Source organism: Lagenorhynchus albirostris, chromosome 1 (genome assembly GCF_949774975.1).
Source record: "Lagenorhynchus albirostris chromosome 1, mLagAlb1.1, whole genome shotgun sequence".
NCBI lineage: Eukaryota > Metazoa > Chordata > Mammalia > Artiodactyla > Delphinidae > Lagenorhynchus > Lagenorhynchus albirostris.
The window spans coordinates 85,858,470-86,146,827 of record NC_083095.1 but is presented as its reverse complement, the minus strand read 5'-3'; the positions used below and the strand labels follow the sequence as shown (position 1 = coordinate 86,146,827).

At 41.4% G+C, this 288,358-nt stretch overlaps 6 protein-coding genes, 1 non-coding gene and 2 pseudogenes across 27 annotated transcripts in view; 4 read left to right on the top strand and 5 right to left on the bottom strand.

The window, feature by feature from the left end:
- The window catches only part of STARD9 (StAR related lipid transfer domain containing 9), a 130,092-nt gene extending 27,633 nt beyond the window's left edge, over positions 1-102,459 (bottom strand). Inside the window, exons 1-24 of the mRNA XM_060148443.1 lie at positions 102,337-102,459; positions 97,892-97,961; positions 95,986-96,102; positions 41,442-41,558; positions 39,913-39,945; positions 39,762-39,823; positions 37,549-37,661; positions 26,406-26,475; positions 24,909-24,981; positions 22,151-22,218; positions 20,986-21,083; positions 20,362-20,571; positions 20,099-20,196; positions 18,888-18,965; positions 18,392-18,463; positions 14,797-14,976; positions 11,252-11,303; positions 10,781-10,918; positions 9,996-10,078; positions 9,773-9,876; positions 4,387-4,580; positions 3,480-3,951; positions 1,492-1,766; positions 1-991 (exon numbers count right to left, since the gene is read on the bottom strand). The exon at positions 1-991 is cut by the window's left edge and continues 8,298 nt beyond it. Coding sequence (XP_060004426.1) covers positions 1-991; positions 1,492-1,766; positions 3,480-3,951; positions 4,387-4,580; positions 9,773-9,876; positions 9,996-10,078; positions 10,781-10,918; positions 11,252-11,303; positions 14,797-14,976; positions 18,392-18,463; positions 18,888-18,965; positions 20,099-20,196; positions 20,362-20,571; positions 20,986-21,083; positions 22,151-22,218; positions 24,909-24,981; positions 26,406-26,475; positions 37,549-37,661; positions 39,762-39,823; positions 39,913-39,945; positions 41,442-41,558; positions 95,986-96,102; positions 97,892-97,961; positions 102,337-102,383 — 3,815 coding nt within the window. The 5' untranslated portion in view covers positions 102,384-102,459. The remainder of the gene's footprint in view (positions 992-1,491; positions 1,767-3,479; positions 3,952-4,386; positions 4,581-9,772; positions 9,877-9,995; positions 10,079-10,780; positions 10,919-11,251; positions 11,304-14,796; positions 14,977-18,391; positions 18,464-18,887; positions 18,966-20,098; positions 20,197-20,361; positions 20,572-20,985; positions 21,084-22,150; positions 22,219-24,908; positions 24,982-26,405; positions 26,476-37,548; positions 37,662-39,761; positions 39,824-39,912; positions 39,946-41,441; positions 41,559-95,985; positions 96,103-97,891; positions 97,962-102,336) is intronic.
- Positions 41,728-43,408, top strand: LOC132531218 (voltage-dependent anion-selective channel protein 1-like; annotated as a pseudogene).
- LOC132505051 (importin subunit alpha-1-like) lies at positions 65,213-67,281 on the bottom strand (annotated as a pseudogene).
- Positions 102,460-103,135: 676 nt separating the features above from the next.
- Positions 103,136-103,265, top strand: LOC132506347 (small nucleolar RNA SNORA11). The gene has a single exon (XR_009535794.1). It is a non-coding gene; the product is annotated as a small nucleolar RNA SNORA11 (small nucleolar RNA).
- Positions 103,266-118,219: 14,954 nt separating this feature from the next.
- On the bottom strand, positions 118,220-127,868 carry HAUS2 (HAUS augmin like complex subunit 2). 6 transcript variants are annotated; one of them, XR_009540368.1, is made up of 7 exons: positions 127,732-127,868; positions 124,251-124,343; positions 123,825-123,894; positions 122,716-122,848; positions 120,522-120,630; positions 119,554-119,753; positions 118,757-118,895 (listed from the first exon to the last, which is right to left on the bottom strand). XR_009540368.1 is itself a non-coding variant. In XM_060148351.1 (6 exons), exons 1-6 carry the CDS (start codon positions 127,822-127,824, stop codon positions 118,731-118,733), a joined length of 663 nt encoding a protein of 220 aa, XP_060004334.1. In that variant the 5' UTR covers positions 127,825-127,867; the 3' UTR covers positions 118,220-118,730. The 6 variants fall into 6 exon arrangements, 5 of the variants coding, with proteins under 5 accessions (XP_060004334.1, XP_060004364.1, XP_060004351.1 ...); XM_060148351.1 differs by lacking the exon at positions 119,554-119,753 and having other exon boundaries at positions 118,220-118,895; positions 127,732-127,867; XM_060148381.1 differs by lacking the exon at positions 119,554-119,753 and having other exon boundaries at positions 118,220-118,895; positions 122,716-122,843; positions 124,251-124,453; positions 127,732-127,866.
- Positions 127,869-127,906: 38 nt separating this feature from the next.
- Positions 127,907-155,447, top strand: LRRC57 (leucine rich repeat containing 57). 6 transcript variants are annotated; one of them, XR_009540361.1, is made up of 8 exons: positions 127,907-127,987; positions 128,229-128,334; positions 128,440-128,578; positions 129,247-129,515; positions 131,824-132,009; positions 132,661-132,823; positions 138,284-138,415; positions 147,533-148,478. XR_009540361.1 is itself a non-coding variant. In XM_060148316.1 (5 exons), the coding sequence occupies exons 1-5, from the start codon at positions 128,251-128,253 to the stop codon at positions 132,700-132,702; spliced, it is 720 nt and encodes a 239-aa protein (XP_060004299.1). In that variant the 5' UTR covers positions 128,229-128,250; the 3' UTR covers positions 132,703-133,700. The 6 variants fall into 6 exon arrangements, 1 of the variants encoding a protein (XP_060004299.1); XR_009540358.1 differs by having other exon boundaries at positions 127,909-128,138; XR_009540350.1 differs by lacking the exon at positions 127,907-127,987 and adding an exon at positions 155,150-155,447 and having other exon boundaries at positions 147,533-148,358.
- Positions 136,599-171,962, bottom strand: SNAP23 (synaptosome associated protein 23). 4 transcript variants are annotated; one of them, XM_060148406.1, is made up of 8 exons: positions 171,853-171,962; positions 151,455-151,556; positions 150,838-150,879; positions 150,374-150,422; positions 149,507-149,624; positions 140,374-140,532; positions 139,150-139,294; positions 136,599-137,943 (listed from the first exon to the last, which is right to left on the bottom strand). In XM_060148406.1, the coding sequence occupies exons 2-8, from the start codon at positions 151,509-151,511 to the stop codon at positions 137,878-137,880; spliced, it is 636 nt and encodes a 211-aa protein (XP_060004389.1). In that variant the 5' UTR covers positions 151,512-151,556; positions 171,853-171,962; the 3' UTR covers positions 136,599-137,877. The 4 variants fall into 4 exon arrangements, with proteins under 4 accessions (XP_060004389.1, XP_060004415.1, XP_060004403.1 ...); XM_060148432.1 differs by lacking the exon at positions 171,853-171,962 and adding an exon at positions 171,680-171,794; XM_060148420.1 differs by lacking the exon at positions 171,853-171,962 and adding an exon at positions 171,601-171,618.
- Positions 171,963-174,827: 2,865 nt separating this feature from the next.
- ZNF106 (zinc finger protein 106) lies at positions 174,828-237,439 on the top strand. Of its 3 annotated transcripts, XM_060148231.1 has the most exons (23): positions 174,867-174,951; positions 181,647-181,750; positions 190,188-190,273; positions 194,097-194,158; positions 202,371-202,568; positions 205,831-208,002; positions 209,058-209,691; positions 211,164-211,233; positions 212,570-212,724; positions 212,808-212,868; positions 213,350-213,688; positions 215,669-216,449; positions 216,812-216,867; positions 217,953-218,098; positions 219,566-219,700; positions 224,467-224,583; positions 226,889-227,080; positions 227,886-227,948; positions 228,988-229,107; positions 229,982-230,053; positions 230,875-230,946; positions 232,553-232,699; positions 233,140-237,439. In XM_060148231.1, exons 2-23 carry the CDS (start codon positions 181,732-181,734, stop codon positions 233,194-233,196), a joined length of 5,754 nt encoding a protein of 1,917 aa, XP_060004214.1. In that variant the 5' UTR covers positions 174,867-174,951; positions 181,647-181,731; the 3' UTR covers positions 233,197-237,439. The 3 variants fall into 3 exon arrangements, with proteins under 3 accessions (XP_060004222.1, XP_060004214.1, XP_060004233.1); XM_060148239.1 differs by lacking the exon at positions 181,647-181,750 and having other exon boundaries at positions 174,828-174,951; XM_060148250.1 differs by lacking the exons at positions 224,467-224,583; positions 226,889-227,080; positions 227,886-227,948; ... (3 more) ...; positions 232,553-232,699; positions 233,140-237,439 and adding an exon at positions 220,126-220,477.
- Positions 237,440-237,569: 130 nt separating this feature from the next.
- Positions 237,570-286,203, bottom strand: CAPN3 (calpain 3). Of its 6 annotated transcripts, XM_060148281.1 has the most exons (24): positions 285,589-286,200; positions 261,809-261,878; positions 260,191-260,309; positions 258,562-258,695; positions 257,631-257,799; positions 256,650-256,796; positions 254,504-254,587; positions 253,520-253,605; positions 251,287-251,364; positions 250,341-250,501; positions 248,962-249,131; positions 248,618-248,629; positions 247,751-247,959; positions 246,974-247,010; positions 245,192-245,209; positions 241,704-241,817; positions 240,650-240,727; positions 240,215-240,272; positions 240,054-240,118; positions 239,503-239,571; positions 239,335-239,413; positions 238,999-239,115; positions 238,619-238,677; positions 237,570-238,208 (listed from the first exon to the last, which is right to left on the bottom strand). In XM_060148281.1, exons 1-24 carry the CDS (start codon positions 285,895-285,897, stop codon positions 238,182-238,184), a joined length of 2,469 nt encoding a protein of 822 aa, XP_060004264.1. In that variant the 5' UTR covers positions 285,898-286,200; the 3' UTR covers positions 237,570-238,181. The 6 variants fall into 6 exon arrangements, 5 of the variants coding, with proteins under 5 accessions (XP_060004264.1, XP_060004248.1, XP_060004272.1 ...); XM_060148265.1 differs by having other exon boundaries at positions 240,054-240,272; positions 285,589-286,201; XM_060148289.1 differs by having other exon boundaries at positions 240,054-240,272; positions 285,950-286,201.
- Between the last annotated feature and the right edge of the window lie 2,155 nt (positions 286,204-288,358).

Sequence of the window (288,358 nt, the reverse complement as noted above, 5' to 3'; positions counted from 1 at the left end):
GCAGAGGCAGCCAACAAGCTTGACACACTAGAGTCAGATGCTTCAGAGACGCCCTTCTGGGCCATGTCAGGGACCCCTCTGGCCTGAAAGGTGCCATCGGCTCCTGGCTGAAGAAGCCTATAAGAGCCCCAGAGGGACACCCTGGTCGTATCAGAAACAGGGACTGTGTATACACTTCTGACACTGCAGGGCAGCTCAGCACCGCCCAGGGGCCGTTTGGAGCTGCAGGACAGGACTGTTTCTGTATCTGATGACTTTAGTTCTTCCATATTGGGCCAGTATCCAGGCCTCTCCCAACCGCAGGGCTGAACATCCTGGACGTCAGGACTTGGACATAAAGAACCTGGGGGGCTACTGGGACTGTTCTTGGAGTCACAGGAGAACCAGGAATCCATGGACGCCAGAGGGCTCCCTCTGGAAAGCTGCACGTCTTGGAGAGTGTTGGTTTGTTCTGTGGGGCTTGCCTCCACCGCCAACTCGGGCTGCTCACAGCGGGGCTGGAGCTCCAGGTAAAACGAACTGCTCACTGGCAGGGCGGCATCCAGCCTGGCTCCTGTTCTGTGGCTGATGGGGCCAGGCCTGCACACTGCCTCCTCGTCCCCTGCGGGCAGACTGGAGCTCTGCAGGCGCCAGAAAGTCTCCGTGGGCATCTCGTCAGCTGAACGGAAGAAAGGCTCTCCTTGCCGATCGTCCCCCAGTTCTTCCTCAGCGTCAACCAGGCTGTCGAGGGAAAAGCTCCTGTGCGTCTGGGTGAACAGTCGCCTGTCTGAGGATGTGGTGAAGCCCCTCACAGAGGCTTGAGCTCTGGCCCTAGAGTGGCCATGGCCACGGGTGAGAAAACTGAGCGCTGGGCTGTCCTGTGGGCTTTGGTACCCCTTCTCGGCCAGCGAGTCCTCAGATACTTGGCTGTCTTCGCTGTCGGAGTCATCTGGCCCTGGGAGATCCCGCTGCTTCCCCTGGGGCTCCTCCAGCTTCCGTGGCTCCAGTGGGGCTTTGGCACAGACATAGGACAGAGAATCGACTGAGTAACTGCTATCTGCATCAGATAAATCACCACCTCTTCCTCCCGCAAGATCCTCTACAGGGCTGGAACCTGTGAGTGAGGCCGTGGCGTCTGGGTCCCCCGCACTGTGTTGCCTCTTCAAAGGGCTGCTGTGAGGCAGGCGAGAGGACTCTTCAACCCTAGCTGCCAGGACCCTCTGCTGCCTCTTTGATGCCCCGCTTGGAGAAGGGGGGGTGGATTCTGCCCAGAAAGTCTTGGCTGTCTTTCCACGCCCAGTGGCTTGCTTGGATCCATGGGGATGTGAGGAACCACAACTGGCTCCCTCAGCAGCCTCATGGGGCCCAAGGCTCCCTTCTTTTCCCCACCCTGCAGGTGAGTGGCCTTAGCCCTCCTGGTCTGGGTGGAAGGGGTGAGGACCTCCGGCTTATCCCATGGCTTTAGCTTCTTAGCTGCGAAACTCTGGGCCACCATCTGACGGGGCTGCTTACCCACTCTCTCCATTTCCTGGACACTGGCAGACTCGCAGCTCTCAGTGAGGCAGGTGCCAGAGGGTGAGGCTCCCTTCCTGGCCAGGGCCTTCCTGGCTGTGCAGAGCTGCCCCTCGCCTGAAGAACGGAGGGCATGCTTGATGAAATGCCCTTTCCTTGGGGGGTAATAAGCAGCCTGGGGCAAGTACTCTTCTGATGGGGTTTTCTCTGATAATTGCTCAGAAGGGTCAGGCACGGGAGGTGACGTGGTGGAGGGATCCCAATTCAGGAAAACACTGTGGAGACAAGGAAAGCCATCTCAGAAAAGTAAGAGGTCCCTACTTCCTGCTGAGAGAAGGAATATAAAGTCCCACTTAGTTTGCTCTGAAAGGGGTTTAAAACTAGGCCAGGGCTTCCCTGGTGGCGCGGTGGTTGGGAGTCCGCCTGCCGGTGCAGGGGATGTGGCTTCGTGCCCCGGTCCGGGGGGGTCCCACATGCCGCGGAGCGGCTGGGCCCGTGAGCCACGGCCGCTGGGCCTGCGCATCCGGAGCCTGTGCTCCACAATGGGAGAGGCCGCCGGCAGTGAGAGGCCCGCGTACCGCCAAAAAAAAAAAAAAAACTAGGCCAATGTCACTGTCCCCTATAGCCTTCAGGGTCAGCTCTTTAGGTACACAAGGAAACTACAGACTATAGTCTTGGCTCTCAAAGAAGCCCCAGGTACACTCTGTTCCTCATTTTCTTTATCTTACAAAAAGGCTGAACTGCATCTGGATCTAACCACGCCTTTAGGGAAAACTTCCAACATGAGGAACTGAATAATAACTTAAATGCACTACAAGGAATCAAACAGACAAATCTATAAAGGGGCACATTTTACAGAATTGACCCACTTTCTTTAACAAATCGACGATATGAAGAAATTTTTAAAAAGCATGATTAAAAGAAACTTAAAAGACATAACAACCACATGCAGTGTGTAAACTCTACTGGATCTTAATTTCAATTAACTATAAATATATATTTTGAGGCAATTAGAGAAATCTGAATATGGCCTAGGTTTTTGATTATACTGAATAATTAATCTTAATTTTGTTGGGTGTGATGACAATGTGGTTATAAGAAAACCCATTTTTCAGAAGTGTATACTTGATGTAGGATTGAAATGACATCACGTCTAAAAGTTGCTTTAAAATGCTTCATCAGAAAAAGGAAGGAGGGGAGACAAAGCAAGCATGGTAAATCTTGACATTTGCTGAACATGGGTGACAGGCACACAACTCTCTCAACTTTGTGTATGTTGGAAATTTTGCATAAAACTTAAAAAAAAAAAAAGCCTACCTAGTACTCTAAAGACCAGATTGGTAAGCAAACATAACAGTAATAGACATTAATTGGGCACCTAATATGGGCAAGGCCCTGCGCTAGGCCTGGAGGATATAAAGAGGCAGACATAGTCCTCTGCTCCAAGCAGTCTGGAAGATAACATAGCCTCACCTTGACTGAATGTGAGAAGTGAAGGAGAAAAGAAACAAGGAGGATCCCAAAATGAACCCAGGAGTCAGAAAGAGAGTGTTTCACTTGCTCAGCATGGTAGGTGGGCTGGGAAACTGACTGGAGCCAGCAGGTCGGGTGGGAGGGGAGGGGAGGGAGGAAGAGTGCAGTCTGAGGCAATATGAGACAGAGTGGCGGCAGGACACACACAAGGAGACGTATGTGGTAGTCAGGGTCTAGAGCACCCGGAAAATGAGGCTGAGATTCTCCCTCAGCAGATATGATCAGAGCAGCAAGAGCTGACCCTCAGAGTGGGGGCAGGGAAAATCTTAGAAGACATCAACTACAGAGAAAGAAGAGAGTGATCAGGAGAAAAAGCGATGAGGAAAAGAAGAGTAGACACATTTTTCCATTTCACAAATGGAGGAAACCGAGGCCCCAGGAAGTAAAGATCGCTGCCCGGGCGGCAAGGCTGTAAACCTCGGCCAGTGCCCCACGGCGGCCTCCGACGGCTGTACCTGCGCAGTTGGGCTGAGTGCCGGCTGCAGGGCCTTCGGAGGCTCAAGGAACTGCACCTTGTCAATCTGCTTCTGCGTTGAGGCCCTAGGACCAGGGCACCAGGGCAGGGGGCCGGGAAGGGGGGCCTCCGGGGACAGTCATCCTGGAGCCAGCACAGCAACCTGAGCTGCTCCGGTCTCCTGTGGGTCCCCAGCAGCCTCGGCTTCTCGATGGTCCTCTTCAGCTGGAACGAGACCCTTCTCTGCCGGCCGTTCCGCTCCGCCACCCGAAGCGCGAGTCTCCGCAGGAGCTGCGGGTGCACCACCCTCTTCTGGCTTTGGACCAGGGGAGATGGCTGAGTCTCAGGGTCTGTCTGGCACCATGAATCAGATGGAACAGCGGCTGCAAGTTCTTTCTCTTCTACACGGTCTTGCTGCAGCTGCTGCTGCAAGCCGGCCGGCCAGGTCCCTTCTCTGAGTAGCCACTGCTGGTCTGCGAACCAAAAACACCCTGAGAGAAGGTCAGCCCGTCCTCCCTCCCTGGACTCAGGCACCTCTGGCCACGGCTGCACCTGCACAGAGTGAAGAGCTGGCCAGGGTGACGTGGTGGGATGAGGGCCACGTGGCCCTCTGGGGCAGGAGTGCCGGGCCCCCTGACCACAGGGCAAGTGGACGAAGCCCCGGCCTCAGCAGGGCAGCGGGCACATGCTAGGGCCAGCAGCAGAACCTGGAAAAGCACGCATGAGGGCAGTGAGGAAGGTCGCTTCCTTATTCTTGCTTCCAGCCCCCGTGTAAGAGCCTCTGGTCTCTAAAAGAGGGGAGAGAACCCCTAACACCAAAGATTCCATCATATCACAAAGAAAACAAAGGAGAGAATACAGAGGGCCAGGGCAGTGTGGAGAGATGGGAAGGGGAAGCAGGCTCCTACCGTCTTTAACCTGTTGGCTGGCACACGTCCCGTCCAGTTCCCGTTCCTGTTTGGTTCTAATCTGTCCCGCTAGGATTCGCTGCCTCAAATCCCCCACGAAGCACAGCCGCTGCTGCTGAATCTGGGCCCCACAGGGTGTCTCTCCAGCCCTTGGTGGCCTGTGGTCCTTGTCACTCTGCTCTCCCAGCGCTTTCCTGTCACAGGGGCCGGGGTTACCCGGGGGGAAATGTAAACCCAGCTCAGCAAACACCTCCACGGCCTTAGCCCCTCCCATGGAGTTCTGCATTCAATAAGGCAGAGAGGGCTTTGGACTTCTGGCAACTTGGGACACACAGGCACGGTGTCACAGGCAGCTCATGATGTCACAGTGCGGGAGGGGAGAACAGTCCTGAGACTAGCATAATCTTAGACTGTGGGTTTAGCAGAAACACAAGTTCATTTTGGTTAAGGAAAATAACCAGGAAAGTAAAGCGGCTGTTTTTAGAAAACACAACATTTTAGCTAAATCAAGAAACTTTGTCCTTTAAAAAAGAATAAAAAGGTATCTGCTAAAAATCTGTTGTAACTAGATGAGAGCAGAAGCTCCAGAAACACTGTGGGAATGGAAACCCTCTCCTCCTTGTTCAGCGATCACGACCGCACCTCCACTCCTAAAGCAGAAACCCTCTTGATGTGGTGGTAGGAGGAGAGGGAACCCAGATGCACGCCAAGCTGTGTATGCAGCAGGAGTCCCAGGGGAGAGCTGGTCTCCACTCAAGGGCTGTTCTCGGTGAATGAGCCCTGGACGAGGGTTCAAGAGCTTTAGACTCGACCACACCTTTCAGAGATACATGCTGACACGTTTACTGGTGAAACTGTCCAAGATTTGTTTAGATCCAGTGGGGAGGAGTTGGGGATATAAACGAAACAAGATTAGCCATGAGTTGATCATTTGTAGTGTATTTAAAATTTTCCAATAATACAAAATTTAAAAAGGTTTTCTTGGGACTTCCCTGGTGGCACAGTGGTTAAGAATCCACCGGCCAATGCAGGGGACATGGGTTCGAGCCCTGGCCCGGGAAGATCCCACATGCCGGGGAGCAACTAAGCCCGTGAGCCACAACTTATGGAGCCTGCACTCTAGAGCCCGGGAGCCACAACTACTGAAGCCAGCACGCCTAGAGCCCGTGCTCCACAACAAGAGAAGCCACCGCAGTGAGAAGCCCACACACCGCAACAAAGAGTAGCCCCCGCTCGCCGCAACTAGAGAAAGCCCGTGCGCAGCAACGAAGACCCAATGCAGCCAAAAATAAATAAATAAATTTATTTTAAAAAAGGTTCTCTTGGCTTTCATGAGGACCCAGGCTCAATCCCTGGCACCTCCACCTAAAAAAAAAAAAAAAAAAAATTCTAGACTACAGTCATGCTTTTACTCTGCCACCAGGTTCTTGTGTGACCATGGATAAGTAAGAGCCTTCCTCTGAAGACTGACAGCTTCTCCCCTCATGCTAACCTCTCCCTAGGTCACACGTGACTTCTATGCAAGGGCCTCCCATGCTGTTTCCGCAGGGCCTCTCCGTCCCTGTCACTCAGGTTTCAAAAAGAGCCAAATGCACGGGGCTCCGCTCCGGGCTGGGAGGGGGAGCCTCTGGGAAGGGTCAGGGTCTGCTGGAGACCGACACAAAAGCCCCAGCCAGCCTCGCTTATCCTGCCCTCGGCCCTCATTCCAGCCCCAGGAGGCCACGGCTCTCAGGCTTGGAGATTCTCTAAGTGACTTAACACTAGAAGCAGATGGCAAACCATCTGAGCAGTGTGCTCTGAGGGGTCCATTCCACTTAGGAGGTTTATCACTTTGTAGAGCAGAATGAAAGCAGAGGTCCCCAAACTACAGCCTTCGGGCTAAATGATGCGCTGCCTGCTTTGTGAATCAAGTTATTGGAACACAGCCACATGTGTGGTTTATGTATCGTCTCGAGGGCTTCCGTGCCTCACCGGCACAGCAGAATAGCTGCGGCGAAGGCTACAGCACAACCTGGCCCTTCACAGAAAGTCTGCTGCCTCTGTCTTAGAAGAAATTAAGATTTCTTAATGTAGCCCTAGGAGGACAGCAAAGGAGGGACGGGTGGGAGAGTGAATAGATGGATGGGGGCGTGGGTGGGAGCTGACACAACAGCAGGCTCCTCTCTGGAAAGGAGGCTGGGAGGTGACTCAATCTACAGTGAGTCCAGGAATCAGGAGGGGCCCAGGTACCTGTGCAAGTGTGCTCTGGGGAAGACGGCTGCTGGCTGCTGTGGGCAAAAGGGCAACACACAAGAGTGGAAGGTACAGAAAACAGGAAAGGCGCCGTTCGTCACACATAAGGAAAAGGCCAGGGATAGCAACTGGAATAAGAAGCCAGTTAGTGCCACACAAACAGAAAAAGCAGTTAATGGAAAACATTTTACACATATATTTATATGTATCACGCCTGTGTCACAGCTCCAAATTGTGTCTGACCACAGACACGGCTGAATTACAAACCCGAGCCCATCAGAGGGTCTTAGACACACCCAGCTAAGATCTACAACATCAGATACAAGGGGTAGGAAGGAGATCTTTATTCTGAATTCCCTGAGAGTGTTCAGCTTCCTTCTCTGACTGTCCCCGGACCCTCAGACTTACAATCTGCTTCTCCCTAGAAGAGAGCTCCTCCACGCTTCCCCGGGGAAAGCTGTAGCCAGCCTGTCAGCTTCTACAGACCCAATACAGCTTCCTCCATAGCAGCTGCAAGCCCACAAGGAGAGGCTGTCTGGGAGGAGCCCCACAGACATGCACGCTTGTCCGAGGAGCCATACACCATCAGACTGAAAATGTCTCCTGTGCTGAGTACATCGGCCAAGTTCCCCGAAAGCATGTGAAAAAGAACAAGCCGACCTAATGCTATATGTTGGGTAGATCACCAAGGGCCAGTCTTCAGTAACCTGCGGCCAAGGACCTCTGTCCCTCTCAGACGGTGCCCTTCTCCCTGGGGGACTCCAGCAGCCCCAGCTGCTGCCGGGGCTCCATCGCGCCCTCCGGCTGCTCGGCGCCGGCAGCTTCCACAGCAGAAATGCAATGGCACCTACCCGCTGAGGTGGCAGAGGTTGTGGCAGCAGCAACAGGGTCCCCCGGGCTCTAGGCACTTAAGGTTAAGCTCCCAGAATTCCCAGGGGGAAAATGCCAAGAACACGGACAACAGACAGTTTTCAAGGACAAACTCTTCTCAGGTCCAGATCACTCACTGCTGCAGGGAGAAAAGGAGGCCAACAGGCCAACTTCCCCTGCTCTAGAGTCAGTTCTGGCTTCACAGGCTCCCCACCAGAGAAGCATCCCTCCAGAGAGAAAGAGGGCGGAAAGGAAACCTGGGACACGGGGAGGCTTTGGAGCCGACCCCACCCAAGAGCATATGAGAGACCCTCGTGGAGACACAAGCCCAGACGGGGAGCCCTACTGACGACATGCTGGGCTCCGCACACTCACTTTCTCTCCCGGCCCCTCTGCCCGCTCAGAGCCTTGAGCCCACACCACCCGCTGCTGCCAGGGGCTGGCGCACGCGTGCTGGCAATGGTAGCTGGGCAGGACCGGCCTGGCCCACAGGCTCCCAGAGCTGGAGCTTAAGAGCGAGGGCAGTGAGGGGGAGAGGCCTGATTCTCCAGTCCCCCTCTGTCCTCTGCATGAAAGGGTGCATTCTTGGTGCGACTGAAAGGTCACGTCCATGCCCATGGGGCTAGAGAGCCTGAGAAGACCTTAAAAAGGCAGAAGCCCAGTGTTCTCTGGGGTGGATGGGTCCACTGGGGCAAGGTGGGAGGACAGGAAAGCAAAAGGGAGGCCACCTTCCCGGGCAGCCCCTGCCGTGAGGGGCTCCCGGCAGCGGGGCTGTGGGGTGTCGGGCACTGGACAAAGTATTCCATGTGCACTCGCTCTTTCAACCCGTGTCACGAGGACCCCTGGGAGGGAGACGGTAGCATCCTTACTTAGAGGTGAGCCAATAGGCTCAGAGACTCAGTAGCTTGCCTAAGGTCACACAGCTTTTCTGTCGTACAGCCAGGAGGTAAGGCCGCTTTACTCAACTCCAACGTATCTCTTCAGCATCCAAGGCTCTTTAAGTTGCAGAACCGTTCCCTGTAGACCTCTGGACTTTGGGAAAAACACATCCTCAGTGCGACTTCCCAAAGGAACTGACCTAAGACAAGGCCTCCTTTCATGACTTCACTACAAAAAGGGAGGCCACTCTGACAAACAAGAGCCCCGGCCTCAGTCCTGAGTCTACCTTGATCTTGATATGCTCCACCCTATGTCACCCCTCAGGGCCCACAGTCACCCAACACTGACCATCCTCCCTTAAGCCCTGAAGCATCGTCCTCTGGTCGTCAGCAGCCCTCCTGTGAGCACCTGCCTGCTGCTCGTACTACCTGCCTCAGAGCACTCCTGTCCTCATCCAACATCTCACCACCGAGGTCTGCCCCAAGGCTATCCTCAGCTGCCATCAAGGCTCCTGGCCTGAGCAAAGAGCAGCAGGGGACCAAGGGCCATCAGAACCCTCCCAGGCACCCTGTGCTCATGGTGCTGAACAGCCCCCCACACCAGGGGTCGCACAGGTACCGGGTCCCCTGCTGACATCTTCTACAGGAAGTCTCCAAGTTACAAGGCACTGTGGCTTTCAGAACAGGACACCATTATTCCCAGGATCCAACCCACAAGGCATCTCGATCTGGGAGGGGGCTTCTATGCAGAAATGGATAAAGAACGACTATGAAGAAGAAAAGCAGTTCCCATGAGTCATGTAGAAAACTCGGACCCACACTCCACAGTCTCAAGGCAGGTGAAGCGAGTAGCACAGGGCAGAGCCCCAAGATAGTTTCATGTTGGTCCTGGAGTTCCTGCCCCTCATGCATAGTACTGGACCCATGGTTATGAGGAAAAGAGGCTTCTCCATCTCACAGTCACTTTAAAAACTCAGAGGAAGCCACAGTCCTGGAGCTAACTGACACACACGTGAGCTCGCACACAGGCAGGCCAGAATTTAAAGGGGTTAATAGAACTTAAAGAGGTAGGTCCAAAAGCAGCAAAGCTACCCACAAATACATCAGGTGTAAATCTTGCTGACAGAGGAAGGTGGCCACAGGAAACATCATATGATATATACCTCTTTCAGTGATGAAGAAAGTTGCAATACCCAAGGGGCAATGAATGAAGGCCACAACCACCACCCTGACAACCACCAGCTGAGCGGCTAGCTCAGCGTCCTCAGAACACTCGCCCACGTTGGTTCAGACCAGGCCTCATTCCGAGCTTGGCTGCTACACTCATCTCCTCCCTGCTCCATGTTGTAATGAATTAAAAAGCAAAACCAAAACGTCCCACAGCAGAACGAGCAGCTGTCTCTCACCTTTCCTTCCCAAGCAAAGGGCAAAGACCCAACCGGGAGGCAGTGACATCTCCGTCCAAATCCAGCCACTCCAGAGAGCCACTGCTACCAACAGTCTCTCCAACCTGCAGACAAGGAAGGAAGCATCATCACCCCCATCCCAACAGACCCGGACAAAGCCCGACCCCCTCCAGAAAGGAGAAGCGGGGAGGTCAGGAGCCACGTGGAAACACCATGTGCTCACCTGCCTCCTCTGCCGAAGGACGGCGGCCTCTGCGGGGTGATTGAATCGGAACTTCTGTGCTTTCCCCAGGGTTATGACTGCTCCTGTGGCACAGAGACCGATGCGAATTCAATGCACAGCTCGTGTTCTGAGCACATGTAACGTGCAGGCCACTGTTCTGGGGCACAAAGTCCTGCCCCCACAAGTTGATAATTTAGCTGAGTCAGTAAGATATGTATTCATTGGATACCGTACAACGTATGTATTGAATTAATGAGATGAACAGGAGGAGCTCTGCTATTCCCAAGGAAAGCAAGATGAGCTCCAGGTGGAGTAGTCAGGGAATGCTTTGTTGAAGAGGGGTATCCAAGCTCAGCCTCAAAGGACAGAGAGAATCTGAATAGATTCATAGTAGTAGTAATAGTGACAGTAATCATGATAAGGGATGTTTTCTAAGTGCCAAGAACACTGCTAAGAACATTACACAGATGAGCTCATTCAATCCTCACAACGATTTTATTATTATTCCTATTTTATAGGAAATTGAGGCTCAGAGACTTTCCCAAGGACACAGAGCTAACAAACACAGGTACTAATTTCAGAGAGTCACTCTCTACTCTGGAGCCCTGGAATTGGGGCTTGTTTACGGGAAGAGGACTGTATTAGGGAATCTTCAGATCTCTGGGGGCAGAGGCTGGGTGTTCCATCATTAAAGCCTGCCTCACTGAGTTCTCTGGGTCTGGCCCATGAGAATGGAGCTCGCCGATCACTCATCCTGGCATAAACCGGGCTGTAGGGGGCCCTACCTTGGGTCAGACGGCAGGAGGCGGTGACCTCCCGGCCATTGACCGTGCAGCGGGCCCCGCGGGCAGGCCGCAGAATGACGACCCCACAGGCGCTGGTGATAGTGCAGTGGTCTCTCTCGATCCACTGACCCTGCAGGACTACAGAAGGGGGCGGGGGTCACTTGGGTGGAGGCACAGCCCAGAGAAACACCTCCTCCAGTCTTCTGATGAGATCAGAATCCAAATCTGGAAGATCTCACATCATGACAGGAGAGGAAGAGCCACCACCTGAAACCACCCAGACCTGGATCATCCCACCGTGTGGGTCTCCTCCTATCATGTCCCAGACCCACAACCTGTCAGGGAAAGAGGAGCGGCGCCTCAGACCTCAAAGATTCCTTCCTCTCAGAGCACCATCACGTTCCTCTGAAGAAACCCGTCCAGCATGAATACCTGCCACAGAGCATCGGACCCATATGCTCTGTCACTCACCAATGTCCTGTTCCTGGTCTGAGTCAATCCTTCCTATTTTTGTTGTCCCCTCCTAAAGGGAAAAACAAAGCCATTTTAGAGAATAAAAAGGGATGCAGCCCTGCCCCCAAAGGAGAGCCCACCTGTTTGAGCGTCATCACCATCCTCCCATGCCCACCCCAGCCTTTTCCACACCACTTCTCAGCTTTGCTCCAGGATGTTCTGACTGCTCTGCCCACTCACGCTGCAGCCCAGGAAGCCCCTGAGACGGTGGGGTCAGAAAAATGCATGACTAAGCAGCACCAGCTTTTTGCAAAGTCCAACTAGGGCTGGCCGGCTCTTTTCTGTCCCATAGCCTGGAGTTAGGCCGTCAGAGCTTCTCTAGTCTGAGGAAGTGGGCACATGGGTATAGCTTTCTCCCGGGGCTTAAGGTTAATGTGGTCCAAGTTTGGTCCAGTCAGTCTCAAAGAGACATGCCTTCTAGGATGATGTATGGAAGCACAGGATTTTTACCTTCTTGGTCCGCAGATGAAGTTTAACAGACACCAGATTCTAAGAAGAGTAAAGCACAAAAAAGCAGCACAAAAAGGAGAAAAGCACATCTAGAATCAAAAAAGACTGGAAGAGAGTACAAGAGAGGAGGGGGAAACTGGAGTTACTATCAATGAATCACTGGGTTAGTAGAAGACAAGGCCTTTGGCCCTTGGACTATAACAATGCAGTTTAAGACCACATAGCTCTATTTGAGGAAGGCAGCAACACGGCAACAGAGATGCGAGTTTAGATATGTATTTATCTTTTCTTTTTTTTAATTAATTTATTTATTTTTGGCTGCATTGGGTCTTCGTTGCTGTGCACGGGCTTTGTCTAACTGTGGAGAGCAAGGGGCTACTGTCTGTTGCGGTGCGCGGGCTTCTCATTGCGGTGGCTTTTCTTGTTGTGGAGCATGGGCTCTAGGCGCACGGGCTCAGTGGTTGTGGCTGGAGGGCTCTAGAGCGCAGGTTCAGTAGTTGTGGCGCACGGGCTTAGTTGCTCCAGGGCATGTGGGATCTTCCTGGACCAGGGATTGAACCTGTGTTCCCTGTATTGGCAGGCGGATTCTTAACCACTGCGCCACCAGGGAAGCCCAAGATATGTATTTATAATTTACCGACTAACTTTTCCCTGTGTCCTGGGCACTGCGCCAAGTGCTTTACAGATAGCTCTCATTTAATCCTCTAACAACCCAGAATGTAGGTATTACGATCAGGAATCTGAAGCTGACAGGGGATAAGCTGCCCAGGGAGCCCACCCACTAAATAAGACAACCCCGGCTAGCATTCAGGTCTCTCCAGGTCCTGTGCCCACGTGTTTCCAACCTCGCCAAACCACCTGCCCAGTGACTGATGTTTTTGAAGTGACTGGAAAGTTCTGCACTAGGCTTCACTATCAGCAGCCAGAAAGGAGGGCCCTGTAGCTCTCCCAAAATCGCCTGAGGAGAAAGACCCCTGGAAGGAATGAACAAGGCTCTGGCTCCCCCCGCACACCCACAACCAGCCAGAGCCCAGGCTTTTCCTCTCAGCCACTGAGGATCACACGATCCAACGGATGCCGGTCTCCAGACGCCGCCATCCAGAATCGAGGGAGGGGGGTCAAGACCACTCTCAGGGGTTCAAGGTCAGCCCTTGAATGAGGCACATTCCTCCCAAAGGAATAAAGGCCACAGCACATCCCAACTTCTAGATCTGCAGAGCAGAAACTACCCCAAAATGTGCTGGCATCTCATTTAACACGGGCTGAGCTGGCGCCTGTGCCTGCTGCCCCTCTGCCTCTTTATGCCTGTTTATTGGGAGGGGCAGCAGCACAAAGGCAGTTATGAGATGAAGTCCAGGATATCAGTCACCTGCTCCACCCTCCCTTCCTGCTGCCCACTCCCCACCTAAGGTACTTCCCAAGGTGACTCAGGCAAACAGTTCCCAGGCCACTGCGAGGGACTAGTTCTGGGTCTGGAACCAAGTTAGCAAATAAAAACAGAGAATCTTGAGTGACTACTGTTATACTACTACCCACACCAGGATCTAAACAAACAAAAAGGGGGGAAATGGGTACAAAACCTGCAGAAATGCCATGATTAGAAGTAGACTGAAATCCTGTTTCCCCAGGTTCACGTCCAGAACATGAGGGAGGGAGTGACCCCCAGTGCAGACTTGGCAAGGACACCAGCACTCCAGCATCGTCCATCTCCGGCCTCCAACTCAACCTCCCCATCATCCTTCAGCCCTCTGCTGCTACCCTAAGCTCTGCCACTTGACGTCTAACTTCATCCACTCACTCCACCTCCGATCAATATATCAGATCAGTTCTACTCAAATACTGAGCATTTTAATCCATCTGGTCTCTCCTTGACCTCCAACCTCTCCCCATGGTCTGACAAATGGAACGATTGATAGCCTTTGGTGTTCAGATTTGTTATTAAGGTAACAGCCACTTCTGCCTGAGGCATTTTCACTGAGATGATTTATACTGTGTCAAAAAAAGAAGCTACTTTAACCTTCTGTCTGGGAGGCTCAGTCTCTGACAACTTCCCCGAGGGCTTATCCTCAGAACACAGACTTCCTAAATGTGTGAGCCGTGCCGACATCTCCCCACCACATGTACTTCAGCAATAGCAATCTGATTTCTCCAGGGATGACAGCAGCGTCACACATCCCCATAGACTCTGTTCCTTTTAAATGTCAGTTTAACGTGCTGGGGACAATTATCAAAATGAAGACTGGATTTTCAATGAGCACAGGGATTTGGGCCACGTAAAGTATGTTCAGCCATCCGTGGGGACTGTCCTTCTATAGTGGGACACTTTTGATGAGGACAGGATATGGGATTACATGGGTCACTAACCCTCAAAACACTTCATTCAGAAGTGAGGCCCTGGCCTCCAGGTGACAAAGAACCAGGGCAGGGAGGTCTTTGTGGAAGGCCTTCACAACACTCTATTTTCTGTGGGTGGCTGCATGTCACGCCCTGGTCACCCCTCACCCCCCAGCTCTCTGGACTCCTGCACACTTTCTTGAAGCTTCCTAAATCTACTCCCTCTTTTCTCTCTTCTTTCCCAGGCAAACCTAGTAATGGAGAAGGGGGGTTGAATGAAGTGGGAAAGTACGGGAAGGCAACTGTTTCAGATCTTTTGATCCCTTTAGCCTCTGAAAGCCGTCTGTGAGCAGCCTGTATTTGCGGGGAGCGCTCAGGAGTGCTGCCGGAATTTCGAGATTAGGATTTCACCTCCATGACTGCACTCCTGTGCTTCAGGAAGCCGGATAAGGAATACAAGCAGCATTATTCTTACTTTAAAACAAGGAAATTTAGGCATAGAGAACAAAAGTAAGAGAGACAGTAGCAGCAGCTGAAAACCAAATGATTGTTCTCATTACTAGTCTTCTTCTGTATTCATACAAAAACAAAACAGATCGCAGTTGGTTGGCAGGCCCAGTTTCCTGAGGGCACACCTGAGGGCAGCTCTGCGGCTTTTCCCTCCCTGACCTCTGGGGCCAACGGCTTAAGGAGAAGGGGGCGTGCGCCCGCCCGCTCACCTTGAGGTGATAGAGCACGACACCTGTGCTGAGCACATCGTCCTCCAAGGCCATCAGGTGTGGCAGGCTGGAGTCGATGACCAGCCCAGCCCTCCTCCTGTTGATGTCCACTCTGTAATGTTCCACGAGGGCCTTCCACTCGTTCCACTTACGGGCCCAGTCTTTAGTCAGCTGGTCAATCTGAGGAGACAGAGGAGGTGGTCCTGGACACTCAGTACAGGGAGCAGATGAACGGTTCAGCGCCATCTGGCCCGATTCCTCACGGCATCACTTCCTCACTTTCCTCCCCGTGACTATTCAAGTCCGCACATGGGCCCTTGCACCTCTATGAGCTCTCTCTGTTTTCTAAGTTTTCCTCAAAAAGCAACTGTTACTTTTATAAATAGAAACTCAATAAATGTTATTTTTAAATTTTTCTGCAATGAGCATGTATTGTTTTTATTTAAAAAAAAAAGTACCATAAATGTTATTTTTAAAAATTATTTGGGGACTTCCCTGGTGGCACAGTGGTTAAGAATCCGCCTGCTGGGCTTCCCTGGTGGCGCAGTGGTTGAGAGTCCGCCTGCCGATGCAGGGGACACGGGTTCGTGCCCCGGTCCGGGAGGATCCCACGTGCCGCGGAGCAGCTGGGCCCGTGAGCCATGGCCGCTGAGCCTGCGCGTCCGGAGCCTGTGCTCCGCAACAGGAGAGGCCACAACAGTGAGAGGCTCGCGTACCACACACACAAAAAAGAATCCGCCTGCCAATACAGGGAACACAGGTTCAATCCCTGGTCTGGGAAGATTCCACATGCCACGGAGCAACTAAGCCTGTGCACCACCAACTACTGAGCCTGCGCTCTAGAGCCCGCGAGCCACAACTACTGAGCCCACATGCCACAACTGCTGAAGCCCGTGTGCCTAGAGTCTGTGCTCCACAACGAGAAGCCACCACAATGAGAAGCCTGTGCACCACAACAAAGAGTAGCCCCTGCTCGCCATGACTAGAGAAAAGCCCACACACAGCAACGAAGACCCAATGCAGCCAAAAATAAATAAATTAATTTAAAAAAATTAGTTGGGATTTGAGTCACATATCTATTGATATGTTTAAATTCCCCTCTTTCCACCCCCCCTCCTATGTGATCCATACTGGGAGTCCTCTTGTGAACTTCTTTCCCAAGGTGCAGCACCTTGAATTCTAATATAAGCTTGTATGCACCTCAAAAACCAACAGAGCACCAAGACGGGTCTCCCCAGGGAGAATGAAGACTATGAAACTGGTCTGAACTACCACACAATAAAAAAATAACAACAGTAATAACTAATGTTATTAAACACTGAGGGCGGGGGGTGGTGTAAATTGGGAGATTGGGATTGACATATATAATACACACTACTATATATAAAATAGATAACTAATAAGGACCTACTGTACAGCACAGGGAACTCTATTCAATACTCTGTAATGGCCTATATGGGAAAAGAATCTAAAAAAGAGTGGATATATGTATATGTATAACTAACTTTGCTGTACGGCAGAAACTAACACAACATTGTAAATCAACTATACTCCAATAAAAAATTAATTTAAAAAAACACTGAGGGCTTACTATGGATCAGGAACAGAGTTTTAAAAATAAACACACCAAGGCTTAGAGGCCTTAAGCTAAGCCCACTTGGGAAACATGAAGGAACAATGTTGAATATAGGGTCCTTTTTATTTCTTACGGTGGAAATTGTTATCAAGGCAGGAAGCTTCTTTTGGGAGTGGAAGAACTGAGGAAGACCAGGAAAAGGAACTGGATTCATCTAAGTCCTTCTCTCATAAAGAGAAAACTTAAAAAAAAAAATCATGCCAAGTTTAGGTACAAGTATTTTATGACTCTAGAAACATTCTTTTTTTGGGCTGCCCTACGCAGCTTGTTGGATCCTTAGTTCCCCGACTAGGGATCGAACCTGCGCCCCCAGCAATGGAAGCACAGAGTTCTAACCACTGGACCGCCAGGGAATTCCTGAAACATTCTTTTTAATGTTATAATCATTGAGTTGAAGTTTGAAAACTACAGGGTACCCGTGAAGGGCTGGGTTGGATTGGGCCCTGGCAGAGGTAGGTGGCAGGGCACATCCCCCTGGAGGTGCTGCAGAGGACACCTCCCCTCTGGCCAGCCTTCATCACCCACTCCTACCTGCCTAAGGTTGTAAGATTAGCAAGCGGCAGGTTCAAGTCCAGGTCTGCCGGCCTGTATAAAGTAAAAAGGCTAATGTGCCTGGAATGAACCAAAAGTCAGACCATATAGCTAAATACAGAATTTTTGAGAAACTTCTGGATATGTGAAGTAGTCCTAAAGTTTAGTTTGGGTAACAAAATATTGACATAGCCAGGATACTTTAATAACATATAAGGATGATGCAGTAGAGTACTGGAAATGGGGACATTTGTTTGCAAGACCTAAATCTAACCTGTCACCAAATAATGCCTGCTACTTCTTCCTTTTAAATGTCACTGGGGGACTTCCCTGGTGGTCCAGTGGTTAAGACTCTGTGCTCCCAATGCAGGGAGCACGGATTCGATCCCTGATCAGGGAACTAAGATCCTGCGTGCCGTGTGGCACGGCCAAAAAAAACAAAGTAAAAAAAAACTTAACACAAGTGATTAAAAAAAAAAAAAGTCTCTGGGAATCACCATTTGATTCAATCTCCCAAAATGTCCTCACCCTCATGGGGTCACAACAACAGTCTCTTTCCTTGTTGATCTCTCTGCTTCCCCCCCAATCCATTCTACATGCAACTGTCATATTAATTTACCCAATATACTCCTTTATCATGTCACTAACTGGGTTCAAGAAGCTGTGAGTAACCCTGTTCATGTCAAGTTCAAACCTCCTGAACTGGACCTCTCCTCCCCTCCCCTCCGCTCCTCTCTACCAGGAACACATATCCTAGCCAGCTTCGCTGCCCTCACACCCCGTGTGTCCACATGTCTCACACCAGCCCTTCTCTCACTTCCATGGCTTTGCTTCTGTTATCCCTCCCTCACCCCAATACCTCTGCCCATCTCCCTATCTAACAGACCCTATCCATCCTCCAAGGTCTAGTTCAAGTTCTCTGCCTTCCAACTGCAGCACTGAGGCTGGCCCTGAAAATTCCAAGCCACATTTGATTTCTTCCTTCCTAAGCTCTTTACGTCTAACTCACGTAAGTTATTTCATTTAATCCTTCTCTAAATGTGCTTCCAACTAGACTGCAAGCCATCTGAGGGCAGGGACTTCTTTGTATCTCCTGCAGCATTGTGCTGAGCACCTAGTTGATGTTCAATGAATACATGTCATTGATTTACTTATTTACTAGAAAATAATTTTTTTCCTAGGCTACTGTCACTATCTGAAGGGAGTTATCATGATCCCCTGGGAAAACAAAGCGGAGTCAGAAAGCCAGTCACCAGCCCTATGACAAACACATCCCCCAACTCAAGGCTCAATGGAGACAAAGGTTGTCTCTATACAGAACCTCTCTGTCCTGGTGCGGGAGCAGTTCTGGCCCAGAAATGATGGAGGGAGGTCAGATCTGTTTCCAAGGTGATGTGAAGCACAACTGAGTCTCCCCAACAGACCCACCTTCAATTCATTTTGGAGAGCCAGCTCCTTCAGATTTTCATCCTTTCCCTCATTCAATGAATGGAAGTTTCTCTGCACAAAGAGAGAGATGTGCTTCATGGGTCCCACCCTCACTCTTGTGAAGGAAAAGATGCAGATAAAGGAAAGACTTTATCGTTAAAATCAGAAACAAATCAGAAGCCTAAGTATTTGGGCTCAGATTGCTACAAAGAAGGAGAATTCAAGGAAATTTTTTCTGGAGGGCCCCATTCCCCGTATCTGCCCACATACAGAACAAGGGCCATTCAGGAAAATGCCCTTTGGACAGCAGAGAGGACACAGTGAGAGGGTGCCCACCCCATCTGAAACTACACAGGTAATCAGAGTAATCACCATCCTATCTCTGGCCTCTGCTCTACAAGCGTCACCTGACTGAGAACACAATGCAGCAGGGCTCAGATACCCTGCAGAAGAGAAGGGGCTCTGGAGGACAGAAAAGTCCTGACTGCCCACATACCAGCTCAAAGCTCAGCAGCATGGCTTTCAGTCTTCCAATCTCTTCCCTGAGTTCTCTGATCAACTTCACGTTTGCATCCTGAAACACAGAGAACTCGGTCACCACTGACTGATATCAGGCCCCGAATGGCTGTGAGATGCTACTCGCAATTAGCCTGGAAGAAGCGGATTACTCCTTGGGAGTAACTTCTAGGGCAGTCTTTTCAAAGTGCGGTCCCAGGATCAGCAGCAACTTCACCTAAGAACTTGTGAGAAATGCAAATTCTGTGGACCACCCCCACTCCCGCAATGCCCCAACACCTATTAATCAGAAACTCTTGAGGGCTGGGCCCACCTGTGATTTAACAAACCCTCCAGGTGATTCTGATACACACTAAAGTCTGAAAATCACTGCCTAGAGCAGGAGGTCAGGTAGGTAATATAATACAAATGCCAGAGCATGTAAGGTGCTAATCTTCCTGTATTGAGTGTGACTAAACTTACCTGACCAATTACATTGCCCTTTATTTTTTTTAAGTCTTTATTGAATTTGTTACAGTATTGCTTCTGTTTTATGGTTTGGTTTTTTGGCAGCAAGGCATGTGGGATCTTAGCTCCCCGACCAGGGATCGAACCCACACCGGTGCATTGGAAGGCGAAGTCTTAAGCACTGGACCGCAGGGAAGTCCCTACACTGCCCTTTAAAACAGTCCATAAATGGGCTGTATGTGGGCCACCCATTTGTGATCCCTGCCCTGGAACTTTTCACCGAAACTGCAAAGTAGATGAGGAACTTTTGGAATATTCTCATTATTAATTCAGCTTTCAAGACTAAAGGATTCCTCATATGCAACTTTTACCCAAAACAGAGACGGCACTGCAATCTGCATATGAAAAAAGGCACAGAGCAACATAAACTTGGAATAAAGGCAGTAAACACAGACACTTTTAAATGATCTTTCCTCGAGTGGCAACAGTGTACAAGGGCTCTTAAGACCAATGGCCTTAGATAAACATCTAAAATAAATTATTCAAAAAAGGCAACTGAATGAAGCCAGTTGAGATATGAGAGAACGGTATGACACTGAAAGAAAGAATTTCACTCCCTCGGCATTTGGAGAACAAGTCTGGCAGCTGGGCTGAGTACAAAGAGAAGGAAATCAAATGAGAGGAAAAAAGGAGAACTTGGAGTAAACTGCTGTACCAGACCAGGACTTCAAATGAAGGTCTCACCTCATTTACCCGTGGCTTGTTGATGATGTTTTTGGCGTTGGATGCATATCTCAACGTGCTCATGGTCTCACTGTAGCTAGTGTGTGCAGGAGACACGGCTGGGGTAGAAGGAGAAGGTTAAAACACACGCCAAGCCTTTCCAACCCAGCCCGTGACCACTGGCCTTGCTGCCGTCGCCCAGGCTGTCTGAGACCCTTGATGAAATGGGCAGCAGTGGCAGAGCACCAGTCTCAACACAGAACCAGCTCCGGCAGCCTACTCACTGGCAACCATGATGGTTCTGGAGTTGCCTCCGAGGCTGTCCTTCAGCAGCCAGGTCAACACAGAGTCCCGGTAGGGGATGTAAGACTGCCTCTGGGAAGGTCCTGCTCCACTGCTGGTCCTGGAAGGAGAGCTAGGGATCCCACTGTCACTACCATCGCTCACTGTGCTGCCGAAGCTCTGGCAGCTGTTGAATACCTGAGAGTTCTGGGCTTAAAAGACAAAAAATAATAAAAGTGGAAGAAAAAAAGAATTACGGAACAAATGCATTAAAACAAAGCAATGGTTGGAGAAGGCAGACTTAGCATCACACTTCCTAATCCCTTTCTGCCTATGACTGGATGCTTTAAGTATGGTCCCTGAATTAGACTCTGGACTCAAGAGATGGAATATTTAAGCCAAACAATTTTGTAGTCTCCCTTCTTTGTGGAATGAGAGTGGTAGGATGATGGTCACATTGTGTTCAAAAACTACAAATACCAATTTTTCATGCCCAAAGCCAGAAGGTAAACTTTATCAGAAAGAACCTTTTAAGTATCTACTCCATTTTGACAAAATGAAAACATATGAGTTATTTTTCAAAGTCTCCCCTCCCACTCTGATAATCCAGGCTACCGTCAAAATACCTAAGGTGGAGATGACGATCCCCAGAGTCACAAGAGACTTGTTGATATTGGCTCCTTCAGTAATCCGGTCCTTACAGTAACTGGGATCTGCTCTTTCACTAAAACACAGTGGATGAAAAGAGAAACAAAAGTGAACAAGAAGACACTATCCTTATAATGCTGTTGAAAAACACTATCCATTATGTTGCACTTTGTGTAAAAGATCCACATAATAAACCCCTTAGAATTCAGTTCCAGAAAAAATGTTACCATCATGTAACAAACTGGCATCCTTCTGCTTCTCAGGCAATAAAAAGCAAACAATTCATTACATTTGGCTGCCAGAGCATTTTGAGTTAATACTTATTCACAGTAATGATACCAACATAGTTTTTTGGTATATACAATTCCCCTTCTGTTTTAATTTCACATATTAATGGCTTTTTGCTGTGTCATTAATGGTTTCAAATTCCTTATTTAAGTAAATGTGAAATATTAGAAATTCACACTTCCAGTTGGCTGATACAATTTCTTCCAGAAAGCACTTAAGCTTTTAAGGGAGTGGTGTACCATATTAATCATTTAGCAGTTTTAAAATAAGAAAATATGCCTTATTTCATGTTACACTTTTTTCTGACCACATTATTCCTGAGAGTTTCTTCTTTCTGGATATGTAAATGAGTACAATTCATGTTTCCTTCTAATACTTAAAAGGCAGTATCTTCTCCCCAATGCCACAGTATTTTTTAAACCTTTTTTTTTTTTTTGAGAGATGTGTAGAGCAGCATAAAATCAATATTAGGTCGAAGGAAAAAAGCACGCTAACTCAGTCCCCTCTACTTAGAGCACTGGTTTTCAATCTTGGCTATACACTGCTGGCACTCCCTCTGACTCCACTAATAATCTGATTTATTTGATCTGAGGTGCAACCTAGGCATTGGGAGCTCTAAAAGGTCCAGGTGATTTTAATGGGCAGCTAAGATTGAGAACCCCTAACATAAAATTTTTTAGCCCTCGGAAAACTACAGTTTCTTAACCTAGCATTCAAACAATTTGTTTCTTTTGTAGTTTTCTCAGGATGACTGAAATGTGTAAAAGGTGGGGAAAAGTTTATTCCCCGTAAAATGAGCAAGAACAAGGTCATTGTCAAGGGAGTAATTCCACTTGGCTTTGAGATCCTAATTACCTGCCTGCTAGGTCCACAAGGTTGATCTTGCTAGAGATTTCAGAGGGGAGGTGGTTCTCCAGGATTGCCTAAAGGGAGAAAAGATATTTAAAGCTTGTCACTTGGAACAATATGTTGTTTTTTTCCCATGACACCCTCCTAACCAAGGTGATATTCGGATTTTTAGCCAACTCACTCAAGAAATCTGTATTCTAATGTGTTCTGAACCAGATGCTCTCAATATCTGACAATCAGTAAGCCCTGAGTCCTGCCATCATTAAAAATGTGAGCAAAACTTCCATAGGGTAGGTGGGCAACCCCCCACAAAGTCTCCCTAGCACGGTTTACCGGGTAAATGCTCAACTCTTCTCTAGGAGGCTCTGGCCCATCAGTAGAGATCCATAGTAGGTTTGGAGGAGCGGATGATGGGGCTTTGTCTCTTGTTAACCAGAGTCACAGCCTGTTAACTTGCTGGGCAGGACTCTGCCTCTCTCTGTTCTATCCAGGGGCAGCCAGCCCTCAAGAGCAAAACAACCTTTCCTTTTTTTAAAAAAATTCAATATGGGGTTTTTGTTGTTGTTGCTTAATTTTAATGTTGTGCATCCATCACTTAAATCCAGTTTTAAAATATTTCCAATAACTCCCCAAATTCCGAGTCTGTTTGCAATCAATCGCCATTGCCATCTCCAGCCCTAGGTCACCACTCAATTTTCAATCTCTATAAATTTGTCTTCTCAGGATGACACAGATGAGTCATACAATGTCTGGCTTCTTTCACTGTGCATAATTATTTTGAGATTCATCCAGGTTGAGGCATGTGTCAAAAGTTCAATTTTATTGCTGAGTAGTATTCCAGTGTATGAATGTACCATGGTTTATCTATTCACCTCTTGATGGACATTTGGGTTGTTTCCAGCTTTGAGCAATTACAAATAAAGCTGCTATGAATATTTGTGTACAAGTCTTTGTGTGGACATACGATTTCTTTTCTCTTGGGAAAATACCTAGCACAATGGCTGAATCATATGGTAGGTATATGTTTAATTTTTAAAGAAACTATTAAATTCTTTTTCAAAGTTGTTGTACCAGTAGTATAGTGTATGAGAACTCCAGCTCCTACAATCTTGCCAATATTTAGTATAATAATTCTTTTTAATTTTAGCTATTTTAAAAGGTGAGTAGTGATAGTTCATTTAGTGTTAACTTGCATTCCTCTAATAATTAATGATGTTTGCATCTTTTCAAGTGCTTAATTGCCATCTGTATATTTTCTCTAGTTAAGTATCAGTTCAAAATTTCTAACCACTTTTTTTGAGTTGTTTTATTATTGAGTTTAGAGAGTTCTGTATATATTCTGGATACAAGTCTTTTATCTGACATATGTTTTACAAATAAATTCTCCCTGTGGCTTTTCTTTTTATTCTCTTAATAGTGTCTTTTGAAGAGCAGAAGTTTTAAATTTTGACCAATTCCAAATTTCAATTTGTTCTTTTGTTCAATTTGTGTTTTTACTGCCATATCTAAAAAAACTTTGCCTAATCCAAGGTCACAAATGTTCTCCCATGTTATTTTCTATGAGTTTAATTGTTTTAGGTTTCACATTAGTGCCTACGATCCAGTATGAGTTAATTTTTGAATAAAGTGTACACTAAAGACTTTCAACAAATTTGGCAATTGTTTTTGGCCATTATTTTTCAATTTTTTCTTATGCCTATTTTCTCTTCTTTCTTTCTGGGATTCCCATTACACTTATGTTGACACACCTGATGTCCCACAGGTCTGTGCAGCTCTGTTCATTTTCCTTCAGTTACTCTTCTTCAAATTGGATGATTTCTATTTGTCTATCTTCAACTTCACTAATTCTTCTGCCATCTCAAATCAGCACTTGAGTCCCATTAGTGATTTTTTCATTTCTGTTATTGTACATTTCCAGAATTCCCCCTTTTAAAATAATTTCTATCATTTTATTGAAATTCCCTAGAGTCATTATCATCATGTTTTCCTTTAATTCTTTAAAACATGGTTTCCTTCAGCTCTTGGAACGTATTTATATTAGTTGCTTGGAAGTCTTTGTATGCTGAATCCAACATGTGGAGCCCTTACAGTCAGTTTTTTTTTTTTTAATTAATTAATTTATTTTTGGCTGCTTTGGGTCTTTGCTGCTGCACGTGGGCTTTCTCTAGTTGTAGTGAGCAGGGACTACTCCTCATTGTGGTGCGCAGGCTTCTCATTGCAGTGGCTTCTCTTGTTGCGGAGCACGGGCGCTAGGCAGGCGGGCTTCAGTAGTTGTGGCACACAGGCTCAGTAGTTGTGGCTCACAGACTCTAGAGTGCAGGCTCAGTAGTTGTGGCACATGGGCTTAGTTGTTCCGTGGCATGTAGGATCTTCCCAGACCAGGGCTCGAACCCATGTCCCCTGCATTAGCAGGCGGCTTCTTAACCACTGAGCCACACCAGGGAAGTCCCTACTTTTTAATTTTAATGTTTATTTTCATTTTAAATGCCCAGACTGATCATATAGATATTAAAGTACTTTGAAATGTTAAAAGTAAAATGTAGGTCAAAGATATTTTGATTAGTCTTTATGAAATGCCTCTACGCTTTCTGAGTGTGTAGCTTAGTAGACTGTGTGTAGGTCCTACTTATAATGTTAGGTCATATCAGAGGACCTATAAAGGGAAAGGTAGGAAGAAAGAAAAAGAAATAGGAAGGAAGACAGGAAATCAGTCAAAAGGGACAATGAAAGGAAGAAATCTAAGCAAATATAAGTGGTAACCAACCTGCGTATAGTAGATAGTGAAGATGGCATGGGATCTGCTGCTGGCCTCATGAACATGCGTTGCTGCTGTGATTCTGTGTATATAAGGGAAGAAAATTAGGACAAGGATTGTTTATGCATGTTGATCTTTAAGGATCCAAGGGGAACACAAGAGATGTTAGTGCTGAGGTTCACAAGTGAGGATCATGAAACACACGTTATTTAGTCTGTTATTGTTAGGAGAGTGGCCCCAAGAGGGCAGGAGCAGTGCTCTAGGTCCTGATATCTGAGAATAAAAGCGAGTGTAGCTTCATATTAAACCACAATTAGAACTTTTTTTAAGCAACAGAAGTTAAAACTCAGAGTTGAAAGCGTGATACTAAAGAGTCATCAACCTGTAAGAATATCCCTAAAACAGACCCATTTAAATAAGACAAATGGACGTAGAGAGCTTGCTGGAGAAGAAGGCTCAAAGACAGAGAAAGTAAGTCATGATTAAACACAGAATATTAACCTTATAGTGCCAGAAAGGGCTAAAATGAGATCTTGAATTACATGAACATCATGCTTAAGCCAGGTAGAATTCATAGGCTCCCTGAAAGATTCATTCCAATCTTGACCCTTAAAGTCAAGAGTCTTCTCTTCATCTAAATCTAAGTCAATCTTGCCTCAGTTTAAGACCAACTCATTGACTTCTGTTCTCAGAGGAGTTACAGAATTGAAGAGTCAAAACCTAGAGGCTGATTTATTCAAGGATAAGAAGGACAAGGTAAGAAGGCCTGACACTTAAAGATCAAGGAGCTCAGGGTACCCTGAAGACATGAAGCAAGTGCCTCCAGAACAGTTCCACGAAAGCCAAGGAACAGAATGTTAAATTTAAATTTCTTCCTTTATGTTCAGTGAGCTCAGACGTGTTATTAATAGGGTACGCAGAAGACTCTAAATCCCAATTTTTTTTTTCAGGTAAAAAAGGCTATTTTGGGGGTGTAAAATAACATTCTGGGTATTTCATAGTAACTAAAAATAGAGTATTATCACAATTTACAATAGGTTTCAGGAGAGTCAATAGTATTTCATAGCAGATTCAAAACAGTCTTTTTTTGAGTAACCTTTACAGTATGCAAAACTAGAAGAAAAATGGTTTTCTGAAACATTTTAAACTATATATAAACTATATTAAAGTATATCACCTCTATCAAGGAGAGGACAGTGCAGGCAAGAATCTGTTCTTTGATGAAAAAGAGCAGAAGTCGTGTATTATAAGACAAAGCATAGAGTAATACTCTGGGCTTACTGCCTAATATTATTATACCCAAAACAAACTCCAGCTTCACCACTAGTGAGAAGAGCACTAGATCTCAGCCACTGCCCCCTGCACTGGGTACACTTCTGTTCTGAGAAAGGCCTGCTGATTGTGGATGTGGGGAGCTGCAGAGAGAGTACACACTGTGAAGGGGGATGAGAACACAGGAAATAAGAATGAGACTGAAAGAATGACAAGGACAAACAAACCTGTTACCTGTTTGCTATTCCCTCCTCCAAGAGCTGAATTACTTGCTTATAGCTGGTAACTACGTGTTGAGATAAACCTATCCAATTTGCAAGGAGGAAAAAAGAAATTAAAAATTTTTGGCAAAGTTTAACCTTTTCCTGTAGGTAATTAAATTTATCATCCTATTTCATATCAGTTGACAGACAAGAATGAGGGAACAACTTAATTCAGATCATAAATTAAGTCAACAAATATTTATTGGAAGCCTACTGTCAGGCACTGTGACAGTCTCTCTGGGAACATAGGTCTCTGCCCATACAGACATTATAGTCTAGAATTCATGTAGCGGTTATGCTAACAACAATGAAAAGAATAGCAATAACAATTCCTTACAATTTTGCTATATAGGTTATAAGAAAAGTTCTCATAAATTACCTCCTTTGGCCCTCACAAAATTCCTGAGGCAGACAAGGGCTACGTGCCCCACAAAATGGCGGACTCGGTTTGACATACAAACCATACAGTACACATGTCCTTATCCTCCCACAGTTTACAATCATGAGAAGTTTTATGATACAAAATAACATGGCCAAGTGCCACAGGACTAGAAAGATAATAAATGCTGAGGAGATCAGAGGAGTGGTCAGGGAAAGCTCCATGAGGGAAGTGAGACTTGAATTTAGCCACTGTAGAATGGGCAGGCTTTAGATAGGTAAAGAGAGCTTAAGGGCATGAAAGTAAATCTTTATGGCTGGTTACCCACCAAGTCAAAAAAGGCCTTCACAACTGTGCTAGAGAATCTCTGTATTAGAGATTCAGGAACCAAAGTAAATTTATGGGCTGATGAGCTGAATACACTTACACTAAAAATTAGCAAAGTAACTTGAACACTGACTGGATTTTTTTTTTTTTTTTTTTGCGGTACGCGGGCCTCTAACTGTTGTGGCCTCTCCTGTTGTGGAGCACAGGCTCCGGACGCGCAGGCTCAGCAGCCATGGCTCACGGGCCCAGCCGCTCCGTGTCATGTGGGATCTTCCCAGACTGGGGCACAAACCCACGTCCCCTGCATCGGCAGGCGGACTCTTAACCACTGCACCACCAGGGAAGCCCTGGATTTTTTATATTAAGGAATTATTACTATTATTTAGATGTGATAATAGTTTTGGGTGTGAGTTTTTAAAAAGACATACCTTACCTTTTAGGGCTACATACTAAAATATTTAGATGAATTGATGTGACATCTGGAATTTGCCTCAGAATAATATAGAATGTGGACAGGAATGTGGACAGGGCAGAATTTGCAAAGGGTTATTGGGTTATGGGTTACTGTGAAATGGGGGTACATTATACTAGTCTATTTTTGTTCAAAATGTTCAAAATTCTCTATAATAAAAAGAATTTTAAAAATTTAACCAAGGATAGGGACTTTCCTGGTGGTTCAGTGGGTAAGACTCTGTGCGGGTTTGATCCTTGGTCAGGGAACTAGATCCCACATGCGTGCCGCAACCAAGAGTTCGTATGCCACAACTAAGAAGTCTGCATGTCACAACTAAGAAGTCCACATGCTGCAACTAAAAGACCCTGCATGCCTCAACAAAGATCCTGTGTGCTGCAACTAAGACCCGGAGCAGCCAAAAAAATAAAAATAAAAAAATAACCAAGGATAGAGACCTTCTGCTTTCTGTAATGGCAAATTACATAATATAAACCAACCCTTCTGCTAAAGACTATTAGAGACAGCTGGACAAAATATAAAAGATATCAGTGTGAAGGCACAGAGGGATGATGAGACAGTGAAAAATTTCCAGGCTATATACTGGGGGAGGATGGAAGTCCACAGAGATAAGGCCAGCATTTGGGGACGCTTCTCCTCTGAGAGCATTTGCCAAACCTTGAGGAGAAGTGGGTGACAGCAGTTCTCTTGACAAACTCACAGGTCCAGGGAGACACAGACTGCAGTCCACAGCCCACCTGGAGTGGGCCCTATGGCACACCACATCTTTGGGTTGGAAGCCCAAAGGGTTAAAACACAGGAATAAGGTTGAATTAGAAGTAAATAGCCTCTGAAGGGATTACAGCTCAGCTTTGAACATTCTCAGTCCTTAAATTGGACTGATGTGATTCTGAATCACTAATGTGTGCAGGAACCTGGCACAAATAAATAAAAGTCTTCTGTACTGGCAGGTATCACTGTTCTAGACCTACAAATGACTTCTATAAGCAATTTAGCAAATACTGTCTGGCACAAAATTATAACAAACCAGACACATAAGTAGACCTGACAACATAAATGAAAACCAGCAAAAATAATAGGGAATAGAAAGAGACCTAAGAAAGATCCAGATATTGGAGTTACAGTAACTTTAAAGTAACTGTGCTTACTATTTTCAAGGGGCTAAAGACAAGATTATAAAATCTCAGAGAAAATTGGAAACTATAATAAAAAGATCAAATGTAGATTTGGGAAGTAAGAACTACTGTAAGTGAAAAAAACAACTCATCTAAGTTTCTCATCTAAGTATCTAAGTTTAACAGCAGGTTAGACATAGCTTAAAAAACAATTAGTGAGGGCTTCCCTGGTGGTGAAGTGGTTAAGAACCTGCCTGCCAACGCAGGGGACACAGGTTCGAGCCCTGGTCCGGGAAGATCCCACATGCCGTGGAGCAACTAAGCCCATGTGCCACAACTACTGAGCCTGCGCTCTAGAGCCCGCGAGCCAGAACTACTGAGCCCACGTGCCACAACTACTGAAGCCCTCACACTTAGAGCCCGTGCTCCACAACAAGAGAAGCCACTGCAACAAGAAGCCCGCAGACTGCAACCAAGAGTAGCACCCGCTCGCTGCAACTAGAGAAAGCCCATGCGCAGCAACGAAGACCCAATGCAGCCAAAACTAAATAAATAAAATAAATAAATTTATAAAAAAGTAAAAAAAAACAATTAGTGAACAGGAACATATGTCAGAAACATACAACCAAAATAAAGCACAGAGAGCCAAAAGATACAAAGCATTATATAAGAGAGGGTAAGAATCATAAAGTATATATAACACACCTGTAATTGGAGCTCCAAAAGGAGAGAGTGGGGTAAAAGCAATGTTAGAAGTAATGGCTTAGAAATGTCTGCAAAAAAAGATATAAAACCACAGATTCAGGAAGCCTGACACAATAAAAAAAAAAAAAAATCTATCCCTCGGCACTTCATGCTAAACCTTTAAAAGCCAAAGACAAAGAGAAAAACCTTAAAAGAATTACTAAGATAACATCTCAACAGAAACAATGGAAGGCAGAAGTCAGTGGAATAATTTTTAATTGCTGAAAGAAAATAACCACCAACTTAAAATTCTATACTTAGTGAACTTCTCCTTTAAGAATAAAGAAGAAATAAAGTTATTTTCAATCAACTGAAAACCAAGAGAATTTGTAAACAGCAGACCCACACTAGAGGAAATACTAAAGATTATTTTTTAGCTGAAGGAAAATACCAGACAGAAGGTAGGAGATTTAAAAAAAAGTTTAGACCACAATATTAGACTTTGATAAGTCAATGACCCATGCTGTAATCTCTACAATGACTACTAAAATAATAATAAGACAATGTGTAAACAGTAAGCTAAAAGAGGAGAAATATGGGATAATTTTAAAAATTAACCAACTCAAAAATCATGAAAGTAGAGAAAAAGGAACATAAAACAATGTAAAGAGAAAACACAATGTAACAGAATTAAACCCAAATAAAATTAGTAATTATATTAAAAATAAACAGACCAAAATATGCTTGAAGTATGCTCAAATTACAAGACCAAAATTGTGATGCTAGATAAAACAAAGCAAAAGCCAAATATTTTATTTAAAAAAAAAAACACATCTAAAACATATGGATATAGAAAGGGAGAAAGTATAAAAAAGATTAAAATGCCAACACTAACCAAAAGAAAGCTACAGTAGTTATAGTAATTCCTGACAAAGTAGAGTAGACTTCACGGCAAAGCATTATTAGAGATAAAGAGGGATCCTTCAAAACGACAGAAGCATTCATCAAGAGGATTTAATAATTCTAATTTTGTATGCACATAATAATAGTCTCAAAATATATAAAACAAAAATTGCTGGGATTAAAAGGAGAAAAAGACATTCATAGTCATAACAGGAAATTTTAACTAGCCTTTCTTATTATCTCATAAAACAAGCAAAAAAAAATCAATAGGGTTATAGAAGGTTTAAGCAATGCAAATAACAAACTTGACAAATAGTATTATATAAATGCTATACCCAGTTACTGCATAATTACTTTTAAGAACACATGGAAAATTTACAAAACTTAGCCATATGCTAGGCCACAAACCAAATTGTTATACATATATATTTTTTTAATGAAATCATATAGAGTGTTCATTGAATGCCGTTCTATTAAAGTAGATACCTATAATAAAATAGAACTATAAAATCTCCAAATATTTGAAAATTAAGAAATGCAATTCTAAATAACCCATGGGTCAAAAAAGAAATCATTATGAAAATTACATACAATTTTAAACTAAATAATGATAAAAATACTACACATTAAAATGTGTGCAGTGCAGCTAAAGTTATATTTACAGAAAAATTCATAGCTGTAAATAAATATATTAGGAAAGAAAAAAGGATGAAAATCGACAAGCTAAGCATCTACTTACAAAGGTTAAAAAATCAGCAAATTAGACTCAAGGAAAGGATGAATAAAATAACAAAAATATGAACAGAAATTAATAAATACAAAATAAACTTACAGTGGAGGGAAGCCACAAAACCAAAAGTTGATTTTTTGAAAAGACAAATAAAATTAATAAGTCCTTAAATTGAACAAGAAAAAAGAGACAAGGGATAGATAACCAGTTAGGAATGAAAAAAGAGATCCTACATTTAAAGAGTCATCTTACACATAAAGCGTAAGAGGATATTACTCTTCATGCAGATACATGTCTTACATTTAGAGGAAGTGGATTTTTTAGAAAAATACAATTTACCAAAAATTGGTGCAATAAAAAATAGAATATTTGAAAGAAATCAAATCTATAATCTTAAACCTTCTCATCAAAAAATCCTCCAGACTCAGAAGGCTTTGCCAGCAAATTCCACCAAATATTTAAGGAGGAATAACCCCAATCTTACAAGAAGTCTTTCAGAAAATAAAAGAGGCAGCATCTCTCAACTCATTTTAGGAAACAAACATAACCTTTATACTTAACCCTGATGAAGGAAAATGGAGAATCAGAGAAGGATAAAGAAGAGAAGAGGAGGAGGAAGAAAAACAGGACAAGGAAGATGATGATTAGAGGAGAATTTCACTCTTGAACATATATGCAACAACTCCCAACAAAACACTGGAAATACAAATTCCGCAGTATATACAAAGGAAAATATATCACAGGTAACTTGGGTCTATGCTAGGAATGCAAGACTGCTATAGCATTCAAAAATCAGTGTAATTCACCTTATTAACAGGACAAAGGACACAAATCATACAATATAGACAAGCATATATAAAGCAAATATTAAAAAAAAATTCAAGGACTACCCTGGTGGTCCAGTGGTTAAGAATCCGCCTTCCAATGCAGGGGATGGGGGTTCAATCCCTGGTCAGGGAACTAAGATCCCACATGCCACGGGGCAACTAAGTCTGCGTGCTGCAACTACTGAGCCCACGTGCCACAGCTAGAGAGCCTGCATGCTGCAACGACAGAGCCCACATGCCACAGCTACAGAGCCCACGTGCTCTGGAGCTCACGCGCTGCAACTACTGAGCCCGCGGACGCTCTGGAGCCCACGTGCCACAACTAGAGAGAAGCCCATGCACCACAACAAAGAGCCCGGCTGCTGCAACGGAAGATCCTGCATGCCACAACTAAGACCTGACGCAGCCTAAATAAATAAATAAATATTTTTTAAAAATTCAATGGCTGTTTATGTTTTTAAAAAAATTCCTAGAACCCCTTCCATTTCCCTTTCGTGAACAATTTAGTCCTAAACTCCTTACGTGGAGCAGAGCAAGGCAGGCAACCACGTCAGGGTGAAGAGCCTGAGAAGAATAAGGAGGGCGTCCCCACAGAGGGAAGGCCTGGCGTGAGAGTGGGGTGAGGAGGGGAGGACACGGGTGGCAGCCCAGCACAGAAAGTCAGAGCCTGATGGGCTGAGCAGAGCGTCCCCACAGAGGCAGCCCAGTGCAGGGCATGGGAGCCCGGGGAAGGTGAGCAGGCTACCCATGTGTGGGGGCAGCCTGCCGTGAGAAGTCAGAGACCCAACAAGGAGAGAAAGGTATCCCCACAGAGGGACTGGCAGCGGAACAAGATGTCTAAGTTGGCGTGAGGAGGTGGCCCAGCAAAAGAATACCAAGACCAAGAGGGGTATGGAAGGTACCTGCACAGTGAGGGGTGGGGACAGGCAGCCCTGCACGGAGTGCTGGAATGCAGGCACGGTGAGCATGGCTTCCTGTGGTGAGAGGCACAGCCAGGTGAGGCGGGCATCCACATAAGAGAGAGGACAGCAATGACGAGACTAATTACACATGGGGGTGGAGGGACCGATCAAAGAAGCATTTCCACCTTTGGATAAAGGAATTACAAATCTGGAAAGGGAGAAATCCAGAATGAACCCTGCTGTGTTGGACTGCAGTTGGAAGTACTGGTGTGAACATATATTAGCTCCGTCCACTCAGAAGGACTAGGAGTTGCAGCATCTCAAAAGCAATGAGCATACCTAGAACTTAGATCTTGGCTTCCAAAAACTTTTCTCCAATAAAAAGGACCAGATTACATATAGAATAGATAAACAACAAGGTCCTACTGTCTAGCACAGGGAACTATATTCAATATCCTGAGACAAACCAAAATGGAAAAGAATATTAAAAAAAGAATGTATATATATGTATAGCTGAAGCACTTTGCTGTACAGCAGAAATTAACACAACATTGTAAATCAACTATACTACAAATAAAAAAAAAAAAAAAGAAGAACCAGGGCTCCTGGGAGAAATGGCTGATTCAAAGACTGAGGCAGGGAAAGCAGATGAACCTCAAACATCTCCTGTCAGAAAGCAAGGAAGTGCTCAAAGAATGATGGTGATATGCCAAAATGTCACAGGAACACACCTGAAGTGGATTCCATTGGCTAAATCTGGAATAATTGGAGCATCAAAATAAAAAATAGTAGTAACAGAAGGCGACTCATTCAATAAAATAAGAAACCATGAGTCTATGCCAACATAAATAAATTAATAAATAAACTGAATGTCAGATGAGGATAGGACACACACATGGTTTCACAGGACCGCACCCACAAAAAACACTTGTTGATTACAAAAGGGAAACAGCAATTTCAGAGTGAAGAAGCCTGGCAGATATGACCTTAAGTGAGGAAATTAAAAATCATGAGTAATGGGACATATCAAAATTGTGCACCACTTAATGGTATCAAGTTCATGACAGTCAAGGGAGACCAAGAAGCCTTCCAGACTGGAGAACACTAGAGAGACACTCTAACCAAAGGCAACCCTTAACTCTCAAATGGACAACTACTGGGACAATTAGTGAAACTTAAAAGGGTTCTAAGGATCAGATGGTAGCAATGCATCAAAGTTTGGATTTGGATGATTTGGATGGCTGTGTTGTAACTATACAGGAGAACATTCTTGTTTGAAAGAAAAACACCCTAAAATAATCGGGGGTAAGGGTCATTAGGTTGGCAGTTTACTCTCAAATGGTTCAAGTAAAAAAGTTCTTTAGGGACTTCCCTGGTGGCGCAGTGGTTAAGAATCCACCTGCCAATGCAGGGAACATGGGTTCGAACCCAGGTCAGGGAAGATCCCGCATGCCGCGGAGCAACTAAGCCCATGCGCCACAACTGCTGAGCCCGCGCTCGAGAGTCTGCGAGCCACAACTACTGAACCCTCGTGCCACAACTACTGAAGTGCGTACGCCTAGAGCCCATGCTCCGCAACAAAAGAAGCCACCGCAGTGAGAAGCCCGTGCACCGCGACAAAGAGTAGCCCCCGCTCGCCGCAACGAGAGAAAGCCCGCGTACAGCAACGAAGACCCAATGCAGCCAAAAATTTAAAAAATGTAAAAATAAAAAAAGTTCTTTATACTATATTTGCAACTTTTTCGAAAGTTTGTTTCAAAATAAAAACTCTTGGGCTTCTCTGGTGGCGCAGTGGTTGAGAGTCCGCCTGCCGATGCAGGGGACACGGGTTCGTGCCCCGGTCCGGGAAGATCCCACATGCCGCGGAGCGGCTGGGCCCGTGAGCCATGGCTGCTGAGCCTGCACGTCCGGAGCCTGTGCTCCGCAATGGGAGAGGCCACAACAGTGAGAGGCCTGCGTACCGAAAAAATAAAATAAAATAAAAATAAAAACTCTTAGAAAACTAAGATAAAAAAGAGAATTCCCTTAACCTGCTAAGGCAGTGCTTCTCAAAGCTGCTGCACAGACTGGAGCCAGTTCTCAAACAGTTACTGATGTGCGATGAGACAGGTACAGAAACCTTTACAACAATATTACAAATTTTATATCTTTTGAATCTAATAAAGAAGAATTTGGGCTTATAACTAAGATGTCTTTTTCTTTTTTTTCTAGTAATTCATCTTTATTTTATCAAAGTATTTGTTTGCCATGGATTGGAAATTTTTTTAAAAACCGGTCCTTCCTCACAGATAGTTTGAGAAGTGTGTGATAAAGAGTATCTATTAACAACAAATGCTACTGCAAACACCATAGTAAAATGCTGAAGCTTTCCCCTGGGAACAAAACTAAATACTGTTACCACTCTTATTTCATATGGTACTAGAGGTCCTAGTCAGTGTAGAAAGGCAAGGAAAAAAAGGTGTAAGAATTAAAAAAACAAACACACAAAAATACTCCTGTTATGTGCAGAATGAGTATAAAGAAAATACAAAATAATTTTTTTCAGGGTCCCAACTACCCTCTTCCAACAACCTCCTGCTTTGTACCCATCCCTGTATATTAAGATAAAGACCAAAGCAAAAATATGATAGTGCCTTTGTCTCACTTAAATATCACTTTAGACCCTGTAACCATTGGACTTTTACGTGTGCTTTGGGCAGGGCCCTGTACATTTCAGATTTCAACTTAATCTGTCATCTAATTCATAAACTTTAATGAAAAGTAAGAGGCTACCCCTTTTCTTTTCTTGGATTTAGGCAGCTATCAAGTTCAGGCTTATAGTTCTAAACTGGAACTACAAGTTCTTTAAAGGCCTTGTATCTTTCATATTTCCCCATGGCAACCTGAATAGTATAGGCATCCAGCAAGTACTCAATAAATTCCTGTAGAATTGGTTTCAAAGCAGAAACCACTTTCTGCTTTGGAATCGTATTCACAGAATATATGAGCCGAAGATAGAGAAAGATAGACAGACAGACTGGCAGGTAATACAAATACTAAATGAATAAAGAAAGCAAACATTTTTAAAAATAAAAAGTTTGCTGTAATGCCATCAGAGGGTAGTAATGGGAATAAGTTCAGAGTGACTATTTAGGGTCTCGGCTTCCAAGGCTGGCTCTATACTATGTGAGCTCATGGCTCCTTTACTAGGAAATAAGAGAAATGTCCACCTGTATTTGTAATGATTTGAGAAAGTCCAGACCAACTTTAAGAAACATGTAACCCAAAGGACCTAAGAGAATTTTTGCTGGTTTAGAATTATTTCTTACCAAGCATCCTTCCTCTCCACAAGGGTTCACTCATGAAGGTATCCAAAAGAGCCCTGAGATTTAAGTCTGATCCTGTCGCTGGGTATATGACCCAAGCTGTACCACCCTGTGTGAATTCTCAGGGTTTCAGGTACTATGCCAATCAAAGAACCTATGATCAGAGGTCTCCTCCATGTACAGGATTCTGTCCCATTCTTCTCTTCCAGTCCTAGAAAAGGTTCCCAGTTCCAACCCTGCCCCAACCGGCTGTGCAACTTTGGGAACATCCCTTAACTTCTTCCAGACTTCATTTCATCTTCTGTGCAACGAAGACATCGGGACTACATCTGAGGTCTCCTCTAGTTACTCCCCCTACCCGCCCCCCACACCCAAAAAGCACATTAAGATAAAAATAAATTAAAATATGAGAAACTGTGGCACTACTGCATCCACTCATGGTCTGCCTTCAAATTACTGTTTTACACAGAAATATATATCCACAGAGTTTTACAGAGGAATCTCCAACTGGCTCCTAGCAAAGTAAATGGTATTTTCATCATTGCTTCCAGGCTGCCAATTACGATGGAACATTTGGGAAAAGACTCAGCAGAATCAGTGACTGGCACACCTACTGAGTCATCCATTAGCCATGCCCTGATCAGAGAAGAGACCAGCTCTTGATCTTTCATGTCCCTCTCCTTGTCAAGATTTAAATAAGCTTCCCCCACAAAAGAACCCAACAGTTTCTACTTAATAGCAAGATTCAGCCTAATGGAATAAGACAGATGGAACCAAACACCAAGTATCAGTGCTTGATGAGGAAACAGCAAGTAGACCCTGCTCCATGTCTGACATCTCCCCTTGTCCCTGACTATCACCACCACTGGAACAGAAAGTGCCCCGAAAAGGAGACTGGATGACCTGGGAATCAGTCCCAGCCCTGCTGGACCTGGCACCACAGACCCAGCCCTATTCCATGTCACTTTCCCCCTCACTCCCCATGCTTTAGACACACTGGCCCCCTTGACACCACCAAGCCCTTCACTCAGGGCTCTAGCCCATGCCGCTCCCTCAACCCGAAACACTCTTCCTCTTGCTACGCCATTCTTCACACAACTGGCTCCTGTATCCACTCCAGGTTCAGCTTAAAATGTTACCTCCTCAGGGAAGCTTTCCTGACCACACCATGCAGATGGGTTGCCTACACCACCCAGTGTTCTTTGCCATCACTGTATCTATTTATCTTTTTATTAGCCCTTATTACAACTGTAAGTAGTGCTTGTTTTCTGACTCACCCCCACAAGAGTATAACTTTGCCTGGGAGGGCAAGACTGCCTTTTCTACTTATTGGTACCTATTTGGCATCTAATACCAGTAGCTGGCACATAGTAAGTATTCATTATACGTTTGTTGAATGAATCAGCAACCATCAGGAGAGCTTCCTAGGCTTCAGTTTAGTCTCAGACCTCCAGGACCACAGTAGCTCACCTTGTACATAGGGCCCCATCTCTGGGTGCTCCCTGACCCGCAGATTATAGGTCTTTTTTTGATCAGACTGTTTCAGCAGATCCCGCACTCGTTCATTATAGATTTCCAGGAAGCTAGAGACATGTAGAAAAAGGCATATAATTAGATCTTGAAAAAATGTGGGAAAAACACTAAGCCAAGAATCAGAAGGTCCTAGTTCTAGTTCTAGCTCTGACAGTCTAAGACCTTGGTCACGCCAGGTTTCCCCCTTGAGTCTCGTTCTGCATGTGTACAATAGGGTTTTGAGCATTGGCTGTCATTACTCCACAGTTTCAGGTTTACAGTGTCAGTGCTGATTCAAGTTTAGCCTTCAAGAGGCTATTTCAGCCATGGGTTTAGGCTGCCACCAGCCTGTGCCTCGATCAGGCCCCCATAGCATAGAGTCTACAAGCATGTTTCTTGAAGTGGTTTTCAAATGTGATCTTTGAGCTCTATTATTCACTGAAGGCATCTCAAGGGCCATGCTGAGCAACACAGGAAGCTAAGTGAGAAGGGTCTGCTCCCCACTCCTAATTTAAGTAGCAGAATTCTCATTTTACCTGTCTTATACACTGGGATTCTGTTTAAGATATGCTGTCTCATTGGTATCTACTGGCATTTTATGCCTTTTTAAAATAATAACACAGCTACAATTCTTAATTAAAATCAGTAAATATTTTGTTAAATAAGAAAGCAGACTTCTCACAGAAAGGTCTTCCTCACTGGAACACAGATGCTTGCCTGTGGAGCCAGCAGTCAGAAAAAAAGGCTCCAGTTCAAAGCTGCTCTCTGCACACTCTTCTTATTAAATTTTTCTCCTTAATCTTCTCATATTTGGACACAGGAACTCCAGATATCTCTTAGAATAGTGGTTCCCAGATTTCATGGACAACAGAACACCTAACATACATGTATATGTTTATACACATAGAGGTTTGCAAATTTTTACTTTATAAACTTAAAAAATGTAAAAATAGTGTTCACAATCATTTAATTTTAAAAACATATAGTTGGGCTTCCCTGGTGGCACAGCGGTTAAGAATCCGCCTGCCAATACAGGGGACACGGGTTCAAGCCCTGGTCCGGGAAGATCCCACATGCCGCAGAGCAACTACTGAGCCTGTGCTCTAGAGCCCGCAAGCCACAACTACTGAAGCCTGCGCACCTAGAGCCCGTGCTCCGCAACGAGAAGCCACAGCAATGAGAAGCTCGTGCACTGCAATGAACAGTAGCCCCTGCTCGCTGCAACTAGAGAAAGACCGCACACAGCAACAAAGACCCAACGCAGCCAAAAATAAATAAATAAATAAATAAATTTATAAAAAACAAAACAGAAAAACCCCAGACAGACAGTTATTCTTTTTAGGGTAATGAAAATGTTATGTAATTAGATAGTGATGATGGTTGAACAACTTGTAAATATCAAAAAAAAATCATTGAAATATATTCTTTAAAAGTGTGAATTTTATGGTATGTGAATTATGTCTCATGTTTTTTTTTTTTTTTTTTTTTTGCGGTACGCGGGCCTCTGACTGCTGTGGCCTCTCCCGTTGTGGAGCACAGGCTCCGGACGCGCAGGCCCAGCGGCCATGGCCCACGGGCCCAGCCGCTCTGCGGCACGCGGGATCCTCCTGGACCGGGGCACGAATCCGCGTGCCCCGTATCGGCAGGCGGACTCTCAACCACTGCGCCACCAGGGAAGCCCTGTCTCATGTTTTTAAACAAGGACATTGAACACCAAAAACAAAAGCAAAAAAGAATACAGAGAATTAAGGGCAATTGGTAACCTTCCGCCAACATTTACAGTTCAGACTGGTTAAAACGTCACGTTGGGGTGACGTTCTATTCCTAGCACTAGTCTAGGAACTACAGTTTGGGAACTACTGACCTGGAGAACAACCCAGGAGGGGCTGGAACAGAAATCCCAAAAGCTAGTATGAAACTGTACAGAAAATAAAGGAAAGGAAACCAGCTAGCCAGGGGAAGCTGGTCCACAGGAGACGCCAGCTTGTCAAGCCTGAGGATAGGAACTAAGTTTCCTACAACCTAAAACCTAAGTAAGTTTTTCATCTTGTACTGCAAGATATTTCTGCTGTGGCTTTTCTCCATTCCTCTGGGCGACTATGGAAGTGGAGAGGACAGCTCTGGAGTAGAAACAGAAACACTTCAGGCCACAGAGACAGACAGGTTCTTACCTTACTTTTATTCTGCAGGAGGAAGGCAGTGGGGCACAGTTTTCCTCCCTGACAAAGAGACCCTGCACAAACCAGAGGATTGGAGTTTCACTGAAGGGAGTGTACAAAGAAGACCTACTTTGAGGGAATCCAATCAAAAGAGAGTCTATACCTCACATATCCGTGGTGTCAGCCCAACAGAGGCCTGGAGAACAGAAGAGAAGAAAGCATTACTGTTCACTCACGGTGATGCTCTCCCCCCAACACCCAGGGCCCACCCTCAGCAGGGGTGGGCTCCTTGTGCTAGCCTCTTCACTTCAGGCAGTTTCCCCGGCGGTATGTGGAACACTCTATTTGCCAGTACTCTCAGGAGACTCTCATGGGAGGAATGTACCAGATGAGAGGCAGATCACCGCCGTAAGAAGGAAGAGAGAAGAAGCTAGCAAACCCAGGTACATACTTTCATGCAGAGAAGGTTACATCCTTCTTGGATGAATTCACTTTACCATGGTGGTCCCTCCCAGAACCCTATCTCCTAACCCTGCACACACAGGAGGACTAGAGTACATGGGTGTTCAAAACACACATTTAGAGAGAAGCGGCTTCTTTTTTCATCTTGGATCCAGTGCTAACTTATACTCAGGTTAAGGGCTTTACACCCCTGGGTTATTGGGAATTTTCTTCTTTTAATTTAAAATCTATAAAATCAGGCTAAACATGGACGTAGTAAGCAATGATCTGGGCCCATGGCAGCAGAGATAATCTTTCAGGAGGAACAACGTCCTAGAGAATGTCCCTGTGTGGTGTTATTTGTCACCTGCCCTACCAGTTCATCTCACCAGGGTACTTCTAAGCCTAAAACAAAGAGGTATTCTTAAGGAACTCTACCCTCCCAATTTTCCATGATAAAGGAAGGCTCTCATAAGTCCTACACACTTTTGAAAGCTCCCATCCCAGTAGCTGGTTCTCCTGCTTCTTTCTGAACACTCAGATCGAACACACACATAGCCCCATATCCACATGGCCTTAGCCAGCACTTAACACTCAGTCTGGGACTTGTCTACACCAAAGGTGTTAAAAAGCTACAGGTGATGAACTTGGAAATGATATGAGAAATTCAGAAGAACTGACAAGGTCTGTGTCATCAAAGGGAATTGTAAAATTCTAAGATTCTTCAGGGTGTAATAAAGAGGGGCTAAATTATTCAAAGTTTACCTTTCAATTAAAGTGCTGAGAAACATCCTTTTTTTTAACTTTTTATTTTATAAAAAGTTATATAGCTGATTAACAATATTGTGTGAGTTCCAGGTGTACAGCAGAGTGATTCAGTTACAGATATACATGTATCTATTCTTTTTCAAATTCTTTTCCCATTTAGGTTGTTACATAATACTGAGCAGAGTTCCCTGTGCTATACAGTAGGTCCTTGTTGGTTATCCATTTTAAATATAGCACTGTGTACATGTCAATCCCAAACTCCCTAACTATCCCTCGCCCCACCCTTGCCCCTGGTAACCATAAATTTGTTCTCTAAGTCTGTGAGCCTGAAGAAACGCATTCTTAATACAGAATAGGACCCATTAAATCTTACTGAAGTTGACTGACTATGAAACTCACATCCTCTCTCAGTGGCAAGGACAATGCAAGATTCAGGCTTCCTGTGGCTTTAGGAAGATACTGCATTCCAATCCCAATACTCACTGGGGTGCCCAGCATGGTGTATGTCTTCCCAGAGCCTGTCTGCCCATAGGCAAAAAGGCATATGTTGTAGCCTTTGGCAGCTCCAGACAGTACTTCAGTCCCCAAATCCTGGAACACCTATAACAATAAAAATAGAGAGCATGTCACTCTGGTCCTTCTTCCCACAGCAGCTTGTAAATTATTTTTTAACCTAAAATAATATAAAATGTTTCAAACATCCATGACTATAAATTCCCCACTGTTTTATGAGAATCAATTCAGTTTCACAAAAAGATTGCTGACTGCCACCACTTCTGAGCAGAAGATGGCTGTGCCTCCCACATATGCTGATCTTGGCAAATCTGCCAGGGATGTCTTCACCAAGGGCTATGGATTTGGCTTAATAAAACTTGATTTGAAAACAAAATCTGAGAATGGACTGGAACTTACAGGTTCAGCCAACACTGAGACCACCAAAGTGACGGGCAGTCTGGAAAGCAAGTACAGATGGACCAAATATGGTCTAACGTTTACGCAGAAATGGAACACTGACAACACACTACGCACGGAGATTACCGTGGAAGATTAGCTTGCACGTGGCCTGAAGCTGACCTTCGATTCATCCTTCTCACCAAACACTGGGGAAAAAAATGCTAAAATCAAGACAGGGTACAAGTGGGAACATATCAACCTGGGTTGTGATGTCGATTTCAACATTGCTGGGCCTTCCATCCGGGGTGCTCTGGTGCTGCGTTATGAGGGCGGGCTGGCTGGCTGGCTACCAGGTGAATTTTGAGACCGCAAAGTCTTGAGTGACCCAGAGCAACTTTGTGGTTGGCTACAAGACGGATGAGTTCCAGCTTCACACTAATGTAAATGATGGGACAGGGTCTGGCGGCTCCATTTTTCAGAAGTGAACAAGTTGGAGACTGCTGTTAATCTGGCCTGGACAGCAGGAAACAGTAACACTCACTTCGGAATAACAGCAAAGTACCAGATCGACCCTGATGCCTGCTTCTTGGCTAAAGTGAATAGCTCCAGCCTGACAGGGTTAGGATATACTCAGACCCTAAAGCCAGGTATCAAACTGACACTGTCAGTTCTGCTGGATGGCAAGAATGTCAACGCTGGTGGCCACAAGCTTGGTCTAGGACTGGAGTTTCAAGCATAAATGAATACTGTACAATCATTTAATTTTAAACTATTTTGCAGCATAGCTACCTTCAGAATTTAGCGTACCTTTTAATGTTGTATGTCTGGGATGAAAGTATCGCTAAATATCATGTTAGACTTCCAGGTTAAAGATGATTCAGCTTTAGGGTGTTACCCTTGCAGAGGTACAGAAGAAACCCAATTTCAAAAAAGGTCCTTTCAGCTGCAGACTTGAGGGGGAGCTTGCTGGCCCCTCTAGAGATGTCAGGTTTCTTTTTTACCTAGAAATGGCTGCAAGTGGAAGTTGATAATTTGCAGGCACTTTGTAATTTGTAAATTCGTATTGAGTAAATGAATGAAATTGTGACTTCCTGAGAATTGAACCTTGGTTTCCTACCCTGATTGAGGAGAGACTCTTTGATGGTGTATACAAACTCATCTGAAAGGGACTTTTTTAGGCAGGGACTTTTTCCACCGCAATCCATCACCTCTTTTACACCAAAAAGTAGTCTGCGGGGCGTGGTTGCTGTTTCTTTTGTGCCATTTTGGGGTGGAGAAGGCGGATGTGATGAAGCCAATAATTCAGGACTTAATTGTGTTTTTTCTCATGTTGTGTTTTTTCGCCCTTGCACCAGAGTATGAAATAGCTTCTAAAGAGCTCCAGCTGCAAGCTGGGAAGAGTCTCTGTAACTGTAATCACATGGGGACAACACTCAGAATCTAAAATGAACTTCTGTTGTATTCTCGCCACTCAGTTTATTTTTTAGCAGTTTAACGGGTACGTTTTAGAGTCTTCCATTTTGTATGGAATTAGTTCCTCCCCTTCAAATGCTATAATTAACATCACTTAAAAATAAAACTTGAATAAAATACTGAAACCTTAAAAAAAAAAGAAGATTGCTAAGGAAAATTCATTCATTCAGTTAGTCAGTCAAATATTTTTCAAAGTGCTTACTATATGCCGGGCCCAAGGCTAGACATTAAAGACACAAAATTGATATATATGGTCCCTAACCTTAAGGCAAAAAGAGTCTGGGGGAAAGGCAAAGACACGCAAGCAAATTAGTAAAGAAAAACCATGTACATTAATTCTTTTTCCTTCCCATTACCAAAAAAAAAAAAAAAATTTAATATGGTTAATCAGGTAAAGCTACAATGAAATACTGCGCAGTAACAATTCACACAAATTCAGGGTCTCAAGACACCACACTGAGAATCAGTTAAGCCCAGAAGTTAAGGAGGTGTTTTCCCTATGGGGCCCTTTTCTACATGCTGCCTCTTCAGACTGATCCTAACAGCTGACTGCTTCCACTGTCACTCATCTCTGTAGTGGTCAGCTTTAATGAATCAGAAACAGCCAGAGGTCCTCCTATGAAAACCCCTATACTTTGTGTAGTGTCTGAAAGTCCTGTTGGACTCTGTCAGGCAGACCCCAGGCTCAGGACAAAACAGCCTGGCTTATGGGGAAGGCATAGCTTCCAGCTGAACCAGTCCTCAGCAGAATGCCACAGAGACATCTACATACACAGCTGGTATGGTGGGCATTTACCCTCTGTATTGCTGCTACTCAGCATCCAAATACTCTTCCTACCTGCGGGGGGAACCTGATTGTGTCAGTCTTGGTTGGAAGCAGGGCCCAACCCTCCCCGACGGAAGCCAAATAGTCCAGGAAACCGTCTCCACCTCCTGGTGGCTAGAACACGAACATGTGAAATGAGGCCCGCCAACTAGGTGCTTGCACTTGAATTTTCACAGAATGACACAAAAACAAAGGAATAAATTCTCCTTGTTGGCATCGAGAGTCCATCAGTACTACATCCTGAACACACAAGTGCCAAGTGTGGTGCTCAAATCAGACTATTCTGTGATACGGCTTTGCCTGGCTTCCCTGCTACCTAGGGCCCCATGGTTTCCTGCTCATTTTTCTACTTTCCCTTAAATTCTGTGAATCTCCTGATACGGTTCCAAATTGGTTCCAAATTGGAATACTGTTCTTATGGTTCATAGCTGTGGAACCATACAATTGTATGGTCCCACAAAATTTTACTTAAAATTTGTAAGCCTCCGTTTCTTTCCCAGTAAAGTGGATATTTTGTAACTATATCACAGGTTTGTTGTGAAGATTAAGTGAGATAACACACGTAACTAGGGACCACGGGAACGAAGATAGCAGTTGCTGACCTAAGACTATACTACCCTATTGTGTTTTAGCAGCTATAGTTATGCTTCTTGACCAATGAACTATTTTTGTTTTGTTTGTTTTTTAGTGCTTCTAATATTAGGCATAGGGCCAAAATAACCCAGGGAGTGGTAAAAGATTTGGACCTTGGCCATTCCCACCCCCTTCCCCAATCTCCCTCCCAGCTCTGTACTCGCCATTCATTCACCTCTATATTAGCAAAACTGAAAATTGGGCAGAGTTCTCTTTGCCTCCTGACATCTGTCTTGGTAAAATTCCCAGGGACTGAAGGAAGGAGAGGTTATTTCTCTTCACCAGACCACTTGAGTTGGCTGCTACCCATTTACTAGTTGGAAATGTTCCCCAAAACTCAACCTTTCTTTCTAGTGCTCCAGAAGAAAGTGGAAACAGAGGTGCAGACAGAGCAAGGCCACATCTAGTGAAAGTGTTATTTCTTCCCACCACTCGCACAGCAGAGCAGAATGAGCTCAGTGGATTGTAAAGGAAGACAGCAGACTGTTACTCCGCCCATGTCTTTATCCAAATTCAAATAATCACCTGGAGGTTTTATGAAAAACATCTTTGAAGATACCATTTTCACTCAACAGTAAAAGATGTGAACAAGAAAAACTAGTAGGCTCCAAACGTGGAACTGGTAGAAAGTTCAGATTCCATTCTTCAAGAACTGTGAGGCTTAGCTCATCATAAATGCTAGGAAAAACCACAGCCCTAAATAGAGCACGACAGAGCCAGATGACACCGTGGTTCACTCTGACTGTGGTATTATAATGAAGCAGATGGAAACAGCTCAATATGAATACCAAGAACAGTTTGAAGGCTAAAATAAATCACCAAAAGGCAATCTAAAGCTAGAGGGTCCAGTTCAGGAGGAGAGATGAGCAGTGTAACTTTATTTTTTCTGGAATATAAACAGAAGAAAGCATTCAACAGACAGGTTAATTTTATGTGACACAGCACTTCCAGTCTTTTTAAGGATGTGCTAAATAGGGGATAGTCCACTGGATGCTTCTGTACTGGGACTCACAACACCTGAAGCCCAAACCAAAATCCCTAGCAATACTCATTTCCTAAGGGCAACTGAAACTACGAACCAGAATTTTTGATGTTCAACATCATATGTCATTAGGGTTGCAAATTAAAACAAGGAGATACCAGACACACCTGTTACAATGGCCAAAATCCAACACACTGACAACACCAAATGCTGACAAGGATATGGAGCAATAGGAAATCTCATTCATTGTCGATGGGAATGCAGAATGGTACAGACACTTTGGAAGACATTTTGCCAGTTTTTTGTGTTTTTATTTATAAAATAAAAATATTATTCTTTTTTCTTTTAACATCTTAATTGGAGTAAAATTGCTTTACAATGGTGTGTTAGTTTCTGCTTTATAACAAAGTGAATCATTTATACATATACATATGTTCCCATAACTCCTCCCTCTTGCGTCTCCCTCCCACCCTCCCTTTCCCACCCCTCTAAGTGGTCACAAAGCACCGAGCTGATCTCCCTGTGCTATGCGGCTGCTTCCCACTAGCTATCTATTTTACATTTGGTAGTGTAATAATGTCCATGCCACTCTCTCACTTCATCTCAGCTTACCCTTCCCCCTCCTCCCCATGTCCTCAAGGCCATTCTCTACATCTGCGTCTTTATTCCTGTCCTGCGCCTAGGTTCTTCAGAACCATTTTTTTTTTTTTTAGATTCCATATATATGTGTTAGCATACAGCATTTGTTTTTCTCTTTCTGTCTTACTTCACTCTGTATGACAGACTCTAGGTCCATCCACCTCACTACAAATAACTCAATTTCACTACAAATAACTCTTTTTATGGCTGAGTAATATTCCATTTAAACATATCATTCTTAACATACAATGTGGCAAGCATGCTCCTTGGTATTTACCCAAAGGGGCTGAAAACATATCCACACAAAAAGCTGCACACAGATGTTTACAGAAGCTTTATTCATAATTGCCAAACCTTGGAAGCAACCAAGGTGTTCTTCAATAGGTGAATGTGTAAACTGTGGTACATCCAGATGACAGGATATTACTCAGTGCTAAAAAGAAATGAGCTATCATGCCATGAAAAAACATGGAGGAAACTTAAATGCACATTGCTAAGTGAAAGAAGCCAATCTGAAAAGGCTACTTACTGTATGATTCCAACTATATGAATTTCTGGAAAACGTAAAACTATGGAGACAGTAAAAACATCAGTGATTGGGTGGAGTTGGGGGAGGGACAGATGACAGGTGGAGTGCACACGATTTTTAGGGCACTGAAACTACTCTCTATGATACTATAATGGTGTACACATGTCATTATACATTTGTCAAACCCAAGAATGAACAAAACCAAAAATGAACCCTAATATAAACTATGGACATTAGGTGATATATCAGTCAAGGTAGGTTCACCACCTGCAACGAATGTACCACAATAGTGTGCAATGTTGATAGTTTGGGGGCAGGAGGTATACGGGATCTCTCTGCACTTTGTGCTCAATTCCTCTGTAAACCTAAAACTACTCTAACAAATAAAGTCTATTTTTTAAAAAGAACATCGACAAGATAAATCTCAAGGAATGGACTTCCCTGATATCAGCGACATTTAGCAGACAAACCCTTCTCAAAAGCAGTTAGAATCAACTATGTCTCTGGAGATTTCATGATGACTGTTTAAGGTCCAAGAATAATGATTGCGCTGTATTTTCCTATAGGAACTTTTCACTGATAGATTTTTTGTTTGTTTGTTTGCTTGTTTTTGGTAGCTCTGTAGTTCTTTCTATTATATACTATGTTCTCTGAGCCCCAAGTAGACTCATAACAACAACAACAAAAACTGTGATTTCCATTTAGGATGAAAAAGGGTTCAAAATGATGAAATAAGTATTGATTTCAAATACAGGTATCAGAAATTGTTGGAACTTCCCTGGTGGTCCAGTGGGTAAGACTCCATGCTCCTAATGCAGGGGCCTCAAGTTCGATCCCTGGTCAGGGAACTAGATCCCACAAGCATGCCGCGTGCCACAACTAAAAAAGATCCCACATACTGCAATGAAGATCCCGTGTACTGCAACTAAGACCTGAAGCAGCCTAAATAAATAACTACTAAAAAAAATTATTGATAAGTGAGAAGTAAAAGGGACATTTCAAGGAGGGAAAAATGTTAGTTAAAAATAAATCTATAAAAGTATGAGATTAGATCACTCCCTAACACTATACACAAAAATAAGCTCAAAATGGATTTAAGACCTAAATGTAAGGCCAGAAACTATCAAACTCTTAGAGGAAAACATAGGCAGAACACTCTATGACATAAATCACAGCAAGATCCTTTCTGACCCAACTCCTGGAGAAATGGAAATAAAAACAAAAATAAACAAATGGGACCTAATGAAACTTAAAAGCTTTTGCATAGCAAAGGAAACCATAAACAAGACCAAAAGACAACCCTCAGAATGGGAGAAAATATTTGCAAATGAAGCAACTGACAAAGGATTAATCTCCAAAATTTATAAGCAGCTCATGAAGCTCAATAACAAAAAAACAAACAACCCAATCCAAAAATGGGCAGAAGACCTAAATAGACATTTCTCCAAAGAAGATATACAGACTGCCAACAAACACATGAAAGAATGCTCAACACCATTAATCATTAGAGAAATGCAAATCAAAACTACAATGAGATATCATCTCACACCGGACAGAACGGCCATCATCAAAAAATCTAGAAACAATAAATGCTGGAGAGGGTGTGGAGAAAAGGGAACACTCTTGCACTGCTGGTGGGAATGTACATTGATACAGCCACTGTGGAGAACAGTATGGAGGTTCCTTAAAGAACTACAAATAGAACTACCATATGACCCAGCAATCTCACTACTGGGCATATACCCTGTGAAAACCGTAATTCAAAAAGAGTCATGAACCAAAATGTTCATTGCAGCTCTATTTACAATAGCCCGGAGATGGAACCAACCTAAGTGTCCATCATCGGATGAATGGATAAAGAAGATGTGGCACATATATACAATGGAATATTACTCAGCCATAAAAAGAAATGAAATTGAGCTATTTGTAATGAGGTGGATGGACCTAGATCTGTCATACAGAGTGAAGTAAGTCGGAAAGAGAAAGACAAATGCCGTATACTAACACATATATATGGAATTTAAGAAAAAAAATGTCATGAAGAACCTAGGGGTAAGACAGGAATAAAGACACAGAACTACTAGAGAATGGACTTGAGGATATGGGGAGGGGGAAGGGTAAGCTGTGACAAAGCGCGAGAGAGGCATGGACATACATACACTACCAAACGTAAGGTAGCTAGTGGGAAGCAGCTGCATAGCACAGGGAGATCAGCTGGGTGCTTTGTGACCACCTGGAGGGGTGGGATAGGGAGGGTGGGAGGGAGGGAGACGCAAGAGGGAAGAGATATGGGTACATATGTATATGTATAACTGATTCACTTTGTTATAAAGCAGAAACTAACACACCATTGTAAAGCAATTATACTCCAATAAAGATGTAAAAAAAATAATAAATCTAAAAACCGTGTGTTAGTAGGCATCTTTAAACTGGAAAATAATTCTAGACAACTCTGGAAACTATTCAAACATATGTTTTCACTAGCGCTGTTAGCTGCTAGGAAAACCTCAAGTAGCCCAGAGTTGTACTTACTTTTACTTCTCATCACACAGAGACCGTGAGGTACAGCTGGTACTATTTGTGGATCTACTGACCCATCCTATCTCCAAACTTGTGGCAGCAGTACAGAAAACTAGGGTTCAGGGCCTATTATTTGAAGAGAGTATTCATGTACAAAATATAACAATGCGGCCTGGAGTTGGGGAAAGGGCTTAGAATAATTTGCCTTCCTCTAAATAGCTACAGTTATAGTTTAATGGTTAAGAACACAGGCTTCGCAACTTAACGGATTTGAAATCTGGTTCCTGGGGCAAGTAACCTTCCCTCAGTTTCCTCACCTCTGAAATGGAGATTAAAGAGCACCTAAAACGCACAGGGTTTTTGAGAGGATTAACTGTGTAAATACATGTAAAACTTTAAGAACAATGGCACAAAGTAAACTTTACTGTGCTAGTTTTTGTTGTTATTGTTACTACATATTATTTTTTTCCATTTTTTGGTATAAGGAGTACTCAAAAGAGTTAACATTCTCGCTGGTACTCCCATGTACTTTAAAAGAACCATGGACTTTTGGAAAACAGATATTCCAATACAGACACCATAGTTAATATGCCCCAACTTCACATAGATACCTTTAAAAAAACTTCTACCTTCCATCTTATTAAATATTCATTTCTAAAAAATCTTCAGAAACCATTAATGTAAAAAAAATTGTAAACTCTTTCTTCATGTCTTATCGGTTTTGCTAGGGCCTAAGGATCATTCTTTCCCTTCTATAAGTATGAAAATCATGTAACTGAAAGAGAGGTTACCTAGCCAATAAAATACATGAAGTTCTTAACCCTTAATACTTTCCCACAGAAAGGCTTCATACATTTCTCTTTTTTCCCAGGCTTTTTAAAAAATTGAGGTATTATTGACATATTAGTTTCAGGTATATAACATAATGATTCAACATTTCTATATACCACAAAATGATCACCACAGAGCTTACGTCGTGGCGCAGTGGTTAAGAATCCGCCTGCCAATGCAGGGGACACAGGTTCGAGTCCTGGTCCAGGAAGATCCCACATGCCACGGAGCAACTAAGCCCATGCGCCACAACTACTGAGTCTGCGCTCTGGAGCCCGCGAGCCACAACTACGGAGCCCACGTGCCTAGAGCCCGTGCTCCACAACAAGAGAAGCCACAGCAATGAGAAGCCCGCACACCTCAACGAAAAGTAGCCACCACTCGCTGCAACTAGAGAAAGCCCGCGCACAGCAACAAAGACCCAACTCAGCCAAAAATAAATAAATAAATTTATTTTTAAGAAAAATGATCACCACAATAAACCGAGTTAACATCCATCACCATACAGTTACAAATTTTTTTCTCCTCCTGTGATCTTTCACAATCCACCCACCTAGCTACTTTCAAATATGCAATACAGTATTATTAACTATAGTCACCACACTGTACATCATATCCCCATGACTTATTCATTTTATAGCTGTAAATTTGTACCTTTTGACCCATACATTTCTATTATAAAATGAAATTGCTATTATCAACTATGATTTTCACACAGAAAAGAAATTCTTCACCAGTTTTTGTTAATTTACCTAAGAAATATTTATGAGAAAACAGCTTTAAATTCTATGATGTATTCCATCTAAATGGATTTTAAACATCACGTATCTCTTGGTCTATAACTCCACTGTTAAAAGGACTGTACTAGAAGACTTTTTTTTCCCTTTTAGTAACACTGCTACTTAATGCAGTAATAGATGTCATCTTTATTGACAAGGATCAGTATTTGAGTATTCACCATGAGAAGTATTCTTATAATGTTTTATTACATAAATAAATATATTTAAAATAGAAAAAAACCCAGAAAATGCTGATAAAAATACTCCCACCATTTAGACATAACCATTGTTAACATTTTGGTGTACAGCTTACTCTTTCAGACTTTTGTTCTATTCCTAGATAATATCTAATGTCCCTTTCAGGTCTTAAATTCTGATGTAAATATAGTAATTAGGAATACTTGAATACAATGAGGATACTAACTAAACCCAATTGTTTTTATTTTACTATAGTTATTTATGATACTCGTAAGTACAGTTTTCCCTATATTTATAATTAGACGACGTAATATTTTAATTTAAAATTCTATTTAATTTCTCAGTAGGAAAGCATGCTATAGCCCCACCCATCAGGTATCCAAGTCTATCTAAGGCACAGCCCAGGCCCCACTGTCCACCTGGCTATAGCTTACCCAAAGAGCAAACAAGGTATCTAGGAAGGGAAAGAAAGTCTCAACTGTGCCAGCTGTGCCAAAATAACCCCACAAAGTATCAGGAAATGCTGTCCACTCTTTATAAATGTCAGGCCACTCCCTCAACACCACTGCAGGTCACTGATCTTTGGGTCTCTGCCCAGTATAAATGTTCACATTTGCTTCCCACTGTAAGCCCAGCTAGGGGTTAATCAACATCATTTGGATCCTGCCCCTGGTTTTTTGTAGCAGATCTTTCCAGAGAAAATAGGCAACGGCCTGTATTTGACTTTGACAGATGAAACTAGATTTCCTATTTGGTTCCTCCACTTTACACTATGAACTACAGAGAGGTTTATTTCCCATATTTATTCATATCATATATGTATATCCATGCAATGTATACCATGGAAATTTCTGTTTAAACAGTTTCCAATGAACAGGAGGAGAAAGAAACTATAAGAGAAATTTTGAAATGCAGGTAAAGATAAACAAGGCCAACTGGAACGTATGCCATACCCAATGAGGAGAAGAATCATTATTCTGAAAGAAACAAGTCCTTCTTTTTCTTATTTTTAATTAATTTTTTAATTTTTTTAACACCTTTATTGGAGTATAATTGCTTTACAATGGTGTGTTAGTTTCTGCTTTATAACAAAGTGAATCAGTTATACATATACATATGTTCCCATATCTCTTCCCTCTTGCGTCTCCCTCCCACCCTTCTAGGTGGTCACAAAGCACCGAGCTGATCTCCCTGTGCTATGTGGCTGCTTCCCACTAGCTATCTATTTTACGTTTGGTAGTGTATATATGTCCACGCCACTCTCTCACTTTGTCCCAGCTTACCATTCCCCCTCTCCATATCCTCAACTCCATTCTCTAGTAGATCTGTGTCTTTGTTCCCATCTTACCCCTAGGTTCTTCATGACCTTTTTCTTTTTTTTTCTTAGATTTCATATATATGTGCTAGCACACGGTATTTGGTTTTCTCTTTCTGACTTACTTCACTCTGTATGACAGACTCTAGGTCCATCCACCTCACTACAAATAGCTCAATTTCGTTTCTTTTTATGGCAGAGTAATACTCCATTGTATATATGTGCCACATCTTCTTTATCCATTCATCTGTTGATGGACACTTAGGTTGCTTCCATGTCCTGGCTATTGTAAACAGAGCTGCAATGAACATATTGGTACATGCCTTTTTTTTTTTTACATCTTTATTGGAGTATAATTGCTTTACAATGGTGTGTTAGTTTCTGCTTTATAACAAAGTGAATCAGTTATACATATACATATGTACCCATCTCTCTTCCCTCTTGCGTCTCCCTCCCTCCCACCCTCCCTATCCCACCCCTCCAGGCGGTCACAAAGCACCCAGCTGATCTCCGTGCTATGCAGCTGCTTCCCACTAGCTATCTACCTTACGTTTGTTAGTGTATATATGTCCATGCCTCTCTCGCGCTTTGTCACAGATTACCCTTCCCCCTCCCCATACCCTCAAGTCCATTCTCTAGTAGTTCTGTGTCTTTATTCCTGTCTTACCCCTAGGTTCTTCATGACATTTTTTTTTCTTAAATTCCATATATATGTGTTAGTATACGGCATTTGTCTTTCTCTTTCCGACTTATTTCACTCTGTATGACAGACTCTAGGTCTATCCACCTCATTACAAATAGCTCAATTTCGTTTCTTTTTATGGCTGAGTAATATTCCATTGTATATATGTGCCACATCTTCTTTATCCATTCATCCGATGATGGACACTTAGGTTGGTTCCATCTCCGGGCTACTGTAAATAGAGCTGCAATGAACATTTTGGTTCATGACTCTTTTTGAATTATAGTTTTCTCAGGATATATGCCCAGTAATGGGATTGCTGGGTTGTATGGTAGCTCTATTTGTAGTTCTTTAAGGAACCTCCATACTGTTCTCCACAGTGGCTATATCAATTTACATTCCCACCAACAGTGCAAGAGTGTTCCCTTTTCTCCACACCCTCTCCAGCATTTATTGTTTCTAGATTTTTTGATGATGGCCATTCTGTCCGGTGTGAGATGATATCTCATTGTAGTTTTGATTTGCATTTCTCTAATGATTAATGATGTTGAGCATTCTTTCATGCGTTTGTTGGCAGTCTGTACATCTTCATTGAAGAAATGTCTATTTAGGTCTTCTGCCCATTTTTGGATTGGGTTGTTTGTTTTTTTGTTATTGAGCTTCATGAGCTGCTTGTAAATTTTGGAGATTAATCCTTTGTCAGTTGCTTCATTTGCAAATATTTTCTCCCATTCTGAGGGTTGTCTTTTGGTCTTGTTTATGGTTTCCTTTGCTATGCAAAAGCTTTTAAGCTTCATTAGGTCCCATTTGTTTATTTTTGTTTTTCTTTCCATTTCTCTAGGAGGTGGGTCAAAAAGGATCTTGCTGTGATTTATGTCATAGAGTGTTCTGCCTATGTTTTCCTCTAAGAGTTTGATAGTTTCTGGCCTTACATTTAGGTCCTTAATCCATTTTGAGCTTATTTTTGCGTATGGTGTTAGGGAGTGTTCTAATCTCACACTTTTACATGTACCTGTCCAGTTTTCCCAGCACCACTTATTGAAGAGGCTGTCTTTTCTCCATTGTATATTTATACAATTTTTTTTTTTTGTGTGTGTGTGTGGTACACGGGCCTCTCACTGTTGTGGCCTCTCCCATTGCGGAGCACAGGCTCTGGACACGCAGGCTCAGTGGCCATGGATCACTGGCCCAGCCACTCCGTGGCATGTGGGATCCTCCCGGACCGGGGCACGAACCCGTGTCCCCTGCATCGGCAGGCGGACTCCCAACCACCGCGCCACCAGGGAAGCCCATCTCCACTGTATATTTATACAATTTTTAAAGGTTACATTCCATTTACAGTTATTACAAAATATTGGCTATATTTCCCATGTTGTACAATACATCCTTGTAGCTTATCTTACACCCAATAGTTTGTACCTCCCATCCCTCTACTCCTATATGCCCCCTGCAACCCCCATAACCACTAATTTGTTCTCTATATCTGTGAGTCTGCTTCTTGTTTTATTATATTGAAAGAAACCAGTTTTGAGACTGGCAGGTCCCAGAACTGGATTTCTCTTCATCTCAGCAGCAAGTATTTATTAAATTCCTAACAGGGCCCTAGCACTGCATGGTCTCTGTGGGAGATTTGAAAGACATTTGAAATACTGTCTCGATCTACAATGATCACAGAGTTAGTAAAAAGTTCAATACTTTTACATAGTAGAAAAAGAATGAAGGGTAGACATAATATTATATTTCGAGAAGGAAAAAAGACTGTGGGCTGGGGTAGAAAAATCTTCATAGCATAGGCGGCACTAAACCTGTGTCTTAACCTTGCTTTCAGATAAGTCCCTTCTTTGAATAATGTCCCCCGGATAAAGGCCTTCTCTCTTAAGTGAGGGTGACCTCAGGACTGCAGTACCACAAAATCTAAAATGTATCCTTGTCATTTCAATCCTTCAAGAAGTCAGAATTCTGAGTGAAACAACAGAACAACTAGGTCACTTTACTCTCCCTGAAAAACCTTCAGACCTCCACTTGCCATCTCTTAATACCTGGCTGTCAACTGTGGAAAGTTCATCCCAAGGACTAAAGATCTCCCACCTTAGGAATAACAAACATCCAGGCAAGTAACCCCAGAAACAGCCAAACAAATCTCTCTGCCTCATCGCTTCACTGAAGTTATTTTATTACTCTTATTTGAACAAGGAAGTATGGGTACAAAAAGGACAGACAGCAGCAGCTGTTCTTAGCCTCAATGAGAGAGGCCCAACTATAGTGGCAGTGGTCCATTCCCACGATGCAACCCTTTAGTGGTATGAGAATATCACTCCCTAAAATGAAAATTACTCTGTGGCTGGATATCACAGGGTCTTTCTAGGATCTTCTGCTTGGGATTGATAGACTAGCCCTCTTCTCACAACCCCCCAAAAGCTAAAGGATCCATGAGCTCCCACCTACAGAGGGAAGAGGAGGAGACAGAAGGGCTGCAATTTTCTTAACCATGACATAGGCCTGAAGAATCTCCTGAAGTGTCCCCACTTAAAGTTTCTCTGACCCTACAGCTACTGCCATGACCATAGAACCAGGAGGCACTTGGAAAAGACCAAAGCACTCATTCTTTATCCAAGTGCATTCACTATATTGCATTAGTTAGCAGAAAGAAGGAAAATAAAGACTGAAATGTAAAATACTTCCATCTCATTTTCTTCTATCTTCTCCAAATGGCATTTATTATCTACAATGTGGATTTACCACAACTTAATATTGCAATATAATGAGCAGTTCCAAATCAGTAAGAAAATAATCAACATCCCAAGAGTAAAAAAAAATTAAATAACTGACCAAATGCCATTGCTAAGCACAATAAATTTTTACTGTACTTTTCCATCTTTCTACAAATATATAAATTTTATATTGTTATTCATAGTATATAACCTGTTGTGTATTGCTTGTCATTCCTATATTCCTCAAACACTTAAGCATTTTAAACATTTCTGTGATTCATTTTCACAATTCTGAGTTTAGAGGTTCATAACTGACACAACTAACTTAATGAGTTCTTAACAATTGACAGTTTTCTTATTCTCATACCAACATGAGATGAATGAAATCCAAAATTCCCATTAGAAAATATCAGTAGCAACTAGTATTTATAATTGCAGCTCAAGGTCAATATTTCCTAGTGGTATGGAACACAAAGCAAAAAAGCAGAAGAGTTACCTTCACTATTTGTAAGCCCTCAATTTCCAAAATTCTACAAACACAACTCTCCTTAGACAAGCACTCCCTGTCCTGAAACAAATTTGCTAAGTTGGTTGGGTTATTTTTCATTTACTTCCATCTAGCACTCAAGTTCTCTCTTCATACTTCCTTCTTTCAACTGTAGAGTATTTGATCAGAATCAGTGAGAACTCATGAGTTTCAATATAAGTAAACAGATATAATGGAACTGTATGCATGTGTGTGTGTATATACATCTGTATATGCAAATATATATTCCCTAGCTTTGTCTAACTCTACTGAGGAGACCAAGGAACAGTGATATCTCAATAGCAATGATCACACCTAGCACCCAGATCTTGGCTAAATGCCATTTCCCATTAATGGGAACAATCTGAGCATCATAACAAACAATAATACTAACAGACTGTCATCCACTGAATAAAATGGGAAACATGAGTCAGTACAAATATAAACAAGTAAATAATTTGAAAGTTTGATGAGGAATGGGATATTTATATAGTGTTTCAAAGTACCTTTCGACAAAATATTTATTACAAAGAAGGGAAAAGAGTAACTTTACGGTTACTAGCAAGACGCCACCTTAATCAAGAAATCAAAGTGAACTCTGTGATATTCCTACCAAAGATACATGAGGAGACATTGAACAACCAACTTAAGAAACATTCTAAAAAATAATTCACCTGTAATCTTCCAAAGTGTCAAGATTATGAATACAAAGAAAAACTGAGGAACTATTCCAGGATGAATTAGACTAGACATAAGACAGCTAAATGCAACAAGTGATTCTGAACCAGATCCTTTTTCTATAAAGGACATCACTGGGACAATCAGCAAAACTCAAATGGGATCTAATGATTAGATGTAGTAATATAACAATTTAAATTCCCAGTTTTGAAGGTTGTATTGTGGTTATGTTAAAGAATGTCCTTTAGTATAAGGAACTGCACACTCAAGTATCTGGGATAACTGGGTAACAGGTTGGCAACTTTTAAATGGTTCAGGAAAAATTTTTTTGAATGTACTTACATCTTCTCTGTAAATCTGTGATCATTTCAAAATTTTTTTTTAAGTTTAATAAAAAGAGGTAAGGAAAAATACAACAACAGAAAGCACCCTGGATTCTGAGTCAGGCCTGGGTTCCTACAAATACCAGCACTGCCACTTACTAGCTGTGTGACCTGGTATGAGTAACGTGCTTTGTTTCCTTTTTCCTCATCAGTAAAATAGGGATGACGTTTATTGTAAACAGTTTATTGTAAAAATCAAATGAAGTAAATTATGAGAAAACGCTTAATACATGAAAATGCTAATGAAGCATAAGATATTTATTTTGCAGTCCTGTTGAATCAAATTAAAAAATAACCATAAAGATAAAATGAAATGTACTACAGGTACAAGAAACACATTGTGGCACTATATCAATCAGGGTCTAAACAGAAACAGATGGTATATTCAAATTAGAATCATTCAGGTTTAATTAAGTAAAAAGACTATTCACAAAGGTGTGGGTGTGAAGTAGGAAAACCACAAGGGACAGTGGAGTAACCTGGAACCAGTACCTGGAAATTCACCACCTCAGAGCCAAAATGGACGATGGGGGAAAAACGTTCACCAAAACCTGGAAGAAGAGAACCATGCGGAGAGCACCACATTGAGAGGAGCTGTGACTTAAGTTAACAGGTGAGGCCAGACCAAGCCAATCCCTCAGGAGGAAACCTCTCCTCTCATCTGTTAGAGCTCTCCACCGTTCAACCCCAACTCAAGCCAGAGGGCAAGGAAGCCCAATGCTTAGTCCAACAGGTCAGCCTTTGGGGCATAGAAAAAGGTAGAAAACGATGAAGAGTTGACCTGGAAGAGCAAAAGGAAGACATTCAACAGAACTGAATTCAACTGAAGAAGCAGGGAAGACTTCATGAAACAGGGAACATCTGAAGTGGGCCTCAAGCCATGAGTAGGATTTTAATTATTAGGTTGATTATCTAGGCAGTATGAATAACACACATAAAGCTGCGAGTAGTGAAAATGCATGGCTGTCCAGGTGAAATTTAGAAAGTCAGATATGTTGTAAGATAAGACTAAATATTGGGGTGATGCAAAGGATGAGGTTTTCTTTTCTTTCATTTTTAAAAAATTGAGGTATATGGGACTTCCCTGGTGGTCCAGTGTTTACAACTCTGTGCTTCCACTGCAAAGGGTGCGGGTTCAATCCCTGGTCGGGGTACTAAGATCCCACATATCACATGGCTTAGCCAAAAAAAATTGAGGTATAGATGATTTACAATATCATATTAGTTTCAGGTGTACAACAAAGTGATTAAAAATTTTTACAGATTATACTTCATTTAAGGTTATTATAAAATATTGGCTATCTTCCCTGTGCTGTACAATATATCCTTGTAGCTTTTTTATTTTATACATAGTAGTTTGTACCTCTTAATCCCCTACTCCTATCTTGCCCCTCACCTCTCCCCACTGGTAACCACTAGTTTGTTCTCTATATGTGCCAGTTTGTTTCTGTTTTGTTATATTCATTTGTTTGTTTTATTTTTTATGTTCCACATATAAGTGATATGTACAGTATTTGTCTTTATCTTATTCATTTCACTAAGCATAATATCCTCCAGGTCCATCCATGTTGTTTCAAATGGCAAGATTTCATTCTTTTTTATGACTGAGTAGTATTCCATGACATATATATATATACACACACACACACATATATTTTATATATATATATATATATCTCACATCTTCTTTATCCATTCATCTGTTGATGGACACTCAGGTTGCTTCCATATCTTGGCTATTATAAATAACGCTGCTTATGAACACTGAAGTGCATGCATCTTTTCAAATTAGTGTTTTCATTTTCTTTGGATATATACCCAGGAGTGGAATACTGAATCATATGATAATTCTATTTTTAGTTTTTTGAGGAACCTCCATACTGTTTTCCACAGTGGCTGCACCAATTTACATTCCCACCAACAGTGTACAAGGGTTTCCTTTTCTCCACATCTTTACCAACATTTGTTATATGTGGTCATTGATGATAGTCACTCTGACAGGTGTGAGATGATATCTCATTGTGGTTTTGAGTTTCATTTCTCTGATGATCAGTGATGTTAAGCATATTTTCATGTGCCTGTTGGCCATCTGTATGTCTTCTTTGGAAAAATGTCTATTCAGGTCTTTTGCTCATTTTTTAATCAGGTTGGTTTTTTGTTTGTTTTATACTGAGTTGTATGAGCTATTTATATATTTTGGGTATTAACCCCTTAACGGTCATATCATTTGTAAATATTTTATCCCACTCAGTAGGTTGTCTTTTCATCTTGTCAATGGTTTCCTTTGCTGTGCAAAAGCTTTTAAATTTAATTAGTTCCCATTTATTTTTTCTTTAGTTTCCACTGCTTTAGAATATGGATCAAAAAATACTGCTATGATTTATGTCAAAGAGTGTTTTGCCTATGTTTTCGTCTAGGATTTTTATGGTTTCTGATCTTAAATTTAGGTCTTTAATCCATTTTTAGTTTATTTTTGTACATGATGTGGGAAAATGTTCTAATTTCATTCTTTTACGTGTAGCTGTCCAGTTCTCCCATCACCACTTACTGAAGAGACTGTCTCTTCCACATTGTATATTATTGCCTCCTTTGTCATAGATTAATCAATCATAAGTACATGGGTTTATTTCTGGGCTCTCTATTCTATTCCACTGAGCTATGTGTCTGTTTTTGTACCAGTACCACACTCTTTTCATTACTGTAGCTTTGTAGTATAGTCAGTAGTCAGGGAGCATGACACCTCTAGCTGTTCTTCTTTCTCAAAATTGCTTTGGCTATTTGGGGTCTTTTGTGTTTCCATACAAATTTTATAATGATTTATTATAGTACTATGAAAGACACCATTGGTATTTTGATAGGGATTGTGTTGACTCTATAGACTGCCTTGGGTAGTAGGGTCATTTTAACAATATTAATTCTTCCAAACCATGAACATGATATATCTTTCCACCTGTTTGTGTCATCTTCAATTTCTTTCAGCAGTGTCTTATAGCTTTCCAAGTACAGGTCTTTCATTGGGTTGGCCACAAGGTTCATTTGTTTTTTTCCATAAGGTAGCTCTAGTAGGGCTTCCCTGGTGGCACAGTGGTTGGGAGTCCGCCTGCCGATGCAGGGGACGTGGGTTCATGCCCCGGTCCGGGAGGATCCCACATGCCATGGAGTGGCTCGGCCCGTAAGCCATGGCCGCTGAGCCTGCACGTCTGGAGCCTGGGCTCCGCAACAGGAGAGGCCACAGCAGTGAGGGGCCCACATACCGCAAAAAAAAAAAAAAGAAAGAAAAAAAAAGATAGCTCTAGTAGCACTTGGTTGTATTTAACTTCATTTGAAACAATCTTGTTAGATTGTATGTGACAGCTGTCATATCAGTGCATTTGAAAAAGACTTATCAAAATTGGTGAATTTTTGTGTAGCCATTTTAATACTGAAGATGGAAGAAAAAAGCAACATTTTTGGCGTGCTATGCTTTATTATTTCCAGCAAGGTAAAAGTGCAACCGATTTTTGTGCAGTGTATGGAGAAAGTGCTATGACCAGGTTTTCTCCTAGTTATTTCATTCTCTTTGAAGTGATGGTAAATGGGATTTTTTTCTTAATTTCTCTTTCTGATAGCTTGTTGTTAGTGTATAGAAATGCAACAGATTTCTGTATTTTAATTTTGTGTCCTGCAACTTTACCAAATTCATTGATGAGCTCTAGTAGTTTTCTGGCGGCATCTTTAGGATTTTCTATGTACAGTACCATGTCATCTGCAACCAGTGACGGTTTTACTTCTTCCTTTCCAATTTAGATTCCTTTCATTTCTTTTTCTTGTCTGATTGCTGTGGCTAGTACTTCCAATACTGTGTTGAATAAAAGTGGCAAGAGTGGGCATCCTTGTCTTGTTGCTGATCTCAAAGGAAATGCTTCAGGTTTTCACCACTGAGTATCAGGTTAGCTGTGAGCTTGTCATACATAGCCTTTATTATGTAGAGGTATGTTCCCTCTATAACCACTTTGTGGAGAGTTTTTATCGTAAATGGATGTTGAATTTTGTTAAAAGCTTTTTCTGCGTGTATTGAAGTGATCATATGGTTTTTATTCATGTATCGTTTTAATGACTTTCTCCATATCTTCCTTTAGTTCTTTGAGCATTTTTAGGACAGTTAAAAGTCTCTGTCTAGTATATCTGCCTTTAGGTCCTTCTCAGGGGTGGTTTCTATTGATTAATTTTTTCCTTTACATGGGCTACACTTTCATGTTTCTTTGTATTGTGACTTTTTTGTTGAAAACTGGACATTTGAACCTAATAATGTAGTAACTCTGGAAATCAGATTCTTTCCTTTCTCCAGCATATGCTGTCTCTTGTTATTCTTTTCATTTATTGTTTTTGTGTTTTTGATTGTTGTAGGCTGTCTCTGTGCTGAGGATCAGACAGAGGTGTAAAGCTAAAGTATTCTCAGGTCTTTTCTGAGCCTTTCCCTGGGCATGTCTAGTCACTTTTTAATTTTCCCTGTGTGTTTTGTTGTTTTTGAATGCCCTGGTCATAAATATCTGGCTCCCAAAAAGAGAAAAAGAGAAAAATGAAGTGGGGTGGGGGTGGGGAGAAGGGTGCTGGCCCTTTAAATCCCCTGGAAGTCACTTCAGCAGGATGGGGAGGGACTTGGAGAAAGGTGCAACAACAATGGCTGCCTACCTCTTTGCCTGCACCTCTGTGATCAGAAGCAGCAATTAGCAATCAGAGTAGATTCCTGATATTTGGAAAACAGGGTCCTTTTTGCCCACCCTGACTTCTGCAAGCTACGTGCAAGATGCTCCAGGACCAGTGCATAGCTGCCTGCCATGGGAATTCCCTTGGCTGGGAATAGGGAATGGGTGGCTGCTACTATGTTAAGAGCTGAAATTAACTTCAATTTGTCCTCCAAGTCTTCCTCTGGAAGTGGCAAGTCTTCAGTAGACTCCAGAGTTCCAAAACAGTTACTTAAGATGGATTCTGCCAGTGCAATTGTCATCTAGGTGGGAAGACAGAGTCCTGCTTTCTTCCCAGAATCCTCTCCTTCATAATAATTTTCTAAAATACAAATTAGTACCCTCATATTTCCCTACTGAAAGCTGTCTATATTTAAGTACATAGGAATCTCTTTTATTCTTGAATCCATTAACTAAGATGCACCTAAATTATCACCCTGTATATGTACTTTTCCTTTTAAATTTTTGAAAAATATAAATATGTGAAACGATATTAATCTAAACAGAGACTCTAACAAAGCCATATGAAATTATTTACTCAACCAATATTTGTAAAGTGCCTATCAAAGCAAAACACTGTGCTTTGCACTACTCCTACTGTTTAAGGATGATTGTTAGGATTACTTTGCACAATGAATACTTCAACAGAAGTGCTTTATTCAACAAACAGTTCATACAACTCAACAACAAAAAAACAAACAACCCAATCCAAAAGTGGGCAGAAAACTTAAAGAGACATTTCTCCAAAGAAGAAATACAGATGGCCAATAGGCACATGAAAAGATGCTAAACATCACTAATTATTAGAGAAATGCAAATCAAAACTACAACGAAGTACCACCTCTCACCGGTCAGAATGGCCATCATTAAAAAGTCTACAATTTTTTTAAAAGCGCTTTTTCAAAAACCAGAGTTTTAGATTCATATAGCTAGTAACATTTACTGAGCAATTATTTTGTGTTAGGCTCTCAGCACCTTAAATGTTATTAATCCATTTAATACTCACAATACATCTATGAGGGTAGTTAATATTATCTAAGTTCTCTAATGTTCACACGAGAAAATTGACGTCCCATGGGTAGTAAGTACCTCTAAACAAAGCTCTTGCTTTTAACCACTGTGATATTCTGCCACTAGCAAAATAACTGTTCACCAGAGTTATCAGGAAAGGCAAATCTTATCTGTTGAACACTAAGCTATTACCCTACAATTTAAAATTGTTCTTCAAGGTTTCCTTACTTCCTGTTGTTTTGCTTCACGCTGGGAGAAACTTTACCAAGTCTCCTTTGAGTATTTCTAAATAGCAGTCTCAGTAAAATTTTGTTAAAGCCTTTGGTCAAAAACAATAAAATCTGATCCTTCTGCCAGTTGTTAATCACTTTTGGAGTCTTTTTGCTCCATTAACCTTTTCGTTTGCACATGAAGAGAATTATAATCTCACCCCCAAATTTCACCGACATTGCTATCATTACATGACCAGAATTTGAAGCCTTATTAGAGACAGACAAGATTACATTTTTTTCTTTCTTTGCTGTTTTTCAAACTACAAAGAACACCCACTTCTTGTACCAAGTGAAAAAATAAAACGCATGAAGAAAAAACTAACCTTCCTTCCCTACCTCAACCCCTAATCCTACTCATTTAAGTATCCAACAAGTCCCCTTCAGGTACTGACGGAAAGGATATAACGAACAGGTATGTCCCTCCATACCTTTCTCCATGTATATAAGGATATACAGTTCTTCGTTTTTCTTTATTTTCATTGAAAGAGACACATATAATGCACGTCAACCTGCAACTTGCTTTTTATCACATAACATAGCATTAACATACAGGTTATTTCCCATAGATACAACTCTTCCTTTTTTCATGCATGCACAAATCCACAGTTACACAAACACAATTTAAAATAATTGGGGGACTTCCTTGGCAGTCCAGTGGTTAAGAATCCGCCTTCCAACGCAGGGGAGGTGGGTTCGATCCCTGGTTGGGGAGCTGAGATCCCACATGCCACAGGGCAACTAAGCCCACGCGCCGCCAACTACTGAGCCTGCGCTCTCTGGAGCCCACGCACCACAACTAGAGAGAAGCCTGCGCACCGCAACGAGAGATGCTGCGTGCTGCAACTAAGACCCGATGCAGTCAAATAAATAAATAATTAAAATAACTGGGCTATCATGCATGCTGCGGGGGCAATGCTTCGTTTTATTTCCTTTTTATTTGCCACCCCTCTTTTCCCTTCCTCTTTTCCTCCCTCATACATTAACCCCCCACCTGTGGGTAAGACATCAACAACTGGCATCATTTCTTGTTCTTCCCACAGTCATAACCATAAATGCACACACGCTCACTCACATATTTATGGGTTTTGAATTCTTCTAAGACATCTGCAATATATTTCACGGTGTATATGTACCAAAATTGAGTCAATCGTTCCCCTACAAATGGGCAATCACTTGTTTCTACTATTTTATCCCTACTCAAAATGGTTCAATAAATATCCTTGACCATATATCCTTATTACTGGTGTTTTTATTTTTATAGAATATGACCCTTACCTCTAGACACTCCAAAGTATAAAGTCTAAATTCCTCTATCAGAACTGCAACAAAACCTGAGGCCTCCCCTGAACCCTCTAGGCCCTGACTGCCTGCTGACCCACAGCTGCTGCTGCTGTTTGTTTTTTTTTTTTTTTTGAAGCAAAGGGTGAAATAATCTTTTTATAGGACACTGCAAGATATGAAATTCCACACTGAAATTAAGAAACCCTTTGAGAGGAGAAGCTTCATACAATCTGCACAGTTTGGAACTGTTCAAGTATAGTTTCCTTGTAAAAAGTAGTTTTACCATAGCAAACCACATTTAAAGAGCTCTTAGAGAAACAGTAAGACAAACTTATACCAAACATAGTACACATCTGGTATAATAAACTTATGCTTTAGTTGTACAATCTAAAAGTGGTCCCAGAATGCCATCCGGAACTTGGGACGTACAGCCTTCAGAGGCAGTTTCTGGCACAACATTTTGATACTCTTCTTCCTCCATAGGGAAGCATTTCTCAATCAAACTTAATGAAACTTTGTACACAGACTCATTTTCATGGTTTTATAGAGCTTCAGTTTTGTCCAGACCTCTACATTCTTCAATTATACTAAGTTTCTCAGTTTCACCTAGTTTCTCGGCAGCCTGGAAGATACCTGAAATGGCATTCAGAATAACCATGGTAATTTTGGTATCCTTCACGGTTCAGAGGTTCATCAACAATTCTACTATGCCCCAATGAACAATCTGTTACACAATCTATTCAACTGTTCCACAACTTTTCTAGCTGGTCACAGCCCATAAAGCTTCCTTTTGCGTCTTAAAGTCTGCCTTAGAACACCAATGAGGAATGGGACTAATCCATGATTCACAACTCACTGTATCTGGTGATGGTGGCCAGCTATGATCTTTGATATTGTCCATATATCTGCTAATACTTCTGGACATCATGATACAGGAGACGAACTAAAGTAGGAAGAATTTGCTCAACAGCATCTAACAGGGATGCAGAATTCTTGTTGCAACAAAGGTTTGAAAGTGTCCAGGTAAGGTGCTACAAGTAACCACATGCTAAAGATGACACATTAGGAACTGCAAGAAAAAGCCAACAGTGGATCAACTGCACTACACTTGATAGCCTAGTCAAAAAAAACTGAACCATCACCTGCAATGTTTCCGAGAGCCCATACACCTTGTTCACTGATGTAAGCATGGGGAGATGCCAGCAGAGAAATGAATGCTGGGACAGCATAGCTCCAGTCTGTTTTTCTTTTTTCTGTTTTTTTAACATCTTTATTGGAGTATAATTGCTTTACAATGTTGTATTAGTTTCTACTGTATAACAAAGTGAGTCAGCTATACGTATACATATATCCCCATATCTCCTCCCCCTTGCGTCTCCCTCCCACCCTCCCTATCCCACCCCTCTAGATGGTCACAAAGCACCGAGCTGATCTCCCTGTGCTATGTAGCTCCTTCCCACTAGCTATCTATTTTACATTTGGTAGTGTATATATGTCAATGTCACTCTCTCACTTAGTCCCAGCTTACCCTTCCCCCTCCCTGTGTACTCAAGTCCATTCCCTACGTCTGCATCTTTATTCCTGTCCTGCCCCTAGGTTCTTCAGTACCATTTTTTTTTTTAGATTCTATATATATGTGTTAGCATACGGTATTTGCTTTTCCTCTTTCTGACTTACTTCACTCTGTATGACAGACTCTAGGTCCATCCACCTCACTACAAATAACTCAATTTCATTTCTTTTTATGGCTAATATTCCATTGTATATATGTGCCACATCTTCTATATCCCAGTCTGTTCTGATTGATTGATTTATGCATGCATGCTGCGCCGGATCTTAGATGTGGCATGCGGGATCTTTAGTTGCGACATGCATGCAGGATCTAGTTCCCCAACCAGGGATTGAACCTGGGCCCCCTGCATTGGGAGTGTGGAGTCTTATCCACTGGACCACCAGGGAAGTCCCAGCCCCAGTCTGTTCTGACGTCCTAGAGGCCATGTTAATGAGCACCCAAGCAGATTCAAACTGAATGGGACTAAAGTCAGTTCTGCCCAAGAAGGACACAAATTCTGGAATCAAACCAGCCCAGATTATCTTGTCTACGGGGGGCTGTTTTTCCTAGAAGGCAGTTTCCCAGCAGCTCGAGTCACTTGGAGCTGGCTTTCCAAACTGCTGCTGTTGATGCCTTTGACAGTATCATCAACAGACCAATTTACAGTGCCCTGGTTGTTTTGGTTTTCTTGCAGTGGAGAAGCAGCAGCCTCAGGAAGCAACCTTACATTTCTCCTTTTCAGCACCTGGTCATCCTTCTTAGCTTATTAGCTTTCCTCAGCTCCACATGAACCAGTATTCAGTGCAGCCTCTTTTCTGTACTATCATGCCCTTGAATCTGTTAAGGCAGGCAGCTGGTGAGTTAGCATTCCTGTTGCTGGACATGGTTATGAGACACAGGAAGAAAGCTACAGAGCCAGCTCAGGTTTCCACAGGAGGCTGTGCAGACCCTATAGCTTCTTGACTTAAGAAAACTTGGGGCTAGAAATGGAAGGAAGCTGAGACATATTCAAGTCTCTTCTTTCTAGATATTCTCTAAGCATGTGATTTCCCCTGATTCTTCAACCTCTTGCCACGATGTGCCCCCAAATGATTTTCCCCACCACCCTGTAGAATACTAGAAATTCTCTCCATTAGAGTAATTCATCTGAGTTTGCTGTAACTTCACAGTGCCCCTATTAAAATGCACATGCTACCAGGAAGGACAGAAGGATACTTTGTTGTGAACAGAAAAGGGATTGGAGAAATTATTGTGTGCTGGATAAGATGGTGATCAGGTATCAGAGAAGATAATAATAATAATAACACTTATGTAGCATTTATTATCTGCGAAGCACTGTTCTAAGTGTTTTATATTTACTTACTCATTTAGTCCTCACAACAACTCTGAGGTAGGTATCATTATCGCTGTTTTACAGATGAGATAAGTGAAGCACAGAGAGATAAAGGGACTAGTCCAGGATCACAGCCAGTAATCTGTGAATCTGGAAAATAAAACTTTTCCCGCCGCGGAGCACGGGATCCTCCCGGACCGGGGCACAAACCCGTATCCCCTGCATCGGCAGGCGGACTCTCAACCACTGTGCCACCAGGGAAGCCCATAAACCATATTTTTAATCACTATACTTCACCACCTTTCATCTAGGAAGGAGATGGGGTGTCAAAGAGGAAAGTCTAGGGTCCCTCTGGTGTCAGACCCTAAAATATGCCCTACTGAATGCAACTCTTATCACCTTTATCAAAAGATAAAAATAGAAATCCCTGTCTATTTGTCTAGGGCTTCTTTTTCTGAAAAGAAAAAAAGTAAAGAAAAAGAGGGACTTCCCTGGTGGTGCAGTGGTTAAGAATCTGCCTGCCAATGCAGGGGACATGGGTTCAACCTCTGGTCTGGGAAGATCCCACATGCCACGCAGCAACTAAGCCCGTGTGCCACAACTACTGAGCCTGCGCTCTAGAGCCCATGAGCTACAGCTACTGTAAGCCCACGTGCCTAGAGCCCATGCTCTGCAACAAGAGAAGCCATCACAATGAGAAGCCCGCGCACCGCAATGAAGAGTGGTACCCGCTCACAGCAACTAGAGAAAGCCCGTACACAGCAACAAAGACCCAACGCAGCCAAAAATAAATTAATTTTAAAAAAATAAACCTCAAAAAAAAAAGAAAATTGCACATAGCAGCAAATACTCATACAGAGGTAATAGATACACATACCACACAGAGAAACATAAATTCATATACTTAGTTTAAGCCTCTGATTACTGAATGAATCAGAAAAACTGAGCTTTGAGATCACCAAAACACGTATCTTTGTTTATACAAGATTTTGCTATTTCTAACAATGCTTTTTTGCTAAGGAATGTTCCCATGAACAACTGTCCAAGTGGCATGTGCCATCTGGTAGGTCCCATATGCGGCTTTCATACTCTCTGGACATAAGCAAGGAATTCCCAGGACAGATAGATGGGTTTCTGGCTCTAATGCTTCCCTCCTCCTTGCAAAAAGACAGATTCCTTATACAGGATCCTATGAGAAAAGATGAAAGACGGATTTATTGGAATAGAATCTAAAGACTTGCCATTCCCACAGCCACGTCTAAGAAGACAACCACAAGTGATTCCTTGATCATAATCTGCCACGTTTTATGTCATTTAACCCTGTTTTCTAGGCCCCATCTGACTGGGCCCCAAGCAAAGCAAGTATGGGCAAAAGAGAGACTGTCAACCACTAGATGACCCCAAGTAAGAATGCTAATAAAGGTATGCCAAATTGGATAAAGATTAACGGACACGATCAACTCTTGGGGAGCTCTGAATGCGAGACAGAGAGCTGCTGTTGGCCTCCTACAGTTACTGCTGAATTCTGAGCAGTAATGAATAACGTTCCACTGTCATGTAGCCTGGCTGTGTGACTGTGGACAGTTTCCTTATTTCCTCACGTAGCCTCACATTCATGACCCATCGTGTGAGACAACCTGATCACCTCTCTCCCATGTGGCCTGAAAAAGCCCTATCAAAACGGCAGGTTCCACTGTCAACAGCAACAAGCACAAAGCCGAATCACTGAGCAGCATCGCATGACAAGTGGACTTGTTAGCAGTTTGCCCAGCAGCTGGTCTGGACAAAGACAACGAGGGTGGCAATATGGAAAAATGGTTTGATTATCAGGCGTGAGGGAGTCTTTGCTTATTCACAGGCAGAATCCAAGAGGGATAAGCTGTTTCACTGCTTTCAGGGTAGTATATAAAATAAAGGGACATCGCAGATCCAGGAGAAGGCCTTCACTCCATCAGATAGAACTTCCAAGAGCTAGGATATCTGCAGCAATTCAGGCAAATCATCCGGGAATCTTTCCATTCCTAATTAATTAAGGATCTGTGAGACAGAGTTAGCAAGTTTTTTTCTATTATGAGCCATACAGCAAATATATTAGGCTTTACGGGCCACAGAGTCTCTGTCACAACTACTCAACTCTGCCTTTTTGTACAAAAGCACCCATAAACACTACATAAACAAATGGGCATAGCTATATTCCAATAAAACTTCACTAAGTCAGGTGGTGGACAGATATGGCCCACAGTTGTAAGGCAGAAGTCCTTTTTAGAGCCAACTTCTTAAAAAATATAAGTGGGTTTGAAGGTTCCAAGTGGAATAAGAAACAAAGCAAAACTAAAGAGCGTCCTACATACATGAAAGGCCTTCTAATCCTTTGAAATACATTAAAATCATTTATCATTGAAAATAAAGTGAAAGTATATGGACAGATCACCTAGACCCATTTTCTTATTTATTTATTTATTGTCTGCGTTGGTTATTTGTTGCTGCGTGCAGGCTTTCTCTAGCTGTGGCGAGCGGGGGCTACTCTTTGTTGTGGTGTCGTTATGGTTCACGGGCTTCTCATTGCAGTGGCTTCTCTCATTGCAGAGCACAGGCTCTAGGCACGCAGGCTTCAATAGTTGCACCAGGCAAGCTCAGTAGTTGTGGCTCGCGGGCTCTAGAGTGCAGGCTCAGTAGTTGTGGCACACCGGCTTAGTTGCTCCGTGGCATGTGGGATCTTCCCGGACCAGGAATCGAACCCGTGTCCCCTGCACTGGCAGGCAGATTCTTAACCACTGTGCCACCAGGAAGTCCCGACCCATTTTCTTACAATAACTGATACTGTACCAAAGTTAAAGTCACTCAATAAGATCAACACTGAAGAGTCATCAGTCAGGACAAGCTTAGGTTAGCTTAGGCTATTGTAGCAAACCTCTAAAGCATAGTAGCTTAAAACAATAAAAGTTTATTTCTGGCTCATGCTACCTGTGGGTCAGTAGGGAGTCTTGATGGTTGTATCTTCTCTGACAGAACTACCTATCTCCGACATTATTGATCTTGGTGCCAGAAGGAAAGAGGGCTTTGGAAGGTCGTACTCCAGCAACTGAAGGCTCAGACATCGTTTCTCCTTAAAATATACTGGACAGAGCTCATAATATGGCCCCCCTCCCCTCACACAATGGGACCAGGAAGTGAAATTCTATCATGCAACAGAAGATGAAAAGCCAGGAATACTGAGTGAGCAGCATGAGTGACTATCACATAGCAATGGTTAACTCACTTTTACCTAGATGATCACAAAATGAGATTTTCTTATTAAAAACACATTTCTGATATATTGGATAGCCAGAAACCACTGTCACCTTCATTTACATTAGAATTTCAAAGTGCTCGGTATACTCTTCCTTAGTGTCTAAGGATTTGGCAATGGCAGGACTTGAGGTCAGCATTATGAGTATCAATCCTTTGTTTATTTATTTACTTACTTATTCATTTATTCATTTATGGCTGTGTTGGCTCTTTGTCTCTGTGCGAGGGCTTTCTCTAGTTGCGGCAAGTGGGGGCCACTCTTCATTGCGGTGCGCGGGCCTCTCACTATCGCGGCCTCTCTCATTGTGGAGCACGGGCCTCTCACTATCGCGGCCTCTCTCATTGTGGAGCACAGGCTCCAGACGCGCAGGCTCAGTAATTGTGGCTCACGGGGCAAGTTGCTCCGCGGCATGTGGGATCTTCCCAGACCAGGGCACGAACCCGTGTCCCCTGCATTGGCAGGCAGATTCTCAACCACTGTGCCACCAGGCAAGCCCATGAGTATCAATTCTTAATGCCCATACTGGTAGATGCAGAGAATACAGTAGACTGTTTACTGACCACAGGACATAACCAGAAGCTGTGCTGGGGGCAGGGCTCTCCCAGGAAGTTTTGAGGACAGGATACACAGAGTGGTTTTTCCACAGCCCTCTCCAAGACCAGCATGTATTTCAGAATTCCTTAGCTCCCTACTTCAGTCTTCTGGACCAGCTTTGATGGTATAGCAGGTGCTGTTAATGTTCTACACCTATATACACTTGGATTCCTTTACTATTTTCATGTGAACCAGCCAGTGGGTGTGCTTTAATTTCCAAAAGTCAGTATCTGTGTCTCTTTATCTGTTTTTCTTGGACGACTGCCCTCAGGTTACTGAAACACCTTTTAAGAGCCAGATGTTCTTGCTTTCTTTATTTTTAACATCTTTATTGGAGTATAATTGCTTTACAATGGTGTGTTAGTTTCTGTTTTATAATAAAGTGAATCAGCTATACATATACATATATCCCCATATCTCCTCCGTCTTGCGTCTCTCCCTCCCACCCTCTCTATCCCACCCCTCTAGGTGGTCACAAAGCACCAAGCTGATCTCCCTGTGCTATGCGGCTGCTTCCCACTAGCTATCTATTTTACATTTGGTAGTGTATATATGTCCATACCACTCTCTCACTTAGTCCCAGCTTACCCTTCCCACTCCCCGTGTCCTCAAGCGGTGCTGGGAAAACTGGACAGCTACATGTAAAAGAATGAAATTAGAACACTCCCTAACACCATACACAAAAATAAACTCAAAATGGATTAAAGACCTAAATGTAAGGCCAGACACTATAAAACTCTTAGAGGAAAACATAGGCAGAACACTCTATGACATAAATCACAGCAAGATCCTTTTTGACCCAACTCCTAGAGAAATGGAAAGAAAAACAAAAATAAACAAATGGGACCTAATGAAACTTAAAGCTTTTGCACAGCAAAGGAAACCATAAACAAGACCAAAAGACAACCCTCAGAATGGGAGAAAATATTTGCAAATGAAGCAACTGACAAAGGATTAATCTCCAAAAATTTACAAGCAGCTCATGCAGCTCAAGATCAAAAAACCAAACCACCCAATCCAAAAATGGGCAGAAGACCTAAACAGACATTTCTCCAAAGAAGATATACAGATTGCCAACAAACGCATGAAAGAATGCTCAACATCACTAATCATTAGAAAAATGCAAATCAAAACTACCATGAGGTATCACCTCACAACTGTCAGAATGACCATGATCAAAAAATCTACAAACAATAAATGCTGGGGAGGGTGTGGAGAAAAGGGAACCCTCTTGCACTGTTGGTGGGAACATAAATTGATACAGCCACTATGGATATGGAGGTTCCTTAAAAAACTAAAAATAGAACTACCATACCACCCAGCAATCCCACTACTGGACATATACCCAGAGAAAACCATAATTCAAAAAGAGTCATGTGGGCTTCCCTGGTGGCACAGTGGTTGAGAGTCCGCCTGCCCATGCAGGGGACACGGGTTCATGCCCCGGTCCGGGAAGATCCCACATGCTGCGAAGCGGCTGCGCCCATGAGCCATGGCCACTGGGCCTGCGCGCCATGGCCACTGGGCCTGCGCGTCCGGAGCCTGTGCTCTGCAACGGGAGAGGCCACAATGGTGAGAGGCCTGCGTATCGCAAAAAAAGAAAAAATAAGAGTCATGTACCACAATGTTCACTGCAGCTCTATTTACAATAGCCAGGACGTGGAAGCAACCTAAGTGTCCATCGACAGATGAATGGATAAAGAAGATGTGGCACATATATACAATGGAATATTACTCAGCCATAAAAAGAAATGAAACTGAGTTATTTGTACTGAGGAGGATGGACCTAGAGTCTGTCATACAGAGTGAAGTCAGAAAGACGAAAACAAATACCATATGATAACACATATATATGGAATCTTAAAAAAAAAACTGATAGGAAGAACCTAGGGGCAGGACAGGAATAACAGCCAACTGTTCTTTAGAAGGCAGTTTTTACCAATGACTGATGGGTACAGGGAAACTCGGGACATTCTTGATTCGGAAAACTCTATACTCTGTCTTCAGAGCGCCTCTGTGGAGTTGCTTGGCCTCCTCCTTCCCTTGCTAGTCTCAGTTCCCCACCCTACCTACCACTTCTTTTCCAGCGATACGTCCTAATAAATGACTTTCACATAACTCCTTATCTCAGGGTCTGTTACTGAGGAAGCCAGACTGAAAACAGCCCACTCACAGCTTGAGGACATAAAGGCTATACAGTGCTACAGAACGAGACCAGGATTTGGACTCAGGAGACTCCAAATGACAAAGTTCCCACCCTACAACTCATTAGGTAACAGCAGTCTTTATCAACCCTTCTAAAATGTAGAAATAATGGTACCTAACACAACAATTTTGTGACAAATACATGGGCCGATGACAATACATGTGAAAGCACTTTGTAAACTAGAGAATATTACACTAGGAAGAAGTTAGCTCATTTAAGATAGGTGTTTCCCAACTTCTAATCCTTCCCCCAACCTGTAATTATGACTATGCTCCCCACGGTCTACAAATAGAAGAAAATTTGTACAGTGGTAGTGTCTGAAGTACGGCCCAATAATTTGCATTTCTAACAAGTTCCCAGGTAATATCAATGCTGCTAATCTGGAGACCTCACTTTGAGAAGGAAAACTTCAGCCACCTCTGCAGAATGAAACTTACAGTGGTCCTACCTTACCATGGAGAGAATTTATAGGAAACAAAGACTAAGCTTTAAAAAAACTTATTGTGAGATTTTCTTTCCCATGCTGTGGATATATGTCCTATGTTATGAAATAAACGTGCAAAGTTGGCTGTGAAGAAAATTTCTGTAGAAGAAAATTTCTATATTCCATCTCAATTCTATACTGACTTGCATTTAATTTAAAAAAAAAAGAGGTTCAGATAGCTGTTACTTTAACATCTGTCATGACACTAGATTGACAAGAACAACAATTTATTCACTATTGAAATGTACCAGGTAATATTCAAAGCACTTTACCTGCATTAATAATTTATTCCTCACAACAACCCATGAAGTAGATATTATCATCTTCATTTTACAAGTGAGGCAACCAAATCAGAGAGAGGTCCAGAAAGCTGCCCAGAGTCATACAGCTGGCAAATGTCAGAGGTGGGGTTCAAACCCAAGCAGTGTGATACTACAGTCCACGGTCTAAACCAAGAACAACATTGCATAATGGATGATTTTTTAAAACTCTGACCAGTTTACAAAATTCTAACTCTATGATCTTTCTTCTTATTGGCTCCCCTTTATGTATATACCTTCCATTACTATGTGGGCCACATGATCAAGCATGGAGCTACCCCAAGCACAGGCATGGCTCCCAGGAAGCTTGCCAGTTGCTTTGCCTACATGTGGATAATAACTCATAATGCTGGGCTGTAATACAATCCCACCTACAAATATTAAATATGGCATATACTCAACCTGAAGAGTACCGAAACTGAGAAGGGATGATAAACAGCACACCTACTAAAACCTCACTAATCTACTCTATTTTGAAGATGCTCCCCATGACATCATTTTTTTGCTAAAGAAATGCACTGAACAAACTAAAATGGGGACTCCCCTGGCGGTCCAGTGGTTAAGACCTTGCACTTTCAATGCAGGGGGCACGGGTTTGATCCCCGGTCAGGGAACTAGGATCCTGGATGCCACGCAGCACAGCCAGAAAAAAAAAAAAAAGAACAAACCAAAATGCATCTCTATAACTAGAAACCAGCCCCAGGCTGAATGCACGAGGAGGTTAATTGGATCCTGACAGCTGCAAGTCAGAAAAAGAAGGGAAGGCTGAGGAGAAAAGCTGGCAGGGCTGTGTTTGGCCCGCCTGCCCTCTCTTAAATTCAGTGATTAGCTAGGCAGGGACATTACTTTGCCTCTCAGAGCATTCACTGGAAAAAAGCCCCAGGAAAGAGCTTTACAGTGTATTTTAACAGAGCACAAGTGGGACTTCTGAGGTGCTGGTAATGTGCTATTTCTCCATCTGGATGCTGGTTATGTGGGTATGCTCAGCTTGTAAAAGTTCAAGTGGGTAGAAAATTTGAGCTGTTCACTTATAATGTGTGAACATATAATTTTTCTGTGTGTATATTTCAATTTAAAAGTTTTAAAAAGAGTAGTTCTGTCTCCTTACCAGCCAAAAATAATGACACACATCTGCTAAGGAATCTTTTCACCACACAGGCTGTTCTGCTGCAGAAGCTTGTTCATGACACATCGACTGAGCCAGAGGAGGGGGTTGTGAACAAAGGGTGGGGTGACAGCGAGGGCTTGGCTCATGTTCGCTGAGGGCTTCAGAAGCCTTCCTCAACGCTGGACTGTTTAGGCAGAGTGCCATCACAGCGGGGGAGGAAGAAAAGAAGAGCATTTCCTCTCTAGCTGTTAGCTTCCTCTTTGTCCTTACTCCCTTCTTCCAAAATGTCCCCTGTCCACCCCCACCAACCTCAGCAGCAAATTATGCAAAAAAGCAGCAGTCCCAGGAGTTGAACCCCCAGATTCAGGGATGCCCTGAGCTGACCGTCACGAGCAAACCCGAGCAGGCCCCTGCAGTACTGAAGGGGACACACACATCATACACCTAAGGGCCCCACACACGATGCACATAGTACACGCTCAGTTAACACTGACTTTATAAATGAATATATAACCCGTGGACCCAATCCAGAATACACACCATAAATGTGTGCTGAATAAAATTAACGACAGCTGTTCTCCAGGTCTCCCCTAAGCACTGCCTGCATTAATTCCACACACGTCTTCAGCCAAGATATACATCACCAGGTCAGCATCCTCCACATAGCACTGTTTCCATATTTTTGAATGTGTTCAAGAGGGCTCTTTACCATCTTTTGTAATGGATGCCCTCAGGCAGCACTCTGAAGGGAAGTCAAGTAGGGCAAAGCTGCTTCAAGTTGTTGGAGTTGCTAATACTACTTCTATATAAGAAGAAAACAGGCCCCGAGGATGGAGTTCCTGTTTTTAACTCTCATTCCTGCCTAAGTGGAAAAAGTTTTCCGCAACCATGCTGCTAGGAGCAAATTTCCTGTTTTTAATATTGTTTAGTCTGAATGGGTCTCTAGAGACCAAACTTAATGCTGGAGAAGCAAACAAGCTGAGCCCCCAAGACAGTTCTAATTTCATAGTCCAGCTCAGTCAGCCCAGCTTAAGCCTATACCATTCTCAGCAATCCAAGGTCTAGTTAAAGAAATTAGTTTTGCGTTGATCTGAATTGCATCTGCCTCATGCATCCCACTGGCAGGGGCCTTCCTCCCTCGAGCCACAGTTCCCTCCTCCAGTCTTCCCTGAAGACTTGGTAGTTTGCAGAAGACAGAGCTGCCTGTTAGAACCACAAGACCTCTAACCGCACCCATCTTGTGGTGCTTCTTGTGCCTCAGCCCCTCATCTCAAGTCACCTCAACCAAATAAACAAAGCAGCCTTAGCCAACAGCCCCGGAACAAAGGTGCTTCTTGGAGCTGTCACAGCCACTTACTAAAGTGCATGCAAAAGACAAAAAAATTAGATGATCCAAGAGAGACCCGACAGTGGTGAGCACTCAGCTCAAAAATTACTTGCTGGTGACAACCAAGAGATGCACTGACACAAACCTGGACAGTTAGGAACCTGGGACTGATTTTCAATGAAGCGTAGTTAATAAGCCTCCAAAAACCCTAACAGAGCTGATGAATGCCTAAGAGATTCATTCTCTCTGGTGCATAAATGCTTCTATGTGGAAGACACTGAGCAGATAAGGTTCATCTCTGCAGAAAAATATTTGGAAATTAAAGCTGGTGGAATTTAGGAAAAAACTAGAAAACAATGTAGGATTTCATCTCATTCAAAAACATATATTAAGATTCTTCTGGATTCAAACTAGAGGCCCTGCATTCACTCTTTCCCTCCCCAATATGAAACTGGTCACCCCAGGGTACTTCACAGATGAGAAAGGACTTACTCAGAAAAAGAGGCACCAGCAATACTGAGTTGTGCCGGGAAGGAAAGCAGCACACTGACTGGCAGGGTTAGTGCACAGACCCCAGGCTCCTTCATGGGCACTTCTGGGTACATTTCACCACTTTCACTGTTATTTTTTTGGCCGCACCGCACGGAATGTGGGATCTTAGTTCCCCAAACAGGGATCAAACCTGCGACCCCTACAGTGGAAGCGTGGATTGTTAACCACTGAACCAGGGTGGTTAACACCAGGGAAGTCCCCAATTCGCCACTTTTGAAGTCCACTTCAAAACCTGGCCCCTGGGTCAGAACAGGTGAAATGAAGCATCCATTTGCTGTAACGTGGGAGCTATTTCTTGTATCTCAGAAAGTGACTGGGTCAATTAGAGCTATTCGGGGGATTCAGAAGAACACATGCTGACTGCACCTGTAGACAAGCACTTCGGATACAAAATTTAAAATAGGTGGTGTCCTCCGTATCTCAGAGGAAGGCATCAACAGGGAGGCTTGAAAACACACGATCCTCATCATGGCTCCTGGGTCCTTTCCTATGGTAAATGCACAGTTTATCAGCTGAAATTTTTCTAATTGTCAGCTAATCCATGTCATACTTCAAATATCAGAGGCACGCGCACAGTCAGGAGTAGTTAGTGCACACAGCAGGCAGCAGGTGCAGTGGAAAGGGCAAGGGCTTTGGAAGCAGCAGATCTGGGTTTCAATCTGGGCTCCATCTCTTAGTAGTGTGGTCCTGGGAAAGTTACCTAACCTCTTTGAGCCTTGGTTTCCACATCTGTACCATAGAGGTGATAATAACCCACTTTGGGGGCTGCTGTTAAAGAGTGAATCAGATGAGTCAGGTACTCAGTTCAGTACCTGGAACAGAGCAGGTTCTCAAAAGGTGGTATTTTCTTCTCTCACATCCCCCTTAAGCGAGTTGTTCATGAGAATATTGTCCGAAATTAAGCACAACTTTTCCAAACCCTGAAATCAAATCTCTAAACTCGGGCTTCCCTAGTGGCGTAGTGGTTGAGAGTCCGCCTGCCGATGCAGGGGACACGGGTTCGTGCCCTGGTTCGGGAAGATCCCACGTGCCGTGATGCGGCTGGGCCCGTGAGCCATGGCCGCTGGGCCTGCGCGTCCGGAGCCTGTGCTCCGCAACGGGAGAGGCCCCAACAGTGAGAGGCCCGCATACTGAAAAAAAAAAAAAAAAAAAAAAAAACTCTAAACTCCAAGGAAATGTTGCCAGATGCTTACTGAAGGGGGAAGTTGCTTCTACTTTCTCAAAATCTCTAATGTGGGAGAGAAGGAAAAGCAATACCAGCCAGAAACCACTACATGTTTGTGCTTTAAACCATAACACCACCACAAACAAGATGGGGTTAGTTTACTAGGGGAGCAAAAGCAAAGAAAAAAAGTAATTAAGGGTTTCCATTCCTGTCAGATCTCTTCTCATCTGAGCAGAGCCACTGTCTCCACCAACTACATGGAAGCTGCATTAGCTTTTCCTCCTACATCAATTCAGCACATAACCCCAGAAAGCATCTGTACTTTGTCTAACTGCCTAACTACAGAGATAAGAATTGAGCGATGAAATGACTAACAAAGGAACAATCCCCCACTTCAAGGAAGAGAAGCAAAAATGAGTGCGCACACGCTTCTGTTTACCTCCTCCGCTCCTGGGGACCAGATGCAAGGGACTGTTTGTATACAGATGATAATCTTATGAGTGAGTCCAACCGTTTCTGCCCTAAGACCAACGTCCTAGAGGCTCTGCCTTTTCCAACTTCTAAGTACAAACTGGGGATGCCTGGGCACATCTGGTCACCATTTGATTTCAGGCTCCTATTGTGTTCAGTCTGTGGGGGGAAGTGAGTCTATAAATAGCTCACACTCGAAAAAATGAGAAACCATCTACTCTGCCTTTCCTGCAGAGAAGAGAGGTTTTCACCAAACCCAGCTCCCTCATCATGATCATAAACCAAGTTAATATGCTAAGTAGCCAGACTCAATCAAATGATTCATACACTTATTTTATAAGACTAAACAGTATCTAGAATGAAACCAGGAAGGAGCTTCAAGTTAGGATTAGTGAATGATTCATGGGATGCTTTGAGAAGTCTTTTTGGAAACACACCAAGCTGTGTAGTTAAATCCATGTATGTGAAGCACCCCTTTCAAGTCTTAAGAAGAATGCCCTTCCCACCTTTGGAAGAGAACTACAGGTTTAAATCCTATTCAATCCTGAAAAGAGCAATCACGCTGTGGACTAGACTTTTTTTTTTTTTTTTTTTTTTTTTTTTTTGGCGGTATGCGGGCCTCTCACTGTTGTGGTCTCTCCCGTTGTGGAGCACAGGCTCCGGACCCGCCGGCTCAGCGGCCATGGCTCACGGGCCCAGCCGCTCCGCGGCATGTGGGATCTTCCCGGACCAGGGCACGAACCCGTGTCCCCTGCATCGGCAGGCGGACTCTCAACCACTGCGCCACCAGGGAAGCCCGGACTAGACTTTTTTACAACCTCCCCTCCCTACCCCCGACAAAAAAGGCCTACCTCCCTCTTCAAGTATTTTCAAATGCTTAATTAAAATATTTATCAGTACTGTAGTATTTACCACACTGTGAAGTAATTAACTCTGTGTATCTGCCTCCCTCAAGAACTAAGAGTTTTTCATGGGTAACTACAATGTCCAATTCTTATTGGTTATTTCCAGTGCTTAGCACAATTCTTGGCATATTTTTCAGTAGAAGTATGTTGAATGGATAAGGTAAAATAATCACATATTACATGACCTTAGTGAGCTTTTCACAAATAAAAGATACATCAAATTTAATGTTGATTTAAGGGAGAGGTGAGAGAAAAGGGGGCCAAGCAGGTAAAAGTAAACAAAACAGCGATATAAACAGATTGTTTCCCTTCATCTCCACACCTGCTCAGGATTCCATAAAGGCTGTTTTTGCTGGAAGCTGAGATTATGTAAATGTATGTAAACCACAGACTAGTAAGAGCCAGTATACAGTAACAACCACCCCTAACTTCAGATTCTGGAAAAAATAATTTGAAGCCAAACTCCTGTTCCCAAAACATGCAGTTCAGAAAGAACAGCAAGCAGTAACAAAGATATTGGACAGCTAAGACCTACAACTTGAAATGCTCCAAAATGTTTCATAGTAAATTATCAATTTCTGATTTTGTCTTTAGAATATAAGGAAAAGTCTCCCGTACATGTTCTAGAAGCCACAGCATATTATCACTGTGCCTGTCAAAGGATCTGTCTTTGGTTTAGAAGACAAATGCTAAATTAAAATCTGCTCTACTGAGTCCATAGAGCAAGTCACAAACCAATGTGGATCCATCTGCTGACACCAGAATTAATGCTATACGGTTTGTCAGATATAACTCAAACACGGTCTTCATCTTTTCAGTGTCCAAAATATGATAGCTGAAATGAAGTTAAAGAATATACTAATAGAAGGAAAATGATACCAGATGGAAAAAAGAAACGAAGAGCGCTAGAACCGTTAACTACATGGGCAAGTATATGATTTTTTTTCTTACTATTTAAATTCTTTAAAAAATAATTTACCATTTAAATGAAATTATTGACAATGCATTATGGAGTTCATAACATATGTAGATATAAAATGTATGACTTGATAGTATAAAGACTGAGAGAGAAGAAACAGAAGTATTTTAGTGACCTTATTTTGTGTGGGAAGTAGTATATTATCACTTAAATATAGACTGTGATAAGTTAAAAATGTATACTATAAACCCTAAAGCAACCACTAACAAAACAAAGACTTTAATTAATAAACCAACAAAAACAAAATGGAAACACAAAAATACTCAATCCAAAAAAGGCAGAAAAATACAAAAAAGGGAATAAGAGATAGGTCAAATAGAAAAAAAAGAAAAAAGAAAAATGATTGTCATAATTATATTAGTAATTACACAATGTAAATGTTCTAAATAGCCCCAATTAAAGGCAGAGATGGTCTGATTAGGAAAACAAAGCAAGACTCAATCACATATATGCTGCCTACAAGAAATTCACTGTAAATATAAAGACATAAATAGTTTAAAAGTTCACAGTAGCAAATAAATTATGGTACACTCACATAAAATGTTACTATGTGGCCATCAAAAATGTGAGGTAATCATACATACAGATATGAAAATGTCTCCAAGATGCATTAACTGAACAAAGCAAGATGCAGAATAATATGTGTCTGCTACCATTTTTTAAAAAAAGAATAAATATACAACTACATGCTTAGATGTACACAAAATATATAGGAATATACACAAGAAATCAATGACAATGGTTGCCTCAGCATAGGGGAAAGAGGTACCAGGAGATAGAAAAGAGATTTAATTTTCACTGTACATCCTTTTGTACTGTTTTATCTGCCATGTGCATATATTACCTATTTTTTAATTAACTGTAGTATTTTTAGAAAAAAATTTTATCATTAAAGAATTAAGAACAAAAGATACTTTCACTGGCAGTATACACAACTCTGTAAAGAGACTTCTTTCTTGGTATAGAAACACCAGAGAATATAATGTAGTAATAATATCAACTGATATTTATTTAATCTTTCTGATTTTTTTCAAAGTCCTCTCAAGCCTAATACTTCATTTTAGTCTAACAGTATTCCTGTGTGTTGGTAGGTGGGGATCATCACTCCCTCTTGAAAGATAAGAAAACTGAGGCTATTTAAATCACATAATATAAAGTTGTTCCACTAAACCAAAAGCCATCAAGGTTTGCCTGAGATGGCACTTGTGTGAGTGGATATGTCAGTGTCTAACATGTCTTCCTTCTTACGTCAGCCAGACAGACAAGTAAGAGAAATGTCAACCAGGGAATAATCCACATTTTACAGCCAAAGCAAAAGCACAGTTATCTGGACCTTGGGAAGAGCAGTCATCTATTCAAAATTGTATAATTTAAGGTACAATATATCATGAACTCCAGAATCTTGTTACTAAAAGTGTAGTCCTCAGTCCAGCAGTATCTTAAGCTCCAACCCAGAACTCTTTGATCTGAATCTGCGTCTCTAACTTTAATTACTTTCACATGCATACATATCACCTGGTGATCTCTTTAAAATGCAGCTTTTGATTCAATGCATTTGGCTTAGGGTCTGAAAGTACACATTTCTAACAAGCTCTAGGCAATACCAAGGTCCACACTTTGAGGAGCAAGGCTCTCTACATCTGTGTTCCCAAAGAATAGGAAGCATGTCCTCTTCCTTTCATTGTATGGAAGCATCTGGACATGCACAGTTCTTAGTAAAGCTCAACAGGCACATCCAGAAGGAAGAACCAGTAATGTGTTCCTGGGAGGCATTTTTCTACAATAAATCAGAACACTTCTACCATTCTGGAACAAAACAGATCTGCAAGATGTCCCAGGGGCAGACTCTTGAGAGAGCAGCAACAATGGAGATACCATGGCCCCAAACCAAGGTTCTGGAAACAAAGAAAGGCAGTGGTGTCCAAGCAACAATGGGGATGGACAAAAGGATGGAATGGGCACTACAGCCTATTAGAACCTCTAGAAAAAAAATCTTGAATGAGACATAGATTTGCTCAAAATCTGATCAGCATAAAACGCGATATATCAAGTGAGGTAAAGCAACTAAGCAAAACTCTGTCTCTGTCACTCACACACACACACACACACACACACACACACACACACACACACACACACACTCACAGTTTGTTTACCCAGCACCTAGCATATACCGACATACAACAGACAACGGTGAGTGAATGCTGTTTCTGTAACCCAGGATACGCCGCCTCCTGCCCTCAGGTTAAATATCTTCATGGCCTGTATCTGCGGATTCAGCTAAGCATCCAGGATGCTCCCGAGGCCACTTTGCCGCTGTCCCAAAGAACCTGGGATTAGCCTCCATATCCCCTAGGAGTCTGGAGCAGCGCAGAGATGGAATGTGGGAGTCTGGCCTCCTGGGACACTTGGAGAGACGGACACTATGACTACATCCTCTTAGCTTCACCCTGGACTGGCAGCACTTGATCCACTCAAGCACATCTTGTACATTCTGGCCCTACAATCTTTGCTTATTATGCCTTTCCTTCTGACTGCAGTGACCTCCCTTGAACTCATTCAAAGGAATCTATGGGTAGTGTGTTACTCCTCTGGATTCCTGAAATACTTAATCTAAGTACCACTCATTTAACACTTGAATGCTTGGTATTGTTGATTATTTTTATTATTTTAAGGATTATTTATAAATATAAAATTATACATTTATAATAATATAAGTATACTGTTATTATATTTATTATCATTCCCAATAAGACTAAGCTTTCTGAGGGCAGGAATCACATCTTATATCACCCCATATTCCTCACAGCACTCAACCCCACTGTGTTGCAGATGGTAGTTGCTTCTCAAGTGCGTACTGACTGAATGAGAGAAATGTCACTACGCTAGGAAATGTAGGGTATTCAAAGATGGATGAGGCCTAGTCTGCCTTCAAGGATCACTCAGTCTAATAAAATAGGTAAGTCATGTACCCAAAGAGCGTTAATTTAAATTAATACGCAGAGTGTCACAAGAGAGTAACAAGATATTATGAGAATCTAAGGGATGGTGACAACTTCAAGGAGGAAGTACCATTTTAACTGGGTCTTAAAGAACAAGCAGCATTTTGAATGGTAGGAACTGGGGAGGTGAGATATTTGAACATATTTTGGAAAGAGAAGTCAGCATGAGCAAAAGCAGGGAAGTACATGGCATTTGGGGAAGAGCAAACACCAAAATAATCAGGATAGCCTGAAAAAGAAATGAGAAAGGACCAGCCCTGTCCAACACTAAAAAGTAGTAAAACAGTATGGTATATGCTTTTATGAATATTTGAAAACTTGTGAAACAGTATAGTTCTGGCACAAAAGTACGAATCAATCTATGAAACAAAACAGTTTTAAAAGAGACCCCAGGTGGGACTTCCCTGGTGGTCCAGTGGTTAAGACTCTGTGCTTCCAATGCAGGGGGCGTGGGTTCGATCCCTGGTCGGGGAACTAAGATCCCACGTGCTGCACAGAGTGGCCAAAAAAATTTTTTTTAATTTTTTAATTAAAAAAAATAATAAAAGAGACCCCAGTATATACAGGAATTAAGCAAATGATAAAAATGGCTTTTACATATCAGTGGAGAAAGGATGGGTGTTCAGTAAATGGCAATGAGGCAATTAGCTAGCTATCTGGGAAAAAAAGTAAAGATGAAGCCCCACTGCATTTCCTACAACAAAAATATTCAAATGGATCAAATATTTAACTATTAATACGATAAATCCATTAGTACACCAGAAAAAAAATGGCAAATACTTTTATGATCTCAGAATGACAAGCCTTTCTAAGCTTAGCATACTAGGAAGCCACAGAGAAAGGTCAGTAATTTGACTACATTTAAATGCACACACACGGGTACACGGGAAAAAATTACACAGTCAAAACAAAAGTAAACAGGGGAAACATGCAACATCTATGACATGGATCAATTTCCTTAATATTCTAACTGCTCTTAAAAATAAGCAAGAGGGCTTCCCTGGTGGCGCAGTGGTTGGGAGTCCGCCTGCCAATGCAGGGGACGCGGGTTCGTGCCCCGGTCCAGGAGGATCCCACGTGCCGCGGAGCGGCTGGGCCCATGAGCCACGGTCGCTGAGCCTGTGCATCCGGAGCCTGTGCTCCGCAACGGGGGAGGCCACAGCGGTGAGAGGCCCGCGTACTGCAAAAAAAATAAGTAAGAAAAAGGGACTTCCCTGGTAGTCCAGTGGTAAAGAATCCGCCTTCCAATGCAGGGGATGTGGGTTCGATCCCTTGTCAGGGAACAAGGTCCCACATGCCGCAGGGCAACTAAGCCCACGCGCCATAACTGCTGAGTTCGCGCACCTCAGCTAGACTCCACAAACTACAGAGCCCACGCGCTCTGGAACCCGCACACCACAACTACAGAGCCCACGCGCCCTGGAGTCTGCGCACCACAACTAGAGAGAGAAAACCCGCACGCCACAACTAGAGAGAAGCCCACGCACCGCAAGGAAAGATCCCGCATGCCTCAACGAAGATCCTGCATGCCGCAACTAACCTGAAGCATCCAAAAATAAATAAATAAATAAATCTTTAAAAAAAAAAGAAAAAGATGAACAATACAGTAGAAAAATGGGGAAAAAATATATGAACACACAATTCACAGGGAACAAAATATACAAATGGCCCAGAAACATACAAAGATGCTCAATCCCAATTATAATAAAAAGAAAAGTCAAAGATAAGATACCATTTCTACCTACAAGCTAGACAACGATTAAAGAGTTTGATAACACCTAGTATTGACAAGGAATGTGATAAAGTATTCTGATACACTATTGTTAAGCATGTAAATTGGTACAATCTTTTTGGAAGACAATTAGACAAAAATCTATTGAAATTTAAAATATACATACTCTCTGAACATGCAACTGCACTTCTAGAAATTTACCTTACGGTTACACTTGCAAAAATGCAAAGATGATCACTCTAGTATTATAGTGAATAGTAGAAACATAATATAATATATATTATATAATAGCAGAATTACAAAATTTTGGAATTATAATTATATAATATGTAATAATATATTGTATTATATAGTTAGCTGGAAATATTCTAACTATCCATCATTAGAAAACTAGTTAAACTACAATACCTTTATAGGATGGAATTCCATGTAGCATTAAAACAATGAGGTAGAACTATAGGTACTACAAATAAATTAGGGCCAAGATAAGTTGCATAGAATAAAGCAAGTTGAAAAAAAGTACAGAGTGTAAGCCCCTTAGTATTTTTTTTTAAAAGAGACATACTATAGATGCTTACTTATGATTAGAGAATGTCTGAAAGGATAGCAAAGAACTGCCGACAGTGGTTACCTCTGGAGAATGAGACCAGTGGGGAGGCATGGAAGGGGAAGCGATTTTCACCTTCTACATTACACCCTTCTAGACTGTTTGAACGTTTTCCAGTTAGCTTGTATTGCTTTCATAGCAAAATATTTTAATAAACTAATTAATCTACTGACACATTTTATGCAGTTGTCTGCTTTCTGCTGAGCATAGAACTAGAGAGAGACCAGTCCTGCTCCTTTCCCCATACTTTCTGAACCCTTTTCAGAACACTGCACTTAGAAGGGGCCTTTTGTTGGTCAGCTGGACTGGCTCCCACAAACAGAGGACCATTGAAAGGTGCTGAGAGGGGACTTGGACACAGGCTTACTGTGCAAGTATGTGGGAGAGAATTTAGCACCTGGTGATGCAGACCAGGTGGCTTCCTCTGGAGAAGGCTACTGTTACCAGTCTGCCTGTGCACACCTCTGCTGTGGTGGACACACAGACCTTTTGTTCAAAGGGCTGCGCTTCATCTTATATCCTCTTGTTCACATGATTTTGCAAATCAGTTTTTCCAAAGACCCTCAAAGTGATCACCTCCATCATCATTTCTTCAAGCAATTAATTGACAATCCTTATAAACCCAGGACAAATTCAAGTGTAAAGGGAGCGGAGAATAGGGCAACTTCTCAGCACTGCAGATGCAAGCAAGAGAACTTCTGGGGAACATGAAGGACACCTAGCTCAGGACCTCTATCTGTATTTATGCTTAGGCTGCACCAGGTTTCCAGTTGACTGTCAAAATGTGGGCATGCCACCCCTACAGATAACTTCTCTCCCAAGCCTAAATCTCAAGGACTCCAGATACAACCAGAAATTCCTGTTACCCTTGACTCACAGAGGAGAAAAAAGAATCCAAACAAGCTGTTGCATTTTAAAAGATTTCTCTAGTTTCTGCTGTTCATTTTTGTAAAGGCATCCAGCACCAACAGCAAGCAGTAAGTGTCAAGGGTCTCTGTTCTTCAGATTTTTCTGAGTCTAAAAGCTACCCTTTAAAAATTCCTAATCAAGTTTCCAGAGAGGGGGAAAAAATGAGTTAGAAGAAGCCAAAAGAATGACCTTATTCCTTTAAAATCCAGCCCATGGACATGCTTATGGAGCTGAGCAGCTGTGCTATTGGCAGAGGGAACTTACTGAAATGAAGCACTCATGGTAATCTCCCTTCCCCCACTCATGCCAGAAGAGCCCCATCCAATTATTGAACAAAAAGGCTTTTTCTTATAAACTTCTCTCCCTTCAACTTCTGTCTCCATCTTGGTTGGGAAGAAATAGCACTAGCGCTGGAATGTACACAGCTCTGCAAATATTCATGAGAAAATCCTTTGACGCCCACACGCTCCCCAGCTGCCCTAGCACATACATGCATTAGGGAAAGGGATGCACAGAGAAATTCATAGATGTCTATGGTTCTCCAACTTAGGCAAACTGCAAGGCCTCCTCAAAATGGGCAGCAAGATTCAAGAAGGCAGAGTGCTAACTTATCACTTATCCACTGCACCATAAATTGAATTATCAACCCAATAACCACTAACTGATCATTTAAGATGTGCAACACTGGAAATACAGAAATAAATAGAGCTGTGTGTGGTGCAGCATTTGAAAGCTTGGACTTTGGAATCACACAGTCAAAGGTTTGAATGCTGGTTCTATCACTTGGCTGGTGACCTTCAAGCAAGCTACTCAACCTATCTGAGCCTGCTCCTGTACCTAAATTGGAGATAATAATATTTATTGTAAAAAGTGATATACCCCTAACCCCTCTGTGAACTCTCAAATTCCTTCTCACCTTAGTTTCTTCTTCATGTTTGCCCCTCCTCTTGCTCCTCCAAGGTCCCTCTTCAGTTTCCGTAGCTCTTCCACCTTCTTTCCTCTTTCCCCAAAGCCTTCATTCATACTCCAAGTTCAGGAGATACAAAAGAAGTGACAGCCATACCCCTCTCCACCTCACCCTACTTACTTTCCGAAGCAGGAGATCATAGATCACTTGTCTTCATCTTATAATGGGTTGCAGTCCCCAGACAGAAATGCTGCTTCTGTGGCAGCAGTTAACTAGCCCCAGCCTGGTCATGTTACAGAACCCATGATAACAGTCACTCAATGCCTTCCCACCCCCATGCTACTAAATGGCAATAGTGTAATTGCCTCATCTTGACGAGTACAGAGCCAGGGATAGGCCCAGTCTCAAGAACAAGATCTTTCCTTGGGATTCTGCTAAGCAGCACACTTCCTGCCCTGCAGAAAACTGTGTGTTGCAGTTCATGATCCTGTCACTAGAATAAGCAACAGGCATTTCCCTGCAACACCAAGCACAACTCTGGACCGGCCAAAAAGAAAAAAAAAATCCTATTAACTACTATTTTTGTCTCTCTAGGCCTTCATCTTTAAAGTACGTGCCATGATGGTCTCTAGCATTTCTTCTAACACCAACATTCTGGAATTCTAAAGTCAAACTATTTAGGTGCCACATATCCAGATTCAAAAACTCTGCACAAGTTACTCTTTGTGTCTTTATAAACAATCCTCTGCAATTTAATCTGAAATCCTCTATTTTCTCCAAATGGCAATGAAGACCAGCTGGTTCTGATGCTCATAAACTATTAAAATCATCATGTTCTGTACCTGTAGAGCATTATTATTACCTGTCTTCCCGTCTCCAGAGCAACATTCCTTCATTAAATAATCACATGCAGAATGCACATGAGGTGCACTACACTGACAGTGGCTTTCCTCTTGGTTCCTGCAGCCAGCCCTTTAATCATTTTGGGGTGTGTGGGGTTTTCCTCTGAAGCCTCTCCTAGTTCCTAACATCCTCAAGCTGAAGTCCAGAACTGGAGAAAATACTCACCAAAGAACCTGTAACACAAACGCACATGCACGAGCGCACGCGCACACACACACACACACACACACTCCTCCCCACCTTGCCCCTTGGCAGGGCTCTTTGGGGGTAAGCAATGGATGTTCTGTGTGTTGTTTGGTGTTCAGTGTATTATGGAGATGAAACAGTGTTAAAACAACAACAAGCATAATCACATTGCTGCTATAATTTCAGTTTTGAATGTGGTGGCTGTGGGGAGGAAATCTCTGCTCACTCACACGATATTTCATCTGGAAAAGCTACAGGTTTTTTAACTAGTGTGTTTTAGCCAAATAACAGAGCATTTTAAAATAAAGATTCCCAGGAGAATAGAAGCAATTACGTCCCACAAGGGCTGGGTAGCTTTTTGTTCCTGACGCACTTTCTGTTGACTCAGTCTACACTTGTTTTGACAGCCACTCACAGTCCTTGGTGGGTAAAGCTGAGCTAATGCTCCTCATGGAAAGTTTTACAAACATACAATCGCCCAAACACAAAATGCTTGTGCAGAGGACTCCCGCTCCAACAGATGTTCCTGACCAGGAGGAAGGGAGGGAAGTTAATTTTCCAAGTGGAGCATGCTGATCCCAGAAGGGATCACAACCAGATTCAAAGAAGGTTTTCAAATCTAGTTCAGCTCTTAGAAAGAAACATGGGCCTCACTTCTCTTGTACTGTGATAGTGGTAATCACAACAGGGACCCAAGCCACAGCACTCATGACCTCACATTCCACTTTTAGCTATCAAGCCCTGAGCTGAACACTTCACATCATTATTTGTTTCCTCTTCACAGTAACTCAAGTTGAAAAGACTAGGACTCAGAGAGGTTAAGTAACTTGTCCCAAAGTAAGCCAGCTGGTAAGTGGCCGTGCCTGAATTCAAATCCAGGTCTAACTTCAAGAGAAGAAGCCGATTAATATAGATTCAAGGCAGATAAAATGCAGGTCAATTTTTAAGAAAAGCCTTGGCTGCAAGTCCAAATGTTAATAAAGACTGAAAACACAATTAGGTCAGTAATGACCTCCCTTAAGAATGGGACGCTGGGGACTTCCCTGGTGGTGCAGTGGTTAAGAATCCGCCTGCCGGGCTTCCCTGGTGACGCAGTGGTTGGGAGTCCGCCTGCCGGTGCGGGGGACATGGGTTCATGCCCTGGTCCGGGGGGATCCCGCGTGCGGCGGGGTGGCTGGGCCCATGGGCCGTGGCCGCTAGGCCTGCACGTCCGGGGCCTGTGCTCCGCGGCGGGAGAGGCCATGGTAGTGAGAGGCCCGCGTACCGCAAAAAAAAAAAAAAAAAAAAAGAATCCGCCTGCCAATGCAGGGAACACGGGTTCGAGTCCTGCTCCGGGAAGATCCCACATGCCGCGGAGCAACTAAGCCTGTGCACCAAAACTACTGAGCCTGCGCTCTAGAGCCCACGAGCCACAACTACTGAGCCTGTGTGTCACAACTACTGAAGCCTGCGCGCCTAGAGTCCACGCTCCACAACAAGAGAAGCTACCACAATGAGAAGCCCGCGCACCACGACAAAGAGTAGCCCCTGCTCATAGCAACCAGAGAAAGCCCGTGCACAGCAACGAAGACCCGAAACACAGCCAAAATAAATAAATTTTTTAAAAGAAGAATAGGATGCTGATGACATCAGGGTCATGGGGTAATGGACAAGTCAGGTAGTATAATCCCCTGCTAGTCCCCATTCACTATAACCTTTTCTCTCTATCTTTCCCTTCACCCTCTCTCCTCAACTTTCCATCTCTTCCTTTTCCTATATCCGTCTTTTTATCTTTTTACACTGTAGTTTAGTAAAGAATATGAACTTTGCATTCAGATGATCCTGTTTTCAAATCTAAGACTCATTTTCTTATTGTGTGACTTTGGGCCGATCATATCGCTCTTATCCTAAATTTCCTCAACTATAGAAGAAGAATAAAATCTTCTACCTTTCAGGCTGTTGAAGGGATTAAATTAGATAATATGCATAAAGAGAGGACCAGGTCACTAGAAGACCGAATGAGATTTGTTTAATTTTGAGAGTCAGTGAGGCTTGGTGGACACGACATAGAATTTAGAGCCGGACAGTCTTGGCTTTGAATCCCTGCTCTACCACTTACTGGTTAAGTGACTCAGGCAAGTCTTGTAGCCGTTCTGTGGCTCGGTTTCCTTATCTATAAAATGGAGTAAATAATATAGGGTTAATAGATTTTGGAAGAAAGTCAAATGAAATGATAAACACTTAGAGTCTATAGATATTTAACAAGGAAGCTGCCTCTCAGCAGAACTTGCAGTAGCCGATTTGCTCTCTAGAGGCTCATATTTGTTGACACCTGATCTGTGTGTTCAAGTGTGTCACCACTAAGGACTGGGAAGTGCTAAAGCACAAAGGAATTTTAATCTTGAACCTATCTTTTGAGGCTGTAACATAAACATAAAGAGAGGGAGGTAGAGTGGCACAATGCAATGCAAAGGCCACCACAGCAGGCAAAGGTCCAGTCCCACTTTGGCATTAACTGCCTGTATAAGACCATGTAAGTTACACGCTGTATCTGGAACAGGAGAGGGTGGCCTAGATGAGTGGGCCTTGCCTGGAAACATTTTTCATTGTCACGATTGGGACCGCTACCGGCACCTAATGGGTAGAGGCCAGGGATGCTGCTAAAGATCCTACAATGCCCAGGACAGACTCCCTACAACCAAGAATTAACCAGCCAAAATATCAACAGTGCTAAGGTTGGGGAAGCCTGGCCTAGATGACTGCTAAGTGCCCTTCAAGTTCTAACGCTCTAAGAGACTACGAGGAGAAAGCAACACCAACACTGAACATGTGACTTCTTGTCAACATCCATCAAGCAATGCCTTATGATGTTGCTCAAAATCCCCCTCAGGCCCGTGGGGAAAATTTCCCCTCAGATATCTGGATATTCTGAAATCAGTGCTGTTCTTCTGAGGGTGATGACAGTCTTTCCTTCACAAAAGGAGGCACAGTCCTCCAGGGACTTGGTCTCTTACTCTGTGCAATTAGAGTTGGTGTTTCCAAAGCCATGAGGTTTCTTTAGGGCAAGAAGATGACGTAAATGAGTCTGAATAGATCAGAATGATACGTGGTACACACAACAGCAGAGGTGAATATCGTGCATTGATACATCATGCTAAGTAAGCCAGACTCAAAAGGCTACATACTATTTTATTACATTTATACAACATTATGGAACAGACAAAACTGTAGGGAAGAAAACAGATCAGCAGTTGCCAGGGGCTGGGTGGGTAAGAACAGTCTGACTACGAAGGGACATGAAGGAATTTGGGGGATGATGCACTGTTTTATATACTTATTGTAGTGTAAGTTATACAACTGTATGTGTTTGTCCAAACTCACAGAACTGTACACTGTACACTAAATGGTGAATTTTACTGTACCAAAATTATACTTCAATAAGACTGGCCCCTTTCCCCCCACCCGCCAAAATACAATCACAAAGACAGTAGAGAGGACTGCTGTACTTTGGGAGAAGATGAAACAGATGACATCTAAATGCTTTCTTATGCCAAGTCCTATGATTTTATGATAATCTGCCTTTCCTATCCCTGGTGACTTCAGAGCCGTAATGATTAGGGTTAAGACTGGGCTCCAATTTCTGGGTCAAAGCGATGAGTCCCTCTAACCAAATGATGTGGATGTTAGTCTTGCCACCATTCTGGGACCTCTGGCCCTTCTCCAGCCTGTGACAGAGATTCCTTTCCTTCCCTCTCGTAACCAATGAGTGCCTTAGACAATTAGTAAACAAGCCAGAATAAACCTTAGGAGACACTGGTTTTATCTCTCTGCACAGGCTTCCTGTCCAAATGCCATTTGATCTTTCCATTGAACTTCAAATCAGGCAACAGAAAAGGAATCATATTTATGAATTCCCCTCCTCTATGGGCTTCTGGGTTTCCACTAGGCTATTTTATACACTTAAGCTACATAAATATAAAAAGTGAGCCTCATACCAAAATTATACCTGGGCTTGCTGATATATAGATATAGATATGTAGTTTTGTTTAGTTTACACATACTTCCCAGATTATCTATCAAATGTTACACAGGGCTTCCCTGGTGGCGCAGTGGTTGAGAGTCCGCCTGCTGATGCAGGGGACACGGGTTCGTGCCCCGGTCCGTGAAGATCCCACATGCCGCGGAGCGGCTGGGCCCGTGAGCCATGGCCGCTGAGCCTGCGCGTCCGGAGCCCGTGCTCCGCAGGGGAGAGGCCACAACAGTGAGAGGCCCGCATATCGCAAAAAAAAAAAAAAACCCAAAATATGTTACACAAAATAGATAATGTTTCTTATGTACAGAACAGTCCTAAGTATGCTATGATCAAGAAGGATGGAAAGAGCCATCAGAATGCTCACACTTTCTGCTAATAGAAAGACCACTGTCTTCGATACCACAAATACTGTCACAACAGTGAACTGCTTTAGGAGTCCCATGCTTTTATTTGAGAGTCACTTCCTTTCCTGGCTCTTCTTGGAGGATCTCAGTGGAACAATACAAACACCAGTAACCAGATACCTCATACCTGCTTGAGTGCTGGGATAAAAGTCAAGGGCCACAAGATAAGCCTGGACCTGCCAGTGCCCTCATCCTCCAAAGGATGGAGAAGACTTGGTAGGGGCCAGGTAATACCCACACTGCCCCTTTCTGCTGAGCATTTACAGCAAACACACTGTGACTACAAAAGTGGGGTGCTCGGGCTTCCCTGGTGGCGCAGTGGTTGAGAGTCCGCCTGCCGATGCAGGGGACACGGGTTCGTGCCCTGGTCCAGGAAGATCCCACACGCCGCGGAGCAGCTGGGCCCGTGAGCCATGGCCGCTGAGCCTGCGCATCCGGAGCCTGTGCTCCACAACGGGAGAGGCCACAACAGTGAGAGGCCCGCGTACCGAAAAAAAAAAAAAAAAAGTGGGGTGCTCATATTATAATAGAAGGGACCCACTGAAACAACAAATCTCACAGTGGTCTAGGGTCTTGTTTACACATGTTCCCCTCAAAAGGGATGGATGGGGAATTATACTTCCATGGTTTAGAATTATCCAATCATCTTCAGAAGTTCAATCATCTTCAGAAGTCTGTATCAGCAGAAAATCAGTACAGGCAGACCTCGGAGATGTTACAGGTCCGCTTCCAGACCAACACAATAAAGCAAATAATTGCAACAAAGCCAGTCACATGCATTTTTTGGTTTCCAAGTGCAGACAAAAGTCATGTTTACACTATACTGCAGTCTACTAAGTGTGTAATAGCATTATGTCTAAAAAGCACTGAACATACCTTAATTTGAAAATTCTTTATGACTAAAAAATGCTAACCATCATCTGAGCCATCAGTGAGTCATAGTGGTGACGTCAAAGATCACTGACCGGGGATCATCATAAAAAATGTAATAATAATGAAAAAGTTATAAATATTACGAGAATTACCAAAATATGACACAGAGACACGAAGTGAATAAATGTTATGAAAAATGGCACGGATAGACTTGCTTGATGCAGGGTTGCCACAAACCTTCAATTTGTAAAAAATGCAGTATCCATTAAGGCAATAAAGCAAAGTGCAATAAAACGAGGTATGCCTATGCTGTCCTCCAAGTCACTCAGGCTTGATAACATTGTTTCTTTGGCATAATTAGGAAAAGTTTCACAAAAGACTAACATACTTAGCAGAAGACACACTTTGGCTTTTTATTCAAAGATGTATGCACTGATAGGCAATGGTTGTCTAGGGTTCTCCCCCAAATTTTTCCATTTTCAATGTTTTTTCCTAAAGACATATTCCTCTAGTATTCTCTTTCACATGTAAGAAAGAACATCTGAAAGGCCAAATAAATGATTTTTCTAATTTTAGAAAGGACCCTGGCAGCTACTAGGGTGAGGACTATTGTCTGTGGTCACAGACTTGAATCAGGCAAGGCTTGCTGGACATCATGGGGACTAAATGCATGACCTTTGACAGTGCTCCAACCAGGACAAGGCTGCTGCTTCACAGAAACAGAGAGAAGTCCTGTAGACCCACCTGGCCAGACCTGCTGCCTCAGAAACTTATGGGAGAGCTAATCAGCAGGAAGGGTGACCTACAGCACCAGCCAGTACAGGCTTGGCTCATCCTCTCAATCCTCAGCAGATGAACGGAATTCGCCTCTTACATACATTCCAGGCTGGCAGACTAACTGTCCAGCCCTTTACACTCAGCCTAGGAGCACAAGCCTAAGAATCAAAGAAGATACCAGTCTCTACGACTCATGGGCCCTTCTGCTGCATACAACACAAGGTCAAGTTTGAGGTGAGCCCATTCACCTACCACAGGAGCAGAACACTGCCTGAACTACCTCGTACCCATCTGAATCAGACGGAGGTCCAAGCCTAAATGGACACTAGTCAATTTCCGTGCCCTCAACAAGCAGTCTTTTCTTATCTCCTTTGCTCTTTCTGCAACTGATGCCTCTCACTACCACTTCCCAGATCAAAACATCATTAGTTTCTGACCAAACTACCATAAGTAAGAAATAGCCAGGGCCCAGATTCCATGTTAATTTCCCAATAACTATCCAATTATAAAGAGCTGGGGAGAGTGAAGGAAAAATGACATTACCACATCCTGAGATGCATGCTGGGGGTCCTCTGGGTTGACTGACCAGTAGCAGTAATCAAAGCCAAATGCCACAACCTTCTCCCGGGAGTCGCCAAAGCCACTGGGTCGACCGTCCACCTAAAATCAAACATAGGATCCAGTGTCTTCTCTACTATAATATCAGAATCTGGCCAGTAGCACTTGATTCCTCTCTGCTGTAGCTAGAGATACCTGGACTGATCATGAGAATCTTTATCATATCTACCTGAAAAAGAAAAAGTAACCTTTGTTTTCATCTTGTTAGGTACAATGAAGCCCCAGAGAATTAAATGCCTGTCTATCATACTATCACATATCAACCCACATACGAACCAGCCCTATGAGGCATAAGACAGCTTGGGAGAATAAGCCTTTCCTTCTCTGGGCCTCTTCTTCTTACTATCATTTCTTCTCTAAGTATTTCTGTAGAAGATACTGGTAGTACATGAGTAATTCAGTCCCTGGGCCTGACAGGCTCTATCAACCTAGGGCAAACACAGAGGTCTTTGGGGTATCCACCCCCAGTGAATGAGAAAGCATGTTGGACAGAAGAGTTAGGACCACTCCAACTGCCCAAGGTAGATGAGGGCAGAGCCAGAGCTTAGAACTGTACTGACCTCCAGGTACTGGGGAGAATGGCATTATTCATAGGAATGCCTATCTTACTATTTAAAATTTAGACTCTGGACAGGGAGAAACAATCCTTTGAACTAGGTACCATAAGCCACAATAGAATGAGGCTGCCAGAATGACTAAGAGATTCTTAGTGGATAACTGGCCTCAGTGAAGTAAGCAGTCAGCGAGGTGTGCAGGGGGCAGATTAGAGTTTGATCTTGGCCAGAATTTATTCTTAAGAACCAAAAATATGGGCTCTCAGAACAAAGCAGCTGAAGTGATTAGGCAACAGAGACATAAATAAGAGACAGCAGAGAATGAAAGGTCTTTTGTCCCCGGGGAGCTCCTGTTCAAAGTTTGGCAGGCTTCTCTTTCAGCAGAGAGCTACTGACAAAAGGAAACAGATCACATCAGAGGAGTAACACAAGAGTGGGCATGGCTGGGGGCCCTGGGATCCAGATAACCCTCGTCCTGCAAGTCAGCTTCCTCAGCTCTCAGGAATGCTCAGTACCACCTGCAAGCTGACCACAGCAATAGTCACATGGCCGGCTGCCCCGTCCCTCTCCACTGCTCAAGGGTCATTTGTTCTTTCGAAAGAATCCCTTCCACTTCCACTGGCCTGGGAAATGGAGGAATGGGATGGAGGAAATTAGCCCTAGGAAGGGGTGAAGGGGAGGGGAGGAAGTTGCCAGTATTTGTCCGATCGTGACTCAAAGATCAGTCAGATGTGTAAAAGAGAATTTGTAGCAAAACTCGGGCTAGTGACTGACTCTCTTCTGAGATCTAAAGTCTCTTACTTAGCCTTCACTACGGCCAAAAGAAGAGTCCTGCATTAGCAGATGGATACTAAAAGCCTGGTAATGCTTCTAGATGAAGTGATATCCAATAAGAGACTTGAGCCGAAGTCTAACTGGTGGTCGAGTGAGTTAAATATATGCATGGATTGTCCCCAGCATGATTCCAGTTGGCCACAGCCCCCATAACACTCTTAGTGTTTACTTTCAGAACAACTACTGACCAGTTTCCAAAACAGCTGTACCCCACTTGATAGAACTTGGGCTGCGGCAGCCACATCCCTGGAACTTCTTTCCTGCTGTATTTTTATATTTGCTTTGTGGTTGCTCAAAGCTCTTCCCACAATTCCCCATACATGCCCTTCCCTCTCCCAATCCCCCTCTCTAAACACATTCACATACCCACCTTCACCCACAGAAGCCCTGTAATAATACTAGCTCCTCAGTGGAAAGAAAAAGGAAAACAATTTCACGCTTACCTTTAAATTCCTGATTTTTGCCACTTTGCCATCAACTTCCACAATAATTCTTCCCCCTTCTTTGGTCTCCCTAGAAACAAAACATAACCCATATGAGAAGAAATATTGCTTAAGTTAATCAAGAAAAGAGGCACTTCCTTGGTGGCACAGTGGTTAAGAATCCACCTGCCAATGCAGGGGACACGGGTTTGAGCCCTGGTCTGGGAAGATCCCCCATGCCGCAGAGCAACTAAGCCCATGGGCCACAACTACTGAGCCCGTGGGCCACAACTACTGAAGCCCGTGCGCCTAGGGCCTGTGCTCCACAACGAGAGAAGCCACTGCAATGAGAAGCCTGTGCACCACGACGAAGAGTAGCCCCCGCTCGCCGCAACTAGAGAAAGCCCACACACAGCAACGAAGACCCAATGCAGCCATAAATAAATAAATAAATTTATTTATTTTTTAAAAAAAAGAAAGAAAAGAGCAGCTGAGAACAGCGCTATTGGGACAAAGTGTTTCCCTACTGCTGTCGCCATAACTGGGGTGTCCATCTCCATTAATGGCTACCAGCATCATATCAAGCAGTCCCCTAGTTGGCACACTTCCCTGGATTATTAGAATTTGGCTTGGGAACAGTGAAGAGTCACCGTTGTTGGGCACCCTCTATGTGCCAGGCACTGTATTAAGTAGAGTATGTACTATACTTCATCTTATGCAATCCTCTTAACACACCCTCCTGACATAGCTTCCTAACATATCTTCATTTTTTCAGAATGAAGACCAAGGCTGTGAGAAATTATGTAACTTGTCCAAGGTCACACAGCTAGCAGTGGAAGAGCTGAAATTTCAACCCAGATCTGTCTAACCACAAAGCCATATGACTTAGAAATCGGGCTTGGAAACCGTGGAGAATATCCTCTGCTCAGCACACAGCATGGCATCACTTCTCATTTTCTCTGATATTCTGAGCACAGAAAATAACAAAAAAGGTTTTGGAGTCCTCTCTGTTGAGACCTGAGAACATGCTTCCCAAATCCTTTCCTTATGTCTTCCTAAATCAGAATGAGAGCCAAGATCCTTAAGAATCTTCCTAAACTTGCAGTTCTGTAGTAACACTGCTAACAACTATCCAACCCCTAAATTCACTTTAAGGGGCTTAATCCATATGATCCATATACCTTAAGGCCAAAATGAATGGAATACACTCCATTCTAGATATGAAATCCTTTTTCACAACATAAAGAACTTTAGCTAAAGTGCTTAAGGTCAGAATGTTAATAGATGAGAGTTAACTCATGGGCACTTTTTCTGCTACAAAGAAAGTTATCAATTAAATTACTCCTGGCCTGAGACCTGAAAGTTGAGCAAATATATTCAGTCTCATTTTTATCTTTCCTCAGGGTTTCCAGGATGTGACCTTGAGGATTTGGGGGCTGGGGGTTGGCAAGGGCTGCACAGTGAGACAGGGGTCTTTACATTTAAGATTATTTTTTTAAACCTATCAGTGTGTTTGGGATAAAGCCCTGGATAAAAAATTTCCCTCTCCCAGGTGATGACATTTCTGTTACTTAAATTTCCTCAAGGCCCTGATGCTCTTTCTTTCACATTTCATACAAGACAGTACTTAAGGCAGCAGGGATAATCTTTGTCCCCCAGGATCATAAAATTACACCTCCTGCCCCCAGCCCTCAGCTCTCCTAAAGAAAATCTTTCATCTTTGGTGTTAAGATAATTTTTTTCCTCTCTGCATTTAAAAGTAGGTTTTATTCTCCCTCCACCCACTATAAAATACACAGGATATAGTAAATTTGCACAATAAAGAAAATAAGGGGGAAAATATGCAATAACATTTGCAAATCTATTTAATTTTTTAAAGTAAGCCCTTTTTTGAGGATTTATCTAGGACTTTTTAGCATAAAGCAGCCAAAAGAAAAAAGGGTCTTGAACTTGACCTCCTGACAGAAAGATATGGCACTAAAGGTGGGTGAGATGCTGCCCTTCCCCTGCCTGGACCACTGCCATTGGTAATCTAGTGGTTCCAAAATATTCTAAAACAAAATGAGGACAAATTAAAGTTGAGCAGAAGGGAAAGAAAGGGCACCAACCTCAACTGGGCAGCGGACTGCACAGAGCTCATAGGAAGTCTACTGATGTCTCTGGGTCCTGAATTCTACCAACAGGCATTCATTCGTTAGCGTTAAAGATTTTGCACAGGAATAAATCCTCAGTTACACGGTTACTCCTAGGACAGTGTTTCTCAAAGTGTGGTCCACAGGTTACCTTCATCAGAATTATGGGAGAAGGTGAGGCTAGTTAATTGGAACTCCTGTTAACAACTTGCATTATAACAAGCTTCCCAGGTGGACTGTATGTCTCCTATAATTTGAGAATCACTGCCCTAGAGGAGAAAATAACCAAGCCATTTCCACTGATCTATTCATTTGTAAAACTTAAAAAAAAAAAAAAGACAGCTAAGAAGAGGGAGGAATAAAAGCAGCTGTTAAAAATTATATAGCTAGCACTTTACTGGACACTTAAAATGAGCCAGGCTCTGTTCTAAGTATTTTTAATATACCCTTTCATTTGATCTTCACAAAAAAACCCATTAAAGTAGTTACACTATTTCACAGATTTAAAAAGAAGAGCACAGAAAGGGAATATAGTGCATGAAAAGTAACTTTTGCCAGAGCAGTGGCTAGTGTTCCAGAGCCTACAGTATTGGCAGAAGAAAACATGTTTTCTCAATGATGGGTGATTTGGGACAAACAAGGGGCAGCATCTTATAATGAGACATGGATTTTCTGATTATGGGAAACAACTGTGAGGTAGAAGGGAGGGCACCAAAGCCATTTCCCATATTATCATTTTACTGATGGTCTATTCTAGTCCTACTGAGCAAACAGGCATCTGAGAAAGAAGTCCAACTTTTCTGTTATCTCAGGAAGGAGCGGCTTGGTCTGGTGAAAGGAATCTCGGCTCTTACCTACTTTTAGATCTTAAACAAGACCATTTTCTCATCTGGAAAAATTAAGAATGGAAGCTTGACCTCTAAGATATCTTTCCAAGTACCACATAAGATCCAATGACTTTGTTAACTGAGTCTGTGCCTCCCAAATAGTTCCAATATGTGCCTTCAGGTCCCAAACCACATTCTGCCAGCTTTATCTCCTACTACTCATCTCCCTCCACACACCCTCTCCTCAAACAACTGAAACTTTTATGTTTCCTAACAGCCTAAGTCCTTCGCTCTCAAGTGTTCTCACGGAGTGCTCTTTACACCTTCTCCACCTGTCAGCAGACTCTAGCAGCTCTTTTAAAAGCGTTTGGGTTCAAGCACCAACCCTTCTGTGAAGCCTTCCCTGACTTTCCAAACCTATGAGTGGAAAATCAGTAAGAAGGGAAAGAAATTACACGGCCGGACCCTGGATGCCTCAACAGCTGAGAAGTGCAGGATCAGATTCACGCATGAGGAAATGGGCACTGACTACGTTGCGGGAAGGGGTTAAAACAACTTCCCCTTCTTGCCAGTTCTGCTGTCGAGCACCGAATGAAAGCACCATCTCTCTGAGCCTCCGTTTCCCTCTCATATCTTACAATCTGCTTTCCTCCACATCTTCACAGAGAAACCCATGTGCACACAGGCACGCACACAATTCTGCCCCATTCCTCACAGGTACTCCAGAGCCACCAAGGAGAGACAGGAGACCGCCCGATCCCTCTCCCCCTTTCCCAGCCCTTCTCGGTGTACCCAGGGAGAAAGGCCCACACCATGCATCAAGAAAGAGAAAAACAAGTACCGTATGCTAACACATATATATAGGGGAAAAAAAAAAGGTTCTGAAGAACCTAGGGGCAGGACAGGAATAAAGACAGACGTCGAGAATGGACTTGAGGACACGGGAAGGGGGAAGGGTAAGCTGGGATGAAGTGAGAGAGTGGCATGGACATATATACACGACCAAATGTAAAATAGATAGCTAGTGGGAAGCAGCCGCATAGCACAGGGAGATCAGCTCGGTGCTTTGTGACCACCTAGAGGGGTGGGATAGGGAGGTGCAAGAGGGAGGGGATATGGGGATATATGTATACATATAGCTGATTCACTTTGTTATAAAGCAGAAACTGACACACCATTGTAAAGCAATTATACTCCAAAAAGGATGTTAAAAAAAAAAAAAAGACTGGAGCCGCGGCCCCTCAAAACTCCTGCTGGCAGGACTCCAGGGACACAGGGTAGGCCACCCTGAGGCTATCCACTAACCGCTCCCCGCCAGGGCACTAATTGAAAACCCAACCCGAGCGAGGCTTTGTCCCGCCAGGCTTTTACAGTTTCCGGACGCTGGACCCTTGGGCCACTTTGTGTCTGATTTCTCCGCGCCAGAATCACTGGAGGGAGAGGCGAGGACCTCGCCCTCCTCTCAGCTCATTTGACGCCTCAGGCGCCCCCTCCCTCCCAAACTCACCTCTTGCTGAGGGGCCGGACTCTCACGGCCACCCGCACGTTGGCCATCCCTTGGGCCAAGGCTCAAGTCCCGCAGGTCGGCCCAGCTGCAGCATCCCCAACGCCAGCCCCAAGCCGAGCCCCGGCCCAGCCCAGCCCCGCCTGCCCCACGCGCCTCACGGGACAACCCCGCCCATATGCGGGCGGATGCCCGGCCGCGGCTGTGCCTGCCGAACCTCAGCCAATCCTGAGCTCGGTGGACTGGAAGACGCCCGGGCCGCCCCGCCTCGCTCCTCCCACGCGCCTCACGGGACGGCCCCGCCCACGAGGGCGCAGGCTGCCCGACCAGGGCGGTGCCTGCGGAACCTGGACCAATCCTGTCGGGGGCGGGAGGGCGCAGATCCTGGCTGGTTGGGGCCGGCTCCCGCCTACTGGGAACTAGCTTTCGTTCTCCCACCGTGTGACGGTGGTATAAAGTGGAGTAAATCCGTTAAATTTAAGTTAGTTTACAGACTACAAAGACAGTTTACAAAGTAATTTGCTAAATACTTTTATTCGCTGCGTTCGCCTGAGCTGCTAATTCAGTGGTTAAATTTTAGGAGCAGAAATGAAACGGGGAACACCGATGTTTTTGCAGTTCCCTGCAAAGGGCATCGCCTTTCTTTGAAGAGGCACGGGAGATGAAGGAGTTTAGAGTGCTCGCAGGCGAGCTTCTCTTGATCGTGCTGGAAGCTCATAGCCACCCTGACAGAGTTCGTGATTGTGGCGGGAAGACTATCGGACCGAACTGGTTCATTAATTAATCCAAGAAATAGCTACTTGGGGTGTGCTCAGAGCAGGGGGCCTGAAGAAATGGCTCGTGTGTTTACAACACACCCGACAGGAATCTGGGTTCATTGTGAGAAGGGGCACAAAGCTTGTAGCCTTCCTATGAGCAAATACCCAACACGTGTTCCCCTGCACCTCCACGTGGCTGCTGGGCAGGACCAGTGCGACAGGGCTCAGTATTGGAAGGAAAGCTACGGTATTTAGTGGGGGAGTTTGCCACCTAGAGCCTGTCAGGTCCACGCGTGGGTGGGCCATGAATAGTCTTACAGACATAAAGGCTTTGAACCTCTCTTTTAAAGGAAAAAAAAAAAATAGATTCCAACTATGTGCCATTCTGGAAAAGGCAAAACTATGGGTACAATAAAAAGATCAATGGTTGCCAGGATTTGGGGGGAGAGGAGAGATGAATACATAGAGTACAGAAGTTTTTATAAGCAGTGAAAATACTTTGTATGACATTATAATGATTTTATGTCACCATACTTTTGTCCAAACCTGTAGAACGTGCAACACTATTCATTTCATTAAAGTGAACCCTAAGATGAACTGGGCACTTTGGTGATTATGATGTGTCAGTGAAATTCATCCTTGGTTTAAAAAAAAAAAGAACACTCAGGGTAGACGTTTTTGGCAAAACTTTTGTTTCACTTTTATATATGTATACATATTATATATGTGTGTGTTTGTTGGATCGTGATGTAAAATGTACCTTTTAGATCAAAAAAGTTTGCAGGCCACTGTAGTTAATACTGGCAAATAAAAGCACAAATTAATCTAAAAAAAAAAAATAGCTACTCAGTACCTACCAAGAGTCAAGGGCTGTTCTAAGGCCCTGAGGATACAGTCCCAGCCTTCATGGGAATTAGAATCCACAGGGAAGGGAAGAGAGAATAAATACATGAATATATAATATGTCGAAATGTGCTAAATGCAATTTTTTGGAAAAAGAACGGTGAGGAGATTCAGTAATGATCTCTGTGTGTATGTAGGGGGAAAGGTGCTACTTTGTATAGGATCTTCAGGAAAGGCATCATTGATAAGGTGACATGACTAGGTTTGAATGAACTGTGGGGCGGGGAGTGACTTGCAGGTATTCATTTATGTATTTAACAAATATTTCCTAAGTAATCACCTATTATGACCAGGGACATAGTAGTGAAGAAAACAGGCAAACCTCTGACCTCATGCAGCTTGGTGAGAGAAACTTATAATAAGTAAGACAAATTAAGTAAACTGTATATCAGATTGGCTAAGGAGTGAAAAATAAAGCAGGAAAGGGGATGGGAAGTGAGTAAAGGGGAGTGTTGAAACTGTAGATAATATGCCCAGGGAAGACCTCCTTGAGAATGTGACACTTGAGAAAAATCTGAAGGTTGTAAAAGAGTCATGCTGTTATGTAAAAGGGCAATTTCAGACACAGGGAACAGGCCAATGTAAAGGCCCTGAACTTGGAGAAAGCCTGGAATGTTAGAGGAACAACAGGAAAGCCAGTGGAGGTAGCATGGAATGACAGGGGGGAAGAGTCATAGAGGTAGCATGGGACCGTGGTAAAGCCTTTGGATTTTATTCTAGGTGAGCTGGAAAGCCATTGGAAAGTGTTAAGGAGAAAAGTAAAATCATATGATGTGCATATTTTAAATGATTACTCTGGCCACTGTTTTGAGATTATTCTGAGGAGTGGGGAAGGATGGAAGCCCAAGAGGGATCAGTCAGGAGGCTATTTTAGTATCCCAGGGGCAGTAATAGAGTTACGGTGAGCCTTTGATTTGTATGTCAGGCATGTTCCAATAGTAGTTTACCTATCCAGTCTCCTCTCTCATCTATTTGAAAGGACCCACCCCTAGAGTATTGGGACAGCTGGTTTACATTTCAAATTTGCCTGGAACCCTAGGCTTCTGAATGGCTTCTCTACTCACTGTGCTTTGCAGTGGAAAAAATGGCTGTATTAGGGAAAACAGTATGAAATTTCCTCAAAAAATTAAAAATAGAGCTACCTATGATCTAGCAATCTCACTTCTGGGTATATATTCAAAGGAAATTAAATCACTATCCCAAAAATATATCTGCATCCCCATGTTCACTGCAGCATTATTTACGATTAGCCAAGATGTGGAACAAACAACCTAAGTGTCCATCAAAGGATGAATGGGAAATTTGATATATATATATATATACATCTCAAATTGTATGTGTATATATTTATGTGTATATATATATATATATATATATATATATACACATACAGTGGAATATTACTCATCCTTTAAAAAAAGAAGGAAGTCCTGCTGTCTATGATAACATAGATGGGCATTATGCTAAGTTGAATAATTCAGACAGAAATATCCTGTATGATCTCACTTGTATAAGTATCTAAAAAAGACAAACTCATAGAAACAGAGAGTAGATTGGTGGTTGCCAGGGCTGGGGTTGGGGAAAATGAGATGTTGGTCAAAGGGTACAAACTTCCAGATGTAAGATAAATAAGTTCTGGGGATCTAAAGTGCAGCAGGGTGACAATAGTTAACAATGCTGTATTGTACATTCGAAAATTGCCAAGAGAATAAATCTTAAATGTTCTCACCACCACTACCATCACCAAAAAAATGGTAATTATGTGAGGTGAAGGATATAGTAACCAATATTAATGTTTCACAGTATATACATGTATGAAATAATCATGTATAATTTAAACTTCCACAGTGTTATATGTTAATTATATCTCAATAAAGCCGGGGGGTGGATGGAAAGTATTGCTGCATTAATATATTTCTATCTTGGGAATTCCCTGGCAGTCCAGTGATTAGGACTCCGTGCTTTCACCCTGGTCAGGGAACTAAGATCCTGCGAGCCACACGATGCAGCCAAATATATATATATATTTCTATATTCAGGTTGGAGAAGTCAGCATAACAATATTCTGTATTTTTGGTTATATCACTCATAAGTATTTCAATATGTGTCTTTGAAAGATGAGGACTACCTTTTTAACATAACCATAATACCATTATCACAACCAAAGACATTAGTTTCTTAACACCATCAAATACTCAGCATTCAAATTTCCCTGATTTTCTCATAAGTTTTTTTAACAGTCTCTTTGTTTGAATGAGGATCCAAATACAGTGTGATTGATATGTCTTTTAATCTTTTATTCAGTAGCTTCCTCGTCCCTCTCCTTTTTCCCCCCTGGCATTTATTTGTTTAAGAAACCAGGCAGTTTTCCGGTAAATTTCCCACAGACTAGTTCTGCAAGTTAATCCCTATGGTGATATTTAAATGTTTTTCTGTCCTCTGCATTTTCTGTAACTTGGTAGTTCAATCTAGAGGCTTGATCAAATCAGTTGGCACCTATCTTTCTTTTTGTGTTATTTGCAGTCACTAATGAGCAGCCTCTGAGTTAATTAGATCATCACTTCATTAGGAGCTTAAAGGTTCTGGACCCAATTTCCAACGTGGGGCTGGGGGGCGGTCCCCACAACACCAGGCAATTCTCTAACACCAGCTGGGTGTCCTACAATTCAATTCTGACACTATCTACTTAGAGATAGCATCAGATTCCACAGGTTGAGTTCAGTCTCACAAGATTGCTCTCCACTTCTGACCTCAATCGTAAGCTCATGGTTGTTACCTCTTCTTCTGACCCACCGGCTATAGATTAGAGATTCTGACTGTCTCTTCCCTGGGCACAATTAATTTGCTAGAGCAGACTTCAGATCCCAGTCGAAAATCCAGGTTGTTACTTTTATTGATACTTCTGACCTTACTGGCTATAGAATCAGAGGTTCCCACAACCCCCTTCTTGGGTTTGACTTATTTGCTAGAGCAGCTCACAGAACTCAGGAAACCCATTTACTCACGAGATTACCAGCTTGCTACAGAGGGTATTAAAGGATATAAATCCACAGCTAGTTCAAGAGATACATAAGGCAAGCTCCTGAACAAAAGAGCTTCTGTCCTTGTGGAGTTTGGGGCCCTGCACATGATACATAGAAGTGTTCTGGTCCCCCAACCTGGAAGCTCTCTGAACATCATCCTTTGGGGGTTTTATGAAGGCTTCATTACATAGGCATGGATGATTAAATCATAGGCCATTGCTGATTGTTTAAACCTCCAGCCCCAGGAGGATTGTTTAAACCTCCAGGATTGGAACTAAAAGTTCCAATCCTCTAATTATATGGTAGCTTCTCCTGGCAACCAGGCCCCATCCCTCAGTGGGGTCAAAGGGTCACCTCATTAACATAACAAGAGACACCTTTACCAGACTCAGCGTTTAGGAAATCCCAAGGGTTTTAGGAGCTCTGTGCCAAAAGTGAGACAAAGACCAAATATATATTTCTTACTATAAATCACAATATCACAAGGTTGCAAAGTGATAAACTCCAATTTTTTCATTTATGTGTTGACATACTTATAAAGAGCAACTTTTCTTCATCAACTGAGGGACAGGTAGCATAGTAAAGGCAGGACAAATGCTTGTTTCAATTACTAGTTTTCAAAATAAGTTGGTTCCCTAACACTTTCCAAAGGTGGATAATGAGCTGTTGTTTTTTTTAACATTATTATAAACTCATGAATTTAAGCATATTTTGTTTGCTTCAGCCTACTGCAGTTACTATTCTTTTTTTTTTTTTTTTTTTAATTTGGCTGTGCCGGGTCTTAGTTGCGGCATGCAGGATCTAGTTCCCTAACCAGGGATTGAACCTGGACCCCCTGCATGGGAGCGTGGAGTCTTAACCACTGGACCACCAGGGAAGTCCCTGCAGTTACTATTCTTTTTTTTTTTTTTGCGGTACACGGGCCTCTCACCGTTGCGGCCTCTCCCGTTGCAGAGCACAGGCTCCGGACGCGCAGGCCCAGCGGCCATGGATCACGGGCCCAGCCGCTCCGCAGCATGTGAGATCCTCCCAGACCAGGGCACGAACCCGTGTCCCCTGCATCGGCAGGTGGACTCTCAACCACTGCGCCACCAGGGAAGCCCAGTTACTATTCTTGATAGCCAAAATCATCCCAACTTTGGCCAGTGGGAGCCTCACTGACTTTTGACTCAGCTTCAGTAATCTTTGCTAGCTTCCTTTATTCCTGACGTGATAAGAAGTTCCAGGTGCCTCTTGAACATGTTCCAAGTGTGCTATCAGCCTTTTCTTCAAGGATTTCTGGTTCCTTTTAGGTCTCTATTTTATTTTTTTTAATTAAAAATATTTAAATTGAGGTATAATTGACATATAACATTATATTTGTTTGTGTTAGGCCACAAAATAAGTCTTAATAAATTTAAGAGGATTGAAATCATATCAAGCATCTTTTCTGACCATAATGGTATGAAACTAGAAACCAATTACGAGAAGAAAACTGGAAAATTCACAAATATGTGGTGATTAAACAACATGCTACTGAATAACCAATGGGTCAAAGAAGAAATCAAAGGAAAAATTTTAAAATATGTGAGACAAACAAACATAATAAACACAACAAAATTTATGAGATGCAGCAAAAACAGTTGTAAGAGGGAAGTTCATAAATGCCTACCTTAAGAAACAAGAAATATCTCAAATAAATGTCCTACATTTACACCTGAAGGACTAGAAAAAAATTTCCAAAATTAGTAGAAGGAAGGAAATAACAAATATCAGAGCAGAAATAAGTAAAATGGAAACTAAAAAGACAACAGAAAAAAAATCAGTGAAACTAAGAGCTGGTTCTTTATCAAGATTTTTTGAGTTGATAAACTATTAGCTAGACTTACCAAGAAAACAAGAGAGAGGACTCAAATAAATAAAATCAGAAATGAAAGAGGAGACATTAAAACTGATACTACAGAAATACAAAGGATCATAAGAGATTGCTATGAACAATTATATGCCAACAAATTTGAAAACCTAGAAGAAATGGATAAATTTCTAGAAACACACAACCTATCAAAACTGAATTATGAAGAAATAGAAAATCTGAACAGACTGATTACCAGTAAGGAGACTAAATCAATAATCAAAAACCTCCCAACAAACAAAAGTCCAGGACCAGACAGCTTCCCTGGTGAATTCTATCAAACATTCAAAAAGGAGTTAATACCAATCCTTCTCAAATTCTTCCCAAAAATAAGAGAGAACACTCCCAAACTCATTTTACAAGGTCAGCATTACCCTGAGGACACCACTAGAAAAGAATATTACAGATCAAATTCCTGATTAACATAGATGCAAAAATTTTCAACAAAATAGTAGCAAGCCTATTTCCACAATACATTAAGAGGATCATACACCATGATCACATGAGATTTATTCCAGTAATGCAAAGATGGTTCAACATCTTCAAATCAATCAATGTGACACACCACATTAACAAAAGGAAGGATAAAAATCATACAATTATCTCAATAGATGCAGGAAATCATGCGACAAAATTCAACATCCTTTCATGATGAAAACTCTCAACAAATTAGGTATAGAATGAATGTGCCTCAACATAATAAAGGCCATTTATGACAAGCCCACAGCTAACATCATAATCATACTCAAAGGTGAAAAGCTGAAAGCTTTTCCTCTAAGATCAGGAACAAGACAAGGATGCCCACTCTCACTACTTTTATTCAACATAGTATTGGAAGTCCTAGCCAGAACAATTAGGCAAGAAAAAGAAATAAAAGGCATCCAAATTGGAAAGGAAGAAGTAAAACTGTCACTAATTGCAGATGACATGATATTATATATAGAAAACCCTAAAGACTCCACCAAAAAAAACTCTTAGAACTCATAAAAGAATTCACTAAAGTTGCAGGATACAAAATCTTGCATTTCTATACACAAATAACAAACTATTAGAAAGACAAAAATGTTTTTAAATTCCATTTACATTGCATCAAAAAGAATAAAATACCTAGGAATAAATTTAACCAAGGATGTGAAAGACCTATACACTGAATACTACATTAATAAAATAAATTGAAGAAGACAAATAAATGGAAAAAGTTTCCATACTCATGGATTGGAAGACTTAATGTTGTTAAGATAACCATACTACCCAAAGCAATCCACAGATTCAATGCATTCCCTATCAAAATTCCAAAGGCATTTTCACAAAAATAGAAAAAAAATTTCTAAAATTTGTAATGGAATCACAAAAGACCCTGAATAGTCAAAGAAATCTTGAGAACAACAAAGTTGGCAGCCTCATACTCCCTGATTTCAAGCTATATTACAAGGCTATAGTAATCAAAACAGTATGGTATTGGCATAAAAACAGACACATAGATCAACAGAACAGAATAGAGAATATATGAAAACAAAGCAAAGAATATACAATGGTAAAAAGACAGTCTCTTCAATAAATGGTGTTGGAAAAACTGGGTGGCCACTTGCAAAAGAAAGAAACTGGACCATTATCTTATACTATACACAAGAGTTAACTCAAAAAGACCTGAACATAAGAACTGAAATCATAAAATCCCTAATAACATAGGCGTTAAGCTCCTTGACCTGAGTCTTTTTTTTTAAATAAATTTATTTATTTTTTATTTATTTACTTTTGGCCTTGTTGGGTCTTCGTTGCTGCATGCAGTCTTTCTCTAGTTGCAGCGAGAGGAGGCTACTCTTCATTGCTGTGTGCAGGCTTCTCATTGAGGTGGCTTCTCTTGTTGCAGAGCACAGGATCTAGGTGCACAGGTTTACGTAGTTGTGGCATGCGAGCTCAGTAGCTGTGGCTCGCAGGCTCTAGAGTGCAGGCTCCTTAGTTGTGGCACATGGGTTTTGTTGCTCCGCATGTGGGATCTTCCCAGACCAGGACTTGAACCCTTGTACCCTGCCTTGGCAGGCAGATTCTTAACCACTGCGCCACCAGGGAAGTCCTTGACCTAAGTCTTGGTGATGATTTTTAAAATCTGACGCTGAAATCAAAAACAACAAAAGCAAAAATAAACAAGTGGGACTACATCAAACTAAAAAAGCTTTTGCACAGCTAAGGAAACCATCTAAGAAGTGAAAAAGCAAACTACAGAATGGGAGAAAATATTTGCAAATCATGTATCTGATAAGGGGTTAATATCCAAAATATATTAAAAACTCATACAACTCAATAGACCAAAAAAAAAAAAAAAACAAACCAAAAAGCAAATTCAATTAAAAAGTGGAGTTTTTAAATTAAAAATGAATAGACATTTTCCTTAAGAAGACATACAAGTGGCTGACAGGTATGTGACAGATGGGCAACAGGTACATGAGAAGATGCTCAACATCACCATCATCAGGGAAATACAAATCAAAGCCATAATGAGATCATCAGCTCACACCTGTTAGAATAGCTATTATAAAAAAAAAGCAAGCTACAACAAGTGTTTGCAAGGATGTGAAGAAAAGGGAACCTTTGTGCACTGTTGGTAGCATTGTAAATTGGTGCAACCACTATAGAAAACAGTATGGAGGTTCCTCAAAAATTAAAAATAGAACTACCATAGGATCCAGCAATTCCACTTCTGGGTATTTATCCAAAGAAAACAAAACCACTAACTCGAAAAGGTATATGCAACCCCATGTTCATTGCAGCGTTATTTACAATAGCCAAGATATGGAAACAACCTAAGTGTCCATTGATGGATGAATGGATAAACAAGATATGTTACACACACACACACACACACACACACACACACACACACACACAGTGGAATATTACTCAGTAGTATAAAAAAGAATGAAATCTTGCCATTTGCAACAACATGGATGGACCTCAAGGGCATTACGCTAAGTGAAATAAAACAGAGAAAGACAAATACTCTATGATCTCACTTGTGTGTGAAATCTAAAACAAAACAAACAAAAAAATCAAGCTCAAAATTAAGAAAATAAATAAATAAAAATTTAAACTTAAAAAAAAGAAAAAAAAATCAAGCCCATAGATACAGAGAACAGATTGGTGGTTGCCAGAGGTGAGGGGTCGGGGGTGGGAGAAATGGGTGAAGGTGGTCAAAAGGTGCAAACTTCCAGTTATAAAATAATCAAGTTGGGACTGCCCTGGTGGTCCAGTGGTAAAGAATCTGCCTTACAATGCAGAGGACGCAGGTTCAATACCTGGTCAGGGAAATAAGATCCCACATGCTGCAGAGCAACTAAGCCCACACGCCACAAGTACTGAGCTCGTGCACCTCAACTAGAGAGACCGTGTGCCACAAACTACAGAGCCCACGTGCTCTGGAGCCTGCGTGCCACAACTAGAGAAGAGAAACCCACACGCCACAACTAGAGAGAAGCCCGCGCACCGCAATGAAAGATCCCGCACACCTCGACAAAGATCCCGCGTGCCTCAACTAAGACCCAACGCAGCCAAAAATAAATAAAATAATATAAATAAATAAATAAATATTTTTAAAAAATAAATAAAATAAACAAATCATGGGGATGTACTGTACAGCATAATGTGGTTCCTTTTAGTATGAATTGCTTTTCAGAGACTATAATCTTGGTGCTTGTTGCTATTGTGTTTGTCATTGATTTAAGGCCTTTTTTCCATTTGCATAGTTTTAAAATTTTATTTATTTATTTCTATTTTTTAAAATTGAAGTATAGTTGCTGTATACATACTTTTAATTCAAATTCAGGACCACAGAGTTTTTAGTCTCATTGAAATCTTACATCTATAAATACTGTTTCCCAATAGAGAACAGACTTGTGGTTGCCAAGGGGGAGGAGGGGAGGGAGAGGGATGGACTGGGAGTTTGGGGTTAGTAGATGCAAACTATTACATATAGAATGGACAAACAACAAGGTCCTACTCTATAGCACAGGAAACTATATCCAATCTCCTGGGATAAACCATAATAGAAAAGAATATAAAATATTGTTTTCCATTATGTATACATAAAATATATATGTGTATACCTGAGTCATTTTGCTGTACAGCAGAAATTAGTACAAAACTGTAAATCAACTATACTTCAATAAAATCAAAAAGTTTCCAAAAAAGAGTATAAATACTGTCTTCCATAACATATACTGCTATCCTAACTATATCAACATAATTAGTCATTTGCTTTATCTCATGGTATACTCACAGTCTCTGAGTAATAATGATAATAATAATAATAATAATAATACCATCAATAAGAAGAGTACTGAAAACAGTTTATTTTTTTGGAGTTTTTTTGTTCATAGGGAATAGCTCACTAGGAATATTCAGTCAAATTTACTGAATTTTAAAGTCATTTGAAATAATTACTCTCAGTTTGATTAGGCCACCATCTTGATATATAGTCAAATGTTTCATTTTTCTATCAATGTTAGGAATCCTTTAATTTTGTTTTATAATTATATATTTACCTGGTTCCAAAGTCAAATTTACAAAACGAGATCTATTCAGAAGTTTAGCTTCTTACCCTGTTGCCTCTACCCTCTTGCCTCTCTCCCCCATAGGTAACCATGCTTTTTAGTTTTGTATATATATATATATATATATATATATTTTTATCTCCCCCCTTTCTTACATAAGCAGTAACATATCATACATACAATTCTGACTTTGTTTTTTTTTGTTTGTGTTTTTGGTTGCACTGTGCAGCTTGCGGAATCTTAATTCCCTGACCAGGGATTGAGCCCTGGCCACAGCAGTGAAAGTGCCGAGTCCTAACCACTGACAGCCAGGGAATTCCTGATTCTGACTTTGTTTTATACTTTACAGTGGATCCTGTACACCACTCCTTGTCAGTAAATATAGATATACTTCATTCCCTTTTACAACCGCATAGTGCTCTACAGTGTGGATGTCCATGGTTTATATTATCACTCCCTGATTAACTGCAAATTTGGTTGTTTCCAGTCTTTTGCTATCAGAAATATTCCTGGTATGAATAGCCATGTACATACATATTTTCTTATTTTTGCCAGTATATCTTTGCAATAGTTCCTATAAATAGAATTGCTGAGTCCAAAAGGAAATGCTTATGTAATTAAGCTAAATATTCCCCAATTCTCCTCTGTAGGGGCCATATGACTGATCTTTGCATTCCCATCAGCAATGCTAAGCATGCCTGTATTTCCACAGCCTCATCAACAGAGTATCTCGACAAACTTTTGAATTTATGCCCATCAGATAGGTGAGAAATGATAACTCAGAAGTTTTCATCTGAATTTCCTCTGTTGTAAGTGAAGTTACACTGTTCTGTGATTTAACCAAGCTAGCTCTCTCCCTCTTGACTCCTTAGAGTGACCTCACCATGATTTACATGGTAAAATTTCAGGGAACCCAGAAAGGTCTCTTTAACTAAGTTCCACCATATCTAACTCATATTTTTGGAACTTATTGCCTGAAGGAATAAAAGGAATAGCTTAGAAAGGGAATTACCAAAGCCATCTTTGTTTTGGTTATAACTAATAACAGCAATGACTTTCAATTATTGTGTACTAGGAACTGATTGTTTTTTATGCATTATCTCACTTAATTTTCCCAAGAATTCATGAAGTAGGTACTGTTATCATCTCATTTAGAGATGAGGAAAGTGAGACTGATATTAAATAAGTTAGGAAGAACATAGGGCTAGTAAATGGTGGAACTTGGATTCAAAACCAGGTATAATTCTAAAGCTTTTGCTATTACTCTCCATATTGTAGTAGCTAAAGACAAGCCCTGTCTCTAAATCTCCTGAATTTGGGGGTGGAGATGAAGAGAGGAATATAAGATTCAGATGAGCTTGGGGAGATAAGGCAGTTCAGATTACTGATATCCTATTCCATGATTCCCACCTACCGTCAGGTATTCTACGGAAAGACTTCCATCCAGCAGTTTTTCAAGTAAATCTTCATTGACCAAGGTAAATTTTTATGTCCCACAAAAGCTAAGACTCAGAAAAGAAAATGTTAAGTTACAGAAAATTTTATTAGCATCTACTGATCAAAAATAAGTATATGGGACTTCCCTGGTGGTTCAGTGGTAAAGAATCCGCCTTCCAAGGCAGGGGACACGGGTTCGATCCCTGGTCGGGGAACTAAGATCTCACATGCCGCAGGGCAACTGAGTCTGCGTGCCACAACTACTGAGCCTGCACGCCTCAAATAGAGAGCCCGTGTGCCGCAAACTACAGAGCCCAAGCGCCACAACTAGCGAACAGAAAAAACCCCGCATCCCACAACTAGAAAGAGGCCTGCGCCCTGCAACGAAAGATCCTGTATGCCTCAGCAAAGATCCCACGTGCCACAACTAAGACCTGAGACAGCTCCAAAAAAAAAAATAGTGTATGTTGCCCTCTAGAGGTAAATTGATTTTTGATAAGGAAGCATATTCAGAGTTTGTGTAGGGTCTCCTTGAAAATGTCATCTCACCACAACCTTCAAGAAATGAATGACTTTTACTAGCCTTCCACATTAAGAAAATAAAGTGATTCAAAGTCTCAAGTAAGATATTTGACTCCTATTTTTTTACCCTAAATTCTGGTTGAGCAACATCAGAGGTCTATAGTCTCCCAGGAAAAGTTCATAAACTGCTAATGGGACTCCTGCTCCTACCACATCCTAATGTAAATTTTTCCTACAAACATTTATGAGGTATTTCCAAAAGGAGAAGAGAAAATATAACTTGGAAATGGTGAAAAAGGAAAAAGAAAAGGCAAAATTAAAAGAACTCTAGAACGTGATCTGCTTATCTTGAACTAATTTAAAGTAAACTCAATTACATGAGTAGATTCCCCAAATTGTAGAATAAATCTCTTACATAAATTCATTTTACATCTCAGGAAATTCCACAATACATTGATTAGTTTTATTAATATCTAAACTCTATATTTTGCATGTCAAGAAACCCTTTGGGTTTTCCTATTCCTCAGACTATTTTCCTAACTTTATGGAGGTTTGAGAGGATAACAGGGGTCAGGCTGGCAGAGTCACAGATCAGAGCAAGGAGTAAAGTAAGAAAAATGCTGGAAAAACCAGGTAGCATCTCAATTCCTTCAGAATAGTCTTCATAAAGTGGCATCATTATTATGTTGGAAGTGAATTCACAAATCTCACACAACTTCTGGTGTTAAATAGAAAGACATTCAGAGTTATTTTTGTTTGTTATTATCCACATATCTAGAAGCGGAGGGAAAAAAAACTGATGCACACTTATTGACTCTAGCACAGGCTAAATTAGCTTTTCTCTTTGTAGTAGACCTGTCTCAACTTACCTCAAGCTTTTGTGAATCAGATAACCTGTATGCTTACACTTTAACTGTGCATATTAAATAAAGAATCTGTCCTTTTAATCATATAGGATTCAGACAAGAGCCACAAAATTTTAGTTAAAAATCACAGGTTTATTTTTTTATTTTGAAAAAGACATAAAAGTCAAAAAAGCAAAAATAGGGCTTCCCTGGTGGCGCAGTGGTTGAGAGTCCGCCTGCCGATGCAGGGGACACGGGTTCGTGCTGTGGTCCGGGAAGATCCCACATGCCGCGGAGCGGCCGGAGCCTGTGCTCCACAACGGGAGAGGCCACAACAGTGAGAGGCCCGCGTACCGCAAAAAAAAAAAAAAAAAAAGCAAAAATAAAACCCAAAACAACCAGGTGTATCAATAATTGTGACATATGTGATGTAAAAAAATATATATATATACACATATATATGTGTATATATATATACATATATATATATATACACACATATACTCATATATATATATGTTTGACAATACATTATGAAGCTTAGTAAGATGTTTGAAACCAAGGCTGGGCTTGAACAGATTTCTAATGAAATACAACTAAAAGTTTTGCTTAAAGAGTCTAGGCAATGTTCAAGAAATTATGACCACTCTTCTATAACCCATTTGCAAAGGTCAGCAAAATAGGCTTCAAGACATGTTTTTTTAGCAGGGTAGTTCTGGGTAATGATCCTGTTTCCTTATGAACAACTACTTAACTCATCCACTATGTTAAGGTCTTCTTGCCTTTAAGAGTGTGATGAATACAAGGATGAGTGAACTCCAGTGATACAGAGAATAGGACAGTATAAAAATATTGAAGCATCCATTTAAAGCAGAAGAGGGGACTTCCCTGGTGGTCCAGTGGTAAAGAATCCACCTTCCAGTGCAGGGGACGCAGGTTTGATCCCTGGTTGGGGAACTAGGATCCCACCTGGTGCAGGGCAACTGAGCCTGCACGCCACAACTACTGAGCCCTCGTGCCTCAACTAGAGAGCCCGTGTGCTGCAAACTCAAGAGCCCATGTGCTCTGGAGCCCACACGCTACAACTAGAGAGAGAAAATCCGCACACCACAACTAGAGAGAAGCCCACGGGCTGCAACAAAGAGCCTGGGCGCCACAACAAAGATCCCGCATGCCACAACTAAAACCTGACGCAGCCAAAAATAAAATAAATAAAATAAAATTTAAAAAATTTAAAAAAAAAAGCAAAAGAGAACCCCAAGTCTGAAAATAAGCCAAGGGTAGTTCTACTACTGATATAAATGAAAGCATCCTGAGACTAAGTATACCACTCCCTTTTATATGCATAATAATCTCAGGTAAAATATCTGAGCAATTTGTAAGGTAAAACCTCTATAAGTTTTACAATAATGTGCCTTTTTCTTTGCTTTGCTCTACTTTTCTTCTTTGCCTATTTCTAAGGCTGCCAGTGAACACCCTCTGCAATTGCTTAGTGTGTCAAGTCCCCAAGAGCCCCCTCCCCACCTCCTGGGTTTGATGATATGCTTGGAGGAGTCATAGGACTCAGCATATGACTGTACTCATGGCTATGATTTACTACAGCAAAAGCATACAAAGCAAAACAGCAAAAGAAAAGGTGTATGGGGCAAAGTCTGGGGGAAACCAGGCACAATCTTCCAGAGTCCCTGCCAGTGGAGTACCACAGGAGGTGCTTAATTCCCCTAGCAACTGAGTTGTGACATGTGTGAAACGCTGTCTACCACAAAAGCTCATTAAAGATGCAGTGCCAGGGTTATTATTGCCGGATAGTCACATAGGTACCTTCTGCCTAGCATATACCAAAATTCTAGACTCCTGGGAAGAAAGCTGGTGTTCAGCACAAACCACACTGTACAAACGCCTTAGTCACAGCAAGCAACTCTTATCAGTGAGAGTGGAGGGAACCCTAGAAATCAGAGTGGAGGGAACCCTAGAAATCTAAGTTCCCAGATGCCAGCCAAGGACCAACCTTTACAAGCAGGCCTTTCAAAGCATAGTGGTCAGGTCTGCTATTTTGCTGTTTTTTGCATACTTAGTGACAATCTCACAGGAATAAGCAACATACTTTCAGATTCAAGACTCTTCTAACCCAGAAACAAGCATTTTTTAAAAAAACAACATAGTAAAGTCTGCGGCCTAAGATATGGTTAATGCACTCACGTTAATTATAGTTGTATTTGAGTTTTATTGAAAAGTGGAATGAAAATACATGAAAAACAAAGGAAAATTCAGTTTTGTCTTAATGAACTTGGAATCTCGGTATTTCAATATAAAGAGGGCTCTTTCAGTATTGCTAGTGGCAAAGTCTATAAATACCCATGTTATAATTGACTAGAAATGGATTTCACATGACTACATATAATTAAACAAAAATAAAAAGTTGATAATTACTTTTCATTAATAGTTTGAACATTAATTTTAGAAATAAAAGGTTAAGGAGGCACTGTAACATCATATTTATGAAGAAAATTTTCTTCAGCTAATATTCTGGGGATACAAGAGGAAATTTCCTTCTGTTGTTCTCGCCACTTGAGTATATTCTCTGCCAGTTCTGCTGTCTCAGCCACCAAAATATCCATCTCTGCTAAGGCTGTGCTCTATAACATTTGAAAGAAGGGGAAAACAGGAGAGAAATCATGTGTCATTAATACATTACTATATCATAAATAATTATGACACCAAAAGTTGACAACTCATCTTTTCCAGCCCCTTAATACAAAGGCTCCTTAAAATTGTGCTGTCCTACATGTTCTTTTTCTTTGTGAGTTCATCTCTCCTTTGTCTTCAATAATCACCTCAGTGCAGATGACCCTCAATCTATTATTGTCAAACCTAATCTTCTTCCTAAAATTTAGTCCTACATTTCAGTTTGCTGGAAATCTCCATCTAGACGCATATTCAATATCTCAAACTTGATTTAACCACAGTTCAACAAACCATGACTGAACATTTACTGTCTCTGCAAGACATATCAAAAAACAAACTCATTGGCTTCTTTAATCTCTTGATCCTACTTATCCTCAAGTCCCCAAGGCTAGAAACTTCATTCTTTGGATGTGTCCCTTGTCCAAAAGTAGCCACGTGCTAGAAATTTGACCTCCAAAAATCTAAAAATCTACACAATCCTTTGTATTCCTATGCTTTAAATCTTTTATCTGAATGACTGTATTTATTCTCCAAGTTCCTCTGCCTTTTGTTCCTCTGCCTAGTCCTCTAACCCACAGTTCGTCAAACTTTAATGTGCATAGGAATCACCTGAGGAACTTGTTAAAATGTAGATTCAGATTCTGAAGGTCTAAAGTGAATGAAGTCTGCAATTCTGCATTTCTAGCAAGCTTCCAGGTGATGTTGATGCTCTGCCCATACTTTGAGTGACAAGCCTCAGTCTACTTTATCCAATATTTTCTCCATGATTAAGGTACAGTCCTGCTCAAGTCAACCCTCTGTGCCCTTCTCTAAAAAACAAAAGAAAAAAACATCCAGTGATTCCCCAGTACTCAGACAAAGTCTAAACTTCTTAGTCTGGTTTTCAAAATATTCCATAAACTAACCCCGAGTCAATCTCCCTCTCAATACCTTGAAGCATCAGCCAAAGTAGAGTACCACTCTTCCCTCAAACTACCTGTACTCTCTAATTTTCATGGCTTTCCTCACATTGCTGCTTTCGGCTGAACTACTCTTTCTGATACACATCCAGTTTTCACTGATTCTTCAAGATGGAGCTTGCTATTAACTCCTATTTAAAACTTTATTCAAGTATTCCTACTTCCTATCCTATTCCTAATCTCCCTAAAGTGAAAGTAATCACCCCCTTCCCTGTGTTAAAAGACAGCATCTTCTTTATAATTCTCTGCTGCACTCACTGTGCAAATACAATACTATAAAGTAGAGAGTATCTTATACTTTCTCTCACCAAACCTTGAGAATTTGAGGAGAGGGATTGGTCATATCTGTTTATCTCTCATGATACTTATAGCACAGTCCCTTGCACAATGAAGATAACACATATTTAATAAATACTGGAATAAAACAATGTAAAATGACCTCTAAATAAAGAAAAGGCATCTTGATTTAAAAAAAGTAATTTGCTCATAATATTAGCCAACAAAGAAGTTAGACAAGGAGATCACACATTTGAGATTCTAGTATAAAAGAACTAAAGATAGCTAAAAGCAATGTGAAAGGAGTTGATGAGGTACTTAAATGCTATTGGTAATACTCACCATTTTCTTTAGATTTTCATCTAAATGAGGGATATTTCTAATTATTTCAAGATGATCTTCTAATCTCTCAATGAAAGTTACTGCCAACTCCAGCAAATGCACCATGTACCTGAAGGAGGGAGAAAAAAAGTCAACTCTTTTTTTTTTTAGTTCAGGTATTTTGTGTTCTCTTTTTTCCCTTTAATTAGGACTTTTAATATGAAATTAAGAGAATTACAATCCACCCAATGAGCCATTAATAACCTTTCTGCATTCATGGAAATATCAGTGATAAAAAAGGTTCTTCTTCTGGGCTTCCCTGGTGGCACACTGGTTGGGAGTCCGCCTGCCGATGAGGGGGACGTGGGTTTGCGCCCCGCTCCGGGAGGATCCAGCATGCCGCGGAGAGGCTGGGCCCGTGAGCCATGGCCGCTGAGCCTGCGCGTCTGGAGCCTGTGCTCTACAACAGGAGAGGCCACAGCAGTGAGAGGCCCGCATACCGCAAAAAAAAAAAAAAAAAAGGTTCTTCTCTTTCAATTTAAACAGGAATTAACTTTTCATCCAAACACAAAAACAGAAAGAGACAACACTAATCATATCTGTAGCCCATCTAATGTTAGACAAACATCAATGTTAATAATTTTCTCATATAAGTAAAAAATTGGGACGTCGGCGCAGTGGTTAAGAATCCGCCTGGGGCTTCCCTGGTGGCGCAGTGGTTGAGAGTCCACCTGCCGATGCAGGGGACACAGGTTCGTGCCCCGGTCCGGGAAGATCCCACATGCCGCTGAGCGGCTGGGCCTGTGGGCCATGGCCGCTGGGCCTGCGTGTCTGGAGCCTGTGCTCTGCAACAGGAGAGGCCACAACAATGAGAGGCCCATGTACCGCCAAAAAAAAAAAAAAAGAATCCGCCTGCCAGTGCAGGGGACACGGGTTCAATCCCTGGTCTGGGAAGATCCCACATGCCACAGAGCAACTAAGTCCATGGGCCACAAACTACTGAGCCTGCGTGCCACAACTACTGAAGCCTGCGCACCTAGAGCCCGTGCTCTGCAATAAGAGAAGCCACCGCAATGAGAAGCCCGTGCACCACAACGAAGAGTAGCTCCTGCTCGCTGCAACTTGAGAAAGCCCGTGTGCAGCAATGAAGACCCAAGGCAGACAAAAATAAAATTTTAAGAAACTTTAAAAAATAAATAAATTTTTAAAAAAGAGTGAAGAACTTAAAAAAAAATTTCTCTAGGTAAAACCTCATTCCATTTCAATCTACACATTCTTGGTGAAGGGTGAAGACAATAAGGATAAATGTACTTCATTGAAATAGCCTACACATGAAACTACTTTGAATCTTTGTATTTGCAAAATGCCTTAAAACTATTACTCAGTTCTTCTGATATATATAATGTATAATATACACATTAATGATATTTAACTACACTGAATAGATACTGAATATATCCACAAGAATGGGATTTGTATATTTATTATTTTACTGCAAGATAAAAGATCTGACACTTAGAGGAAATATTGATTTGCTCAGGGTCAGTTAGTGAGGCACTGGTGGAGAAAGTTAGCAATCAGATCCCCAGATGACTGCTTTTTAATTTTATTGTTATTTATTATTAATAATTACCTACACCTTCAATTTGATACGTTCCATACTCCTATGAGAAAGAGAGCAATATAAAGCATCCCCATTCTATGGACTGGGAAACTAAGGCAAAAACTTAAATCATTTGCCCAAGGCTTTGAGGCATATAAACAGCAGAGGTGAGATCAGAACTGTTATTTTTCTCCTTTCAGTTGACATTGTTTTCATCTGTCCCTGCTTAAACTCCCCCAACAGAATTTTTATATAGAGGTAACATTAATGCAACAATAAATTTACATCACAGAAAGCTGTCTATACATAATAAAAATGATTTTTATCCACCTTACTATATGTTATGGATCTAATTTCTTTCATTAAAGTCATTATTTATAATTCCTAAGACACAATGGGCAAAAGGAATGTCTTTCTCTTAACCATTGCTACAATTCTTTAAAAGTAAAGGATATTCTTTCTGGTTTAATGTATCAGCATTAATAACAATATTAATAGATACGATCACTCATATACTGTTTAATGAATTATGCTATGAAATAACTATTAGTCTAAACAAAAACTACCCTCAGGGAACATGTGTGACTGTTAACGTCTACTTTTTAGTCCAACCTGTGATAAACAGCTTCAATAGGCAAGTTTTCTTGGCACATGGGTTTCAACAGTCTTTGCCTGAGGGACCGCTTTTCTTTTAGCACCGCTTCCAAATGATTATTCATGCTTTGCAGAGTATGACACTTCTGTGCTACACAAACCATAAACAGTAATTATAATTAGCAACAGGACAAGTTTTGAAGTCACTAATACTATCAATGGTCAAAAATTAATCCCACCATTTCTCTCCTAAATATCTCCCCTTTGCTGTCTTTAATACCAATACCAGTTTCATTTTCAACTATTTTCTCTTACTTTTCCTACTGACAACCCAATCTAGTGCTAAATTCTTTGTTTCCCAATTCTACTCCTAGTTCAGTGTTTATAGCCAGAGCCATATTCTTCACATAAAGTGTCTGTCTCTAATATTCTATATTAGAGCATTAAAAAACAAACATTTGTCTTATAAGTTACTTTTATTTCAATATTTTCCCCAGAATTGTTAATGGTTGTCAGTTGTCTCTTCTTTTAAATTTTTATTTAGAAAAAATTTGAAACTTAAAAGTTTCAAGAATAGCTCATTGATTGAACTGTCATATACATTTCACCTAGACTCACCAACTAACATTTGGATACGTTTTCTTTTTTTCCCCTTCTTCTCTACACGCCCATACATATATTTTTGCTAACCAATTTGAGAGTAAGTTGCAGATGTCAGGACCTTTTACTCCTAAAACTTCAGCATGTTTCCCAAAATAGGAACATTCTCTTATATAACTATACTACAAGTATCAAATTCAGGTAATTTAACATTAGTACAATACTACCAATATTTAATACAGCCTATATTTAAACATCACCAAATATCCCAATAATGTCATTTATAGTAAAAAAAAAATTTTCTAATCAAATATTCAATCCATGACTACTCTGTGCTTTAGCTGTCATGTCTCTTTAGGATCCTTTCATCTGGAAAGTTCCTCAGCCTTTGTCTTTTAAGCTCTACTGACTTTGTTAGCTTTGGGGCAATACCTGGAAAAATTATCATAATTTTATAGCCTAGTGCTTAAAGTAATCCAAGAAAAAGTTGAAATTTCAATGATTACTCATTTAACTAAACCACTTACCCAAAAAGGAAGGATGGACAACATCTGCTGCATCTTTTTCTAGTCTTAGGAGTTCAATTTCCAGGTTTTTCTACATTAGAAACAAAAAAACACTTAGCTCATGCAGAAAGTAGCCTGAAGTAAAGGCTTTGATAAAAATGGACAGTCTTTAACTCAGGAATATTTAAGGGGACCAGGAGGATGATTTGTTATGAGAGCCCAGGGATTTACTGAATCTTTTCATTTTGGTGTTCAAGCCCTGTTGCTGCTACTGCTACTACTCCTAACTACTACTATGACCATTACTACTATTATTAACTACTGCAAAGAAAAGCCTATACGACTATGTGCTAGACACTGTTCTGCGTGCAAGAGGATTACTGTTGGAGCCAGTTAAGATTTTTTTCCATACTAGAGGTAGAAAGTAAAAACTCCAACATAATTTACCTGGTAGATTTCAGCTTGAATATCTGTGATCTGCTGTAGTCTGGAGAAGTTCACAAAGCAAGAAGTTGATTTCTTAGATATATTTAACATCTCCTATTGGTAAGTGAACAGAGAAAGCAGCAATATGTCAGAGTTTATGTGTGTGTTGGAATAGCATGGCCACGTGTCTAAAATATGAGGATATATTATGTCCAACGCTGCCCCTGAAAAATGAAATACAGAGTAGGACAGTGCAATGTATATTTCCTGTTTTTTAAAACCTGCACCATCACAAATCTTTTGCCCAAATATTAATATTTTAAAAATAAGAAAAACAAAGAAGAAAATCACTTTGTACTATTTCTTAAGGCATCATGCACAATAGACTGGCATTGCTGATAGCTTACCAAAAAATTCTAAAGTTGAAATTGTTGGAGAATCACTTCTACACAAATGACCTAGTCTCTCAGACCTTCCTGGGGCTAAAATTAAACACTTCCTGGGCTATGGAATCATTCACCTGATTCATTAAATGACCTCTATTGGTTACAAGTCATTCATACTGTCTCTTTCCGCATTCTCCCTCTCTTAGATAAAGGAATGTTTTGTCCAGGCATAATTATTCCTTGAAAAAGCCTACTCCCCACCTCCTTTTTATCCTTTCATTCTATATTATACTGCTTTCTTAAATTGCAGGTTATCTCAGAATAAGAATATTATCTTGTTCATCCCTTGGCTTCATCTATAATTTTTTCTATCCTCTTTTTCTTCTCTAGAATGTTAGCACAGGAAAGAACTTCAGATATCATATAGGCCAGGGATTGGGAAGCTACAGCCTATGAACTAAATGCACCCATTGCCTGTTTTTGTATAGCTTAAGGGCTAAGAATGGTTTTTATATTTCTTAATTGTTGGAGAAAAAAATCAAAAGAAAAACATTGTGACACATGAAAATTATATGAAATTCAAATTTCAGGGTCCAGAAATAAAGTTTTATTGAAATTCAACTTCACTCATTCATTTACTTATTATCTCATGTTGTTTTCATACTACAACAGCCTAGTTGCGACCCTATGGACCTAAAAGCCTCAAATACTTATGCTCTGGCCCTTCATAGCAAATGTTTGCTGACTCATGATAATCAATTTTATAACATTTATTGAGTTAGGCAATAGAAGATTCAAGGATGAATGAAACAAGCTCTCTGCCCTTAACAAGCTCATGATGGATGGGAAGGAAAAGGTATTCCAGACAGAAAGAACTAAACATTATAAATGCTCAGTAACTGGGACTTCCCTGGTGGTCCAGTGGGTAAGACTTCGTGCTCCCAATGCAGGGGGCCTGGGTTTGATCCCTGGTCAGGGAACTAGATCCCGCATGCATGCCACAACTAAGAGTTTGCATGCCTCAACTAAAGATCCCGTGTGCTGCAACCAAGACCCAAGGGAGCCTAAATAAATAAATACTTAAAAAAAAGAACAAAGCTGAAACAAACAACATTTTCTATAAGAGTTGTATCATATCACATCACAATTTTAAGCATCACTCAATGTTTAATTCACATGGGAGGATGTGCACTTAAGGGATGGACTGCTTAAAGGGATCATATAATACATCATTCTGAAAGAATCAATGATAAATCCTTGTAATAAAAATAGGTTTTTTATATGTAAAGTTTGCTTAAAGTAAAATCATGCTACAAATCTTCAAAGTTTCCTCACTGGGCCTAGCTGTGCAGTAAGATTATAAGAAGTTCTTTTTAAAAAACATTTATTTACTTATTTATTTGTTTATGGCTGCATTGGGTCTTTGTTGCTGTGCACGAGCTTTCTCTAGTTGCGGCGAGCGGGGTCTACTCTTCGATGGGGTGTGCGGGCTTCTCATTGCTCTGGCTTCTCTTGTTGCGGAGCATGGGCTCTAGGTTGCACGGGCTTCAGTAGTTGTGGCACCTGGGCTCAGTAGTTGTGGCTCACGGGCTTAGTTGCTCCATGGCATGTGGGATCTTCCCAGACCAGGGGTCGAACCCGTGTCCCCTGCATTGGCAGGCGGATTCTTAACCACTGCACCACCAAGGAAGTCCCTATAACAAGGTCTTATGGAGCTATGGATTGGCAAAACAGGTATCTGTCTAATTAGTGTTACTTGAAGGACACTACGAAGATCGTCCCAAAGACAACCCGCAGCCCAATTCTCAGTCCCAAATGTCTTATAGTATGAATTTACCAAATTACTTTGTTACAGAACTGGACAATACAGGTGAGAGCACTAGGTAATCTGGTAGCAAGAAAACACAGGAGAGAAGTGAGGAAGGTGAGAACTGGGGAGTGCTGTGGTTATGTTTTGCCTATTTTCCAACGCATTCATTCCTACCCCTTGTTTCCCCCCAAATCCATAAGGTCTGGCTACTAGGTCTTCAAGTAATCTAGAAAAGTCCTTCAACAGACGTTTAAACTCTTTCAAGATAGTGTTACAGTATCTATCATCTATTACAGTTCATTTTAGAGATGATATGTGTCAGAAAAGGGAGAGCTCTGGGATCTAACTCTACTTCACTAGTTGAGTGGCCCTGGACACGTTTCTTGGTCTCCTCAGGTCTTAGTTTCTGCATCTTAAAATTACTGTAAGTAGATAGTAGAATTCTCTAATGACTCTTCTAGGTATAAAAAGTTGTCTATTTTTCATAAATCTTTCATCATGTGCATAGTGCTAATCTCTGTAGATGGTTTTACCTTTTCTATTTTTCTCAGTTGCCTTTTTAGTGAAATTCCTCAACTTCCTCATTGTCTCAAATTTTCTTTCCCTTCTCTCAACCTTCTCCCATTCCCTTGTCACATCTGCCATTTCTATTCCATTATTCCCTCACATCTTCAATTTCTCCCTCTGTTGGCTTGTTCCCTTTGGCCTATGAACATGCTCTTCCCGCCGAACCTAAAACTACCACCCCTTGGCTAATCTCCCTCTTCTCTCCTTCTCAAAATTAATTCCTTCCTCCAATCATGTTCCAAGGTCTCTCGGGTCTTTTTCACCAATGTTTTTTTGTTCCCCCCCGGCCTTTAAAGATGCGTGCTTCCCTTGGCGCTCTCCTGTACCCGGCGCCTCCCGTAATGCTTCAATATTTCACACAAACGAGCGTTCTTTGGGAACGTATGTTTTAACCACCTACCCGTTATTTCCCAACCCCGCCACCGATTACAATCTAGAGGCGGTATCACTGGATGAAAAAAGGCGGGTAACACTAGTCTTTATTACCGCCCAAGAACTGACCTGGGATAACTCGCCTGCCAGACACTTGAAACACCATCTCCTTAGAGCCCCGCTTTTGCAGAACCCACCGCGGACCAGTCACTTCTGCTGCCTACAAGGAGCTCCATCGGCCCCGACTCTAGAACAGCCCCCAGCCAGCACCCTCCCACCCACTCCCGCAGCCAGCACCACCACCTCACAGCTATCTTCTGTCGCCACCGTGGGCACCCCCTTAATGACGGCATCGCCCACCACGCACCTGAGTAACCAACCCCGAAGCTACGAAATGTCCCAGCAGTAGCCCCGCAGCGTTTGGCTCGGACGCCGGGTCCCAAGGTTTCGCCTCAGCCATGGCTGGCAGCCGCCTTTCCGGGTGGCGCGGAGAGTGAGCGGAACGCACCGCGCGGCTCGATGACGTCACAGGGCGTTTCCGACCCGGCGGAAGCCTAGGGAGCGCATCCCAGGCGAGCGCGGGTCCCGGTTCCTCCCCTGCGGAGCCGGCTGTGAGCGGAGGGGTAGGAGGCGAGTTCGGGGATCCCTGATCCTCTGTAGGCTCCTAGCGGCGTCTAGCCTTGGAACAGCTGCAAAAGCGGCGGGGCCTGGTGTTCTTCCCTTTCTTCCTTGCCACTCTTGAGCTGGCCCCCAAGATCCAGGGATCGGCAGGAGGTGACAGCTGGAGCTTGAGACCTAGCCGGGAGGCCGACGGGGTGGCTGGGTGCAGGGCTGAGTGGTGACAGCTGCTCTTCCTTCCCGCAGAGACCCGAGCTTTGGCGCTAGGATGGGAAACAGTGCCCTCCGCGCTCATGTGGAAACCGCGCAGAAAACTGGTGTCTTTCAGCTTAAGGACCGTGGGCTGACCGAGGTGAGACTGGGAGGGATCCGACCAAGGGAATTTAAAGGGAGAGGGACGGCGGGCGGTGAAGTTAATAGGTAAGGGATTCTCCGCGCTGAGAGCCCCTTTCTTCAGTTCCCCTCAGAGTTGCAGAAGCTGACAAGCAATCTCAGGACCATCGACTTGTCCAACAACAAGATCGAGAGTCTACCGCCTATGATTATAGGGAAGTTCACTCTGCTGAAGAGCCTGTCCTTGAACAACAACAAACTGAGTATGGCTTTTGCGCCTGGGAATTTTGCTAGTTATCAGCTGTTAAGAAGGGTGGTTTTTCTCTTGGAATAGAGTGTGGAGTACGATTATAATGTTATTAAACTGGTTTTCAAATAAATGTATCAGAATCTTAAAAAAGAAAAAGAAAGGTGTTTTTTTTTCTTACAAGCTGATTTTTGTTGTTATGAAACTGTTCAGGAGCTCAAGATGCAGAAGAATGTCAGAGTCCTTGAAGCTTTCTATCTCTTGTAATTACATATATAAGCCTCCTCTCCTGGTGTAATGATTGGTAGGAGGTTAATTTGGACTTGAAAGGGACCATCTTTGGGGTGTAATGTAAGCAGAGCTAACTTTGCTGCTAATTTGGAAGGGCGGATGGGATGGGACGGAGAGGGCCTTCCAAATCCCACAAAATTGCTGTGGGATTGTGCAGTGGCCCCTTCACAAAAGGAGCCTATTATACACATAATGCTTTCCTGAATTTTGATGGCACCCTCACCTTCTGAAGACGATGTTGGTAAAAATGCTATACTTAAAAATGGCACAACATGTGAAATGCCTATGTATATTAACAAGAGGCATAACAGACTGCCATATAGTTTTTATAAACTTCATCAAAGGTGTTTTTCAGCTGTATTGGATTCAGGTTTTTAAATTTTTCTTTGCCAGCTGTCCTTCCTGATGAGTTATGCAATCTGAAAAAACTAGAGACACTAAGCCTAAACAACAATCACTTGAGAGAGCTGCCATCTACTTTTGGGCAACTATCTGCCCTTAAGACCCTGAGCCTCTCTGGGAACCAGCTGAGAGCACTACCATCCCAACTTTGTAACCTACGGCACCTGGATGTAGTGGATCTCTCCAAGAACCAAATTCGGAGCATACCTGACACAGTGCAGGAGCTGCAGGTCATCGAACTCAACCTCAACCAGAACCAGGTCTAGAGCTTAAGGGTTTTTTTCTACAGCATGTATGTGGGTTTACGGTCTCCTGAATAAACAATTGTTCTCTAAACTGTAATCATGGAGAGGGGTATCAGAGGCTAGAAGAGAGGTATATTCTATGGGCTGGACTAATTTCAAAGCCCAAAGTGCCGTGAAGTTAGTTGAGACACTGGGTGTGTTTGTTGTGTAGGTGTTTTTTGGAGGGTAGGATGGGTAACATGGTGAGGCAATTTCAAAAGTTAAACCTCTGTTTCACAAACCTTGAGTTCTTCAGATCATCCTCAAATATACCTCTAATCATCTAGCAAGGAGCTATGTCAGGAAGATAGAGTGGAAAAGAGGCTTAAACTCATATGTTCTCAGAGTTGGACATCAGAGTTCATTCAGTTGTCCTTTTGCTGACATCTTTGTCAAGTGTGTGTCCTGCTTTTGCAGAAAAACCATCAGTGGTAGGATTTTTGGAGATTGTTGGACAGCTTTAATTGCAGTATTTGAAATTTATTTCCGTAACTTCAGAAACTCTTTGGTTAACACATATCTGACTGGAGAAACAATCTTTGGTCTAGACATAAGGCACAAATAATGAAACACTGATCATAGGGAGACTGGGTAGTCTTTAGTTTTTCTAGTGTCTACGCTTCTAGATCTGCAGAGTCCATTACAGTAGCCACTAGCCACATGGCCATTAAAATTCATTTAAATTAGACTTAAAAATTCAGTTCCTCGGTTGCACTAGCCATATTTCAAGTATGGCTCAATACAGCCATATGTGGCTAGTGGCTACCATATTGGACAGCACAGATATAGAACATTCCACTAGTTGCAATAAGTTTTATTGGACAAAACTGTTCTAGAATGTCCTGACCTTACGTTATGATGAAATTCAGTCAGCCTTGGATGAAATTGGCTTTATCTTTTCCTTAAAGTGGATATTCTTGTATGTTCTTGAGCTTTTTGGAAAAAAATTCTGAATATTTGGGGAAAAATATTGGAAAAAACTTGTTAAGCAAATTGAGCACTTGCTCCACATTCACCTATGCTGCCTTAAATCAATGGTTCTCAGGTCTTAGTGTGCATCAGAATAACCCGGAGAGCTGGTTAAGAGATCACTGGGCTCCACACTCATTGTTTCTGATTTTGTAGGTCTGGGGTAGGGTCTGAGAATTTGCAGTTTTAACAAGGTCCCAGGTGATGGTCTGAGATGATACCAGGCATAGTAAATATAACTAGGTGGCTTGGAGCATTTAAAGGGCAGAAGAGCTGAATGAATCAAAGATAACTGCTTGGTATTGAGCTCAAGAGCCTAAAAGAAGAGTGGTGCTATTGGGAATGGGCATGCTGAGTGGGTTATGATGGTGAAACATCCAATGTGTTTTACTAAAAATCAGAGACATAGGAGTGGAATAGAGGTGGGCAGAAATGAATGTAGATAGATAGCTTAAAAGAAGTGATAACTTTAAGAATGAATGAGGGCTTCCCTGGTGGTGCAGTGGTTGAGAGTCCGCCTGCCGATGCAGGGGACACAGGTTCGTGCCCCGGTCCGGGAAGATCCCACATGCCGTGGAGCGGCTGGGCCCGTGAGCCATGGCCGCTGAGCCTGCGCGTCCGGAGCCTGTGCTCCGCAACGGGAGAGGCCACAACAGTGAGAGGCCTGCGTACCGCAAAAAAGAAAAAAAAAAAGAATGAATGAGCTTTCTAGGAGAAAGTTTAGAAAGATTGAATATTAAGTATTAGGGACTGCTGCTTGAAAAATGTCCATACAAACAAGAAGGGAAGCCCAAAATCAGGAATAATTCAAAAGATAGGAAGAAAAACACAGCACTTAGGTACAAGAAGTGGGAGTTTCAAGAAAGGGATAGCACAGTCAAATGCAACAGGGAATGAGGGTAACGAATCCTTGACTTTGGCAGTAAAGTGGTTGGCATCTATGTACACGTAAAAGATTGGCAGTAATTGTACCAAAATGTTTACAGTGATGGATTACAGGTAACTTTTTTCTCTAACCTCGTATGATTCTCAAATTTTCTATAATGAACAGTGCTTTTATTATCAGAAAAATGTGTTTCCAAAAAGCCACTGGTGACCTTCAAAAAAGATTTGTTTTTTTCCCCAAAAAAGTGTAGTAGTAACAGAAGCTGGATAACACAAGAGGCTTCTGGAGTGAGTGGGTAGTGAGAAAATGGAGGTGGTAGAAGAAAGAACTAGGACAAATAGTCAAGTAAAGATTTTTTAATTTAGTAAAAAATAATCATTACAGTGCTTATACTTTTTCCTATTATCCCTTTTATAAATTGTTCAATAGATAGCTCAGATCTCAGTGAAGATATCTTGCTGTCCTCGCCTTAAAGTTCTTCGTTTGGAGGAGAATTGTCTTGAGCTCAGTATGCTTCCACAGAGCATCCTCAGTGATTCCCAGATCTGTCTGCTTGCTGTAGAAGGCAACCTTTTTGAAATAAAGAAACTTCGAGAACTGGAAGGCTATGATAAGGTATGTATTAGTGTACTTCTGAATTTCTAGTCACTGCTCCAGAGAAGAGAAAGGTGAAGTAACTCACACGAGTGTTTCTAGGTACGGGACGTATGTATAATCCGTTTGTCAATAAGGATTTGTTCTCCATTTTGGAGGTGGGTTCTGAGAATCAGCCAAATGGTATTGTGCCAAGATGATATTTTTCTCTAGACAGCTTATCGTAAAGCATCTTTTTCTTTTGATAGGTGTCCTATTAAGATATAAAGGAAAGAAAAAAAACACCCCACAAAACCATGTGCTTTAAATTTGCATCTAGAATAGGCAGATTTTGTAGGAAATGAAGGACCATAAAAACCTAAAGGATGGGCTTCCCTGGTGGCGCAGTGGTTGAGAGTCCACCTGCCGATGCAGGGGACACGGGTTTGTGCCCCGGGCCAGGAAGATCCCACATGCCGCGGAGCGGCTGGGCCCGTGAGCCATGGCCGCTGAGCCTGCGCGTCCAGAGCCTGTGCTCCGCAACGGGAGAGGCCACAACAGTGAGAGGCCCGCATACCGAAAAAAACAAAAACAAAAAAACTAAAGGAAAAAAAATCATAAAATCCCAAATAACCAATAAGTTAGTTATTTGCTCAGGGAAAAATAACACATGTATTCTTTCATGATTTTCAGTACATGGAGAGGTTCACAGCCACCAAGAAGAAGTTTGCATGATGTTCTCCAGGAGCATGTGAACCATACAGGACACTGACTTGGAAACTGTTGCAATCTGGCTGAATGAAAGGCTCCTGTTGTTGTCAAGGATATCTGCAGTGAGGAGATGATATTCCAGGAGGTTATATTTCACTCAATGATCTTTTTCCTTTCCAGGGCTCATCTCAAATAAGCTAAAGGGAATCAAACACAGGAAGACTCTTCCATTTTGAGTCATGGATAGGGCAAAGGACAATGTTGATCTTTGAAACCATCATTTGTTTGGCTTTGAGAAACCCAGTAGCTAGTTGCTATGTATACAGTGAGGGGATGCTGCCTGGTACCAGAATAGCTCCACACAACAGCTTGAAATTTCATGTGTCTCAATGTGCGAGCTTTCAGAAAATCATTTGCCATTCCACCCTGTGTTGACACTTCACATTTTTATGAAATTCAAATAATTCATGAGAGGCTGCTATGGTTAATCTAAGGATTTATGATTTTACTCCAGTCTATTAGTTCAATTGCAATGTTTATACTTGGAATTTAGGATGTACATAAAGGTATGACTCTTGATTAAAAGTGTACTTTGTCAGAGAAGCAACAACACAACACTAAGAGGTGTTCCCAAGGCTGCAGTAGCAATTTTTTTTTTTTTTACTATTGCAGGTGCCTTATTGATAGAGGGCTCTGAAGAGCTAAAACTGTATGCAAAACTTGTAAGATACAAGGGTTTTAATAATCAAGATTTTCCTGAAGCTTTGTTAGAAACAGTCTCTTATTTCTGGTCATCTTTTTGTATTTAGAACTCTAATAATCAAATTACCTATCAAAAAGCTACTGTTACAGTATTTTACAACAACTTATGTTTATCAAATTTATTCTCTGAATGAGAGAATATACTAAAGATTTTTTAATAACTCTGGCTGGAAGAAAGGTTAATCTTTTAAAGTAAGACGACAGGGAAACTTTAACCTGTAAATGGCCCTTTGTTTGAAAGTGAACTGATAAGAAATGTTTTATGTTCTTGTTCGGGTTGCAAGAGTACTGAAATGCCTTCATGTGACTTATAAACATTTTGTGGTACTGGAAACCATGCTTATTAAGAGAAACTGAAGCTATAAAAGTAGATTTTTTCAGACTGTTACTGGCATGAACGTTTAGAAGGCTACAACTCTGCTGTTTTCTGATGTTTTGTCTTAGCCAAGGGGCTGTCATTTACCATGTACTGTTAGTTCTCATTTTACAAACCTAGTTTAACCATTACGTCAAGAGATCACAAGAGCCTAGTGTTTATATGAGGAAAGTCTCTCTGACCTTAAGTCTGGTCTAGGGGTTCTCTTTTTCCCATGTTATTCTCTGTTTCTCAACTGGGGAGGGATGGGGGTGCCAGTTTACATTACCAATTGAGTTTTGTTTTTTATAAACTTTGTTTAATGCTTAATCTTATTGATCTACTGAACATTTCTCTATTTTATCAATACTTATCTAATAAAGCAGAACTTATAAATTAAATAACTTAAATGTCCCAAGACATTTATTAATGGGAGTTTTAAAAATCCCTACCCTTAAGAGAATCCCGTTTTGATGGCTAACTTTCACAACTTGGACCCAGCCTTGTTTCCAGATACCCTCTCTTCACTCTCATTCACTTGCCCAGTCTTACCAGGTTATTCTGCTCCTTAAACCCACAGTGCAACGTCTGTCTCCTTTAACTGTCTTTACATTGTTTGCTCAGTCAGAATGCCCTCTCTTACTAACACGCTCCTTTTCTGTCTAAGCCCCTTCCTGAGAAGTCTAAGCCGAATTAACTGCTCCATCTGTTAGGGCAGCATTTCTCACATTCTGTATTCATCCGCCTCTTGCTAGACTGAGCTACTTGAGGGCAGGGATTAAGTAAAGTAATATGCCCAAAGATATAGACTTAAATATGAGCTAATAAAGTGGGTTGACTTGAGGTCTGGAGACTGAGATTCTAAATCACCTACCTTCTTTTAGAGCTTGGTTAGAAGTCAGTGTAGTATACTGAGTAAGAACATGGGCCTTGGAGTCAGAAAGATCCTGATTTGAATCCAAACTCTATCATTTACTAGCTTTATGAATTTGAGCAACTTACTCTCATCCATAATATGGGGAAACACCTCCTACCTCTCATGTATGTTATGAGGATTTGGTGAAAATATACATAAAAGCATTTAGAATAGTGCCTATGACAGAGTAAGTGCTCAATAAATGGTGCTATTTATTTTACCTGTAAAACATTAAAATAGAATTTAGCAAGTTGTACAGAAATGGAAGGCTTGGAGCAAACACTACATTAGGATGAAAAACAAATGAGTAGAGAATAAGGAACCTGAATATCAACCTGAGAACTATAAGTATGCTTAGGAATGTAACTGGGATAACTTAGGATTTTAGTAAGGGAGTAACCTAAAAAATAGCGTTTAAAGAAACTAATTCTAAAAGCAATTTAGTATAGGATGTCTGGGAAGTAGAAATTTAAGTTAAGGGGAGATTCCTAATCCATACATGACATGAAAAGATCTAGAGTTGAAATGTGGTAAACAAATGATGAATTAAAACTGTGAAAAAAGAAAAAAACAGGCACAACTATAGGGGATAAAGATCACTGTCATAAGACCAGAAACCTGAAGAGGGAGCTTATTGTTAAAAAAAAAATTAAGTTCAGTGGAGAATAATGTTTAACTCCTTAATTATAGGTCAGTTTTATGCTCAAGGTCACAAAACTAGTAAATGATTGAACCAAAACTTGAACACAGTTGGTCAGACTCCAGAGCTTGTGCTAACCACCTCAGTCACTACCTTTCAAAAGTAATAGAAACAAGTTTCCAGACAGTGTCACAGGAGAAGACTTTTAAGTCAACAGCTTCTATTTCTAGTGTATTATGAGCCTAAGTTCTAGGTCCTCATTCCTCTTTTCTAGGTAGCAGAAGCTTTGAAAAAATATGTAACCTGGGATCCATGGATGGGCTTTCAAGACCCATTTATGCATGATTCACGTGTGTGTTTGTGTGTCTGTTTCTCTGGAGAGATAGGCTGTGTTGTCTTTCATCAAATTCACGAAGAGATCCTTGACCCAAAAAGAGCTCCACTCTAGCGAGAATAGCAGCTATCATTTAATAAGCTCTTACGTTTGCTGGGCACTGCTCTAAGTGCTTTACATGCATTACCACATTAAGTCTTCGCAGCAACTCTATGAGGTAGGAATCATTAATCCCACTTTACGCACAAGGAAACTGAGGCACAGAAATGGTTTTATAGTCACTCAGCCAGCAAGTGGCAGAGCTAGAGTGTAAATCCAGACAATATGGTGCCTTAGCTCACACTTCTAACCAATTATACTGTTGGAACAGCATACTGGTATCTTTAGAACTATTTCCTTCAGCCATAATAGTGTTAAAAATTTTTTTTAACGCTTTTAGGAAGGATATTTAAGTATAGAACAGCCCCCAGTGTTTTATACCTTCTTATTATACACACACATTTACTACCACCTGCCAAACTACTCCTTTTTGGCATGTGGCATTTCTATTACTGAGGGCCTAATTAAATCTCACTATAAATATTTTCCTTTTCAGCCTTTGAAAGTTCCCATGTTAACTCTATCTCCTCCAGTAAGTGCGTTGCAGTTTTCACTCATAAACACTTTCAGTCGCTAGTCTATTATAAGCTCAAATGAATAAAACAACTAGTAATGATTAAAATGAACCTCATGACAAATCATAGCAATGAAAAGTCCTATATTTCCAATGAAAATGGGAAAGGTGCTAATAAAGTCAGGTGTTTGTTGGAGTGCCTTTTGATTTACGGATCTTTGCTCTATTCAGTTTGTCAAATAAGAGCTGACAAAATTATTGCTTTCCACCCCCCAAAAAGTACTCACAGAAGCACATCACTTATTTGAAAAAACAGTTCCATTAGTTAGTTACAAAATTTAATTGTAAGGATCAAACAGTGGTTATTGGTCAAACCAATCGACATTAATAGCTTTGAAGTGTGCAGAAGCTAGTTTTTAAATAAAGGTGACAAATACCAATCAGATTCTTATAACACTGTTCAGGATCTAAGCAAATGTGATTCTGGAAGTTGAATCCAAAAAGCTAAGAGAATCATAGTGCAATCATCAATAAGTAAACCAAAGACATAATTTTCTAAATCATTTTTAAACAGAATAAATTCTAGTTTTAAAAAAAGTTTAAAGCTACATAAAACTCAAAGTAATCTAACTATTTTCTACCTGAGATCAAAACAAGTTTCTTTTTTCCTGTCTAAACAATTCTTGGCATTGAGGTAAATCTGAATTCACGTGATATACTTTGTCAAACTTTTCCAAAAAATTTTAAGCCCTGCTGTAGAGAGAAATTCTCATAATATATATACATATTTACATATTTCTTCTTCAAAGACTAATGACAAATTTATGAGGTTAATAGGCCTGTAATGGGACCATGATACTATTAATAATATGAAAATAAAAAGCCATTCATTTATACCATGTGTTCCTATATGGTGCAATATGAAATGGGATCATAGAATCTATATACATAGATGAACCACCAAGAGTTCAGAAATTAAGCTCACTTTAAGAAAACTCATTCTGTTATTTGAAGCAGAGGTTGCAAAGTTGTGATGTATAACAAAAATATTGTGTATACAGGCTCCAAAACCAAGCATTGGCCTAAACTGGCAAAAACTGCAACTTAAACAGAAATTAAACCCAACTAGATCTTCACTGTGGTTATGCAACTTTTGGCTTTAGGGTCTGCAGGTTTTACTGAGGTAACAACCTCTTATCTCTTGCCTCTCCTCCTTGTGCCTGCCCCTACTGCCCCCAGCCTTTGACATGGCTGTCTTTGGCAATGCTTCCAAAGTTTCAAAGCAGAAGAACTTGCTAAGTAAATGGAGAGAATGAAAAATAACATTATATATGATGTATGAAAACCAACCTAAGAGTATGGACTGAGAAAGAAAGTACTAGAAGGAAAACTAAGCCACAGTCTACCCTCAAGGGAAAAAGAGAAAATAAAAGAATAGGGGGGCTGTTACTCCTAGATCTTCTTCCACATCATCTCCCGATTAGAAGAGTGTGGAACCAAAATTTCAAACTCTGGAAAGGTAATGACTGAAGGAGGAGCTAGGGAAGTGAATAAATGATAAAGAAGTACAGCAGTAGCTTTAGCTGTCAATGAGTTTCTTTGCTCTGGCATTGGCACTGTCAATACGATCTTTGTTGGTGTCAGCCTGGAAAAAAGAAAAATATACCAGCATTACTTCACAAGATAAGCTGCTCTAATAAACATTAAATTTCATGTACTTAGAGTAACTGACACATTGAGAAAATTCAGGAAATAGTCCAAGCCACATTACAAAACTCATTTTGGGCAAGAAGTGACAGAATATCAAATTCATTTGGAAAAACCTGGGTGTATAAACATGACAAAGATATAACAGAAGAAGTTGCCAGTATTTCATGAGTTCTATAACATTTTTTTTCATAGTTTAACATGTCTGAAACTAGGATGCATCTTATAATCAATGGCATGTAGATGCAGTGAAAATATAATGCTCTTCTCTGCTATAGATCTGGACCTTGCGGGAGTCCCCTGAACTGAATCATAGAATCTCATCTGGAGCTAGCCTAGATCTCACCCAGAGACTGAAATAACCTACCCCAAGATCTGTGGAACAGATGTATCACCATCCATATCAATATGTAAGTTAAAATGATGGGTAATATGTAGCCTAAACCCACATAACAGCATTGAAAACATCTTATGAACCATTATTTGCCTCAATGAAATCCATCATAAGTGATTCAACAGAAAGCCAAGCTGAAAAACTTACCCCAACCTTTAAAGTATACTGAGATTTTAATGAAGTAACAATAAATAAGAACAGCTTTTAGATGTGACACAACCAAACGCAGAACACAATTTCAGTATATTTTATATCATATGAAGTAAAAAATAGCAACCACACTTTTTTGTTACTCTTGTTTTTGTGTGTCCACCCCATGAGAACCATTCTGCAGAACTCATTTTTACCTACTGACTCATGAGATGAAGATTCAGGAACTTACTAATTTGTTATTAGTTAACAAAATAAAATTCCAAAAGCTAACTCGCTCTTTCAGGGGAAAAACAAAAAAACAAAAAAAAAAACCCCCGACAGCTCACAGAAAGGTTAGAGGAGATTGTGAGCTTCATGTGTGAAATTTTAAATAAAACCACTTCGTCCCAACGTCTTGGTTTCAAAATGAACCAGTTGAGTAAGAGACAGGAGGACTCAACTATTGTTTTTCAATGTGTTAGAACTCATCAAAACTGCAAGGCCTGTGAGGACAGGATCTTATCCCTATTGCTCTCCCCCAGAGCATCTAGCACAGATGTCTATTACTAAACACTATACCGGATGTCTCATTTTCCCGTGGCACTAAAAAGCTCTTACCTTTTCTGTGATCCGTTCTATTTGTCGATTTTGAGCATCAATCTCATTGCCTATATCCAGGGCCATGTTTTTTAGATTTCCTAGGATACTGCCCACTTGAGTCAGGTTCTCTTCCATTTCATCTTCCCTGGCATCATTTGTTATACTATCACAAAAAGATAGTTAATTCAGTACTTTGGGGTGAATTAGAAATGGAGTGAGTCTGGATTTAGTTTTTATAAAAATAAGTAACCAAAATGACCTCAGCAAGTGTTGGACCCAACAGATGCAGGTTACCATTCTTGGGAAACATTCCATAGTAAAAATGGAAAGACTAATCCAAGAGAGCACAACATCTTAAAGCCATTTAAGATTAAGAAATAACTTTAGGATAGTGGTTTTTCAAAGTGTAATTCCCAGCATAACCTGGGAACTTGTTAGACATGAAAATATGCTAATTCTCACACTCCACTCCAGATCTCCTCAATCAGAGACTGGAAGGGACCCCAGCGATCTGTGTTTTAATAAACCTCCCAGGTGATTCTGATGCATGCTTAGGTCTAAAGAACTACTGCTCTAAAATAAGGGTTGCAAAATCCTGGCCCAAAGCCAAATCTGGCCTGCCTTCTGAATTTATAAATAAGGTTTTATTTGAACACAGCCATGCTCATTTGTTTATATATTGTTTATGGCTGCTTTTACCCTACAACAGAGTTGAGCAGTTGAGTAGTTATGACTGAGACTCTATGGCCTGTAAAGTCTGAAATATTTACTATCTGACCTTTTACAGATATCCTTATAGGGATTTGGTCAACTCCTACTCTAGATGATACATTTTAAAACACATCTTCTTATTTACAGAAGTAAAACATGATTACTTGAATAATTTGGAAAGTACTTTACAAAGAAAAGTTAATCCATCCTTGAATGTCAACAATCCCAGTCACCATTTTGTCAGAAGGCAAATATTAAAATGGAATAAGGGACTTCGCTGGTGGTCCAGTGGTTAAGCCTCCCCGCTTCCACTGCAGGAGGCACGGGTTCGATCCCTGGTCGGGGAACTAAGATCCCACACACCCCCACATGCTGTGCGGCCAAAAAAAAATTAAAAAAACATCCAAAAAAAAAAAGGAATAAATGCTATTTCTAATTAATAAGTTGGGGTTCATGCATAATTACACCCAGTCTCCAGAGAAAGCCATTCATTTAGGAAAAGAATAAAAATATCGGGAAGAGCTGGCATACCGTTTAATGTATCCGCTGCTGGCTGCTCCTGTGGTTGCTTGCTGAGGCTGACCATTTGTCACTCGGCCTGGCTGCTTAGATACTACATTGCTAGGAGAGTTGTCTCCACCATCTCTCCATGTTGCCTTATAGACTTTACTAGACTCAAAGTTCTTTGTCCTATATAAGAGTCAGGAGTGTAGAGAGATACCAAAAAGCAGGAGAGGGAGAAATGACATTATTAGTGCTTGTTACCTTAGGGATGCCCTAGCACCCTTAGAATAAAAGCTACATGCAGCTAGATCTAGATTATCTACACTATGCTCCATCACAATCTGGCATTGAAAAAGATGAACTGTGTAAGCCCACTGACATTAAAAACATTTTTTTAAAGGTTAAACTACTTCCACCAAATCTTCACTGAGCAGTTAGCAAGTACCAAAATGTAATTATTTGATTTTTCAGGTTCTCCTAGCCTCTGACACTCTCCAGAAAAGAGGTTAATGGACACTAGGAAAAAAATTCCTTAGGAAAGGTGCTCTGGGATGCCTTAATGTTTCCTTGGAAGCATCTCAGATGTTGATGAGGGATGGAAGAGAAAGAAGGCTGAGTGGGCAGTACTTAGACCTCAGTTGCTCACTTACTTAAACTGTAGTAGTTTCAGCTGATCTGTTTTTTAAAGTTAGAATTGTGCATTAAATTTTTTTAAAAAGGTTTCTTTGGGTGGGGATGGTGATGTGATGAATTGGGAGATTGGGATTGACATATATACTCTAATATGTATAAAATGGATAACTAATAAGAACTTGCTGTATAAAAAAATAAAATTTTAAAAAAGTTATTATAAAAAAAATTTTTTTAAGAAAGGTTTCTTAAGAAACAAACATTATGAAGGAAAGGCAATGAATGAGTTCTTTGGCTACAATGGTACCAGTTACAAATCCTTTGGTTTAGGACTTTTTCATTTAAGAGTTTACTGTTCCACCTTAAAAAAAAAAAAATGATCCTAAATCCAAGCCTCTTAAAAATAGAAGCATATGTTTAGATTAACTGACATAGCTAAAAATCAGCCAAAGCCAGAATTTTACCGTGGGATTTACTATTTGAACTGGTATAAATGGCAAGAAAAAGAACCTAGTAAAATGACTTTTAAGTGGCTATTACAAAAAACACAAATAAAACTTTTTCTTACTGATTATTTGGCTAGGTAAAGTTTCCACTCACACAATTTTAGTTTTTGCTTTTCTATAAACAAAAACAAAGTAGTATATGGCTATAACATTGGTTTCTGATTTATTCCACATGATACATTAATGGGGAAGTTTTGAAATCGCAAAAGCAAAGGAGAGATTTTAGGAAAGCAGTGGCTCCTTTCTTAATAGGATCCTGTGAGGATTCATGTTTGGCAAACCTAGAATTGGATCTTAGACCTTAATCATCAATGCCACAGAAAGGGTACTATATGTTTAATAAATCAATCTATTTAGTTATTAATAAGCCATGTTAAATCCTTCCTGGAACAAGGTGGGATACACATTATTTAGTACTACTTTTTTTTTTTTGGTTGCATCGGGTCTTAGTTGCGACACACAGGGTCTTCGTTGAGGCATGCGGGAGCTTTCCTTGCAATGCGCGGGCTTCTCTCTAGTTGTGGCGTGCAGGTTTTCTCTTCTCTAGTTGTGGAGCGCAGGCTCCAGGGCACGTGGGCTCTGTAGTTGTGGCGCTCAGGTTCCAGAGTGTGTGGGCTCTGTAGTTTGTAGCACGCGGGTTCTCTAGTTGAGGCACACGAGCTCAGTAGTTGTGATGTGCACTTAATTGCCCCGTGGCATGTGGGATCTTAGTTCCCTGACCAGGGATCGAACCTGCATCCCCTGCATTGGAAGGCAGATTCTTTACCACTGGACCACCAGGGAAGTCCCTGATATACACATTATTTAAATGAATATTTATAAATAATTTCTGTTTAGTAAAAAACCCATTTACGTGTATTCTTTGTTAATAAGATGGGTCTCAGGCAAAATTCTGAAGCCGAGTAATAGCAACCAAGCAAAATAAACAACATATAAGTTTATCAGAAAGTTAACCAGAAATATTAATAGAAGTAATATAAGTGAGGCTTTTATCAGGATGTTAGACTGTAAAACAGGTCAAAGATTGAAGGCTGGAATTCTAATGTCACTAAATAATAAGACACTGTGCTTCTGAGAGTCTTAGCACAGAAGCACTGGGTTGGGACAGACTTGTGGGCTCTTGGTCTAGTAAGGGATATACACATGCTCCAACCTCCTCAACCTTAAGAAATAATATTTGAAATTCCTTCAACTTCTGAGAATTCTTCCTTCAATTAGATATAAGGGGCATAAGATGCAAACGAATTGTTTTAACATGATATTGTGAATGAGGTTCAATTAAAGCATAGTTTATAAATAAAGAATCAGACTGGTTATCAAACCCTTCTCCCTTTAAGAGGACTGGATCTTTGATGTTCTTCCAATATCAAGGGGAAAAGGTACAAAAAGCTGACTTGAATTGTCACATTTATTTTCAAATGGATTGGGGAAAAAATCTCTGCACTACTTTTTCATGCAGTTTTGACATGCTCTGCATGTTTATAAAGCAGTGATTTTTATATGCTGTTGATTTCATATCTTCATCCTTGTGATAGTTCCATGTCTCTTTCAGCACCTCTACTCCAGGTAATAATGCCTTCTGCTTGCTCAAGGTCCTGCCACATGCTGTTACCCTGGAGCTTCTCCCACTGAGTTGTAAAACCCTTAAAGACACCTGTTTTTAAGGGCATTGTCAGACAGCTGAGTATCTAATAAAAACAACAATGGTTTTAATCTAATTTGTCTTCCTTCAAAGGGTCTTAAGTACTTTAAAAGGTAGTATTTCCTAAACTTGACTGAGCACCAAAGTGACCTGGATGATTCTGAATACACAGATGTGTATTTCAGGCTACATTCTGAAAATTCTACTTCAATTTTTGTCTGATGGAGCCTGGGAATCTTCTGTTGTAACTATGATTTTATTTAAATTCAATAGATCATGTAGCTGCCCAACCAGGAAGAGAAACACTGTTCTAAGAGACTTCCAATCTGTTGTAGAAGGAATATTTTAGATTACTATGGTAGTACACCTTAGTATTACTATATATTGGGACACTGAGGAATTAATCTGGAGGAAGTGAACGTATACACAAGGTTTTTTTTTTAAGCCACAAGATTTAGAGTAAATTGACTTGAATCCCAATCCTAGACCTGTCATTCAGTAGCTACAGAACCTTATGCAAACTTCCATCTCTGAGCATCTTTTCCTTATATGTAAAACTAAGATGATAACAGTACTTAATAAGTCACAGGGCTGTTGATAATAGATGTAAAATTGTTCTGCAAAGCATTAGACAATTTTTTTTTTTTCAGTATGCGGGCCTCTCACTGCTGTGGCCTCTCCCGTTGCGGAGCACAGGCTCCGGACGCGCAGGCTCAGCGGCCATGGCTCACGGGCCCAGCCGCTCCATGGCATGTGGGATCTTCCTGGACTGGGGCACGAACCCGTGTCCCCTGCATCGGCAGGCGGACTCTCAACCACTGCGCCACCAGGGAAGCCCAGACAAATATTTTTGTTCTTTGGTTTCAACTCAACCTGATCCTTAGTTAAAAGTTCATGTCTTTAATTGCACAGATTACCAATTGGCATGTTTATTCTTATAGCCCATTAACATTCCCTAGCTTTGAGATCTACAAGCAGCCGAATATAGTTGGAATATAGCTATATAAAAAGACATCTAGGCCAGGGTTGTTTCTGGTCTACAGTAAGAAAGAAATGGTTCTGATTTGCAACAGAACTCTTCTGCATAACAAAATTAACAGCCCCTCTGGGAAGAAATTAGATTTCATAATAAAATGCTTAAGCAAATTTGTGGTAGATTTTAATGCAATTAAGAACTCCATCTAGAAAGTTAGATTTACCCCTGACTGTCAGTTTTGAAGAGTTTAATAATCTTTAACTACTACATTTTTTCAGATAAATATCACATTCAAAAATGGCATGTTTGAAATAAGAATTTGAAATATCCCTTAAGAAGCTGCTATAAATATAGAAAACAAGTATCAGGATATGAACACAGTAACTTTAACAATTTCTTTTTTGAGTTTTGGTTGTCAACATTAGTACTAACTGAATAAAACAGCAAAAAGAAAGCCCAAGCTGGGGGGCGGAGGGCGGGGAGAGAGGTGATCAGGTTATAGGAAAGAAGAAAAAGAAGGGCAAGAAACAAAGGGTAGAAATCAAACAATTTTCTAACATTTAACCATGGTATTCATAGTCCCCATAAAGATCCAAAATTTAGGAGTCAAACATTATAATAAACAGTAGGCTGACGAAAGGGTTAACTTCCATAAAAAAATTAAGATTAGTCAGCTCTGCATTAGTTCAGTACGAAACCACAGCAAGCTAACACGTGACATAATAGGTATTATGGAACAGATGATAATATATACAAAGAGGGTAAACCCTTATTTAAAAAAAGGAGATAACTAGATATGGCAACATTTTAAATTTATATCCCACCTTGTTCCAAATGGCATTTAAGATGACTTACATTGGCAGTTAATTCCTCAATTTGGTAGTGGCCTAAATCATGGGGAATCCAAAATCATTAGAAGCAATACTTCAAGAGAAGAAATATTGATTCTGGAACCAGAAAGGAGTAGGAAAACTTAACAGAAGAAAGGAAGCTGAAATCAAAGCCTATGTATTTAGCCTGAATTCCCTTGCCTTTGATCAGAACTAGAATGCAGCAATTCTCTACAAAGATCAACCTATTTAAAACTTCTTAGGAAACTTTAGGGGTGTTTTTACTTTTATAATCTTAAGTGTTTTTTAGCAAAAACTTAGTATCAGAGCCATTAGTCAAAGGGTGGTATTATAAATTAAGATCCTTTCGTCAATCCATCTTCTGGCAGACAGCACTCATCAAGAACAAATTCACTTTACATTACACACCACAGCACAGCTTTTAAGAGTCTCTACCATTCACAAAATCCATGCACATGCACAGAAAAGCCATTTGAAGCATCACCTTTAGATAGCAGGTTAACAGCCCAAATTGCGCCACAAGACTGCATCTTAAAGTTCCCTTTGATCAGTTACTGAGCTCAGCTTCTGATGTTAAATCTTCATTTTTAGTAAGCATATTAGAAAGGAAGAGATTAGGTGAGAGAATGAAATGCAGAAAACAGTGAATGCCAATCAAACAGAACAGAAACAGGTTTAGTTTTCAAAGCATAATGCATTTAAATTCCTGCCAGGTTTCATAGAAACAACCAACATCTGAGAATCTAGATAAAAAGAAAAACATGAAAACTATTTAAACCAGAGCATACTTCGTTTTTCCTAAGAATGTCTGAATGATGATATTCTGTCCTAAAATTATGAAAATTAACATGAAGAGAAGGCAAATACTTTGTATCTCCAGTGAGTAGGATGGAGGAAGAACTCAAATGTTGACTAAAATACAGTAATTCAATATTTATTTTAACTAATCAGAGTTGAATATTTACATTTTAATATGACATAAGATTCAATAGTATAAAACCTGTAGTACCAATTTTCAACTTCTCTAGTAAGTGGTCCAGAAATACCAACCTATCTTCAAACTATGTGCCAATATGTTTGACATTTTAAGCACAGAATGAAGAGAGGCAGGTTAAGACAGAGAAATACTTTGTCTGACAATGGTTAAAGTGGGACATCAGGCAGTTTACTGTTCTGAGACTTCCCATTTTAAACCTGCCTCTTTTTAAACTTGTTAATTAGAATTACAACTTATCAAAGTTACTGACAAAGGGACTTCCCTTGAGGTCCAGTGGTTAGGATTTGGGTGCTTTCACTGCCAGGGGCCTGGGTTCGATCTCTGGTAGGGAACTAAGATCCCGCAAGCAGTGTGACGCGGCCAAAACAACAAAACAAAACAAAACAAAAAAACCCCAAACTTACTGACAAAGATATAGGATTTTTAATAAGGATCTGTTCTATTTTGCTTTTAGGATTCAAATAGTAGCAAGCTAAAAGAATGACATTTATTCACAATTTTAAAGTTTAATCCTGGTAGTCTGTTTTCAAATTCTAGTAGTCCTTTAAAAAGAATTAGCTAAAATTAAAATTCACTTCTAATATAGGGTTCTGTTAAGTGAAGCTATTTCCATGTCTTATTAGAAAAAGATCTGCTGATATGGCTTTAATGAATACTACTAAAAAAAGAAATCTCAAAGAACAAATCTACTCAAGACATTTTCTATATAGTAATACATCTAACAAAAGCAACAACAAAAAGGTTCATTCTCTTCTTGCCAGTCAAGCAATGTAGCATACAGTTAAAAACTAGGGCTCTGCCTGGTTTTGAATCTCAGCTCTTCCACTTGTTGGTGTAGCCTCCTTATGCCTCTGTTTCCCCATATGTAAAATGGTGATAATAAGAGGAACTATCTCATATTAAGGGTATTGTAAGGATTAAATTTAAAGTGCTCAGGATAGTAAGAGCCTAAATTAATATACAGGCTCACAACTCTCATGCAAACCTTTGGATGTGAGACATTTTGAGCAGTACCACACAATCACATACATCAATATTTCTGCAGTGAAACAGATGAACATTTATGCTAAGTGCAATAAAGACTATTAAATAGCTTCAGTTCAGGTTACATCTCATAGCCTAATTAATAAGTTGTGGCACTACATTCCGAAAAAAACAAACCTTTGGCTCTCAGAGTTTTTTAGATTTCTAAATGGCAGATAGGAGACTGTAGACCTGAGTTGTTATTACTAGTACCAGAATTAGTACTAGCTTTATACAGAAGACTAAGATACCGTCTCTGCCTTTGAGAAGCTCATGTTATGGCTATTTATATGATAAGCCTAACTGAAACACAGATTAGCAGATTAAGCTTAGAAAGATCACGCCCCTGGCAGGAGTAAACATAGATAAAGCTGAGGACAAGAGATACCATAGAGGGCAAGGACTCAATGGTGTAAAGGAGAGATGGATGGAAGGGAGGCAATTAAAATCGGAATATTTAAAGTGAAACACTACTCTCTCCTCTTCAGAGAATAAGTGTTCTGTTATAGGAGCCCCTTGATTCCAACTGTTAAGAAGTGCTTTCTTCTCTTGACCCACTAGGAAAGGGCTCTGCTGAGGTTAGAGGCTGACGACGGACTGCTTCAGGACCATCTCTACCTTCTCTCTCAGACTGTCCAAGAAAATCCTGCCTATGCTTGTCTGGGTACACAAAGAAAAATAAAATTAATACTTATGTAGCTCCATTTCCCACTTTTTATGATATCAGACCACCTTATTCCCTGCTCTTCCTACTCATCAGAGATAATTTGCTCTAGGTTCTAGGGAGGACTTCCTCTTCCTTGCTCTTCTCTTAATATGTATCTCAATGAAGTTCATTTACTTTTTCCCCTGAACTCTTCCAAGAGGGTACATAGAACATAGGAGAAAAGTAAGTTTACAAAACATAGTTAAAAAAAGAGTTTAGATTAAAAAAAATCTGTGCATTTCTAACTTGTTTGCTGAAAGTAATCTGCTAAACCCTGATTCGCAGGTCATAGTTATTAAAATATGCACTTTTGGAGAGTCAACCAAGGTCTAAACAGGTCAACAGACTTGTCTTTCTTAGCTTCTTATGCCCAAAAGAAACACTAAAGTTGACCAACAAGTAATTTAACTCTATTTTCTCCAGTAGAAATGGCACAGAGAATGCTGTCACATGAAACACTTATCTGAAAGCATGACAGAGCAAAACCTCCTCCATTCCTAACTCCTTTGAGGAGTAAACAAATGCTGAGAGTCTGTAAACCTTCGTATCTCATTTTTGGTTTACCACACCAGCTGAGACAACTGGATGGAAGCAGTAATGCTTACAAAGCTCTTTAAAAATGAATACTCTCAGCAGAAAGGATAGTCACTCAATCTCCAGACAACGTCATTTCAGCCAAAGGTAAAGTTCAAAGTTGCTTTGTTAATGACTCCTCATCTTTGTCTGAATACATGTACTTTTGTCAACACCATGGAGTTTGTATTATCCAAGATTAAGTAGAGAATTTAAATGTTAATAATAAAGTCACTAAAAAGAATGAATTCCTTTCTGTCAAGTATAATCTCATACACTATACACAAATAATTTGAAGACTTTTCATCTCCTAGTTTACTAGAGGCCTCAAATCTTCAGAGTCTTCTTTAATGTTTCCTTCTTCATGTTTGATATATAATCAGTTGATTTAACGTGAAGTTTTTTGACTTACATTTTTCTCTCTAATCTTGATGATAAAGTTATACCCCACAGGCCTAGTTTACAAAAGGTTCCTAACTAGTTTCTTGGTGTGCAGTTATATACTCCACTCCAATCAATCAACCCCTTAGGCTGGCATTCAAAGTTCCTCTATTGCCTACTTATGTATTATTTTCCACTTCTCATCTATGTGAATCATGTAGTACAGTTAAGTCAAGCTCCTCTGTAATCTTTATTTAAATTAAATCTTCCACAGGAAATGTCTTCCCACTTCTTTCATGTACATCCAGATCTTTCTAGTCATTCAGAGCCCAACTCAAGTCCTATCTCTCCTATAAGATGGTCTCCAAACCAACCTTTATCAGTTCTATGCCTTTAGCCTCAGTTGATATCACATGATCTAGCCCTAGATTTATATAGTTCTTACTTTTTGCTATTCTCTCTCATATAGCCAACCACCTGGTAAGTCCTTTGAAGCCAGGATCCAAGTCCTTTATTCCTTTGACCATCCCTCATGTACCTACCACAGAACATATATTTTGTTAATTCTCCTTATTTGAAGGGAAAAGACACTAATTCTATCCTGCTCTGTATTACCCCGATGTATATTTCCTAACCTTTTCTTGTATTATTAAAAAATGAAATTGGGACTTGATCGAAAGATTGATCAAATTTAAGCGATGGTTTGCAGTGAACATGCCCATTTATACAAAAAGTTTGATCTGACTGAAGGAGAAACAGCTTCACTTGATCTAACAAAGTTCCTTATTTAGGCCCTGTCATACTTATTGGGAGGTGGGGAGGGGTGTGCTCTCACTTTAGATTTATTTGAAAAAGGTCTTGATTTATCAACTCACCTATTACAGGGGCATACACAAAGGCCACAGCACTTGTTTAGTTCTGTTAAAGTCTTCTCTGCTTCTCTCATGTCTTTGTTTATTTGGTCCATGCCTTCTTCTACACGTTTTAGTTGTTCTAAGAATAAGTTGTGGAAGTTACATTTTGTGTTACATTCACGGTGCCAACCAGAAAACGCCATTATGATGGAACAGCAAAAACTTTAACCTTGAATCCACCAATAACCCATCACAGTGACTGTATCAGGGCCAGATGGTATTACAGACTGTCCAGAATGAAAATAGTCTTTCACATACTGATCCTGGGGCACCTGGCCTCTCACTGTGGAAAGATTTGTTCTAAAGAAATTTGTATAATAGGAGCATGTGAGGATTGGTTTAGACATCACTTCTGCAACCAAATTAAGTGTACTGTGACTAGACCAGATCCCCCACATTTCTATTATTAGATAGGCTCAAAACCTGAAGGCTGTCATAAGATTAATAAAAACTAGACCAGATTGCTCAGGGCCAAATCAAACAGAATGTTTCCAAGCCTGCCTGAATCTGACCTATTTAAGGACTTAACTTGATTTCTGAAAATGATGCAAAAATATCATAATGTCTAGTTCATGTACGACCAATACACACAATAAGCCCTGCTACATAATAAATACTTGGTATACAATGGGGTATTTTGGCCCCCACCTCAAATAGGCAACAAAAATGATATAATTCAAATCAGCAGAAAAGAAGTAAAATGTCACTCTTATCTTACAAAGGGAAGGTACTCCCAAAGGCTTAATTAATTTTATACACGGCTGATTTGAAAAGGCTTTCTGGCATCCTAAATCAAATCAAGAATTTCTGCCAATGACTGCAACTCACCCCCTTGTTCATCCAGCGTAGTGATAGTCTTGATTCCTGCATCCTGAGACTAAAAGAAGGGAAAAACGCTGAGAGCACAGCAAAATAAAAACAAAACAGAAACAGAACCTACAAAGTCTGAAAAACAGCAAGAGAGAATCATTAGAAACTTAAGTTTCTCAGAGGACTAGAGCTACAGAGGAAACTAATCTCCCCAAACCAACACACTTTAACATATTAACCCCCCAAAATAAGTCGCAGACTCATGGTGAATTGTCTTCCTTGTCATATTCCAATACTATCAATTAGAAAAACAAAAAGGCCCATTACTGCATGGTTTGACAATTTCAGCAATTGCTGGTTTCAAATAATAAAGCTTATTGATACAATACCCTTCTGATTCTTAACAGTAATTCCAGCCTGTGCTATCAGAATCCCTTCTATACAGTTACTATACTTAACTTGATGATTAAACACCTTCTTACCTCAATGGCTAAACCCAGGATTCTCCTTGTACTTTCCAGAGACTAGGAAAAAACACAGAGTTTCAGCATTCTACAACAATTCCCCTCCCCCCCCCGCCCAAAATTTGAACACAGGCCATATTCATAATGCTACTCTATTTTTAAAGATTGCCAGCCCACCCACCTCTCCCTTTAAAACAAAAAAAGAAAGCTTATTACTATAATTTTGGTTACTTTCTTCCTACCAGATGGTCCTTAAGAGAAAATTTGGAAGGTGAAGTTAATGGGATTTATAAAAAATTTAATGTAAGCAGAAATCTAGGTATATTACACAGATATTAGAAAATTCTGTTAAAATTAAATGTCAGAATTCCTCAAATCTAGAATATCTTTGTTGTAAGTAACTGTTCAGTAATGACTAAAAAAAAAACAAAAAAAACATACAAATTGTTTTCACTTATTTAAGCTTTTTGATGAGTTGAAAAAATAAGGAGCTAGTAATGGCGCTCTAGAGCAAATGCATTCTTTGATATAAAGAGACTAGGAAGAAGCCAAAATGGTCTTCTAAGAAGGTCCTCTCATCCTTCCACTGTAAAAACTGAAAGAGAATTATTACTTATTCCAAGTAAAACCTTTACCTCATCAGTAACCTGGTTAGCCCTCAGCTGAATTTCTTCTGCTGACAGATTATCCATGATGAATTAAAACTTGATAGGTGGAGAAACTGAAATGTGGATATTCTGTAAGAATAAGGACACAAAAAACAAGTTTGTTTGAGCAAAGAGTGTATATTTATGGAATTTAGGATACTTGGAGAACACAGTAAAATAGCCTATCTTTATCCCTATCTATTTATCTGTCTGTCTGTCTGTCTATCTACTACCTATCTATCTATATTTCAGGTGAAGAAATTAAGGCTGAGAGATGGTAAGTAAATGCTTAAATGCTAGTTATTACCAGAGATGAAACTAAAACTCAGGTTTCAGGACTTCCAGTGAAGCACTGTTTCTAATAGGAAAGTGGTCCTTCTACTTTGAGAAGGAAGGCATTACTAGAAGACAAGCTTCAAGAAACTATTAAAATGAATTCCTGGTTGTACAATGTTCTTGGTACATTGTCTGAATATGGAAAAGCAATAAGGTGAAGAAGTTGAAGGCAGGTATTGTTCCATTAGTAAAGTAACAAATTCAAAGTCCTGTGCCTGCAAAGCACAGGAAACATTCTAAAAATGTGCCAGTTGTCCAGGCTACTCATTGGAAAAAATGAAATACTTTCATTCTCAACAAGAAAAGGATACAGAGAGCTCAGAAAAGACCTAGTTTTTATTAAGAGTAGACTCTCCCTTTCCAATTACTGTATGGTCTGTTATTTTAGTGAAGTCCCTAAGAAACTGTACAATTATTCTTCTATACTTAGTAACTTAGTAACTCATAGTAACTCAGGAAGTGATCTCACAGACATTCAAACTGAAACATAAAACTTTTAATAGGTGAAGATTCCAAGAGTCCTGCCCTCGAATATTAACAGCGATACACTGTTGTATAGTATTCTTCTTTGAGCAGTCATGTGGAGTAATAAGCACTGTGTGACTTACCTAGGTTGTTTTCTTTTTATTACATTTGCTAGCTTCGTTATTAAAAATTTGAAAACCAATTTTACCAAAGCCCTTTGTCAATGACACATATAAAAGTGTGGTTCACATTCTGGATTTATCCCCAGGGGACATGTGGCAATGTCTGGAGAATTTTTTGATTGCCAGGAGTTGGGGGGGGGTAAGGAGGAGTAATGTTACTGGCATCTAGTTGGTAGAGGCCAGGGATACTGCTAAACCTCCTATAATGCTCCTTGGGACAGTCCCACAACAAGAATTATCTGGCCCAAAATGTCAAAGTGCTCAGGTTGAGAAATCCTGCCATGGAGTACACTCACTGACGAGCAGGGAACTTTGTTAACTTCTTAGTACTGAACACTTGGAGGGAAAGGATTTTATTATATCTTTGTACCTCTAACACCTAACAGGATCTGACAGTTCGTACCCCAGTAAATGTGTGCTGAATGAACAAATAAGTAGAAAAACAAGATGTACGCTCATTTAAGTGGATCTTAGAAACAAAGCTACATGTAATAGTAGCACAAAGCCTTCAAATCAACACTAGAACCACAAACCAAAAATTGCCATTACATGTGTATGATTTAGAATGGCCTGCTGGTCACATACGGATATTTTTAGTCACATCCGTAGCTAACCAACACTTTTATTAGAACCATCTAAACAAAAAGCGACAATATCCCATTCCTAGGACAGGAAGGCATTACATTTAGAGCCCTGTTTATAATTCTACTGTCATTGCTAACCATTTCAGGATTTAATTAAGATTTTGAGCCTTGATTAAAGACATTAATGTTCATAAAACTACTGTTATTAAAATTATTAAATTGCCAAAAGTTGCAAATTTAATCTCATAGCTTGTATGCCATAGTAGGACTGTGGCTCTGCCAAAAGGTTCATATACTAAGATACATAATCAAGATATAAAGGCCTCTCTTAAATTAAGAACTGATCATTCATTAGATATAAGCATAAACGGAACCACATGCTTTATTACCTTCCTAATTGTTTATGAGACTTTAGCTTTAATCACACATATGATTATGCTACAGTTTCTCTTCTGTCAATCTTTCGTAGTTGTAATTATAAAAAGAAAAGGAAGTTGCTTTGTACCCTCCCACCGTTTTTGTATGCTTTTCCTTTCTATAATATCCCCATCTGCCTGCCCAGGCAGTCTCGTGCTTTCCCACACAAGGTTCCTTTCAAAGCCGGTCCTTCCTAGGTGGTATGCTCCAAAGTTATCTATCCCCTCACGTGAAACTCCTAAATGCCCCACAGAGCAGAAAGTGTTAAGAAAAACAATACACACTAATCAGTTAGTATCTGGAAATGACATCCCGATTAGGTTTTCCGATATAGTATACTATGGGTAGGAAGATGTTTTGGGAGTAAGGAAGCTCAGATCTCTCAAACTGTATAATTTTGTAATTCTACTCCTAGAAGTGATTCTTGCCAATTACAAGTCAGTATTTGTTATTCTCCTAGTAAATATGAGCAAAACTCCATGTAGGTTCAAAGAGAGGCTTGAATGTAAAACTGACCTCTGTCAAACTTAAAGATTCCAAGAGTCCTTGCCTTTAATTATCAAAAAGGCAGATTAAAAAAAAAAAGGCAGATATAGCTGGGAAGCAGATGTGAAGAGTCACTCCTGGCATAGCAGTGGTGCCATGTTTTAGGACACACCTTTTAAGTGAACTCAAAGTGCTGCCTAGTACTTCTTTTTTTCCCTCCCTAAGCAGATGACACACAAACAAGAAACAGACTTCTGTAAAGTTCTCACATGTTTGGCATGCTGATATCAGGACAGAGCTGCCTAAGACTTCTCTACTCTGGATTTTTGAGGATGTTGAGCACATTATTATAGTAAATGGGAGTAAGTGAGACAAAGCAGAATTGTAAGGGGAAGGCCAAAGAGAGACAAAGAATAATACTCCCTAGGCTCTTTTAGCCTTTACTAAACTGCTCAGAAGTGTCAGGCAGGGTGCAAGCTAGAACTAGCTATATAGCTTTACTCGTATTTATTATCTCCAGAAGTTTTTCTCATGCAGTCAGGAAAGGCTATCCAGAATGGTAGAGTAAAGAGAATTAGAGAAGGGGCGGGGAAGGAAAAATGAAACATCACTTGACACAAAGATCCCATTAAACTTACTTTTCTTAGGTATAACCCAATAGATTAAATATCTGTGTCATTTTCCCAATGCTCCTGGGAACTTACGCTACATGTGCGCCTTTGAGATGAAAATGTAAGATTTTTCTCATTGCCTTTACACCCTACTTCCCTTACTACGGTTCATTTGGGCTTACTAGCAGACTCCTAGTTATCTTTCTTAATTTCCTTTCTATTATAAACCTTGGGGGGAGAGGGGAGGAAGAAATGCTCACTGAGCATGTACTATGTATCATATAACCATCTAAGTTATTCATATATGTCATTATGTCTGTTATACCACTTTATAGGTGGGGAAACTAAGGCTCAGTTTAAGTAAGTAATTTGCCCAAGGTGACTGAGTAAAGAGCAGATTTATTATTCAAGGCTGGATCAACTCTGAAACCAAGGCTAGCTCATGGTCTGGTAAATAGTCTTACTGTTGGATGTACCACCCCTTAATAAGATATGAGAACTGTTGAATATAAGAATATAGGCTAAGCACTCTACCTGATGGCTCATTTCAAAATTTCAGATACTTTCTATAGTAATACCATGAAATCTTATCTCTTCCACAGACTCAAAGATGGTTAAACTGAAGGAAGAACTAGAAAGACCAGAGTAATCATGGCTTTCATCTGTTTTATAATAATTTAGAACCTGAAAAATATCTACATTAATTTAGAAAATGAAAATAATACTACTGGGAAGAAGGAATACAAAGTAAAAAGCACTCAGAACTTAATCAACAGGAGATCCACATGTCTTCATTGATAAAAATGGAGGGATACTCAGGAAGTAATGAAGAAATAGCACTTTAAATCACTGATTCCTGAAAAGACCAATATAAGAATGATTTTATAAAGTATTAACTCAGTTTATACTGGAAGGCAAGGATTTTGCATTAAAATATTCTACCATTAGTTTCCTGCCTATTCCTTCTCTTAAAACATAGTTAATCACAATGTAAGTTGCTCTATGAGTTACACTCATAGTTATTACTGTACTCTTTAACAGTTTGATAAAATGTGCAATTCTCTTTGGCATATTTTGATTAGACTTTCATGGTAACTAATGTATTTACAACAAGTAGAAACTTCTGTTCAGAGCAGGCTAGCACAGTGGTGAGTAGTGGGAGCTCCAGCATCCAAATTCTGGCCTCAAAAATGTATTTGTTGTGTGACCCTGGGCAAGCTACCTATCCCCACTAAAGTTCAGTGTCTGCATTTGTAAGATAGAGATAACAGATCTATTTCAAAGGCTTTTTTGGTGAAGATTAAAAAAGATGATCCATACAAAGTGCTTAGCACAGTGCCTGAAGCATAGCTGATGTTCAAGTGTTAGCCATTATTTCAATATCATTAGGGAAGCAGAAATAGTAGGCAAAACGAAAGTAAAGTAACAATGTTAAATATGAGTGATATCAATGTAAATGCAACTGAAAATAATCGCTACTAATTAACTGTTCCATCTGAAGACTAAATTTGAATATTAAAGTTGACGATACTGTATAGGCTATACTATTTTCATGCCAGTCATGAGGCCTGTGGTTCTCCCACTTAATCAATCAGCTCATGGAAGTGATGCTGGTCCATGAAGGTCACCTTTCAGTACTGGTTAATTAAACTTCACTGCTTGTTATCAAAAAAAAAAAAATCCATCAAGATGGAGAACTAAACCAAGTTTCCGGTTGATAAATACTTAGCTAGACAAATATATATATAAATTTGCATGTCTAAAAAATTAAAGACTGCCCTTAAATGATTCTTTTTTTCTGGCTAAAGCCGGCAATCACAAACCACAAAAGGGCTTAGGTTATGAAAGTTAGTATATTATACACTGAACAAAGAAGACTTAAAAAAAAAATCAAATATGTGCTATAATTACCGGAGGGTTAAAATATGGGTAGAAAAAAGTCTGGAAGGGAATCATCAAAATATAACCAATGGCTGTTGTGGTATAGTAGAATTAAGAGTGATTTTTCTTCTTTTTCCAATTTTCCAAATAGTTTGTAATGTACTACTTTTAAATTTCATACATTTATTTTTATTGTAAAATATGATAGTTTATGACAACCAAGAAAAGAGATTTATAAGATTGGAGAAAACAAGGACAAGGAATAAATTCTATACCCTACTTCATAAGCATAATATCAATTCTTAGCCTTTCCTGAGACAGATCTTCCAGTTGGCACATATTCACAGTAAGTGTAAATCTGTGGAAACATTTCTATCCACTAATTGATGATCACCCACCCCAACCATAAAAGTATAGAAATAATACAGTGGAAAAATTTGTCCTAAACCGCTAAAAGTTGTTTAGAGAAAAGGCCCTTGCTACGGTTTGGCTGGGAAACATACTTCACATGATGTGGCAGGAGTGGGTTCTAACTGAGTCTGAATAAGTTCTTAGTACTTTCATGGCAAAATACTAAGAAGTGGATAAAAGAGGATCCCATAAAGAAGCAGAGAACGTAGCTGTAATTGAGAATTTACAACAGCTCCATCCTGGAGTACAGTCAATCTTCTGTCATAGCCCCTCACCTCCAGTGTATTCTTGTTCTCTAACTTTTCTACTGACATTCAGCACCGTCAGGGATTCAAAGAAAATGTATGAAATGAGAAGCCATTTAAATGAAAGTCTGGGACTTCCCAGTTGGCGCAGCAGTTAAGACTCCGTGCTCCCAATGCAGGGGTCCCAGGTTTGATCCCTGGTCAGGGAACTAGATCCCACATACATGCCGCAACTAAAGTTCGCATGCTGCAACTAAGGAGCCTGCTGGCCGCATCTAAGACCTGGCACAACCAAAAATAAATACGTAAATTAATAAATAAATGAGAGTCTGTAGGATTTGCTTTAAAATAATTTGAAGTTGGGACTTCCCTGGTGGTCCAGTGGTTAAGACTCCACACTTCCACTGCAGGGGGAGCAGGTCCGATCCCTGGTCGGGGAGCTAAGATCCCATATGCTATGTGGTGAAAAAACAAACAAACAACAAAGGTGGGGAAATGGGTGGGAGTATAGAGGATGCAAAGAATGGCCATGATTGCTGAAGCTGGGTGAATAATACATAGAGGGTCATTATGCTACTTTCTCAACTTTTTATTATGAAAAAATTTAAAAATATACAAAAAATATTTTAAATGGCAGCTAACTTTTTAATAATCTTTACTCACCGTTTTGAAAGTCTAGATAGTGGGTAGGGGATTGAGAGGACTCTAACTACAATAGTTGATATTTATAAAGCATTATACATGCAAGACACTATTCTAAGAAATATTAAAAAAATATAAATACACACACACATTCATTTAATCCTTACAACACTGTCTTAGTCCATTAAGGCTTCAATAACAAAACACCACAGACTGGCTATTTAAAAAGTTCTTGTAAGGGCCCTCTTTATGATTTAAAGCACCCTCACATGGTGGGAGGGGCTAGGAGCTCTCCGGAATCTCTTTTATAAGAAACTAATCCCATTAATGAGGGTTCCACCCTCATGGTTTAAACACCGCCCAAAGGCTCTACCTACTAACACCATCACATCCAGCATTACGATTTTAACATATGAATTTTGGAGGGGAGGACATACAAACATTCGACCCTAGCAAACACTGTTTAATCCCACATTTTACAGATGTACAAACTAAGGAACAGTGAGGTTAAGCAACTCTTACAAGTAAAGCCAGGATGAAACTCAGGAAGATTGCTCTAGAGCATGTGTTTTCAATTACTGTTATGCATATTAGATGGAGAGTAGAGAACCACATTATCAAGTCATTCAAATCTGTAGCAGCTTTGCCCAAAGAAAAGTACAGTTGACCCTTTAACAATGCAGGGGTTACGTTAGTACTGTAGTAGGTATTTATTGGAAAAAAAAAAAAATCTGAGTGTAAGTGTATCCACCCAGTTTAAACCCACCTTGTTCAAGGGTCAACCTGTATACACATGAAGTCCCTGTGAGACAGGAAGGGGGCTGGGCACAACCTTTAAAAGAATGGCATTGCCACTGAGGACACAACATAAACTGGTTACATAAACTGGTTAGGTCCAAGATGGCGGAAGAGTCGACTTCCACTAGACCTCGGGCCTCAGTATATGCTCATCATAATACATCAGCAAGCTAAATGACACACCCACAGGTGCCATGACAGTTCCGAGGCTGACCATAAAAGGCCAAAAAGTGGGTGGTGGCCCAATTCCTGGAAATCCCTGCCCCTTCCCCAAAATAGCTGGAATAATCTTCCCACTCATTAGCCTATGAAATTACCCACTTCTATAAAAATTGACAACCCCGTATCTTGGGGCCCTCGCCTTCTGAGATGGCCCACACTCTGTCTACGGAGTGTGTATCTCTCCCTGAATAAACCTTATTTCACTTTACTATGGCGCTCTTGAATTCCTTCCTACGCCAAGCCAAGAACCCACATTCAGTGGCCCTCCCAGCGACTCACCTGAGAGCTGGGACATGACCATCCTCTCAAGTCCCAATTTCTTTGCTGCAACACCTTGCCTTCTGCCTTTTCCAAGTTGCAAGTCTAACTCCATGCTTAAAGCACATTTTAGAGCAGTAATTCCCAGCCTTGGTTACACGTTATAATCACCTGATGAGCCTTTATAAATTTAGAGGCCAAGGCTGCAGACCACACTAATTAAATAAGAATCTCTGCGGGTGGGAGCCAGGCATCAGTCAGTTTTAAAACTCTCCAGGTTTCCAACGTGTGGCCAAGGTTGAAAATCACTGTTTCAGATAAAAGTTTTCATTTTTTAATATACAAACAAGTACTAATGGATGATATTCTCCCTGTTACAATTCTGGTACCTAATGGAGGAAAAACATAGATAGAGGTTAACAACAAAGGACAAGAACAACTTAGGCTTCAAAAAGTTAAACACAGAACTACCATGGGATCTAGCAATTTCATTCCTACATATATTAGAAATGAAAACATATGTCCACACAAAAACTTGTACACCAATGTTAAAGCAGCATTATTCGTAATAGTCAAAAAGTAGGAAAAATCCGAGAGGGGGATGAAGATGGCAGAGTAGCATGACGTGGAGCTCACCCTCCCCAACAAACACATCAAAAACACATCTACAAGTGGAACAATTCTCAGGGAAAACAGCTGGAAACTGACAGAACAACTCCTATACAACCAAAGCTACAAGAGAGATCTCCACTTAATGGAGTAGGATAGAAAAAAAGCATCAGGTCAGGATCTGAAACCTTGGGAGGGATCTGGAAGGAAGAGAAGGTCTGAACGGGCAGACTCTCACCCTGGGGAACAAGCAGGTCAAGCAACAATCTGGGCATCCCAGTCCTGGGGGTCTGTGCAAAGGAGAAAAGCCCTGTTGGCTGCTGGGAGAACCACTATGACAGTATGAAGGGCTGGAGAAGAATAGATTCTACTTGGGAGGAGTGCACATTTGCTGGCCTGCCAACAATCAGGGAGAAGAGAGCCTTGCACTGGTAGTTGCCCCATCCCTGCAGATCCTGAGTTCAAAGGTGGTAATAAAAATGCTAATTGAATTAAGAAAGATTATCAATAGAAATGCAGGTCACTGTTACAAAGATCTAGAAACTATGAAAATGAACTAGTCAAAAACAGATAATTCAATTGCTGAGATAAAAAGCAATCTGGGACTTCCCTGGTGGCGCAGTGGTTAAGAATCCGCCTGCCAATGCAGGGGACACGGGTTCGATCCCTGGTCTGGGAAGATCCCACATACCACGGAGCAACTGGGCCTGTGCGCCACGGCTGCTGAGACCCGCGCACCTAGAGCCTGTGCTCTGCAACAAGAGAAGCCACCACAATGAGAAGCCCGTGCACCACAACAAAGACCCAATGCAGCCCAAAATAAATAAGTAAATAAAATTAAAAAAACTTCTAAAAAAAAAAAAGCAATCTGGAAGCAATGAACAGCTGACTAAATGACACAAAAATAAGTGATCTGGAAGACAGAATAATGGAAATAACCCAGTCAGAACAAACAGAACATACAACTCAATAACAACAACAAAAAACAACCCAATTAGAAAATGGGCAGGGACTTCCCTGCTGGCGCAGTGGTTAAGACTCTGCACTCCGGCTGCGTGCCACAACTACTGAAGCCCGCACGCCTAGAGTCCATGCTCCGCAACAAGAGAAGCCACCGCAATGAGAAGCCCCCGCACCACAACAAAGAATACTCTCCACTCACCGCTACTAGAGAAAGCCGATGCACAGCAACGAAGACCCAATGCAGCCAAAAATAAATAAATTAAATAAATAAATTTTTTTAAAAATTAAAAAAAAAAAAGACTCCACGCTCCCAACGCAGGGGGCCCAGGGTTCGATCTCTGGTCAGGGAACTAGATATCACATGCGTGATGCAACTAAGAGTCCGCATGCCGCAACTAAGGAGCCCGCCTGCTGCAACTAAGACCCAGTGCAACAAAAAAGAAAAAAAAAAAAAAAAGGGCAGAAGGGACTTCCCTGGTGGCCCAGGGGTTAAGAATCTGCCTTCCAGTGCAGGGGATGTGGGTTCGATCCCTGGTTGGGGTACTAAGATCTCACATGCTGTGGGGCAACTAAGCCTGCACATTCTAGAGCCTGTGCGCCACAACCAGACAGCCCGCATGCTGCAACTACTGAGCCTGTGCACCACAACTAGAAAGAAGCCCACATGCCTCAACGAAAGATCCCACACGGTGCAAGGAAGATCCTATGTGATGCAACTAAGACCTGATGTAGCCAAACAAATAAATATTTTTTAAAAAATGGGCAGAATATCTAAATAGACATTTCTCCAAAGAAGACACACAGATGGCCAACAGGCAGATGAAAAGATGCTCAACATCACTATTAGAGAAATGCAAATTAAAACTACAATGAGGTATTACTTCACACTGGTCAGAATGGCCATCATCAAAAAGTCTATAAATGGGCTTCCCTGGTGGCGCAGTGGTTGAGAGTCCGCCTGCCGATGCAGGGGACACGGGTTCGTGCCCTGGTCTGGGAGGATCCCATGTGCCATGGAGCGGATGGGCCCGTGAGCCATGGCCGCTGAGCCTGCGCGTCCGGAGCCTGTGCTCCGCAACGGGAGAGGCCACAACAGTGAGAGGCCCGCGTACCGAAAAAAAAAAAGTCTATAAATAATAAATGCTGGAGAGGGTGTGGGGAAAAGGGAACCCTCCTACACTGTTGGTGGGAATGTAAATTGGTGCAGCCATCGTGGAAAACAGTATGGAGGTTCCTTAAAAAACTAAAAACAGCGCTACCATACGATCCAGCAATCCCACTCCTGGGTATGTATCTGGAAAATAACCAAAACTCTAATTCAAAAAGATACATGCACCCCAATATTCACTGCAGCACTATTTACAATAGCCAAGACGTGGAAGCAACCTAAATGCCCACTGACAGAGGAATGGATAAAGAAGATGTGGCATATATATATATATAATAGAATATTACCCAGCTATAAAAAAGAATGAAATATTGCCATCTGTAGCAACATGGATAAACCTAGAGAATATTATGCTTAGTGAAATCAGTCAGACAAATACTATATGATATCACTTATATGTAGAATCTAAAAACTAATACAAATGAATCTATATATAAAATAAAGATCGACTCACAGACATAGAAAACAAACGTATGCTTACCAAAGGGGAGGTGGGAAGGAACAAATTAGGAGTATGGGATTAACGGATACAAACTACTATACATAAAATAGATAAGCAATGTGGATTTACTGTATAGCACAGGGAATTATACTCAATATCTTGTAATAACCTATAATGGAATATAATCTAAAAATAAATAAATGATTGAACCACTATGCTTGTACACTATGCTTGTATAGTTGTAAATCAACTATACTTCAATTTTAAAAAAAGTAAGGAAAAACTCAAATGTCCAGGACTCCCGTGGTGGCACAGTGGATAAGAATCCGCCTGCCAATGCAGGGGACATGGGTTCGATCCCTGGTCCAGGAAGATCCCACATGCTGTGGAGCAACTAAGCCCACACACCACTACTGAGCCTGCGCTCTAGAGCCTGTGAGCCACAACTACTGAGCCTGCGTGCCACGTGCCACAACTACTGAGCCCGCGTGCCACAACTACTGAAGCCTACATGCCTAGAACCCATGCTCCAGATCAAGAGAAGCCACCGCATGGAGAAGCCCGCGCACCCCAACGAAGAGTAGCCCCTACTCACCACAACTGGAGAAAGCCCGCACACAGCAACAAAGACCCAACGCAGCCAAAGATTTAAAAAAAACAAAAAAACAAAAAACTTGGGACTTCCCTCGTGGCGCAGAAGTTAGGAATCCGCCTGCCAATGCAGGGGACACAGGTTCAATCCCTGGTCTGAGAAGATCCCACATGCTGTGGAGCAACTAAGCCGTGCGCCACAACTACTGAACCTGCGCTCTAGAGCCCAAGAGCCACAACTACTGAGCCCACGTGCCACAACTACTGAAGCCTGCACGCCTAGAGCCCATGCTCCGCAACAAGAGAAGCCACCACAAGGAGAAGCCTGCGTACCACAACGAAGAGCAGCCCCCGCTCGCTGCAACTAGAGAAAGCCCGTGCACAGCAACGAAGACCCAACGTAGCCACACATAAATAAATAAATTTATTAAAAAACAAACAAAAAACTCAAACGTTCATACAATGGAGTATCATTCAGCCATAGAAAGGAAGTTTACATGCTACAACATGTATGAGCCTTGGAAGCATTATTCTTAGTGAACAGAGCCAGATACAAAAGGCCCCATATTGTATGATGCTATTTATATGAAATGTCCAGGATAGATAAATCCATAAAGGCAGAAAGTAGGTTAGTGGTTGCCACAGTTAGGGGGACGTAGGACTGACTACCAATAGGTATGGGGTTGTTTTGGGGTGATGGAAATGTTTTGGAATTAGTGGTGATGGCTGCAGCCTTATGAATATGATAAAAGCCACTAAACGGCATACTTTAAAATGGGGAATTTTAAGTTATGTGAATAGTATCTCAATAATATCTCTCAGTTTTTCAATAAAAAACAAAAAAAAGACTTAAAGTTGGAGAAAGAATAGTCAAGCAAAAGAAAAAAAAGTATGAGTAAGAATTAAAAGGAAGATAGGAAGGAAAACATTAATTTTGTAGCTTTTCCTATGCTAAACTATTTTCTGCCACAGTGTAAAATCTAAGTTAAGAGATTTAGTTAAAATAAATGACAGTAGTTATAGAGTAGGCACCACTGAAATAAAAAACATATTTTACATTAAATGAATCACATTTCTTCTCCAGGAAGAGAAATGGTTGTCGGAAAATAGGGTAGAACAACCACATTAAGAAATACACCTGATGCCCTTCTTCATTAACTTCTTCATTCCAACTGCTTGGAATTCTGTAAACATGACTTTCTATATTTTTAAAAGGGAAAAAATTCCAAGTTTTCTTTCTTGTAATAAGAGAAAATTATTTTTTTTTAACTGGTACTCCTGGCTATTATTAATAAGTATGCAAGACAAAGTGAAACCTAAATAAGGCAACAAATTCATTATTTATATGTTAGTATATCTGAAAACACTGACCTTTGGAAAAGACTTAAAATGGTCATTATATAAGGTTAAACACTGTAATTCTCATCAATAAATCTTAAGGCTACGCTAAAAACTATGTACAGTTTAAAAACTAAAGGCCCAAAATGTGAAGGTCCACCCTATCTTAAATTACATGGAATAAAAATGTTTAAAAAATTTTACAGGGCTTCCCTGGTGGCGCAGTGGTTGAGAGTCCGCCTGCCGATGCAGGGGACACGGGTTCGTGCCCTGGTCCGGGAAGATCCCACATGCCGTGGAGCGGCTGGGCCCGTGAGCCATGGACGCTGAGCCTGCGTGTCCGGAGCCTGTGCTCCGCAACGGGAGAGGCCACAGCAGTGAGAGGCCTGCATACCGCAAAAAAAAAAAAAAAAAAAATTTTACAGGTGATTTTTTAAAATAAATTTATTTATTTTATTTATTTATTTTGTACTGTGTTGGGTCTTTGTTGCTGTGCGCGGGCTTTCTCTAGTTGCGGCGAGCGGGGGCTACTCTTCATTGCAGTGCGTGGGCTTCTCATTGCAGTGGCTTCTCTTGTTGCAGAGCACAGGCTCTAGGAACAAGGGCTTCAGTAGTTGTGGCTCACGGGCTCTAGAGCGCAGGCTCAGTAGTTGTGGCGCACAGGCTTAGTTGCTCCGCAGCATGTGGGATCTTCCCCAACCAGGGCTCGAACCCATGTCCCTTGCATTAGCAAGCAGATTCTTACCCACTGCGCCACCAGGGAAGCCCTTTACAGGTGATTTTTATTTGCCTTATACAATAATGTATTTTCTAAATTTTCTGTAAAAATCACTTTAACATTAGAGAAGTTACAAACATACACTGGTTTTGTAGACAAATTTCAGAACACTCTAGAACTTTGTTAACAGCAAAAGTCTATGCTATAACTACAAATCTTTGACCGATAATGAAAAACTCTAAAAGATAAAAAATGTTGCAAGCTCCAATGACAAAAGAAAAACTGATATAATAGTATTTTTCAAGCCCAGGTTATCTATGGGCATTTCAATTCTTACTCCTATACAATTAAAGTTTACTTGACCACTATTTAAGAAAATAAAATGCTGATTTTAAAAAATCAAAACTCTCGGGCTTCCCTGGTGGCGCAGTGGTTGAGAGTCTGCCTGCCGATGCAGAGGACACGGGTTTGTGCCCTGGTCCGGGAAGATCCCACATGGGCTGGGCCCGTGAACCATGGCCGCTGAGCCTGCACGGCCGGAGCCTATGCTCCGCAACGGGAGAGGCCACAGCAGTGAGAGGCCCGCGTACCGCAAAAATAAATAAATAAAAATTAATAAAAAAATCAAAACTCTCAAAAGATAATGCAATACAAGAAAAATTTAAATATCCCTATTCTTTGGCCTTTCCCACTTTTATCAATTTAGAAGAAAATCACAGATATAGGCAAAAATACATTAGTCCCAGTATTATTTATAGTGTTAAAATAATTGAAGTGGTCTAAATAACCAGTGATAGAGATTTGACTGAAAAATTATGGTATAACTACATGATGGAATGTTATTCAGCCGTTAAAAGTTATTTTTGAAGATGTGATATTCTTCCATATTTAATTTTGATCAAATACATATACATGGTTTGAGACGTCGAACAGTTCTACACCAATAAATAGCAGTTCCCCTGACCTTCCTCTTCCCCCAAACCAACTCCTGCTCCCAGGACCCCAGAGGCAAAATTTTCAACAGTATTAGTTATTTTAGTGTTTAACTCCCAACGTCTAAATCATGCTTATGGTGTTGTTTCTTGATATTTGTCAATTTTGGGTATCATCCACTGACTTCCTACAATGAAGATATTTAGCTCTTACACCTTCCCATCCCCTCCTAGTTTTGATGCTTATCCTCACATTATAGACTGGCTGGCTTATTAAATTCTTGGCTGGAAATCATAAGTTCTAAAGAAGTGAAAAAGTATATTTATTTACATTTGTCTCTCCCACTCAAATGTAGATGACCATAAAATCCTTCCAAGAATACTTCTATTAAACCCAAGGAACCCAGGGTTCCATGGAACACCATTTGGAAAACACCAGACTACAGAAATTTCTGCTTAATTAACCAATTATGTGTGAACAAAGTTTCTGTTTAATTCTCATCTCAGAGAATTATCTCTAAAGAGAAACCTCAGAGATCATCTAGTCCAACTTTTTTATGCTAAGAGAATAAAATGCAACTCTTAGGCTTTCTTTACACAGTCGTTACTGGAGAAGTGGCAGGGGTGCAGTATACTTCTTGGAACAGACTTGATGATAGCTGAGAAAGAGAAAGCAGAGGAGTGTGGTCATAAGAGGGCAAGCGAAACAGAGGTCCAGCGAAACAGAGGTCCAGCTGAAGAGGAAAACTATAGGCCAGGGTTGTCAGACGAGAATTGGTAAAAACTACCATGTAGCTATGGTGACCTCCCCAAGGGAGCTGAAAACTTCCTTTTACTGACAGAGAGCAAGGAGGAGTCAGCAGCCTACCTAGTCTGAAGGTGTGGAAGAAAGGAACCCTGGTCCTAGAATTCATCTCTCTCAATACATTCCACAAACATTTTTCAAGCATCTACTATCAAGTAAGGGAACATATTTTGATGCCAAGAAAATTACCTTTGTTTCTTTTGCAATGTTTATTTTATACTACCTGCCTCCAAATATATACAGTTTTCCTTTTCACTTAAGTTTTCTAATTGTTTTATGCACATAAATTCTGTCTCTCTACAAGACTATCGTCTTCCTAGCCTGAGGCTAAGACCATCTGAAATACTGTCAAGGCCTAGTTGGGTTGAATATGATTTCAGTTATAATTCTTCTGTGACTAAACTTTCTACATCCAGATAAGGTGAGATAATTTAATAAATTGTGTTGAATGAGCATAATGTAGTGGTTCATAACACAGACTCTGAGGTCAGATAGACCCTGAGTTCATCCTAGCTCTGGTACCTGGGCAATTTACTTAACATATTCAAGTCTCAGTTTCCTCATTCGTTAGGATTACAGTTCTACCTCTCAGGGTTGTTTCAGAAATAAAATTAGTTAAGGTAAATAAAGTGCTTAGCACAGTGCCTAGCACAGAGCAAAGACTCATGAAATGACAATTACTAGTGAACTGCTCATTTTCACTCATGTTATTTGTTATGTTCTCTGTGGCATCTGACTCCTGGTATCAAAATGTTTGAGAAGCTACTCAGAAAGTTTCCAGGTAAACTTAGAATCAGAGCCAAAATACTTGGATGGTTGGGATGAATATTTTATTCAGGCTATTGGAAGCCTTGCCAATCATCCCTACTTCATACGTGGTATCTCATGTTGTGAGTTATTAGGTGCCGTTCCAGGCGCCTAATAAAGTACTAGTATATGCACAATACACCTAAGCAGCTCTTTTTTGAACACTCTTAAACATGAGTAATGGAGAATAAATGGAAAGAATAGAAAAAAGGATTACAGAGAACGAAGTAGAAATTCAGATATGAACCATCACTGCATAAAAGAATTTAGTTTCTCTTTAGAAATATATTTCATTCTTAGATTCCACTTTTAATATGGAACATTAAAAGTGTTCACACACAAAGAAGAAAGGAAGGAAGAAAAAATGTTCACACTTATACTCACAAAGTACAGGTACATGGTATTTCAAAATACTCTAAACATTCTAGGTTAGGCCAAAAAGAATACACGCTCTGATCAGGAAATTTAATTCTTCCTGAAAGCATTTAGATGAGATGAGAGTCTTATTTATGTTAGGGTTCATTTCTTCCTTCTACTTCCCTCTATAGGAACAACTTTAGCAATTCTTATACCAAAGCCCCAAAGCTATGCAAATATAAGAAGTACACCTCTGAATCATACCTATGAAATACCTTGGTTTCAAAGACCGCTGAAGCACATGAATCAAGACAGAAATCATACTACTGAGGGAAAAAGTACCACTAAAGATCACTAACCAAAAAGATCAAAATTACACTTCAGTTTTACAGAAGCACCTATTATAACTTAATTGCTTGATGTCCAAAACCTAGTTTTCAAGTACTGCTCAGCCTTGGAACTTCTGCAATTCTACTCTAAGTGATCAGGATATAATCCTGGGGAGGAAGATCTAGGTGTGATTATAATGAATTATATTGACCATGTCTAAAGGAAAGGCCGTGAGAACAGAAAAGGGATGTCTATATGAAAGATAAGAAGGAGGCTCAAGAATGCAGCAGTCGTTCCCCAGGGAAGACAGAGATGCAGTCTGGCAGACATAAGTATGGAATCTGCCGGGGAAATACCAAGTGTGAGGTGGGGAGGACTGGCATGGCTTTACCTTGCCTGAGAGAAATATTCATCTAAACCATCCAAGTATTTTGGCCCTAATTCCAAGTTTACTTAGATGCTTTCTGGTAAGTTTCTCAAATATTCTGATGGGAGGAGTCAGGTGCCACAGGCAAACATAAGCATTCAGATCCCTGGAAAGGAATATCCCCCACAGCAGATGGAATGGCATTCTTGTTTATACAAAAAGCAGTACGGTGTAGTGGTTAAGTGGCCAGTATTTGGAGGCATAATGGTTTCGAATCATGACTATTGCTTACTTAACTTCTCTGTTCTTCAGTTTTCTCATTAAATGAGAATATAATGCTTACTTCAAGTGTTGTTATAAGGATTGAGTTAATTTATACAAAGCATTTAGAACCCTGCTAGAATGTAATGCTAACTAAAACTATTATAATTTTTCATAATAATTATTAAACACCTCTCAGGATTGTGATTTGGGAATCAAAGCACAATCAACTCTAAGAAAATTGTGATTTTGGACTATTAAAGAAGTGCCACAGGAAATTCCCTGGTGGTCCAGTGGTTAGGATTCGGTGCTTTCACTGCTGGGGCCTGGGTTCAATCCCTAGTCAGGGAACTAAGACCCCATGAGCTACACCACACCGCCAAAAGGAAAAAAAAAAAGAAGTGCCACAACGTAGTCATGCAGGAATATAACATGTGTATGTATGTGCCTGTGTACAGAGGGGGCAGGATGGCTTTAAAAGGCAGGTAGGAGAGAGGTTATGACGGGCTTATATCCTATACCAAGAAGTTTGGATTTTATTTTATAAGTATCAAGAGGCAGTCTAAAGGTAATCTCAATTGTCAAACCTTGTTAAAATAAATGTTAAGATTTTAAGATGAGGGAATTCCAGAAAAACATAGTGAACAGTGATTTAAATATTTTAGTAGCAATTCGACCTGAACTGAAATCAAAACCAAAATGTCAGTGACTTAAAGGACTGCAAATGGAATCCCATCTCCACCCCCCAATATTACAAAAAGAACAGTAGATGCTGTTTCCTGGCTCCACAATCCACTTCCTCCAATTGTTAGAGGCACTGGATCCATCTGTTCCAAGCCTCTACCCGCCCAAGACAAAGAAAAAACCAGTCCTTGTCATCTACTTCTCTGTCAATCTACAGACCTGGAAACAAAATATGGCACTGGAATAAAAAGTCCAGCACTCTTAGATGCAAGCAACATCATATATTATAAATGTTAACATATACATAATGCAGAGTACAAACAGTTAAAAAACAGATTTCCAGAATATTTAAGACAGAGGAACACACAGGAGGAAAACAAAGCACCTTAATTCAGAGGAAACAAAACAAAAGGCAGCTGATTTCACACAAAAATGTCAAAGAGCACACATCCTCTTTTTCACTTTTGCTATTCTAATCTACTTTCATCTGGTGAAACCAGATAAGTAAGTTTGTTAGAACTGTGTCACAATAATGAAGGCCATCATCACAAGGCTCACAGAAAGAACAAAAAAAGAAAGAAAAAAAAAAAGAAAGAAAGGCTCACAGAATTTTGGAGTCCACTGGCCTTAGAGTTTAGGTAGTCCAGTCTTCACTTTCTCTTAAAAATGAGTAGATTAGGCCCAAAACAGTATTTTCCAAAGTGCAGAGCAAGAACAAGAAATTATTTTAGTTGTTATACAAGCAATACTTATGCACTTAATACTTATGTATTTATTATAATATATACTAGAAAAAGTTATAAAATATAGCAAAACCGTGATTTCACAGATTATCACTTTGGAAGAGGGTAATGTTTAAAAGAAAGTCTATTAAAATTTGATGTAAAATAGTAACACAAATGATCTTCTAAAATGCGTAATTTATGATGGTGGTATGGTTCATGCCAAGTGAAGTACCATAGCTGTCCCATGAGCAACAGGACCTGTTTGTTTGCTCTCCTCTTGGTTCAAGGTTGTGTCCTGAATGATTAGAAGAGATGGGATCTTTAGTTCAGTGAGCTTGTTACTAAAGTTGATTTAGAGTAAAACAAACAAACAAACAAACAAAAAAAAGATGCATACAGAAATTCTACTGTTTGTAGGAAAGAGTATAATATTGTTAAGAAAATAATGGCACAGTAAGTCATTCCTATTCTGGAACTAAGATAACAGCAATTTTCTAGTGCATACTCACATACCACAAGCACCTAAAAAAAGAACTCTAGCAACACTGATAAATATTTAAGTTGTAGGTTGTTATATGATCATTTTATTTACTTTAACATGACCTGTCGAAGGAGCAGGGTAATGTAAGAAGAGGTTTTTCTAATATCAATATTTGTTAAAATTTATATGAATGTGTTTCTTCTTATTACCTCTTGCCAAAGGAATGAATGACCAGTGATCACTGGATGCCTTTGGCATCAACTTTACTGGTGGCAGAAATATTAATATTTTTAAATTTTACTATGAATTATTTTAAGATTAGATGTCAAAGTATTCTTGCTAATGATGTCTCATGAATTTCAAGTGTGGTATTTTCCAGGCAAGACAAGAAAGTGGGAGAACCATTTCTATCTGGTCATAAGCTGCAGTATTTCACCCGGACATCTGAAAACCAGTCTTAAGGGCACCAGGGCAGACGGAGTAATATCACTCTCAATTCTCGAAATATCTGCTACTAAGAAGCTACATTATTTTCACAAGGCAAAGGGAACACTGTCAGAAGCTGCCAGTGTCCATAACTCTCCTTTCCCAATAGCCCCCACCCCTCCCCGAAGTAGATGACAAGTAGCAAAAGGCAAAATATTACCCCTTTCTCATCTTCTTTTCCTAACTTTGACGACTTTCGGTTTCCTCTAACTCCCACCTGCCTTTCCTAGTATTGTGGTGACTAACAATGAAAAAAAGTCCCAGGTAAAATAGTACTTTCCAGGACTTTCCCCCCGCCCCCCTTACTCCGTGGAATTCGATCTTTTACCCACCCTTTCCTTCGTGTGTCTTCAGTAAAGCCGCGAGGTAAGAATGGACTTTCCTGGAGAGCATGGACTCCCCAATGCCATGAACCTCAGAAACCTTCAAACAACTAGTTCAGAGTTATCTGATCACTGTGGCCACCATACAGTCTATTAATCCCGATCGCAGCAACACTGCGAGGGTGGGAGATGAGGGAGTGGGAGTTTACCTCTGCTAGGTTTCAAAGAAGGGTCCAGAGAACCACCATCTCTCCACCCTTCCTCCTCTAGCCCCTAGTCTCCAGGCACCTCACGTCCTCGATCCGGGCCGGACCTGCCCAGTCGGGGCCAGAGCGCCCGCTCCTCCCCTTAAGCCCGACGCCACCAACTTTTCAACCGTCACGATATACTCTTTCTCCCTGGGATTTATGATCACAATCTTCACTCGGCCAGCTCGTTCAGCCCCACTCCTGGAGACTCACCAAGCAGTTCCGGCCACTCCTCTCCAGCCGCGGCAGCTCGGACACCCGCAGGCCGTACTCCAGGCTGCACCCCAGCTGCGGCCTTTTTGCGCCTGCGCTCGCCGGACCTGCGCGCCTGCGCATTTCCCCAGCGCGGCGGGCGCGGACACACCCCTGAAGCTGGAGCCAATCACCGTGCGGAGGCTTTAAATCTCCTTGCCACGCAGGCGGAGAGCCTGGGGACTCGCCCGGTAACCGGATAATTCGAGTCCCGCGCGAAGTTGGGAAGTGTTCACACAGCAAACATTTACTGAGGGCAAACAGTGTGCCAGGAACTGTGCGGGATGAATGCTGAGGAAAAGAAGGCGAATAAAATGCCTTCCCTGCCCTCTGTGTAGATTTGGGAGAAAGATATGTAAACAAATTATGGTGGACTGAATATAATGCTTGACATATAGAAAATCCGAGGCGCTGCTGGCGCACAATGAACTAAGCGCTTTATTCTTAGGGGTATCTGGAAGGGTTCCCGGAGGAAGTGACTTTTGAATCGTGAAGGATAAGCAGGAGTTCCCCCGGAAGTCCGGGAGGGAGATAGAGATTTCCAGACTGTGGGCACTGGAGAGTCCAAGAACATAGCGCATTCTGGAAATTTCCTTGTAGGTCATCCTACTTAGAGGCTTAAACTTCATCGTATATCTTCCGGTGAAGGGGGGAATGAGTTTTTAAAAGTTGGCAATGGCCAGATCTTGGAAGATCTTGCATTTTTGGACTAGTGAACCTGCACTTTACCATGATCACCGAAAATATTGAAGGGTTTTAAGCAGGTCCGGAAACGGTTCCAGGCACCTCTAAGAATAAAGCATCGTGCTGGAAATAAAAAGAGTTTCAAAGGAGTTGTCTGTTCCTAAGGAGTCAAGGAAGATGAACCCTGAGAAATATCTTTTCAATTTAGTAACAATGGTGATCTTAGTGAAAGCTATGTGGTGAAATGATGAGGTTGAAAGATAGATTGTACTAGTTTGAAGAGAGAGGAGATGCAGAAACGGGGACAAATTGTACGGCTTTTGGAGAGTTCGGTCTTGAAGGGAGGCTGAAAAGGATGACAAGGGGTCAAAGTTTTTGTTTCTGTTTTTTTGTTGTTATTAGAATTAAGACAGGAGAAACTTAAGCATGATAGGGAAGATACTGAGAAAAGACTGTTTTAAAGAGAAGGGTTGGTAGGTAAAGAGCTTGAGTGGGTAAGAGTAGAGGCAATCTAAAGCACTGTTGGAAGGAAAGTTCTTGGAAACAAGATAGAGAAGATATCTCCTCAATTTTAATGAGAGGAAGTATTTGTAAGTTTGTATGTTTAGTAAGAGGAAGTTAAAGAATTTCTCATCTGATGGTTTCTGTTTTCTCTGTGAAGTAAGAGACAAGGTCACCTACTGATAAAGAGTTAGGAGTTTTAAGAAAAGTGGAGAAGATTTGGAATATTGTTGTAGAAAGTTATGGAGCAAGTTGACCAGAGAAAAGTAGTAGGACGGGTAAGTGGTGTTGAGGGCCTGTATAAGATTGGAAAAAATGAACTCACCAGTTTCTGCCCTCCTGCATGGCTTTCTTAAGCAGTAATCACTTCTTGAGGGTAGAAGTGGAGAAAATGAGTTCATTTAGGGTTGGGATGGTGGCTGGTATAATGCTGTGGTTCTCAACCAAGGATATTTTTGCTCCCCAGAGGACATCTGGCAAAGTCTGGAGATTTTTTTTTTTCCTTTGGGAGATATTTTTGACTGTCAGGACAACAGGTGTGTATGTGTGGGAGGTGGGAGTCATAAGGGGGGTACTATAGGCATGTAGTGTCCAAGGATGCTGCTGCATATCCTGCAATGCACAGGACAGCACAAGTGTTATTTCCAAAATGTGAATAGTGCCAAGGTTGAAAAACGCTGATCTACGATTACCTTGATGCTCACCAACAGCTGACCTTGGTCTTCTACAAGCTTTCTCTTGGACTGTGGCCCTGAGATTACAGGGTAAAGCAATTCTTACACTGCATGCCTTTAACCCTAACCCTAACCCTAACCCTAACCCTAACCCTTGGTGTTTCAAAGACTTGTGATGTCACAAATACGGAATTGGAATAAGTTCCTCAATCCTCTAGAAGCAAATCTGGATTTACACATAGATGGAGGGAGCTGCTTACTTTGATTTGAGGTATAGAAGGTCTTGTTAAACATAGATATTATTAGAAGTTTTCAATAATATGGGAAATTCACATCATTATCAACTTTAATGTAATTTGGTTTATCTGACTAGTTTTAGTCACTAAAAGAAGATCCTGAGGGAATGGTTATGGGCTAACTTTAATGATGAATATAAATACATTAGGTACTAATAAGAAATATAATCATTGGTGTTGATGGATTTAGGCACCATTCATGGACAGGCATTTGACCTATGTTTTGTCATTCACTCCCAGCAACACCCTGAGAAATAAGATTCACTCCCAGCAACACCCTAATTTTAACTCTGAGGGAAGCGAGGTTCAAGAAAACTTGTAATTTTCCCAATATCACAAATTACTAGTATCTAGGTCAAGATTTGACCTGAGGTCTGTCTGTTCTAAAGCTCTTGCACCTTCCATTAAGTTTCAATAAGTTTTACAAGGAAGGCGTGGTTGGAAATTTAGCCACAACAGTTGCCACTACCTAAAGGGAATGGTCGGGACTTAAGAGAGTAGGAGCAAGAGGGAGGCCCAGAAAGAGCAAAATGAAAAAGAAACGAGGGAGGCTGGTCACAGCACCGTCCGGTGCAGCGGATGAACTCTTCCGGGCTCTGGTCTTCCTCCATTCTTTTGCAGTAAAGCCTCTTTCCTCTGTGTCCGTTGCTCACTCTCGTGTGTTCAAATAAAGCTAGGTTATTGAGAAAGGCTGAGCGCAGAGGAAAAAAAAAAGAGAGCGCGACGGCGGTGCTGTGCGCCTGCGCTCTGGCGGCGGCGGCGGCGGCGGCGGCGGCGGTGCCAGGCGGGGAGCGGGTCCGGAGCGGGCCCTCGGACCCGAAGCTGAGGGGGGCGGCTGGGGCGTCAGTGGGCTCCGTCGCTGGGGCCTCGGAGGCCTGATGGAGTAAGAGGGTTCGGCTGTGTGAGTATCCAAGGGCCGGGTTGTGCTGAGGCATATCGGAGCCCGAGGGTCCCGGTGGTCTGCCACTTTAGGGAGGATGTTGGGCTTCAGGACGCGGCAGGTCTCTGCTCCTGCGGGCTGCGGCGCCGGCGCGGCGGGTCGTCCCCTCTCCCAGAATCGGCGCGGGTTTACGGGCAGGCGGTGCTTCTGGCTTCGGGGTACAGGTTCTCGCGGGGGCGTTCCGGCTCTGCTCCCAGCTCCAGAGGGAAACGTGGCTCCAGAGGCTTGACCTTTCGGAGAGGTCGCTGACCTCCTTCGCCCCCCACCCCGGGGCCGCAGGGAGCCCATAGACCCAGGTGCCCTTTATGGCCTACACGTCTCAGGCCACGGACACCTTTCCACCTCTTGTGACCGACAGCCTTCGTTCTTTTTCCTCCTTACGTCTTCTCTTTCTGTGTGATTCGTCTTAATAATAGCTGCTAATTATGGAGCGCGTACTATGGGTCAATTTAATATTTAGTCCGAATCTCAGTGTATACTTATGGAGAGGAAATGCTTTGCACCCCACTTCCCCTTCAACCTGCTCAATTTAATCATCTTTGAGAGGCAGATTAAGCCATCTTGTTGGGAAGTTTGAGATTTCCATGGCTTTTAGCAATTTGGGACACCCATCCTAGTTAAGGAAAGTTCTCTTACCTAGCAAATGAGTCTTTTTCCACCATAATGGTTTATATCAAAGTTACTCAAGCCAAAATAACTTTTGAGCACTTACTAAGAGCCTAATACTCTTCTAAGCCCCATGGAAAATCTTAAAATTTGTTTTAAGCCCTGTTCTCAAGTGAGTGAAACAATGGAAGATAATATTTAGATTCAACTAGGATTTATCTAACACCTACTACACATGTGCCAGATACACTCAGGTCTGTCACAAAAAATTAATGAGATATTATAATGAAAGGTGGTTTTTTTGGAGCACATTTCAGGTGAGGTCGCTGAGAGTTTGATGGTAATTTGCTCAAGATAACCTAGCTAGGGTAAGTGATGAAGTGGTGAAATTCACATATGATGACAAATCTCATCCTTTTCCTGTTACATCAAGTTAGATATTGTAAGCACTTCTGTTGAGAAGCAACTATATTACAGCTATAGTTTCTAGAGTTAACTATTGAGTCTAGAAAACGATAGGAGCCTTAATTAAAGATACTAGATCAGGTTAGTTCACAACCAATTGCTTTGATTAAAAGGAAGATATTTAAAAAGGAAAAACTGAGCAGTGATTATTGTACGTATATACATGCATAGAATATCTCTGGAAGAATACATAAGAAACTGGTAACAGTGATAAGTTGGAGGTGGCTGGGAGTCACCAGCCAGTGGGAGAGGAATAATTTTCTCTATAAGCCTTTTTTTCTTTAATGAAAACTTCTAAACATCCAGAAAAGTAGGAAAAATACTACTTTGAATCCCCTGTAAATCGATCACTCAGATTTTAAAATCTGTTAATATTCTGCTGTATTTGTTTTTATTCCTGACATTTCACCCCTAAATACTTTCATGTGTGTTTCTAATAAAAGAACATTTTTTTGCCTAACCCTATATAATAATCACACTGAACAACAATAATTTCTCTATATTATCTAATACCCAATCCTTATTAAAATTTCCCCAAATTATTCCTTTTTTTTCTTTTTACCATTTTTGATCCATCTTCCAATCAAAGTTTGTGCATTGAGTTTGACTGTTATGTCTCTTGAAGTCTTTTTAAGTCTGGAAGTTACCTTTTTTTCTTATGCTTTTCTTTTTTCATCATGACTCATAGAATGTTGTACAATTATCTGGATTTATCTGATTGATTCCTAGTGTTATCATTTAACATGTTACTACAGACTTGAAGGTAGAGGTAATACTTGATTCAGGTAAACACTTTGGTGACTGTATCAAAGATCAGGCTGTGTAGTCTAGTTTTCCCCAGGATAGTGGTGCTAAGATTGATTAGTGGGTTCAGGTGGTAAGTCTGAGTCTTTCCTTGTAAAGTTGCATTTCACCCCTTGAAACCAGCTGTAAGCCCTTTTGTACCTTTATAATTTTGAAACTTGTGTTAACTATTCAAAATACAAATAATTATCTTTAAAAAGACAAAACTCACTGCAAGAAGTTCTCTTTTTTTTTCTCTAATCTGAAACCCTGATAACTAGGTGGCATTGTTCTCATAGAAGAGGAATTGAAGTTTGGAGAGGCCAAAATTTACTCAAGGTGGTAGACACATTAGTTATTTTTGCTTAATTCCAAGGTCACGCTTTTTCCACCATATTTTGTAAACTATAAACTAGTATGTAAATATAAAATTGTTATTACTCCTGGTAGTTATGCTGTTTGTCCCTTTGTATCTTTTTAGGTGGGTAATCAGTATCTAATGAGGTTAGACTTTTTGGAGTATCAGTAAACTGGAATTGATCTTTGTGGTGTGATAGCCTGTAATGAACCACTCTGAAGGTTCAAAATATGTGAAAGTCAAACTTATTATTTTTTTTTTTGCGGTACGCCGGCCTCTCCCGCTGCGGAGCACAGGCTCCGGATGCGCAGGCTCAGTGGCCGTGGTTCATGGGCCCAGCCGCTCCGCTGCATGTGGGATCCTCCCGGACCGGGGCACAAACCCACGTCCCCCGCATCAGCAGGCGGACTCCCAACCACTGCGCCACCAGGGAAGGCCAGAAAGTCAAACTTCTTCATGATTTCTGGAGTTCCAAAAAAGTTCCTTACCTGGAACCATTATATAGTCTTGGTTCTTGGGCCTAAAGTCTTCTTTGTTTAAAAACATATTATGAGTTAAAAAATTTTTTTTTTTAATTTTAAAAACAATTATACAGTTGACCCTTGGACAGCATGGGTTTGATCTACATGGGTCCACTTATATGGTGATTTAAAAAAAAATTAAATACTATAGTGTTGCATCATCTGTGGATGGTTGAATTTGTATATAGCGAGGGCTGACTACAAATTATACATGGATTTTTGACTGTGAGGAGGGTCAGAGCTCCTAACCCCCATGTTGTTCAAGGGTCAACTGTATATGTGTATTTTGCTTAAATTTTTAGAGAGTACAAAAGGATTTATAGTGAAAAGTAAATCCCTGACCCCCATGTCCTCAGTTCTTTTTCCCAGAGGCAATGACTGTTACTAGTTTCTTGAGTATCCCACTGGAGATATTCTATACATGGGTATATGTCATCAGGGTAAATTCTGACATTCATATGTGGAAGTATTTTAGTAGTATAACCTAAAATAATACTACTGTTGAAGGTTATACTGCAGTTTTTATTATATTTCTGTTACAGACATCTTTGCTGATTTCATTCATTCAACAGATATTGCATACCTATTCTATACCAGATGGTGTGCCACGTAATGGGAATAAAATGGTGAACAAGACAGGCATTCTGGCTTGCTGTCATGGAGCTTACACTCTGTTGGGAGAGGCAGTTATTAAGCAAATAATTATACTAATAACTAAATATAGCAAAGATTTAGTACCTGCTTTGTGCAAAACACTATGGACTTTCTAATTTATTCCTCATAACAGCCCTCTAACATTGGTACTGGTATTGTTTTTATTTTATAAGTGGAAACTGAAGTATAGAAAAATTAACTTACTTGCTCAGGATCACACAGCTAGTAAGTGATAGAGCCAGGTTTCAAACCCAAGCAGTCTGGCTATATAGATCTTGCTTTCTTCCTTTACCCTAATGCAGTGGTTTTCAGTGATGGTTTGGGGATCATCCCTCAGGGAGGTTTGGAAATTTGCAGGGGTGTTTTTGGTTTCACAATAATTGGGAGGGTGACACTGAGTTTAGTGGATGGAGATCAGGGGTGTTAGACATCCTGCAGTGTAAGGGACATCCATGTATAGTAAAAAGTTATTCCACATCTTGTGTCACTTTAAAATGTCCCAGAGGGTTTTTCACGTAGGTGAAAAATGTGTTTATGATTATCTGAGCCTAGAATCAAATTCATTTTACATATAAACACACAGTATTATTATTTTTTTGCGTAGAGCATAGTTATCATGTAAATCAAGAGACTGGTTTCTTTGTTTCAGAAAGTTTATCAAGAGTTGGTAACTATTTTGGAAGGTCATATCACAGACAGCAATGTTATTCATGGTATTTTTATCAACAATAAAATACCTATATCTGTCTATATTTGTAATTGTCACATTTGTAGTCTTATTTAATATCATGCCAAAGCATTTATATGTTGAAATACATATTGTTTTATGATAAATTTTCTTTTTTATTATAGCTAGCACATTATTTTAAAATTTACATGGGTAAGTTACAGTAGCTCTGAAATTCATTTCAGGAAGGATAAGGAGGTGTTATAAAATATTTACAATAAAAAGAACGTATAAAAAATCTTTAAAGAAAAAAATTGTATGGTGACAATTGGGAAAGGTGACTGAGGAGCACACTGGGGATTCTTATAATAATCCCTCATATTTATGTATGAATGAAAGTTCCCATAATGTTTTAGAAAAAAGAGTATTGGGTCTGATATGGTTGAGAACTGTTGCTCTGCTGTGTGCCTCAGAAATAGTCATAGTTGTGATAAGTGGTATAAAGAAGGTACTGGATTTTAGGGGAGTAGCATATAGTGAGGAAATACCTAGTCTGGGAGATCAGGGAGTGCTTCCTCAGGCAACTGACATTTGGACTGAGATTTGAAGGATGAGTAGTTAACTAGATGGAAAGGAGTAAGAGCATTCTAAAGAGAGGGACCAGCATAAGAAAAAGCCCTGTGGGAGGAGCATGTTAGGTGGGAAAAACTGAAAATACCATTTTGTCTGGTGCACAGAGATCAAGGGGGAAAGTAGCTAAAACATGTGTAGTACACATAAGCAAGGATCACATCAGTGGGCCTTGTAAGACTTGTTATATATTTTGGTATATGTCTTAAATAATTGGATGTCATTGAAGGGCCTTTAAAAATGAGGGACTGAGGCATGAAAACATAAGTGTGTGTGAGAAAGGCATTTTCTTTGTATGGTTGAGGGACTCATAAATTTCATGTTTAGATGGAGGTGAAATTGAAGTAGACTGGAATGCTGAGCCACCTCATGAAAGACAACTGCCATTCAAGAGTCACTCAAACCCCAGCAGACTTCATCACTAAGCCTAGGGCCTCTTACTCCATCACAGGATTGAGGAGTATGTCTTCTTTGATCAGCCCCACCTGCTTGACCATTGCCTGGAGTTATTCAAACACAGTGAGGGGCTCTTAAAAGTGCAAGCATGGGAATCCAGTTCTGGTCATGACTAAGCTCCTCCTGCAGATAACAACTGCTAAATCTGGACAGAAATACATAAAGCAACTAAAATCACTGTAGAGTTACCAAAAGCAAACAGATTCTGGAAGGTAATTGACACTTGGGGAACAGAACTACGTGATTTCTCATTTTCATGGCCTCAGTTTGTGCCAAGTAGGATGGTTAAAATTCTGATAGTAAACTGCTAGTCTTTGTGATCTAAAGAACCAAAAATAAGGCTCAAGACAGTCACAGGTGTTGGAAAGTAAGAGGAGAATCCTGGAAAATAGAAACATCAAATTCTGTGAATAAACTCTTCCCAAATCTTGGCACACTGTTGAGAACTATGTGTGTGTGGAGCAGACTCCAGGAAGCCCAGCTGAAGATAAAAGAACTGAATCAAGATCTCATCTACCTGAGGAACAGAGTTTTCAGTTTGAGTCAACCAATTTAGATACTTACTAGAACAAAAATAAATAAAAATTAAAATCAACACTCTTCAAAGGAATATAAAGGAATCCAGAGTCTCCACAAATAACAGTTATGTTTGTTATTTAATTTAACAATTAAATATTTACAATAGTCAGGATATATTCCAAAATTACTCATGTACAGAGAATCAGGAAAATGTAACCTATTCTCAAGTTAAAAGACAATCTACAGAGATGGACCGTAAAGTACCTAAATGTTGGGCTTAGCAGGAAAAGATTTAAAACTTTTATAACTATTTATTAGTGAAGGAAAGGAAAATTATGCAAAGGAATTGTGCTCATAAAGAATGAGTATGAGATTAAGAAAAGACCAAATAGAGATTCTAGGACTGAAAAATATAATTTTGGAAATAAATTAAACTAGGTGGGCTAAGCAGCAGAATGGAGATGACTGAGGAAAGAATCCATGAAATTGAAGGTCAATAGAAATTCAATGTGAGGAACAGAAAAAGAGTAGGAGGAAAAAAGGGCCTGAGAACAATATCAAAAAATCCATCACACATAATTGGAATCCCAGAATAGGAGGAGAAAAAGTGGGGAAGAAAAACAAATACTTGAAAATATAATGGCTGAAAATTTCCCAAATTTAGTGAAAGGCATATATTGACATATTCAATAAGTTCAGCAAAACCAAGAAAAGTAAAGACAAGAAAACCTCTAGTTTATAAATGAAGAAAACTGTGACTGGATTTTTCATAGACTGCTAAAAGCCAAAAATAAAAGGAAAAATCTAGAAAGTGGCCAAAAAAACCCCAACGTGTTATACACACGGGAGTAATCATGGAGGCCAGAGTGAATAGAGAATATTTAAAATGCTGAAAGAAAAATCTGAGAACCCAGAATTCCAGATTCAGTAGAATAGCCTTCAAGAATGAAAGCAAAATAAAAATATTGTCACATAAAACCAAGATAATTTGTTTCCAGCAGATCTGCATTACAAGAAATGCTAAAGGAAGTTCTTCAGGCTGAAGGGAAATGAAACCAGATGGAAACCTGAATCTTTGTTAAGGGAATGAAGAGCATCAGAAATGGTAAATATCTGGATAAATAGAAACTGGTTTTTTTCTTTTAATTTACTAATACTGTCTATGATTATTTTTTTAAAAAAAAGCATCATCTTGTGGAGTTCATCATGTATTATAGATATAAAACATATACCATAGATCATGGAATGGGAAGTGGGGGTAAATGAACCTGTATTGTTGCCAGGTTTCTACAGATTACGTGAAGTGGCATGTTACTAACACTGAGTACAGTGTGAAAATGATAAGGATGTATATTCTCTATCCTAGAGCAACCACTGTGGGAAAAAAATGATGCAAAGATGTATTGCTAAAAATCTAGCAGAAAAATTGAAGTGAATAATGCAAAAGAAGACAGAAACAGAGGTACAGCCAAACAAAAAAATAGGAGATTAAAAATAATAAAATGGTAGACATAATCCACCCATATCAGTAGTTTCATTTACTTTAGCAGAATAAACGTTGATTCAGTGCATAAAGACAGATTGACTAAAAGTAAATGCCAAAAATATACCTTTCAAACAGCATAAGAAGGCTGGAGTGGCTATATTCATAATTAGATAAAGTAGATTTCAAGATAAAGTATATTGCCAGAATTAAGGCAGTTCTTTCATAATAATAAGAGGGTCAGTTCATTAGGAAGACAGTCATAAATATGTATGTGCCTAATATCAGAGCTTCAAAATACATGAAACAAAAATGGATACAATTAAAGGAAGAAAGAGACAACAATCACAGTGATTTTAACAATTTTCTCAACAATTGATAGACATCTAAACAGGCAAAAAAATCAGTATAGATGATGATTTCCACCCAACAACTACAGAATACATTTTGTTCCCCAAAGGTATGTATAGGCCAGATGCTTGTCTATAAATCAAGTCTTAATAAATTTAAAAGGGTTGAAATACTACAGAATATTTTCTTTGACCATAATGGGATTAAAGTAGAAGTCAAGATGTCAAACAGAACCCTGCAAATATTTGGAAATTCAGTGAAACTGGTAAATCGATGAGTCAAGGAAGAAATTGTAAGAGAAATCAGTAAATATTTTGAACTGGATGATGAAAATACAACATCTAAATCTGTGGGATAACTGTTATAGCCAAGAAGAACCTAAGGAGACATGATGATTAAACGTATGTGGGATCCTTGTTGAAATTCTGGAAGAGAAAAAGAATACTAGGTGAAAATAGGAAACAAAGTATGGACTTAATAATAATATATCAATATTGATTTATTAATTGTGACAAATTATACTAATATGAGATGTAAATAATACAGGAAAAGGGGTGGGCTATATGGATACTCTCCTGTTTTTTGCAACTTTTCTGTAAATTTAAAACTATTATAGTTTATTTAAAAGCGCTAAAATATTTGTAGGACACAGCTAATGCAGTTCTTAGAGGGAAACTTATAACTTAAACACCTTTAGAAAAGTAAGGTTTAAAGATAATGAATGAGCTAAATAAAGTTCTACCTTAAGCTAGTAGATGAAGAGCAAGGTAAACCCAAAGTAGATAGAAGGGAAGAGATAATAAAGACAATAGAAGAAATCAGTGAAATAGAAAAAGACAACCAATAGACAAAATTACAAAGCCAGGGTTGGTTCATTGAAAAAAATCAATAATATTGATGAACCACTTGATAGACTGATAATGAAAAACAGAGATAACACAGATTAGTAGTATCAAAAATGAAAGGGATCACTACAGATCCTGTAGGATAATAAGGGGATATTATAAACAACTTTATGCCAACAAATTTGACACTATAAATGGACAGTTTCTTAAATGTCAATGTACTAAAAATGTCAGTGTGCTAAAATCTGAATAAACCTATATTAAAGAAATAGAATTAATGAAAAAAAAGAAGGGTTTCACTGATGAATTTTATCGAGTATTTAAAGAAGAAATAACATCAGTCTTACATAAACTTTCAGAAAATAGACAAAAGGGAAACACTCATTTCACGAGGCCAAAACCTGATAAAGGTATTACAGCTTGAAAAGAAAATTACAGGGACTTCCCTGGTGGCTCGGTGGTTAAGAATCCACCTGCCAGTGCAGGGGACACGGGTTTGAGCCCTGGTCCGGGAAGATCCCACATGACTCAGAGCAGCTAAGCCCGTGCGCCACAATTACTGAGCCTGCGCTCTAGAGCCCGCGAGCCACAACTACTGAAGCCCGTACGCTTAGAGCTGGAGCTCTGCAACAAGAGAAGCCACCACAATGAGAAGAAGCCCGTGCACCGCAACAAAGAGTAGCCCCCGCTCGCTGCAACTAGAGAAAGCCCACACGTAGCAATGAAGACCCAACGCAGCCAAATAAAAATAACAAATTATAAAAAAAAAAGAAAATTACAGAAGTGTGTCTTATGAACATAGACCCAAAAAATTCTAGGCAAAATATTAAATCATAATACATCATGACTAAGTGACCAAAGATAGATGGATAGGTATCTGATAAAGCAAGTACTGTAGAGTAAAATGGTAACCATAGAATCAAGGTGGTGGGTATATGCGTATATGGTAAACTGGGTGTGGGATATTCACTATAAAATTCTTTAAATATTTCTGTGTTTGAAATTTTGCAAAATACAATATAGGGAGAAAAATCAAGGGAATATTATGATCAGGTTTGCATTTTAAGGAGATTACTTCTGCTGTTGTATAAGGAATTAGGAAAGTACAGTATTACCTGAGAGTAGTTTGAGAGGGGGTGCTGAGACCACTTAGGAGGATATTATACAGGTATAATTTTTAGGCTGATAATTTCAAGGTGAGTTTGGGAAGTTTTTCAAGCTCTTGGAATACTGTACTTTTGAACAAGAGCTAATTTTGTCTAAGCATATTTTTTTACTGTATTGCTGGGATTTGGGGGTACATCATTGCCACATGTACAGTATGCATGTGAGCTTTTGACTTTCGACATTTACAAGGATATGAGATTTTTGCAAATTCCAAAATTTGCAAATACCACTACTTTAGTAGCATATAAATTCCTTCTTAAAATCTAATAAAATATATGGTGACCTTTTCAGAGACTTAATGATTTTTTAAATACAGGACAAAGGCATTTAGAAAGCTGTTAACATAAATTAAAACTGCTAAAATAAATGCTTTACTGTAATACTGTGGTATGGTCACCCATGAACTTAAAAGATTCTATAAAAAGAAGAAATAGTGAAAATGATTGTTATTATAGTCATACTTGTATAAAGTGGATGAAGATTATTGAATGTACTGTTAGCAATAAGATGCACGGAGAACAGCAAAGCTTTTTGAGAAGAATAGTGAGCAGTTAGTAAGGCTCACTCAGCTTGCATTGATTGTAATTCATGTCATAGAATTTTACATTACTATGTGGATCTTTGAGGTTGCTTGGAAATATATATAAATGATATGTTGAATACAGGAATGCCAACTTTTTCAACTATTAAATAAATGCAACAAGCTACCCAGTTAAACTTTTAAAACAGTGTTTGTATAAGCTATCTTTGGGCTTATGACTTACTCTGTTATATGATGACAACTTTTGCTAGTATTTTTATTACCTTGTTAGAGTTGGCATTATCCCAGTTTCTTTCTTAGTTATTTTTCCCTCTAGGACATAATGCTTCCAAGTTGCAGAAGTGAGTAAAGTATTGGAACCTAACCATAGTTCTGATTCTGAGGTAAGGAATCAGATTGTGGTCTGCCCTGTCCATTTCCTTGCCTGGTGATGGGCGATATGAACAGCTTCATCTGTTGGATGCTTGACTTTTGATCCCTTTTCCTGAGTCACAGCCTTAACTTCCTGTCTTCGTTTTAGCCCTATGCTTACTAATAAAGAATAAAGAGTGGTGTGTGTGTGTGTGTGTGTGCGCGCACACGTGTGTGTATACACATACATATATGATACTGGTGAGTGTTATGTTAGGGCAGATAATATAAAAAGTAGGAATGCTAGTGAGTAAAATGCTTATGAACTTATGCTCCATCAGAGATAGTGGATGGATGCAGGAAACCACCAATCACTTGCCTTGGGAAACAAGAGCCAGCCAGAATTTAGACATAGTAAATAGGACAGGTACCCAGAATAAGCCTTTGAAAGTTGTGATTACAGGTTCATATGCCCCAAAATACTTCTTGACCTCTGTTGTCAGCTTACTAAAACTCCTTCCTTAGCTAGGAGCCTTGAAACTTTCTGGGGAGTCCCACTCAGCAAAGTGAGGACTTTTCAGAAGTGCCAGTCATATCTTTGTTCCATAACCTGGGCAACCTAGGGGTAGTGACAAAAACTTGTTGTATCACTGAACACTGTCTCTCTGTTGCCCTGTCTTGCTCACCAGAAATCCATTAGTTTTTTGTCAGGATTAAGGTGGAAAAGTTACCTGTGGAATTCAGAAAAGGGATACTAATCTGAGTACCACTTCCCCCACCCCAACAAACCAATAATTATGCTTTTTTTCTTCAGTGCTTTACAATATATTATCATATAGAGTCTCAATTGGTTTTAATTATGTCAGAGTTCAGATATCTTAAGTACTATGTGTTTATTGTAACCAGTGTTATAGGTATATGAAAAGACAGATCCCTTCCTCATGGTAAGGTCAGTGAGACCAGACATACCTACCATCAAACAGCCTTCAAAGCATGGTGAAGTACAGAATGGGGTGTCTGGGGACTAATGCAATAGTTCTACTCTGCCCACACAACTGTATTTCTTTTTATTAGTAAGCTGTGTGGGTGATTCTGATGTACTGCTTGGATTTAGAACTTGTTCATTTATTGGGAGCAGGAGTCAAGGCAGGAAACATTAGTGAGTGTAACAGTTGGGTGAAGGGAGAAGAATACATATAAAGTCATGCAGGTTTATCACACTGAAGAGTAAATAACAATTGTTTTTCCTCTTTTTAAAAAACTTTTTTATTTTATTGAATTACAGTTGATTTACAACGTTACGTTAATTTCTACTGTACAGCGAGCATAAATAACAATTTAAAAATTGAAATCTGTCAGGACTTGGTGACTAAATATGAGAATCTGAAAGAAAAGAATCAGTAATATGGTTTTGCCTATGAGAATGATAATTGTATTAATAGGATAGTAATTAAGATATTGAGAAAAGGTACTTATTGTAGGATTTTTTAGACTTATGACTAAGAAATATCACAGATATTTCTCACAGTTATTTGGGGAAAATTTGAAAGATTTCATAATGGGTATATTTAAATGATATGGGGGAAAATGTAAGGTGGTTAAAGTGAGGACAGCAGTAGTTGAACTGACTTACTTGGCTTGTATAATGTAACCTCTCAAGCATTTTGAGGTTGCAAAGTTGGATCGTTTCTATTTCCTTGACTTCTAATCCTTGTTAAGACCTTTAAAGAAGGCTGTGAGCTAATTTCAGTATTTCAGAAAGCTTAATGGAAATTATATTTTTACCCAGTTTAAGGATGTACAAATTAAAGTTCTTTTGTCTTTAGATGTAATCATATCAACTCAGTATTTTTATTTTTTATTTATTTTATTTATTTATTTATTTATTTTTGTGGTACGCGGGCCTCTCACTGCCGTGGCCTCTCCCGTTGTGGAGCACAGGTTCCGGACGCGCAGGCTCAGCGGCCATGGCTCGCGGGCCCAGCCGCTCCACGGCATGTGGGATCTTCTCGGACTGGGGCACAAACCCGCGTCCCCTGCATCGGCAGGCGGACTCTCAACCACTGCGCCACCAGGGAAGCCCTCAACTCAATATTTTTAAATACTAGGTCTTTCTTGATTAAATACTTTGCTAGCAGTTTACGCTTTCTATGAAAGTGAAAATTTTTACAGAAATGAAACTTAATATATGCAGATTAGAAACATGGAGCTCGTGAAAAGAAGAAATAAATAAAAAGAGGGAGTCTTTGGTTAAAAGGTTGATAGAGAGTATTTTTATTATATGACTTTCTTTATCCATTTACTACGAGTTGATGGCTTTATTAAATAGAAACACAGTTGGTATTTTAGTACTTAGTTTTCAATTGAGTAAATATATAAAAACCCCACAGCAACTGCTGTTGCTTGTGCCAGGAAGTCTCACTTTTTCATTGCTTTCAAGTTTTTTGTTCCTGTTTTGCTTTAATGGGTAATCATTTGAAGCAGTATTAAAAACATTTCTGGATATATCATCTTTATCACTGATTTTGCAGCTCTTAGAACAATGCTTGCTGAATGAAATAACAAAATAGTGCTTGCAAATAGTAATTAAAGTTAATGTTAAGAGATGAGGGAATTAAAAGAATAATTGTGCTTTGACACTTAGCACCACAGTGGTTTGTGTTAATTTTGAGATTTAGGATAGGTTAGTAATACTAGAAGCATAAATAATACTATACCTATCCATAAAGGTATATTTCTTTGTTTTATTAGCTAGTTAACATTCAGCTTTCTCAAATGGTCAAAATTTTACCCACAATCTTGTTTTGGTGCTTTGTAATTTGTTATTGAATAGAATTATTTCAGACATTTAGTAGTGGTATGGAGTGGGTTGCAATAGCAAGGAAACTGAGTGACAAGAGAGATAGAGAACCTTAGGCTTCTTTCTCATTGTTTTTTCCACCATGTTGTGTAAGGGTTAAAGATTAAATTAGGGCAGCTTATAACTTCATTACATCACAATTTTAAGTCCCATAAGGAACAAGCCCAGGCAAGGAAGCAGATAAATCTATTAGAGTCTGGTGTGTGTGTGGAGGAAAAATAATTTTGCCTGGGGAGTGGAATTAAATTCTCAGGTAGGCCATCCTTGCAGGGATGCAGGAGGAAAGTATGGTAGTGCTAGAGGATTGTAGAATAGAGACCCTTCTGGTCTTAACCCAAACCTCAGTATTTATCCAGTTATCTCTGTCTTACATTTAATAACCTAAGATAGTTCTATTTGGAACAATTCAACAAATAATTATGGAGTGCCTACAGTATGCCAGACACTGTTCTCAGTGCTAGACCTATACTAGTGAACAAAATATACAGAGTCTCTGTTCTTGTGAAGCTTAATTTTTAATCGGGGAAACAAAGAATAACAAATATATACTATGTTAGGTAGTAAAGGATGCTTGTTTCAGATATTTCTTGCTGTTTAACAAGCTGTCCCAGTATTTACTGGCTTAAAACAGCTATTTTGTTTCTTACAATTCTGTGGGTTGAAAAAGGCTCATTTGCATGGTTCTTTAACTGGTCCCACTTAGGATCCCTCATTGGCTGTTTGGGTGCTCAGCTGGGGCCTCAGTTCTTTTCCCCTTGACCTCTCCATGTGGCTGGGTTCTAAGAGGGAGTGTTCCAAGTGTGCAAAGGCAGAAGCTGCAAAGTTTTTAAGGCCCGGCCTCAGAAATTGCATTGTCACTTCCGTTGCATTTTATTGGTCAAAACAGGTTACAGGGAGGGAAAATAGACTCTATACCTTTTGATGGGTGGTGGTGACAACATCACACTGCAAAAGAGCGCGTGGGGTGGGAGATAATGTTGTGGCCATCTGGGGAAACAATCTACCATAGTACTATTAAAAAGTAAAAAATTAAGCAGGTTATTAGGGGGATAGAAGAAACGGAGGGCAGGAAGTACAGTATTTTATAGGGGGTCAGGGAAGGCCTCCCTGATGAGGCAGCATGAGAGAGTGAGCCTCGAAACCCATAAATACATTTCTTTTTTGTCTGAAGGATTTATTTAAATATTCTAAATGTCAGCATAACACAGAGAAAAGGCTCTTAAACCAGAAATAAGAGATGTGGGGTCAACTCTCTGCTGTGCCATAGGTACATCCTAAGGAAGAATATTCCAGGCAGAGAGAACAGGAAATATAGAAACCCTAAGGTGGGAGAATCCCTGGTGTGATCAAGGAATAGCAAGGAGGACAGTGTAACTTGAATGGAGCAATACAGGGAGAGTGATAGGGCGTGGAGTCAGAGAATGAGAAAGAAACAGATTTTGTAGCCCGTGACAAAGGACTTTGGATTTTCTGTGAGTGAGATGGGATTCTATTGGAAGATTCTGAGCAGAGGAGTTAAATGGTCAGACTTAAATTTTAAAAGAATCCTGTTCTGAGAATCTTTGGTTGCTAATTTGAGAATAGACCATGAGAGGACAGACAAGAGTGGAAATAGGGAGTCAGGTCAGTAGGCTGGTGCCATGTGAGATGGTAGATATGCTAAGCAGTGAGGGGTGGTTGGATTTCAGATGTACTTCAAGGTGGGACTGGCAGGATTTGCTGACGAGGGTGGATATGGGGTGAGAAAGAGGGATCAAGGATGACTCCCAAAGTTTTTGCCCTAGGTACCTGGAAACTTGGAATTTTCCTTTACCAAGATGGGAAGACTGGGGGAGCAGGGTGGAGGTGAGGGAGTTGCAGGATTTGTATTTTGGGCTGTGTTAAGATGAATCTAAAAAGACATCTGGGAAGAAAAGGTTACTAAATGTTACTTCCTCATTGCAGGTATGACGTTGAGTGCTTCAGATCTGGTCACTATGGCACGAGAACGAAAATGCATATTGTGCCACATTGTGTACAGCTCAAAAAAGGTAATAATAGAAGAGGGAGAATCTGAGGCTTTTATGACTGATCATTTTTTCAGAGACATCATGTGGAATTTATAGATGGGTAAAAACTTTTAACATCTTACTTATGCTTCTTTCCTAAACCTTAGTCTTATTTCACTGGTTTTTTTCTCATTACTGCCTCTTAAAACCAGTAACTATATTATTAAACCTCTACCTGGAATTTGAGGATACTCAACAGTATGATAAAGAGATATTCAGTTAGTAACCAGTTATAGAGAAAAGACATTAAAATTCAGGTTGAGATTATAACAACTTTCTGATTAGCTAAGGTAACAGCATTGATACGTAGCGGAGTTCTCTTTCTGCATATTCTTGTGAAAAGTGCAGCACAGCAGCAGTGGTACTAACTATATTCTTAGACGTCCACAAGGTGGGGATGTTGCTCAAAGAAAAACACATTTTTAAGAACTAAAGGAATTTACCTTTGCTTTATAGAAATTGGCTGCAGTTTGTCTCACATTTTGCTTTTCTTTTTTTTACTTCTTTATTCTTGCTTTCCAAGAGTGCTGCTAGCTTAAATACTGAGGAATTTTTTCTCCGTGTTTTTAAGATGTTCTTGATTGTCATTGGAAGTTCAGAGAACTGGGAAGATTATCATGAGTGAGGTTAGCCAGCGAAGTCTGAGTAAACCTTGAAAGACGTTTGGGTGTAAAATGGCTTAAAAGAAATGGAGAAGAGATATTTTAGGTGAGAGAAAAATACATACAAAGGTATAGCGGTAGAATGGAGTATAACAGTTCTAGGAGTTGGTAAGAAGGCTTACCTGATTAGAACAGTTTCATCTTGGGAGTAGCGGGACCACAATTTAATTTGTAATTTAAGTGAAGATAGTTAATAAACAGTGTTGAGTGCTAGACTGAGGGGTTTGATTGTGATCCATCTAGTAGGCTGGGGTGAGGAATGTTTTTTTTCCTATTTAGGATTTCTGTTAGTGATGGAAAAATCAGCTGAGATTTTTAAATCATGTTTAGTAATATACTTGCTGCCTTTTACAAAAGGCTCTTCCAATTTTAAAAATTTAGACCAGGGTTAACTCAAATTTTCAATAAGGCTACTTTCAGATTAGAGGGAAATTGAGAAGGTATGAGATGGGTACTCAGAGGTGTGGTGTCAGATCTTCATGGAGTAGCAGGCCTATCTTCTTATATTCTCATAATTTTGCTACTTTAAGTCTTTTTGGCATTTCTTTTCTGGATTATAACATGTTTCGTCTCTTCATACTTTTCCATGGGTCACAACAAAGTTAAATAAGGGCTGGGGTTATTTACTCCTGCCTTAGGGACAGCCAACTATAGGTTTTTAAGCAAGGGAATGGCGTGATTTAAGTGTTAAGATATGGGATAAGAAATTAACGGAATGGGTTAACTGAAAGGGATAAACTCAGACACTTATTTTTAGATAGACTATGAACAACTTATGTTGATGTGCTTTCCTCTAGTTTCCCAAACTAGTATTACCTTGGTTTCTCCAAATACACTGTGAAGGAGAAAAGAATCTAGGGTGACTGTGTATTATATCCCTGAGTATCCTGATGCTTATTAACTTATGAAAATCTGAGAAGCCCTGGAATTAAAAAATATTAAAATTTTTTTCTGTTACTCACTGTTTTCCAAATTTGTTCAACCCCAAATTCTTTTTTTCTCCCTTTTCCCCCCCTCCTTTTAACAACATAATACTGATGTAAGGGACTAAATAGAAGCTTGGTAACTCTGCAGGTGTGCATTTGGAACTGTGCCTGTGGATCTTTCTCAGTTATTTTGAAAACTCAGTTGTCTCATTATTTGCATTCATTCCTTATAGAAGGATGGAAGAGGATTTCACATTGTAAATTTAGAGACAGATTATTGAAGTATTTTAAACAATCAAAAGTCACATTAAGGGAATTCCCTCGCGGTCCAGTGGTTAGGACTCTGTGCTTCCCCTGCAGGGGGCACGACTTCAATCTCTGGTCAGGGAACTAAGATCCCGCAAGCCATGTGGAAAAAAAAAAAATCACATTAAAACTAGTTTTGAATGATAACATTTTTTATAACTGAAATAGAATACAGAATTGGTTTTTACATCAGAGAGAGTAACCTATTTCAATGAATACTCCCTTGGTTAGGAATAGTTTCATTGCAAGAAACAGTCCCACTTAAATTTAGCTCAAGAAAAGGAGATTTGGCATATGTTAAATCTAATCCAAGGAAAAACTGAGCAACAGGAAACAAAAACTGAACAACAGGAAGCATAGAGATTAGAGCAGGTGTTGTATATTGTCCATGGATTTTTTCATTCTGTATCCTGTCACTAACTGAACTTAGTTTTCCGCTCTATAAATGTTCATTCTGGTTAATGGCCAATCAGTTGTATCTAGAAGGGGTCACATGTAAAACTATCCCTTCCGGATGAAGCATTTGTAGAGATAGGAAGGAAATGGTGGTCATCTTCAGTAAAATTGCCATTTAAAGGAAGTGTTTTGAATCATAACACTGTGTATCACACTGTGTGTAGATAACTTAAAGAAGAGGTTGTTGTACTCATTTTGACAAATGAATTGTGTATAATAAAAAAATCTCAATGCACTAGATGTTTGCAACATGACATGGTGTTTGAAATGTTGACTTTGGTGTCGGATCTGCCAGAGTTTGAGTCCTAGTTTCACCACTTGATAATCTGTGACTCTGAGAGGGCAAGACTAAATATTTTCACACTTATCCCTTCAATGCCTAGGTACTTGGCACCTAAGAAGCACTTGATAAATATTTGGTGAATAAACAAATTAGCTTCTCTACACCCTTGTGTCCTTATGATGTTAATAATCCTCCCTTAGCAGTGTTTTGTGGTTCAAATGAGAAAATGTTTGAGGCATTTAGCACAGGGCACAGTTAATAGTAATACTCAACAATTGTAGTAACCCTTTTATCATATTGGTAAACAGCCATTCTCTGTTATGGCATACTGGCTATATATACTTTGTGTGACAGAGAGACAGACATTTGCAACTTCGAGTTTTTTGAGGGGTGTGTGCGTGTGTGTCACGCTTACACTTATAAGTGGAAGCTCTTTCCACAGATTTTATTTCCTTCCCACCGAGGGTGGGAGGGAGGGAGGGGAGAATCTAGTATATTTTCAAACTTTTCATTGGAACCAAACAAATCAATTGGTGTGGGGAAAGGAGTGGGCAGTAAAGGTGAAGCCATGATTGAACTGCCGTGTTCAAGGCATTTTTTGACCTACCGTAGGAAAATTCTGTTATATCTGTAACTTCTGTGTAGAATTGATGTATCCATCTGTTCATTCAACAAATATTAGTAACTGTATGTCAGGCCCTGGCCAAGATATGGGTAAGAGTTGTAACTAACTCTTGAGAAACTCTCAGTTGAGTGGGGAAAGAGAGTATGGTGAAAAGTAGCCAAGTAGTTGAGAAGGTATGTGATTTCAGGCCGTTTTTTAAATTTTTAATAAACGTAAGTAAATTCCTTATATTGGGATATAATTTAACATATTTGTTTATTATTTACTCTTTTGCATCCTAAATACAATATACTTTCAAACCTTTTTGAAAAGCCACTTAAATAGGTCTTTCTTAACTATTGCTTTATTTAAAAATGAAATATGTCAAAAAACAAGCTAAAGAGTTACTTAATAAGGAACTGATTCCAATATTGAATTGAGAATGGTAACCGCAAACACGACTTTGATACAAGGAGCTTGAGCCCCAATTGTTGATTGAACAGGACAGAGGAATTTTTTTCCCCAAAGCAATCCCCCTTAGTTTAACCTGCTTTCTTTAATTTTGAAGGAGATGGACGAACACATGCGGAGCATGTTGCATCACAGGGAACTTGAGAACCTGAAGGGCAGGTATGGGACGGCTGTCTTCCATAAACTTCTGGATGTGGGGGGATCTGAGGGCTGATGGTGCTTGTCAGCTTATTTTATAGTAATCCTTCATAAATGAATGTTGTCTTATGGCATAGAACTATCTTTTGGAATTAATAACAAGTACAATAGATTTTTTTTGGCCTTCAAAAGGGATAAATCTTTGTGCATCTCAAATGTGTAGAATTCACAGCAACTCTAGCAAATAGATTACAACAAAGGTGGGTGGGGATGAGCTAGTTCTCTCATTAGTAAGCTTTCTTATTCCTACACAGCAGCCTTGCAACTAGGACGTTTCATATTATTGCCTCAGCAGTGTTCAAATTATTGCAGGCCATAAACCTTTACTGTTGCTGGAATAGTCTGAAAAGTCCAAAGTCTTCTAAATAGCACTGAATCTCATTAGTGTAAATAAAATAGATGTATAAACCCTGAGTATCTAAGAATGCTATTTTGTGAATTAAAGCTTGAGATGTTTAAGGAAAGAAAATCTAACAAATAAGTACCTTTAAGACATTAAATGTAGCATGTATGTATATCCTGTGTCTTTTTTTCCAACTAAGTTTCCTCTTTTGATGTTTTGGACATGTGTGAATTTGAAGTTTGGAGACAGTATGGAACAGAGAAACTTTGGGAAACAGAAATATGCATTATACCTTAGTCCATGAGTAATGGTTACAGTAGGTCCCCTACATATGAACCTTCAAGTTGTGAACTTTCACAGATGGGAATGTGTGTTCCCATGTCCAATTACGTAAGTTAGTTCATGTGTCTAGCATACATTGTCATGTGCGTGCATCCTCTGCAAGTGGTTGTGCTTTTGTGTGCTTTACTGTAAAGTACTATAGAGAGTACAGTAGTACAGTATTTTTATTTCAAGTCCAGGATGTACAGAAGCAAGCTTAAAAGCAACAGTGAGGTAGCTGGTACTGCTAAGAAGCGCCAAGCGATAACGACGGAAACAAAGTGAAATTGAGAGAGTGGAGCAAGGCGAAAAGATGATAGATGTCGCTTGTTCTTATAACATGAATTGTTCAACCATCAGCATGATTCTAAAGAAGAAGGACGAAGGCTTCCTTGGTGGCGCAGTGGTTGAGAGTCCCCCTGCCGATGCAGGGGACGTGGGTTCGTGCCCCGGCCCGGGAGGATCCCACATGCCGTGGTGCGGCTGGGCCCGTGAGCCATGGCCGCTGAGCCTGCGCGTCTGGAGCCTGTGCTCTGCAACGGGAGAGGCCACAGCAGTGAGAGGCCCGCGTACCACAAAAAAAAAAAAAAAAAAGAAGGACGAGATCATGGAACAGCAAAGTCTGCTGGGCCAATGATGCCGACAATAATACTGAAGAAGTGTGGGAAAGTGATGGAGGAGATGGAGAAGCTTCTCAATGTGTGGATGTAGGATCAGCATCAGCGTTGAGTCCCACTCAGCCTAATGTTGATTCAAGAGAAAGCTAAAAGCCTTTATGAAGACTTGAAGAAGAAACGCGGCAAAGAATCAGAGGGCGTGTCTTTTAATGCTAACCATGGCTGGTTTCATCGGTTCAAGGCTAGAGCCAACCTTTACAATGTAAAAGTAAGTGGTGAGGCAGCGAGTGCAGATACAGTAGCTGCCCGGGAATTTCCTGAAATGCTTGGAGAAATTATTGATGAAGGCACGTATTTACCCAAGTAGGTTTTTAATGTGGTTGAGACAGGACTGTACTGGAAGAAGATGCCAGACCAAAGTTATATCAATAAGGAGGAAAAGTGGTTGCCAGGCTATAAAGCAGCAAAGCATAGGCTAACTCTGTTGTTTGGTGGCAATGCTTCTGGTGATATGAAGCTGAAGCCTCTCTTAGGTTATCATTCAGAGAACCCAAGAGCCCTTAAAAACATAGCCAAGGGGTCTCTTCCTGTTGTGTGGAAGAGTAACCCCAAAGCCTGGGTTACACAGGCCATTTTCCAGCACTGGTTTTTCCACCACTTTATCCCAGAGGTAGAGACATACTGCTTGGAGAAGGACGTCCCATTCAACATTCTTTTGCTGCTTGACAATGCTCCAGGCCAGCCCCATTCATGGACAACTTTCATCCCGAAGTCAAAGTAGTGCATCTGCCACTGAATATATGTCGCTCATCCAACCTACAGACCAGGGAGTTGTAGCAACTTTCAAGAAATATTATTTATGTCACACTTTTCGTCAGGCGGTAAAGGTGAGTGACGAATCAGGAGCAACCTTGTGACAATTTTGGAAGGACTATAACATCTATAAGGCCATAAAAAACATTGACTTTGCTTGGCATGAGGTTACGGCTGTCACCATGAATGGGGTTTGGAAGAACCTTTGCCTGCAGTTTGTTCACGATTTTTGTGGATTTGAGAAGGTGGATGAGTCCAAAGAGGTCTTCAGCAACTTAGTGACCCTCAGCAAGAAGCTGGAGCTTGATCTGCAAGAGGACAACTTCATTGAACTCTGCTGTGCAACAAGAGGAGCTGACTAATGAAGACCTGGCGGAATTGGAGGCCCAGAGAAAGGACGAAGAGAGACAAGAGGACGAAGAAGTAACTGAAGAACCGAAGAGATTCATGACGCAGGAAATATCAAGGGGATTTTCTTTATTTGAGGAGGCACTGTTAGTTTTTGAGGCACAGGACCTGAACGTAGAATGGTACATGAAGGCTGCAGCGGCCGTTAGAATGTAATCCAGTGCTACTGTGTTATCTATGACAAGAAAAAAAGAGCTACTACTCAGACATCACTGGATCGTTTTTTCAATATGGTAAATAGAATTGAATCCAGCAAGGAACCAGAACCTGTGCCGTCAACGTCAGGTGTGACGATCAAATAATTAAGGTAATCCACATATAGGGAATCAGAGGTTGACGGTATTTCATAGTTTCCAATGATAATGAGTTAAAGATCATATATATTCAAGGTATTATAAGGGCTCTCCACATTAAATCTGAGTGAACGCAAGTTGCAGCTTGCCCTCCATCTCATATTGCTGACGATCCTTCAGCTCTACCATCTCCCTCCTCCTCTCCCTCCTCCAGTTAGTAACTCTTCTTGCCTGTTCACTTGATGCCAGCCCCTGTATGCCAGCTGGTGTACTGTACTAACTGTACTTTTCAAGGTACTATACTGTAAGGTTAAAAATGTTTTCATTATTTTTTGTGTTTTTTATGTATTATTATTTCTGAAAAGTATTACAAACCTATTACAAGTACAGTACTATATAGCTGATTGTATTAGTTGGGTATCTAGGCTAACTTTGTTGGACTTAAGAACAAATTGGACTTATGAATGTGCTCTCGGAACGGAACTTGTTCGTATGTAGGGGACTTACTGTGCAAGATTTGATCAAGATGCCAACCTAAGTCATTTGGAATTATTTGTGTTTTAAGTAATATAGTTTTAGGTTGTGTGGGCAAATTAATATGTTATTAAACTTTCAGCATCTGTTTAGCATATTAGTGGAATTTTTCCATGGTCTCAGTCTTTTACTGTGTGAAGGTTAGGTCTTAGCAGCAGTATAAAAGAGGTGTTCACTCAGATTTAATGTGGAGAGCCCTTATTATACCTTGAGTATATATGATCTTTAACTCATTATCATTGGAACCTATGAAATACAGTCAACGTTTGATTCCCTATATGTGGATTATTTGATCCCATTTCCAACATACTTCTTTCTGGAATTCACATTTTCTGGGCTTCTTAGTGACCTGTAGTGTATTATAAAATCAAACAAAACAAATGAGGTTAGTAAATCTAGTCATTAGGAGAGAAGCTCATTTTGTTCTAAGACTAATGCCTTATTTTATTCAGAGATCACTAATTAGCTAATTAAAACATTAAAAAAAAATTTTGATAACTAAGATTCTTGTTCATAGTCAGTGCAGAATCATAAAAAGTAAAAACCGTAGAGGTCCTTTCACTCTGTCCCTGCCTTCCTACTCCCCTCTTAGAGGAAAGTCAACAGTTTAGTGTATATCCTATCCAAACCTCTCTTCTGTGTGTATACATAGATTTATATTTATATATACACACATTTTGTTTTGTCTTGCTACCATAACTGAACCACATGCCATATATGTATTGTTCTGTAATTTGTTTCTCCTTTCCTCCCACTCATCAACTAAATTGTGCCATAGAGATTTTGTCTACTGTTTTTAGTTATTTGGAGCATAATCAGATAGTTAAGGAATAAGTATTGGAAGCCTCTGAACTGACAATAGTAATGTCAGTGTTAACACCCAAACTCATTTTATTTAGAGGAGAGCACTTTGTTACTTAATTTACTCATATTTTAGATATAGTGCTATAAGGTTTGGTATGGTTTCCTGGCCAGTACAAATTATAAGGGAGAAGGCAAGCAGGTAGCAAGGAAAAACAGCTGGCAAAACTATAAAAAAACAACACAATCTTAAAAATCATTTACTGACTTGGAACATTTATTGCCATGACAGTCATCACTAGTTTGTACCAAAGGGACAAATAGTTATCAGTCATTATGTTTTTTCTTCCTATCCTCAGTTTGTGATTATTTCCTCTGGATTCCATGTTTAACTACTGGCTTTCTGATATTAAGTATCACTATAATTTTTGGTTGTGATCTGGTTAAGAAATGTAAAGAGCATTTTTTAAGGTTTTGAATGCAAGCTTGATTGAGAAGTAACTTATTTAGTTCACGATTGTAGACATCTGGAACATTTCCCTGTTTTTTCCTTATGTACTTGTTCAGATGTATGGCCTGTAAGTAGTTTCTACAGATAGATGCTATTAAAAGGGCACAAACCTTAATTTATCAACCAGCTGTTGTGGTATAGTTAGAGCAAGCTTAATAAAGAGGAGCTTATGGATAGAATATCTGAAGGCTTTGCCTTTCACACATGAGAGGAAATTGTGTGGTAACAGGATGAAGCTAATTTGGGCCCTCTGTTAAAACGCTCTGAGGAAAATTATTGCCTTTATTAGTCAGGAAGTAAACCAGTACTTTTTTACCAACAATTATTTATATATTTATACAAAGTAGTATTTTAACTGGTTATTGATAAAAAATTGGAAAATAGCATCATTCAAATATTATTTAATTTGCTATTAGCTTTAAAGAACATGTGGTTTCCCAAACACCCTATTTGGGAGCCTGAATGCATATTGTAATATGCTTGACTCCCGACACAGACACATTTGAATTTTCACAAGATGTGGTTGACCTATCCTGCTCTTTCCCAGTATAAATGTAGATTCTCTCTTTTCTCTTTTTGAAGTTTCTTGTAAAGCTTATCTTTAAAAAAAAACAAAACAAAAAACTAGATTTCATTTATAAGAAAAATGTTAGGGATTTCTGTGTTTTGATAAATCTGTATTTTTAGTGTTAACTTTTATGTTGCACTTATTGCTATACCCTTCTGGGTAGGATCTCGAGGGATTTTTCTATCAAGTAACTTCGGAATTATGGTTAATACTCTTTCTTGCAATGAAAGCAAAAATGTTTAAAAAATCTGTGTTTGAGCGTTTGATACATGTCCAACATATACTTGTGCTTTGGAAATTGCAAAATATGTGGGTTTATGATTATGGATATTTATTTTTAACAGAGTTAGTTACTGTCTACTTTATACTACATTCCTTAATATTTTAAAAAGTCAGTGTCGTCTTCCAATTATGTCTTTTAAAGAGAGATTTCGATGGTTTGGACATATGAAAAATTCTCTGTGGGAATTCCTTGGTGGTCCAGTGGTTAGGACTCCGTGCTTCCACTGCAGGGGCCACAGGTTCTGTCCCTGGTTGGGGAACTGAGATCCCGCATGCCAAGCGGCACAGCCAAAAAAGAAAAAGAAAAAAATTCTCTGCATTTTGGAACTAAGGATAAAATCAGGGATTTTATTCAAGAATACCTTTTAGAATGATGTCCCTGGTACTGCAATATATGGTTTAGCGTTCTATAAACTTTGAGGTAGAAAAGTGGACTAAAAACATTTTCCACAGTTGTAGAGAGTTTAAAGCCCAAAAGATTTTCTAACCAGAAAATTCAGTTGATTTGAGTTGTTATTATAGTGTAAATTATGTATGCCAAGTTTGTTACAGTCTTCAGATTCTTCTGATGCTGCCCATTGGGGATAGATTTCTATTTATATATACATTTTTAAAAAATTATTTATTTATTTTTGGCTCTGTTGGGTCTTCGTTTCTGTGTGTGGGCTTTCTCTAGTTGCGGTGAGTGGGGGTCACTCTTCATCGCGGTGCGTGGACCTCTCACTGTCGCGGCCTCTCCTGTTGTGGAGCACAAGCTCCAGATGCGCAGGCTCAGTAGTTGTGGCTCACGGGCCTAGTTGCTCCGCGGCATGTGGGATCTTCCCAGACCAGGACTCGAACCCGTGTCCCCTGCATTGGCAGGCAGACTCCAGGGAAGCCCTATATATACATTTTAAACTTCATTCTGTGTTGCTGTGAGAAAAGGCTTGCTTTCTGTTACAAGTTAACATTCACTTTGAATGAACTACCTTAATTTTAATTGCTTGAGAGAAGAGTGTGGATATCCCAGGTACACTGAAGAAAGTTGAGGATTATTTTTCTTTAACTATATAATTGTAGTAAAATACAGTTGAAAACTCTCAGCGAAAATAATGTATTTAAGTTCCTGGAGGATTAGAATGAATTAAACTATCGATATTCAGGGTAATTCAGGGAATCTGGTCAGAACTCATTAAAATGAATCTTAATGTCAAAGACTATATTGCCTCCAGAGCATTTGAGGTACAAAGTCAAGAAAAAAGATGGAAACTTACGAAGTTTCTCCATTTTTCTGAGGTGTTTTTCATGATTCGTACAAAGTAAAAAACTGTTTCGTTTACTTACTGGGCATTGTTTGTTTATAATTTGTCACCATTAACCATATACTTAGCTTGTTTCCTGGAATTAGTAGTTGCTCAGTAAGTTTTTTGTTTTTAATGAATATTCAGATGATCTGTAACAGAAACTATCTTCTAGTAAATGAGGTGCTTAATTTTGAGGGTCTCTTCTGGCTAACTGATGTGAATTCTGCCTGTGTCTTGTTGGATGTATGTGAGGGGAAGATGAAGCAGTGTTGTGTATGTGTTTCTTGTGTCTGTCTGTCTTATCAAAGACAGCATGTCTTTGTATGTGTGTTTTTATAGAATGGCACAGGAAGTGCAAAAATATCACTAGTATTAACCTAAGACAAGTGATAGAGTTAAGCCAATTTGGATTATTGAGTGGATATTACTGTCCATTTATTACACATGTGCCCATGGTGTTCAGGTGTTTCTCATCAATGACTGCATAGATTGCTGAACCAATCAAGGGACTCAGGAAGTTAAAAAAGCAGTTAAATTATTCATCTACTACAGCTCTGGACATTGATTCAAGACTTTGGCTTCTTAAACTGGCCAAGTATGAGATATACCATTAAGTGTGTAAAGTAAAAGAAGAAAACGCCTGCCCAATTACCTTTCTTAACCGAGAACCTGATTATACTTCTCTCTAAATGGTGTTCTTTTCTGAAACCTGAGAAAAACCATTTGCCTAGCACAGCTGTTAACTTCCTACAACTGAAATGCTTTCCATTCCCTTTAAAATAAGCCCTTCTGAAGCAGAATGTAGATCACATGTATCATCCGACCAAAAAAGTTTGCTGAGACTACTAGTATCATTTGCCCTGGGGTCCGGAATCTTCACATTCCAGGCAGAGCTCCAGCTGCTCTGATTTAGTTACCAGGTTGTGATTGGCTACACCGCCTACCCTTTTCTCCACCCCTTAATTTTCACTGGGAGAAAGCTTTTGAGCCAGAGATTAAATGTAAGAGCTGTCGCCAGGCTTTCTGAGTGCAGCTGGCACCATGGGTGTGCTCTGGAGCAACTTCTGTTTGCTCTGAGCCCCCCGCCCTGCCTCCCCTTTCACCACGTTTCCTCTGGCAAGGTTTTAAGTACAGCAATTCAAGAAGATTTCTCCTCCTAAACTGTATTATTCTGAAGTGTATTGCCTCTTGATTGCTGGAAAAGAATCTTTAATTCATTTCAAAAGTAACTTATGAACAAACTTATTAAAAGTGATGAAAGGAGCACTGAAATTGATTAGAACTAATTTTTCACTGTGCCAAAGTGTGCAGTGTCTTTCAGAGGAAACTATAACAGATCTTGTGAGTGTGCCATGCCAGTGGGGAGAATTGAATGTCCCTCATCTGCCTCTTTCCCTAGGGACAGTAGTCATGAGTGCCGAGTGTGCGGGGTCACAGAAGTGGGTCTTTCTGCGTATGCAAAGCACATTTCTGGCCAATTGCACAAAGATAATGTTGATGCCCAGGAAAGAGAAGATGATGGAAAGGAAGAAGAAGAGGAAGATTATTTTGACAAGGAACTCGTTCAGTTAATAAAACAAAGGAAAGAACAAAGTCGGTAAGTAATAATTTTGATATTTTAAAAAGCCTATCTGAAACAGAATGTAGTAGAGAATACATTTTCCATTTACATTCTTTTCAGCCTATAGCATTCAGACTTATCTTTTTTAAAATTAAATTTTGTTTTTTTATTGAAGTATAGTTGATTTACAAAGTTGTGCCACAGATTTATTTATCTTAATTATAAAGTTTACCTTGAAGTTGCTGTCTTATTTATAAAAGGCAATGGAATGCTTTCTTGAACTACTGTATTAACTCCTTAAAAAAAAAACCCAAAACTCAGTATTGACCCTACCTAAAAGCTAGGCTATGTATCTGAATTTTACCGTGTTGATAACTATGTTTAGAACTGTTTTTATTAGTTCCAAATTGTTTTGGATACCAATAAATTCTTATTTGGTATCCAGATTTTCTAGTGGAAAGGTATTAGTGAATAAGCTTCATTTGAATATGTTATATGGCATTTCTTATTTCATCCCTTAGGAAAAAATTGTTTTGCCTAATGTGAATTAACATGGTGCTTCTACCAAATTTGATTTATCCCTTTATTATTAATTTCTTCAGTAAATATTTATTGAATAAATTTATATTCAGTTGGACACTGTCAGGATCATTTCAGCAATAGAAGTTTTATAGCTTGTACTACATAATTTCATACCTACATCTATAATTCAGGTATTAGCATTTTGTATTTTAACATTACTGATTTGTGGTCTGAAGAGTTTAATTAATGAAGCAGAAAATTTCAGATATGAGTGAAAGAGATATAGAACCAGTTATGAGGTGGGGTAATTTTTTAAGTCCTAGAACATGATAAAAAACATTTCAAATGATAAAAATTTTAAAGATCCTTCTTGAATACTAGTTATCCCTGGTCTGTATTTCATTTTCAGTTAGAGGTTTAAATATAAAAAAGAAGTAGTTTTTATTCTATATGCTAAAAGTTTTTTGAACAAGTCCTTGAAGGAGACTTTCTTAGTTTTAAAATGTCTGTAGCAACATGGTTCTTAAATTGTTTAGTTGCTTATCCTTCAAATGACATTCTCACTACTTTCAGTATAGCTGTAGTTTACTCTTGTTTTAGGGTGTTGGAGCCTCTAGGAGACTAACTTCTATTTTTGTTCTTACGCTCTTGTGCCACTATTAGCTTATCTGTGTAAATGATTAAACATTAAGTCAGAGGGTAAAAGAGCTTCTCAGTAAATTAGACATTCATGTTGTAGATACTATTCTTTGATCATTTTTATATGCCTCTTTGGTGACCTATTTATAAAGTCATCTACTTATTTCTTCATGAGGTTTTTTTCTTTTTTCCTTCATGAGGTTTTTAGTTTATATTGTTCTTTCTGGGCTGTGGGTTTAGCTGCATGCTATTGTCCCCCTGACCTAGCCAATTCATGATGATCTAGGAATTTTACTTTGTGACTGACTTAAATTGCCCAATTCTCCTCATTTCTGGATGATAATTAGTAGAGCCAAGTCAGTGATCTCCTTGGATGTCATAAGTTTCATACTGCCTAGAAACAAAAAAACAATTTGGTTAATGGTGGTATAAAAATCTTCCAAGTATCTGTAGTAACACTTGTCACTTGGGGACTTAGGGTCTCCTGTTTAGAAATAGTTGTAATTCATAACGTAAGTGGATGTTTGAACTTTTAGGTAAATTAACTTTTAATTCCGTCTTGTGAAAAAGGAGGAAATTCCAATTTGTGTCCAAAATCTTATAGACATTCGAAGCTTTTAAAGCCAGTTAAAGTCAATACTGAGTTTAAAATTAAGGAGGGAACCCAACTGCCGAAACTTTGAGATTTTTATTCTATCAAGGTCTAGTGGTTAAGAATGTGGGCTCTAAACAGACTTGTGGTTGCTAACGGGGAGGGGAGAGTGGCGGAGGGATGGACTGGGAGTTTGGGATTAGCAGATGCAAACTATTATATATAGAATGGATAAACAACAAGGTCCTACTGTATAGCGCAGGGAACTATATTCAGTATCCTGTGATAAACCATAATGGAAAAGAATATGAAAGAGAATGTATATATATATTTGTATATATATACATATATATGTATAACTGAATCACTTTGCTGTATAGTAGAAATTAACACAGAATTGTAAATCAACTACACTTCAATTTTAAAAAAAAGAGCTCTAGAGTCAGACACCAAGGTTCAGATCTCTGCCGTAACACTAACTGCTATCTTGCTCTAGGCAAGTTACTTAACCTCTCTAATCCTCAGTTTCCTTATCTAAAAAGTAGGAATAATGCTACTTGCTGCAGAGTTGTGAAAATTAAATGAGATAATCTGTGTAAAGTGATTAGCACTAAATGCCTTATGATAAGTAGGTACTCAATACATTTTAATTAGTATTATTCAATTTTTTGAGCACATACCACATGCTAAGCACTGAGCCAGGCATACTATAGGCGCTTTTTAGAGAAAAATGGTTTTACGCCTATTCCTGTGATGTTTGCTTAAATTTATTCACGTTTCTGTGAGCTCCTTGTCTAACATGAATAGTTGAAACAGCTGTAGCTTCTTTATAAAAACCGCTAGCTCATGGAGCTCCTTATAGCACTTACTGTGGGTGCTACTTGTTATGTGCTATTTTACTCCTGTTTGTGACCCTGCTTATTTCCTTAGCTAGATTATAAGCCCTTCAGGAAGAGGAACTATACATAAAATTTTTCTTTTCCCACTAACAGTCACTGAATGTGTACTTAATAATAAAGTGTTTATTAATGAAAGTGATTATGCATAGTAAAATCTTACCATTTAAAATAGGTTAAGAAACGGGGTTTTCAGAAAGAACCAACTATTGAAGAAATCATGGTATTAAGAGCAGGTGAATTTAAATTGTATTAACTATGATAACTAACCATAGCTACAAAATATACTTGTTCTTATTCTCAAAAAATTATATAATATAAAAATAAGAATTGGATGATAGGGACAAAATCCCAGAATATGCCGAGAGAAACAGGAGCAGGAGAGGGAAGATAGTATAAATGTGTCAAGTTTTTAATATTTTGGGGGTGATAGGAGACACAAGATGTTAATTTCTAATCAGTAAATTGTGAAATATAAGTTTATATCATTTAAAGATATGAAAGCATCTACTATTTGAAATAAAAGTAGTCTCTGCTACATATTCTAGGTAACAGAGGAGGAAGGCAGAGCGGAAGTTTGGTGGGTTATGCCTTTAGAGGGACCAGGAGAACTCTTTTAAGTCACTAATGAAAGACTTTTTTTTTCCAGGCAAGATGAACCTTCCAATAGCAGCCAAGAAATAAACTCTGATGACAGGCGATCCCAACGGAGACGAGAAGACCGAATTCCTTACCAAGACAGAGAGAGCTACAGTCAGCCAGCATGGCATCATCGTGGACCTCCTCAGCGGGACCGGAAATGGGAGAAAGATGGCTATAATAATACTAGGAAAAACAGCTTCCCACATTCTTCGAGGAGTAGTGGTGGATCAAGAGGATGTTCTGGGTGGCATAAGGGTGTTGCAGGAGGCTCCTCAACTTGGTTTCACAGCCATAGTAATTCTGGAGGTGGTTGGCATTCAAATAGTGGAATGGTAGATTGGAATCATAATGGTACAGGAAGGAATTCCAGTTGGCATTCTGAAGGAACAGGTGGCTTTTCCAGTCGGCATATGAACAGCAGTAACGGAAACTGGAAATCCAGTGTACGTAGCACAAATAGTTGGAATTACAGTGGCCCCGGAGACAAATTTCAACCAAGCAGAAACAGAAATTCTAACTGTCAAGTGGAAGACGTGACTATGCTATGGAACAAGAAATCTAAGTCAAACAAATATAATCAAGAGAGATATAAGTGGCAGCGGCAAGAAAATGACAAAATTGGTTCAGTCGCCACATACAGAGGTCCTTCTGAAGGATTTACAAGTGATAAGTTTTCTTCAGAGGGCTTACTTGACTTCAATTTTGAGCATCTGGAAAGCCAAGCCACTAAACAAACAGATACCTTAGCTTCCAAAATTGGTGGGAAGAATGGCAGTGTGGCAAGGGAAAAGCTCCGTCGCTGGACTCCTTACCCTTCCCAGAAGACTCTGGATTTACAATCGGGAGTGAAAGAAGTCACTGGTAACAAGTTGGAAACGATAGATAATGATTTTAGCTTGATAACCACAGGAATACAAGAGCCCCAAACTGATGAAAGAAATAATTCTCCAACACTGAAAACACAAAAAGAAACACATACTAGATCTCTTAATCACAAAGCCACTTCTGACTGCACTGCTTCCTATGAGGTAGTGAGAGAGGGCCCCATTGTAGAAAAACCTGAACAAGAGCATACCTTAAATAAGGTGCCATTGCTAAAATCCCCACTCCTTCCAATTCCAATCACTAAATCAGCTCCTCAAAAGCAAGATTCAAAGAATCCCTCAAAAAACACCAAAACGAATTCTTTTTTTCCTGGAGAACACTCAAACCCCTTGAACAAACCCACAGTGGAAAATAATCAGGGTTCTTACATATCCAAATTGCGAAATTCAGGTCCTCGTGTTTTAAAAGGGCATAAAAGTACATTTGGAACTCACAGGGAACCTGATGAAAATTTAAGTGATACGTTACAAAAAGCCAAAGATGTGCTAGAGTGTAATGAGTCATTGCAAAATCCACTTCTTAGTGCTTCTAAAAGGACCAGGAATTATGCAAAAGCAAGTAGGAATGTAGAAGAGTCTGAAAAAGGATCTTTGAAGATTGAGTTTCAAGTAGATGCATTAGAAGATGAAAGTGATGGAGAGATATCTGATGCAGAAAAGGATGGAACAAAAATTGGAACCCTGGGTTCTGCAACTACAGAAGTTTTATCCTGCAGTACTCATGCTGCTGATGAGAAAAGGGGGGATGAGCAAAACCTGAAAGCATCTAGAAAACCATCCACTTCCCCATGTAACTCAACAGTTCACCAGAAAGAATCTGAGTTACAAATGACATCTGTAGCCAGCCCACACTCTGACTTACTGCTAGATTTGAAAACCTCTCTAGAAGATGCACAGGTTGATGATCCTGTTAAATCTCATGTATCTTATGAAACAGAAGGCTTTGAGACTACTAGCTTGGATGCTGAGCTTCAAAAAAACGATATAGGTCAGCCCTCAGGCCCTCTCCTGCCTGAACTAAGTAAGCTTGGCTTTCCTGCCTCACTCCAGAGAGATCTAACCCGTCACATTAGCTTGAAGAGCAAAAGTGGAGCACACCTTCCTGAGCCAAACCTCAACAGTGCTCGCCGCATCCGCAATATCAGTGGTCATCGAAAGAGTGAGACAGAGAAGGAGTCTGGGCTCAAGCCAACCCTCCGGCAGATTCTAAATGCATCTCGGAGAAATGTCAACTGGGAACAGGTCATTCAGCAAGTAACCAAGAAAAAGCAAGAGCTAGGCAAAGGCTTACCCAGGTGTGTGCCTCTTTTCAGTATCCATTTCCCTTTTTTTCTTTTAAACTTACCCTTTGACTCTGGTCAAGAGAATTCTCCTTGTTAAATTTAATTAAATGTTTGCAAAAAATATACGTTGTAGATGTCTGGTTTAAATATCCAGGAGTGACTACTTGCCTATTCTATAACCAATGGAATAAAGTGTTTCCTAGCAGGGAACTCAGGTTAAAAAGAAGCACACCTACTTCTGAGAAATGAAGTAGGGACAAGGAAAAAACTTAGAAATCTAGCACTTTGGTGATAGGGGCCATAACGTGACAGCAGAAAAAAAGTCAATCTATAGCTCTGTGTCTATCTATAGATCTTAATGAGTGGTACAACTTTTAGGTATAACTGTTCTCATTACCTTTTACTTAGAACGTGTGGATGGTTATCCTTCTGTATTTGCTCTGGGCATTTGTATTTGTGATTGCAAAATACTTTCTCCTAAGTACTTGTGTCATAGTTTGGCTATTCATCTTATGTTGAGGCACTAAACTTTTCTGAATGGTAAAGCAGCATTCAGCATAGGTTTGCTACTTGAAAATCATCCTGCTTTATAATTACATAGCCCTCTAGGCTTAAATTTCTGTCCTTGTCGAAATAACATACTTATTGTGCCCCCTTTTCTTTTCCTGTAACTTGTGAGTATCATTGAGATTATAAAGTTCTTAGCATGGTGTCTGCTGCTTGTAAATGCTTAATAAACATTTTTGTTTATTTTTTATTTGTTTGCTGTTAAAAATTACGTATTTATTATCGTTGATTTAGAGCTCCATATTAAATAAAACCCTCAGTTTTTATTCCCTCTTTTTGTATATAGCTGTATACAAATATCTAATTTGGTACTTGTTACATTATAATACTTACAATAGAGTTAACTTACTTTATGTTTAGAACTCTTAATGCTCCTTGCGGGCAGAAACCATCTATTTATATTTGTAACCTCAGTGCTTAACAGAGTCTGGCACATTAAGTGGTGCCCCCTCTCCCAACCATGTCTGATTAATTATTTTTCCTTTTCTTTCTTTCTCGAGGTTTGGCATCGAAATGGTGCCTCTAGTTCAAAATGAACAAGAGGTCTTGGATTTGGATGGGGAGCCTGATCTGTCCAGTCTAGAAGGATTCCAGTGGGAAGGTGTTTCCATTTCTTCATCCCCTGGGTTGGCAAGGAAGCGAAGCCTTTCAGAGAGCAGTGTGATCATGGACAGGGCTCCTTCTGTGTTTAGCTTCTTCAGTGAGGAAGCTACAGGCAAAGAAAATGAGCCCCAGCAGATTTTTTCACCTAATAACTCACTGAGGTCTGCACAGAGTCAAAAAACAACCATGGGCCTTAAGCAGGAAATGACACCTCTAGCTGCCTCCCTAAGAACAGGTGAAAGAGCTGAAAATGTTGCTACTCGAAGGCGACATAGTGCTCAATTATCATCTGACCATACGATACCTTTGATGCATTTGGCAAAAGACCTGCACAGCCAGGAGAGCTCTACACCACTTTCAGAGAATCACAATGCCCAGGAGAGTAATGGAGAAGGAAACTCTTTATCATCAAATGCATCCTTAGCCCTTGCAATCTCCAGTTTGACGGATGCAGCCACAGACAGTAGCTGTACTTCTGGTGCTGAACAAAACGATGTCCAGAATATTAGAAAGAAACGAAGAGCCACTGGAGTGAGTATCATTCCTGTGCTTTTTGTAGAACATTTCATGTGGTGACTTGGCCTTAATTAGAGAGACTTAACTGTTTAATTTTTCTTGGGTATCTGGGGTTGTGGTTCTCCCTACTCTGGAATAAAAGATTTTGAAGCTGACTCTTACTTTCATATTCTTATCCTACTGGATTCTTTAACTGAGTAACTCTAGTAAGTTAGATGTAATTGAATATGAATGTATAGTACTAGGAAAATATGAAGTCATCTCTAAAACTAGTATCAAGCCAATGATTCTTTGTATCACCTGACCAAGGAATGAGCCACATCTTCAGCTGTAACTTTATCTGTTTTCATGATGCATTCTGGACTGCTGAAGAAAGGTACTCTAGTGTTGCATTTGCAGGGCATGTGTGCTTGTCGGCCCCAGGACTACTAGGCTTAACACTAAGGTAGTTTTATACTATGAGAGTACATCTATATGAGCATAGTCTTAGTCTCTGTTACTCTATCTTTTGTACTTAAGTTACCCAGCCTGGTCTTTTTAGAATCCATTACTTCACTGATACTTCTCTTTTGGCACCTCTGATGTTAATATTGCCTAACCCTTTCAGGAACCCTTTCTGAAAAGAAAGAGTTGCTGGTGGTAATATAGTCTGGAATCTGTCACTGTGTGAAAATGGGCTGTTTCCTTTAATATTGGGACAATATAACAAAGTAGTTATTCCAACTCTGCTCCTTTGAGCTAGATGCTGTAGTGGATATTATTGGATGAGAGATTGTCTTATGACAAAGCTAACATCTTGGGGCTTGTCTCAGGCTGTTGAGGTTTTGGTTGTAAAGATTTTCTTGCTGAATTCTAAAGTAGAAACTATGAGATCAGTTACATGTATTATTAGCTTTTACCAAGGTGATATGCTTTGCCTAAGCCCTGTGGGATTAGCATCCCTCTAGGTTGCTAGGGAGGTACTTGACCTTGGATTGTATTTTTTTTTTTTAAAGGGCTTCAAATGCTTGGCTTTTTATTATTATTATTATTAATTAATTAATTAATTTTTGGCTGTGTTGGGTCTTCATTTCTGTGCGAGGGCTTTCTCTAGTTGTGGCAAGCGGGGGCCACTCACTATCGCGGCCTCTCTTGTAGCGGAGCACAGGCTCCAGACGCGCAGGCTCAGCAGTTGTGGCTCACAGGCCTAGTCGTTCTGCGGCATGTGGGATCTTCCCAGACCAGGGCTTGAACCCGTGTCCCCTGCATTAGCAGGCAGATTCTCAACCACCACGCCACCAGGGAAGCCCTGTATTTTTTTTTAATCAGATACATTCATTCAACTAATATGAGTTCATACCATGTTCATGAGACTCCTACTGCCCTGTTAGAGATGGTAGCAATAATGAAGAATAATGTATGACTATCTTAGAACTGGTTCTTTTTTTCCCCTCCTGGAAAAGGGCCTTTACATATTTAATATTATTCAATTTTCTTTATCTCCTTAGGATGGATCTTCTCCTGAACTCCCAAGTCTTGAGAGAAAAAATAAAAGAAGGAAAATTAAAGGAAAGAAAGGTATAGTATAGAATATTCTGGCAGAAAGAAATTGTTCTTACAGCAATTCAGCCTTTTTACAACTTGATACAGAGTGTAGCTTATCAAACATGGAATGCCCATTTATTTATTTATTTATATTTGATATTTTTGTCATCTTGCTTAAGGGCATAGAAAAAGTTTGATTTCCTACTATATCCAGTTGCAGCTGTAGAAGAAATATATGATGCCACCTAGACCTGAAAGCTAAAGTTAATATATATCTTGGACAAATTGAATTCAGTGTATAGCTAGAAAGTGTCACTGGGCCTTTTCAGTGGGGTGAAGAGGAATAGGACATTTAGTAAAAATTTTATCCCTCTTGGTCATTTATAGCCATTTCTCTCACTTTCCATTTTTGAGGCATCTTGGTTGCTTTTCTCATGTGAGTTAAGTAGAGAAGTTATTAGTGTGGCTCCCTGACTGATATGCTTCTATGACTCTTGCCTTACACTGACTCTAACACTGTTAGGGTATAAGGGCTAGTGCAGGAAGTGATTGGATGAACTTTCGGTGATTGGGTGTGATAGATAAGGTGGGAGTCAAGGGTGACCTCATTTTCTGGCTGTGGCAATTGGGTGGATGATGGCATTATTTGTAGAGCTAGAAAATTCCATGAGAGTTTCAGGTTGAGGGTAGAGGAAGATGGTGAGTTCCCTTTTGGATCCCTTGAGTTAAAGGACTTTAGAGACACCTAGGTAGAGGTATCAAGTTGGTAGTTGGATATGTGGGTCTGGAGTTTAGGGGAGAGGTCTTGGAGTATTGAATGGGAAAGAGGCAAACATAAAGATGACAAATACGTGCACATAGTAGAACATTTTATTTAAAGTAATTTAAGTGTACTGTTTCAAAGCTATATTTTCTTCAGGATGCCTTTTGTAATAAAGAGAACTACTTTAAATTAACAGACTGGAAAAGTATGAATCGGGAAGAGAGTGCAAGCAGTTCAGGTTTGGGGCCCAATCTAAGCCAAAGCCTTGGGTGAAGAGGGTAGTAGATAAAGGAGCATGGGAAATGAAACCTACAAGAGTTGATTTGCCTGGGGCAGAGATTTTGCTTGGAAGGGTCATGGTGGAAGAAGGTGATTTGGTAAATTGGTACCATGTGGTGGTACGCTTGAAACCCTGAGGCTTGGTTTCTGACAGCATCAGGCTTGACTACATGATTTGTAAAATTTGATGAGTCTCCTTCCAGTGACCTAGTGGGGAGAAAATAAAGGCCTGTCCTAGACAATTGATGCAGTTCCATCTTCTGAGGAACTGTATTATTAATGAGCAGTCTCCAGTATTAAACTGAACCTTATGGTTTCTTTTGACAGAACGTTCTCAGGTTGACCAGCTGCTGCATATTTCTTTAAGGGAGGAAGAACTAAGCAAATCATTGCAGTGCATGGATAACAACCTTCTGCAAGCCCGTGCAGCTCTTCAGACAGCTTATGTTGAAGTTCAGAGGCTACTTATGCTCAAGCAGCAGGTAGTAGCAGATGGAATGTCTAGTGAAAATGGATCATCTTGAAGTTGGATTTAAAAATGCTTAACAAAATACTTTATTTTTAGATAACTATGGAGATGAGTACCCTGAGGACCCATAGAATACAGATTCTACAGGGATTACAAGGTATTCAGAGAATCTGATGGATTGGACCCTCTGTAACTTGTTACTTTTTGGTTCTCTGTGGAGGGGAATTAAAATGTTATGAAAAAGTTAATATGATTTTTCTCGTGTCTCCTTGGTTTCATCCTTCTATAGAAAGGCCTGTGAGACTGTATATCCCCAAAATGCTTATGTTACAGAAAGAGTCCTGGGTTAGGAGTCCCAAGACTAGGGTTCACATTTTGGCTCTTCTTTTAGTACCGATGTGACTTTGGATAAGTCACTTAAAATCTGAAAAATCGGAATATTAGTGCCTGTTCTTTGGTAGTTTTATATATATATAATATAATATATATTATATATAATATAGCTTATATAATAATCTATTTTAAAGAATTATGAGGGTTTTTAAAATTCTCTTGTAATCTTTAAAAATACAGATTGGCTCAGAAATGAGTGGCTTTTCAGATAACATTTTTGCATTTGTGTATGTTTCCCATTCTAGAAACATATGAACCTTCTGAGCGTCCAGACCAGGTTCCCTGTAACCTTACACAAGAACAAAGGAACATTAGATCTCAAACATCTGCTGATGCCACGCTGCTGCCTACTCCTTTTTTCCCGGTTTTCCTGGAGGCTTCATCTTCCCATGTGTCTCCGTCATCCACTGGAGCCCCTCTCCAAGGAATCACATCTACTTTCCAAGCCCATGGCAGTGTTCCTGCTCCAGACTCATCAGTTCAGATTAAACAAGAGCCCATGTCTCCTGAACAAGATGAGAATGTGAATGCTGTGTCACAAGGCTCTGCTTGCAATGTGTCCAAGGAATTACTGCAAGCTAATAGTATGTAAACTTTTCTCTGGGTTAAGGGCAACCCTGTAGTGGGTCTACGGCAATTTTATATAAGTGATGTAACATCATACTTGCCCATTAAAACTGAAGTTATTACAGTTTTTCTTGAAGTTTTCTTATTTAGGAAGATTATTTAAATATTGGTAACCTTTTTCTAATTTCTAATAGGATTACTGAAGTGACTTTGGATTAGCACTTAACAGGTTTCATTTATTAGGATTGGTGCAGAATTATTTGGTTTTTGTGAGATAAATGGCATTGAAGTTGTTTAGTCAATTTTCTAGATAAGATATATCCTCTGAATTTCTCATTACTTAACTATCTTTATCATTTCAAGTACAAACTAGGGTTAATATAGACCTGAGGAGCAGGTGGCCATGATGAAAGGCAGAGGGCTCTGGGGTTTGGAATCATCTAATAGAAATTTGGGTGTTTTTGAGAAATAGCCAGGGTTTTTACTCTCTTCATAAAATAATTCTTACCTAGTTACCATTTGAGAATAACTTCCAAGCTATTTAAAATCTCATCTGAAGTTTGCATAACCACAGTGGTGCTACATTGAAAATTAAGTAAGAAGCAAACAGGGACTTCCCTGGTGGTCCAGTGGGTAAGACTCCACCCTCCCAATGTAAGGGACCCGGGTTTGATTCCTGGTTGGGGAACTAGATACCCCATGCATGCCTCAACTAAGAAGTCTGCATGCTGCAACTAAGAAGTCCGCATGCCGCAACTAAGAAGCCCGCATGCTGCAACTAAGAAGCCTGTGAGCTGCAATTAAAGATTCCACCTGCTGCAACTAAGACCCGACACAGCCTAAATAAACAAATAAATAATAAATAAATAAATATTAAAATGAAAGAAGCAAACTGATATTGTGTGATTTTTTTTTTTGAGCAAAAACAAAAAGTCTGAAGAATTATCCTACATTTTGCTATCTGTTGCAACACTAATCATTGATATCTACATCAAATGTATATTATCTTTCATACTGAATTATGTTATTTTTATATGGATACTATTTAGTATTTTTTAAAAACTAGTAGTATTTTTTTCAAAAATAGCTTGTATTTTATTTCCTTTTCTGATTGCAAAACTAATTCATGTTCATTGTAAAAAGTTGGGAAACTATAAAAATGTGTATTTGTTATTTTGTTATATATTTCAGTCTTTTAAAATTATAAATGTTTATGTGCTTACATGAGACTTATACAAAGGACAAGTCTAGTCTGTTATAACTTGATTTTTTTCCCACTTAATTATGATCATTTTCCTGTGTCATAAAAATAATTCATCTAAAACACTATTTTGCTAGTTGTATAATATTTCAGAAGTTGCATAATATGAATATACAATAATTTATATAATCTTTGAATATTTACATTTTTTCCTTTTTTTGTATTCTGTATAATGCTGAATTGTATATGTCTTTGAGTATGTCTGTGATTATTTCATCAGTTTAAATTTCTAGACATGAAATAACTAAGTCAAAGAAAATAGACATTTTAAGTCAGCTGACTTTTTAACTGCTAGTATGTAGCTAAATTGGATGATATACAGGTAAAATGCATAATGAAAACTTCTAAGAAATAAAGGTGAAAGCACTTTAGCTAAATAGATAATTTGTGTCTACTAAGAATAAAACACATTGTTAAATATTTGGACATTTCAAACAAGAAAGAAAAAAGATCAATAGAAACAATCCCTGCCCATAAAAGGAGCTTTTGTAGGGTATAAGACATGCATGTAATTTGTGAAATTAATGCAAGGCAAAGTATATAAATACTGTAATAGAAATATGTGTAGGTTATGGGAAGCTGAGGGGTGAGATAACTAAACCATGACTGTTAAAGTTGTTAACATATCAAAATGTCATTATTTGGTAGAAGTTCAATCAGTGATAACTGTAGTTTATGACTACAAATACCAGACACAAAAACGATGGAATAATTCTTTTTTTCCTTCTCAATTCAGGAGAGATCAGTGACAGTAGTCCAGTTTATCCAGTTATCACTGCAGCATTGTCCTTATCAGAGCTAACAGAGAGATTCCATGAGCCTAGCCAAGAACTGAAGTTTTCTGTGGAGCAAGGAAATACCAGAAACAGAGGGAACAATCCCTCTTCCCAATCAGCTGGTCTTCCTAGCATAAATAAAGAAGGTGAAGAGCCAAACAGAGGCAACAGCGGGTCTGAAGCCTGTACCAGTTCTTTTCCAAGATTGTCCTTTGCTTCAGAAACCCCTTTAGAGAAAGAGCCCCACTCTCCAGCTGACCATCCAGAACAACAGGCAGAGTCCACTCTGACATCAGCTGAAGCTAGGGGGAACAAGAAAAAGAAGAAACTTAGGAAGAAGAAAACTCTGCGGGCTGCCCATGTTCCTGAGAACAGTGACACTGAACAGGATATATTTACTGCTAAACCTGTAAGGAAAGTAAAAACTGGAAAGTCCACTAAAGGGGGGAAAGTGACAACCTCCACCTGGGAAGATAGCAGAACTGGTCCAGAACAAGAGAGTGTCAGAGATGAACCAGATAGTGACTCGTCTCTGGAAGTCCTAGAAATTCCTAATCCTCAGTTAGAAGTGGTAGCCATTGATTCTTCTGAAACTGGAGAAGAGAAACCAGACAGCCCATCTAAAAAGGATATTCGTAACTCCACAGAGCCAAACTCATTAGAAACTTCTCGCTCTGGTTGTGATGAAGTTAGCTCTACCAGTGAGATTGGCACCCGTTATAAAGATGGCATCCCTGTAAGGTAAGGACACTGTGTTGGTCCAATCAGAACAACTTTCACCATTCTATTCTTGAAAAATAGAACTTTTTGTTCTGAATCAGAATTTTTTTAAAGAGTCACATTTATAGAAAATCAGTAGGGATAATGGGTATGGAAGAATCCAACCTTAGCAATGGAGATTTTGTGTTTTCTCATTTGTGTTGTAAATACTTACTGTACTTTCATTTCCTTTCATATAGAAATTTCAGATGGAAAAACCGATCTCTTATATCATTGCTATTTTGTCCATTGTTTAGAACAATCTTTTGAGTCAGGAAAATATAAGTTTTACTGCCTGGCCTGTTCACACAGATGCTAAGAAGACTTTTGCTATTATTTTGTAGTGTGGCAGAAACTCAGACTGTGATCTCATCCATAAAAGGATCAAAGAACTCTTCAGGTATTTGGTTGTTCAGTTTTATTTAAATTAATCACAGAAAAAAAGTCTTGTAAATATTAGAGCCAGGGTTTAAATCTACTTAAATATGCTTATACAATAGGGGACGGGAACTGGGCTTGTTACCAAGAGGATTGCTTTGACCAGCAGTTATGGTATTCCTAAATCCTCAAATCCTGGCATTTCAGTTTCTTACTCCCATCTCTCTTACCTGGCTGTCTTACGTGTTCACCTAATTAGTATAGTTGGCCTTCTGTATCTTCGGTTCCGCATCTATGGCTTCAACTAACTGCAGATTGTGTAATATGCATTTATTGGGAAAAAAAAATCGTGTATAAGTGGACCTGCACAATTCAAAGCATGTTGTTCAAGGGTCAGCTGTAAACAGGAGGATGTGTATAGGTTATATACAAATACTACACCGTTTTATATAAGGGGCTTGAGCATCTGTGGATTTTGGTGGTGGGGGGGGGAGTCCTGAAACCAGTCCCCTTTGGATACCAAGGGACAATTGTATTAAGGTTTTTTGGCTCTTGGGGGGTTTTGCTTTGAGAAGGAACTACTTAAAAATAATGCCTTGGGCTTCCCTGGTGGTGCAGTGGTTGGGGGTCCACATGCTGATGCAGGGGACACGGGTTTGTGCCCCGGTCCGGGAAGATCCCACATGCCGCGGAGCGGCTGGGCCCGTGAGCCATGGCCACTGGGCCTGCGCGTCCGGAGCCTGTACTCCGCAACGGGGGAGGCCACAACAGTGAGAGGCCCGCGTACCGCAAAAAAATAATAATAATGCCTTACTCAACAAGATAACTGGCAGCAGAGGAAACTGGATGTGGAAAGATGCTTGGTGCCTTATGGGTATCACTCAAAGCTCACTATATAAGTATCTTGTTCCGAAGTGAAAGGTCTTCCCTGCCTTTTTTTATTATGAAATCTTCATAATGAAGATCACTAATGAAAATGTAGTGTTTTGCTGGGGGAACTAGGCTTTAAGGAGAATCCAGAGACCACTTTTTCATAATGGTTTAAATTTTTTAGTATCTTTTGAGACACAGGCAGACACATCTCTGAAACATATTCTTGTTTTCTAGAAATATCTTCAGAGCCAGGAGATGATGATGAGCCCACAGAAGGGAGCTTTGAGGGGCACCAAGCTGCAGTGAATGCAATTCAGATATTTGGGAATTTACTGTATACCTGTTCAGCAGATAAAACTGTCCGAGTTTATAATCTCGTGGTAAGTTGATACAACAATTTGAATATTTTTGCTTGGTTGCAGGTTTTAGAAACTCCAAGTAGCTCTCTCTTAGACTAGGAGTTTATTTGCTGTCCAGAGATGGAGTGGGCTTTAGACTAACTTTAGATACAGTTGATCCAGCGGCTCAGTGGGGTCACTGGAGACTTAATTTCTTTCTTTATTTCCATTCTGCCTTCTCTGATACCACCTTTTCCTAAAGCAAGTTCTCCTCCTGCTCACAGATAGATGTCAGTAGCCACAGGGGTTTCTTTTCCCTCCCACCACCAAAAAAGGGTCCTGTGCTTTCCTCTCCGAACAATCACTTGGCAAAAGGAAATGGGATTATAACAATAGGCTCGCGACAGTCAGGTCCCAGCCCTGGAGTTGATGCTGAGGTCTGTCACATAGCTGCTACATAATAGAGAAGGGATAGAGTGAGTACTGGAGAAGTAGTCAATATAAGAGGAGGCATTTTCCCTGAGAGTTGATTAATTATCCCGGTTATTAAGAAGAGCAACGGTCTTCCACTACCCCACACTTAGGATAATCTGATGCTCATTACTCTCAATTTTCATAGAATGGACTTTTGAGTTTTGAGTCTGGTATGCGTCAAACTAATTCTTTTTATCCACAACGATAGCCAAGAAACTTTAGGAACACTATGTTTGAACAAGTATGGTGAAAGTATTTGAAACTGATGAAGTCCTTGAAAATCAAAAGGTTAGATAGATGATGGACTGAGAAAACGTTTGCTGTAGGCAACAGGTATATAGGTTCCTTTAGCCTAATAATGTGAGGGCAACAGGGATGACTGAAGGAAGGAAGCAATGGTACCAGGAGGTGTGACTGTAAGATTTGGGGAATTGGCTCTAACTCTGAACTGAAAGGTAAGTATAGGTATATATGTACATTCTAAATATATAACAGTATGTGCACAGAGACAACAGGATGTTCCATTATGAAACCACACCTGGAACACTAGACCTGTGATGGCACCTGACATATCTTTGAATATTGTGGCGCATTCTCTGCATAGTGATCAAATGCAGGAACTTATCTGGGTAATTAGCTATAGTTTGGATTTGCTAGCTTTTTGGTCCATATGTTAGAGAGCCTTGCCCTAGATATTAACTAAAATTCTGATCTGTCTTATACCAAATTGCCCTAAGTATTGGATTGGCCAAAAAGTTTGTTCAGGTTTTTCTGTAGCATCTTATGGAAAAACCCGAACTTATGGCTCAGTTAACATATAGTTGCAGGTTACCTCAGTACATGTGACTGTTTGCTGGGCATTCAGTGAACAGGTATTTACTGAACACCTTTTGATACCAGGTACTGTTCTAGACTCTGAGGCTACAACAATGAACTGTATGTTTTAGCATCGTTTTTTTTTTTTTTTTTTGAGGAAATGCATTATCTAATCCATTTATATCCACAAGTAATGATCTGAACTGTGCTTGACTTTAGAGTCGGAAGTATATTGGTGTCTTTGAGGGCCATACCTCCAAAGTGAACTGCCTCCTGGTTACTCAGACCTCTGGGAAGAATGCTGCCCTTTACACTGGTTCCAGTGATCACACCATTCGCTGCTATAATGTTAAGGTAAGTGGGTCCAGCAAAATCAAACGTGATACTATTGAAACACCTTGACTGTATTTACTGTGTAGAGTGGAGACACTGAGACAGATACTACATTCTGTTCACTTTCTTGCTTCTGAACTTACTCCAGTACCCTGTATAGCCTTTGGAAGAAATGAGGCTTAGATCTAAACCATGTTTTCTGTTTCTCTCCACCAGTATCTTTTCACTTACTACTATTAATAATATACCTCCTTTGTTCTTTTCAACAATTACTCTTGATTTTTATTTTCACATCATATGCCAAAATTAATACTAGAGAGAAAACAAAATGTTTAAATTTTTTGAACCTGAAAACATAGAAGTAGATATCTCCTCTGAGAAAGAATTTTCTAAATGTATTGTAAGAAATGAAGGAAAATCATTTGCATTAAATATATATATTATAGGACTTCCCTGGTGGCACAGTGGTTAAGAATCCACCTGCCAATGCAGGGGACACGGGTTTGATCCCTGGTCTGGGAAGATCCCCCATGCTGCGGAGCAACTAAGCCTGTGCACCACAACTACTGAGCCTGTGCTCTAGAGCCCGTGAGCCACAACTACTGAGCCCACGTGCCACAACTACTGAAGCCCATGCTCCTAGAGCCCATGCTCCACAACAAGAGAAGCCACCACAGTGAGAAGCCTGCGCACCGCAAAGAAGAGTAGCCCCCGCTCACCGCAACTAGAGAAAGCCCGTGCACGGCAGCAAAGACCCAATACAGCCAAAAATAAATAAATAAATTAAAAAAATAAATATATACACACATATATTCTTTAAAAGATTTGATTATTTAAGACAAAATTTATAATACCAAAGATTAGGTTTTTAACATATATAGATGGAATGTGTGGTAACAGGAACACAAAGGAAAGGGAGGATGGAATTGTGCTGGTGCAAGGTTCTTATATTTTATTGGGGATAAGTCAGTTTTACTTTGAACTAGATGGTTACAATTTAAAGAGGTAATCTCCAGAAGGCTGGCTCACAGCTTCAGTGTGCGTCAGATAGACCTGGAGAGCTTGTTAAAACACGTATTACTGGACCCCACTCCCAGAGCTTCTGATTCAGTAGGCTTGGGATAGGGCCCAAGAATGTACATTTCTAACATGTGATACTGATGCTACTGGTGTAGGGGCCACACTCTGAGAACAGCTGCCCTGGAGCAACCACTAAAAGAATAAAGCAAAGAAAGACAGCTAAAAAATTTAATAGAGGAATTAAAATGGCATACTAAAAAACACTTGTTTAATGCAAAACAAGGCAGAAATGGGGGAACAGAGAAATAAAAATGAGACAAATAGAAAGCAAATTGGAGTCTAAATTTAGCCATATTTAATAATTATATTAAATGTGAATTAACACTAAAATCAAAAGGCAGAGATTTGACTAGCTAAAGAACAAACATCAAAATCTGTACTGTCTACAAGACACACCTTTTAAATTCAGACACAAATAGGTTGAATTAAAAGAATGGAAAAAAATGTACTATGCAAATAATAACAAAAAGAGCTAGCTAGAGTGATTATGTTACTATCAGGCAAATAGACTTTAAGACAAGGAATACTACTGAGACAAGGGTGGCATTCCATAATGATAAAAATGTCAATATGGCAGGAAGATAGAACAATTAGAAATATATGTATGTAATAACAGCACCAAAATATGTAAAGTAATACTGATAGAACTACAGAGGAGAAATAGACAAATCCACAATTATAGTTGAACACTTCAACACCTCTCTCAATACTTGATAGAGTACTGGACAGAAAATCATCAAGGATGTAGAAGAACTGGACAATACCATTAACAAACAAGATCTAATTAATATTTATAGTTAACAAAAAATTAACATTCATAGACTCTGCCACCCGAAACAGCAGCATACACATTCTTTCCAAGTGCATATGGAGCATTCACCAGTATAGACCATTGCTGGGTCATCAGATAAGTCTTAGTCTTATTGAGAATCTTAATTAAAAGGATTGAAATCATTTAGAGTATGTTCTCCAACCACAGTAGAGTTAGAAATCAATAACAGAAAGAAATCCACCAAAAAAAAAAGAGAAAGAAATCTTGGAAGTCTGCAAGTAAGGGGTAATGAAATAGCATACTTCTAAGTTACCCATGATTCAAAGAAGAAGTCACAAAGGAAATTAGAAAATATCTTGAACTAAATGAAAATGAGCATCCAGCTTAACATTTGTAGGATAGCTAACGCATTGCTGAGGGGGAAATTTCTAGTTTTAAATGCTTATATTAGAAAAAAAAGAAAGTTTAAAATCAATTATCTGAGTTTGTAAGAAAATAGAAAAAGAAGAAAAAGTTAAACCCGAAATATATAAAGGAAATAATAAAGAGCAGAATGGAAACCACCAATTTATAAAACTGACACACAATAGGGAAAAATCAGTGAGACCAGAAGACTAGTTTTTTGAAAAGATAAATTAAAAAAAAACTTTTAGCTAAATTGATCAAAACAAAGAGAAGCCACAAATTTCAAATATCCTGAATGTAAGAAGGAACCTCATAACAGCGTTATTAATCAATACATCCATCAACTGATAAATGGATAAATGTGGTATATAAAAAGTGGAATAATACTAGCAACAAAAAGGAATAAACTATTCATACATGTAGCAACATGGATGGATCTCAAAAACATCATGCTAGGGGAAAGAAGTCATATATAAAAGACTACATACTGAATGTTCTCTTAATATGGAATTCTAGAAAAGGCAAAACTATCAGAGTTGCCTGGGGTGGCAGTGGGGACTGACTGAAAGAGGGTACGAGGTAACTTTTTTAGAGTGCTAGAAATGTTCTGAAAGTTGATTGTGGTAATGGTTGCATAACTGCATACTTTACTAAACTTAATGAAACGTATATCTAACATGGTGAATTTTATTATATGGAAGTAATACTTAAGTCTGTTGAAAATTGTAAACAGATTTTGGCAAGAAATTGTCTTAGGTAAAAAGAGGGAAAAATAGTTGTAACAGGACAGGATAAACACAGGGTTAATATCATATGTTGTAAGGAGCTTACACCTTTGAGAAGAGAAATAGTAAAATCCCTACACATAAATTGAAAGACAGAAATTCTTTAAAAAGAGAATATACAAGTAACTATTTGAAAATAACAGTCTTGTCAATAAATGGAAGTTAAAACAGAAGTTCAGTACCATTTTGACTTATAAAATTAGCAAAAACTTTTAAAAGATTTTTCAATGTTTTTAAGGGTTCTAACCCGCAGTAGTATTTGGCATAGTGGGACTGTATGTTAGTGAAAAAAATTCTTAGTTTTTGAAATTGAGGTGTAACTTTATATAGTAAAGTACATAAATTTTAAGTATACAGCTTGATGAATTTTTACATAGATACACATTTGTTTAACCACCACCAAGATCGAAACACAGATCATTTTCATCCCCCTGAAGCTTCCCTCATACACCTTGCACTCACCACCCCCAGCCAAAGAAAACCATTGTTCTGATTTCTGTCATTATAGATTATATTTGTCTGTGCTTGAACTTCATAATAAACCATACTGGATGTATTCTTTCACATTAGCTTTAGCTCGCTATAATGTCTGAAATTCATCTTTATTGTTGCATGCACCAATAGTTTTTTTATTACGGCAACGTATTCCATTTCTCCTATAAAATTACAAAATGATCTCACATGGATGGGTTAGCCAGAGGCAACATATATCTTATCATTTGAGCATATTCACTGTCTTTTCCTTTATTTTACAATTGCATATGCAGCATTTATATTTGTAATTTTATGCAGGGAAAGTAATTTAAAAGACTGACTCTTTCAGGTATGAAAGAAGGTTGGAAGAGATCAAAGACTTTGATAGTCTACAGCTTTTATCATCCAACCCATAGGTTGTCCCATCCTACTTATAGGATGGGACAAGTAGGTCCTACTTATAACTGTCTTGATTTTAATGTCTGTATCCAGACCTCTTTAAAAAGCTAAACTTGGGCCTTTAGTCACTTAGTATCATTCAACAGCATTCAGTCTTGAGCACTTACTATGTAACTGGCCCTGTTCTAGGTTCTAGGTAAGTAGATTTTATCAGTATAACCCAGTTCTGGAAATTCATGGAAATAGTTTCTTGAAGGTCAGCTCAAACTGTGTTTGTATAACCTGGATATGCATCAGAATTATGAAGGAAATTTTTAAAAACACATATTCCAGGGCCTGAATTAGAATCTCAGGGACTGGGGTGAAGCTTGGGGTTCTATATATTTTCAGAGCTTCTTGGGTAATTGTAGACCAGCTAACCTGATACTGGTTTGAAGGAGGCATTTGGGAGCTATTAAAATAGAGAATCAGTTGCAGGAAAGCGCATATTTGATTAATGCAATTATCAGATATACAACTATAATCTTTATTTTCCTTTTTAAATGTCAAGTGCAGCTTTAACTTTATCTTTGGCTACTTAATTTAAGAGGCTAGAACCCAATCCATAGTGCCCTTTGAAGAATTTCTACATTCCAAATTAGAAACATAGGTAACATTAGAAGTTACATTTGTTTACTATATTACCTACAGCTTGAGGGTATTTGGCTACATATTTCAAAGCAGAAAACAGTCTAAGATAGTCTTCTACAAAATAGAGGACGCTACATTTTCTTCCTCATAAAAAAATCATTTCACACTGTTCTCAGGAGGATTGTTTTCACATCTTATTTGCCTTTAATCTCTGCTGATCCGGTGTTGTGTGCTTTTATCAGACTCGAGAGTGTGTGGAGCAGTTACAGCTGGAAGACCGGGTTCTCTGCCTCCACAGTAGGTGGCGAATTCTCTATGCAGGACTGGCAAATGGCACTGTGGTCACCTTCAACATAAAGGTTAGTGGTTGGGGAGAGAAGGCTGGATTCCCATGCCACTTGAAAATGGTGTGAGTGTGTGTGGGAAGAAGTTGAAGGCAGATGTTTTCCTGTTTTTGTGTGTGTTTGAGAAAGCAACAGAATTAGCTGCTACTCAAAAATTTATCTTCTGTTGTAAGTGAAACAAGATGCTGCATTCTGTCTGCTCAGGCCCAAGTGTGCCAGGACCAAAGTGTAACTCTACTAAATTAAACCAGGCCTGATGATTTGGGGCCAAATAATGAGTCATAGGTTAAACTAGTCTGTCTCATTTTAAGAATGACACCGTGAAATGAGCTTAAATTCCTTTGAGTATGACGTTGATGTGGTTTGGAACTGATTTAGGGTTTCTTGAGGGTAGCTTGTTCTTGACTTGAACTAAGTCAAGGTTTGCCTTCGTGCCTGTGGGCCTCATTCTTTCCTGACCCAAATATAAATCCATTTGTTGAGCAAACCTTTATGGAGCACTATTACATGCTAGGTCTCAGGATAAGGCTTAGGAAATGAATACGGACCAGTTCTTAATGGCCCTGTGTGCTTTGTTAATGTAGTTGGACTTGTAAGCTTTAAAGTAAGAGAGACATGATCTAATTTGTATTTTAGAAAATGTCACTCTGGAGTTGAACAGGATGGAAAATACTGGTACTAGTAGAAACTTGGAGACCATTTAGGAGGCTTTGTTATGGCAGCTGACATGAAAGGTTAGACTAAGGTGAAGAGAAAATGGATAAAAGATGTAATTGGAGGTAGAAGTGATAGGTTTGGTTACTAGTTAGTTGTAGCATTCTATCCCGAGGCCATCTGGTCATCTTTTAACAGTGTGTTAGAATGTTACTGTGTTATGCCTTGTTACAGTATCATATGTTTAGTTAGTACCTACTATCTCTCCTTCTACCAGCTAGCTGGAACTACTTACAAGGAATGCAATAAAATATGTCATGGTTTCTGCCTTTAAGAAGCTTAAAATCAAATTAGAAGAAACTAGCACATATATAATCAAGCGTCAGATTATTTGGTTCACTAGATATGAATAGATCACAGAAGGGTAATTAGTAAAGGTTTTTGCATTCTAAATGCAAAGTGCTAACAACCTAGATTAGATTTGGTTAGGGCAATAGAAATGAAGACAGAATAGATTTAAAATATTTTAAAGGATAAAACTTGATAATTACCCAGTTCTCTTCTATTTTGTGAGATTAAGGTAATCAAAGGTAGGTAGAAGTTTTGGGGCAAGATGATGACAAATTCAAATGGGAATGGTCTTTACTTTCATTTTTTTGAAATGGTCTTTAAATGGTTTAAAAGCCCCAGCAAAGATGGACTTTGAGACAGAGATTTGAGAGTTTCTGCAGAGATATGAATTTTGAAGCCTTGTTAGGGCTGGACCTTTTCTGGAACGCAGTGCTTTCTGGGGCTCAACAGAAAGCATGGGCTGTTTACCTGGGCCTTCCTGCCATTGGGCCCTGAACTCCATTGATCTACCTCCCCAGCATCTCAAGATGACTGAGATTGATGCTCAGCTCTGTAGGCTCCCAGCTGCTGCTCTTGCCTAGTTTCTAGGAGTTTTATCTCGTGCACGCACCTTAAACTACCTCTTTAGAGTTTTGGGGAAGTAGGAAACTTTATGAACAAGTTTGGTTTGGGAATGAGGGAAGCAAGTCTAAAATCTGAGGTAAAGGAATGTTTGGGAATTCAGGATGTGACCATGCCACTCTGACTGATACAAAGGCTTCTGTAGTTTAACTTAATGATGTCATGAGAGATAGACATAGAACCAGAAGTCAGAAGAAGGTCAGAATAACAGAAAGGTGGAGAATGAGAGACTCAGATTGTCTAAGAAGGTAGTTCTCAAAGAGAATTTTGGAAACAATCATGGCATAGTGCATAAATTTTGGATGACAAAAAAACAGTGAGAGTTCTTGGGTCTGTGGAAAGTGTATTCAAATATGAAAAAAAGGTTTATCATTCATTATCATTAACTTAAGGGAAGTGAGAGAGGGCATAAAAGAACCAAATTCTAATTATGATCAGGATAGTGCGGGTCAAAGGTAGAAATGAGTTTATAGTGTAAGACTGTCCCCACTAGAATCAGGAAGGAAGGAGTCATGAATGCAGAGTGTTGGAATAGGAATGGCAGAGGTTGGGGAGTTAGGGATAGGGAGTAGATATGAGAACTTACTGGTGTTAGAATTTAGAGTTTGTATCAAGGTAGTGATTTGGGTTAGTTGATGTTGAATTTTTCCAACTAAGTTGCTTTTACTTCATATAATGGTGGTGTATTTTTCAGAACAACAAACGACTTGAAATCTTTGAATGCCATGGCCCTCGGGCTGTCAGCTGTCTTGCCACAGCTCAGGAAGGTGCCCGAAAGCTGCTGGTTGTGGGGTCTTATGACTGTACCATTAGTGTGCGTGATGCACGGAATGGACTGCTCCTTAGAACTCTGGAGGGCCACAGCAAAACCATTCTCTGCATGAAGGCAAGTATAGTGCAAAAAATAGGAGTTCATTGTCTGGTACAAATAGAAGGGTTTGAATGAAATTTACCATGTTGTCTAATGCCTTATTTAGAATACGGATTACTATCCTTTTTTATTTTCTTTTTTTTAAAAAATTAATTTATTTATGGCTGTGTTGGGTCTTCGTTGCTGCGCACGGGCTTTCTCTAGTTGCAGTGAGCGCGAGCTACTCTTGCTTGTGGTGCGCAGGCTTCTCATTGCGGTGGCTTCTCTCGTTGCGGAGTACGGGCTCTAGGTGTGCGGGCTTCAGTAGTTGCGGCACGTGGGCTCTAGAACACAGGCTCAGTAGTTGTGGCGCACAGGCTTAGTTGCTCCGCAGCATGTGGGATCTTCCCGGACGAGGGCTCGAACCCATGTCCCCTGCATTGGCAGGCGGATTCTTAACCACTGCGCCACCAGGGAAGTCCCTATGACCCTTTTCTTTAGGCTTGGATTACCACAGGACATACTGTTTTTTAATATATTAACCAAGAGACAAAATTGTATCTTATTGTAGAATGTAGATATACTCGAATGCCCTTCTAGGCTGCTTCGTAATCATTCCGAAGAAGCAACAAACCCAGTAGTACATTGTCAATTCATCACAGTACTTGGTGGCAGCACATAAGTTTCAGTTCAGAAAATTTGTCTGAGAAACTTATTTCATACCTCGTTCATGCTCATCTCAAAATAGGGTGGGAAGTAGAATTTGCTAATGTGTATTACAAGTTAAAGGAAACTCAGAATGTTATATCGAATCTCATTAACTGAATTTTTTTTCTTTAAGGTGGTGAATGACCTTGTGTTCAGTGGCTCCAGTGATCAGTCAGTCCATGCCCACAACATTCACGTAAGCCATGTTGGTGTGAAGAAATCTTTAGTAGAATGATGATTAAAGCTTGAAGGATTCCTCAGACCTCTTGCAATTTAAATTAAGCCCTTTTTCTAGTGAAAGACTTAATAATAATCCCTGCGCATAAGCTCTTGGATAATATTAAGTACTGTAGAAATTCTGACCTCATCAAAATTCTTAGTGGGGAATAGACTCAAATTTACATAAGGTTTAGTTTGAATGCTTCATCTAAGCATGAGATAAATTGAGCATCTGAGGCTCTAAGAAAGTAGATATGATACATAGTTTAAAATAGCACAAGTAAAAACAGCCAAGAGACTCTGCTCAGGTCATAGAGGCTGCTTTTGAAGCTCAGTTCTTAGTCTGTAAACCTGGGGGTTATCCAGCCTCAGGGACATGTCCAGATGCAGTGAAATGATAAAAGTGAATATACTTCAAAAGCTATAAAATACATACACACATAGCTGTGGCCCTTCTCTTTCTGTGACTTGGGGTTCTCTCCATCAAGATACAGTGCAGGGCTTCCCTGGTGGTGCAGTGGTTAAGAATCCCCCTGCCAATGCAGGGGACATGGGTTCAAGCCCTGGCCCAGGAAGATCCCACATGCCGCGGAGCAACTAAGCCTGTGCGCCACAGCTACTGAGCCTGCGCTCTAGAGCCTGTGAGCCACAACTACTGAAGCCCACGCACCTAGAGCCAGTGCTCCTCAACAAGAGAAGCCACGGCAATGAGGAGCCTGCTCACCACAATGAAGTGTAGCCCCCGCTCGCCAAAACTAGAGAAAGCCTGCACGCGCAACAAAAACCCAACTCAGCCAAAAATAATAAATAAATTTATTTAAAAAAAGATACAGTGCATACATTTTGTAAAAGTAAAAAATGCTTGTGGGAGTACTTCATCTGTTAAAATTAGTACAGCTACGTTTGTACAAGTAGTCTCAGAATTATGTCTTCTAGAATTACAGAATTATAAATCTCAGAAGTCGGAAGGAATCTTGAAGGTCAGTCTAGTGACTCTTATCTCTCTTCTGATGCAGACTGGTGAGCTTGTACGGATCTATAAAGGTCACAATCATGCAGTGACTGTGGTGAATATCCTAGGAAAAGTGATGGTGACTGCTTGCCTGGATAAATTTGTTCGTGTCTATGAATTACAGGTAGAATTTAGACCCAGTATTTTGCTTGAATGACTTGGGGAGACTGTCTATTTGGATTTGGTGTTGATTTTTCTATATGGAAAGGCTGGGGTGGAACTCAGGAATCTGAGTTCTTCACAAGTACTATAGATAATTATGAAGTAGCTGGTCCTTGGAGGATGCTTTCAGAAACACTACTCTGAGATACCTGGTCAGGCTCACACGTGTTAAAAATTAAATGGTGGGCTTCCCTAGTGGCGCAGTGGTTAAGAATCTGCCTGCCAATGCAAGGGACACAGGTTCGAGCCCTGGCCTGGGAAAATCCCACATGCCACAGAGCAACTAAGCCCGTGCGCCATAACTACTGAGCCTGAGCTCTAGAGCCTGCAAGCCACAACTACTGAGCCCACATGCCACAACTACTGAAGCCTGTACAACTAGAGCCCGTGCTCCACAATAAGAAAAGCAATGACAATGAGAAGCCCGCGCACCGCAACTAGGGAAAGCCCGTGCACAGCAACAAAGACCCAACACAGCCATAAATAAATAAATTTATTTTTTAAAAAAAATTAAATGGTGTCAAAGAAAATTTAAATGGTTTATGGAGAGCAGCTGTAGTCTGTAATACCTGTCTGATTCTCTTTGTGTGCAATTTCAGGTTTGAGACTTTGACACTACACAGAAATTGATTTTATTTTTTCCAGTTACCAGCTCTTCCCATGAGGAGAAGGAGTTGTTAGATTATGTTTCTGTTAACATGCTACTGGTACTTCAGCTTGGTATCTCAGGTGTAGTTTTAAACCTTTCAAAGGCCTTCAGGGACTATGCCTGTTAAACACAAGGTATAAATAACCTTAATTCTCTCTCTCTTTTTTTTTTTTTCCCTCCACCCAAGTCGCATGATCGATTGCAAGTTTATGGAGGACACAAAGACATGATTATGTGTATGACCATCCATAAAAGTATGGTGAGTATAATTTGCTGTGCCACATATTTGCCTTTGAACGTGTTTACTAAAAATTGTACAAACTATTAATAATGTTACTACTTGTCACTTCCAAAAATGACATCTGTTTTTGATATGCCTCATTACTGAATGTCTTTCTATCTCTTGGTATTATAATATTGAAAACCCAGTAATGCTGTTGAATATTCCTTTTTTTATTAAGAGCTAAAATAATTACAATACAAAATATAATACCACCATTAAATAGAAGGTAAATTTAAGATGTTTCCAAAAAAAAAATTTGAGTGGTGCTTTCTTCAGTGACATTATGATCTGGACAGTACATTGGAATAGAGTCAGGAGGTTTGGCCAGTGTGGCATAGTTATAGCAGACCTAAAAGTAGAAGCTAACTCATGTAACCCTGCTAATCCTTGATTTATTTTATTTTTAAATTTTGAGGTTGAACCAGAATGGATGTTTTTCAGACTTTAAGCAGTAGAACCTTTTGTTCCAATGAAATACAGATGCCTAATATGCAATGCCCAGTAGAAGCCAGAGCTACACCAGTTAAAGTATAAGTGGTGCCTCTGATCCCTGCCACTTCCGGTCTCAGCCACAATCCCAAGAGTGGCTCTCTAAGGAGCACAGCTTCAAAGTGTCCAGACTAGAAGATCTACAAGATACTTTCCCATTATGGTACTCTGGGGCTGGTTTGGGTTTAGGTTTAGGTTTTCTTGTTGTTGTAGCTGATACCAGTAACTTTTGACTCTTATTTTGAGGATGATTGTAGTAGTTTTATTGTGTGTTGTTTTGGTCTGATGTGATAAACCTTTTTCTCTAGATTTATACTGGCTGTTATGATGGCAGTATTCAGGCCGTGAGGCTGAATCTGATGCAGAATTACCGCTGCTGGGTAAGGAGTGAGACTGTTCTTGTCACCAGACTTAGATGTTGCACAACCCCAGGCCAATTTATAGATCTTCATTATCATCGGTTTAGCATTTTTATATTGAGCGTCTACTTTTGCCTTCCGCTGTAGGACAAATAAGCTTATTTTTTAAAAAATACATAAAATGCTTCCATACTTCTGTAATGAAAAGTCTAATCTTAGGATTAGATATAAAGCATATTTGAGTATCCACTCAAAGTTTATCTCTTTTGTGTTTTTTATTTTGTTTTATTACTCTATTGATACATGCCTACAAAAACATCAACAGTACAGAAGTGTGTGAAAGAAAAGTATAAGTGCTTATTTTCATGACCTGCCCACAATACTTTTTACCCATTCCTCAGGCATTACATGTATAGTTTGGTTTGTTCCTCATTGGTTTTTGAGGAATAGGCAGATAAAAATTTGCATGTTTGAAGTTTTAAACCTCAGTTTACTAGGCTAAATTGAGTGGTTTTTATTTTTGGGTGGGAGCTGGTGATTAACCCTCAAAACTTTCATACTGTTTCTTATAAGCCTTACTTTGTTTCATCAGTTCTAATAGTTGTGACCAGAGAAAAGTTGATGGCACTGAATTTTTTTTTCCCTAAACCCTGACCTCCTTTTTCAGCATTGATGAAATGAACTGGATGCTCTCCATTTTAAAATTTGATTTTGGGTTTGTCTCTGGCCTAATTACTTTTCAGCTTTTTACACATCACTATCTTTGATTTTTAGTCTTCTCAGTGAAGACAAGCAAGATCTAGTACAACAGGCTCCAGAATATACAAATAGACTTAACTTATCTAGAGAAATGAGGAAAATACCTTCTGGTTTTAAAGCTGGGGGGTTGGAATAGTGCTTACAGAGGAGAAACTCAAATTTGCATTACTTTTTAGAAATGAACATGTTAGAATGAGAATCATAGGATTTCTTACAAGCCTGTAGGGAAAAAAAGCCAAGACAAAGAGTCTTTATGCTTTCTGACTAACAATTGAAACATAGCCACATTTATAATACAGTAAAAAAAAAAAAAAATAGGTGATCACAAGACTTGATTCAAGTAATAAAAATTGTTAGTAAAGTCAGGCTTCCTTGGCAGTTTTCTACAAGTATTTCCACAAATGTAGTTTTCTTTATCAGACATTTGTATTTTCAAGTTTACAAGTCAACAGTTCTTAGAATTGTTAAAAATAACCCTTTAAGTATTGCAGGAAAGCTCTTTGCCTTTCTTAAATAAATGGACTAAGAAACTCATTTTATGATGGCAAGATAAAGCATAAGTATGGTTTAAATTGTATTTTATGTAACTTGTCTGTCAGTATTTGCTAACAGCTTCCTTATCTAATGATGTAATGGCTGCCTTAGTGCTTTGCCTTCTCAAAATATTGCACTGTCAAAAGACTTCCCAGTCTTTTCAAGTTTCTCATTAAATTGATGATTAATTTGGTTACCTCTGGCTTTGTTGAATTTCCTAGCCAAGAATAAATTAAAGAATAGGGGCTTACTTACAGGATGCAAGTGAGGAATATTCTCATTGCATGTTTCCCATGCTCTTTATAACTTACCTTTTCATTCTGTTTCTCTCCAGTGGCACGGTTGCTCTCTGATATTTGGCGTTATAGATCATTTAAAACAACATTTGCTGACTGACCATACAAATCCGAACTTTCAAACTCTGAAATGTCGCTGGAAGAACTGTGATGCTTTTTTTACTGCTAGGAAAGGATCCAAACAGGTACATCAGTGGGATTTGAGGTCAACCTGGGGTCATTTGACTGCTCATAGCAGGGTTCAGTAAACCTTTTTTGCCTTATTAGAATGTTCACAATTGCAATAAACAGGGAGAGTGTAGGGATTTTTCTTTTTATTACTATCCAGGGATTTGGTGTATAGCTTAATGAGGTTTCAAATGAAGAATAGGTAGTTTTTGAGAAAGAGCCTAAAGAGAATGTTTTCACATGTTTCCAGTCCAGTAACTGAACCTAGAGGTTTATTACAGTGCTCTTGTTAAGAACTCATCTTTTAAGTGCGCAGTTCCATGTAAATTAGAGTACTGGGTCCTAACTGCCTTTCATGTATGGATCTTAGAATGTACCTGTGAAGCTCCCTGGCTTTGACTTTCTCTTGTCCTACTACCATCCTTTCTCTCATGGGCCCTTTTCCCTTTATTCCTAGGATGCTGCAGGACACATTGAACGACATGCTGAGGATGACAGCAAAATTGATTCATGAAGTTTTTTGCCTCCCATGTTGGGAAGTCTTTAGTTGAACTAATTTCACATCAGCCCCTTACACAGGCCAGTGTCTTCCCTTCCCTAGTGGATCAGGGAAGGAGAGAGTGGTTACTAGCCAGGCTTACCACTAGCATAAGTCTGGGCAGCTCTATGGGGTGATAGGTTACACTTCTAAGTTCTTGCTGGAGGTCTGTCAGATTTAAACAGATTTTTAAGGAACCACACTCTTCTGGGACAGCATGGCTTATAGTAATTTATGCTACTGGTGTTCTCCAGATGATTATTAAAATACAGATCTTAATTGGCTCCCCGGTTTGACCCTAATCATATGTATATTTTATTGATTTCAGTCGGTGATTTTTAGTTTCTGTTCTTATGATGGTTTAAACCTATAGGCAGGCTTTTAAGTACAAATTTGTCCAGTGCTAGATTTTTAGGATCAGTTTTAACTTCTCCTTAATTATTACAATCAGTTAATTGTAACAGCTGGATATTTAAATTGGAAGCAAATAGTTCCCTTTCTTAACAATTATGTACAGTGTGTTTCAGTATGCTCTTTGTAGATAGACAGAGCTGGCTTTAAATGCTAAAGGGACACACAATAGGTTTTTAACAGTTAAAGTAACTGCTCTGCTGATTATATTTTAGGAACTCAGGCAGCAAATCACATAATGACAAGTCCTTACAGACAGTACTTCCTATTGAACTTCTGCAGATTTTGATAGAGTGCTCAGTTCAAGGCAGTGCATAGACCTAATGTCTGCTTGGAAATCTCACTGTTAGACCTGGGCACTCACTGCAGGTATTGGCAGGCTGTTCGAACTGGAGGTATAACCTTTATCTCTCTTTCCAGCTTCTGACTCTCCAGGCGGGCTGTGGGTTTGAAACCTTTTCATTTACTTCATTGCCAAACCCCACTCTTCTATTCTCTGGCTGTGCCTAGACTGACAGTAGCCATCATATACTTCCTCTGGGTTCACAGGGTACTTTCCACCCACCCGCAGTACCCAAATGGGGGAGTCAGGATAAAGCATCTGAATATAGTTTTCAAGGCCTCAGGCAGGCTTCTTAAAGACCAATGTCTTGCCTTCATCTCCCCACTAGCTGGGAAGGGTGGAGTAGGATGAAGGGAAAGACCCTACCTGTCCATTGAGAGCAGCCAAATGAACAAAGCCTTCATGAGACTGCTTTGTTTTTGGATTTTCTCTGGACTCTTAAGAGAAGCCGTGGAGGTGTTGCTTTCCAGCCTTTTGTTTCTAGATTCTCAAAACTCCGAAAGTTTCTACAGAGAGAGAGAGGAAAAGGGAGAGGAGCCCAGCGCCACATACCAAGCTTCAGATGTGATGCCTATTCTTTCCTAGGACTGCAGAGCATCCAGGTTTATCTCCACCCATCTTAGTGCACACACTTCTACTCACATGTCTTCACTCAGGCTCTGGGGCAGGGGGACTTCCCCAGGGGTTCATGGATAGGTTTCAAGAGGGTATCCAAACCCCCTGGAATTGTGTGTAAGACTAAGTAGGTGTTTTTTTCCAGGGAAGCCTCCAGTGGTTCTCACTGGATCCAAAAAAAACATTAAGAACTAATCTAGGAGCTACATCTAGATAATGAATGGCTCCACAAGCTGTTTACTTCTGTCCTTATGAATGGCAGAACTCTTGTGTTGACCACACTATTGAGATTTGCATGATACTTGAGAGAGAACAGAGAAGATCCTGTTGCATAAAGTTTATGTGTGCTGTTTCTGTCTGAGAGCAAGCATTCCCATCTCTCACCCCATTTCCTGTACAGGTGACCAGAGAAGCTAAGCTGTTCTGTGGGTTTGGGAATGGTGATTCCCAGGAAAGTACGTTTGGATTTATTGCTAAACCTAGCATTTTCCTTTGGGCTGTAGTGAACCCACATTTCCGCGTTGGCTGGGCAGTGTGCTGAGGAAGTCTTGCATACTCTGTTGCGTAGGTGCCCTTCTGTCCTGCCTGAGGACATGTCTGAAAAGATGAGAGTGGTGGAGCCTCTGTACAGCTAGAAGGGGGTATATGAGGTGTTGGGCAGTCATGGGGAACTGTAGGTATGAACAGACTGATAGAATCAGTAAAAACTGATTTGATTTTAACTTTCACAGAATCGTGCACAGTCTGTCTGCCTTTATGTGTGCAGTTGTGGATGTTCTTTGTACATGTGTATGCGCGTGGGCACCTATACTTGTAATACTTTTTCTCATTTCACAAGAATTTTCTTTGAAGCCGTGGCAATAATGTTTTTGTTTCAAGAATGCATAAAATTCGTTTAACACCAGGTTAGTATATTGCCCTCAATGCACTGTTGTAGCCACCTGTTTAGAAATAAAGGCACCATAAGCATCTTGACTGCTTATGGTTGTATGTTATGACTTTTAAGTGTCTTGAAAGTTATGCAAAAGTCTTGTTTTAAGTCTTCTACAATGTCTTGGCTGATTCTGGCCTTCTGTTCCCCCTCAGAGTAGAGCAGTGGCTCAGGGATTTGTGTTGGCTCTGATATTTAGTACTTAGTTGAGGAAGGCAATTATTACATGACCTGACAAAACACAACTCATTTCTTATAAGGAATTGGAGGCCATTTTTAGAATGTTGTTTTTAATCACTCGTGTTCACCTCTGACAGCTAGAAGACAAGAGAACCATAGCATAAATCCTTTTGTGCGCATATGCTCGGGTTTTAATGGCAGTTTATTCTGATGACATATCAGTCACTTCAAGTTTTATCCTGAAGTTTTTAATCAGGTTCAAAATTTTGGTATACGGCTCTACTCAGTATAAAGCAGTTAAACACAGTACAAAGTTATCTTGATCTGATGTTACTTGAATTTGAGAGAACGTTATTGCTATTACACTTCTGCTTTTGTGGAGAATTTTTTTTCTGCCTCAGAAGAGTTAGCAGTTGAGTGTTGAGCTCCTGACCTATCTATAATTTATAGGCAACATCACTGCCATTTAAGTGGTTATTTGCCTAACAAAGGGTTTTTTGTTTTTTTTTCTTTTTGGTAGATTATACAGTGCACAACTTTAGTGACTAGGTATGTGGATGATTTGGTGGGAGTAGGTGTACAAAACTTAGCGGAATGGTATGGTATATTTTATGGAAGAGAATTCATTGGAGGGGAAATGAAAGTATATTGTGAAGTGGGATTTAAACAGCATGTACCCTCTGGTTTGCAATTTATATACGCTGTCTTATAAATTTTGTTCCTGTTACCTAAAGGAGAACTCCTAAAACTGTTAAGAAGGCCATGCCTGTCACATTGTTAAAACAGTGATTTTATCCCTGCCCCAAATCATCAGATTCCTCAGGATTTCAGAGAAGCTGTCTAATGGTTAGAATTAGAAGTTGTGGTAGAGATGATTTGGGTTATACTGAGTTCCATATACAAGTGGATGTGAAATCCTGATTAAACCAAACCTACTGCTTACCAGACAATAACCTCTAACCTCACCTCCAACCCCCAAGTATGTGGCCTTGCTGGGTCACATGGTGACTAACGTTTCCCAGATTTCCTCTAAATTCAAGGTAGTAGCCCAACTGAATTGGGGGAGGAGGGAGTCAAGGAGGAAAGGCTGTTGAAGATCTTCCTCCTACTCAAGAGAAATATATGCCCTAGAGCTGTGCCAGCACCCTTGGTGTCTGATTTGTTTTTTAATTGAATATGGGTTAGAAGAATGAAATCAGATGACACTTGACTGCAAAAATGTTTATAAGCAAATGGCTTAGCCTTCTTACATTTTGGTATAAAGCTGCGAACTTCCTAACTTTGTAAAGCAAGATATAAAGCAAATATAAGGGGAAAATAAAGTACTTTTACTAATTGTTTATTTTTGTTACCTTATCTGCATATTCATATTCACAGCCAAACCCTTCTCTTCCACATTGATATAGAGAACAAGAAGGAAATTGGGTAGAAAATGAAAGATGGTTGTAGATATGCCACAGATCATGGTCCAGATAAGCTCGGCAGACCGCTACATATAAGGATTTGTTCAAGGTCATACAGTAGGTCAATATTAGTGGAGGAACTAGGATTAAGAACTTTATCTCTGCTCCATTACACTCAGGTAACTGGCCCCTCTGGTTATAGGTGACCCATTTTGTCTTGATCTAGACACCAACAGCTATTCCCCTTCCTTTCCTCATGTGTCTTGGAAAGTATTTGACTGATTCCTGTGCTCAAGAAATAGCAAAAGCCATGATTAAAGCGGGGTTTAGGATTTATTTGTGTATGTGTGTATTTTCCATTGCTGTGTTCTGAAACTACGGCTCTCTATACGTGATGGGTAAGATTGGAGCTACTCATCCCTGCTGTGGCTGACATCTAAATGTGAGAAAACAAAACACGATCAAGCCAGCTATACAGGTGCCTTTATTTAGATCAACTTTTTTTCAAAATGCAACCAAACTTATGAGTCAGATAACCCAAAGTGTCCAACCCTCTTCTGCTGAGCTAGTTTACTCTGGAGCAGGCCCATCCTGAAACAGTCAGGCAGAACCAAATGCTCATTGGGCTGCTGTCCCGGGACTGGGAGAATATAAAGGTGATAGAGGGCTCTAGCACCAGGAAGTGTTGAGTGCCACTGGCAAATGCTTCTGCGAACAGCCGAGGGCAAGCTAAAGGGAGTGTTTGCTTCAGAGCTGAGGCCACTCAGACTCCAAGCAAAGCTGTCACTGGGCCATGGCTAGCTGAGGCAGACAGAGACACTTGCCTCCATGTGGCACAGGGATAGAGTTGTTCTCCCTTCCCCATTCCTTAACTAAAGGGTGAGGCTGGGCATGACAGATGGACAGATACCCTGAGGCTGAGAAGGAAGTGAGTAGAGGAGGAACAAGACCGATGAGGTGCCTGGAGGTCTGCTGAGGGTGCAGCTACTGTGTCCTTTGAGGTAAGTGGCTCTAGCTCTGTTGGGTGAAATTGAAATCCTGAGTGATCCTGCATGGCCTTGGATGAGGCCAGCTTGGTTCAGGCATACATGGTGAGCTGCAGCCACTGAAAGAGGAAGTCCCAAGATCAGAATGCAAACAAGAAAAGGGAGCCCAGCCCTAGGGATCTAACGGGGTAGAGGAAAGGGACAGCCCCCAGCATGCCAGACACTGGGAAGATTTTCTGAGAAGCAGCGGTGTACTGCATCCTTCCCACAGATCTCTCCTAGAAGGTACATATTTTCCACCATAAAGTCATTGTAGAACTGAGGCCTCCCTGGAGCCTTCCCGCAGTCCTCGTTCCCGATGAGCCACATCCTGCTGAGCCGTGAGCTTCCCTTTATGTTCCTTTCCCATCCCATCCCTCCACCACCATTGGGAAGTGAGGAGTGCATAGTGTGTCCAGTCTTCCTCATGGATTCCTCTACCTCGAATTTTAAGGTACAGGGGGATTGTACGGCTTCTATTAGGCTTTACCTCTAGAACGTTGAGTTTGATGATACCGTCACCATCCTTGTCAAATGCATTAAAAGCTCCTGTGTGGAAGAACGCACAGGCCAGAGGCCAGTTAAAGGCTCAGTCCGCCTCCACTGCTCTACCTTTTCTTAACTGTGTGCTAAGTGCTGCTCTTCAGCACAAAAATCTACCAGGCAGAGTACCACCCGTAACCCTCCCTTTGCCATCCCATTCTGAGCCTGAAGAGGCCCTTCACCTTTGTTCAATCTGAATACAGTAGATTGGGATTTGTCCAAGGTCATACAGTAGGTCAGTTAGTGGAGATTCCCGCCACCACAGCTGTCGCTGCAGGAGAGGGGGCAGGAGGGGCAAAGAGAGCAAAAGGGTAGCTGTCCACTTACTGAACATGCCCTCCAGCCTGAGGAGGCAGCAGATGAAGCTGTCGAGGTCAATGTTCATGGACCTGTCTGCATAGCGCATGGTGATGATGTCGTAGAGCTGGTTGTTGAGGTGGAAGCCTGTGGGGGGAGCACAGGAGAGATGGGGTAGGCTTGGAGCCCTTAGGCCTGTGTGCTATCTCCCCTGCCTCCTGGTCACTCTGGGGCCTGGGAGAGGAAAGCGAGAAGCCCTCTCTCATTCCTTTCTCTAGTAGGGCCCAAGTGGCCCCATCCTCCCCTCCCGTTCCTGCTCCCACCGGCTCCAGTCCGCATCCTGGCCACCCCCTTTCTTCCCCACACCTGCGTCATTGACTGCATTTCGCATCTCGTAGCTGTTGATGGTGCCGGATTGGTCTGTGTCATAGTGCTTGAAAATTTTCTGGCAATAGAAAATTTGAGGACAGGGGTCGCACACTGAATCTCTGAATCAGTCCCTTCCTCACTCCCACCTTCGTTCTCTCATCCCACCTGCCAGGCCTTAATCTTCTTCCAGAGGTGATGGAACTCTTGCAGGTTCAGTCTCCCAGAGCCGTCTGTCTGGAGGAAGGAAGTCAGGGCTACAGGGCACATAGCAAAATCCCCCTGGATGGGGAGAGGGCTTTCTAGGCGGCTGTGCAGGGAAAGCAGCCCCATAGGAGAGCTTTGCCCAGGATATCCCACTCTGCCCTGTCCTGGTATTTAACACCCCCCTCTATGCTTCCTGAGTCAAAATTAATGCCTGCTCTATAACCCAGGGAACCTTTCTCCTAAGGACCACTTTCGTTAGGGCCCCAGGCAGAATCCCAGGCCTGAGGTTAAGAGCAGGGGCCAATGTTCTTCCCAACTGTACCTCCTCCAACAGCCCCTTTCAGACCAGCAGCCAGGAGGTTCTAACTCAGGGCCTCCTTAAATGTTTCCTCGGGCATGAATTTGAGCCCCGCTGCTTGGCTGGGCCCCCCCACCCCATTTGTTGCCCTAGCCCCCAGAGGCTGCTCAGGGGCTGATGACAGAGGCTTGGGAAGGAGTGGCAGGAAGGATACGTCCATGAGAGCAATCATGCTACGGCAGGACTCCAGCGTGAAGCCTTGTGTCTTCAGATCCTTATCTGGGAGGTATGGAGAAGAGCGAGGAGCTGCTTTCAGATAACTGGACACACTGCCCCCACCACCCACCTGTTTCTCACAGAGTTTGAGCCACTCACGTTTGTTCACAACTCTGTTAAGGATATTCTTAAGCTCATCTGCACAGATCTCCATGTCCTGAGGAGGTAGGGAGAAGAGAGTCATGGTTCAAAAGTACAGCAACTGATGGAGCCCGGGCTTTGCAAAACAAATCCCGGCTGTCCATGGTTGTAAAGTCCCTGTCAGGGCTATTCTGTCGTGGGGAAGCAGGGGCTCTTCTGAGGAAGACACACTGCAGCCTCAGCTGTCCAGACTGCAATGGGCAGCTCAGAGCCACCCAGTGGGTGTGTTGGTCAAAAACTCGAGGACTTCACTTGTGGATTTCTGCGCTACACTCAAACACCCTGTTCCCACCAAAAGCCAAAATGACCTCTACTGAACCATAATGAAATAACTGGCAAATTGAGCAATTAAGGAGAGGAGTGTCTGTGGGAGTCGGGGTTGGAGGTACTCACATCGCCTGCTATCTGCCTGAAAATGTTCCCGAATTGCTGCTGTTCCTCACTTTCCTGGTCAGCGCTGCTGGGCTCTGACTATGGAAGCACAAAGGAAAACTGGTTGGTGAGGACCAGGGAGATGGACAGACCCGAGAGGAAAGTTCCTCTGGACTGAAGGAGCCAGGTGCCTAAAACAGCCCTAGGTGGCAGCAGGAGCTGGGTACAGGGCAAATGCTCTTCTTTCTCAGCTGAACCTGGTGATCTGGAGTGAGGATCGTCTAGGCCCAGGTGAGCCTTCACTCCATACCCCCGCAGCTCAGACATTCTAACCAGAGGAGGTATATTAGCTCTGCAATCATGTAGACAGCCCTCTTGGTCCTCTTACCCCATCCCCACCTGCTAGAGCCCCCTCCACTGTTTTGAGCCTGACCATCCCAACCAAACCAGCCCCAGCAGGACAGAGGGGGCCAGACCAATCTGATAGCTCCAGCTGCCTCTGTCATCAAGGCCAAATCTTCAGAGGACCCTCCTCCCCTCCCCACTCCGTTGGGCACTACAGGATAGAGATAGCCCTGGATTTATCTGTGGACTTTTGCCTCTTCGTCTATAACCTCCTGTAAGCTTTATATGACCACCTCTCCCCGCTCTAACACCGTCCCCTGAGCTCTGGAGGACTCCATTTCTGGTGTCATCCCCCTTTTCCACTACTATTCTTTATCCTCCCCATTGTTAATGACACCAGGAAACAGGAGTTGTTCCATCTCAAGCTGCTTCTGTCTTAGGCTTTGCATCCCTCTCTCTTTCCTGGCTGGATGGGCTCCAGCGGGGAGGCTCGGCCTGTCCTTCCCAGGCCTAGGACCAGCTTGGTGTGGCAGCCAACCCCAAGACATTCACCCAAGCAGCATCCCAGATTTTAGGAGAACTTGATGAGAGAAAAGGTCAGTGGGACAAACCCAAACCTCTAGATGTTAAAGGGACACGCCACCCCGTGGCCCCTCCAACCCCCATGCACCCCAAGAGGGTAGACCTCAGTTGTGTGTTGGCTACCCCATTCATGCACATGCTCGGAAACCTGTGGGGATTTCGCTTGCTTATCAGGGCTTGTTTTGTCTTTGCCCTCCTCTGATTCCTGGTCCACACCCAGCTCCTTGTTGCTGTTTGCTCTGTCTGAAACGAAGATGATAGGCTGGAGAGAGGAGGGAAGTAGGGAGGGGGCAGGAAGGAGACAAGGATTACTGGCTGAGCGGGCACAAGGAGGCAACCTCCCTCCTGGACCAGCTTTGTCCAGTGGAGAGGGAAAGAGCAGAGTTGGGAGTTCCTGAACCTCCGTTCAACCTCCATCTCTGCCACTAACAAGCTGTGTGACTTGGGGAAAGATGCTAAGTCTCTCTGGACTTCAGTTCCTTATCTCCTCATGGTAGAATTATGAGGATTAAGCAAGGTAGTTACTGCACGTGAAAATGCTAAGAATGCTAAAAGCAGCATGATCTAGTGCAGTGATTTTCAAGTATTTTGTAGATTTTTTTTTTCAAATGGAAGCCCTGTTCAAATTAAATTTCCCCAGAAGTCATTAAAAACAGAGCTTCTCTGCTTGATGAAGAAGGCAGAGCTCTTTTCCCTCAGCATCCCCACATCACCGTGGCAGCTACTGAGGCACCTCCAAGGAGCCTCTAGGACTCGGCAGAGGACGCATTGAAAAAAGGACTCTGATTAATGGCATGGTCAGTGAGTGAGGTCAGAACACTTGGCTGGCGTCCCAGCCGTACCCCTCACATCTGAGAAATATCCTCTGGACTCGGTTTACTCATCCATTAATGGGGATGATAAAACCTGCTTTGCCTTTCTCATTGGGCTCTTACGGGGATCACATGGGATACTGAATGTAAAATTGTATTGCAAAAACATTTAAGATGCTACACAAATATAAGGGGTATTTGCCAGACATGCTCATGCAAGTGAGGAGGATATAAAAGGGTGGAGAGCAGCTGCCATGCTGTGCCAGTACTGGTTGGTGTATACATCCCACAAGGAAAGTCAGAAGAGAAAGGCTAGGCTGATGGCTGCAGGGCAGAGAGCAAGGGGGCAATCAGAGTCTCTCAGAGCAGAAATGGAACCTGACCGCTGAGTCCCCATTTGCCTTTCCATACTGTTCGTCTGGGACAGCACAAATGGACAGACCTATGGAAAGAGCTTCCCTGGCTTTGGCTCCCAGCAGGCCCCAAGTACCTTGGCTTGCTCTGCCTTCCAAGCAAAGGGTCTTGCTCAAGTAACTGATGGTTGTAGGGAATCCCAGAGCAAGTGGGGCTCCCAGTCCGAGGCGGGGATGTGTGCCCATGGACATGGTGTGGCCATGGGGCACCCCTGCCAGGCACACATCTTGGGGCCCAAGTGTGGGTCTGGGCAACACAGGCAATAGAGTATAAGGGGCTTGCACCAGAGAGCTGAGGGCAAGAAACATGGGTTTCGGAGCAGACAAATACGATTTCCAGTTCCATTAGTTGTGTGTCCTTAGGCAAGTACTTCTGAGTCTTTATCCTCATCTATAAAAGGGGAATCATAACAGCACCTACCTTGTAGATACTGTTGTAATGAAAACAATGTATATTTTACCCCCAGCACAGGGCCTTAATATGCAGTGTTAGGTGCTTAGGTGCTTGAGGAATCTCAGCTCTGGTCTGCATCAGCACCAGTGCTCGGAGGACCCCTATGACGGATCCTTCCAGACGCTGTCATGAACACTAACACCAAACCTTGTCTGATAGCCTATGGCTACTGCTCCGTGGGCTTGAGGATGCCCAAAGGTCAGTCATTTCTGGATGGCACTCTGGGTGGTCAAACCAGAATTCTAAAAGGGGCACCGTTATTGTGGGCACTACAACCCTGAAGACTATGGGGAGGTTATGGGGTGAATGGAGCAAGGATGAGGTTGTAATCTCGAGCTCCAAAACCACACAAGGGAAACAGTGACCTTGGTCTCAGATGGAAGCTTTCATCTGAGGCCCCTGAGATGCTCTTAGCACACATGGTCACCTTTAGTGATGGTGTTCTTACAGCAAAGTGGTCTTAACCAGGACACCCAGGAGGGACTATTCCTTAAGACCCCAGGAGGGGAAGCTGCCCAGGTAGCTCTCCTCATTTCTCCCCTTTAAAGCAGTCACGTTGAGCAGCTCCTCTGGGGCTGTGCCAGTGAAGCTTCTCTTCCCCTTTCCCCTTTGCCGTCTGGACACGCACAGCAAGCAGAGTCCGTCAGGGCCCATGACTTAGGGGGGCTTAGTTCAGAGAGAGAGGTCACTGTCTAGGAGGGGATTTGCAACAGGCTTCACCTGGAACAAGAGCCCTGGCAGTGACAGCCCCTCTGGGCGTCCTCACCGCCCCTTCCGCAGAAAGCTAAGAAAAAAGGAGGAGTGGGGAGCAGGCAGGGAAATAGAGGGGGGAGAAGGAGCCGTCCTGTCTGCTGAGCAGGCAGCTGGCATCACAAGGCCCTCACTCTCCATGGAAATCCTCACACAACTCTCTCACTGTCCCTTGAGGAACAGAACCCATTGCCATTACCCGCAAGAATCGAGCCTTGCTTAGCTTAGCCAAACCGGTTTCTGAAAAAGAAGAGGTGCTCCTTCTGGTTTGTGCAGGACCCCCATGTCAGGCCCATTTTCACTGGAGGGTCATCCTCTCCCTCCCTCTTATAAGCGGGCAATATAACGTGGTGGTTCAGAGCACGGACTGCAGAGCCAGACCTCCTGGTTCCAGCCAGACCTCCTGGTTCCAAGGGCTGGCTCTGCCACTTACTGGCTGTGTGGTCTTGGGCAAGTTAGTCAATCTGCCTGTACCTTTTCTTCCTTTGATAATGGAGATAATAGTAGTACAGGCATACCTTGTTACATTGTGCCTTGCAAATACTGCCCTTTTACAAATGGAAGGTTTGTGGCAGCCCCGTGTTGAGCAAGTCTATCGGTGCCATGTTCCCAACAGCATTTGCTCACTTTGTGTCTCTGTGTCATTTTGGTAATTCTTGCAGTATTTCAAACTTTTTCACTATTATGTTATTTGTTATGGTGGTCTGCAGTCAGTGATCTTTGATGTTACTACTGTGACTTGCTGAAGGCTCAGATGATGATTAGCATTTTTTAGCAATAAAGTATTTTTAAATAAGGTATGTCCTTTAGTTTTAATGCTATTGCACATTTAATAGACTACAGTATAGTGTACACATAACTTTTATATGCACTGGGAAACCAAAAAATTCGTGTGACTTGCTTTATTCCGATACTCGCTTTATTGTGCTGGTCTGGAACTGAACCTGCAATATCTCCGAGGCCTGCCTGTACCAATCTGATAGAGTTGCTGTGAGGGTTGAGGGAATCCATGGAAAACACCTAGAAGAGTGCCTGGCACGTAGCCTCCGCTCAGCAAGCATTAGCTATCGTTGCTGTGTACCCACAGATGCCACAGGAGCTCAGGGAAGGAGGTGGAGGGCTGGGGGGGAGGGGACAAGTCCAGTGCACGCATGCTCATGCGCACGCACACGCCGTGCTCTCTGCCCACTCACCCTCTTACACCCACCTTGGTTTTTTTCTTCTTCTGCACAAGGAAAGGAAATAATAAATGCAGAATAAGTGAAAAGCAAGTTCCCAGAAAACCCAGTGGCTTTTGGCTTCCCTGTGACCTGGTCCTCAGTGTGGGGTGAGGTTCCAGGGTCCAGAAATCCAGGTCACATGGAGCCAAATGGGCCTGGAGGGTGAAAGGAGAAGAGACTTCTCCAGGCCCAGAGACTGGCGGCTGCTATGGCTTTGCTTCTATAGTCCACTCTGCTATTGGACGTGGCCAAGGAAGGGGATCTTCTGGCAGATGTTTTGTATCTTTTAATGAAGTTGGTTACTAAAACACCAAAAAAAAGTGGCTCACCCAAACTGGCCTGAAAATGAATTTTATTTGACTTACAGAGTTTCGGGTTTTGTTTTTTTGGTAAAATTAGAAGGTCTGGCAGGCTGCACGGGCCTGTGACCCCCTGTGACAGCAATCCAGGGAGCTGGGAGCAGCAGCTCTCTGCACCCTCCAGATTGCTACAGACACCACCACACCAGCTGTCTCTCCGACACTGAAACCAAGTGTCAGTTGAGAACTACAGGCAAATATACCAGTGTAGGGACACCAAAACCCCCATGCCTGCCTGCTCCACTCAGGTAGGTGACCTGCCAGTCCCCGTAAGCTTTTGAGTTTGCAACGTCTGATAAATACACTGATTACTGACATTCAAAAGATGAGACTAGCACCAAATGCACTTAATACTAAAACTAACATCTGTGATAATTCAGAAGGCACTTGGAGATCTGCCACTAGCACAGGGTCAGGATTAGAACCATGAGTGTCACTACCCAGAAGACGATTCAGTGGGGCATTTGCTGTCCTCTTATTGGCCCAGGACACACCCACAGAACACAAGGGACAATTAATTAGCCAGAGCCCAAAGTCCAAGGCAGTCACAAGACTCCTCAACACAAGGAGACCCCAACACACACCAGCTCTGTGCATCTAACCTTGGGCCTCCCACCCTGGGGGGGACAGGCCTCGGCATGGGATGGGGGAGAGAGCCTGAGTCTGGGCTCAGAGAAGCTGGATGTGAGTTCCAGCCTTGCCATTTACGAGCTCTGTGAATTCAAGGGAGCCCTTTAACCCCACTGAGCCTCTGCTTCCTTACTTGAAAATCAGGGAGAATGACCTTATTATTACATCTCAGAAAACTTGCAAGGATCAAGTGAGATGACACATGTGAGAAGTACCTTGTAAGATGTAAAACACGTGAACAATAATCACCATTTAAGGGCCCGTGCTTTGCCAGGCCCTTCATGTACATGATCTCATTGATTCAAAGCTCACAAAAGCCTTGCAAGGCACATATTACCATCCCTATTTTACAGGGTAGGAAACTGAGTCAGACGAGTTACATAACTTGTCTAGGTCACAGAGCTGGCAGGTGGAGGACCCGGGTTTTGAGACTCCAGAGCCAGTGTAGGGCTGGTTTTTTTCTATGTGAGATTCTAACTCAGAATCCAGAGCTGGCTGCTGCTGTTGTCATCCCTTCCTGTGGCCTTGATCCCTCCCCCTAATTGTTCAAACTGCTGCTCCTTCTAGGACTCTCTTCTGTCCTTCTAGCCCCTGGACTAAGTAAATATCCCCAGGACGTAAGTCCCATGACTTCAAGCCATGCCACACAGAAGCTGCAGTAACACGGAGTAATTGCTCTGCACACCCCAGACTCCCACGTCCCTCTGCTGATACCCACTCTCTCCTCCATCACCCACCTGTGCCCTGGGCCTTCTCACACGTAAGAGCCAAACCACTTACCACTGGCCGATCCACGGAGATTGTATTCTCAACTTCCCTGTGAGGAACACAAACATGAGGGTATCTCAGTGTCACCAGGAGTAAGTAGGAAGCACAGAGGGGATTTGCTCAGGCCACCTGGCTTCTCAGAGTCAAGTTGGCACTGACCTCAAGAGAACCCCAGGAACTAACATCCTCCACCACAGGTATCATTCCCTGCAGCCAAGTGCGGACACAGGGCTTCTTGTTGGCTTTGTCCAGATTTCCCCAAATGCATTACCCAGCCACCTATCCATGGACCTTGTGCTTCTTTTAGGGACAGAGGTCAAAATGGCAGGACCTATGAACTCACCTCTGATGACCAAGAGGGCAGGATGTGGCCTCCTAATCCTAAAAGTTCAATCAACCCCAACTGTTCCTATCCCTCTTCCCACTTTATGTTTTCTCCTTATCACTTATCTAAATCTAATATACTCAGTATACTTTTTCCTGTACATTGTCATCTCATGCTAGAATGTTAAGCTCCATGAGGGCAGGGATTTCCTTCTGTTTAATTCACTGCTGTATCCTCAGTGCCTAGAGGAAGAGTGCCTGGGACATAGCAGGTGCTCGATAACTATCTGTGGGATGGATAGATGTAGGGGAGAAGTGGCCAGTGGCTTGGGAACAGGGGAAGAGGTACAGCCTGGTCAGCATATCCCAGGACTCCTGGAGGAGACCTGTCCAGCTGCCTCACACCTCTGATCTCTGGAATGGGCCATGTGGGCTCTTAGGGGGAAAAGCCAGGCTGGGACTCACTCAGAGAGGTTCCTCTTTTCAGAGAAGACCCGGAGGATGAATTCCCCCTCCTGGTGGGGCTCGTAGGTGGAGGGCACAATGACGTACTCGCTGGGAGGCAGGCGGAAGCGCTCAGACACCTCCCGCATGTTGATGTAGGTTTTGCTCCTGGCCTTGGAGGCGTTGTACAGGAAGAAGTCCTTCTGCAGGTGCTGCTTGTTCCCGTGCATCTGAGGGAGAGAAGAGCCCAAGGGACCTGAGCCCCTCGGGAGGGACACCCTGTCCTGCTCAGTCCTCCTCCAGGGAGTCCTCCCTGCCGATTCCCTGGTCACCCATTTCACAGTCATGACCTACCAACTTCTGATTCCTAAGGCCTCGAATAGTTCAACATCCCTGGAGCTCCCTACTCCATCCATATCCCCTTCCTTTTCTGTTGTGATCCAGAAGTGAGTGTCAACTCTGGCATCCCCCACTCAGGGCCACTTACCAGAACTGCCACTGCTTAGCTCCAGATCACCTCCAGGCTGGGGAAGGACCCCAAGGAGGCAGGGGGAGCTGTGGCTGGGGTCTGAGGGAAGCGATCCTTCCACCCCAAAGAGGGCAGTCAGCCTCAGAATGTGTCTGTGTGACTCTGTGTGTGAGTGTGAGCGAGTGTGTGCGTGTGCGACAGTCTCTGGCAGGAGGGGTGAAAGGGCACATTGTAGGGGCGGTGGTCAGGAGGCCATGCAGTACCCTGAGGCCCTGACTCTGGAGTTGAGTAATGAGGGCAAGGCCCTCTCCTATCGTAGTCCTGCCCACAAACCCCACAGGAGGCTCCCCGATGTGCCACAGGTGGACACAGGCCCCCAGGTAACGCTGCACACACTGCTGGCTGCTCCACTTCTGTACCTCTTTGGGAACCTTGGGGAGAAACAGAAAAGGAAGGTGCTCAGATTCTGTGATTTCAGATCTGAATGGGGATGGAAAGCTTGCCAGAAGGGCATGCTAGCAATCATAGAGCAAATGCAGGGGTCTGACTCCCTGTGTAGCTACCTGGAGAGCCCTGGCCCCCCTCCACCTCCCCTAGACGGGGGTTTTTTCCCACTCGTTACAAACTTCTAAGAGGTTCTGACACAAGTGGGCCCGATATCAGGAGTTTGGTGGGGTCATGGGTATTGGGGAAGCCGGGGGACCCCTCGGGAAGCCCCCTGAAAGCTTCCTTCCTGAAAAGGAGCTGATCAGGGACGGTGCACCTCATAGATGGCGAAGCCGATGGTGAAGAGGTTGGCCCCCAGCTTCCGGTCCTTCCGCCGGTTCTTCTGCATCAGGGCCACCAGGAAGCTGCAGATCACCTCGGACTCGTCAGGGTCGTCATCCTCCTCCAGGAGCTTCAGACGGTACTGAGGGTTGGTCCAGAAAGTGTCTGTGCCCCGCAGAAAGGAATTGTACATTCAGATCTGCCTCTCAGAGACAAGGCAGGATGATGGGAGATGAGACAGAGGGAACCTATTTATCTCTATCCCACCACACCTAGGTGCTCAAATATGTACGGAAAAAAAATGATCCAGGCATTTGTCTAATTATTTGGTGTGTGGGGGGTAGCCTTTACACCTTTATACGGATGGAGCTGCACTGATGCCTGCGTGGCTCCTCCTTCGTCTCTGAACTTTCATTCTCTGTCTTTGCTGATGGTTTCACTTTCCTCACCTCTCTCGTCAGTGTTGTTGGTCCCTGGGATTTGGTCCTAGGCCTCTTCTCTCACCCCATCATTCTACCTCCCTAGGCTGTCTTATCAACTCCCACTTTCGAACTGCTCCTTGCATGCTGGTGACGCTTGAGCTGCAGATCCCAGCCTCAATCTCTCTCTTGACTCTCTCCCTTTGTCCCTTTTATCTTTCTTTTTTTCTTCCTCCCTCCCTTCATTCCCTTCTTCCCTCCTTCCCTCCTTTCCTTCCTCTCTTCTTTCCATCCTTTCTTCCTTCCTTCCACAAATCTATATTGAGTCCCTATCATAGAGTCAAGTACCATTCTTATCTATGCATCCAGTTCTCTATCACACATCTTCACCTGGATATTTACAGGTGCCTTAGACTTCCCATGTCCCAAAGTAAACTCCCCTCCCTCCCCTCCCCTCCCCACAACCGACTCCATCCAAAAACACAAACAAAAAAAATCACCGATTGTTTTTCTCTTGTGTGTTTCATGTTACCTCCCTGGCACCATGTGCTCAGGCCCCCAGAGTGGGAATCTTGAAGTCCTTCTTCCATCTCCACATCACCCAGTATTCCCTCCCCTCAACCTGCCCCATCTCCCCTCCATCTCTGCTGCTCCTGACTTGGCCTAGGCTTTCCTCATCTCTGGCTTGAATTCTTGCAGAAGCTGCTAACTCAGTCCTCCAGTCCCATCCTCAGCATTATGAACACAATCCTGTTCTGACAAAATCTGTTTAAAGGTTGTTACCAGCTCCTTAATGCAAACTCCTCAGCATGGAGGTGTCCTCAGTAAAATGGGGACAGTTTAATAAGATAATGTGTGTCTGGGACTTCGTAGAGACTCAGCAAATGCTAGTTAATACTCTTCTACCTGGAACTTGTTCTGCTTGGACCCTTCCCCCATCCAGAGCATCTCCCACCTGGGAAGTTGCGGCAGCCTCCAGCAGAGCAGCCCCTCACCCAGCGGCCCTCGTTCACAGACACTGTCCAAGTCTGAAGCTTGTCGGACTCCAGGGCATCAGCTGTGAGGTTGCAGATCTCCAGCTTTGTGAAATGGTAGATGAAATCGTCATAGGACATCCTGAGAGGTTGGAAGAAGAGAGAGACCCATATGGGAGGCTGGGAAAAGTAAGACTCCAGGGCTAACACAGCACAATGAAATAGTCCAGAGCCACTTGGTCATGATCCTAGAGAGGACCCTGTCCTTCCTTTTTAGGGTCAGTACTGTCAGTTCTGATGTATCCCTTGCAATAACGACTCAAACTCATGTGTTCTTGATGGGAGAGCTTGGCAGCAATTCAGTTCCCCAAAGTGTTACTGTGTGCCCCTCCGCCGGGCTCAGGCACCGGGCCAGGGGAAAGAGAGAGAGTTGGGGAAGGACAGACGATGAAACAAGCAATTTGAAAGGCGGTGAGTATCACAGATAAGTTAATCACAATCCTGAGGAAAACAAGGGGATCCTGAAGAAAGTTCCCTTTAATCTGAGACTTGAAGGCTGAGTAGAAATGATCAGAGTGGGGGTGAGGAGGGCATTGACTGAGCAGAGTAAGTAGAGCTTCCTCGGCTCAGGAAACGGCCCCGCGGAGGCCGGGAGGGAGCAAGTGGCTGGAGCAGCGTGCGTGGTGGAGGGGCACAGAGAGGTGGGAGCCACAGCGTGCTGGCCCGGTCCTGGGCTCAGTCATCGCCATGACTCTTGGGCTCCTCTCAAAACCTCAGTCTTGCTGGGTCTCTGGCTGGATTTGGAGAACAGGGCCCAGATGTCCCAAGGGCTGGAATCTGACGGCCTCTGTCCGGGGATGGAGGCTTGAGATTTCAGCTCCCACCCCGTCCCTTACCCTGTAGGGTCCTCTTGGGTCCTGGACTCACCAGAACTCTCCATCCTCCGTGACCTGGTGTTGCAGACGGGCCTTCTCGTTCTTGTCCACAAAGCTCCAGTTCTTCCAACTGGAGGGAGAGTGGAGGAGTTAGGGAAGGAAAAAGAAAGGGAAGGCCTGGTGTGAGTTGGGACAGGAGGTGTCAGAGAAATATGAATAAGTTCAGAGAATAGGTCATCTCCAAGCTGCAGCCAGTGTGAACCATCGAAATGCAAATCTGATCTGATACCCTCAGTGTAAAACCCAATAATTGCTTCCCACCATCCTCAGGATTAAGACCACACTTTTTGAATGGTTTATAAGGGCTTGACTCTTCTCTGGCTGAATCTTTAACCGTTCCTCACACTTTAAAGTTAGGAGTTGGGCTCTGGAAATAGGTAAACTGGGATTTCAATTTGATCATACCAGTACTAGCTGTAACCTTGGGCAAGTCACTTCACCCCTCTCAGCTTCTGTTTTCTCAACTGCAAAAGGGGAATGATTATATCACCTACTCACAGGGCTGTGATGAGCAAGAAATGAAATAACGCATGCAAAACTTTTAGAACAGACCCATCATCTAATAAGTAACTGTCTGAGTTACTGAGAGAAAGACCAGACATGTAAACTTCTCCTTCCTCCTGCCACCCCACGAAACATCCCAGTTTTATGTTTTAAAAGGTTGGGCGGTTTTACACACTCTTTCTCCCGAAGAAGGAGGAAATAAAGCACATTTGTGTTTCAGGCATGTGGAGGAGAATGAAACTAAACGAGTTTGGAGAGGTAAGGGATTGAGGAAGTGCTTGGAACCAGGGAATACCTACCGGAGGGGAAGTGGAGATTCCTGAGACCAGCAGGAGGGGCACAGTGGCGGGGAGTTGGGGGGAGGGTCTCCTTGTGTGACTGAGGCTGGGCCCCACTAGTCAGTGACCCCTGCCGTGGAGGTGTTGGCAGAAAGTGAGTTAAGGCCGGACACCAAGATCTGAGACTGGAGGACACAGCGAGGGTCCCTGTGGGTGACTCGGGTCAGTGGAGTGGACAACTGATGGGGCACCGAGGGCCTTCCCAGAGCAGAGAGCCCAGTTCCAATGCCACTCCCTCCAGGCAACTTTCTCCCTTCCTGTCCCACCCAGACCAGGAGAAGGGCTCCCTCTCTGTGACCCGTACCATAGCATTTCTCTCAACGATTAGTGTTTTTCTGTCCTTCCCACTGGACCTTAAAGCCTACAGGGCAGGCCCTGAATCTCTGCGTTCATTTCTAAGTCCCCAGACAGTAGCATGGGGCCTGGCATGTACTGCACACTGAGGAACTGGGGATTTGTCGCACGGATAAGAGAAGGGAACGGTAAGGAGACCAGGATCAGCACCTTATCGGTCTACTGAGTGAGGCTGCCTGCTCACGGAAGCGCCCCAGTGCTTAGACCTGTGCTTGGGATTCAGTAGGTGCTCAGCGAATACTTGCTAAGTGAATGCATGGCGGAATGAACCAGTAATTACGGTGCCCTGAGATGAGAGGTATGTTGAGGTAAGCCAGGGGCTGAAGGACACACACAGCCTGGGCATGGTCCTTCCCAGCTGCTGAGTCCTGCTTTCCCCGCCTTGGGAGTAAAGGAGCTCCAGGGCCTACTCTCCAACCAGAGAGGCGGAGTCAGGAGCCAGCGATTGGGGTGGGACAATAGAGGCTTTGTGAACCTTCTGCAGCCTTCATAACAGCTTCCCCAGGTGTGCTAGTTTTGCTGCCCCCAGTCACTTGCTCTCAGTGATAAGCAGTACAGTTCTTGCAAAGGGCCTGTGCATCTCTTTATGGGGATAGTGAGGGAGAGGAAATCTTAGCACTGGTTAGGCGCTCTCCTGACACAACCGCATTTTCTCCTCATAACAGCCCACCGGGTAGGTGCTAACGTTGTTCCCATTTTACAGATAAGGCAACAGAGATTCCGAGAAGGGAAGTCACCTGTCCAGTCCAGACTCCTGCATCAAGACTCCCCTCCTGCCTGGACCTAGCCCAGGCTTTCTAGGCATCTTTCCTTTCCAGACAGTGGCCATCGGCAAGCTCTCTGGATCCCAGGTTCCCGTGGTTCTGCTCCCAGCCCTTCCTGAAGCCCACGTCCCCTCTTCTCCTCTGCGGATCCTTGGTTTTAAGGGTGATTTTAGACCAAGCATTTGTAGTACTCTTGTGGCTCGGTACCCAGCCCTGCCTTGCCCCAGGCCTTGTTGTCCCCTATTCGTGGGGTCCCCGCACCCACCTGTCACTCCAGGAGCCATTCCACTCCACCTGGCCCCAGGGGTTCCGCAGCCGCACCAGCTTCACTTTCTCACCCTTGTACAGGGCCTTGAGCAAAGAGAAAAAGCTTTCTCCCTTTGGGCCCTTTCTGAAAGGGGGTCTTCTGTCTCGCCCTGAGGGCTGGGGTGGGAGTGGGGAGAGAATCCTGTACAGGGGCCTGTCCTGCCTGGCCCCGGTCAAGGACACTAATCACAAGTGCCCTGTGGAATGGCAGGGTGATGGGTCAGAACCTTAGGGCTGAGTCTGCAGGAGTCAGGCTTGGCCACCACCTTGCCATCTTCTAAGAAGTGATTTTCCCAGCGAACATTGGGCCATTCAGAGCTTTAGGAGAGGAGACAGGGAATATAATGTAGGGCTCTGCTAGCACAAGGTGCCTCTGTGTGAATTAGATAAAACGCCCCTGCTGGCTGAGGAACTATAGAAAATGTCCCTTCCAGATGGATCAATCAGAAAAAGGGGCCCTTCCTCCTGTCTGCTGCATGGGCTGCTGCAGACGACTGCCCCTCTCTGCCCATCTCTGTGAACAGGGCAGAACTCGCCCAATTGTGCACAAGGGGCCTGACAAGGTTCCTGTCTGTGACGTGACCCAGTGAAGGCCAGACATCCCAGGGGGAGCAAAACCTTGGAACTGACCATGGAAAACAAGGAACACAAGAGCCCATGATATCAACTTCATAACACCAAAGTGCTTTCTATTTGTTCTTTGGAAATGTTGGGGCAATTGCTATTTTTAGCACTAAAAACAAACATAAACTGAGCACCATCTTGTGGCAAGATCCACCTGCCAGTCCCAGTGGTCTCCTCCAACCCCAGGCGCTCGGCCTGAGTGCCTGATGGGAGGCAAATTCTACAGATGTGAAGGGACACAGAAAGCCAAGTCCTGACTTCGGGAGGTTCACCCAAGTAGCCCCTCAAGTCCCGTCCCGCCGAGTCCCGCCAGGCTCACCTCCTCCAGCCCAGTGACTGAGTAGGCGTGGCCTTTGACCAGCCCGCAGGCCATTCTTGTCTCGTACTGAACTGGAACAATCGTCTGTGGAGTGAAAACCAGACAACCTGTCAGGGGTTGCTGCCTGAGACAAAGTTCACACTGGTTCATGTCCTGGGTTCTGTGAGGACAAGGACTCCTCCGCGCCCTGGAAGTGTGCCTCCCAGCCATGAGAAGGCCCTCACTAGCCCTTTCAGAGAGCCAAGAAAATGCAGCCCAGACAAGTGGTTTCCCCAGACCGTCGGAGAGCGACATGGAGCTGGGGCATGAGGTGGGTGACAGCGTGCCTGGCCCTCCTTTCTCGATCCCTTGGGGTCCTGCAGAGGAGGAAGTGGGGGCAGATGGAGGCTGCCCCTGGATTGGGCTCCCCTTCCCCTGAGCCCACCCAGGGTTGACTATTCCTGGAAGAGAAAGGGATTGGAAAAAGACGAAACATGTAGGTCTAACCCTTTATCCTCACATCCCCTCACTTCCTCCACACACCCCCACCCCCCACCCCAGAACACGCTCAAGAAATGAAAAGCGCCCAGGGAGAGAATTCTGAGGAGGCCAGAGGAGAGTCCTGCTGAGACATGACTGTGCCTCAGGGAGCAGGGGTAGCTCTTCCATTTGACATTTGCAGCCACAGGAGATCCTCGGCAGAGGGGTAGGATCACCAAAGCCCAGTGAGCCCTAGACGGATCTCTGTGGCTTCACTTTGCCTGATAGCATAACAGCTTTAGGAGGAGCAGCCTGGAGGCCTCTTCAAGGTGAGGGGTGTGTGGAGGGCCAGGGCTTTTTGCGTCTCAGCCTCTTCCAGATTCCAGTCTTTATAGGACCCAGACCATGCTGAATAGAGAGGGAGGGGGGCAGGAGATGCGTGCATCTCTCAGTTCTAGGTGGTGGGGGCAGGGGAGGGGGGGGAGGGAGCCACTTGAAATGACTCTTGTGGCATTCCTTATGCATACCTAGCTATTGCAGTGCTGGCCATCTGTCCTAAGGAAATCATCATGGACAGACACAAAGATGTATCTTATAGGATGTTCATCGTAACATTTAAACATAATAGCCAAGAACAGAAAAAGAAAACAATCTAAATTCCCAATAATAAGGTATTAGGTAGATAAATGATAACTTATTTGCATGGTGGAATATTGTGCAGCCACTAAAAAAAATGTTAGAGGAGACACATTAAGAATATAATTCTTGGGCTTCCCTGGTGGCGCAGGGGTTGAGAGTCTGCCTGCCGATGCAGGGGACGTGGGTTCGTGCCCCGGTCCGGGAGGATCCCACATGCCGCGGAGCGGCTGGGCCCGTGAGCCATGGCCGCTGAGCCTGCGCGTCCGGAGGCTGTGCTCCGCAACGGGAGAGGCCACAACAGTGAGAGAACCACGTACCGCAAAAAAAAAAAAAAAAAAAAAAAAAAAAAGAATATAATTCTCATTGCCACATTAGGAATATAAAGCTAACTGAAAAAAGCATGCTGCAAAGAGGTACATACAGTATGACAGCTATTTTAAAATAAAAATTTAGATTAATAGTATGCATAGAAAAATACTAGAAGGACGTATACCAAACGTTATTATCCTTAGATGGGGAAAATAATAGCTTAATTTTTCTTCTGCTTTACTCCATGGCACATATTACTTCTAAAAGTACTAGAATATAAGCTCTGGGGCGGGGGTGTTGGGGGGAGACTGCTTGTTCACTAGAATCCTAAACAAAGGGGAGAGAATTTTCTGTGTTTGCTAGAAGACTACCCAGTGCCTAGTAGGAGCTCAATAAATATGTGTTGCATACATAAATGAACAAATTAGAAGCAGAGAAGTACTTTAAAATGAATGAAGTCTCTCTTGTATTTCTGTCTGTTAATTCGTTATCAGAGAAACTGCCTGGACCATGGAGTTTGAAGGACCTCCCACAGAGATTCCCTCCAAAAGCTGCCTCCCGCACCTTCCTCAGGAACCTTGGAGAGGGCAAGTTATTCCAACCCAGACCCTTGGAAGGCCTCAGGAGGAGCCTGTGTGTGAGGTGCTGGCTGCTGAGGAAGGTCTGACACCACATACAACAGGGCTGGGTCATGCAGGTTGGAGGGATGGTCAGCCCTGACGATCAGAGGCGTACACACCCGGGTCGGTCTGTCATCTGAGAATCCCTCAGGGATGAGGTCTGAATCCCTGAGATGCGAGTTATTCATATTCCTCACCATCCGCTCAATCAAGTCCCTCATGTTCAGACCAGAAGGAGAGGTTCCATAGGTCATGTTTGTGCCATCCTGAGGCCCGACGGGGAGGGCAGGGGAAGGGGCGGGAGAGAAAGCAAACAAAGGAGGGTGATAGAAAGGGAAGGAGAGAGAAAGAAGGGAGGGGACAGACAAAAGAAAAGAGTAGAGGTAAGTAGAGCATGAATGCAGAAAAGATGGAGAACAGTGATGCAGAAAGAAAATGTTCATCCATGGGTGCTTTATGCTGGCTTATCTTCCCAAGCTTCCCATCTACTGGGTGTACTAGGAGAGGAAGGAACAGGAATTTAGCTTGGGGCTCTTCGTCAGCAATGGAAATCGCCAAGACTATTTATTATACATTGAGCAGCCCCCAGGAAAGGTGTGTCTCCTGGCCAGTCTGCCATTCCCTTACTCTTGGCTCTGGTCTCAGTTCACACCACTTTGTTGCACAGGCTGAGTTTCTCCCAGATTACAACACAAAGTCCGTATCCCAAGTGAGAGATACAATCAAAGCTCAATGACCGGGAGGCTTTCTTAGGGAACTGGTGGGCTCAGGTCCATAAGCCAAGTGTGTGGCCAGCTTAATAGTGGCATGCTGGGACTGAGAAACACTGACCACAGAGGCCTACACTGACATAGGCCTCTGGACCTATTTCCACCTAAATTCCAGGGCTTAGAATGTCGTTGCTGAATATCTTCATTGAAAATCTCCACAAACTCTTCTCCCTTGAGAAATTCCCAATTTTCAAAGTTGAGAACCAGTTCCACCTTCCTAAAACAGTAGATTCACCCTGTCCCAGAGGAAAGCCCTCTGCTGCTAGTCACTGGGTAAGGCTTCCCAATAGTTGGCAGCTTCCTGCCCTGCATCCCACACCCTAGACTTACATCAATGGAGCAACCCATGAGGGAGCCCCTCTCGATGGCTTTCTTCATGATCTTGTACATGTCTCTGGGAGCATCCTTGATTTCAAAAAACTCTGTTACTCCTCCTGTGAAGTCCTCCATGGCCTCTGTAGTGTTCCCACCTTTCAGGGCTTCATATGAACCATGGAGCCTTAGAGAGAGGATGAAGACCAATCTGGGGTCACAGGGTTCTAGGAAACATGACCCAGGTACCCCTACCACCAGAACTTTACTCTTTGGTCCTGTGATGTTGTCTCATCCAGTTCACCAACAAGCCTGTAAGCTGTTGGAATAGGTACTATGATTCCCTTTCTTCACAATGGAGAAACTGAGCTCTAGAGGCTAAGTGACCAGCTAAGGCCACAGAGAGGAGAAACACTGGGATGGAACCCACTATTCCCACTTCCTGATGCTTTCCACTATACCCTGAACCTGAGGTAGGGCTCTGTTAAAGCCATTAGTAGGTGGGGTGGGGCTTCTAAGTTTAGAGACAACATGGCTTTATTAATATATTGCAAGCTCATGAGGTGGAGCCAAGCCAGACTCTGGGATCTGAGGTCCAAAGATACAATGCGCTCATCTAGGATTCGCAATGCCACCAAGAAGGCAGGATTAAAGAGCTCACTACGAGAAGCTAAAGCTAAAGGTTTCCTACACACGTCTTATTTCTACTCTTAGTGGTTTTACTTAGAATCACCGCTGCCTGGACCAGATCTTCTCTGACTTTGTGTCACAGTTGAAGACACACACACACACACACACACACACACACACACAGATCTTCTCTGACTTTGTATCACAGTTGAAGACACACACACACACACACACACACACACACACACACACACGGGCTGGATTTTGCAGTCCACCTCCTCGCCTCTAGCCCTGCCTCTCAGTCTAAAGTGCTGCTTACTTAGCATAAGCCTTCTCCAGCAGAGCGCTCCAGAACTCATTGTGGTGGTTGGATTTGGTGAAAACCAGTTCGTTGTTGTAAGTCGGCAGGCAGTCATCAATAACCACGTCCACCCAGTCTCCATAGCGCCAGAACTGCACAGAAGCGTCAAGCACAGAGTCACATCCTCAGATTACCATTGGGAAATGTGTCCCTACCCCACATTCCTTAATACCAAGCACCTTGGGTTTGGAGTGTGTGACTCTTTCTCTAACTGGACTGGGAGCTCCTTGAGGGCAAGAAGTGGTTTACAAACCACCCTGTCTTCCACCCAGTCCAGCTCGGTATGGGGGATGGTAGGCGCTCCCTACATACCTAAGGGCTTGAGATTTTCCTTTTCCTGCTCTGTAAGTCTGGGGTGTGGCTTAGGTATCAGTATTTTTAGGCATCTCAACTGATCCTGATATGCAGTCAGGGTTGAGAACCACTGGTCTAGGTGAAGATGATGTATGATTTCTGTATTTCTTGATGACAAATAAGGTAGAAATTGCTGCTGAAGAAGGATTGATGTGGAAAAGGAAAGTGACCCAGAATATACTCTGGCTAAAGCAGGAACACTGTCCAATATTCTCAATTCTGGATGATGTTCTTTTTTGAACAAATCAGTTTTGACCCAAGAAATCCAAATGTAGTTTAATTTCCTTCTAATGACATTTTCTCCCTTACGGACAAGAGGGCAAAAATCTATCTGGTCTTTGTGTTTATGATCCTTTAGATATCAGACCTTTTAAATATTTGAGGGAGGTGAGTCGCTTGATTTTGAAGAAACAAAATTCAGGGCCCAGCTGCCTTGCCTGAGCTGGGACGGCAGCAGGACACTGATCCTGAACGTGCAGAGAAGACCCTTTCTGAAGTCTTCAGTCCTGGGAGAGGAGATCAACTGATGATCTGGGTCAGCCCAGGACATTTGGAGCCTTAAGGGCTGGAGACAGATTGATGCCTCAGAACCCCAATATCTGCTAGATGCCCACATACAAAGCTCATCTCAGTTCTGGGCCAGCACAGGGTTTGGCTCTTTGCCAGGACAATTTGGATCCAGAAAGTTTCCAATGGCTGAATTGATTCTGGAACCAAAAGACTCATTGCTGGGCCGAAGCAGAAGCCTGGTTCCCAGATTAACCAGACTTTTCTTCCAGAGGCTGGAAAGGGTGCGTGATAGTCTTGGTATAGACCTGTGTTTAAGGGACACAAGTAAAAAGGAGCTGCAGCTGTGGATGGGAGTTCCTTTACAACCTAAAGGGCCCTCTGGATTCCCAGTGCTAGTATCTTAGGGATTTACTTGAGAAGGGCTGCCAGTAATAACACAGAAGCCAGCCAGCTGGAGAGGAAAAAATAGACCCACAGGTCAGCAAACAGGATATCCTCCATCCAACCTTTCTGGGGCCTAGCGGAAGGTGTAGGGGTTTGAGGGTAGGAAGAGATAAACAACTGCTTCCTCACAGGCTTGAGGCCTGAAGGGGATCACTGCCCACATCCATGGCCGGGAGGGTGGGTGGGAACCTTTCCTGGAGCCACTGGGAAGCGAAGGCAGGGAGACCAGTGGTGAGTAGACAGCAGCTGGCCCTCTTAACTACACTCCCTTGACCTCACCTGGAAGTGAAAGATCCCCGCGTAGTTTTCGGTGAAACTCTGATCATGGGGTATGACCCGGAAAAGCAGTCGCTTGTTCAGGGTCAGGCAAGCGATGGCTGCGAGAAACCAGCAGTCCCCTGCAGGCAAACACGCGGCACAGGTCACGGGAGGGCCCACACCTCCAGGGAAGACGGAGACTCCATCCCCATCGGCTGCTCTACTTCTCTGGAGAAGGGCGTTCACTTGGCATTCACTGTCCCACTTCCAGATCTGACCTTACAGAGGTGTCAACCCAGGGAAGGAGTGTGACAGCAGTCTCTGGACCATGTGATCAACAGGGTAACTTACTCCCTTGTGACTGGCTTTCCTGAAAGCTGTAGGCAATTCCTCTGTCTGCAACATAAGCTCCGACCTCCATTTGGACCTCAGTGGAGATGGGGCAGTAGGGGTCATAACTGGGTCATTCTTTCCAACACCCACAGGAAATCTGCCTGCCCTGTAACTTTGCAGTGTGAGTCCATTTCCCCTTCGGACCTTGGCAGAGACTGAGCATCTGAGAGCCATCAGTGCAGCCCATTTGTATTGTAAGGAAAGCTGGCTAGTAGTTTGAGGCGGCACTTTGCCCTGTGTATGTGTGTGTATGCGTGTGTGAATGCCCAAGGGGCAGGCCTGGATCACTAACAGAGCACAGACTATATACAAGGCCTTCGTTGTGCTCTGTGGGATATGACAGCATCTTTGAGACTGCAGAGGGGAGGCTGAGAGCTGCCACAGCCCTCCTCCCACCATTGGCCCCCCCCCAGACCCCCCCCAGGCAGCCAGCCTCTCCTCTGAAACAGGCCCAGATTATTAGCTTGCCCAGGGCTCTGCAGGCAGTCTTCCCTCAAGTGCAGGAACTCAGATATCCAAAACTTCTTCAGCCTCTCCTTCTGGGGCCAGATTAGCCAAATTCATTTGGTCTTGAGTGCCCTTTTCCCACAAGTTTTAAACTGTGTTTGTCGATGTCTCTCCAACTTTATTTCACAGAGCTTTCCCACAGTCCACACCAAAGATAATACTTCCCGAACAAGAGGCTGAGACAGAGGAAAGACTGGTGAAGCAGACAAGCTAACCAACCAGACAGAAAATTGGACGCTCATCCACATGGCAAATGTCGTCTTTGTTGAAAGACTCCTTTAATATGAAGCTATTCTGGGGCAATTTCAACAAGAGTTCGAGTTACAAAAGCACATTTTGTGAGCATATAGATTCCATGTGCCCAAGGGACACGCGTGGTACATGGACAGTTTCAGAGCTGACTTCTAAGGAAGGTGGGTACAGCTAAAAGCAGGGCTTTTGTCTCGCTGAGTGGGGTGTGTGAGTGTCCTGGAGACTCTGGAGAGGAGGCTGTGGAATGAGGCACACCTCCTGTGACACAAGGCAAAGAACTAGTGAGAAAGGTGGGAAGGACAGAAATTAAATGAAGCAATCACCAGCGCGTTGATAAATGAGTATAAGGTAATGTTATCAAAACCTCCTCCCCCCAATTCATTAAAAGCAAAAACAGGTTATTGTCCCTTTACTTACTGTGAAGGGATCACACCTTTTAATCACCCCTTGATTGTTTGGCTAGATATGACCCGAGGGACTTTCCTACCTAGATCTCCTTGACAGATGTCAGTTCTGTTGGCTCCGCCAATGATAAATCGGGGATTCTCACAAATTTCCTGTGAAACAAAAAGGAAATAATAATAGTAGCAGTAGCTATTATTTACTGAGGTCCATACGTAGTACTGGCATCACATATCAAGAGTTTTACACATACCACCCATTTAAACCTCCAGAAACAGCCCATGAATTGGATACTATCATTCTTGTTTTTCAGATGAGGACACCAAGGCTCAGAGAGGTTAAGAAACCTGCCCAAGGACACACAGCTAGTAAGTGAGAGAAGCCAGATACATGGCTTCTTTTCCCATTGTTCCACACTGCTCCCTCACACTGATACACTGTCTGAGTAAAGATGCACCTTGAGAGTTAGGGCAGTGTCATTACTGTCATAGCTTTGGAGGGACAATAGAAAACATGGCTCTTGCTTTTTTTTTTTTCTCTGCCAGGGAAAAGAGGTACAGGAAGGAAAGTAAATATCTTTTCCCCCAAGACATGGTAACATAGATATTTAGTATCAGCATATGTCCCAAGGGCCACAGGACTTGAAAGCTGGGGAGAGCCGAGGGTAAATTTGGTGTGGGCCTCAGAGGCCTCCCCATCTGTTGGCGGGTGCGTTCTTTTTTTTTTCTGGCGAGTGCATTCTTTATTCAAGGTAACCCAATAGGACACCCCTGGCCTGAGCAGTTTTCAAATCCAGGCACTACCAATTATGTGTATTCCAACAGAGACCAACAGAGGGTGCTCTTGTTTTTGTTTGGATCTGTCATGCTTTGGGGTTTCTTTGGGTTTTTTAAATTTTTTTATTATTTTTTATTCTTTGGCTGCGTTGGGTCTTTGTTGCTGTGCGCGGGCTTTCTCTAGTTGCAACAAGCGGGGTCTACTCTTCACTGTGGTGCGCGGGCTTCTCATTGCAGTGGCTTCTCTTGTTGCGGAGCATGGGCTCTAGGTGCACGGGCTTCAGTAGTTGCAGCATGCAGGCTTCAGTGGTTGCCGTGCGTAGGCTCAGTAGTCATGGTGCGTGGGCTGTAGGGCGCGCGGGCTTCAGTAGTTGTGGCGCACGGGCTTAGTTGCTCTGCAGCGTGTGGGATCTTCCTGGACCAGGGCTCAAACCCATGTCTGCTGCATTGGTAGGCGGATTCTTAACCACTGCGCCACCAGGCAAGTCCCCGTGCTTTGTTTTTTAACTTTTGAAATAATTGTAGATTCTGTGTTTTTGTTTTAACACCGTTCTTCACAGCTTCGAGAAGCTTATCCCAGTGACACAGCCCTCTCCTTCTGTCTCCCCCATCACAACAAGCTGGTATACTCACATGAGTTGAAGCTCCCTGCACTCAGGAATCTCTCTCTCCTACTAGATGGAAAGTCAGTCATGCTTAGACCACACCACACACACATCCCGCCTGAAGTTCTTAATCAATGGAAGGATAAACACAAAACAATAATTTTTAAAAAGGTTACCTATAGGAGAGGGAAGGATTAAGGGGGTGAATATAGGGATGGAAGTAAAACTCTGAATATAACTGTTTGAAAATAGTTTTGACTTAGGAATCATGTAAATTTTATAGAATTAAAAGCCAAAATTAAATACAATTTTAAAAAGCAATCTTTAAAAGCTGAAAGCAAATTGAAGCAAAGGAACCAAACTGCTTATCAAATTGATGGCATGGCCACACACATAAAATGAATTCTTTCAAGTGACTTAAAATATAAAATTTTGGTTGTTTATTCCTTTTGGGATATAGCCTAAGGTCAAAAACCAAAACCATAAACAAATGTGAACCATAATAAAGAAAAATAACATTGTTATTACTTCAAAACTTTGACATGTAGGATAAGGTAAATAAGAATGTACATTAATGTCATTAGGAACCAGGATATTTTTAGTGTAAAAGAAAATATGTAAAATGATAAAACTGAATGACTTAAGTAACAATCCTGCAATGTTAAGGTTGAATTGGATATATAACTGATGATTTATTTTTGTCTCCCTAGAAAAAATTTTCTCTCTCTCTGCACTAAAACAAAAGAAACAAAAAAACTAGAAGCAGTAAAAATCTAGCAGTAAAGAAAACATCAACATCTGGAATGTGGTCTTTAAAAACCATTTCCCACTAATAAAATATAAAACTCTCATTATTCCAAATAAGACTCTTTCCTCTTAACAAAGAAACCAATTAAGGTATAGTCAACATATGTTATTTTTGTCTCCCCAGTGTTTTGCCTCCTTAAAATACATACCACTTTCTCCTGGCATTACACCTCAATTTTCAACTGGGGAGCAGCACCACTGTCAGCCCATGTTGTTCTGGTGGGCTTCCCTCTTCACCCAGATCCAGATGGCTATTAAGGGCAATTAGAGTGAGAGTGACTGGTTCAGGGATGGGCACATGACCAAATCTGGGCCAGTGAGATATGGGCCAAGACATTCGTTGTAACTATTGAGAAAGAAGTACATTCTCCTCTGGGAGTTACTAAGCTGGTGGAGTGTCAGCCTGAAGCTGCTGGTGGCCATTTTTGCCCCTTTGTGAAGTTAGCCCACTTGAGAATAAAGATAACTCAGAGGAAGCAGATGGGGGAGTGGGTGGAGAGGTCGGAGGTGATAAATAGATAGACAGGTAGATAGACAAATAGATGATATTAGGGATTGTGTCTTGATGACATTGTTTGAGGCGTGGATTCAGTGTGTCTAAACCTGATCATCACTTTGGAACATTCAAGTTATAGAGCTTTTTTTCGGTTTAAGTTAGTTTGTGTTGGGCCTCTGTTACTTGCCAGCTGGGACACTTGACTACTGAATGTCATGCCCTGTTATAAGGAATATATTATAGAGTAACTCAAATACTAGAATTATAGCTACATTTTTTAGCTGTCACAAGGATAGATTTCTCTCCTTGTGTCTATAGGTACAGAAGCACACCTCATCTCCTCACCTGCCACCAATTCCAGGGCTGACTACTTGGAAAGGCAGTAGCAACTGCACTGCCTTCTCTTCCATCTGCTTAGAGGTCCAGGTATTTGAATGGAGTTACATTTTTTGCAGTAGTAGAGATTCCCCAATATACTACATTTACCTTCAATACTACCTCAGCTAAATTCACCAAACATTAATTGAGCTTCCAAGTATGCACAGGGCTGGGGGATTTAAGGATATAATAAAAATAGGAAATCGTCCCTGCCTGCCCTCCAGGAAACCCCCAGCCTAGGGACCCTCAGTTGTTTGTCCTCATGAGAGATGTCTGTTTGGTGAGGGTCAGTTACCAAACTTGTTGAGGGTTAATTCATAGAACAGCTAGATTTACCTAGATACCCCTTCCCACCACCTACTTTCCTGGAGTATCTGAGATCGTTTTTGTTGGTTAATATGAACAAAGGGTAAATTGTCCTGGCTCTGTCACTTTAACTTAGGGACCTAAGACTTCCGGTCACTTGTTTGGCTATAATTTAGCATGGAGACTGGATCTGTCAGTGATGGATTCCCAGCAATTAGCAACAGATGACCATTTCCTCAGTTTTTGAGTGCTGTGGTTTGCAAACATTTTTTTTATTGTATACCTCCATCATTAAAATATTCTGAACATGCAACTGTACATATTCTTATTAGTTTTAAATTATGTGTGTGTGTTATCCTAACATATAATGTACATTATAAGAAAAACAAAAGCATACATTTAAAAGGGTGGGCTAATATAGATATATGTAGGGGACTTCTGGTTTCAGCTCCAACATGTAAAAAGCTTGGAAGTCATCCCTCCCATCCTTACCACAAGAAAAAGCCAAACACCTGAAAACCAGTGACTTTGCTTGGATCCATCAGAGAACTGAGGTTGCAGGGCAACCTACCACCCTGAGATATGGACACAAGTGAAACCAGAGAGTTATAGCCAAGATCTGTTTATCTGGAACAGAAGCTGCCTCAGCCACAAACTGGGAGGAACACTTAAATGGTGACTTTGATGAATTTCAGGAAGCTGAGTGTGGACTAGCACAAAAGTGAAAAACTTCTGGAGGCCACAGTTTTGGGAGAAACCCCCAACCCTTTCATGGTTTTTACCTCCAAAAATTCCAAGTTCTCATGGTGAAGATCCAAGAAAGATCCCCCCTACAGGGGAAAAGACTTTTCCAGTCTTACCTAGGTTGGGGGAAGTGTATTACTCCCACTCCAGCCACCTCCAGGCTTTCTCACCTAAGAAGGGGTAAAAGCTATACCAATGGAGAAACGTGTATGAAGGTCATAGCCCAGAGAGACAGTCTCATTAAAAGAAAGAACTTTAATCATTAGATTATAGAACACTTCCCCTTCCTGATCATACCACCACATCAACAGAGCTCCAGTGAAATAACAGTGACTTACAGCTGAAAGAGCTGCAAGATGTAAACTCTGATAAGTATTTAGGAAAGCCCAAAGTCAAGAGAGGAGACAAAACAAGGATATTAAAGGAATTTGAAGCTTCTGACTCCTGAAGCTGGAGGAAACAAACACAGCACAACTTCTAGCCAGCTTAACATAAATCCTTATACCAAAGGCTAATGTATCTCAGTTCTTATTACCCAAAGCAATGTGACTGGCTTTCAGTAAAAAATTGTAAGAGATGCCAAAAGCAGGCAAATGCAATCTGAAGAGCAAGCGTCAGAACTAGATTCCGATATGACATAGATGTTGGAATTATCAGTCAGGGAATTTAAAATAACTATGATTAGTATGTCAAAAAGTCTAATGGAAAAAGTACATAACATTTAAGAAAAGATGTGCAATATAAGCAGAGAGATGGAAACTCTAAGAAAGAATCAAAAGGAAATGATAGAAATAAAAGACAGTATAACATGTATTTGATGGGCTCATCAGTAGATTAGACATGGACAAGAAAAAAAATCAGTGAAATTGAAGATGAGACAATAGGAATTTCCTAAAATGAAATGCAAAGAGAAAAATATAACAGCAAAAACAACAACAACAAAACAGAGCAGAACATCCAAGAACCGTGGGACAATTCAAAAGGTTCAGCATATGCATAATTGGAATACTGGAGGGAAAGAACAGAGCAGAAGAAATATTTGAAGTAATAATGTCCAAGAACTTTCCAAAATTAATGACAGATACCAAATCACAGACCCAAGAAGCACAAAGAACATCAAGTAGCATAAATGCCAGCAAAATAAAACATAACTACACTTAGGCATATCATATTCAAACTGCAGATAACCAAAGATAAAGAAAAGATCTTCAAAGAAGCCAAGAGGGAGAAAAATACCTTTGCTCTAGAGGAAAAAAGACAAGAATTATAGTAGACTTCTCTTCAGAAACCATGCAAGCAAGAAATATTTAAATTGATGAAATATTTAAATTGATGAAAGAAAAACCCACCAACCTAGCATTCTATATGCAGAGAATTTATCTTTCAAAACTGAAGGAGACTAGAGGCTTTCTCAGACAAATAAAACCACAGGGAAGGGACTTCCCTGGTGGTGCAGTGGTGAAGACTCCATGCTTCCAATGCAGGGGGCCCTGGTTCGATCCCTGGTCAGGGAACTAGATCCCACATGCATGCCACAACTGAGTACGCATGCCACAACTAAGGAGCCAGCGAGTTGCAACTAAGGAGGCTGCTGGCTGCAACTAAGGAGCACACATGCTGCAATTAAAGGAGCACATCTACCGCAACTAAGACCTGGCACAACCAAATAAATAAATAAAATAAATGTTTAAAATAATAACCCACAGGGAATTCATTTCCAGCAGACTTGGCTTGCAAGAAATGTTTAAATAAGCTCTTCAAGGAGAAGGAAAATTATATAGATCAGAAACCTGGACTACATAAAGAAAGGAAGCGCATCAGAGAAGGAATAAATGAAGGTAAAATAAAACTTTTAGTTTTCTTATTTTTAATCTAAAGATTATTTAAAGTAATAATCACAACAACGTGTTGAGTAATTATATGGATAAGTGAAATGCATGACAGTAATGTCATGGGAAGGAAGGGAGGAATTGGGAATTTTCTGTTATAAGGTACTAGACTACATATACAGTGGTATATGTTATTTGAAGGTGAAATCAGATTAGTTGTAAGTGTATATTGGAAACTTTAGCATAACCATTAACATTTTTTAAAAAGTATAATTGATATACTTAAGAGATAAATGGAATCATATAGAATACTCAATTAAAACCAGAGAATGCAGGAAAGGGGAGAGGAGAGAAACACAAATTGCAACAAATAGAAAACAGTTATAAACATAGTAGATATTAATCCAACTATATTATAATCACTTAAATGTGAATGGCCTAAATACATCAATTGAAAGACAGAGATTGTGGGCTTCCCTGGTGGCGCAGTGGTTGAGAGTCTGCCTGCCGATGCAGGGGATGCGGGTTCGTGCCCCGGTCCAGGCAGATCCCACATGCCGCTGAGCGGCTAGGCCCATGAGCCATGGCTGCTGGGCCTGCGCGTCCGGAGCCTGTGCTCCGCAACGGGAGAGGCCACAACAGTGAGAAGCCCGCGTACCGCCAAAAAAAAAAAAAAAGGTAGAGATTGTGAGAATAGATTTTTTTAAAAGACCCAACGATATGTTATCTACAAGAAAATCACTTTAAATATAAAGACTCGGATAGCTAGAGAAGGATACACCATGCTAATGCTCATCAAAAGAAAGCTGGAGGGCTTCCCTAGTGGCGCAGTGGTTAAGAATCCGCCCTGCCAATGCAGGGGACACGGGTTCGAGCGCTGCTCTGGGAAGATCCCACATGCCACGGAGCAACTAAGCCCGTGCGCCACAGCTACTGAGCCTGCGCTCTAGAGCCCGCCAGCAACAACTACTGAGCCCACGTGCCACAACTACTGAAGCCCACGTGCCTAGAGCCCGTGCTTCGCAACAAGAGAGCCACCGCAATGAGAAGCCTGCGCACCGCAATGAAGAGTAGCCCCCACTCGCCGCAACTAGAGAAAGCCCGCATGCAGCAACAAAAGACCCAACTCAGCCGAAAAAAATAAATAGATAAATAGATAAATAAATTTAAAAAAAGAAAGAAAGAAAGCTGGAATAGCTGTATAAATTTCAGACAAAGCAGACTTCATTACAAGGAAAATTATCAGAGATAAAGAGATGCATTACATAATGATAAAGGAGTCCTTTGTCCAAGAAAACATACAATCCTAAATGTGGATGCACCTAACAATAGAGTGTCAAAAGACATGAGGCAAAAAGTGATACATCTGAAAGGAAAAATAGACAAATCTAGTATTACAGTTGGAGACTTTAACACCCCTTGTTCATGAACTTCAGCAGGTAGAAAATCAGTAAGGATATAGTTGACTTGAATGGCACTAGCAATCAACTTAATCTAATTAACATTTATAGACTACTCCACCCAACAATAGCAGAATACACATCCTGCTCTCAATATCACATGGAAGACTCACTAAGATAGACCACATTCTGGGCTATAAAACACACCTCGACAAATTTAAAAGAATAGAAAATATGCAAAGTATGTTTTCAGACTACAGTGGAATGAAACTAGAAAGCAATAAAAATAAGACAACTGGAAAATCCCAAATTATTTGGAAATTAAACAACAGACTTCTAAATAACACACAAGTCAAAGAAGAAGTTTCAAGAGAAGTTAAAAATTGCTTTGAACTAAATAAAAATGAAAATATATCATCAAAATTTGTGGGATGCAGTGAAACCAGTGCTTAGAGGGAAATCTATAACATTAAGTGCATATATTAGAAAAGAAGAAAGATCTGATATCAATACCAGAGAAAGAAAAAAATTTAAGCTCAAAGCAAGCAGAAAAACAGAAATAATAAAAGAGCAGAATCAATGAAATTGAAAATAGCAAAATAAGAGAGAATCAATAAAGCCAAAAACTGGTTCCTTGAAAAGGTCAATAAAATTAATAAACCTGTAGCCATGCTCACCAAGGAAAAAAGAGAGAAGACACCAATTACCAACAGCAGAAATGGAGAGATCACCACTACTGATCCCAGGGACATTAAAAGGATAATAAAGGAATACTGCAGATACCTCTAAGCCCACAGATTTGATAACTTTAGATAAAATGGACTAATTTCGTAAAAGACACAAAACTCACACAAAGACAAACAGACCATCTGAATATGGCTATACCTATTAAAGAAATTTATTCAATGATTAATAACCCTCCAAAAAAAAAGCACCAGATCCAGATGATTTATTGGTGAATTCTATGAAACATTCAAGAAAGAAATGATACAAATTCTCTACAATATCTTCCAGAAAAATCGAAGCAGAGGGATCACTTCCTAACTCATCCTATGAGGCCAGTATTACCCTAATACCCAAACCAGAAAAAGACATTGCCAAGGAAAACTACAGACCAATATCTCTTATGAAAATAGAAACCAAATCCTCAAAAAAAAATTAGTAACTCAAAAACAACAATGTATAAACAAAATTATATACTACAAGTATATAATTTACCTGGGATTTATTCCAGGTATGCAAGACTGGTTCAACATTTGAAAATCAATCAATGACATCCATCACAACAGGCTAAGAAGAAAAATCACATGATCATGTATCAGTTGATGCAGAAAAAGCATTTAACAAAATTCAATACCCATTCATGATAAAAACTCCTAGGAATAGAGGGGAATGTCCTCAAGTTGGTAAAGAAAATTTACTTTTTTTTTTTTTTTTTTTTTTTTTTAGAAAATTTACTTTTAAAAAGTTTTAAACCAACTGCAATTATCTTCATATTTAATGTTAAGAAATTAGATGCTTTCCCCTTAAGGTCAGAAACAAGTCAAAATGTCTCCTCTTACCACTCTTATTCGACATCATACTGAAAGTCCTAGCTAATGAAATAAAACAAGAAAAGGAAATAAAATTTATAAAGACTGGAAAGGAAGAAATAAGCTCTTTATTCACAGATGACATAATTGTCTATGTAGAAAATCCCAAACAAATGCCAAAAAGAAAAAAAAAAAACCTTTCTGGAACTAATAAGCAAGCACAGTTGCAGGATAGAAGGTTAGTATATAAAAGTCAGTCGCTTTCCTATATACCAGCAATGAACAAATGGAATTTGATAAAAACAAAAACAAACTTCATTTACAATAACACATACACACACAAAGAGAAATACTTTGGTATAAGTTAGTATGAACTCATGTTTTGCTTATTATAAATACAGATAGTTAATATAGAAATACAGTTCTGTCTGGGATGAGTCCTAGGAATCTGCATTTTAAACTGGCATCCCAAGGTGATTCTGATGCAGGCAGTCCAAAGACCACACTTTGAGAAGCACAGAGTAGCTGAATACAGTTGAAACAAATGGACTCCTCAATTGCCAGGCAGTAAGGTATCTTTGAGCAAACTGCTTCTCCCTGTAGGGAGTGTGTCTGGTCAGCATGGACCTTTTTGTTTACACAGAAGTGACACATCACTAATGAACCAGCCTTAGGCAAGAAGTTAAGAAGGCAAATCTCTAGCCTCCTGCAGCCTCCTATGTCATAACTGTTCACCAGCTTCCAGGGAACTCTTCTTGAAACTGTGAGCCCTAGTCCTCTTCACCACTCCACTTTCCCACCCCCAGAATACCTGCTCTCGAGAAGAAACATCAATTATTCCTTACTGTTTTACTACGAATTTAAGTCAGTGCATTAGCTCTCTTAAAAATATTTACAGTCTCAGGGATCTATAAAGTATTAAATAATCTCTAGTTCAGGAATAGAAAATAACAGCTCCAGTTTCAGGAGGAAGCAGGAAAGTATTTTGGGGGCAAATGGGTAGGAGAATGTTGATAAGCCACTTGCTCAGATCCGGGATCTGTGGCCTCAGGCTCTGGACCACTTGACCTCCCATCCCCAAGAGCTGTCTCCTGAAGCCCCGTCCCTCCTATCCCTACCTTTGGCCTTTTCCACATGATGGCCTTCATCTTGGTTTTCTGGCTCAGCTCATGGGAGCCCAGGGACTGAACACCTGCTGGGAACACACGGTCTTCAAAGAGGCACTTCTGAGCCAGGCACCGTTGTCTGAGAACAACAAAATCCTGCCCCTCATACTTGAGGGGCCGTGTGGCGGTGCCTTCTCCGTTTCTCCTGTTCCTCTCCCGGATCACACGGTCACAGAAGAATCCTGGCAGCAGATAGGGCATGGTGACCACTCAGGGAGTGGAGCTGGGACTTCACTGTGGCCTCTCTCCTGCTGCGCCCTCAGTCCAAGGCCTAATCCTCCCGTGAATGGGCCGGAGCCTATATAGCTCCTCCACTCTCAGCAGCGCAATGCAAATGAACACAGCCCAGAGAAAGGCCATGGTCAGAGTCAGCAGCTTTGGCTGGAGGCCCCTGAGCCCACGGTCAAGGGGCAACACCATGCCAGTCAGACAGGGAGCTGGCAAGGGGAGCGAGAGAGCCAGGGACAGCCCCAGGACAGGCCACAAGACCTGCAGACCTTCAGGCTACTTCCATCAGCCTTGCTGGGATTCTTTCTTTAAAAAGAGAAAATATAGTTACAGAGAGGCTTACCCTGCCTCAGCAAAAGGCATTCATGCCTTTAACACTGGCGGCCAATGGGATATAGCATGGGGCCTTCGAAACATGCTGTATACACTAATCCTATACAGGCTCCTGAATGCATAGGAGGATTCTGTTCCGGGCCATTGTCTGAGGTTAATGAAGCCTTCATTCTCCTGATGTCCCTGCCCCATCCCCCCAAAGACCTTGACTGGCCATTTAGGGACTCTAATCTGTGAGAGGGACCCAGAGGGTAGGTAGCTTGACCTCAAATGAGAGTCCCTGTTAGAGTGGGTCCCAGTGCAGTGAACAGACATCCACGGTTGTGAGTTCAGGAACTTTGAGGCAGAGAAAGTGGTAGATGGGGAAGGAGGATAAATATGTGTCGGAATATATTCACAAGAAAACTGAGCTTTTTCAAAATTTCACCATGCACAAACGGGCAACTCGAGAGTAAGGGCAGGGAGCTGGCATGGGTGGAAACTCCGTTCTGGCAGCCTTCCCACTAGGAGGATGCCGTCTCCCTGTCCACTTGTTCACTCTTGTCAGTTTTTGTCAGTGCTTCTCGAAGTGTGGTCTTTGGACTACCTGCATCAGAATCACCTGGGATGCAAGTTTAAAAGGCAGATTCTAGGGCTTACCCCAGACCTAAGGATTCAGATCCTCTTGGTAGGGGTTTGGGACTCTGCAATTTAAATAAGCACATCAGAGATTCTATGTTCACTAGTGTTTGAAACCATGACATTGGCTTTACAGGACACTATAATAGCTCAACGTAATTCTTTTTTTTTTTTTTTTTTTTTTTTTTGCGGTATGTGGGCCTCTCACTGTTGTGGCCTCTCCCGTTGTGGAGCACAGGCTCCGGACTCGCAGGCCCAGCAGCCATGGCTCATGGGGCCCAGCCACTCCGCGGCATGCGGGATCCTCCCGGACCGGGGCACGAACCCACGTCCCCTGCATCGGCAGGTGGACTCTCAACCATTGCGCCACCAGGAAAGCCCTCAACGTAATTCTTGAGGTCAGTTTTTTTAAGAAATAATTTTATTTTTATTCAGTTTATACATGAACAAAGTTTTAAAAAGTCAAACAAAAGTTACCTAGAGGAATAGCAGTCTCTTGCCCTGCAAATTTCTCTCCTCAGAGACAGCCACTTTTAATTCTTTTAGCTCTTTCTTCTGGTATTTACCTCTATATTTCTAAATAATATGCTTATATTATTACTTTTTAATTTATTATTTTTACAAAGTATCAATAGAATTCCTATTTGGGGGAATGAGATTTAGGTTTCTCACATTATGCTCTGCCCATCATCTTCCCAAAATACTTATGTCATAAATTTTAGAGAAATTAAAATTCATTATTTCCTTTAATACAATTAAATATTGTTCACTTCTTAACTAAGTAGTATGCTGTGTTACATTTCCTTTCTGTACAAATGTTTCTTTTCTCTTATTCTTTATAATTCTCTGATTTTTTTATGTATCCATCAGTGCTTTTCTTCAGCAGTAGTTTTTACAAATACTTAAATGCATAGATAACCTAGAGGTTCATTGCTCCCCAACCTAGGGCCTTCCTTTGCAGCCCTTCTCCCCTACAGACCAGACCAGCAATCTTCCAGGTCTGGAGCAGTGGCCTGGGACTGACTGCCCTTCTCCTGGGTGGAAATCTGTTTCCTGGATTTTAACCCTTCTTTGGTTCACTCCTTGATTCTACTGGCACACAACTTGCAGTTTTCGTAAGAATGGATGAGTGGGAGGTAAGTCACTTGAGTCCTTGCCCATCTATCTCTTTTCTATCTTTGCACTTGATTGAAAATTTGTCTAGGTGTTTTAGGTTGAAAATCAGTTTCCTTCAGAAGTTTTAAGGCATTGTCTCATTGCTCCTGGCATCTGGTGTTGAGAAGTATGATGCAATTTTTATGAGCATTCCTTTGTATGTGACCTGTCTTTTCCCTCTGAAAGCTTTTAGGGTTTTCTCCCTTCTCCCTCTCCCCAACAATCCCCCACCCCAATTCCAAAAGCTACATTTGTGTGTCTTGGTATGAGTTTATTTATTTTTAAAATTCTTTGTGCTGAGCCCTCAGTGACTCCTTTCAAGGTAGAGAATTTTGTCCCCAGTTCTGGGATATTCTTATATTATTTCTTTTACATTTCTCTCCCTTTCAATTATTTTTTCTCCCTTTCTTCCATTCTCTCTTTCTTTTTTTCCTTTTCCTTGATTTTATATTTTAACCCTGTTATTGAAATGTTAGATTTTAGCTATCACAGTTTTTTAGCTTTTTATTATGAAAAATTTCAAACTTGCAGAAAAGTTTAAAGAATGGACACCCATATAGCTTACATCTACATTCAACAATTGTTAACATTTTGCCATCTTTGTTTTACATATCTATATATGTATGCATAGATTTTATTATTTTTTTGCTGAACCATTTGAAAGAGTGTTGTTCATACAATGACAGTTTACACCTAAATACTTAGGGATATACTTAGGATACACCAGGCATCTCCTAAAGACAAGAACACTCTCCTACTGACCATAATGCCATTATCACTAAGAAAATTAACTACTGCTCTCTAATATTATCCAAGATCCAAATCCCTGTGATAATTTTTTCAGTTGTTCCCCAAATGTCTTTTATAGATGCTTTTATTTTTTGAACCAGTATCCAATTAATGTTCACAATGAAATTTAATAATTCAATAATTGGATTAGGTGGTGTTAAAGTGGGAATTAGTGAATTGGAAGCTACTTCAGAAGAAATCACGTAGAATACCACACAGAGAATCAAAGATGGGAAATTTTTTTAAAAAAGAGGTTAAGATGTGATAGAGCAAGATAAGATCAGCATATATTTCATTGGAGTTCTAGAAGAAGATAATAGAAAATATGGGGAGAAATAATATTCTAAGAGATTTTCTACAATGGATTAATGACTCCAATCCTCAGATTCAAGATCCCAATGAATCCTAAGCAGGAAAGATATAAAGAAAAACACGTTTAGACACAACAATGCAGAATACCATAGACAGAGAGGAGTTTGAAAGCAGTCAGAGAGAAAAGGCAGATGGCCTATTAAGGGATACCAAATAGAATGATTGCTGACTTCAACACCAACGTAATCCAGAGGACAGCACTGAGAATAAACCTAGGGCTGATTACTCAGGAAAAGTATTTTAAGAGTGACAGCAAATTTCACACAAATAAAAATTGAAACGCTTACTACAAACAGACCCCCCACTAAAGGAACTTTTAAACAATGTACTTTAGGAAAAAGTAAAATTATTCTAGAAAGAGAAGTCTAAGACTCAGGAAGGATCAGTAAACAAAGAAATTGGCAAATGTGTGTAAATTTAAGCAAATATTGAAAAATTACAATATTTTCTAATTTTAAGGTTGAAAAATCAAGATAGAGATAAAATTCTGAACAACCATGGCATATTAGTTAGAAGAGGAGTACTTAAAGTGCTCTATGTTCCTCATATTATTTATGAGAAAAATAATGGTATTGATATTTCAGGCTTCGTCAAGATAATATGTATGCTAACAATTTAAGGCAACCACTGAAAAGACAGAAACAATCAATAACTTCCAAACTAGTAGAAAGAAAAAAAAAATGAGAGAAAGCACTTTTAATCAATTAAAAGGACATAAAGAGGAAAACAGGAACATTTCAAAAGAAATACAAACAGAAAGGTTATAGTTAGGAAGATAGAAATAAACCCAAAGTACATCAAAGCTCATAATCAATGTAAATAGACTAAAATCTCCAGTTAAAAGACAAAGGTTTTGGACTTCCCTGATGGTCCAGTGGTTAAGAATCCGCCTTCCAATGCAGGGGACCCGGGTTTGATCCCTGGTCGGGGAACTAAGATCCCACATGCCGCAGGACAACTAAGCCCCCACACGCAACTACTGAGCCCATGCACCACATCAGGACATAGAAATGTTGAAAGTAAAAGAATGAAAAAAATATATATCAAGCAAAAACTTGTCCCCAAAGTTGCTGTATCTACATTAATATCCAATATGATTGACTTTAGAGAAAAAAAAAAAAAGGTTTTTAAAGAGATAAAATGGTTACTAAAAATTCCTAGAAGAATAAATATTACCACTGACTCAAGAAGAAAAACAATTTCAAATGATCCCATTATTAGTGAAGAGGCTGTATTTTCATTAGTAAATAAAATCTTCCCTTAAAGAAAACACTGGCAAAATTCTACCAAATATTTAAGAAGCATATAGCTTCCATCTTACACAGTCTCTTCACAGAATAGAAGAAAGAACATTCCCCACTCATTTTAGGAGGTTAATATAACCTTGATCCCAAAATGGGACAGCACCAGAAAGGGAAATATTAAGCCAATCTCACTAATGATCATATATGCAAAAACCTAAATAAAGGATTTGTAAGCCAAAATTCAGTGACATGTAAAAATGATAATACATTCTAAGTTTGTTTTATTCTAAGAATGCAAGGGGTCAATACTAGAAAACTCTATGAATGTAATTTTGTATATTAACTGTTTAAAGAAGGAAAAATCACGATTTTCTCAATAAATGCAGAAAAAGTATTAAAGTTCAACAACCATTTATGATTTTAAAAGAAACTCTTAGCAAAGCAGGAATAGAGGGGAACTTTCTTAATGATAAGTTGTTTCTAAAAATCAATGTGTAGAAAATCTATTCAACAGTGAAACATTAAGAATACACCCTTTAAAATGGGAAACCTGAGGAAGATGCCTGCTATCTCCTTAGTTATTAACATTGTGCTAGAGGGTTTCGCCAGTGCAATAAAACACGAATTAGGCTGCTGAATACAGTTGTGCATAATGCACTGGGTAGCCCCATTATTATTTTCACGTGACCTAACTATTTATTCAGAAACATAGACTCTATAGACAAATAACTTGGAATCGATAATCAAATTATTAGAATTACTAAGAGTTTAGTGGGAGTTCCCTGGCAGTCCAGTGGTTACTCGGACTCGGCACTTTCACTGCTGTGGCCCAGGTTCAATCCCTGGTATCCTGCAAGCCACGTGGCTCGGCCAAGAGAAAAAAAAAAAAGGCTTATTGGCACAAGGTGTGTTAGCACAAAGATAGACACACACAATGGAACACAACAGAGAGCGCAGAAACAGAGCCACGCATTGACAGATATTTGATTTATTTAAAAAGTGTCATTGTAAAAGGGATTGTCTTTTTAATAAATTGTGCTGGAAACTTTGAATATCCATATGGAAAAACAACAAAATGTGATCCCTATCTTATATGCAAAAATCATTTCTAGATGTATTATAGACCCAAATATGAAGGCAGAAAAATAAAGTTTCTAAATGATAATAAAAAGGAATTACTTTGGTTTAGGAAAAACATTCTTAACAGAACACAAAAAGCACTAACTATAAAGGAAAAAATAAATTAAGAATTAATTTAGAACTTCTAATTAAGAGCTTTTAATTTAGAATTTTTTAAGTAAAAAAATACCCTTAAAAGAGGGAAAAGTTTGGACTTCCCTGGCAGTCCAGTGGTTAAGACTCTGGGCTTCCAATGCAGGGGGCGCGGGTTCGATCCCTGGTCAGGGAAATAAGATCCCACATGCCGCGTGGTGTGGCCAAAAAATGGGAAAAAAAGCACATCTAAACAATAAATGATTAGTATCCAGGATACATAAAGAATGCTTATGATTCAAGTTGAAAAAAACAAATGACTCAATAGAAAAATGAGCGAAAGACATTAACAGCTATTTCGTGGACAGCAAGATAAATAATCAAGAACTACATGAATTATGAAAAGATGCTCTTCTTTATTCATAATCAATGAAATGCATCTTCTCATACCTTTCTTGGCTATTTCTGTCTCTGCCCCTCCCATTCTCAGAGCTCTACTGCTGAGTTATTTCAGCTTGTTCCTCCCATGATGTCTAGAGTCCTGTCTCCATCACGACTTTCAGGAGGAGCTGCTGTCTTGCGGAATATAATGGGAGGCAGTCCTAAATGTTATCGATATTTATAGAATTGTCACACTTTCGCCAAAACTTATGCTTCCCCAGCCCCACTCCAGGATGGCACTGTGATGATTCTCTGCTGAGTAGAGAGGGGGCTGGCTCTCAACTGGGTACCTCATTTTGCCTTTCACTTACCATCACCGCTATTGACAATCGCGCTAAGCAAGTCATGTACGGTATCTCATTTAATCCTTACAACAACTGTATGAAAGTAGGAATTTTCATTTTCTTTTCACATGGGAGGAAACTGAGACCCAGAAATGGTCCGTAACTTGCCTGAGGTCACATTGGTAAGAGGGAGAGCCGGGATTTGAATCCAGTTTCTTTGACTTGAAAGCCTGTGCACTTCGTCACCGTGTTATGCTCCTGTCCTCAGCTGCCTATCCTAATATTGCTACCTAACCTTGAGCACCTACTAGGATTTTATGGATACTCAGATACAGCCATATGATGAGAATATCACTATGTGCATTATAGAAGAGAAACTCGAAACTTGGAAAGTTTATGTGACTTGCTAGGGGCAGAGCCAAGGTTCAGACCAGGTCTGTTTGGTTCTAAATCCAGCTGTCTTAACCACTCTGCACCATGCCCCCAATTCTTCCTTTTAGCGGCTAGCCCAGGGATCCCCACTTCTTTCTAAACTGTCTGACAGATGATGACACTAAAACAGATTACAAGCAGACCTCCCAGCTGGTTTTACTGGAAAGATGATATCCCTGAGAGAAGCAGCTGCACAGCGACTGGGCTCTAGGCCCAGAAACAGAGGGCTCACTGCACACAGCATCGGTGTTTCTGTAGCTCTGCTCCCTCCCTCTCATCTCACACTGGAATGAAATAAATTTATTTTGTGCCAAACTAGGATTTCTTCTTTTCGGAATTGAGTAACTCAGGTCACGTGACCCCCTGCGGGGAAGTTACCCAGGGTGGGGTGTTAATTATAGAGGTGATGGGCATGTGGAAGAGGTCGTTAGAGCAACAGACCTCTGGTGTCCCCACAGATTGTCAGAAAACTTTCAACTTCAGAGTGCTGATGTAAAGGCCAAGCACTGGGTCCCAGGAAGTCAATAGGCAGCTGTCTTCTACATTTCACTCCTTTTCTTTAACTCTAGTTCAGACTAAAAGGAACCAGCCTCCTTGAAGAAATGATTCATTCCAGATCTAGAGCAAGAAATGTACAAGATGAGCCTGAGACTTTTTGTTGTGGCCAGAAAACAAGGAAGCTATTGAAAATGAATGGGGTCATGTCAAATGATACAGGCAACTTGTAGGAGGCTCCCATTGTCTGAAGATGGGACAATTTGAACATCAAAAAGAATAATGACTGTAATAGATTAAACTATGTTGCAGTGTTTCCTACTGATCACACTGTTCATAGGGTATTATCTCAAGCTGGGATACCTAGGAATAGAGAGAACATAGGAATACTGTTGATTCTCATTATTCATGGTAGTTACGTTCCATAAAGTCACTGTGACTGTGAGTGCTCAATTAGTGAATATTGAGTCATTGCACCTGGAGGAAATACAGCATTAGATTCCTGGGTGTCTACCGTCAATACATAACCTTATTTTATGTGTGTTTCTGTGTAAAGACACCTTATTTAATATATATATTAATTCATTAACATTGAACTCACAGCACTATAGCACTATAGCTCACTATAGCACATGTATTTTCTCGCCAAGGCACATCACAGCCTTCTTGCACTTAGGAACACTAAATAGCACTTCAGCACTACACGTTGGGGGACATTTTATTTATTTATTTATTTATTTATTTATTTGCCCTCAGCCTGTTTGCTTCATTTTTTTTAAAAACATGTTTACTCTTCTTTTTTTTTTAATTTTATTTTTGGCTGTGTTGGGTCTTTGCTGCTGTGCGTGGGCTTTCTCTAGTAGCGGCGAGCACGGGCTACTCTTTGTTGCTGTGTGCAGGCTTCTCATTGCGGTGGCTTCTCTTGTTGTGGAGCACGGGCTCTAGGCATGCGGGCTTCAGTAGTGTGGCACGCGGCCTCAGTAGTTGTGGCCCAAGGGCTCTAGAGCGCAAGGCTCAGTAGTTGTGGCATATGGCTTAGTTGTTCCGCGGCATGTGGGATCTTCCCGGACCAGGGCTTGAACCCGTGTCCCCTGCATTGGCAGGCAGATTCTTAACCATTGTGCCACCAGGGAAGTCTTCATCAGGGACATTTTAAACAGAGAAAAAACGTGGCACCAGACTATGAAAACAATACTTGGTTATAGTCTGAGAGCTGAAACTAAAAGGCAGAGGGTAACCTTGTCTGACTTCAGCTGGGAACATGAATGGAGGGAGACTCAAATTTTTCACTGCCCTACACATGTCAGCAAATGACCGAAGAGGCACCATGGATATTGATTTGGGGGTTACAAATAAATTTCAGTGAGTAGGTGAATTCACAAATACAGAATCCACAAGTCCTGAGGATCGACTCTATGTGGATCATAGCATTGACAACTCCAGGGTTGGAAAAATCACACCTATGGGGTAGAGTCGAGAAGTTTTATGACTATTTGATCTGAAGCAACTAAAGGAAGGATAGCATTATTCACGAATAAGGAGAATTACTATATAGAGGAAATCAGCTGACTCAATTTCACTGTCTGCTGGATCAGGGCCGGATATAATGTGCTAAAATTGTGGCCGGAAGAGTTCTGGCTAGAAATAAGGGTGAACTTTCAGACTGAGAAAGTACTAACTATAGGTTAATAAAGGAGGTGGGGGCATCGTTTTCCCTTCAAAACCTTAACATCAGGAAAGAAGTCCATCTACCTGGAGTGGCAAAAAGTAGTAGTTCCCAAACATTTTTCAAGCCTATGATTTATAAGGAGCTTTTTTATAGCAGCTTTGATACTGCTTTATAATATATACTCTCTATTCCTGGTGCTCTTGGAGGGTATAATACACTCCTAAAAGTTCTGATGGTGATTATTTAAACCTGAAGTTTGGATGAAACTGTTAAAGCAAGTGTCAGCTTCTCTTAAGCAGTATGCTTCCCAGGTGTTAGCTGAGGGCTCATGGTTCCTTGGAGATCCTGAATCCCCACATCATAGCCTCTGAGAGGTCAGACCCTCCTCCCTCCCACCACAGTTCGGTGGGTTCCGGGCAGCTTGCTTCTTTATGCTTCTGTCTTTCCCCACTCCTGTGCTTTCCACATTCTGACTTCCTGGTGTGCTGGCCCAGTTCGGCCTGTGTAAATCAAGACGCTAACTTCCGCCCTTTACTGAGAAAAGTTATATGCTTGCCTCTGGCGTTTCACAAGTTCATTGGTAAAGAGGTCTTTGAGGGTCAGGTCAAGGGGAGGGATGACCCTCACCTGTGTGGTCTCCTGCCCTGTTGCTTCCCCCACCCCGCTTTGGTTTCTGTTCTAGCTCTCCTTCCTCTTGTAAGTAAATCAGCATTTTTTTTTTCCTTTTTTTTCCCCTAGAAAACAACCATGTCCAGCCCCCTTCCTATAACTACAAGAATCTTCCTACTTTTTCCTTATGTGTTTTCCTCTTGAAGAGAAAAGCTGACGATTCAGCCACGGTAAGGATTCACATATAAACACATCTGGATAAATATGTATAAAATATCAAAGATAATTTTGTAGTGGTAACAAGACCTAACCTGAAGAATGTAGTGGTTTATTTTTTAATTTTTGTCTGGTGTAACAGCTTGGGACAAGGGAGAAGTTAGCTCTGCCTGGATGCTGGGGACTTGGGAAGGGGTAGGAGACCAGGTCAGACAGAGAGCAGCAAAGCCCAGCTGGTGGGGTTGGATTCAGGCTGCTAGGCAACAGAGGAGAAAGAAATGGTTTGGGAAAAGGAGTAGGAAGGGGATGGCAGGACTGTGAGTTAAGGGGGAAAGTGGTCTTATTTGTCTATTCTCAAGGTACTTTTCCCCCCTCATATTTTAACATCCCTGAAATTGTGATGCATGTTATATGAGAAAGCCTCCTCCAATTGCATTCAGCTGGGTGGTGGTCGTGACCTTCCGTGGATACCCTCTGATAAGATCTTAGTACCAGCATCAAAATCTTCTAGACTTGTTGAAAGATGGTTCATGATAAATTACAACTTGGGAAACTTACCTAAACTCTAGCCTTAAAAAGAGTGTAAATCAAGAGATTTCCAGGTATGGAAACTATAGGAAATAAAGTCACCTGTTCAGAATATAAAGGGGCTGCTGTCTGTCTGGGAAAGAGGTTTCCTCAGGTCTAGGTGTTGGCAGAGGGAGCTAGCTGACCCAAGGAGTGCAGGAGAGCAGGGCTGAGAGCCAGTTAGACCAACCAGGGCAAAGCACAGTTGGATATGGGGTTGTAATAATAATAACAGGTAAGAGGGAAGGCATACACCAGAGGAATGTGGGTGAAGTTGGGACCCAGCTCCGAACTGGCAAAGGGTCAGGCTCTGAAAAGATGGAGCCATGGGGACAGGACCTGAGGGGAAGAGGCAGTTAGGCAGCCTATGGCTGGAGGCCCAGCCATTGCCGGTCAGTTATAAAGCACTGGATCTGGAGATAAAGGAAAGATGGTAAATTCCCCCAACCCCCAAGAACAGTGGAAACAAAGCTGAGCAGAAAGTGGCTCAGGGAAAATGCAGAATCCCAGCTATCAGCCCCAGGAGCTTAGACGGCAGAGGAGGAAGGGAAAACAGATTTCCTAGGGAAAGAGCTGACGGGATAAATTGGGGGTGGCTGTCCATCAATGATGCAGTTTTGACCTCAACTCAGCTGTGAATGGGAGGCCCAAATAGGTTATAACCTCTCCTGGCAGAGCCAAGAGACACTGAGGCTGTATCCATCACGTGCAGTTTAACCTGAAGTCTGACTTAACCTGGTTCCCAAATAGGTGGACTCCTGCTTCTCTGGGGTCCAGGTTAGGGTGGGGCTGGAATGAGATGGAATTTCCTGAAAGGTGACTCTGCCTAGAGCCAGAGACAGGGGAGGCTCAGGAACACATTGCCAGTCTCTGTTGTTGGCGGCCTTAGTGAGCTGAGCTGACTCAGAGGGTTAGCACTGCATAGAATCTTCTATGCAGAATCCTTGCACAGAATCCTTGTGCCCTGCACCACAAGAGGATGTGAGTCAACTTGCCTATGGAGGGGCCCTCGCCGGGAAGGGCAGAGGCACCAAGAAGGGAGATGCTGCCTCCCAAGGGAGAATTCCCTCGTGGGCTTCTGGGTCTCCGTGGAGCGATCTGGGGGTCCTGCATTCCCAAGGGAAGGAGGGTACCAGATGCACAAGGCCTTGTAGCTGGCCTGTGTCCCATCCCTCCAAAAGCAAAAGGGATCTAGGTTGCCCCTGATTTTAAGAGTGATTGCAGGAGAGTACGGAGAAATAACCTGGAATGCACAAGGCAAAGGCAGATGGGGAAAATGGGAGCATTTGCTCACCGCCTTATTCCAGAGGTTGTCATAGCCGACAACTGAGTGAGGAGCCAAGTTCCCCGACCCAGTGTGATTCCCCCTTTATGTGGTCACCTTCACCCTCGAATGATGCACACACATTTCACAATCAAACACACATTTTGTATTTGATGGGGATGATTGTAATAGCCCAAAAGGACAGGCAGTTTCCTGCCCACGAGGGGATGGTTCATACGCATATCCTCTTGTTCAGTTGGACCGATTCACTTAGATCAGGCACGAGATACTCAAACACATTGCTTTGAGTAGTATCTTGACTGGTCTAAAGGCTGTGTATGAGAAGGCTTAGAACAACAGAGCAGCTGAATGTGTAGGGGTCCAGGAGAGAGGGTGACAGAGAGATGGACAGGGAGGCCGGGGCTCACTGGAGAAGGGCCTATAGCCCAGGTAAGGAGTTTGGACTTATCTGAAAACACAGGGGGAGGGGAGAACAGTGTCATTGAAGATATTTCATCAGGGATGCGACGTGTCCCAGTTCCCTCGCAATAGGGCAGTGACTGGGTTGGAGAATGAAGTTCTTTCCAGTCCTCCCTTCCAAACTGAGGGCCCTCAGGACAGTCACGGGCCTGAGCATAGAGCCGGCAGGGAAGGAAAGGGGCCCTTGCGGAACACACAGGGTGAGGACAGGGTTGTTGGATATTTAACCTGGATATTTCATCTCAGGTTAAAAGGAAACACATGGCTTGGGACTTCCCTGGCGGTCCAGTGGTTAGGACTCCGCGCTTTCACTGCCGAGTGTCCGGGTCCAATCCCTGGTCAGGGAACTAAGATCCCACAAGCTGCACTGTGGCCAAAACAAAACAAAAGAAACACATGGCTCATGAATAGCACTGGGCCTCAGTTTAACCTGATGAATCTCATGAATAGCACTGGGGCTCAGATGAAATGGTTTCCTCAGGAGGGTTTCTCTCCCTGGCCTGGGTTAGCTCTCCTTTGCCTTCTGAAGCGCTCTGAAACTCATCACTCTTGTTCAAAGCCTGTCTTGCCTTCAGGACTCTAGGCTCCAGGAGAGCAGGAAGTTTTGTTTTCCTTATTTACGCTGTCTCCTCAGTTGCTTGCCTTGTTTCTGGCTCTAGAAGATGTTCAATAAAGATTTCTTGAATTAAGGACAAGAGTCATGCTGGAGGTGTGATCAGAGCAGGGAGCCGGGGGAATGTGACTTTCCTCACTTTCCTTTCCTGACTATTCCTGGAATAGTCACTAAAAGAAACAGGGTTTTAATCCAGGCTGTCATGCGTGCCCTGGATGTACTTCACTCTGGTGTGCCTTTATCTCCTCATTTGTGAGGTGAGGTAGATGGACTCAAATGATTGCAAGGGATTCTCCTTCTAATCCTAACATTTTGTGCATGAAAAAGTAGTCTTTGCTGCCACTCTCCTCTTTCCAGGGTTCTTTCCATTTCAGAAAGACATGGCTACTGGCAAACTTAAAAGAACATCATGATTTTAGCCCTTCAGTAAGAAAGTGAAGGAATCTTATAAAGATGCAAGATACTTAAACAGGAGGGTAGATCTGGACTACTCTCCAGGTCAGAATTTTGGAATTTGTTTGGAAATTCCAGTTTGGAATTTGTTCTGGGAAAGGAATATTTACTTTTATAGGGTGAATTAAGCTGACTTCCAATTGCTTTCATAAAGAGCAAGGGTTTTTTTTGAGAGAGAGAGCAGAGAGTGAGAATCAGCCCTGCCTCACCTGAGGACAGAGCCCTGCAGGGCTACTGCCAGGATCCTTCGCCCAGTGCCTCATGCACCACAGAGCTGTGCTGTGGGGAGGTGCGGAGTGGGAGGACTACTCTGAGGGAAAAAAACCCAAGCTGCAACCACTCAGCTACTCACCGGAGGTCTCTTCCAGATGAACTGGATGGGGAACTTCTGGCTATAAAAGAGAGAGGTCTCATCCGGTGGGAACTCAGGATCCACATAAAGAACCTTCTTTTCTAGACATTTCTTGTGAAGCTGCTCAAATGTCTTCTCTTTCACCCCGATAATGGGAAAATTGCGGCTGATGATGGCTGAGTAGATGCCACTTGGGTTTCCGCCACCGGCCTCGGTGCCCTTGCCCTGGTCTGCCTGGGGGATTGGCCCCGGAGACCTGGGCTCAGCCCCTGTCTGTGGGGCCACAGACGTGCTAATGACGGTTAGCATGACAGGCAACTTTGGAAGGAACAGGCTTTTAAAGACAACAAGATTCAGCTACCTTTAAGGAAAGGAAGCAACTGCAAAGAGGAAGTTGTAGTGATTCTGTCATTGGAGAGAAAAATGTCCACATCCACTTCAAAGTTGAAAGCCCATCAGAAGGTCGTCCAGCTTGTGTTCACGTTAAAAACTGAGCTGTGATCCAGAAGCCATCCAGTTTTCCTGAGGAAGGAGTAAGGATTTCTGTAGCAGTTTTTACTTAGGGGGCTCCTACCAGCAGCATACATGCCAGAGGGAGAGAAAGAAAGTGAGGGTTGTGTTTCAGTGGCCCGAAGAAGCCTGAGCCAGGAAAACCAAAAATAGACATGAAGAAAGATCATGAGTATGAGAGCAAGAGAGAGGCTAGCAGTGCAGCTAGACTGCATTCTCGAGAGAGAAGGACCTGGCCAGGGATGTTCCTGTGTTGCCATTAAGTTCTGGTGTTGTCGGGAAATGAAAGGGGAATATTTGAGTAAATTGAACACTGAAACTTAGCAAAGAATGGCAGATACATTATTGAATTGGCAGTTATCCAGAGTATCAAACTATTAGCCACCAAATTAATGGAAAACAGTATTGAAAAAAGTTTGCAAGGGTGAATGTGAGATACTGAATTCTAGGAGAATGTTCTAGGCATTTTTGAGAACATGATTTTTACTTTTTAAAATTCTAGGATATCAGAATATTATTCAACTGGATTTGGCATCTCTTCTAGAATGTTCTGATGTCAGCGTTCAGTGAAACTGTCTGGGTGGAAAATGCCACTCAGCAGAGTCCTCAGTTGAGAAAATCCCTGTCTCTTCTTGCCCACTTGACCTAGCTATCCCTTGTCTCTCCCCACCCCCAAGATAAACACTGGGACCAAATCTTCTACAAAAAGTGCACCTGAGTACAGATTATCCAGGCGTGCCACATTAGGCATCTGAGTCAGAAGTTGGAATTGGATACTGAGCCAGGTTGGCCATCAAGTCCTGGCATGTCATACCCAAACAGTTGGCTTCAGGGCTCTTAGATGAGACCACAAGTGGCTCTGGGGAAGGAAGTTGCCTGCCTGGCCTCTGCCTTGTCTTCTACTCACAGTAGCTGCTACCCAGGCTGTCAGGAGATGGCCATATACCAAGTGTGGCTGAGTGAAGGCTAGTCCCAGACTGCAGCTCTGCCTGTTCCCATGTGCCCATCTCATCAGCCCAAGGCTAGAGGCTACGAGAGAAGGTAGGAAGTGACAGCTGAAATAGGGAGTCCCGCCAGGCTCGTGATCCCTGGGGTTGCAGCTTTGAGGAACCATCAGCTTATTCCCCCATCCCTCTAAGGAAATGCCCAAGGATCTTTATTACTACTCTTGGAGAGGCAGAATAGAGAAGGGCAGCATCTGAAGCTGACTGCCTAGGTTCAAAGTCTAGGCCTGCTGCTCATTGGCTGTGCCTGTGTAGCTTTAGGTGAGTCACTTCTTCCTTTCTTCCTATGTCTCAGTTTTCTCACCTATAAAATGGGTATAATGATAGTCATTCTGTTATTGAGTTGTTGTAAAAACTAAACACATTGTGTACATTTAAGATAGTGGCAGGATTGTCTTAAGCACGTAATAAATGTTAGAGATGAACCGAAGTTAATATTATTTGGGGTTATATCAGGTTGAATGACAGTTACTCATTGGCACAAATCAGCTTTCACCTTATGAGCATTTATTGACCATCTTCCATGTGAACAGTGCATCTGCCCAGGACCATGTGGTCACAGAGTCTCCAATCAGAGGCGTGCCTATCTGCCTGCACTAAAAGAGCCTCTAAAAAGACTGACTTCCACCGTCAAACTCACTAATGGAATGGAAAACAAAGGGGGGCAGTTTCCTTCTCCCGCCATAATATGTGCCATCATATGTTTGAGTCCCAGCTCTCTACCACCTTGAAATTCACAGCACCGACCCACATTTTATTGTTTCTCTTTATTGAGCTTCCTGTTTGCCCACAGGACTATAAGCTCTGTGAAGGTGGGAACTGGGTCCCCACTGCACTGTAAGGGTTAAGCACATAGAAGGTTCTTAATAAATATGTGTTGTATATCTGTTGAATGATGTTTCCCTACGTGAGAAGAAATTTCTTCCACTTCTTATTGCTTTGCCAGTGCAATCAAAGTATCTTGGCTGATCTGCCTCCGGGGGAGGAGCTGTCTCTGGCCCCCACACAGCTGACTTTCTCTTCCTCAGCTGTCTAAGCTAGCTCCATCCTTGGTAATGAAGATGGGTGTGTGATGGAGATCAGCCTCTTGTCATAGCACAATGGGAATACTGTATCAAATGCACAGAGTGCAAGGTGCTTTTCATTTTGCTCTACCAATTGTTGTGAATAAAACCCCCTCTCAGATTAGCAGGTCCAAGCTCAAGGTTTATTCAGCTGCACAGCTGTAGAAACTCATGCTATCAGCGAGAAATCCA

What these genes read in the sequence shown, in the direction of transcription:
- HAUS2 (XM_060148351.1), bottom strand. Translation starts at nt 127,824, where the DNA reads ATGGCTGAGGCGAAACCTTGGGACCCGGCGTCCGAGCCAAACGCTGCG. An exon ending in CTTCGGGGTTGGTTACTCAG is followed by an intron (nt 124,344 to 127,731) that starts GTGCGTGGTGGG and finishes ACTTACCAATAG; the next exon opens with GAGATGTTAAATATATCTAA. An exon ending in TGTCCATCCTTCCTTTTTGG is followed by an intron (nt 122,849 to 123,824) that starts GTAAGTGGTTTA and finishes TGGTTTGTGTAG; the next exon opens with CACAGAAGTGTCATACTCTG.
- SNAP23 (XM_060148406.1), bottom strand. Translation starts at nt 151,511, where the DNA reads ATGGATAATCTGTCAGCAGAAGAAATTCAGCTGAGGGCTAACCAGGTT. An exon ending in CTAACCAGGTTACTGATGAG is followed by an intron (nt 150,880 to 151,454) that starts GTAAAGGTTTTA and finishes GTTTTTTCCTAG; the next exon opens with TCTCTGGAAAGTACAAGGAG. An exon ending in AGCAGCGGATACATTAAACG is followed by an intron (nt 139,295 to 140,373) that starts GTATGCCAGCTC and finishes TTTTTGTGATAG; the next exon opens with TATAACAAATGATGCCAGGG.
- CAPN3 (XM_060148265.1), bottom strand. Translation starts at nt 285,897, where the DNA reads ATGCTAACCGTCATTAGCACGTCTGTGGCCCCACAGACAGGGGCTGAG. An exon ending in TCAGGCAGATAGCAGGCGAT is followed by an intron (nt 240,273 to 240,649) that starts GTGAGTACCTCC and finishes CTACCTCCTCAG; the next exon opens with GACATGGAGATCTGTGCAGA. An exon ending in TCAAACTCAACGTTCTAGAG is followed by an intron (nt 238,209 to 238,618) that starts GTAAAGCCTAAT and finishes TTCCTCTTTCAG; the next exon opens with TGGCTGCAGCTCACCATGTA.
- ZNF106 (XM_060148231.1), top strand. An exon ending in GGAATTACTGCAAGCTAATA is followed by an intron (nt 213,689 to 215,668) that starts GTATGTAAACTT and finishes TTCTCAATTCAG; the next exon opens with GAGAGATCAGTGACAGTAGT. An exon ending in TGCAGAATTACCGCTGCTGG is followed by an intron (nt 230,947 to 232,552) that starts GTAAGGAGTGAG and finishes GTTTCTCTCCAG; the next exon opens with TGGCACGGTTGCTCTCTGAT.
- LRRC57 (XM_060148316.1), top strand. Translation starts at nt 128,251, where the DNA reads ATGGGAAACAGTGCCCTCCGCGCTCATGTGGAAACCGCGCAGAAAACT. An exon ending in CTTGAACAACAACAAACTGA is followed by an intron (nt 128,579 to 129,246) that starts GTATGGCTTTTG and finishes TTTCTTTGCCAG; the next exon opens with CTGTCCTTCCTGATGAGTTA. An exon ending in AACTGGAAGGCTATGATAAG is followed by an intron (nt 132,010 to 132,660) that starts GTATGTATTAGT and finishes CATGATTTTCAG; the next exon opens with TACATGGAGAGGTTCACAGC.